The sequence below is a fragment of the Dama dama genome, chromosome 33, assembly GCF_033118175.1.
Source record: "Dama dama isolate Ldn47 chromosome 33, ASM3311817v1, whole genome shotgun sequence".
Taxonomy (NCBI): Eukaryota; Metazoa; Chordata; class Mammalia; order Artiodactyla; family Cervidae; genus Dama; species Dama dama.
Window position 1 is genome coordinate 41,605,625 of NC_083713.1, and position 288,358 is coordinate 41,893,982.

The following is a 288,358-nucleotide window of genomic DNA, read 5'->3' on the forward strand; positions in this document are numbered from 1 at the left end:
TCCCATTTTAATTTCTAATACATTAATCTTTCCCTCCCAGATGCACAATGAATATTCCATAGACTCTTGTTTGTCAGAAGCTGTCTGGCTTTCATCTATTCAGGTGGTTTCATTGACTGTGAAAGCGTGCTTCAAAGGCCTGATCAGTCAATGACAACTGTCTCACAATAGCATTGAGTAATGCTTCCCTTTTTTTCCTTTCAGGCATCTGATGGACAACTTTGACACCTGATCTCTGGGGACCTCATGGAGTCATTCAGAGTTCTTAAGAGACTTCCCTTACTTTATCATTCCAGAAAGAATTGTCATAGGTGAATGTATCGCGCTTTCTCAGGAGCTGAACCTGACCCTTGAATCCATCTCATTTGCACTGCAGGTTTCACAATGAATTAAAATGGATTAAGTTGGCTTAATGCTGTTTTACAAGCAAGCAAAAAGCACTGTGCCATTCATTTTTAATTTTAATCCTTTGTCTTAGCCTGCTAATTACTATTGTTTTAAGTTCATTATCCTGGCTTGCACATTGTTACTAGTTGGATGCTAATGCTTGTAGCTGTGTCCTTACTTTTGCAGGTACTGACCCTTCAATTGTCAAATTAGTTCATGTCATTGCTGAACAGGCGACTCTGTAATCTACCATTCCCTCTTTAAAATTTTATTCTTCTCTTGTCTCTAATTAATTAAGCAATAACCCCATTGAAGCATCTTATGCACAGACTCAAGTTCAAAAGCATTAAAAGGAGAAGGAGAAACTGGAAATTGGGTGTGTGATTCCTCCAGTTTTTCTGACAAGCCTAGAAGAATTCTATTATACCACATATTTTGTCTGTAAAGCTTACAAAATATGACCATAAAAACAATCTGAGTTATATTTCCTATATCTCCCCACAACATTTTTTTCAAAATCTTCATTAAAAACAATAAAGATACTACAATGCTTCAGTTGAGAGCAAACCATAAGGAAGAAAAAAAAAACATCTCTGGGAAATGATCTGAAAAGATGAAACAGTTGTTGAATTCACAGAACTCACTTCAGGTACAGATTCAGTGTTGAATATAATTTCTCATTTCAATGTAAGCATTATCTCCACACTGTCCTCCTGGAGGTCAGCCAGCTCTTGGAACACTTTCAGTGAAAGCAAAGTCACAACTTCACAGTTGTGATATTCTGGTTATTACAAAGTTCATTTCTATTACAAATTGAAAGCTACCTCTAAATTCTATCCACTGGTCACAGTTCTATGTTCTGGAGCCACATACACACACACAAAAGACTACTCTCTTGGCCTCATGACTACACTGGGGTTCTCTGAAGCATATCTTCCCAAAGATTTTTCAAGAGGCTGAGTATACCCAGTTCCTGTACTCATTATTGTAGTACAAATTTGAGACCCTCTTCTAATCATAGTCACTCTCTTCTGAACATGTTTCTCTGTGTTCTTTTCCAACATGCAATTACTTATCAGAGATAAGAAATGTTTGGGAAGTAAATCTAATCCTCTGTGAAGACCAACAAATTCAATAAAAACACAAATTCTTGCCATCAACTGTATCAACCTACATGGAATTCAACTCACTTGCTTGGCTTTCCTTCCTAATCATAACAAAAGAAAGGTTCTGAATGCCATGCATTCCCACTTCTCTCCCCTCTCACCCATTCATTTACACTTGCAGTTATTCCTCCTCTCCCCAACATCACCAGTTCCTCCCTTTCTACCAGATCAGTTTAATAAGAAAACATCCATGTCATTTTCTATTTAAAAGTACCCCTCACCTGGGTCATGGTTCAGTGACTAAGACTGAGCTCCCAATGCAAGGGCCCTGGGTTCAATCCCTGGTCAGGGAACTAGATTCTACCTGCTGCAACTAGAAGTTTGCATGCCACAACTAAAGATCCCACACACCGCAACTAAGACCCAGTACAGCAAAATAAATTAAATAAATATTTTAAAATAAATACAAAAATGAATTCTACTGTAACTATTGCCTCATTTCCCCCCTCTCTTTCACAGAAAATTAGTATTGAGTTGTCAGCATTCAATGTCTCCACCTCTTCACACTGTTTTCTGAAAACGTTTTTGTCTGTGAGCTCCATATTGTCACAATTAATAGATTCTTCATTATTCTAATTTACTCAGTCTCTTTGGAACATTCAACATTTCCCTTCTTGAAATATTTTCTTCTCTTAAATGTAGATACACCATGATATCCTGGTTTAACCTCATGTTCCATTGTCTACTTCTTCCTAGTCTTTGCTAACCTTCTCTTTCTCATTTTGACCTCAGTATTACAGAGGCTTTGATTCTTGACCTTTGATTTCTCTATTTACATTCACATTTTAAATGATCTCATTTGATCCCATGATTTTAAATGACTTCCGTATGTCAATGTGTCCCTAAATGATATCTTCAATTCTGGACCCTTCTGAGAACTTCAGACTCATATATTCACATCCCCATTCAACATCTCCATTAGTTTTATAATAGGCACGTAATCCCTTACACGCTTAAAGTGAAACATTTCACTTTTTTTTTCCACATAATGATTGTTTAGATACTCAGACCAATCTTTTTCCCTTCCCTCACCCAGATAGCTAAAAGAAATAGAGAAGACATACTTCTGAGTCCTCTAAAAAGCAACAAAAATCTCAGAAGACAACCAGGAATTATCAAATCAAATGTAGAGATAAAATGGAAATCGGGAGAGGTAAATGAGCATGGCAGCTGTTGCAAGATGAGCAGAACAGTAATCAAAACTTAGAGCCCCCCCCCCCCCCCAAATTTGAGAATCTAACAGGAGAATTGTTTCTCAAAAATTGTTTGGGATCCCAAAGAACTTCACTTCTTGGAGAGAAGATAAAATAGGAAGGGAAAAGCTCTCACATGAAATTTCAGCATGATTTTGAGTTGACTGGATTATCTGGGGGAAACTTCTTGTCTTGAACTTAGTTTAAATTGATTGCGGATCACTGTTACCTCTGGAAAATTGGCAGAATGAATGACAAATTCCCTCTGGAGGTGGTTGCTGTCATCCTAAGTTTCTTAAAAGATTGAAGGCAAAAGGAGAATAGGCCAATAGAGGATGAGATGGTTAATCAGCATCACCGACTCAATGGACATGAATATGAGTAAACTCTGGGAGATTGTGAAGGACAAGGAAGCCTGGTGTGCTGCAGTACATAGGGTGGCAAAGAATTGGACCCAACTTAGCAACTGAACAACAAAAACAAGCCTCTTATAACTACCAATATATATTTTTCCATCCCATAATTTAAGATAGCTAGGAATACAGGAAATGAGTCACAATGAAAGAGAAACACTAAAAGAAAAATGAGGTAACAGAGTGAACTATAAATACTTTAGGTTGTGAACTTCTCAAAAAAAGATTATAATACAATTTTGCTTACAAATGAGAAGCTCGTTACCTATGGGTGAAATTTAAAAATTGACAAATCAGATTAAAGATAAGATACAAATTTACTAGACATGAAAGGAGGAAAAACTGGCTACAAAATTACAAAATTAACTTTAAATTATCCCCTTCTCTTTAAATCCTCCTCCTCACCCAATCTGCCCATCTTAGTGATTACTCTTTATTAAGTCACTCAGATGACATGTCCTTCCTCCTCAACATTCAGTACATCAACAATGCTGTCGATTACACTCCCAGAACTTGCAATATTCAGATATATTTCAGCAATTTTACTGTTATAATCCTGCCCACGCTGCTATAATCTATCACCTGAACTACTGCAATACCCTACTAAATGGTCTCCCTGATTTTTTATCATTGTCCTCTAATTTTTTCCAATGGCATTCAAAGAGATCTTTGAAAATTTTGTATCAGATCATATCAATTTTCTTTCTAAAACCTTTCAATGGCTTGTTGTTGTTTAGTCACTAAGTTGTGTCTGACTCTTTGCAACCCCTGGGACTGTAGCCTGCCAGGCTCCTCTGTCCGAGGGATTTCCCAGGCAAGAACACTGGAGTGGGTTGCCATTTCTTTCTCTACTTAATGGTTTCCTTTCCCTTAAAAAAGCTTATGAAGTCTTACATGATCTCCTGATATATTTTTCTTATACCATGCTCTCAGCTGCCTTTCTTGAACATATAAGCTTAACTTCACCCCATAATCCTCGTACATACTAATATCTCTTTCTGGAATGTACCTTCTTGTATACAGGATAGCTCAAGGGTCATCTCTACATTGACTCCCCTGATAATTCCATCTAACCCCCACCTCATCAATCATTCTATAGTATATCTTGTTCTTTTGCATTTACCATTGTCTTAAAATATATTATTTATTCATTAATTAACTTATAAGACCTTACCACTCTGGTTCACACTTCTATTTTCAGAGCTCAAAGTAGTGTCTGGCAAAGAGTAGGGGCACAAAAATATTTGCTGAATGATTAAGTACTTAGTTTACATCTTACATTAACATAATTGACAACTGTATTATAAACATAGTTTCTCTGAAAGTTTATCATTGGAAAGTCATTTGCAAAGATATTTCTCATTTTTCTCCACTGTTTACCATATGAGTGCATGTTAAGTGGCTTCAGTCCTGTCCAACTCTTTGCAACCCGGTGGACTGTAGCCTGCTAGGCTCCTTTGTCCATGGGGATTCTTCAGGCAAGAATACTGGAGTGAGTTGCCATTTCCTCTACCAGGAGATCTTACTGACCCAGAGATTGAACCCACATCTCTTATGTCTCCTGCATTGGCAGGCATGCTCTTTACTACTAGGGCCACAAATTATGAAATTGTGAGAAAGAAAATGTAGTTTAGACTACTTGTGATGTCCAATAAACTACAAGCTTCACTAAAGTGCCAGTGAATGAGGGGAAGCATTTGTAGCATATCTAAGAGGCCTTCAGTTTTTGTCCTAAAAAAGTTAGTTATGGAGAGGTCTAAATCTTGAGTACTAAAAATACAAATCATGGAAGGTATAAATTTAAAAATAAAAATTGGTTTATTGACCAATAATGTATCTTCTGATGAATTTCTTAAATGTTATAGAAATCCTAAGAGTGCTAAATAAGTGACCAATAGAGGAGTTCAGTGAAAGAAAGTACTTGGAATTTAGTTAAGGATGAAATTGGCCAAAAAGTGAACACAGAGAAAGGGAGATGGCTTTTAGAAGAAGAAAGAAATAAAATTTAAGGGGGAAAAGACAGTAAACTTTTCTTATTTGGGAACAGAGGTATCTAAATTATATGGAGGCTTGCATTGCCAGGAAGGAGAAACTAGAGCAGTGTTTGAAAAGCAGGGCAAGACAAATGAAAGTGTCATTATGTTAAAGAACAAGGGGGACAAGATTGGAAATGGACATAATGAAAGCTACAGAAGGCATCATGTTAATGGGCATTTGCCAGAATGTGAGAAGTGTTTCCTACATTCCTGTGTTCATTCTCCACAACAACTGGGATATAAGGAGGGACTGGTTTTGATTCCTGTTTTAAAATTGAGGAAGTAGACATTTTAAAAGGTTTAAAGTACTTGTGCAAGGCAAGTACTTTTAATGAGGAACTCAGCATTTTCACCCTAATCTTTCTGAGTCTTAAATCCATTCTTACTGAACATTCTTTACAAAGCTTTCTCTTCAACTTAAATCTAGGGTGTGCAAGTTCTGCAGCAAAACCCTGAAGGTTTTCACAGGTCCCTGTTTAAACTTTGCTGCTGCTTTCCGATGAGAAAGTGAGAATGTGTGTGTGTGTGCATGCAAGCGTGCCTGAGCCACGGCCTCTATTTGTAATAACACGTCAGATTTCCAAGGCCTGAGGTTTCCTTGGCAGGCAGCCATCTATTCCCACCTTCTCAAGCTTGTGGTTACAACAGTTGGCATTCCATTTTCCTGCCTGCTCTTTTTAGACATTTCTTCCATCTGATTAGTTATTTAAAATCTTCCTGCAGTGTTTGTTGATCTTCACCTGTTTGTTGCTTTTCCTGTGTTTAGAGGTTAAAATGTTATGTTGGTGCCAGCTTAATAAAGCCTAACAAGAGGTGAATTCACACAACCATTTGAACTAAGCAGATGGCAAGGTATGGTCTGAAAGTTGAATAGCTTATTGTTGTGCCTGCCTTAATATAAGAGGAAAAAATTTCAGTGGATTTCATCTATAGAATAAGGGGCTCAACATAAAATTAAGCCCAATTATACTAATTGGCTAACAATGATTTAAAAAAGTATTCCTTTTAATTTGCTAACTGCAATACCCTTGTTTAATTGAATTATATCAAGTCTCAGAATAAATTTGGTTATTACTGCTAGCAATAACATTTTTTAAATAATGGATCTCAAAGCCTTAGGAAGGCAGCCTGCTTAATGAACTAGGCCACCTGGACCCTCCAGCTCTGAGAGTCAAAAATCTGAGTCAGGAACATCAGGGACTAACTTTTAGGCTATTTGATTTAACTAATAATCACTCAAGAGTGATTAGTAAGTGTTCAGTACATACTAGCAAAATGAGAGAGATGCTAGCCTCCTTGAAGTGAGAGTAAGCAACAATGACCAAAAGAAGTATATTAGACAGAGACAGACTTACTTTAGGAAGCATGACCATTTGCTCCGTTGGCTTTTTTTGACATGAATTTGTGTACTCTTAGATCATAGGACTTTCTCTGCTGTTTAGTCACTAAGTTGTGTCCAACTCTTTGCGACCCCATGGACTGTTGCCCCCACAAGCTCCCCTGTCCATGTAATTTTCCAGCCAAGAATACTGGAGTGGGTTGCCATTTCCTTTCCCAAGGGATCTTCCCAACCTGGGGATCGAACCTAAGTCTTCTGCATTGCAGGCAGACTCTACCATCTGAGCCACCAGGAAAGCCCTAGCCCTTACCAAATTTGGCTCTAACACTAAATTCTGGTCCCAATTTCAGCTTTTTTTTTTTTTTTTTTTTTTTTTTAAGGAGAAACTGCTCTTTATCCACCCATGCATATACTTGGTCAGGGAAATACGGCCAACTATTTTCTAGATCCCACTTTTCAATATCATCTTTGCTTTTAGATGAGACCCCCTTCTTATTAATGTCATTTATTTACTCTGGGAGTTGGTGATGGACAGGGAAGCCTGGCGTGCAGCAGTCCAAGGGGTCACAAAGAGTCCAAAATGACTGAGCTACTGAACTGAACTGATTTACTTTACTGTTGGTGTCCTACAACTTTGATGATTTTGGTATCAGAATCCAGGTTTCCTTACTTAGAGCTTTCCCCATCATTTTGGGAAACTCCAAAAATATTAGTGAGGCTACCACTTTTGTGTCACAGTTCTATACCTTTTCAACTCAAATATCATTTTTTTTCCTGGTCCATTTTGACATATTCTTTCCTGGTGACTCAGCAACACAAAATCTGCCTTCAATGCAGAAGACCAGGGTTTGATTCCTGGGTCAGGAAGATCCTCTGGAGGATGGCATGGCAATCCACTCCAGTATTTTTGCCTGGAGAATCCCATAGACAGAGGAACCTGGTGGGCTACAGTCCATGGGGATTCAGAGTCGGACATGACTGAAGCGACTTAGCATGCAGGCACTCATGCACCCATAGCCACATCTTACACCTTTACAAAGAGAGAGCACATTTGCTTCTAAAATCTTAAATTCAGCTGTTTTAGTTTCATCTCTCTCACTACATCCCATTTTTATCTAACTTCCTCCTTTCCTTGCCAAGTCACTTCACTTTTCATTTTTATTTGAATTAATATAAATTGTCCTTCTTATTTTTAAATATATATTTCAATGGATTGAACAAAATAATATCTCTCTTCCTAGGAATTTCTACAGAATGTCTTATATCTTCTCACATTTTCAGAAAGTGTAGGAAAATTCTGTGATTATATTTTATTGTCCACCGTTATCACCATAGTCTCTCCTTTTTTCTTCTTACGTATTTTCACTGTATCTCTGCTGCCATTGGTTACCTCATGTTCCCTTTATTTATTTTTACCTAAATTATTGCAGTGGCTGCCTCTAAATGCTCATTCCAGTGGACCTACCTCTCTATTGCTGTCATCTAATTTTGTTACTCCTCTGCTTAAAATCCTCTGGTGCTTTTCTGTTGGGTGAATAAAGACCAGGCATACAAAGATGATATGTAAAGTCTTAAATTATCTGCAACTTCCATCTAACTTCCCTTCACATTAATCTACCACATTGGTATTCAAGGCATATCAGCTACAACTCTTTCCTAGTTTGTAAAATAACATGTACTCTCACCACCTTCAAGTTTCTTCCATCTTCCCTCCTGTCTCCACCAGGATAATTTTTACTATTCTTACAAAAGTCCTTCGAAGTCATGTCTTTTGAATAACCTGTTATTTGCTGCTATAACTTTGTGTATCTGTCTCTACTGTAATTTGTATAAATGTACCTGTCTCCTTTGTTCATGGACTGTGAGTTTCTTGATGCTATGAATTACAATCTTCATGTCACCCATAGGAACTTTAAATAATATGTGCTCAATTAATATTTATTGAATATAGAGGTAGATAAAATTATAAAAATCAGATCAACACTGTATGTGCCATTTATTCTTTTAAATGTCAGTTTTAGAATTATGTAATTCCTGAGGGAATTCTGTGCCTATTACTGAGGAACTTAGTTGCTTTGCTTTGCACATTCCAGTATCTTCATTTTCTATGTTCTCCCTACATTCAGATACAATATTATTTCATTAATTTTACTGGAAAAAATGTATATTGAGAAACAGACAAATTTTCTGTAAGGAGTAAATAAGATGACTCTGTTTAGAAATTAACATAAAATGAATTGAAAATCTGGTAGAGGAAAAAATTAGGCCATTCAAACTTGGAAAAGAGACAATTTACCTAAATGCATCAATGACAAGGTCATTATACTTGTTTCTTTATCAAAAATATAATCAAGGTCAAGAAAGACTACCTTTTAATTAGTACAGTTGCTACTCATTTTCTGAAGAGTGTTCTGATATACCTTGGTTTGGTGCTTCCTTCCTTCATAAGAGTCAGCAGGGCCTGTTTATGAATTATTTCACCAAGCACATTTAAATTTTGATCTTCCATATTATAGTCTTCAATTGTGATTTTTTAGGAGAATTCTAATGGAATTATAGAATCCTAGTGGCTTTTACTTTGGGATGTTGTGCCAATGCAGGGTACAGACAACCTTTTTTCTGCAGGGTGATGTTGACACACATCTGCTCCGATACATTAACGTTTTCATCCCAACTGACTCAGTTGGCAGGAACAGGCTCACTCCTCTTTGTGAATACAGAAGTAGGGAGGGAGCACTGAAAGGGAGAGAGGCATTTTACAATTTGTCAAGATATGTATTCCAACACTTACTTCAAAAATAAGTACTGAGTCCAACTTGAGCTAATAAGCTAATGACTGCTTATCCTTTACCATTAAGCTTCAAAGCAGCTCTTAACTAAATGAGCCAATTATTATATCACTATGTATTTTTTCATTCCTTCCTGTTAAATCATGCACTGGGTGTTATATAGAAGTTTTATGCTTATTAAAAAATAACCAGTATGTATGAGCTTATGAAAGGAAACCTCACTCAGATTTTTAAAAAGCAAATGAAAACCTTCAGATCTAACTGGTGCCATATGGTATACTCAGAAACACTTGTAAAAGGAAAGTTAAACCTTGAATATATTAATGATTTTCTGCTAAAAGAAAAAAAAAAGCCTCTTTTCCATCCTCGCATCTGAAAAGACTTCTGAGTAGGGCATTATGGAACACTTTTCTACACAAAGAAGTGAATTCAGTAACATAAACCTTGTATTGATTTTTATTATGCTTATAAATAGTGAATGATTTGGAGCAAGACAAAACATTAACATTATGCCTTGATATTGCTCTTAATATATTAAAGACTTGAAGATATTCATAGCTTTCCACTTATTTTTTTCTCCATTCCATTTCTCAAAAAAAAAAACAAAAACAAAAAAAAACCCTCTTTAATCTGACCTTGATGTAAAGATACAAGCACAACCAATCAGTTGTGAGATACACGAATAGCCTCAAGAGGAGGGAGTCACATTCCCCTGCCTTTCATTTTTTTTTTTTTTTTTCTTCTATGCGGTCTCTTACTTTTAATTTATACTAATATGTAAAGCATCTACTGAAGAGGCTGATTTGTTATTTTTTCTTCTTTCTAAATGCAAATGTGAAAGACCCAGAAAGCAATGGAAAATAAAGAAGTGTTAGGTTAAGGAGAACACCTGTACCTCTATACTCTTTTCTCCCTATCAGATTGTCAACATTAAGCTTGCCCATTGTTTGAAAAACACAGGAGTACTTTAATTTCAACCATTTTGAAGAGTGAACTTTCCAAATATCTTGCATGAATGCTATATACATAAATATGCATATCTTTTTATTCTTTCATGTACCATGACACACATCTCATTTGTTGAGGTAGAATAATATTTTCCTAGCATAGAGCTAAGAAAATGTATGGGATTGAATTTTTCTTTTCTGGCTTACTTGAAGCTATAAGAATTTGTTTGGGGATGGAATATAGGTTTCCCAATGGACAGAATGAAGCACTCTGACAAAGGGTCTCAGCATAAATAGTAGCTCCCCATTTCAACTTACATGTAGAGTGTTTTCCCAAACTACACAATTATTTGTCCAGGTCTTTGAGGTATGGGCTTCTCTGGTGGTTCAGATGGTGAAGAATCTGCCCATGATACGGGATACTTGGGTTCAATCCCGGGGTTGGGAAGATCTCCTGGAGAAGGGAATGGTAACCCACTCTAGTGTTGTTGCCTGGAGAATTCCATGGACAGAGGAGCCTGGTGGCTCACAGTCCATGGGGTTGCAAAGAGTCAGACATGACTGAACAACTAACACTTTGACTTTCACACTTGAAGTAATGACTATTTTCTGACCTGATGGAGAAGCATCAATACCTCGACACACCCAAAGCAACTCTGACCATCTCAGTGAGTTTCGACTGTTTCCTAAACTGGGAGTTAAATCTCTTTTTTCTCCATATTTTTTTAGTTAGCAATATGAGTCTCCTGCATTGCAAGCGGATTCTTGACAGCTGAGCCACTGGGAACTTAATACTATGAATGGGTAAATTGGAAAACTTAGACTTTTTTCAGAGCAAGAATGATGCAAGAAAGCCCTTGAAGATAAAAGTCTTGCTCGAATTTTCAAGAAAATTGCTAATGTCTAAAAGGCACATCATTTTCACTGCTGTGCTAGAAAAATAGTAAAAGTAGTAGAAAGAAGAAAACTTTTAATAAAAGCACATTTAAACAAATGAACGAGGAAAAAAAGGAAGGCAAAGAGCACCAATCAGAGGCTAAATTCAGTAAGATAAAAGTCACTTAGCAGGAGTTTGCTAGTGAATATATTTGTGATGATGGAGAAAGTATATTTCACTTGTACCATCTAGAATTTCTAGAATGAGATGAGTCCATATTCTTTGAGAACATGGGAAACTTTACTCCTTCTTTATAAGGAAATTTACATTGAAATATGTACATGAAAATGGCATGAGTGCTCGATATTATTCCACTTGTTTCTAATATTCACTTGTTTCTAGTTTCCACTTGTTTCTAATGTTCAACTTACATTTTAAGTTTCAGTACCTTTAAAAGTTTTCATAAGTATATTCAGAGGTAAATTTGAAATTGGTTCCAACTGATAACATATTAACTTCCTAGATATTAAAAAAACTGTTTGGTATACTTTGGCTCCATGATATTTTATGCCCTTCATATTATACCCTGCAGAGTGGACCCAATGACTGTGAAGCTATAAAAACCTTTCATTTTCAAATAATGCTTTGTGTGACACAATAACAGTAATATTTGATATATCTTCTCCTAGCATTTTTTCAAATTGTTTTATTTTATTACCAGGTTGAATATTTTTTAATCCTCCCTTTTTTTCACTTGTTATTATATCACAAATGTTTCCATGAAACTACATACTCTAGGTAATAATGATTTTTAATGACTAAACAACATTGAATTTGTGATTTGTCATAATTAACATGTGTCTTATAATTGACTATCTAAATTATTTTTAATATTTCAAAAGCAAAATATTTTCCAAAGGTACCTTGTATGCATATTTTACTATATTTATTATAGTCTCACAAATGGAATTATTGGTCAAGGTTATTTTTTATTAATTTTTAAAATTATAGAAGTAACATGAATGTCAGAAACAATAAAGCAATAGAAAGGTACTTAAAGTACACATGATGGTCTCCTTTTGATTTTTTCCTGTTTTCCCCTGTTGGTAGCTCATTCTCAATACTTTTACATGTGCATATGTCCATATGGAGATAAAGGTCTTAGTTATATAAATAAAAATGTTTCATATGTATTATAACACTATTTATTTCATAATATGTCTTATAGTTCCTTATTAGCATGATTCTTTTTAATTTTTTTAAAAATGTAAAGTATTCAAAATCTCATCACCCAGATATCTCTGTATTGGGACACTTAATTTGTAAACAAAATATACAGTTATATAAGAAGATAAAAAGCAAAAATTCTAGAAAGTTAAAAACTGTAAGTAGTCCCTTCCAGTCATCATTTCTCCCCCATCCCTCTATCCAAAGGTAAGTGCTCTTAAAATGTTTCTGTGATTCTTTCCAATTAAAAAAACATCAGTGTCATCTTAACTTGTTTTAAATAACAAATTCTCAACAATGCATTGGGTAATTTTTATTCCAAGTGTCAGTATTTTTCATACAAAGAAATAAATTGTAAGTCAGATGAAGATGCTATTTTCTGAGGTGTTTATTAGGTTGTGAAGATGAGATTTTCTCCCAATTGTGATAGACTGGGCTAGAATTCTAATTATTAATAAGGTCTATTTATTGTGCAGAGAGGCAAGGTAACATGGCTCCTAGGAAAATGAGCTGAAGAGAACCCATGAGAGAAAGTTGCCTCTTTGTGGAAGGGTTATTCATGCTGAGAACTGCTTGAGAAATTAAACCCAGGCAGGATGCCCCTAGTTCTGCCTTCAATTAGATTAGAGGCCATAAAACAGTTTAAAAGTGTGGTTTTCAGCAGAGTGGATGTAAAGGACAAAGGGCAAAGGGTAATTAGCTTCTGACCTGGAAGAGCTCATAAGAGAAGAAAATTCCAGTAAAACGGCTTTACTGTGACCATTTCAATAGTATGTATGAGTGTGAAGCAGTATGTGTTCATCAGTAATAGAAGTCTATTTTTATTAGGATGCTACATGGCAGGTCACAAACTCAAATGGCCACACAGGCAGGCGGCCACACGAATGAGTGAAGCTGGTCGGAACTGGTGGGTGTAAGAGATCGTGCACCACTCAAAGGCATAACTGACTCCTGTCATTTGGTGAAGGCCAAGATGGGGGCTGAGGTTGCTGTATCACAAAATATTTTAAGAGATCCAGATATGAGGACATTCATGTGCAATCTGCTATGGTATAAGTATTGGTAATTATTTTCATTTTAAGATAACATATGGACCAATCGACATGTGTGACAAAACAAGTCCAAGGAGCTCCAGGTTGGGGCTTCTGACTACGCTACATACAATGTCCAGTCTTCTAAGCCAAGGTAGGATAGAGGGGGTCAATTTCAATGACAGTACTTCTTACTTAACCTTTCATTCAAAGGTAAAATACTTTCTGCTGCCATGGTTGTTCAATGTCTAAGTTGTGTCCAACTCTTTGTAACTCCATGGACTGTAGCACGCCAGGCTCTTCTGTCCTCCAGTGTCCCCCAGAGTTTGCTCACATTCATGTCTATTGAGTTGGTGATACTATCTAACCAAGTCAACCTCTGCTGCCCTCTTCTCCTTTTGCCTTTAATCTTTCTCAGCATTGGTATTTTTCTAATGAGTCAGCTCTTCACATCAGGTGGCCAAAATATGAGAGCTTCAGCTTCAGTAACAGTCCTTCAATGAATATTTAAGGCTGATTCTCTTTAGGATTGACTGGTTTGATCTCCTTGCAGTCCAAGGGGCTCTCAAGATTCTTCTCCAGCATCACAGTTCAAAAGCAACAATTCTTCAGTGCTCAGCTTTCTTTATGATCCAACTCTCACATCTAGTACATGACTACCGGAAAAACCATAGTTTTGACTATATGGACCTTTGTTGGCAAAGTGACCTTTTTGTGTCCTTTAACATTTCAAGCATAAGCAGTCCCAGAGATTATCACACTAAGTGAAGTAAATCAGACAAAGACAAATATAGGATATCACTCATAAGTGGAATCTAATTTTAAAATGACACAAATAAACTTATTTACAAAACAGAAACAGATTTACATATTTTAAAAACAAATTTATGGTTTCCAAAGGGGAAACTTGAGAGTAAGGGATAAATTAGAAGGTTGGGATTAACATACACACACTACTATAAATAAACAGCTAACCAACAAGGACCTCTGCATAACACAGAGAACTCTGCTCAATATTCTGTAATAACCTATATGGAAAAAGAACATGAAAAAAATGAATACATATATATGTATAATTGAATCACTTTGCTGTACACCTGGAATTAACACAAAATTGTAAATCAGCTATATTTCAATAAACTTGAAAAAGTTTAAAAAAAATAAAGTTTTGGAACAAAGTTTTTTAAAAAATCATAAGCAGTCCAGGATGGATATGGTGGTTCTGCCTCCCTGCACACACAGCTTCCAATTTACGACCAAGATCCTGCTTCAGCTACTGCCATTAAATTATCTTATGGGCATTTCAGGCAATGGGAAATTAAAAAAAGAAAGAAAGAAAGAAAAGGATGACATGTTCATTCCCTTTGAGAACACCACCCAGAAGTTTTACATGCTATTTTCTCTTATACCCAATTGGCCAAAACTGAGTTGCATGGTCATATCTAGCAGTCAGAGAAGCTAGAAAATGTAATATTTGTGCTTGGCAGCCATGTGTTCATCTTAAGTTTGATGGATATATTTGTAAAAGAAGAGGAAACACCAGTATTCTCTACCACTACAACCCTAGTGTACTAGACTCTGCTATGTTAGGAAGATTCCAAAAAAATATACTTCTGTGTAACTGTAACTTTTATGTTCATGGTGACAAATAGTTCAAACTCCAGGAAGGCTTTATATTCTAGAGGAGGAACATTATCCAAGGAAAGGGAATAGTGTGATCAAAGGAATCAATGGTCTGAGAAATATGGTGCTTTAAATGATATTGAAGGTTTAGCTCAAAACTTATCAGGTTTCTCAACACAATGACACTCTAGGGAAGAAAACTCTATGGAGAAAATATAGCCATGGAAGCTGGTCTCTGATCCTAGAACCTTTCTAATTCCACATTATACTGCTAGCCTGAGAAATTCTGCCTTTCTTCTGTCAGAGCCAACCACTTCATGAGTAGGGAACCAGTCACTCTTTGTCAGCCTACAAAGCTTTGCTGGCCTACAAAAATACTGCCTACTCCTCTCCTGAATCACCCAACTGAATCACCCATCATTAGGAAATAAAGTGCCTTAAAAAAAAAAAGAAGACTAGATCATCATAGCACCAAAACTAACCTCAATATTTGATGCTTTAAAAAAGGCATATAGAACAGACATGGGAACCAATCTCCCATCTCAATAAAGTCTCAGAACATCCAAGATGTACTGCTCTGGCTAACTCAAGAAAGAGGAAGTTTCCAGCAGATGGACGCAGCCTATTTAACTCAGGAATACCCTACTATAAAAAACTGAGGGAATTCCTTGGTGAGGATTCCCTCAGTGGTGATGAGGGTGCCTGCCAATGTGGGAAACACGAGTTTGATCCTTGGTCTGGGAAGTTTCCACATGCCAAGGAGCAACTAAGCCTGTGTGCACAGCTATTGAACCTGTGTTTCAGAGCCCAGGAGCTGCAACTACTCAGTCTACATGCCAGAACTACTGAAGCCCCAGCACCCTAGAGCCCTGTGCAACAAGAGAAGCCACCACGATGAGAAGCCTGCTCACAGAAACTCCAGAGTAGACCCCACTCTCCACAACCAGAGAAAAAGCCTGAGCAGCCCCAAAGACCCAGCACAGTCAAAAATAAATAAATAAATAATTTTTAAAAGAATTGAAATTGTTTATTTGCATGTAATGAGTGGTTTCCCTACACACAGCGGCAGAGGGAATGATGGATCATTAACAAAGATAGGAATATAGAAAGGTAATTGGTTGCGAAGCTGAGGTGCTTGCTACGTATTATGAGGCATTGTTTGGTACTTAAAGTGCATCAAATATGTCTTTCTATTAATAACTTTATACTGTTAGCATCTCTAAAAACTTGCTATTGAATTTCTATTAAGACAAAAGGAGAAAACAAGGGTTATGAGATTTTTCTGTCTGCAAATGATTCCTGATAAATATTCTAAGTTGGTTAAAGTAACTATAGGGTCAAATAAAATACTCTGGATGTAGGTATTATTATGAAAGAAATTATTCAAAAGAACCATCACAATGGGGTCTTCCCAGGTGGCACAGTGGTAAGGAATCTGTCTGTCAATGCAGGAGATGCAGGTTTGATCCCTGAGTAGGGAAGTTCACTTGGAAGAGGAAATGTCAACCCACTGCACTATTTTTGCCTGGAGAATCCCATGGACAGAGAAGCCTGGCAGACTACAATTCAGGGGGTTGCAAAGAGTTGGACATGACTAAGTACCTACACACCACAACATACATTGCAACAGGGGAAAGGGATGATTGTGAAAAGGGAAGAGGGACTGATTTAGCATAGATGCAACTCACAGTCGCTTGAAGCAGGTTGAGGTGGGGTCAAGGCAGCAAGAGCACCAAATTCTAGATTAGACAAGGCCCTGGCTCTTTGGCTTTGCAGAAAAGAATTTCCACAAAAACAGAAAGTAATGAAACAAGTAAAGTGTTTATCAGGAGGAAAAAGGAGTACAGCACATGTGGATACACGCATGAGTGGACGCAGAGAGACACAACCTGTGGCAGTTTAAATCACTTATATGGGGCATTTCTTCTGGATTTCCTTTGGCCAATCATTTTGATTTGTCTGGTTCAGAGTCTATATTTGGTATCTCTCAGGATTCTCCTACGTGTGTATATGCATTTCTTAGGCAAGATGGATTTAACTAAAGAGGCCTGAGAATAGCTAGCATCATTTAGCATCACTTCCCTTCTGACCTCTAAAGAGTTTTTCTGTACATGTGTAGTCAGGGAAATCTCCTGACTTTGACAATGAGAAATGTATGGTCTCTTATTGCCTATCTGGGCAGGGCTCAGCCTCCTCCCTTGACTGTTCCACTGTTTTCCTCTTGAAGTATCAGTTCAGTTCAGTTGCTCGGTCTTGTCTGACTCTTTGCGACCCCCATGAATCACAGCATGCCAGGCCTCCCTGTCATCACCAACTCCCAGAGTCTACCCAAACCCACGTCCATTGAGTCGGTGATGCCATCCAGCCATCTCATCCTCTGTCATCCCCTTCTCCTCCTGCCCCCAATCCTTCCCAGCATTAGGGTCTTTTCCAATGAGTCAGGTTTTCTCATCAGGTGGCCGAAGTATTGTAGTTTCAACTTCAGCATCAGTCATTCCAATGAACACCCAGGACTGATCTCCTTTAGGATGAACTGGTTGGATCTCCTTGCTGTCCAAGGGACTCTCAAGAGTCTTCTCCAACACCACAGTTCAAAAGCATCAATTCTTCGGCGCTCAGCTTTCTTCACCATCCAACTCTCACATCCATACATGACCACTGAAAAAACCATAGCCTTGACTAGACGGACCTTTGTTGATAAAGTAATGTCTCTGCTTTTTAATATGCTGTCTAGGTTGGTCATAACTTTCCTTCCAAGGAGTAAGCGTCTTTTAATTTCATGGCTGCAATCACCATCTGCAGTGATTTTGGAGCCCAAAAAAATAAAGTCAGCCACTGTTTCCACTGTTTCCCCATCTATTTCCCATGAAGTGATGGGACCTGATGCCATGATCTTAGTTTTCTGAATGTTGAGCTTTAAGCCAGCTTTTTCACTCTCCTCCTTCACTTTCATCAAGTGGCTTTTTAGTTCCTCTTCACTTTCTGCCATAAGGGTGGTGTTGTCTGCACATCTGAGGTTATCGATATTTCTCCCGGCAGTTTTTATTCCAGCTTGTGCTTCTTCCAGCCCATGATATATTCTGCATATAAGTTAAATAAGCAGGGTGACAATATACAGCCTTGATGTACTCCTTTTCCGATTTGGAACCAGTCTGTTGTTCCATGTCCAGTTTTAACTGTTGCTTCCCGACCTGCATACAGGTTTCTCAAGAGACAGGTCAGATGGTCTGGTATTCCCATCTCTTTCAGAATTTTCCACAGTTTATTGTGATCCACACAGTCAAAGGCTTTGGCATAGTCAGTAAAGCAGAAATATATGTTTTTCTGGAAACCTCTTGCTTTTTCTATGATCCAGCATATGTTGGCAATTTGATCTCTGGTTCATCTGCCTTTTCTAAAACCATCTTGAACATCTGGAAGTTCACGGTTCACATATTGCTAAAGCCTGGCTTGTAGAATTTTGAGCAGTACTTTACTAGCGTGTGAGATGAGTGTAATCGTGTGGTAGTTTGAGCATTCTTTGGCATTGCCTTTCTTAGGGATTGGAATGAAAACTGACCTTTTCCAGTCCTGTGGCCACTGCTGAGTTTTCCAAATTTGCTGGCATATTGAGTGCAGCACTTTCACAGCATCATCTTTCAGGATTTGAAATAGCTCAACTGGAATTCCATCACCTCCACTAGCTTTGTTCCTAGTGATGCTTTCTAAGGCCCACTTGACTTCACATTCCAGGATGTCTGGCTCTAGGTGAGTGATCACACCATCTGACCACACCGTCTGAGTCGTGAAGATCTTTTTTGTACAGTTCTTCTGTGTATTCTTGCCACCTCGTCTTAATATCTTCTGATTCTGTTAGGTCCATACCATTTCCGCTTCTGCGGCAGTCCATCGCAGCCGCTGCGCTTCTGCCTCTTGAAGTATAGGTCCATGAGCAAGGAACTCCTACTGTTTGCCCTAGGGGCCCATCTATCTTCTGCCCCAGGACCATGAATTGCAATACAGAAAATGCTCCCATCACTAACTCTGTGAGAGTCTCAAAGGTCAGGCAGTAGATAACTTTGCTTTTGTAAGAGGTAAACAAGGCCAGGAAGGGCCAGGAAGGACTACACCTGGTATTAGGGTGTGGGACCAGCCTAAATAGCTGATTGGCTCATGGCGCTGATGGTGGTGGTTTAGCCGCTACTTCGTATCCGACTCTTGCGACCCCATAGACTGCAGCCTGCCAGGCTCCTCTGTCCATGGGATTCTCCAGGCAAGAATACTGGAGTGGTTTGCCATTTCTTTCTTCAGGGGATCTTCCTGACCCAGGAATCGAACCAAGGTCTCCTGCATTGCAGGCAGATTCTTTACCGACTGACCTAGGAGGGAAACTCAATAAACAGACATAAGAGATGTGGTTTTGATCCCTGGGTTGGGAAGATCCCCTGGAGTAGGAAACAGCAACCCACTCCAGTATTGTTGCCTGGAGAATCCCATGGACAGAGGAGCCTGGTGAACTACACAGTCCATGGGGTCACAAAGACTCAGACACGACTGAGTGAGCACAGGGAAAGCCTTTCCTGGAAATCAGCTGATTCTCTGGAGGGGCCATTAAGGAGGGAGCTTTCCAATGTTCCTGTGCTCAAGTGTGGGGCAAAGTTCAGGGTCCTCTGGAAAAAGAAAACCTGACTAAAATTTGGTCAAGTTAGTGAGCATTTTGTCCAAACTGGTCAGTACGTCAAGGCTGTATATTGTCACCCTGCTTATTTAACTTATATGCAGACTACATCATGAGAAACGCTGGGCTGGAAGAAACACAAGCTGGAATCAAGATTGCTGGGAGAAATATCAATAACCTCAGATATGCAGACAACACCACCCTTATGGCAGAAAGTGAAGAGGAACTAAAAAGCCTCTTGATGAAAGTGAAGGAGGAGAGTGAAAAAGCTGGCTTAAAGCTCAACATTCAGAAAACTAAGATCATGGCATCAGGTCCCATCACTTCATGGGAAATAGATGGGGAAACAGTGGAAACAGTGGCTGACTTTATTTTTTTGGGCTCCAAAATCACTGCAGATGGTGATTGCAGCCATGTAATTAAAAGACGCTTACTCCTTGGAAGGAAAGTTATGACCAACCTAGACAGCATATTAAAAAGCAGAGACATTACTTTATCAACAAAGGTCCGTCTAGTCAAGGCTATGGTTTTTCCATTGGTCATGTATGGATGTGAGAGTTGGATGGTGAAGAAAGCTGAGCGCCGAAGAATTGATACTTTTGAACTGTGGTGTTGGAAAAGACTCTTGAGAGTCCCTTGGACAGCAAGGAGATCCAGCCAGTCCATCCTAAAGGAGATCAGTCCTGGGTGTTCATTGGAATGACTGATGCTGAAGTTGAAACTACAATACTTCGGCCACCTGATGAGAAAAGCTGACTCATTTGAAAAAACCCTGAGGCTGGGAAGGATTGAGCGTAGGAGGAGAAGGATTGAATGAGATGGTTGGATGAGATGGCTGGATGGCATCACCGACTCAATGGACATGGGTTTGGGTGGACTCTGGGAGTTGGTGATGGACAGGGAGTCCTGGTGTGCTGCAGTAACTTAGTTGCATTTCAGTCTGACCATTCTTTTCAAGAAGGAGTAGTTAAATCTGAAGTTTCAAAAATATATTTCAAAAATCAATAATTAATTCTGAAAATCAATATCCCTGTTGAGAAACTAGAAAATGTTAATTTATTCCATTTAAGTAACAGAAAGGCTGAAACACAAAGACTATATAATGTTGCTGTGATCATAAAAGAAAATTTGACCCTTACATGTTTTCTTCATAAATTTATATTGACCTTCAGTTTATTAGATGTTGGCTTTCCTCCTCTCCAGCCTTCTCTTTTGTTGAACCTGCTTGGAGAGCACTCTCACTCTCCACTCCTCAGGTATTTGCATGTTCTATTGTGGTCCCAAGTAAGCCAAGAAGACCATTTTCAACAGAACGTTAATTGTGATTTACCAGGTCTATGAACATATTTTCTAGGTGGGGGAAGGGGAGTTTCTCTTGTACATCATTCTGAAGTTGGCCCATGCACTCAATAAAAGCTCATTATAGAAAGATTATAATGTATAATAATACATTTTAAGTGGGATGCAATGATCCATAAAATTGGTGTGGCTAATTAGCAGATCAAATCTCTGTAAGAACTGGATGTCTTTAATACCCTGCAATTGCTTAATTCTATAGGTATTTTACTATCCACAAATGTTTAGTAAAATTAAATAATAGTATAAATGTTCAGTGGGATTAAAGCAACTGTAAAATAAAACCAAACAAAATGAGTTTATTTTGTTAATAGAATAAAGAGGATCTCAGTGTTAATATAACACTACACAAAATCTAGAGCAAACATCCTCGGAATCCCAGCCTCATTTCACATGTAATTAACCTTTCTCAATCAAGCTAAGCATCGCTCACACCTCCTTCTCCGCTGCTGTGCATCCACCTCTTTTCTTTCGTGAGAATAAAAGGCAAGCATCAATACTAACAATACTAGACTAGTAATACCACCTCACACTATGCTTCCAGAGCAACATCATCCCAAGAATATTTTCAATACTGATCATTCCTCCCAGGCCAAAAGTACATTTTGCAAATCTTATTTCCTCTTGCAGGAGTAGGAGACATTTGATGCTAACAGATGATATGTTTCAATAGTAAAATCTTCTCAACTAATAATTACAGTTGAGGTGGACATGCAAATATTGTGTTCCTCTAACAACCACCTCCTGATTTCTGGTAGATGCTGATGATTTGGGAGCAGTAATGTTATCCCCTATCTAATGCTATCACACACAATTCACTTTGTGTGGGGTTTCATTTCTTATCTACAGATATGGAACAAACATTTTACCTAGGTTTAGTCCAATCAACCCAGTCAATTCCCCTGGCCTCAGTGATTTGTAAACAGGTGGGCTCAGGATCCAACTTGCTACCATCAGGGTAATTTTTAAGGAAAAGTTGAGAGCTCTTGGGAAGTAAATATCTATTTCTTAGGTCCTGAACCTGAGAGGATGTGAAGCTTTGGCTGTTGTAGCCATTCTGCTACTATACAGATCCAGAGAACAAGGCTAACCTGTGGAGCAGAGGCCTCTCAGGAGCAGGGAGAAACCATATCTTAATGATGTTGTCTGAACCTATATACAGCGGTTCTGAAACCACTTTGGGGCTTCCCTGGTGACTCAGCAGTAAAGAATCTGCCTGCCAATGCAGGAGATGTGAGTTTGATTTTTGGGTGGGGAAGATCCCCTGGAGAAGGAAATGGCAACCCACTCTAGTATTCTTCCCTGGGAAATCCCAAGGTCAGAGGAGACTGACAGGCTACAGTCTGTGGGGTTGCAAAGAGTCAGACGTGATTTAGCAATTAAACAAAGCCAGTTTTACCCCAAGACTTCCCAATTACACGAATCAGTATTTTTAAAGTTTCAATAATGTTTTCTGTCAAGATTAAAAGGGTTCAAAATGACATGTAGGACCAATGTAGTCATAGTAATATAGTTAAGATCATGGACTAAGGAATCGTACAAACTTGGGTTCTAACTCCAGCAGAGTCACTAACTTCCTGAATTTCCTCTGGCAAAGAGAACTAAGGACATATTTCCTTCTATCACTTAAAAGGGTCTATAAAAACTACTTGTAAGCACTGAATAAATTATATATAAAAGACATATTAATACTCAAAAAAAGCTAGTTGCTTTTTTAATAACACTGGTTTTACAGAGATTTTACAAAAGACTAAAACCTATGCAAGTGGTCTTACTATAGCCATACTGAATCTTATTGATATTGATTAAGACAGTCTATATCCTGAAGTTTTTCTAGTTCTAGACATGTGTTTAGCTCTGTCACTTGAGAGACTTGTGTTCAGTAGAGGAAACAAATTCTCTTCTGAAAATAAAGTCATGAGTTTAAAACTGGCATCTGTTTGTACCAATATTTTCCAGTGTTTAGAGATGAAGTGAAGTGAAGTGAGGGAAGTGAGGTGACTCACCGCTGAGATCCATGGGATTCAGAGAAAGTTTGCACTAAAAGGTAGATAGGAATGTTTCTTCACAAGGTTCAGTGAGATCATATTTTAAGGTACATTTCTACTCTTTTCATCATATTAAACAATAAACTAAAGAATTAGATTATAAATAGTAGCCCTAGGGTACACAATTTTAAAGAAGAAAAATGAAAAAATACATAAAGTTGTAGCACTTTTGGTCTTCAGACATAAAAGTAAGCAAAACCAATCAGAATTGGGCACTTTGGGTTCAAAGGAAACTAGAAGTGTTCCTCACATGATGAAGAAGAGTCAGACTTGATTGTTGAAATCAGTGAAAGTGAAAGTGAAGTCGCTCAGTCGTGTCCGACTCTTTGCGACCCCCTGGACTGTAGCCCGCCAGGCTCCTCCGTCCATGGGATTCTCCAGGCAAGAATACTGGAGTGGGTTGCCTAGAGAGTGATGGGAGAACAAAGAGAATCCTTTGACCAGAAATGGAACAAAGTAGTTGACCAGACTGATGTTACATACTATCTCCCACTTCACAATAGAACAGGAGCCTTATGTGTTGGTTCTGTATTAGGGGCATGGAGGCCAGATGAAAAAAGTTTCAAAAACCACAAATAAGAGAAATGTGAAGGGAGAGAGAACGGGAAAAGATAGACCCCAAATATGTCCTTTAAAATAGCCTACTATCATAATTTGACTCCAGGTGAATATAACTTTAATAGTCTGAAAACTAATCTGAAATAAATAAGCTGTGTGTTCTCACTGATATAAGTTATAACTTTCATCTTAATAAATCAAAAACTATAAAATAAAAACAGGTGCACATGAATCAAAACCAGGTGAACATGAAAAAGAATAGGTTAAAGAACTTGGAATTAATATAGATGTTATTAAATTTTAACTTATCACAATAAACATTATTACGAGCATTGAAACATTATACTTAGAAATTTATCTGGGTCATAGCACAGAAAGATAAGGAGATAAAAATATGAGAAAGCAATTTTAAAAGCACACCAGAAGTTCCAATATAAGCCTAATATTAATTCTAGAATAAAATGCTGTAAATTTTAAGAAAGAAATATTTGAAGAAATAACAGATAAAAGCTTTCCAGGATAAAGAAACTGATCTTAAATTTAATAAGTCCTAAAGGATGAATATATATATATATATATATATATATATACACACACACACACATATATATATATATATACACACACACACACACACACCTAGTAACATTTGGGCGATGCTGCATTATCAAAGATCAAGGAAAGAAATCTTTAAAACATTAGAAAATGTGTATTATTTACAATGAATAAAAATGGAAATCTCAGTAGCAAAAACACCAGTAGATAATACAGTAATATCTTTAAAGAGTTAAGAAAAATTGTCAACCTGAAATTCAATATAAAACTGAACCATTATTAAAATAAAGAAGGAATAAAACATGATTATATTCATTCAGATAATTATTGAAAGAACTGTTGCAATTACTGACTTAGGAAAAAGCAAAGTGATCTCAAAGGGACAGGGTGGGAAAAATAAGAAAATAAGCACACAATTTGATTAAAGTTATGAGTAAATTTGACAAATATTTAGGATGTTGTGTCAAAATAAAATCAAAAAGTCTAAATACTGACAAGACTGAATGAAGATGTCCAGGGAAGCCTATCAGGGGATTTCAAAGCTTCTAATCAGCTATTTTTCCCAGGTGGTACTAACACTACAGGACCCACCCAACCAATGTGGGAGACATGAGATGCGGGTTTGATCCCTAGGTCAGGAAGATCCCTGGAGGAGGGCACAGGCAACCCACTCCAGTATTCTTGCCTGGAGAATCCAATGGACAGAGGACATGGTGGGCTACAGTCCATAGAGTCGCAGAGTCCAACACTACTGAAGCAACTTAGCAGCAGCAATCAGCTATTACGTGCTTTGTTTTTAAATAGTAGCTAATCTCCAAAGGTTCCCAGACACTTAATGACAACTTTTAAAACAAACAAAAACAAAAAAAGAAACCACACCAAAAAGACACAAAAGCAACTAATAGGAAGCAAGAAACTGAAAAGATATATAGATATGTAGATAGAGAAATTTTAAATATGAAAATGCATAAGATTATGAGCTACAGATCAAATTGCCAACATCTGTTAGATCATAGAGAAAGCAAGAGAGTTCCAGAAAAACATCTACTTTTGCTTTATTGACTGCACCAAAGTCTTTGACTGTGTGGATCACAACAAACTATGGGAAATTCTTCAAGAGATGGGAATACTAGACCACCTTACCTTGCTCCTGAGGAATCTTTATGCAGGTCAAGAGCAACAGTTAGAACCAGACATGGAACAACAGACTGATTTCAAATTGGGAAAGGATTACGTCAAGGCTGTATATTGTCACCCTGCTTATTCAACTACTATGCAGAATACATCATGCTAAATGCAGGGCTGGATGAAGCACAAGCTGGAATAAAGATTGCTGGGAGAAATATCAATAACCTCAGATATGCAGATGATACCACCCTTATGGCAGAAAGCGAAGAACTAAAGAGCCTCTTAATGAAAGTGAAAGGGGAGAGTAAAAAAGCTGCCTAAAACTCAACATTCAGAAAACTAAGATCATGGCAACTGATACCATCACTTCATGGCAAATAGATGCAGAAAAAATGAAACCAGTGACAGACTTTTGGGGCTCCAAAATCACTGCACATGGTGACTGTAGCCATGAAATTAAAAGACACTTGCTCCTTGGAAGAAAAGCTATGACAAACCTAGCCAGCATATTAAAAAGCAGAGACATTACTTTGCTGACAAACATCCATCTAGTCTAAGCTGTGGTTTTTCCAGTAGTCATGTGTGGATGTGAAAGTTGGACCAAAAAGAAGGCTGAGCACTGAAGAATTGATGCTTTTGAACTGTGGTGTTGGAGAAGACTCTTGAGAGTCCCTTAGACTGCAAGATCTAAACAGTCCATCCTAAAGGAAATCAGTCGTGAATATTCATTGTAAGGACTGATACTGAAGCGGAAGTTCCAGTACTTTGGCCACCTGATGTGAAGAACTGACTCATTTGAAAAGACCCTGATGCTGGGAAAGATTGAAGGCAGGAGGAAAAGGGGACAACAGAGGATGAGACAGTTGGATGACATCACCAACTTGATGGACATGAGTTTGAGCAAGCTCCAGGGGTTGGTGATGGTCAGGGACAGCCTGGCATGCTGCAGTCCATGGGGTTGCCAAGAGTTGGACACAACTGAATGACTGAACTGAACTGACTGATGAGCTATAGAAACATTTTAAGAATCCATGAAAGATGTTACATAGACATAAAAGTAACATTCATAAAAGGATACCAAAAAACCCTTGAAAATTAAAAATAACAATAAAATGTTTGAAAAGAAATAGAAAATTGAAAGATTAAGTGGTACATACCTCCCAATAGCAAGACTAAAATGACAGATTTAAAAAATAGGAGAAAATTACATAATTGTTTTAGGAGGTTTGATAATGTGAACAGTGGGAGTTCCAGGAGGTAGGGACAAATAAAACAGAGAACTATAGTTACCAGAGAAATAATATAATAAAAATATTCAGGACTAAAAGCCGTTAATTTCCATATTGAAAGGTCCACTGAAGACTTAGCAAGAGGGAGTGGGAAGAAAACCACCTCAGTTCATATCATCATGGAATTTCAGAATGTAGTCCAGACCAAAATGCCAGAAGCCCTCAGAGGAGATAAACAGATCACATGCAAAAATCAAGAATCTAAATAGTACCATTCAATAGGCTTACTGCAAATTTGAAGATTATGAGAAATACTTTCAAAATTCAAAGAGAAAATGATCTGTTAAATTCTAAACCTAGCCAAGCTGAAAATTAATTTCAGGGATTAATTAAATACATTTTTCAGATATTTATGTTCTCAAAAATTTTACTTCCATGTTCCTTTTCTAAGGACATATTGAGAATGTGGTCCATTAGAAATAAGGAAATCATCCAACCAAAAGGAATTAAAAACCACATAAAAAGGGGTAGTCTAGTGACTCAGATGATAAAGAATCCACCTGCAATTTGGGAGACCTGGGTTCGATCCCTGGGTTGGGAAATTTCCCTGGAGAAGGGAAGGGCTATCCACTCCAGTATTCTGGCCTGGAGAATTCCATGGACTGTATAGTCCAATGGGTTGCCAAGAGTTAGACACAACTGAGCAACTTTCACACTTTCCACATACAAAATCAGAATCACACTGAGAGGTGACAGTGCTGATAAAAGGGACTAGGAGGACAGTGGTGCTGCAGATGAGGGAACAACCAGATCAGATGGAATGGGGGGATGCATGGCGGTACACTGAAGGAAAATTTGTATTGCCTCACGAGCTTGGCTACTGCGAGAGCATTAGCGAGCAGTGCTCTGAAAAGCAAATAAACAGACAAAACACCAAGAAATTATTAACTCCAAGGAATATACGTAATTCATAGTCCATTATGCAACTCAGTTGTGAATATATTTACATAGATCGAGTAATGTAAACACTAAAATTCTGGATTAAACCAAGATAATGATACAACTATACTGTGTATGTGCTACATACAGGGAGAAGGGAGTTGAAAGGAGTGTCAGAAAGTAGGCAAAAGGATGGAGAGGTAGAGAATGAAAGAGAACTACATCTTCCTCTTACATAGCAGGAAGACAATAAATAATAATATTCTTCACCTTAGCAACAGCATATCACCCAGTTGAATCCAGTTTGTTGTTTTAGCCTCACTTACAAAACCAGTCATATTCCAAGGCCCACCAGTCAGCTGGCATCTCTTCCTTTAAGATCATAGTCCTAGCCCTTTGAGGTCTCTCTTCCAAACTTCTAGCAATTCCAGCCCCTCTCTTTGTTCCCATAGACATAGGGTTTGTAGCTGCTTTTTTTTAGTCACGACCTCTTTGATAACTTAATTTTCCTTTTTGCTTTTGCAGCTATCTAGCTAAAAATTCTTTATGCCTGACTAACATGACTTAGAGACTAAATGACAACAAAAAATAATTGTTTAATTTTTTCTGCTGAAGCAGTTTGTATAATTTCTGTCTCCATACTGGACCCTGACTGGTAAGATGTTTAAAAGTGAAAAATTTTAAATAGCACTACCCATTTATTGAATAGGAATACAGAAATAAATACCAGTCGAAACTACTAAAAAAGATCTAGGTGATTGCTTCTGGAGCGTTTTGTTTGTTTTGTTCTGAGCAGAAGACTCATTAAAAAAAAAAAAAGAATCACATAAAACCTATGTTTAAGTGATAAAAAAGGAATTTCTCTGGTGGAAAGGTTGAATTTGGCTGTTAACCAGAGTCATCCAACATATGACTCTCCTTGAAAACCTATGGAGAGAAGCTAGAAAACATTTGTAATATAGGTCATGAAATAAGATACATCAGTCTTAAAGTTTCATTGTTATACTAAATGATTCAGAATCCTAGGCATGTGATTTACTAAACATTCATTTGTCTTTTGTCTGGTGATAACATAATCTATTGGTGTCTCCAAATAATTATGACAATATTAAAGGAGAATGAAGTATCTGATTCCTATTTAAATGCTATAAAAAATGAGAATTCAGAGAAGGCAATCATTGAGAAAAGAGGTAACTCTTAAGGTGGACTTTGAACAAAAGAGGGATGAGAAAGCAATTAGAGCACAGTTACTCAGAAATAGAATTATAAGGCAGGAATCTTAAGCAACCAAATATTCAGGTCGTAAGTCCACCATTTTACACTTGAAACTTGTGAGAAAAATTGTTTGCAAGGTTCATTCAAACATCAGTATCTGCTGCCCAAGGTTAGTTTAGACATTAGTTTAGACAGTAATTGCATCTTGTTTCTCAGTGTTTGTCTTAGCTTTCTGGTGTCCCACTGATCCATTGATTCATCCCCACAGGCTACTGACTTCAGTTTTCAGTGAAGAGCATGCTGGGAGAAGGGCTTTGTTTCCACCACTCCTGCAATAGACTGATGTTGTCCTGGAAAGTCAGATTTCTAGGTTCTTCAAGTTTCCTGTGGCACTGGTTAATTATCCAAAGGGAACTTTTATATTTCTAGGAGAATTACCTCCAAGTCTTGGAGTCCCTGCAATGCTCTTGTGAATCAGACTTGAAAACAGGCTTTGTCAAACAGCAGGGTTTGTGTGAATGTAGGTCAAAAATGGAAAATCTTTCAAAAGATTAGCAGCAACTAGTGAAAGATAAGACAGTATCAAAATTATTCACAATCCTTTTCCTTCCCCTTAAAATTCATTAAGAATATCACTGTTGATGAAATCTACTAGATTTTGACAGTGTGGCTGAGAAAATAACTGTTTCATTCTAGTCTTCCAATCACCACAGAAAAGAATTATATGTCCTATATTCCCTAACTTTTTAGAGACAAAAAGAATTTGAACTGGAATACAGAAACCTGTTTTATTTTTTACTGACTTCAGTTTTCAGTCAAGAGCATGCTGGAAGTTTGCTCCCATGGAGTTTTTTTTTTTTTTTTTTTTTAACATTAGAAGCAATTTAATAAGTACAGGCTTCTTTTTAAATAAAGTCAGTTCCAATGAAGGTCTGGTATATCACTTAACATAAAATCAGGCCATCCCCTTTACAAGAATACCATATATGATTCAGCAACAATTTCTAGCTTGTTAAAATGTCTTAATTTTTGTTGTTCTCCTAGAGAGATTCCTTTAAGAGACATAGGGAAGGAATTTTGAATTGCAAGAATCCATTGCTGTTTTCACCTTTGAAGTACAACACACTTTAATTTTTCAGCTTACCTAAGGTAAGCTCCCACCTGTTTCATTGCATTATTTATTCATAAGAAGTTTCCAGATGTTTCCAGGAATATGTAAGTTTAGCAGTTCTTCCTATGAGCTCAGGAAAAAAGTCATGTCACATTACTTTGTCCTGGCCTCTCCTTCATGTCCTACTGCAACTCTTATCTTAAAAAGTTGAATTCACAGCAACAGCTAGCAGAATGGTGGTTACTAGGGGCTGGAGGGAGTGGGGTGTGGGTAGATGTTGGTCAAAGGGTACAAACTTCTTGTTAGAAGAGGGATGAGTTCTGGGGATTGATGTACCGCACTCTGATTAACTGCACTGTACTGTGTATTTGAAAATCACTGAGAGAAAATCTTAAATATTCTGACCACCAAAAAGAAATGGTAATTATGTGGTGAGATGGAGGTGTTAGCTAATGCTACAGTGGTAACCATGTTGCAAGATAAGTGCATCAAATCAACATATTACACAGCTTAAATTTACAGCATTATATGTTAATTATACATCAATAGCGCTGCAGAAAAAGAAGAAATACTGGAGAGGCACTTTGAAGTATGTTGAAAAGAGCTTTAAAATGAGCTGGAAAAAGGCAAAACAGATAAATTACTTTTTCATTACTCTCATTTCAAAACCAATATTATTTTTAAAGTTATAAGATTAAAAAGATCTTGGTAAATGGTATCAGAAACTATAAAAAAGAAGATAGAGCATGTCCATTATCCTCATCCAACTTACTTTCTTCTCAGACATTTAAAAAATGTATATGCTGATTTAATATTTCAAAAAAGGAATCGCATTGGAATATACTTGTTTTGGGTACCTAGCAGTAAAAAATAGACATACCTTCCATTCAAAAGCAATAGATTTATATCATTATTTCAGTGACCATAGAATAGCCCATAGATAGATTCCCATAATTTATTTCACAAATTCCTTATTATTTTCATTTTTATCATTACTAATAAGATTGATGTAATCGTTCCTGTAAATACATTTTGACATATTTGTCAGATTTCTTTTCACATCTAGCAGAGCAAGTCCTCCATCATTACTTTTCTTGCTTATACTTTTTCTGGCAATTTTCAAAGTGCGTTTTAGTAGATCTATTTTAAAATGATTTTGTTGTTACCCGCTACCACCCACCCATCAGCACCATAAGAGTATTTTGATTGATAACATATTTTTAATGCATTTTTTTACTGCAAAGGATTGATTTTGCTTAATATAATTTGCCATCTTAATTAATGGTTTTTCTGTAGAGACCATCATATCAATCAAAAATCATAATATAAAAATCATATTTTTACTGTTTATCTCTCTAATATTTTGGTCTTGACTGACTGCATCAGATAATAGTTCTAGGATGATAGTAAATAATAGTGATGCTAATCATGTATGTTTTCTTCCCAATTTTTTTTTTTTTTTAAAGCATGATGCTGGCTTTTAGGTTGAGATAGACTGAGATTTTCTTCATTCTTCTACTCTTGGTTTAGAGATTTTTTAAAAAATCAATAATGATTGTATTTTCATCCACTATATTTGTGGTATATGGGTAGTTAACAAAAGTATTTTTCCTATTGATCCCTTAATATAATGAAGTATTGATTTTTAACATTGATATAGCCTATTATCCTGAGAACAAATTTTACATATTCAATGGATATTATACTGATACATTTATCTTGTAAATATTGAGATTTTTTTCTAATATTTATAAGTAAGAAGAGTCCACATTTGACATTTTTGCATGTTAAATTTCCTGAATTAAGTTCAGAATTATAGAATACCTTGGGAAATCTTTCTTTTTTAGTATATATGCAGGAAACTATTCAAAAGATTAGTAACTAACCTATTCTTGATTGTGTGATGAATGTTTCTAAGCTTTTCCAGTCAAATTCCTTGCTTGGGAGTAGTTTTTTTTGACAGTTTGTTTAAACTCATTTTAAGTTATAATATATTTGGTTAAAGTTCTGTCAGTTGTACTAATACATATATTCTCAGAAAATTCTTTTCTTTGAGATTTCCAAATTTATTATTATGAAATTCTATTTAATGTTCATCCACAGATATTAAATCTTCTGAACATTGATACTTATATCATTTTTCTAATCTGTAAGATTATAAATTTGAAGTTTTTTATAATTTTGCTAAGGATTCTTACAAGCAATTTATCATTTTTTAAAAAAATCACTTCAAAACTTCACTCTCAAATTTATAAATTAGGGTTTTTTCTAATATTAACTTTAAATTTATCTATATTCATTTTTTCTACTATTGTGTCTAGGCTGATTACAGTCTTCATATGGCCTTTACACTGAACACTAAATATAAATATGTATGTGTGTGCTTGCTAAGTCACTCAGTCATATCCAACTCTTTGTGAACCCATGTATTGTAGCCCACCAAGCTCCTCTGTCCATGGAATTTTCCAGGCAAGAATATTGGAGTGGGTAGCCATTTCCTACTCTAAGGGATCTTCCTGACATGGGGATGGAACCCATGTCTCTTGCCTTTCCTGCATTGGCAGGCAGATTCTTTACCACTGTGCCACTTGGGAAGCCCCTTATCAATATGTATAATATTATACAACCTGGCATATATTGCTATTTGTTATGTAATAATATAATGTGTTATGATATGTATGTTATATAATAATATGTATTGTTTGGATATGCTTATATGACAATAATTGCTTATAATAATTTATTTGTAGCTGTATTATTTTTGATGTTATGCATTTTCCTGTAACTTGGGATCTGAATACTTTCTATGAATTATGAATAGTTCTTTTATTGTCCTCAGTTTCTAAATGATCTGTTATGATGGCTTTGATAGTCTTTGAATCTTTTTATTCAAACATGATTTTAACAGTATTTTTTTATTCCCAAGAGGTCATGTTACCTTTTTTTTGGCTTATTATTAAGCTTTAATTTTACTTCATAGATTTAATGGAAATTGGTGTGTCATACTTGTGATTATTTTTTAATATAATTATATTTCTTTTTAAGATCTATTAAGAAGTGACTTGGCAGCAGCAGCAGCAGCAAGTAGTCAATTTAAAAAACTGACTTCCATAGGTGTTTGAAAAGAATGTATATGCTTTATTTTTCAGACATAATAGTTTGGTATAGCAAATCAATAAATCATATTATTATATTATTCAAATGATTTGTATATGTTTGATATGTCAAGAATCTAGTATATCTAAAATTTCTACCACCACTAAATTTCTATAGTTTTTCTATGGGTGTATCTATTTTCCCCTTTATATGTGTTAATGGATGTTTAATCAACTTAATCAAATTGAGTAAGGAACATTTCAAAATGTCAAAATAGTCAAAATCTATTTAACTCAGAATTCTTTATAAGTCATCCTATGGTCCAGTGACTAATCTAAGAGGTTAAATTTCTTTATTCTGCAAGTAACTTCATTCATAGTGGGCTTTTTCTTAGTGTTTAATATAAAAATGTCTTTAATATTTAATAATTTTATCAAGATTTGGCTAACTGTTGCTATTAATATGTTTTGCTGTGTGGTGTGCATTTTAAGTTCAAGGAAAAATTTTTTTCCAAACTTTAAACTTTTTATTTTGTGTTGGGATACAATATTGTGGGAGTTTCAGGTGAACAGTGAAAGGACTCAGCCATACATATACATATATACATGTATCCATTCTTCTCCAAACTCCCCTCTCATCCAGGCTGGCACATAACTTTGAGCAGAATTTCACATGGTATGTAATAGGTCCTTGTTGGTTAGCCATTTTAAATATAGCAGTGTGTCCATGACCTTCCCAAAGTCCCTAACTATCCCTTCCCCTTGGCAACTGTAAGTTCATTTTCTAAGTCTGTGAGTCTCATTCTGTTTTGTAAGTAAGTTCATTTGCATCATGTCTTTTTAGATTCCACATAGAAAGGATGCCATATGATATTTCTCCTTCACTGTCTGACTTTTTTCACTCAGTATGAATGACACTCTTCAGGTTCATCCATGTTGCTGCAAATTGCATTATTTCATTCTTTTTAATGGCTGAGCCCACCAATGCATTGTATATGGATGGACATTTAGGTTGCTTCCATGTCTTGGCTATTGTAAGCAGTGTTGCAATGAACACTGGAGTGCATGTATCCTTTCAGATCATGTTTTTCTCCAAATATATGCCCCAGAGTGAGATTGCAGGGTCATACGGTAGCTCTATTTTTAGTTGTTTTTTTTTAATAACCTCCATACTGTGCTCCTAAGTTGACAGTACCAATTTACATTCTCACCAACAGTGTAGGAGGGTTCCCTTCTCGCCAGACCCTCTCCAGCATTGGTTATTTGTGGATTTTCTAATGATAGCTATTCTGACCGGTGTGAGGTGATATCTAACTGTATTTTTGGTTTGCATTTCTCTAAGAGCTAGAGATGTTGAACATATTCTCATGTGCCTGTTGGCCATGTGTATGTCCTTTTTGGAGAAATATCTATTCAGGTCTTTCCCCACTTCTTCAGTGGGTTGTTTGTTTTGATGCTGTTAAGTGCCATAAGCTGTTTGTAAATTTTGGAGACTAATCCCTTATCAGTCACATCATTTGCAAACATTTTCTCCCAATCTGTGTGTTGTCTTTTCATTTTGTTTATTGTTTCCTTTGCTGTACAAAAGCTTTTGCGTTTAAGCAGCTCCCATTTGTTTATTTTTGTTTTTATTTCCATTATTCTGGGAGATGGATCAAAAAAGATGTTGCTATGATTTATGCCAGAGAGTGTTCTGCCTATGTTTTCCTCTAGAAGTTTTATAGTGTCTGGCCTCATATTTAGGTTTTTAATATATTTTGAGCTTATTTTTGTGTATGTAGTTAAGAATGATCTAATTTCATTTTTCACATGTGGCTGTCCAGTTTTCCCAACACCACTTGTTGAAGAGACTGTCTTTCCAGCATTGTGTAGTCTTGTCTCCTTTGTCATAGATTAATTGACCATAGATGCATGGGCTTATTTCTGAGTTTTTTACCCTGTTCCATTGACCCATATTTCTATTTTTGTGCCAGTACCATATTGTTTTGATGACTGTAGCTTTGCAGTATAGTCTGAATCAGGGAAAATTTTTTCTTTTTTTTTGCATTGATCTATGCCAAAAACAAACAAAAAAACTATGTGTTATTCCTCACTGATGCGCTTCCAAAATCTTCAATTCATGTCTTTTACTGATGCTGCTCATTACTGATTGTATTTTCAAAATATATGGCTACCTGTTTTGTTTTATGATATTCCTTACTCACCTTATTAATTCTATATTTCTGTTTGACATTTCTCATCTAGTTTCCCCTTCATTTACATTGTTATCTCACTATGCATTTCTTGTTAAAAGAAATTAATTTCTATTGTCTTTATGGAGATTTAAAAGTAATCATGGTATGAACCTTACTATTTCCTGAGGAAATAATTTTTAAATGTTTTGGTTTTCTAATTTATGGATTCAATGGATATTTTTTATTATGTAAAGAGCCAGTTTAAGTACCCTATTTCATTGTTTGCTTGTTTTTTGTTTGTTGTTGTTGTTGTTATTTATCCATACTTATTTATCCACAAATAGTAAAATTTTTACCCAGAAGCAGAGAGAATGGCTTTCTCCTGGATCTCTCCCCTTGTTCCTTAAATATTGCTGGAAACATTTCACTGCTCACATTTAAATGCTTGTTGCTAGCTCAATGTTGCAGCTAAGTGTGGAAACACAACAATGGAAGTAGGGTCAAAGGCTGGAGAATTTTGTCTTTTTGGCATCTTTGTGCACACATGTGCATGTAAGTGTGCGGACACCGTGACAGGTTCCTGACTGACTCCACCATCTATTTGAGACATGAAAGCTGGCCTTGCTTCCTTGAACTAGATCTCCATATCTACTCAACAGAACCTCTTATGTATCTTCTCTTTTCTGACCAGAATCTTGAGATTCACTGTCACTATGGATCTGATGTAATATTTTGTTTGATTGCTTTGGTTTTTGGTTTGTTTTAAGTATGAGAAAACTACTCGTGACTATAGAAAGGTAAACCATTGAATACGTTTTAATGATTTAGATTTTGAGATCAGTTAAAAACAGATGAAGAAAAGATAGGGTACCAATATACTGAATTTTTCCAAACCCAGGGATCAGTGGTATCTTTGATAAGATAGGAGACTATAAAGAGAATTATATGTGAAAATGCTTCAGTTTTAAATGCATTCAAGTGTAAGAATATCCCATTAGAGATTTCTAGAGTGATCTGCAAATGCTTGAATCTGTAAATATGAGATAGGCCTCTAAAATCTATTTTTAAAAGCTTTCATAGATTCTGATGTGTAGCTATGTTTGTAAACTCCTGCTCAGGTCACCTGGAAATGTACATGGGAGAGAAAGCAAGAAATTTGACCATATATATGGAAGTCCTTTAAATAAAATAGATGTGGTTATGAAATAATCTTGCATTAAAATGTAAAAACGTAAGCAGTCAAATGAGTATTATCATTTCTGTTGTTTCACTGCTTTCAAGTCTGTAATTTATTATTTAGATTTCCTCAAGGATTGAAATTTTTCATTTGAGAATGAATTTGATATTCTTTGAAACAGACAAGTCTTACAGAATTATTTTTTAGCAGCATGACTGAGTAGGTCTTTGAGAATCTTTTTACAGGTCTTGGACAATTGAAGAATGAAAGTGAAAACTTACTCTTCCTGAAGTTCTTAGGACTGAAGTTCAAATACCAACGTGAAGCTAATTACCCTTAAGTTGATCAAGATGCTTATGATCAGAAGCACATTTCAAAAGAAAAGAGTCTCTTTTTCTTGACACTTATGTCCACAGTCCTGACACAAACAAGAGATAGGTCTTTTTAGTACATGCAAAAAGCCCAAGTATTAAGTCAAATTGTATGTAATAAGTGAGATTGGTATTTAACTACATGACAACTCTAGGTGAATAAAAAAGAACAGGCCAAAAGACTACTCTTCCAATAATGGACTTCAGATAATTCAGTTCCATCCCAGCATTGTTCACATGTTTCAGTAGCTTGTATATTAAATTCAAAGATATGTAACATTAAAGCTGGACTAATTTCAAACATAATAGGCATCAAAAGAAATGTAAGTTCTGTGTTTATTTTGATTATGTGAACAGAGGGAAATTCTTAAGTAATATAAAGTCATAAAATATATCTTTTTATACCATTTCATTTTAAAAAATCTTAATTTTCAGGTTTCTTTCCCCATCACATAGTTGAATTAATTTTGCTCAAAGACTGGACAGATAACAGGACAATATGCTCTCAGGAAGAGTTTCTTTCTTAATTAAGCAATACCAGTAGTTCTTATTAACATTTTAGAGATGGGGAATTTATCCAACAGGCTCTGAAGACTACTTTGCTCTAGCTGAGGAATATAAGTTGATTTATTTCTTCAAACTTTAAGTCTTGAAAATAATTTTTAAATAATTTATTCTTTACTACATCTATGGTGGAAAATTGAGTGTCATGAATAACACAGATGGACAAAAATAGAATAAAACAAAGTTAACAAAGATTCATTGAGAACCTCAGAGCAAAGTTGTTTTCTGTGCCCCTAATCTTGGTCAGATCTAATGATAAAGTACAAAACATGTTATTGCTCTGACACATCTTGCCTCATTATCCAATAAGTTTATTCTAACAAAGAGAAGCAAGGTTTAATTTCCTTGTTGTGAAATCCCATGAGAATATGTAGGTGGATCTACTTTAGGAAAATCTACACCTTAACTCTGTGTTTTTTCTCCCATAACATTGAAATTACCTGTGGAATTCAGTCCCAATTTTGGGGGGATAGCTGCTGGTATCTCCTAGTGAAGCTCTATGACTATAGAAGTACAAGCGATATATACTCATCATATTTAAGAAATCATAGGCTAGCTTAGCTCTCTTATTTGGGGACCATAGCGTTTGTGTACTCTGCAACATTATCCATTGGTTTAATAACAGGTTGGGCTCTGAGGCCAGGTTCCTTGGTAAATACTTTCTCTCACACTATGCTTCCTCACTGGGCTCAGTTTTGCCTAAGTTGCCTCAAAACTAAATTTCATAACTCACCATATCAATAAAAATATCAGTAGTTTATTTCATTTTACAGAGAAAGAACAGGGTTGAGAAAAAGGAGATATTGATAGATAGAACAGTAACTTTAAAATGGGTGGTGCAAGTACAAATGTGGGGATTAGCTGGGATCTCAAGCCAATCATCAAGGAGTCAGTGGCCACATGTAAGCAGGAATGGAAAAGGAAGCTGGTTTTAGGATCTGAGAGACCAGCCTTGACCAGTGGGCTGAAAAAGGGTTTAGGATGGAGCATGGCTCATGAACAAAAGATTATCTGTGAGGAAACCAGATCTTTTTTAATTTCTATTTTATATTGGAATATAGCTGATTAATAACATTGTGTTAGTGTCAAGTACACAGCCAAATGATTCAGTTATACATATATATGTATCTATATATTCTTTTTTCAAAATCTTTTCCCATTTAGGTTATTAGAGAATATTGCGCAGAGTTCCATGTGCTATACAGCACGTCCTTGTTGGCTGTCTATTTTATATATAGCAGTGTGTATATGTCAGTCCCAAACTCCCAGTCTATCTTTCTTCCATTCCCTTCCCCTCAGGTAACCCGAAATCAGTTTTGAAGAGTCAGTTGTACCTACATTTTCCACTTACCCAGCATTATCCCATATTTATTTTATTCCTGGTCATAAATTAGAGGGTCTTCCTACCCCACCAGCCCAGTCTCCACATATGTATGGACAAAGAGGGAGAAAGAGAGAAATGCACACACATGTACAAATTTGCTTCCTATTCCTCTTCTAAATACTCACTGGACACGTACTATAGAATCAAACTATTCAATCAATGCAGAGCTTACAAGACTCAAATTAAATATAGCCTCTAATCTTAAATAAGGCTTCCCAGGTGGCACTAGTGGTAAAGAACCCATTTGCCAACGCAGGAAACATAAGAAACATGGGTTCAATCCGTGGGATTGAACATCCCCTGAAGAAGGAAATGGCAACCCACTCCAGTATTCTTGCCTGGAGAATCCCATGGACAGAGGAGCCTGGCAGGCTACAGTCCATAAGGTCACAAAGAGTTGGACATGACTGAAATGACTTAGCATACACACACATGGACACTGACTCAGCAAAGACTGAGTCTTTTTCTTGATTCAACCCTGCTGTTCTTCTGGCCTTGAGCCTCACCTGCTATGGAATTTCAGCACTGATGCTTATTTATCAGATTATTAGCTTCTTGGCATATTGTTAGGATTGCTTAAAATACAGGCATTTCTATATAAATGGAAATGCCTTAACACTTTATCCATTTTAATGATCAAACTAAAGAAACTGCAGCCATCAAACTCTGGTGCAATCTCTTTTATTGAATGTGATAACATTACTGGGTAGCACACAGTGTTCTTATGGGGATTAATGCATGAAAATGCCATTTTGCATAACAATAATGTCAAAAGCATAACTCTGAAAAGGTCCATCTTAGTTATAAAACTCAAGCGGAGGATTGATACATTATCTTTAGAGAATTCCTAAATGCTTTGTGATTCTGCATTGTAGAATATCTCTGACAAGATATAAGAAGAAAATATTCCATTTAAGTACACAGGTGCAGGTCTGATCCCGGAGCTCCGTTTCTGAAGTTGTGTTTGTTTTAGGTAAAGGTCACTAAAAAAAATTGCTCCTTTTGAAACTTCAGATATTAGAAGAAAATATGGCAATATTGGGGTGAATGACCTTTGTGTTGATCACCCTGTCAAGAATCCATAAGTATTGGCAGAGAAGAGTCTGCCTATTTTTAAAGATTTTTTAGAACACAATTCAGTATTTGGCATTATTGTCAACTGCATTTTGTTTGACAAATGCAGGCTCTGTGACATCAATATTTAAAATCCTTAATATAACACTCTCTAGTTCATGAGGAAGTATACTATCTTCTCTTTCCAATATTGAGAAAAGTGAAGGGTTCCACATCTTATGTGTTTTTTTCCTGACTTTCTTATTCCTCATGGTCCTTTATTTTGTGCTGCTGTTTATTAAGAAATACCATGTGAAAGTTAATAATAACATAATTTAGAGCAATAATTACATTTTTATTCAATAGCTGTGGGAAAACACTGGATTGAATAATGAGATAAAAATGAGTGTCTCAGGCCTAACAGGACATTAATCAACATATTAACTGTGTGGGCAAACTGATTTGAGACTGTTATGGCTTAATTTGTCTCAAAATCATTATTTTTAATGTATTGCATAATGTACTTTAAAATATGTGTTCAACTGATCATAAAGAAGCATTAGATTTCAACAGAAGAGATGCTACTCCTTATCATGTCGTGAGTTATCATCTTTTTATAGTACCCAGTATAAAATCGATATTCCTAAAACTCTGACATTTCACAGCCATGTTCAGATAAGGCTAAATTAGTTTTGCAACCTCTCCACCTAAATTCAGTTATAATATCAGAGTCTGTATATTTTCCTAATCCTAATTGCCAAAATATATGTATTATTCACTGTTGTTTTCAAGGGCTTTCACCAAAACTGTTTAAATGTCATTGTCGTTTCAGTAAATAGCAATCTTCCAAACCCAGGAAATTTTGACCAGTTTGAAGTGACAAGAATTCAGTGCTTAGCCCTAGATTTTCATTTAACACAAATTTGATCCTTCAGAGACTTCAACCACACCTAAGGATCCAGTCATCACTGACAAAGTCTTCTTCATCCTTCAGGAGAAAGAAATGACAACCCACTCCAGTATTCTTGCCTAGAAAATGCCATGGACAGAGTAGCTTTGCAGGCTACAGTCCAAAGGGTTGCAAAGAGTCAGATATGACTGAGCATGCACACGCGTGCGCGCGCACACACACACACACACACACACACACACACACACGTGTATTTATATAATTGAATCATTGCAGCACAGCAGAAATTAACACACTATTGTAAATGAAATATACTGCATTAAAATAAAAAGGCAAATGAGAGTGTGATTAACTGTGTTCAATGCTGCTGATAGATAAAGATGAGGATAGAGAATTAACCATTAATAATAATTGGAGGTGTAAACCAGACATGATTAGAGTGGGTTTAAGCAAAAATAGGAAGAGAAGAATCAGAGACAGTGAGTGTCCACAGTGATTTGAGAAGTTTATTAAGGGAAGCAAAGAAATGGGATAATAGATGACATAATTGGGGTCAGAAAAATTGTTTTTAAAATGGAGATAAAATCATATTTCTAATAGATACTATCCAGAAGGGGGTAGAAAATAAATGAAAACATGTATTCCCAATCCCAGTGCACCAGGCCGGAGCACTTGTCTCGTGCATCCCACCTGGGCTGGTGATCTGTTTCACCATAGATAGTATACATGCTGTTCTTTTGAAATATCCCACCCTCACATTCTCCCACAAAGTTCAAAAGTCTGTTCTGTGTTTCTGTGTCTCTTTTTCTGTTCTGCATATAGGGTTATCGTTATCACCTTTCTAAATTCCATATACATGTGTCAGTATGCTGTAATGTTCTTTATCTTTCTGGCTTACTTCACTCTGTATAATGGGCTCCAGCTTCATCCATCTCATTAGGACTGGTTCAAATGAATTCTTTTTCATGGCTGAGTAATATTCCATGGTGTATATGTACCACAGCTTCCTTATCCATTCATCTGCTGATGGGCATCTAGGTTGCTTCCATGTCCTGGCTATTATAAACAGTGCTGCGATGAACATTGGGGTACACGTGTCTCTTTCAGATCTGGTTTCCTCAGTGTGTATGCCCAGAAGTGGGATTTCTGGGTCATATGGCAGTTCTATTTCCAGTTTTTTAAGAAATCTCCACACTGTTCTCCATAGCGGCTGTACTAGTTTGCATTCCCACCAACAGTGTAAGAGGGTTCCCTTTTCTCCACACCCTCTCCAGCATTTATTGCTTGTAGACTTCTGGATAGCAGCCATCCTGACTGGCGTGTAATGGTACCTCATTGTGGTTTTGATTTGCATTTCTCTAATAATGAGTGATGTTGAGCATCTTTTCATGTGTTTGTTAGCCATCTGTATGTCTTCTTTGGAGAAATGTCTGTTTAGTTCTTTGGCCCATTTTTTGATTGGGTCATTTATTTTTCTGGAATTGAGCTGCAGGAGTTGCTTGTATATTTTTGAGATTAATCCTTTGTCTGTTTCTTCATTTGCTATTATTTTCTCCCAATCTGAGGGCTGTCTTTTCACCTTATTTATAGTTTCCTTTGTAGTGCAAAAGCTTTTAAGTTCCATTAGGTCCCATTTGTTTAGTTTTGCTTTTATTTCCAATATTCTGGGAGGTGGGTCATAGAGGATCTTGCTTTGATTTATGTCGGAGAGTGTTTTGCCTATGTTCTCCTCTAGGAGATTTATAGTTTCTGGTCTTACATTTAGATCTTTAATCCATTTTGAGTTTATTTTTGTGTATGGTGTTAGAAAGTGTTCTAGTTTCATTCTTTTACAAGTGGTTGACCAGTTTTCCCAGCACCACTTGTTAAAGAGGTTGTCTTTTTTCCATTGTATATCCTTGCCTCCTTTGTCAAAGATAAGGTGTCCATAGGTTCGTGGATTTATCTCTGGGCTTTCTATTCTGTTCCATTGATCTCTATTTCTGTCTTTGTGCCAGTACCATACTGTCTTGATGACTGTGGCTTTGTAGTAGAGTCTGAAGTCAGGCAGGTTGATTCCTCCAGTTCCATTCTTCTTTCTCAAGATTACTTTGGCTATTCGAGGTTTTTTGTATTTCCATACAAATTGTGAAATTCTTTGGTGTAGTTCTGTGAAAAATACCGTTGGTAGCTTGATAGGGATTGCATTGAATCTATAGACTGCTTTGGGTAGAATAGCCATTTTGACAATATTAATTCTTCCAATCCATGAGCATGGTATGTTTCTCCATCTGTTTGTGTCCTCTTTGATTTCTTTCATCAGTGTTTTATAGTTTTCTATGTATAGGTCCTTTGTTTCTTTAGGTAGATATACTCCTAAGTATTTTATTCTTTTTGTTGCAATGGTGAATGGTATTGTTTCCTTAATTTCTCTTTCTGTTTTTTCATTGTTAGTATATAGGAATGCAAGGGATTTCTGTGTGTTAATTTTATATCCTGCAACTTTACTATATTCATTGATTAGCTCTAGTAATTTTCTGGTAGAGTCTTTAGGGTTTTCTACGTAGAGGATCATGTCATCTGCGAACAGTGAGAGTTTTACTTCTTCTTTTCCTATCTGGATTCCTTTTACTTCTTTTTCTGCTCTGATTGCTGTGGCCAGAACTTCCAACACTATGTTGAATAGTAGTGGTGAGAGTGGGCACCCTTGTCTTGTTCCTGATTTCAGGGGAAATGCCTTCAATTTTTCACCATTGAGGGTGATGCTTGCTGTGGGTTTGTCATATATAGCTTTTATTATGTTGAGGTATGTTCCTTCTATTCCTGCTTTTTGGAGAGTTTTAATCATAAATGAGCGTTGAATTTTGTCAAAGGCTTTCTCTGCATCTATTGAGATAATCATATGGTTTTTATCTTTCAATTTGTTAATGTGGTGTATTACATTGATTGATTTGCGGATATTAAAGAATCCTTGCATTCCTGGGATAAAGCCCACTTGGTCATGGTGTATGATTTTTTTAATATGTTGTTGGATTCTGTTTGCTAGAATTTTGTTAAGGATTTTTGCATCTATGTTCATCAGTGATATTGGCCTGTAGTTTTCTTTTTTTGTGGCATCTTTGTCTGGTTTTGGAATTAGGGTGATGGTGGCCTCATAGAATGAGTTTGGAAGCTTACCTTCTTCTGCAATTTTCTGGAAGAGTTTGAGTAAGATAGGTGTTAGCTCTTCTCTAAATTTTTGGTAGAATTCAGCTGTGAAGCCATCTGGTCCTGGGCTTTTGTTTTCTGGAAGATTTTTGCTTACAGTTTCGATTTCCTTGCTTGTGATGGGTCTGTTAAGATCTTCTATTTCTTCCTGGTTCAGTTTTGGAAAGTTATACTTTTCTAAATCCATGGCTGATTCATATCAATGTATGACAAAACCCACTGGAAAAAAAATAATAATAATAAAAATTAAAAAAAAAAAAAATAAATGAAAACAAAGTGAAAGGGAAGAATCCTTAGGGCGGTATCTTTACATAGTAGAGAAGATACAGTGCAGAATTGAGGAACTGGATTTAGGTAGGAGCATGGACAGTTCATCCACAGTAAGGATAGAGGGTAGTCTATAAGGGTACAGATGCCATGGATGGGTAATTGTGGTGATGAGTGTTGGCAGAAATTGTCTTAAATTTCCTTGGTCAAATAAAAGCTGGGTCATCAGCTGAGGATGAGGACAGGTAAAAAGGTAGTATGTCCAGATTTGAGGAGAGAAAAGAAGGTTTGAAATAATCATCTGGGAAAGGCACCAGATCTGTATGAGTTCATGGCAATACTAAGGGGCACAGAATGAATTTAATGAGAGAATTTTTCCAAGTGACTATGCTTGAGTGAGACCTGATGCAGTGTTTGGCAGGGAGGGATAGGGGAGAGGATCTTTGTTCTAGCTACTAATGTCAAATAAGCTAATATACACTTGTTAAAATCTTGCCCCATTTCTTTGTACAAATTAAGCAATGATGTAAAAAATACAGTCCATAAGTCCATATAACAAAAGGATTTGTGGTTCCCTTTGCTTTCCATATTGCCCTGTGTGTTATATCTTAACCTATATTCTAAATTTCTGAGTCTTAAATTTTTTCATAGTTTCATAGAAACTAGCATAGATTTTTATTTCTCTATAAATAATTTCTGAATAATGAATGTGTAAGATTCATTTCGTTCAAGATTTACAATTACACTATTTTATTCTATTAGCTAATTTTTTTCTTACCCAGAAGGAAGTGGTGGCAGAAAGGCATAAGACTTTGGATTCATAGTGAAATATATGCATGCACTGAAAGGCTTCTAACAAACATGTTTCATACACTATGAAATAAAACAATCCTCACTCAGACTTGGATGCTGAATATTTTCTTGGCAGTCCATGGTGCCATATTTCTTCAATGGCAGTGTCTCTAAGCAGGGCATACTTTTGTTGCAGACCTTTGGGTTATGACATTTGCCTTTGCCCAAATATGCCTCTGAGAACACAGGGCAATGTTTTCAAAAGAAATCCTATTTTCCCATCTGCAGAAAACACACACATTCACTGGGAAATATACTGACAAAGAAGTTGCAATTGACTAGTTCAATAAGCCACTTGAGTTATTTGTGTAAGCAAGTAGCTATTTCAGAAGGTGATTAAAATATCATTCTACTTATTGGGGTGTTCCTATGTAACTAAAAATGGGAAAGTCAAGATCTCAAAATATGTATTTATTAGAATGTCTACACCCTCCTTCTGCCAGCCATGAGTTTCCTGAAGAATAGCATAAATAGAATCAATCATAAGCTATCACAGGGATGGAAAGGATATTGAAAGAGTATTTAGTTCATCCTTTTACTTCTAATTAAACCTAAAATTTATATGGTTCCAAGAGTGCTCCAAGGTTGAGGAAAATTACACCAGGTAGTCTACATCCAAGTAGACCAAAAAATTGATCATTTTTACTAATTCCTTTTTTCCCTTTCTTCCTTCCCTTTCTCCCTTCCTCTTTCTTGCTTTCTTTTTCATTTCATGTTTTTAGATCTCATGTTTTGTCTTTATAATTCAAAAAAGAAAGCTAGTTTCAAAGCCTTTATCCCAATCTTCAAACTGAACGGCTCCTTACCAGACTGTCCTCATCTTTCAGAAACACCCACTCATGTGTGATCCGATTGAGAGACGGCCTGCACATTCACACTCACTCTACGCAGACTCATCTCTTCCATTGAACTATGCTGTATCACTGCTTGTCAATCATGTTCCACCAGTCTCTCCACAGAACCTGTTCAGCAAGCTCTACTGTACGTGCTTTTATCCTGAAATGTACAGCTTGAGAGTTATTTAAGTGTACACACAGGTTCGTGTACGTGGAAGAGGGTTAGACAAACCAGTCTCACTGGGTGTGCTATCTTTTTTTAAATCTTTCCCTTTTAATTTGTATTCTGTAATGTGAGTCTGTAGTCTTCCCTTTCCTCTGTTTGTTCCTGGATCTCCTGCATTGCAGGCAGATTCTTTACCAGCTAGGTTACCAGGTAAGCCCGAATCAAGCCTAAGTATCAAAAATTAAATATATAACATCTAAAAATGATTCAAATATCTTATTAAGCTATTTCAATGTTTGGTGATTTAGTCACTACGTCGTGTCCAACTCTTGTGACCCCGTGGACTGTAGCCCACCAGGCTCCTCTGTTCATGTGATTTCCTAGGTACGGATGCTGGAGTGAGTTGCTGTTTCCTTCTCCAGGGGATCTTCCTGACCGAGGGATGGAACCAGGGTCTCTTGCATTGCAGGCAGTCTCCTGTATTATAGGCAGATTCTTCACAAATGGAGCCACCAGAGAACCCCAAAGTATCTTTATTAAACTATTTCAATATTTAACAACTTTTATTTCCCATCATGTATTTGCTAACACATACACATACACACATATATATTTATATGTACATATGTATATTCATGTATGTATATCTGAAATCAGTTCATTTATACAGCGAAATGCATGTTTAATTATACCTGATATTCTCTAAAATACTTCTTGCTTTCCATTAAAAATAAAACAGTTGCCAGAGTCCATGAATGATGTACAATATCTGAATTGGTAGTACTTAGCAATTAGGTAGTTAGCAATGCTAATGTCAGATACTAGACAAACTGGAAGTCAAACAAAAGCTGGCTTGACATCCCATTCGGTGTACCCTGCAAAGCTGGCTATGGTTAGACATTTCAGAAGACAAAAGGAAAGAAATGTTCAGAAACTGGCAAAGCAACGTTGAGTATGATACACAGGAAAGAGCAGTTTAAATATGTAGCATTTGAATCAAAAGTTTGGAAGAGGGAACACTTCTTAGAAAGCAAATAACCTTGTAAAATTTCTCTCTAGTTGAAATATGCAAGGGGTATATTGAAGTTCCAGTATAATTAAATGTTCACTGTATTTGTTTTGATTTTCATCAGTTTAGATGTTTGTGAATCACATTTAACAATTTACTGTCTACTCTGACCAAGACTCTGACTCTGGTAATGTACTTTTTATTTCTGGCATTTAACTTGCCTTTTATTTATAGTTTCTATCTAACCCAATATTCCTTGTCTTTTCATGCACATGTCCATCATTTATACTAAGTTCTTTAACATATTAACACAGTTGGAGAGTTCCCAATCCTGGGATGCAATTACTAGTGTTAGTTACATTATATAGATGAGGAAATGGAAGCACGGACGTTAAACAACTTTATCCATGATGCAATAGCTAAAAAGCATTTGAATATAATCAGTCTAATTATAAGGTCCTAAGTTTACCATCATATCGAAATGTTTTTATTTATATACATCTAATTCATATCCTGTCACATAATTGGCCTCTCTATTAGTTCTAACAGAATTTTAGACATTGTTTTAGTTTCTCTCATATCTCACAGTATGAGATGTGAGGGTTATATCTCATACCATAGAATTAACTTTTCATTTGTTCCTGTCATCCTTTCTCCATTGAACAAAGAAAGGATTCTTTGTTCATTCTACACCATTGGGTGTCTTTCTCTCTGAAGAAGGAGAGAAATATATATCCTCAGTTTTAATCCAGCTATGAAGTTCTTGGGTCACTTATTGGAGAGACATAAATCAATCTATATTTCAGACTAGTAAATGTATACGGTTCAGTGTTATGCCATTGTATTTCCTTATAAAATATTTTAATCTGAAAAATACAGGCAATATACTGTTTTAAATAAAAATTAATTTGTTCATATATATGTATTCACCAAAAGGATTTCATTTTACATAGTTTCAATAAAGTAAACACTTACTCAACCTTAACTCACATAACCGCAGGTGTTAATTGATATATATTTAGTAATCAAAAGCAAGAAAAATATCTATACACAAACATGTATTCATGAGGACCTAATTATTATAAAGTTTTACTAATGAATTTATTAAAACCTCTTTTTATAAAAATTTAAACATCAAGTTACAACAAATAGTTCTGCATAGCAATTAGAAGTATTATATTTGCAGCATACTCTAAACAGATCAAGTGGTAACAGGGGCGAGATTCAGCTTATGTGATTTTGATGTGTGACAAATCTAAGAATTGACAGAACCATGTAAATCATGTGCATTATCATGCCTCATCTGAATGTCTCTACAACATATACAAGTTGAAGGATTAAGTGTGAGAAGAGCTTTCAGAGCTTAGTCAGTGCTGGGGGCTGTCTTGACACTGATTAAGACCCTGACAGAGTGCACAAAAAACCCATTTGTTGGCATGACATGTCAGATGGATGAAGAATCAGTCTTTGTCTATTGAGTTCAGTTTTCTTTCAAACTGACTTCCAGATCAGCTACAGTATTTTCAGAGGCAAATAGTACATTGATTTTTAATACAGGCATTATGCAAAATATGTAGTAATGAAAACTTTTTAAAGAGGCTTTTCTATATAGCATTAGTAAGCACAATGAACAATTGTGCATTAATATGAGCAGGGTTTCGTTCCATCTTCTACTTCTGAGAGCCCCTTTTTAAAACAGCAGTTCCCGTTAAAAGGCTAATTCTCTTTCTATCCATGACTAAACTGTGTAGTGAGGTTTATTTTGTTTGGCACTGAAAAATAAATGATGGAAAATTGGAGCTAACAATATGTTCTGATTATTCCAGTGGTATACAATATTCTCTGAATGTGACAAACCATGTTTATCCCACTAGGGAGAGCGAGTGAGGGAGAGAGAGATTCCCTGTGATTTATTGGCATGCATTGTATTGTTAAATAGCCATTTTCTTATTCTACCTTGACATTGACATATTTTATTTCACTTCTAAGCATTAAGATTTTCATATGCAAAATCTTACTTAAATGTTGTATTGACTACAAGAAATAACTGTTATTTGGGACAGTAGATAAGACCATTGGGTCCATGAAGTATTATGTTTCCTTTTTTACTATTCCATATCATATGTGTTTTTTATTGTTTCTAAGCTGTTTAGTCTACTTCTCATATTTCTATATTTAAAAAAAATAGTAGCACAAAGTAGAACATCACTCTAGAACACCAAATATTCAGTTAAGAAAGGATAAAAGATGATCACCATACATACTCTTGCTCTCACTATATTTCTAACTTAAGACCTCTGTTCATACACAGTGTGTGAGCTCAGCTATGTCTGACTCTTTGCAATCCCATGGAATGTAGCCTACTAGGTTCCTCTGTCCATGGAATTTTCCAGGCAAGAATACTGGAGTGGGTTGCCATTTCCTACTCCAGGAGATCTTCCTGACTCAAGGATCAAACCTGTGTCTCTTGCATCTCCTGCATTGGCAGGTGAATTCTTTACCACTCTGCCACCTGGGAAGCCTCTCCTACACGGCAGCACTATTGAATAAGACTGGCTATTCCAGTATAAAAAAATACAAATTTCAAGGAATCATTGAATTGATATCTGCTCACTGGTGAATTGCTTATGCCCTGAAAGACGTTTCTTCTGAAAAGGGAAAGGGGAATCTAAGGACCATGAACACTCTTTCCTAGTCTTCCTTGAAGTGAAAAATAAAAATCTTAAGATGACTGTCCAGAGTTATGAGTAAAACTTGTGATCAGAGAAGACAGTGAAGATAATGACTCAACATATGAAACTTGACTCTGTAGTTGAGTTTGTGATGACATACAGAACAGAAATACTCCAAATAATTTTAAAATGTGTAATATTTAATTGTAGGTAGATAGATAGATAGGTAGATAGTGTGTAATTATGTTGGTGTCATTAAGAACCAGGGAGGTATGGCAAGGAAGAAACAGGATACAGACATAAGACAAAAGAGATTAAGTAAAAATTCTATAGTCTTACTAAATTACAAGTAATTGTGATGCATTAAAAAAAAAAAAAAAAGATTGCCTAGCTAACACTATTATTGGCCAAAGACAACCCGAAAACTAATCTTATTACCATGAAACCTAGGACAGGGCAGAGCAGTTCTCCTGAGTTCGCTTACCCTACTGCTCTCCACCTGGGCACTCCTTCCCAATAAAATCTCTTGCTTTGTCGGCAATAAAAAAGAAAAAAAAAATCTTAGAAACAATGCAGACTTCTCTGGTAGCTCAGCTGGTAAGAATCCACCTGCAATGCAGGAGACGCCAGTTCGATTCCTGGGTCAGGAAGATCCACTGGAGAAGGGATAGGCTACCCACTCCAGTTTTCTTGGGCTTCCCTCCATGGCTCAGCTGGTAAAGAATATGCCTGCAATGTGGGAAACCTGGGTTCAATCCCTGGGTTGGGAAGATCCCCTGGAGAAGGAAACAGTTACCCACTCAAGTATTCTGGCCTGGAGAATTCCATGGACTGTATAGTCCATGGGGTCACAAAGAGTCGACTGTATGGTCCATGGGGTCGCAAAGACATGACTGAGCATACAGAAACGATATAAACAAAATCCCTAGATCCTCATAGAGGTCTCTAATGTCACTTTTCTCTAAAAGAACATAAGAATCCTTGGGGGAAATGGCAGATTCCACACCTTAGGTATGATATATAATTATTATCTTGAAACAATTTGTCACACCAAAGAAAGAAACAGACAACTAGAGTAATAATAAAGTCAGTTGGAAGCCTACTTAACATTTTTAATAGTTCAAACTGGACAATTTAGTTTCAATCAGTAAACATGCACCATGCAAGGAACTGAAATACATCTAAAACATTTAAATCAATGAGATGATACTAATATTAATTTAAAAAAAAAACCCACAACTCATTATTGGCCTCTGGAAGATGCCAAGAAACCAACTTTTTTTTTTTCATTTATTTTTATTAGTTGGAGGCTAATTACTTTACAATATTGTAGTGGGTTTTGTCATACATTGACATGAATCAGCCATGGATTTACATGTATTCCCCATCCCGATCCTCCCTCCCACCTCCCTCTCTACCCAATCCAATCCAACTTTTAAAGTTAGCAGATTTTCCAGTTATTCTTTTTCTGCTTCTTTTATGCAATTTACAGTTCAGGGTGCCAAAATAGTTAATAAGAACAAATTTTCTCTTTATTGAAACAGTCCAGCTAATAATTGAAGAAGAAAAGACATAGCTAAAAGGGCCATTTTCATAAACGAATGGACTTAGGCCAGAGATTAGTAAACTTTTTCTGTAAAGGGGCAGGCAGTACTTAAGACTTTGAGACTCATGTGGCTCTGCTGCAACTCTATTTACAGCATGAAAGATACCATCTGAACACATTCTCAGTAGTGTCCCATTCTCTGTGACCATATGGACTGTAGCCCGCCAGGCTCTCCGTCCTTAGGATTTCCCAGGCAAGAATACTGGAGTAGGTTGCCATTTCCTCCTCCAGGGATCAAACCCATGTCTCTTGTGTCTCCTGCATTAGCAGGTGAATTCTCTACGAGTGCACCACCTGGAAGCCTTCATGAAAGATACTATAGAAAGTACTTAAATAAATGTGTCTTTGTTTCAATAAAACTTTGTTTACATAAATAAGCTGCATAATATTTTGGCCCAGGGGCCATAGTTTGTTGATGTAAGCAATGAACACTGAGGACTGCTAACGTTATAGTCATTATGTAGCTTTACTTTACAGTGTATATACTAGAATACCATTGTATATTATTAGAAATGAATCAGTTCAGTTCAGTTCAGTCGCTCAGTCGTGTCCGACTCTTTGCGACCCCATTAATTGCAGCACGCCAGGCCTCTCTGTCCACCGCCAACTCCTGGAGTTTACTCAAACTCATGTCCATCGAGTTGGTGATGCCATCCAGCCATCTCATCTTCTGTCGTCCCCTTCTCCTCTTGCCCCCAATCCCTCCCAGCATCACTGTCTTTTCCAATGAGTCAACTCTTCGCATGAGTGGCCAAAGTACTGGGGTTTCAGCTTCAGCATCAGTCCTTCCAATGAACACCCAGGACTGATCTCCTTCAGGATGGACTGGTTGGATCTCCTTGCAGTCCAAGGGACTCTCAAGAGTCTTCTCCAACACCACAGTTCAAAAGCATCAATTTTTTGGCACTCAGCTTTCTTCACAGTCCAACTCTCACATCCATACATGACCACTGGAAAAACCATAGCCTTGACCAGATGGACCTTTGTTGGCAAAGTAATGTCTCTGCTTTTAAATATGCTATCTAGGTTGGTCATAACTTTACTTCACTAAAATCCTTCAAATTATATACCCAGCAACTACTTATATATAATAAGCATTTGAATTTTTATTTTATGATATGTAATGTTTGACTTGATGACTTCATTTATTCAAAAGAAAGCATCACATTATCTCTTTAAAAGATATTTCTTTAAGTTATCTAATTTCTTCCTCAGTCTCCATAAATGCTTACTATTGGTTTATGTTAATACTATGATCACTATCATTATAGTCACAAATATCATTTATTAAGCCTCAACCATATTGTAGGCACTCTGTATATATTTATTACATTTTCGATATTTAAAACAACCTTAGAACAATGGCCTTACTCCCACTGCATATTAGAAAACAGATTCAGAGTGGGCAATTAATATTCCTCAGTTTTTAGTTTTAAATGAAGAGCTAAGTTTCAGGCTTAGATCTGGGTCTTGAGATCTCACATTTTTCCCCAGCTCACAACACTATATAAAATAACTAAAGCCATGTATCAGAAACTTTGGTATTATGGAGACACCACCCCTCCAGCCTAATGTCAAATGCAGCCTTCTTTATTCCAAGTGACTATCATATATTTACAAATTACTGGCAAGCTAGGGGCACTGAATAGAGAAATAGAAATGATACTAACTGTCTGGAATGTGCATTCCACTGAAAATGTTAAGATGATATTCTCAGTAAAAAAAAAAAAAAAATCCGTATGAGGTGACCTGGTATATGATTTCAAAATACTTCAAAATATATGAAGGTTAAATTAATCTGATTCCAGAAAATGTAACATATGAGAAAAATAAAGTAAAGAAAAATAATATATCATCTAATAATGTATTACAAATGGATGTTGTTACTATAAAGTTAAGAACTTTTTATTTTAAATAATGTGTATCTGAAGACTTTTCTTAAATCATCATATTTTTAATATTTTGGTATGTAGATCTCACATAAGGTGTCTTTGAAATACATTTGGAAGGTTATAATGTCAGATTTATCTTTTTTATTTATAGTGATATTCCAGGAAAGTCAAGTCCTGGGAACTTTAGGTTCTGTTCAAAAATTAAAGTTTGGATCTCATTCTCTTCTCCAAGAAAATGGTTGTTTTGAGTTCTGCCAGTTCTTTTGAAAATCACAATTTTTGCATAATCACAACTGAAGTAAGTTGCAACTCTCCAGGACAAGCCTACATATTTATCAGTCATTGATTCTACAGTCATGCAGCCCGTCTCGGTGCGTTTGTACATATTGTACTCTCATACTCTTCACTCAACACATACTGAAAATGAACCTCTTCATTTCTTTATAGATTTCATCTTCTCTGGCTTCAGATAACAAAGGCCGTTGTCTGCCTAAAATTCACTCCCAACAATACTCCCCGTGTTAACTCCTCCCATAATTCAGGGCTCAGATGTCACTTTCTGCTGGAAGCTTTCACAGACCTTTTACGTTTGTTTGTAGCAAGTAGAGGGATTTCTATTCAAATAGACCTATTCCAACTCCTTTCAGCATGGCAAAGATTGGGTCTTCATCCTGATATTTGATTCATTCTCCCTCCTCCAGGTGATGAGAGTTAATGTTTCTAATTTATTAGTTTGCTGAAACAAAATCCAAACTCCTACTCAACAAAACACAAGAGAAAACTGTTGGGTTTTGATGAGGAAAAAGTGATTGTTAAAACAGGATCACTCATTGGAAAGCATAAGAGTACAGCTGCAGATTAAGTACACAGCAAAAAATCACCACGAATGCTCTTACATCATACAGTGGGACTGACATCTAATTTCTAAAATGCATGCAAGGAAGGGGAAACAGAGGCTTGTCCTCTGCTGTTGGTGTGACATCTGTATTGACAATCCCAATCCCAGTTTGTTCAATGGGTTTATTTGAAGCATTTGATTTTTTTTTCTGTGAAACTCTAAGGCTTCCATTCAAACAGGCTTTGGCTGTTATTGGGTATCTGTATTTGAACAGCAATACAATTGCTGTACAAATTGCTTGTATCCAAGATGGTGAAGTCAGTTCTTTGCTTGACTTCAAGCTAGATGTTCAAGCTGGTTTTAGAAAAGGTAGAGGAACCAGAGATCAAATTGCCAACATCTGATGGATCATCAAAAAAGCAAGAGAGTTCCAGAAAAACATCTATTTCTGCTTTATTGACTATGCCAAAGCCTTTGACTGTGGATCACAACAGACTGTGGAAAATTCTTAAAGAGATGGGAATACCAGACCACCTGACCTGCCTCTTGAGAAATCCGTATGCAGGTCAGGAAGCAACAGTTAGAACTGGATATGGAACAACAGACTGGTTCCAAATAGGAAAAGGAGTACGTCAAGGCTGTATATTGTCACCCTGCTTATTTAACTTAAATGCAGAGTAAATCATGAGAAACACTGGGCTGGAAGAAGCACAAGTTGGAATCAAGATTGCCGGGAGAAATATCAATAACCTCAGATGTGCGGATGACACCACCCTTATGGCAGAAAGTGAAGAAGATCTAAACAGCCTCTTGATGAAAGTGAAAGAGGAGAATGAAAAAGTTGGCTTAAAGCTCAATATTCAGAAAACTAAGATCATGGCATCCAGTCCCATCACTTCAGGGCATCCAGTCCCATCACTTCATGGGAAATAGATGGGGAAACAGTGGAAACAGTGGCTGACTTTATTTTTTTGGGCTCCAAAATCACTGCAGATGGTGACTGCAGCAATGAAATTAAAAGACCCTTACTCCTTGAAAGGTAAGTTATGATCAACCTAAACAGCATATTAAAAAGCAGAGACATTACTTTGCCAAAAAAGGTCCATCTAGTCAAGGCTATGGTTTTTTCAGTGGTCATGTATGGATGTAAGAGTTGGACTATAAAGAAAGCTGAGCACAGAAGAATTGATACTTTTCAACTGTGGTGTTGGAGAAGACTCTTGAGAGTCCCTTGGACTGCAAGGAGATCCAACTAGTCCATCCTAAAGGAGATCAGTCCTGGGTGTTCATTGGAAGGACTGATGCTGAAGCTGAAACTCCAATACTTTGGCCACCTGATGTGAAAAGCTGACTCATTGGAAAAGACACTGATGCTGGGAAAGATTGAGGGCAGGGGGAGAAGGGGATGACAGAGGATGAGATGGTTGGATGGCATCACTGACTCAACGGACATTGGTTTGGCTGGACTCCAGGAGTTGGTGATGGACAGAGAGGCCTGGCGTGCTGCGGTTCACAGGGTTGCAGAGTCGGACACGACTAAGGGACTGAACTGAACTGAACTGAAGGTGGTGAAGTCATTATTTTGCTTGACTTCAAGCTAGCTAAAAACCTGGTAATATCTACTACAATTATATCCAGGTAGAACTCTACTAGGAGTAGAAAGCTCCTAATAAAGTGAAAAAATAGATCATCTGAAAGTTCCAAGTGTGTGGAAATAATAAATGTCTGTTCACTTCTTTTTTATTTTTTGAATCAAGGACATCCCCTGCTTATCTCTTTAGAATGAGGAGTAGACTCATTTCTAGTTACAAAGACCTGCTTACTAAGAAGTAGTCCCATGGATATTTCATTTTAGGTGTTTAAAAAGACAAATGCCAAGCTTGTATTTTTATGTGCTTGTATTTTATTTTTTTCTTTTTTTTTTTTTTTATTAGTTGGAGGCTAATTACTTCACAACATTTCAGTGGGTTTTGTCATACATTGATATGAATCAGCCATAGATTTACACGTATTCCCCATCCCGATCCCCCCTCCCACCTCCCTCTCCACCCGATTCCTCTGGGTCTTCCCAGTGCACTAGGCCCGAGCACTTGTCTCATGTATCCCACCTGGGCTGGTGATCTGTTTCACCATAGATAGTATACATGCTGTTCTTTTGAGACATCCCACCCTCACCTTCTCCCACAGAGTTCAAAAGTCTGTTCTGTATTTCTGTGTCTCTTTTTCTGTTTTGCATATAGGGTTATTGTTACCATCTTTCTAGATTCCATATATATGTATTAGTATGCTGTAATGTTCTTTATCTTTCTGGCTTACTTCACTCTATAATGGGCTCCAGTTTCATCCATCTCATTAGAATTGATTCAAATGAATTCTTTTTAATGGCTGAGTAATATTCCATGGTGTATATGTACCACGGCTTCCTTATCCATTCATCTGCTGATGGGCATCTAGGTTGCTTCCATGTCCTGGCTATTATAAATATTGCTGCAATGAACAGTGGGGTGCACGTGTCTCTTTCAGATCTGGTTTCCTCAGTGTGTATGCCCAGAAGTGGGATTGCTGGGTCATATGGCAGTTCTATTTCCAGTTTTTTAAGAAATCTCCACACTGTTCTCCATAGTTGCTGTACTAGTTTGCATTCCCACCAACAGTGTAAGAGGGTTCCCTTTTCTCCACACCCTCTCCAGCATTTATTGCTTGTAGACTTTTGGATAGCAGCCATCCTGACTGGCGTGTAATGGTACCTCATTGTGGTTTTGATTTGCATTTCTCTGATAATGAGTGATGTTGAGCATCTTTTCATGTGTTTGTTAGCCATCTGTATGTCTTCTTTGGAGAAATGTCTGTTTAGTTCTTTGGCCCATTTTTTGATTGGGTCATTTATTTTTCTGGAATTGAGCTGCAGGAGTTGCTTGTATATTTTTGAGATTAATCCTTTGTCCATTTCTTCATTTGCTATTATTTTCTCCCAATCTGAGGGTTGTCTTTTCACCTTATTTATAGTTTCCTTTGTTGTGCAAAAGCTTTTAAGTTTCATTCGGTCCCATTTGTTTAGTTTTGCTTTTATTTCCAATATTCTGGGAGGTGGGTCATAGAGGATCTTGCTGTGGTTTATGTCGGAGAGTGTTTTGCCTATGTTCTCCTCTAGGAGTTTTATAGTTTCTGGTCTTACATTTAGATCTTTAATCCATTTTGAGTTTATTTTTGTGTATGGTGTTAGAAAGTGTTCTAGGTTCATTCTTTTACAAGTGGTTGACCAGCTTTCCCAGCACCACTTGTTAAAGAGGTTGTCTTTTTTCCATTGTATATCCTTGCCTCCTTTGTCAAAGATAAGGTGTCCATAAGTTCGTGGATTTATCTCTGGGCTTTCTATTCTGTTCCATTGATCTATATTTCTGTCTTTGTGCCAGTACCATACTGTTTTGATGACTGTGGCTTTGTAGTAGAGTCTGAAGTCAGGCAGGTTGATTCCTCCAGTTCCATTCTTCTTTCTCAAGATTACTTTGGCTATTCGAGGTTTTTTGTATTTCCATACAAATTGTGAAATTCTTTGGTGTAGTTCTGTGAAAAATACCGTTGGTAGCTTGATAGGGATTGCATTGAATCTATAGATTGCTTTGGGTAGAATAGACATTTTGACAATATTAATTCTTCCAATCCATGAGCATGGTATGTTTCTCCATCTGTTTGTGTCCTCTTTGATTTCTTTCATCAGTATTTTATAGTTTTCGATGTATAGGTCTTTTGTTTCTTTAGGTAGATATACTCCTAAGTATTTTATTCTTTTTGTTGCAATGGTGAATGGTATTGTTTCCTTAATTTCTCTTTCTGTTTTTTCATTGTTAGTATATAGGAATGCAAGGGATTTTTGTGTGTTAATTTTATATCCTGCAACTTTACTATATTCGTTGATTAGCTCTAGTAATTTTCTGGAAGAGTCTTTAGGGTTTTCTACGTAGAGGATCATGTCATCTGCAAACAGCGAGAGTTTCACTTCTTCTTTTCCTGTCTGGATTCCTTTTACTTCTTTTTCTGCTCTGATTGCTGTGGCCAAAACTTCCAACACTATGTTGAATAGTAGTGGTGAGAGTGGGCATCCTTGTCTTGTTCCTGATTTCAGGGGAAATGCTTTCAATTTTTCACCATTGAGGGTGATACTTGCTGTGGGTTTGTCATATATAGCTTTTATTTTGTTGAGGTATGTTCCTTCTATTCCTGCTTTCTGGAGAGTTTTAATCATGAATGGGTGTTGGATTTTGTCAAAGGCTTTCTCTGCATCTATTGAGATAATCATATGGTTTTTATCTTTCAATTTGTTAATGTGGTGTATTACATTGATTGATTTGTGGATATTAAAGAATCCTTGCATTCCTGGGATAAAGCCTACTTGGTTGTGGTGTATGATTTTTTTAATATGTTGTTGGATTCTGTTTGCTAGAATTTTGTTAAGGATTTTTGCATCTATGTTCATCAGTGATATTGGCCTGTAGTTTTCTTTTTTTGTGGCATCTTTGTCTGGTTTTGGAATTAGGGTGATGGTGGCCTCATAGAATGAGTTTGGAAGTTTACCTTCCTCTGAAATTTTCTGGAAGAGTTTGAGTAAGATAGGTGTTAGCTCTTCTCTAAATTTTTGGTAGAATTCAGCTGTGAAGCCATCTGGTCCTGGGCTTTTGTTTTCTGGAAGATTTTTGCTTACAGTTTCGATTTCCTTGCTTGTGATGGGTCTGTTAGGATCTTCTATTTCTTCCTGGTTCAGTTTTGGAAGGTTATACTTTTCTAAGAATTTGTCCATTTCATCCAAGTTGTCCATTTTATTGGCATAGAGCTGCTGGTAGTAGTCTCTTATGATCCTTTGTATTTCACTGTTGTCTGTTGTGATCTCTCCATTTTCATTTCTAATTTTGTTAATTTGGTCCTTCTCTCTTTGCTTCTTAATGAGTCTTGCTAATGGTTTGTCAATTTTGTTTATTTTTTCAAAAAACCAGCTTTTAGCTTTGTTGATTTTTGCTATGGTCTCTTTAGTTTCTTTTGCATTTATTTCTGCCCTGATTTTTAAGATTTCTTTCCTTCTGCTAACCCTGGGGTTCTTCATTTCTTCCTTCTCTAATTGCTTTAGGTGTAGAGTTAGGTTATTTATTTGGCTTTTTTCTTGTTTCTTGATGTAAGCCTGTAATGCTATGAACCTTCTCCTTAGCACTGCTTTTACAGTATCCCATAGGTTTTGGGTTGTTGTGTTTTCATTTTCATTCATTTCTATGCATATTTTGATTTCTTTTTTGATTTCTTCTGTGATTTGTTGGTTATTCAGAAGCGTGTTATTTAGCCTCCATATGTTTGAATTTTTAACAATTTTTTTCCTGTAATTGAGATCTAATCTTACTGCACTGTGGTCAGAAAAGATGACTGGAATGATTTCAATTTTTTTGAATTTTCTAAGACCAGATTTATGGCCCAGGATGTGATCTACTCTGGAGAAGGTTCCGTGTGCACTTGAGAAAAAGGTGAAGTTGATTGTTTTGGGGTGAAATGTCCTATAGATATCAATTAGGTCTAGCTTGTCCATTGTGTCATTCAAGGTTTGTGTTTCCTTGTTAATTTTCTGTTTAGTTGATCTATCCATAGTTGTGAGTGGGGTATTAAAGTCTCCCACTATTATTGTGTTACTATTAATTTCCTCTTTCATACTCGTTAGCATTTGCCATACATATTGCGGTGCTCCTATGTTGGGTGCATATATTTTTATAATTGTTATATCTTCTTCTTACATTAATCCTTTGATCATTATGTAGTGTCCTTCTTTGTCTCTTTTCACATCCTTTATTTGAAAGTCTATTTTATCTGATATGAGTATTGCGACTCCTGCTTTCTTTTGGTCTCCGTTTGTGTGAAATATTTTTTTCCAGCCCTTCACTTTTAGTCTGTATGTGTCTCTTGCTTTGAGGTGGGTCTCTTGTAGACAGCATATATAGGGGTCTCGTTTTTGTATCCATTCAGCCAATCTTTGTCTTTTGGTTGGGGCATTCAACCCATTTACATTTAAGGTAATTATTGATAGGTGTGGTCCCGTTGCCATTTACTTTGTTGTTTTGGGTTCACGTTTATACAACCTTTCTGCATTTCTTATCTAGAGAAGATCCTTTAGCATTTGTTGAAGAGCTGGTTTGGTGGTGCTGAATTCTCTCAGCTTTTGCTTGTCAGTAAAGCTTTTGAATTCTCCTTCATATCTGAATGAGATCCTTGCTGGGTACAGTAATCTAGGTTGTAGGTTATTCTCTTTCATTACTTTCAGTACGTCCTGCCATTCCCTTCTGGCCTGGAGGGTTTCTATTGATAGATCAGCTGTTATCCTTATGGGAATCTCTTTGTGTGTTATTTGTTGTTTCTCCCTTGCTGCTTTTAATATTTGTTCTTTGTGTTTGATCTTTGTTAATTTGATTAATATGTGTCTTGGGGTGTTTCGCCTTGGGTTTATCCTGTTTGGGACTCTCTGGGTTTCTTGGACTTGGGTGGCTATTTCCTTCCCCATTTTAGGGAAGTTTTCAGCTATTATCTCCTCGAGTATTTTCTCATGGCCTTTCTTTTTGTCTTCTTCTTCTGGGATTTTTAAGCATATGTGCTTTAAGTAGTTGAAACATGCCCCAAATAACACTGCACATTGATCTTGGATGAGATGCTCCCTCTATATGCTCCTATAGCATGTTTTACTTCTACCATCATAGCATTTAACACACTGCATGACTTTCTAATTTAAACTCAATGAAGGCTGGAACTATACTGCTTTTCATTTTTGTGTCTATAGTATGTAAATAGCTCCAGACACAGAATAAACATTCAATAAATATTAAGGGAGTGACTATCACATCAGTGATAAAAAATAAAATGGATTATGGGTATCCTTTTTAGTACTCTTAACACAATACTTTGGCTACCTGATTGGAAGAGCCAACCCATTGGAAAATACCCTGATCCTGGGAAAGATTGAGGACAGGAGGAGAAGGGGGTGGCAAAGGATGAGACGGTTGGATGGCATCATTGAATCAATGGACATAAGTTTGAGCAAACTTTGGGAGATAGCGAAGGACACGGAAGCCCAGCATGCTGCAATACATGGGGTCACCAAGAGTCAGACAAGATTTAGCAACTGAACAACAACAATATATTCATGTAGATTTTTGCATGTATTTATTTATCCCAAATAACATTCATACAGTCAAAAGCATAGCAAAGTAAGAGTCATATGACTACCCTCTTTAATGATAAAACCACAACCCAGCTGATCTTACTGCTCTGTTCTCCCATCAACAAAATACACAGGATGATAAGAGAAGTCCAAAAACACTATGAAGGCTACTCAACCTTTATGCATTTTCAGGTGGTTGAAAACAGCAGCAGATAGATACTTTTTCAATTAATTTTAAATGAAAAGACAACCTGAGCAGAGAATTCCATAGCAGAGACCATAGTCAGAATGCCCTGGCACCAAGTGTCTCAAGATTAAACCAAGGGCAGATTAAATATCCTTCTGTGTCATAACTCAGTGACAAGCCCATCATATTACATTTTTCTCCCAAAAGCATTTTTGAATAGAATATTGCTATACAAAGTCCAATTTTAGAAGCAAAAGATTGAAAGGTCATTTAGTCCTTCCTGAAATGACCTGAAAACTTCCTCTTTACAATGTAGCATATAGTTTTTTTTCTCCAGTTAGGTCTTTATATATTAAATTGATTGCTCAGATTTCCACAGAAACTAATTTCCGTGTGTTTGGCTCCCTATTTCTCTTAGAATAAGAGTCAAAGAACTTAATGCTTTGAATCTTATGTGACCTGCCCTCTCCTACCAATTGCACTAAGCTCTTCTACTCCCCTACACCTTGACCACCCCTTCTAGCTTCCTTGTCCTTCATTGTACGAATCAGGCATTCTCCCACCTCAAGGCCTTTACATTGGCTGCTCACCCTGCCTGGACATCCTTCTTTCAGAAATTAACATAGATTATCACTCTTGCCAATTTCACATCTTTGTTTAAATGTCATCTCTCAGTAACGCCCTGCTTCCCTTCCTGCATCAGAACCTTGCTCCATCACCTGTCATCTCTCTTATTCAGATACACATCTCCCATAGTACATACCATGTTCTAATATACTTTATAAATTACTACTTACTATCTTCCATGTGAATTTCTCCCCATTAGAGTGTAAACTCCAAGAAGGAAAATATTTTTCTTTCTCTCTAGCCCTCTTGAAAGTCCCTTGGACTGCGAGGAGATCCAATCAGTTTATCCTAAAGGAAATCAGTCCTGAATATTCATTGGAAGGACTGGTGCTGAAGCTGAAGGTCCAATACTTTGGTCACCTGATGTGAAGAGCTGACTCATTGGAAAAGACCCTGGTGCTGGAAAAGACTGAAGGCAGGAGAAGAAGGGGACGACAGAGGATGAGATGATTGGATGTCATCACTGACTCAAAGGACATGAATTTGAGCAAGGTCAGGGTGACAGTGACGGACAGGGAAGCCTGGCATGCTGCAGTCCATGGGGTCAAAAAGAGTCAAACACGACTGAGTGACTGAGCAGCAATAAAAACTCTAGCACTTAAAATAATCAGTGACTGGCATATGACTGGAAATATGCCTGAACAAATAAACATAATGGTTATATATCAAAAATGTTTAGTTCTCTAAAGGGCTTAAAGAGAATCAACCACCTTTTGAAATATTAATTTAAAAGAACAGAATTTTATATGCAGCTTGTTTGTTGTTATCGTTGTTTATCACTAAGTCGTGTTGACTTTTTTGTGACCCTGTGGACTAAGCCTGCCAGATTCCTCTGTCCATGGGATTTCCCAGGCAAGAATACTAGAGTGGATTGCCCTTTGATTACAACTATGTAAAAAGAGGAGTGAAAAATTTGGCTTAAAGCTCAACATTCAGAAAACTAAGATCATGGCATCTAGTCCCATCACCTCATGGGAAATAGATGCGGAGAAAGTGGAAACAGTGTCAGACTTTATTTTGGGGGGCTCCAAAATCACTGCAGATGGTGATGCAGCCATGAAATTGAAAGACGCTTATTCCTTGGAAGGAAAGTTATGAGCAACCTAGATAGCATATTAAAAAGCAGAGACATTACTTTGCCAACAAAGGTCCGTCTGGTCAAGGCTATGGTTTTTTCAGTGGTCATGTATGGATGTGAGAGTTGGACTGTGAAGAAAGCTGAGCGCTGAAAAATTGATGCTTTTAAACTGTGGTGTTGGAGAAGACTCTTGAGAGTCCGTTGGACTGCAAGGAGATCCAACCAGTCCATCCTGAAGGAGATCAGTCCTGGGTGTTCATTGGAAGGACTGATGCTGAAGCTGAAACTCCAATACTTTGGCCACCTCGCGTGAAGAATTGACTCATTGGAAAAGACCCTGATGCTTGGAGGGATTGGGGGCTGGAGGAGAAGGGGATGACAGAGGATGAGATGGCTGGATGGCATCACCGACTCGATGGGCATGAGTTTGAGTAAACTCCGGGAGTTTGTGATGGACAGGGAGGCCTGGTGTGCTGCGATTTATGGGGTCACAAAGAGTCAGCCACGACTGAGCGACTAAATTGAACTGAACTGACTGATGTAAAAAGAAATAAAAAGCAACCAAGCAAAATCCCATGCACGATCATTAAGAAGAACAGAAGATTATACACACAGCAATAAAACTCATAGAAACTGAAATCCTATGTTGAACACACGGGTAATTTTTTCCCTTCCTTTAAACTTTCTGTGACATATAAATGTTTAAAGAAACATTACGTTAGCATTTAAAATAAACATGAGAAAAAGAAATCCGTAAAATGGCTTTAAAGTTTTTCTGTGAAAAATGCAGAAATTTGCAAATAGCTTCTCTGGTCGATCCTAAAAGAGAATCTACATTTAGGAAAATTTCTTTTTATTTTCTTGAGACTTTTCTTTACAGTTAAGTGGCATTGAGTCTTTTCAGTTCAGAGTTCTTTGTCTGAAAACCTCGTTAAAGAACACTGTCATCTTCAAGCACATATCTTAGTCCAAAATCTGGGTGGTTTTATTTTGTCTTCCACTTTCTTCTGTAAAACTTAATAGGAAAACTTACTTAGACAGGAAAGGTTATTTTAACCACATTTAGTTGTAGAAAAACCCAGCTGTTTTCAGGATAAGAAGCTTTTTAGAATAAATAGAAACAATTCTGCTACTCATAATATCAAACTATATCTCATGAAAGGAAGTACTACCCAATTTAATAGCAGAATAATTTTATAATAAACAAATGCCTTTGACATCAGTGACAGTTAAGTGGTGCTGGATTTTAGCAAATGGAGCACTTTTTATCACAAGCACTTTACTTGTGCTCTAAGTTATCCAAAATAACTTGGTTTCTTTTAAAATGTTTATCCAAAACAGTATAACAAAATAGTAGGGAAGAGTTTATACAAAAACCCCCTTTCATCCCACATTCTACAAACTGCAATCCCACATTCCATAGTGGGACCCCTTTGAATCTAGTGAATTTGTATCTGTTTGGATTATCTACTCAACTGGCATACACTATCTCTCTTTCAATATGTGGTACTCAAATTTGTTTGACTCTTACTTTGGTTAAATACCTAAGTTTAATTAAAATGTTTTAACCCATATTTCTTGTTCCATACACTTGCAGAATGACCTATTTGGTCTTATAAAAATGCCAAGATATTCCTTAGTTTTACTTTTTGATAAAAAAAAAATAAGCTTATTTGTACCTCCACCCCTTCTTCCCATTAAATTCTTACATTTTCACTGCGTTTTCCATTTTAAGAATATAACTATTTTAAACATAATTAGTTAAGATTACAGATAAAATTTTCCTATTTCTGTAGTGACCATTCACTTTGAAATCACTCCTTGCCTGTCATTATATCCTTCTTGTAAAACACAGCCCAGAGTAATTCTTTCTGGGAGGGTGTATGAGCTATTATTTTTTGCGTATCTAAAAATGCACTTATTTTGTCCCCACTCTTGAATAATAATGTGGCTCATAATGATTTCTAGGAATAATTGATTTCTAGGAATAATAGCATTTTGAAAATAGTATTACTTTGTTTTCCAGTAACAATTTTTGCTAGTGAGGAGGCTACTTTTGTTTCACTCTTTTATAGGTAATTTGTCACCTTTCTGGTAGATAATAAAATTTTCTTTTTATAGCAAATGTTCTGCAGTTTTATTATAATACATCTAGATATTACGTCTAGATGTATATACTTCTAGATATAATACGTCTAGATAGATATTTATCTCTGTCTTGTTCAGGACACATATACATCATCTTTTCACAATTCTTGAAAGGACTTACCACATTATAATATCAGTATTTCTTCCTAGTTATTAATATGTGCTCTATTCTCTTCTTCTCACTTTATTGTTGAATGAACCTTGGAACTTCTCACTCCGTTCCTTTGTTTGTTAGTTTTTAAAATTGCTCTTTAATATTTTTAAAAATTTAGTTACTGAGTTGTTGTGTTGGCAATCTAGATGAAATTCTTAGTGCAGTCTCCTGATGAATAATTCTCTCTTCGTATCTATGTAATCCATCTACTATTAATTCCTTCCTTTGACATTTTTAACCCCAATTTTGTATTAATTTCCTGCATTTCTAATTGGTTCTTTCTTATCTGTCCAATATTGTTCTTTTAACTTTTTAAGAATTATTTTAATTAATTGATTGGCTTTGTTTCAAAATTTCTTAGTTTTTATTTAGTAGATATAATTTAATCTTTTATCTCTTTGAGATTCTAAATATGCTTGTAAAGTCTTTTTCAAATTAGCTTATTATTTTTATTAACAATATTTGAAAAAGTACACATGAATACAGTCTAATAGACAGAGAAGCCAGCAAACTATTGTTCATTCTTCAATACAAGGAGTAAAGAGAGATAAGATCTCAGCATTAATCAAATTGAGATAAGATTTTAGAACTGTCCATTCAGCATTCCTGGACATCTGGACAAAATGATTTCAAATTTTTGTAATTATATTATAGGGAAGGAATTACATGACAATAGGGTATATAGCAGTTATAGGCAGAAAAACCTATCACCTAGAGGTGAACAAAAAAAGAATGTGAGTTATTACCAAGGTCTTATACAGGTCCTGTAAGTTTTAGATGTTTTGTGTATAGCACCACCTCTTGTGTCTCTCAATGACTTTCTGGAACCAATGTAGACCACTGATTTTCAACTCTTAACTTCACAATAAAATCATCTAGCTCTTTTACAAAATATTAATGCCTAAGGCTTCCAGAGATTCTTATTTAATTGTTCTACTGTATAGCCTGGCATTTAATATTTTTAGAGCACCTCAGATGTTTCTAAAACATGGCTAGGATTGAAACACTACTCAGAAATATTGAGCAGATAAACTTAGTATAGTTGCCTATTCATATCGACTGGACTCTACTATATTTTGACCACAATACCTGAAAGTAACTGTACAGAGAAATGCAAGAAAGCCATTTTCTTGAGGAAAGTGAAAGTAAAAGCCACTCAGTCATGTCTGACTCTTTGCTACCCCACAGACTGTACAGTCCATGGAATTCTCCAGCCAGAATACTGGAGTGGGTAGACTTTCCCTTCTCAAGGGGATCTTCCCAACCCAGGGATCAAACCCAGATCTCCCACATTGCAGGAGGATTCTTTACCAGCTGAGCCGCAAGGGAAGACAAAGAGTATTGGAGTGGGTAGCCTATCCCTTCTCCAGGGGATCTTCCTGACCCAGGAATGGAACCAGAGTCTCCTGCATTGCAGGCAGATTCTTTACCAATTGAGCTATCAGGGAAGCTCCGTTTTCTTAAGGAGCTGTGTAATTTGGCTGATGTATTAGTTTCCTATTGATGATGTAGCAAATTCCACAAACTAAGTGCCATAACACAACCCAAATTTATTATGCTGTAGTTCTGGAGATCAAAAATCCAAAATGAGTTTCACTGGGATAAAAATGAAGTGTCAGGATGTCTGTGTTCTTTTGGAGACTCTAATGGAGAATTTTGTTCTGTAATTCTCCCAGTTTCTAAGAGCCACCTGAATTCTTTGGCCCTTCCATCCTTTTTCAAAGGCCAGCAATGAAGCATCTTTAAATCTCTCCCTCTGACTCTAACCTTCCTGCTTCCCTCTTAAAGGGAATCTCTTTTGTGATTACATTGGGACCATGGGATAATCCTGGATAATCTTCTTATCTGAATATTCTTAACTTAATCACATTTGCAAATTACATTTTGTCATGTAAGGTAACATATTCATAGATTCTGGGGATTAGAACATTGGCACCTTTGGGGGAGCACATTATCCTGCCTATCACAGTTCAGGATAGGAACAACTATAGCAACTTGATGATTAGATCACACCCACCCTCCCCTGAAGTCCAAGGAGACTAGACTTTTTCAGGGAGGTTTCTGGGAGCAGATCATGTAATCATATTGTCAAGAATCACTGTGTGATTTGAATAGAAGGGGATATTTCAAACATGAGCTTATACTGCTGTGGCCTGAAGTCTGTACATCACTTTAAACAACATCACTTTGCTCTCTATTTTGTCATATAAAGACATTATCTCCTCATAGTCCACCTCTTCTCCTACTTTCCCTAGCCTTCCTTTTGTCTATTACTGTTGCATTTTACCTTGTTAACATTTAAATTCTGTTCTACATGCAAAAGCTGTCTTCCAAACTCTGGCCATGGATTGATTCTACAAACTGGAAAACCCTCTTAAGCATTAAATTATTAAGATTTGGTACACATTTTTCACTGCTGTGCCAATTAATATGCTAGAAATATGATTTTATCTCTTCTTCAAATCTTATGACCTCTGGAAGACTTGATGAAAAATGTTCCTAATGTCAACAATAAAAATAACAACAAAAATGGATTCTATTTTCTTAGGATATAATTATGGATTTAAATAATCATATTTTCAGTTGTTTGATATTTTGATCATGATGTTTTTGAAGATAGTTTCTTCTGGAATTTATTTTCTTCTTCAAAAAGAAACTATTTTTATTTTTTTTTTTCTAGCCACAATTTTCTCAGATTCTTTAAAAGAAAAAGTCTAATTTACTGAGTCTGCCCTTTCCATGAAAACTCTTCTGAGTCTTCTGTCCTCTGGCTCCAACTGTAATTGATTGTTAGTGGGATTGAGTACAATTAATATTCTCAAACCTCCCTTTTTTGCCTGATTGAGCTAAACTACATACTGGAGAATTGATTCTCATGTCTTCCTCTCTATTAGAGGTCACATTTTGCTGCAGCTTATCTTTTAAGTAGCATCATTTGGAAGGGATGTAGGTGAAGTAAACTTCCTGGATTCTTGCATATGTGTGTCTTTATACTGTCCTTACGTAATGAAAAGTCTAATTGGTTATAGAGCTGTATCTTGAGTACATTTATGTATATGTCTATGTGCATATATACTTAATCAGTATAGTCAGAACACTGAGAACATTACAGTATTTGATAATTCATTTGGATATTCCTTGTTCCTTCTGTTTTTCCCTCTGGAAGATTTTAAGATTTTCTATTTATTCACTAAAATTTCAAAGTTTTGTGTTCACATGTGGATTGGATTTTAAAAATTTATCCCATTGAATAATTAAGTACACTTTTAATCAGAAAATTTATTCTTTATTACCTTTGGAAAATTCTCCTTTTTCTTATCTTCAATAATTTCCCTTTGTCATCTTTCACTACTTTATTTTTTGGAACACTTATTAGTGAAATGTTGAACCTCCTGGGATGTTGGCTTCTTTTTTATTTATTTTTCTATAATTTTTGTCTCTTTACCTTTTTATTTCTCTCTGGGAATGTCTTTATCTTCAAATATTTCAATTTTTAATGATCACTAATTCATACATTCTTGTCTTATTCTCTAATTATCTTTTATAATATCTTGGGTTTTAAACTTGTTTCATGGATACTATATTTTCTCAAAAGTCTTTGGGAAAGTTATATGTACTATTCAAGAATACCAGTCTGTGAGTTAAAGATTTTGCATTACAAATTAAACAAGTGCTCTTCTTTTTTCACTGAGAAGGTCTTGTTATGAAAATTAATGTAAAAAAAAGAAAGCTGAAAACAAGCATACCTCGAGTATGATGCTTAACACCATAGCTGGCTTAGATTCTGGCACAGACTTCTTACCTTGCTAGGACCAGTAACAAATATTTGGGTACCAATAGTCGGGCTGTGGACCACTCTTTGAGTAGTGCCACATCTCCTTGCTCTTGCCTGGATAACCTCCTGCCTCCTGTACACATTTTCCTATTTGTTTACTTCCCTCTCTCTCAATGTTACCAAAAGAATGATGATTTACATTAAAGAGCAAAGAAATTGGTAGCTAGTGTAGATTACCTGTGTTATAAGTTCCATGGTGGGTTTTTTTTTTTTTTTTTTCCCCATCAGTCTCACCTCTGGGTGAGAATTCCAATCAGAAGCTCCATGTGGAGTGGGCTGGACAGGTTATCTCAGGTAGGAACCTGAATCTTTTTGAAATATCTTGAGTTCAGGAAAGGGAAGAGCATCACTGCTCCAAAGACTTAGTTTTCTGCAGGTATTTTAAGCCATATCTTCAGAGAAGATCTATCAATTTTCTACTTGGAGATAAATATTGGCTACCTAATAGAGCCATTGCTGCGTTTGGCCTTTATAGAGGCTTTAATCTCTCCTTCTGTTTTCATCCCTGAATCTCAGGCCGGTCCTCTCCATTAGGTACTAACTCTTCATTCAGGTTTTTCCATTAACTCTGTTGAGAGGAAACTGGCCTCCAGCTTCTATGTAGCTCTGCTGCAGAGTGTCCTGGGCTTCAGTGTTCCTATTTGTGTCTTTCAAAAGTTTGTTGAAATCTCCTGTTTATGTCTGACTCATGCCTCAAAATCTCTTCTCCATTAGAAGATTATGTCTTTCTCTACTTTTATGCATTTATTCAGATGGGAGGAGGGTCCTGTGAAAGACCAGGGAGAACATACATGTTTAGCAGGTCATGGTAAACTGGAAGTTTATCAATATGTCATAGCGTCCTACCCAGAATGAAAGAAACCAAACATTAAAAACAGGCTTGGGAAAAAAGAAAAAGCTTGGTGACTATTTAATACTATGGAACTCTATTGCTCAACAAAATCTCTAATCTCACAAAAATGCAGTTTTTTTCTCTATGGAAAGGTGAAACTGGCCATCATAAGAATAATTTGATGTTTTTTCAGTTGTGGTAATGATTGTGTAAAGCTCTCCTTGAGCTTGTGGTCCTTCTGACCAGAGGCGCTGCTTTTCTGAGTTAGCTGGAGGACATCTCATAACAAAAGGAGCAAAATGACTCATCAATCCATGGGGGATGGGGCCATTTGATTTGCAGTCACTGCCCTCAGAGTTCACTATTGAAGTTGTTGTTTAGTTGTTGAGTCGTGTCTGACCCTATTGTAAACTCATGGACTGTAGCCCACCAGGGTCCTGTGTCCATGGATTTCCCAGGCAAGAGTACTGGAATGGGTTGCCATTTCCTTCTCCAGTGGTCTTCCCAATTTAGGGATTGAACCCAATTCTCCTGTGTTGGCAGGCAGATTCTTTATCGTTGAGCAACCTGGGAAGCCCCTATTACTGAAGCAGGCAGTGTCAAACTAAGCATACCTCGATTAAGTAAGAACATTTGGCTTTTTTTACATGCTAACAATTCTCTACATTAGAGTCTATTTTTAAGCACATTTGACATAATTGTAAGGAGCAGTGGATTTTGAATAAAGCAGATTTGTGTTTAAATTCCCTCACCAGTTACTGGTAGGTGTGATCTTGGAAAGATTATGTAACACCTTGTGTCTCTGTTTTCTCATCTGAAACATGGGATTTATTAAAAGCCCATTTCACAGGATTCTTGGGAAAAGTTGTTATTCACATAGTACATTTTACACAGCAAGCCATCAAGAATGTTCAAAATTTTTAGTAGGAAATTAATTCCAGTATTTCAAAAGTGATCAATGAATGAAACAATAAAATGGGACTATTGCTTTTGTCTATCTACAGCTAAGAATTGTGTTCAAATGCATATATCATTCCAAGGATCAGTTTTATTTTTATATACCTCCACATACACACAGCCAGTCAATCCTAAAGGAAATCAACACTGAATATTCATTGGAAGGACTGATGCTGAAGCTGAAGCTCAAATCCTTTGGTCACCTAATGCGAAGAGCTGGCTCACTGGAAAAGATCTTGATGCTGGGAAAGACTGAGGGCAGGAGAAGGCTATAGAGGATGAGGTGGTTGGATGGCATCATCAACTCAATGGAAATGAGTTTGAGCAAACTCAGGGAGATAGTGAAGGACAGTGAAGCCTGACATGCTGCAGTCCATGGGGTCACACAGAGTTAGACATGACTGAGAGGCTGAACAACAACAAAAATGCACACAACACACAGAGCTTATAAACTGCTTATAGAATAATTTGACTTTCAACATTTTAAAAATTTATGAAAAACACATTTTAAAGGAATGTTCAACTAAAACCCTTTTTAAAAATCCGTGGAAACAAATTCTTTGATTTACACAGAGTAGTTAGGATGGAAAAAAAGGACAAATTTTCTTATTTGAGCTCAGAAGGAAGTGACAACAAAGTAAATAATTATATATATGTATATATATATACATATATATATATGCATTTTCAGATAATTTGTGAGCTCATACATACCTATGTAACTGATCTCATAAATTTTTAAAACAGGCCATATCAAATATAAGGAGCTTATTCCATTCATTCTAACTCCCTAAAAACAATAGGCTAGAAGTGTGTGTGTGCTCAGTCATGTCCAACTCTTTGTGACCCCATAAACTGTAGCCCACCAGGCTCCTCTGTCCATGGAAGTTCCCAGGCAAGAATACTGGAGTGGGTTGCCATGCCTTCTGCCAGGGAATCATCCCTACCCAGGGATCGAGCCCACATCCCTTGTGTCTTCTGCACTGCAGGTGAATTCTTTTACCTGCTGAGCCATCAGGGAAGGCCCAAACTTGCAGGCACAAAGAAAGAATCCGTCACTCATTCTATACACAGCCAGCTACCTTAACTTTCTCCTTCCCTAGATCTGCTAGAGAAAGTCCTTGTTCAGGGTGGGAATGTGTCTTAACTACACACCCCTTCCTTTCAGGTGACAGCAGCCGGCTCATCTTTCCTTCTCAGTGGCCATTTATAACCCGTTAATTTCACCTTAGGAGACCTTGGGTGGTGGTTGTGGTCTGTTGTTGGTGTGGCTTTTCCCTCCCAAACACAATACTCCCTTTCTCCTTCTTCCATATCCTGTATGGTCCCCTCAGAATCATCCTTTGTGCTCTGAGCAATTTCTTCCATTTGTGACTACAGAGAGAAACGATGGACTCAGTTATGGCTCATAAGCATCCATGATACACTTGTAATAAAGAGGGAGTGGACAACTCCAGTTGTGAAGTGAAACGAGACACCATTACCAGCCAACACCGGCACCACTAGAGCCCTGGAGAGGGCCCAGGAGTCTCCTTCAGAATTTCCACCCCAGTCTCCACCTACATCCTCTTCTAATTAAACCTGTTTCCTCAAGCACCAGTATTTCCAAAATACTCATTTTCAATTTCCTTATTTCCCTGTGTTGTTTGGTTGCTAGTATGAAAATACCCATAATTTTTGTAGGTTTTCTTTGAAAACGTAAAACAATGTTTCAACAACAGTGTGTACTGGGGAGGGAGGAGGGAGTTGGGCCTGAGCTCCTCTCACCATTATGATATTGTTGCACAAAAATGCATTCTGAGTTCCACACAAGTGACTTACAAATAAACTCTCAGAATATAACCCATGCCAGTGAGGGGACTATCTATGTAAATTGTTTGAAAACCATTGCAGCTCCATTCCATCAAGGATCAAAAAATCTGCAACTTCACAAGTAAATAAGTCATTCTCTAGCCTCAACAATTTTGCAGCGAGTATCTGCTTACTTTAGGAAGTTCAATCATGTTCCTTCACCTGGCTTAAATTGTTATTCAAACTGGTCCCTTAAACCAGAGGATCAAATTAATATTAATAAAAATAGTGAGAAGCCATACAGAGTATGTGAAAACAGCTAACTTTAGGAAGGACTCTGACAAAAAATAACAGATATACAAAACATTTGAATACTTATGAAATATTTGAAGACATTTTAAAAATCAGGAAATGAAAGCATGTTAAGGAATACGAAAAAAAAAAATTAGAGTATTAGTAAGATATTTTTGTCATTATTAAAGATTTCTTGAAAGAAACCTGAGACAGTAACCACTAATGACATATTAATATCTCTTGTTTTTCCAGCCAGGATCCAGATGTACCAGGAAATTTTTTGAAAAGGTGAAAATACGTTTTTCAGATTTTTGCCACTAGTATAAGCATTCCTTTTTTGACCAACTGATTACATCACGGTAGCAATACCTACTTGAATCATTTTGGGCTCATTCTGATACAAGAAAAAAAAAAGCTAGGAACCATTATTATTTATAACTTGAGCATCATGTTGGAAAATGTCATTTGAATCTTGTTTGAATTCTACTTCTATGTAAAATGAAACGGCCACACAAGTTACTGTAAATCTATGGTGTGTGTCTGTGTCAGCATCCAGAGACAGGAAAAATGTGTTTCTTTCTCTTTCCATATGTAAAAAGCAGCAACCTTACTGATTTTTTTCTTGTTTTATCCTGGAAGAAATGACATCCTTTCCCCCAACCCCCACACACACATAAAATTATGTTGCTGGCCTCAAAGGTCAATGAACACATTCATGCAGAAAGACATGAATGGCTGTTGGGAACGGGCTCTCTCTTACCATAATAAGGACTTGCACATTTTGGCCAAGAAAAATTTGCACAAGGACATATTCTTCTACAGGTAGTAGTAAGCAAATTCCTTAAGTTCAAAGGGGGATTCAGTGAAAATGTAATCTAACAGAAAGAGACTGACTAGCCAGGCTTACCTGGTAAGGCTGTTTGTGTTTGGTGGCAGACCTATACAATTTCTTTTGCCATCTATGAGCTCCTCGGATACTGCTGCTGGAACATTAGTTAGCTTCAGTATGAATCCTGATAAATACAATGGTAAGGTGTCACTGGATGTAGGAGAGATAAATGTCAGTTTGATTGTGACAGAAGGAGGACATTAATGGAAAGTTTTTCTTGTCACTTTGAAGTATACTGATGCAGGAGGGGTTGAGAAAGTTCAAAACTGTGGTTTTGCCTCATGAAACGGGGTTTCTTATGAAATGTACTTCCACTAAGATAACGGTGCAAGTTTAAATCTGTCTTCATATGAATGAACAGGAAGGCCCGAGTTTCATTTCATTTTTAAAACTGTTTTTCTATACAGTTGCAAGTTCCACATGCTATTTGAAGGTTTTGAAGGTCCTAGCTTTCCACCCCTTTTGCTTTTAAGCAAGGTAGGGAAATAGGTTATATGACTTCACACATGAGCAAAAGTAAAAGAACACAAAAATTAAGAATTAGAACCCTGGGATTGCATACCTTTAAAGCCACATTAACTTTCTGATATCCCAAGTAAAAAGTAATAAGAGAACTTTCTGATATCCCAAGTAAAAAGTAATAAGAGATACTTACTTACCCACCTCACTGAGTTTTCACAAAGATAAAATAAGATGATTTCTATGAAAGCAATTTGTAAACTTTTAGCACTAACAGAATTAAGTTACTTGAGATTTTTCAAACAGATTGCAAAAAAAAAAGCTCAAAATAGTTTCTCAGAATTTTTACGTAGAGCAACATTGAGTGAGTCAAACATGTTTCCGCAAATGAATCTTACAAAGAAAATGTGATCTAAACATTAAACTCTAATTCCCTTCACATCTGTCTTTGAGAGTAAAGATAACATGTACATAACAAGGTATTCCAGATCACAAAATTGAAAGAGGAAGAAAAATCAGTTTACCAGCGTAGATGTGAACTACCTCTCCAACTTCAGGTCTGTATTTATTTCACAATTAGATTTTCTCTTGAAGAAACTCATTGTTCCTTATCAATATTTTATTTAGTGAGAATGAGTTAAATGAAAGGAACGAAACATGATGCTCACATTCCTTTCACGACGTAAATTTTATCTCAAACTTGAAAAAAAGGTGAAGAACTTGCTCTTTCCTCATTTCCAAACGACTGTGACCATTCACAGCACAGGTGCCTTTCTTTAAACATATTTAGCCTGGAAGCTAACAAAGGTGATAGACATAGGACTAGCAGGAATAGTCATTACTTTCACTGGCAGGGAGAGAAAACATTCATAATAAACTTCTAAATCAGCCCAACACACCTGCATTTGTACTGGACATTCCGAATTCCAGAGGTATCCCATTTAAAAAAAAAAAAATCCAGCAAAAAGGATCCAGCAAGACAAGCACTCTTACTTCAAAATCAGAGAGGAAATTAGAGATAAAGGACAAGCCTGAAATTGATCTTATTTAAAGAGTGGCACTGGCACCCACAATATGAATACAGGTAATTAGCTTAACATTTTGTCTCCTGACAGTTCTTGTTTCCTTTTTTTAATGTAATCAAGCCCATTTCCTTCACTGTCCTGACCGTCGCAGGCTTCAATAGAACTGCAAGGCACAAACTGCTGGATTGGGGCTGTCTTTTCCGCTGGCTGTGGCTCTCTATTCAGTGATGTCAATCCTCCTGCAGACTCCCCGCATATTTAAGCACTGGTGGCTCAAAAAGAGCGAGCTCCCGTTCTATTTTTTCACATTCTGAGTCCTACATGATTATGATGGCACTGCAGATGGCTTGAAGCTGTCAGGGATAAACACAAGAGTTAAACAGACCATTTGTCGCTGAGACTGGACAGCAGAATGGCCGTCTAAAGGCTTCTTTGTTAGTCCAAGCGACTTCACCGTCTTGACTCTGTACTTGAATTGTGTGTAGCTTACAGTTACATAGATGAGCTCTTTCCTTCTCTGTTTGGATTTTTTTTTTAACTTTCTGTCATTTTTCTTGCTATGGAAAATGTCTGTGTCCTGAAGAAAGGCTTTCACCTGCCAGTGAGGTAAACACACTGTGCGCTGTTTTGCCAAAAGGGGGCAATGTTGCCGTTCAGAATCTCCTTGTCCTGCTCCCTGGGACCTGGTCTCTGGAACAGTAAATAATCGCCGCTGTCTCTTCCCTTTCAGCACAGACAAGTTTCCACATGTCTCTGCGCTCTGTAGTTAATCAGGACTTTGTAACTATCTGTCCTACCTATTAACTGCATCCACTCCCAAATTGTTTAAAGGTTAACACATTTCACTCCATGCATGACTGGCACACACAAGCAAAGTGCTGTCTCTGAAATTCTAAATTCTTCCTTTCCACTTGCTGGTGATCGGCAAGAAGAGAAACAACCTGCTTTGGGAAATACTGAAAAGGCATTTTTTTTACTTTGTCCTTATTGTCAAATAGTCCATCAGTGTATGATCTAATCACATTCCTCATAGGTGGCTAAACTGAACAGAAACAGGAGAAAAAAAAATACTGGTTCATTTCCAATGAAACTCCTTTAAAATTATCCATCATCTTATTAGTTAAAACATGACTCAAAATTAACATCAGGATGTTGACAATAATCTTGAGAACCGGCATTCAATTTCTTTTGTGGGGAGTATTTTGCCTACTAAGATTTTAAATTACTTAACCTACTGTGAATTCAGGCCTTTATGTAAGAATTGTTTTCTTTTAAGAAACTCTAGATTAATGATCTTCCTTTTTTTAAGATCTTGCATTTCCCCCCTTATTATTTCCACCTATTTTTCATCCCTTTAAAAATCATAATTTTGTTGCTCTCTGCAAGCACAATTTAGATTTTCAATGGAAGGTTTGTTTGAGTAGCAAAATTCTTGAAATTTTTTATCAAAGAAACACTCAGTATATCAACAAGCTTGTTTGTGCTTTTGCTCTCTGAAGCAACTGGCAATGTGGCCGGACCACAGTAGAGTGTGTTACTAGAACAAACTGTGCTCGCATCTTAATAAATCCTCTTTTTTTTCTTACAAAGATGCGTGTGTGTGCATATACTGCGTGTGTCTGTACACATACACACTTCTGTTTTTGTCTTTGGTTTTTTAGTCCAGAATCATATTTAAAGTTCATTAGAGGGAAATAATTATAGACATTTTTCTTGAGCATTAAACATTACTAACATTACTTCCTAGAAACTGCAAGTAGGTGTTTTATCAGAACCAATCATCTGAAAATACGAAAATTGCAGTCACTAAAATTAAAAATACATTAAAAGAAAGAAGAATTGGGCTTGGAGTGGCAGATTCTTGGAGCAAAAGATGGTCTTAGATGGGCCTCTTGGTTTTTTTCAGTCTCCAAAGTGCCCCATGTTCCCATATTTAACTGGGCTTGAAAGATTTAGGTAGAATCTCCTATCTCAGGGACATCAATAAAGCCCATAGAAAGCGGTATCTGCTGTAGGTGGTTCTAGGAAATCCTTATTTAACATTGACTTAGTTTACTGTGGCTCGGCTTTTTCATTTCTTCTGAGGTAAAGCCCTGCCATCTCATTTCTGCTTCCTTCTCTACATCTGTCAGTATATGTACATGAGAAAGTCGACGTTATTAAAAGAATAATAACCATATTGCAGGTTTCTGAACCCAAGATTGTATTTTCTTTCTCAAATATTCATTAAAAAATATAGATTGCATTTTATTGAAAGTGCTCTTTAATGAATGGTATTCCTGTTTGCGTACAAGAAGGAGCTTCCGGCGCAATCCCCTGACAGTAATTGTGGTCTGAATTGAGAACCTACAGTAACGGAGTGCAGTTAATGGCCACCCTGCGGATTGAGTGCTCCACTTTTGTCATCTCCGGCTACTTTTTAAAATGCAGAAATTAGTTAGGCCAGTAAAGAGTTAATTATGTTCTAGTGTCAGGAAACCCTCAATGAGCAGTCAGAGTGAGGAATTCTTTGTCTTCAATGCAAAACAGATATTTGAAAGACCCTAGCAGATGATAATATATAAATAGTAACTGAGCATCATGTGTGTGTGTGTGTGTGTGTGTGTGTGTGTGCCATGTGTAATGTGAGAACAAGGGAAAACCCTTCCATAAGTCAGCCCAAACATTAAGGAGCACTAAATGAGTCAGTGGCACCTTTTCATTTCCTTACAGCTAAAATAAATAAACAGGACAAAACACCTTTTCAGCCAAACTTCATCTTTCTACTTCTCTACTTTGATTTCATTTCCTATCACCTGATATTTATTAGCACGCAAAAAAGCACTTCCAACTTAAAAAGTGAGTCCTTTGAGAGAATATGGTCCTCTTCATCAAGTCCAGTCAAAACAGACCTGTTCATAAATGGGTTAAGATGTGAGAGATGAGGTTTCCAAAGATCAAGTAGACACTGGTATTTTATAAGATTTGGGGAAATAGGAAGATATATAATTAAACAATTAAATCTTCTGGTTAGTCAAAACTTGAGGGAAAAAAAATTTAAAGTGTGAGTATACACAAACACACAGTCATAGTAATCTGGATAATATTTTTGCCATAGGGAATCTGCTTTGAAAAGCAAAAAGATAACATTAGCAAGAACAGATATTTCCTAAACCTATCCAGGCTTTTGTGAAAAGGAAGATAATATGTCCTTCACAAAAGTCTTCTTGGAAAGGGGAAAAATCCTTTAAAGGTGGAGCATCTGATAAAATTTCTCAGCTAATATTTGAGGTTCCACACTCTGTGTGAGCAGTGCATTAGCAACCTGCATTGCCCCATCGCCACTCGTAGAAACACACTGCTCTAGATAGCTCTGCTTCATGAGATTGTCCACAATCTGTCTGGTGACCAAGGATTTACATCTCCTATAAGATGCTGGATTTTACAAAATCATGGTGCTTGGCAGCATGTTTTACAAAACCAGAAACTGAGGTTGTATCAGTAACTGTCATTATAACCATGGAAAAACTCATTCATTCAAAAAAAAAATCCCACAATTCTTTTTTAATACTTGTCCCAATAATTGATTAATTTTTGCTCTCAATTGATTTTGTTTTCCTTTCATAGTTGATTACTATGGTAGGAAAGTCAGAATCTGAGTTTTCATGTTCAGTTCAGGAGCTGATTTCAGCAGTAGCGTAACTTTCCTCTATGTGCAGGACAGATAGCCCTCATATTCGTGTTTGAACTGATAAGTTAGAGGAACATGAATAATTTTTGTTGTGATTAAAAGCTTTCTGTTTAATATTTCAAGTCCATCATATGCATGATAGCCAGCTAAATTCTGATTCTCTGTCCACATGGTTGAGACAGAAGCAGAAAGATTATCACACTATTGTGTCGATGGCAGTATGCTGACAAACCAAAAATCTTATTTGGGTCTTTCACTGAATCAAATGCGACACCTATTTGCTATACTGGAAATGAAAAGGCATGTGAGGTGGCTGACCTTACACATTGGTCATTTGATAGTCAAACTAGGGTTTCCCAAATTCAGAGCAATGAATGGCCCCAAAGTCGATTTTACAACTTTATTTTTTAGAGAATAATGATGGTAATGCAAGTGTTAAATGAGATGTGAGCACTTGAAAAATGTAATTGTGATAAGTTTCATATACTTTGATGTCAGGCCTGTCAACTTCAACATTTGCAACTTTGACCCATGGCATAGATGTTTACATATTTCAGAGTTCATTCAACGCAATAGTATTTTTAGGATTGAGACAAGCATTTATACTTTTGTATATTAGCTACTTGAGGTGAAGTAATTATGAAGAAAAGGAAATATCTCATTTTAAAAACAAATTTAACTTGTGACTTTCCAGAGTTAAGAAAAAGTCACAACCTGAAGGTATACTATTCTTCAGCATGATCTAGAAGGTAAATTATCAAAAATACGATGCAATACAAAGAAGAAAATATATACTGTATATAAATGAATACATATACAATTTTGTTTTCAATTTAGTTTCATAGTATCATCAGGATTTATGTTTGAAGTTATTTTAAAGTTACATATGGTTAATAATAATTACCTCTTCCTCAATGACATGGAGAAGGAAATGGCAACCCACTCCGGTATTTCTTGCCTGGAAAAGCCCCATGATTGGAGAAGGCTGGTGGGCAATAGTAGACAGGGTTGCAAGGAGCTGGACACGAACTGAACAACGAACTTAACAACTGAACAATAACAGACCTCAATGACAAACATAATGCAGAGCGCTTAAAGTAATATAGCATAGAGATTATTGTTTGTAGAAACCAGAGAGTAGTTTTTTTTTGTTTTGTTTTGTTTGTTTTGTAGTGTTTACATAACTGTCCCCAAAACTCTTCTCTTACTATTTTAAAATAACAATCTAACATTGTCCTCATTCAACTGGGTAAGTCCTTACCCTTCTTATTCCTGTCAAATAGCTGTCTATTGTTTGTTGCTGGTGCTATTGCTATTTTATTTTATTGTTTTAGCCATTTCATTATTTTAATTCTTAAATGTATAATGAGATATAAAAGCAAAAAACGGCCATGTTAATTCTGAATGTTGTCATTTTTTATACTCATTTATGAAGGTAGAGCAAACACTGACCATCACCAGATGATATCAGTGCAGAGTAATAAAATATACCAGCTGTCCACTAATTAAATAAATAACCATAAATAGAATTTGTTGGCAAGTTCTAAGTCAGTACTCCTGTTAGTCTCTGGAGTTGATGTATTCTGTTGCTGATGTGACCTGAGAGTTGTTCTGTCCAAAACACTTCCATCACAAGCAATAATACATGTCAGCAGCCAGAGCCGAAGATGTCATTTTCCTAAAGATACCTTCCTCAGACATCAACTCCCAGTGTTGTCTTAATTCCATGTTCATACGTACCCGGAAATTTACCCTTCGGGATTCTGAACACATATCCCAAAGAAATATCTGGGCAGTTGGACATTAAAATATCTTTGCTAAAACCCAGAATAACATTTTGTCATATGTGTTCCCAGAATATGAGTACACTAATATCTGGCATTACAGAAATAAGTGAGGAAATGATAACTAAAAGTGTGCAAACTTGTATTTTTATTACCAGCCATATACGAATGTGCACAGTAGCATGGGTTCCCATTTGTAAAATCTATTAGCTTGTATGATAGTTTCCTGGCTCAACTTGAAGTTATGCTGAAGAATCTATAAACTGAAATCTGAGCCCTGGGTCCCTTCATTAGGTCATTATGTAAGTATAAATACAAAGTTTTAAAAATTTTAGTAGGAGGGAGAATGTTCAAGAGATCTGAGTACATATTTGAGGGTCAGGGCTGCTGTGTTCTAAGTTTTTCTTGCTTCTACCTTGCACTGTGATTTCAGATGGCTCCATCAACTTTTCTGGGCTTTTACATCTACATCTATAAACAAAGCTTAATGCTTGGGTATAAAACATTGTGACATCTCTGGATAAAAGGTGCATGAAACACTATGTATATCTTCCTCAGCTCAGAGAGGCACTTCCAATTATATAAAAATAATATAAACTAGAGGACTACTCTAGTTGGAATAGAAATCAATTCCTAAAATGCCATCTTGGATAATATTTAACCTGAAATACAAGCCTTATATAAATTAATTGAATTCTCAAGACAGTGTGCTGAATAACACAGCGATTATTAACTATCCTGAATAGGAATATATTTATGTAGTGCTTTATACTTTCCAAAACCTCTCCATTTACATCATCTCCACTCTATCACATACCTCAGCATCACATAAATTATCCCTTCAAATATATCCATCTTGGCAGCCTAAATCAGTTCCCTTGTTTCCTCAGCTTTTGAAACTGATTCCACAAGCCACAGGGAAAATCCATCTCACAACTTTACGGGCTCACCTTGTATATACATTTATGGTGGGGATTGATTTCCGAGGCAATGTTTCCCTAGCAGTTAGGCAGGCAGGAAATCCAGTCCTCCGGCAGCCACCCGCAGGGAGTAGGCGCTATCTGAGTCTGCCCTAGGTCACCCCAGGAAGGGAGGCAGGGGAAAGCTCTGTCCTGGTCTGGCTGGACCTGACTGTCCTGCAGGATAATTGGTCACATTTATAAGGCTGACAACCTTTGTATGGAATCAAACATTTCCATCTGCATTTCATCTGAATGCGTCAGCTGCCCCTTGCCTTTCTTGCCATAAAGACAGATCAAAAGTTCCACCCCAAAATATATTATGTGACACGTGGTGGGGGGGATCCCTCTTTTCATCCCATGTTAATCTATCATCAGCACGTGGTAGGAAAGTCAGAGGTTCCCCCGGAAACAAATGCTTACATGACACAATGGGTGGGTTTAGCTATTACTCACTGCTGGGTCGCTTGTTTCTTTGTTTGATTTTTCCATTAAGTGAAACCTGCTCACCTCTTACCTTCTGGAGCAGCCCCTGGGAAATGCTTAGGCGTCTCAAAAGGAGAGACTATCCAAGAGACACAAATCATCCCAATTTCTTGCCTCCCCCTCGCCCCCGCCATAATTTCCTTCTTTGACTCCATCTGTCTTGCTTCCTTTTTTAATAATAGTACATACCTACCTCATAAAGTTGCAATGGGGATTGAGTTAATGAATATAAACCAATTAGAACACACAGTAAATGCTCAAAAATATTAGGTAGTTTGGTGACTCAGTGGTAAAGAACCCGCCTGCCAATCCGGGAGGCGTGGGTTTGATCCCTGTGTCAGGAAGATCCCCTAGAGAAGGAAATGGCAACCCACTCCAGTATTCTTGCCTGGGAAATCCTATGGATAGAGGAGCCTGGTAGGCTACAGTCCATGGGGTCGCAAAAGTCGGGCATGACTTAGCGACTAAACAACGCTATTATAAAATTTGTATTAGTTTCGGATATCTGCCATAACAAAGTGCAACAAACTAGCCAGTTTAAACTAGCAAAAATGCCTTATCTCTTATTCTGTAGACTGTAAGTGTGAAATCGAGGTGTTGGTAGAGCCATGTTCCCTTGGAAGTCTCTAGGGGAGAATTCTTCCTTGCCTCTTCCGGCTTCTCGTGGTCTAGATAGACCACGGATTGAGATCAATCCTTGGTGTTCCTTGCCTGGTAGATGCATCACTCTAATCCTGTCTCACAGGGTGTTCCCATTTCCCTCACAAGGTGCTTTCCCCCCCTTGTCTCTGTCTTCACAGGTCAGTCTTCTTTAAGGATACCAGTCATATTGGTTTAGTGGCCCACCCTACCCTACCCCAGTGTGACTTCAACTTAAACTTCAATTACATTTACAGTGACTTTATTTCCCCCATAAAGTCACATTCTGAGGTTCTAGGGGCTAGGTCTTCAACAAGTCTTTTGTGTGGGGTACAATTCAACCTATATCAATGTCCCATGTGCAAACTGACATTCATACTCACAAATGGCTTAAAGTTGAACTTGCCTGCTCCCTATAGACAGTCTGATCCTCCTCAGTTCAGTTCAGTTCAGTCACTCAGTCATGTCTGACTCTTTGAGACCCCATGAACTGTAGCACGCCAGGCCTCCCTGTCCATCACCAACTCCCAGAGTTTATTCAAACTCATGTCCATTGAGTCGGTGATGCCATCCAGCCATCTCATCCTCTGTCTTCCCCTTCTCCCCTCGTCTTCAATCTTTCCCAGCATGAGGGTCTTTTCAAATGAGTCAGCTCTTCACATCAGGTGGCCAAAGTATTGGAATTTCAGCTTCAGCATCAGTCTTTCCAATGAATATTCAGGACTGATTTCCTTTAGGATGGACTGGTTAGATCTCATTGCAGTCCAAGGGACTCTCAAGAGTCTTCTCCAATACCACACTTCAAAAGCATCAATTCTTCGGTGCTCAGCCTTCTTTGTAGTCCAACTCTCACAGCCATACCTGACGACTGGAAAAACCATTGCCTTGATTAGATGGACCTTTGTTGACAAAGTCATGTCTCTGCTTTTTAATATGCTGTCTAGGTTGGTCATAACTTACCTTTCAAGGAGTAAGGGTCTTTTAACTTCATTGCTGCAGTCACCATCTGTGACTTTGGAGCCCAGAAAAATAAAGTCAGCCACTGTTTCCCCCTCTATTAGCCATGAAATGATGGGACCCGATGCCGTGATCTTAGTTTTCTGACTGTAATCCTCCTCAGCTGCTCCCATCTCAGAAGGTAGCACTTCCTTCTATTTCCCTATCCGTAGAAACCGAAGTTACATTCCTTTAATACCTCCTTTTTTTTTTTTTGACCTTTTATTGCTATCAATCAGATCCTGTTGGAGCTTCCTCATTTATTTCTCTTCATTATTTCTTATCTTTTTGTGACTGAGACCATTTTTCTCCTGAACTACCCGAACTTCCTAACTGATCATTTAGCTGTTTCAAGCTAGAACAGCTGTTCTTTCTCAAACCATCTCCAGGATGCTGTAAATGATCACTCTAAAGATGAAACCAGATCAGGTCAAGACCTGCTTACAGTACTTACTGAATTTTAACTGCTTTCAAGATCAAGTCCAAATGCATATCCATATCATTTCTGAAAACTCTATTCATTCCAGCTCTCTCTCTTCCCCACTCTTCTTCTCCAAATTCCAGCCACGCTTTGCTACTTGGAGCTCCTACCTCTACCATGAACTGCTTCTCTTTCTTCCTGGCCTTTATGTCTTTATGTCCCACAATTTTTGCTCCCTGCCTCCTGTTTGTTTGTTTTTTTTTTTTAAACCTATCTCTTACTCCTTCAGACATGAGCTTAAGCATCAAATTCTTGCCCAAATCTTTCATAACGAATCTCTCTTGCACCCTATGGAAGCTGAATTGGATGCTATTCCTATGGAATCCACAGCACCCCCTAGCTTTTACCCAAATTTGTACACTCCACTTTGTGTTTTTCCATATACTTGTCTGCTTTCCACACTAGACTGCAAATTTCTGAAGGATAGGGCCTGAGGATTATGCATCATTGTATCGTTGCACCCCCAAGGTCAGCACATCTATTCTTTAATTTATAAATACTTGCTCAACCCCTGCTCTGTGCCATTAACTATTTACACTTCAGGAATATGAACAAAGAACAAGACAGATGTCCTTGTTCTACAAAACTTAATGTTCTATGAGTAAAATCCTATAACTTGGATGCAAGTTACTACCTGGCATCCAAGTTATAGGATGCAAGGAAACAGTAGCATGCCCTAGGGCAGTGACAGGGTGACAGGAGAGAAGTTGGGCAGCCTAGATGAATAATTAGAAGTAGGAAAAAGAGAACTGGGTGATGGCAGTAGGAAGGATTCAAGAACAAGTGAGAGGTTTCTGACCTGGATGCATTTTGATGAATTCATTGAAATAAAGATTATATAAAGTTTAGATTTGGAATATGTGGAGAGATTATGATGCAATTCTGAATGTGAGGTTGATACCCACATAATGTCCTAGAGGATGTTTGCAGGAGACAGCTGTATATGGACCTATTGCTTAAGGAAAAAATATGGACTCAAGATATTGATGTGTCCTCTTATTTATACTTCTGTACAGGTTCTCATCACTGACTGTATATTAAAACTGCCAAGGGATCATTTTTAAAAAGCCCAAAAGCTATGCCTGGTCCTTATTGCCATGAATTCTTCTTTAATTGGTACCAGGTATGAGTATTTCTTTAAAGTTTCCCAAAGAATTCTGAAATGGAGCCTCAGCTTTAAACTACTGCTCTATTATATATAATTTTTTTTTAAATTTCCAATATCCATATCATGACAATAAAAGAGACCCTGAACAATTTGACTCAAGCCTTTCACTCTCTTCTCTTGACACTTCACACATCATTTACACTGGTCTCCTTCTGCCCCAGATAAGTCAAGGAGTGCCACACCTCCTTGCTTTACTTCTGTTCCTTCCTCTGTTCAAATCCCCTTCCTGGCCACTTCTGCCGAATTCCTATTAACTCTTCAAGGTCCAGTTGATATGTCACCTCCTCTCTGAAGCCTTACCAACCCCCTTCTAGATACCGAATTAATCTCCCACACTTATCACATCATATCATAATTACTTGATTGCATTTTAGCTGGATCATTAGAAAGACAGTATTGTGCATTCATGGAAATGTCAATGAAAGAAGGAAAAATGAAGAGCATAATTAGAAGGTTGTTTCCTTCATGTTAAAAAAAAAAAGGCAACTTACATTTGCATAGTATTTTCATAGACATTTTATTTAATCCCACAGCACCTTGTGGATTAGTCAGGGAGAGCATTATTTCTCCCATCAATATTAGTGATTCTCCACTCTACTTTTCTAAGATAACATTTTTTAAAAAGACCTCCTCAAGTGAGTTTGCTGCATGTATTTTCCCACTTATTTTACTATGCTACAAATTATATTTTGAAACAAACTGATGGAGGACTTTTTAATTTGAACCAAATTTGTTCATATCCTATGCTGACTCTTCTCCTTGTGAATACTAGTCTACTCTCAGTCCCCCTGTTTTCTGAAAGGAGAGAAGGTTGACAATATCAAGGAGCACTCTTATCCTTTGGCTTGGGCATATAGGAGCACAGGGGGTACTATCAAAGGAATGCAAGATGATGGAGTAGTGCAGGGTTGCCAAGGATGATGCATCCCTCAGCTAAAGGCCATTGGTCCCCTCCAAGGCAGCCCTCACCCCCAACCCTCCTGTAACTTTCCTTTTTCCATTTACCCCTCAGGCCTTGGTTGGTATTTAAAGCACTATTACTAGTTACAAGTTATTACTTGTAGTTACAAGTTATTACTAGGCTAAGAAGTTACTAGTTAGTAACTTGTAAAGTATACAAGTTACTGTACTGAGGCGCTGTATTATCCCTTGCGCCTCTTCCCCTAGGTCCTAGACACACTTTGATAAATAGTTCCTTTATTAATCTTTTAAAATTATTTTGAATGTGTCATTTGCGTTAGAATGTTGACTGATGTTATTCCAAATTTATACTGGTTTGAATCAATGGTTTTTCAGATAGAAGACATGATTTTATGTTTCAGAAGAATGTGTGGTTTTAATCTGGCATCTGCTAATGTTTAATACCCTAAATTATGATGGCTCTTTGTAAAAAATGCCATCAAACAGTTACTGGATAGTTTGATGAGATACATTTTAGGTGATTAATAAAACATCATCATAATCTGACACAATCATTCAGTTTGTGCTTTTTAAACACTAGATAAACCTTAAGATGTATTATCTTCCATTATAACATAGTTTTCCACCTGCAATGCAGGAGACCCCGGTTCAATTCCTGGGTTGAGAACAGCCCTGAAGAAGGGATAGGCTACCCACTCCAGTATTCTTGAGCTTCCCTGGTGGCTTGGGTGGTAAAGAATCTGCCTGCAATGTGGGAGACCTTGGTTCAGTTCCTGGGTTGGGAAGATCCCCTGGAGAAGGGCATGGAAACCCACTCTAGTATTCTTGCCTGGAGAATCCCCATGGACAGAGGAACCTGGCAGGCTACAGTCCATGGGCTTGCAAAGAGTCAGACATGACTAAGCACATCATCTGATACTAAAAACATATAATTGCTGTTTCACAACACTTTTCTCTTTCCATTCTCATTCCCAGGAAATATTTATTTCATACTGGAAAAAATCCATTTATTCTTTCACTGATTCACTTACTCTTCCATCAATTTTTTTGAGTCAATGCTGTGCTAAGCACAAGAATGTAGAGCTGCCAGCTAAAATCAGCAGTCCTTAATCTCCTAGATCATACGGTATAGTATAAAGGTTATGCAATGTGCTGAAATTTTAAGGGTTATCAGAACAATTTTTGACATACAAAAGTCATATATATTTATATGTTGTAAATGAGGGCTTATCAAAGGGAAAATGAAAGCCTATCAAAGGTAAGTAATTGAACTGACCAGGTGATTTCTTCAATCTATAGAGCCTCCTATTATATTTAGACAGTTTAAATGTATTTAGAGAATTTAATCAATTCAAGAGTAGTCAGAGCGAAATTAACACAACTAAAATGTTTATCTGAGCTGTTAAGAGCACTGGCTTTGGAATCAGAAGCATCTCATCTTGCCTCTAGCTCTGTGACCATAACCAGATAGCGAACATTCCAAACGTATTTTCTTCTCTATAAAATAGGGATACTAATATACCTTTCTCAAGGATTTTTGAGGTACTGTAAGAATTCTTGCATATACAATTCTTAGCCTAGAGATTAAGGGCAAAATAAAAATAATAGTCAACTCACCTTATTAACCATTGCTCTCCATTCCTTCTGTGAGAACCAGTGACTTTTGCCCACAACATGGTGAATGCTTATGCTAATAGGCTACCAGCTGGGATGCACACAACAGTTGAGCGAATGTCCACTAAGAATGTTATATTTATCTTCAAATCCATTAATTTTCAGTGTATGGTGTTATTGTGCCTGCATGTGCAGTCACTGAGTTGTGTCCAACTCTTTTGCGACCCCATGGACTGTAGCCATGGTTTGCCCTTTCCTCCTCCAGGTGATCTTTCCAAGCCAGGGATGGAACCTGGGTCTCCTGCATCTCTGGCATTAGCAGGCAGATTCTTTACCACCACATCACCTGAGAAACCCATATAGTGTTATTATAAAGATATAATTTCATATGGTAAACTAGGGAAATATGAGCACAGAAAGAGAGCTAGTTCTATTAAAACATTCTGCAGATATTGGAAAGAATCATTCAGTTGTTTACAAAAATACTATGTGAATGTGAATGAAAAAAACAGCTCGAAAAGAATTTTGGATGCAGTCTGACTTATAAGTTTTCACTTCAATTAAAAAAAAAAAAACCTAAAAATTATTTGCCTTATGGGTGTGATTTTTTTAAAGAAGACAATGCAGATCCAATCAAAGATTTATACTAAAAGTCTAAACAGTGCATTGAAGATAAGGCAAACAAACTTACATTTACATTTTAAGTTAAAATAAGTATTTAATATTTTTGTGTTTTCTTTTTAAAATTTTTTCTCTTTAACTCATTTTTTTCAACTAACCTCTCAGATACCACTCCCAGTTTCACTGGAGCAGAAAATGTCCACTACACTATGTATTTGATCCCTGTTGTGTATTAATATCAATACTGGGCTTCCCAGGTGGTTCAGTGGTAAAGAATCCACCCACCAATGCAGGAGACATGGGTTTGACCCCTGGATCGAGAAGATCCCCTGGAGAAGGAAATGGTAACACACTCTAGTATCTTGCCTGGAAAATTCCACGGACAGAGGAGTCAGGCAGGCTAAAGTACATGGGCTCGCAAGGAGTCAGACACGACAGCATGCACACATGATGATGTATCAATACTACTTTATAGAACCATGCCATTTTCCACCACATCCAGTCCCTTCTTTTTCTGGACACACAACTATACCATACACATTCTCCAGGCTCCCTTACTCTTTGATGTAGCCACAAGACTAGACCCTGCCTCCTTCCTTACCACTAGCCAGATACAGATGACGAGGCTCCAGGGAACGACGGAGTCGCAGGATGGAAAGAGCCTGAATCACGACATGGAGGAAAGCCACCTGTTAACCAGAAGTACATGTATTTGTTCTATTCATTTATCAAGCAAATATTTCTTGAGAATCCACCACATGTCAGACACTTTTCAAGGTGTTAGGCATATATTAGTAACCAAAATAGATAGTCTTTATACTCATGGAGCCAACTGTACAGGTCTCTATAGGCCTGATAGCCGTAAACTCCATTCCCCTCAAAGTGTCCCTGAGCTATTTTTAAGAGTTCCCAGAATACTGCTTTTTCAACATCTATGGCCATAATTACCAGTCACAAATACATAGTTTAACATGACCCAGTAAACCTAAGCGAAAGTTTACAAAAACCATACTTATGTTTAATACACACTGGGTATTCTGATATTTTCTATTCTAATCTAGTCTAGTCCATTTTAATCTAGTCTATTCTATTTCATTTTTTGAATGGTAGTGTCACCTAAGAAGCTGATTTTACTCCTCAAGAATACACAGCAGGCTATAGTTTGAAAAGTATTGTCCAAGAAGCCTGTCTCTCATGGGCCCAGGTTCTAGCTTTCCCCTCATGACTTCACACTGCTTACTTTTCTGACATTGCCCTTCCCTACTGATATTCTCTCTATAGTATGCACAGATTTCTCTTTCACATAATTGTATTAAAAACCCCACCTTAAAAAGATACATCATCCCTTAGCTACCTTTCTGAACACAGACAGCTGTTTCATAATCTTTCCTAACACTACTGCCACAGGAATTACTATTTGACAAGATTTAACTAAAGGATTACTTTTGACAAGATTCCACTAAAGGCTTGAGGAAAAGGAAAGCAAAAGTACTAGAAATGGCAATTCTAGTGAACTACTGAGGATGCAATAACATTATGTCTGGGATTTCTCCTGTTTTGGAGTAGAGGGCTTGGCTAGCATAGAGATGAAACAAGAGTGGCGGTGAGGAAAATGGTAAACCTGAATGACAGGTGCAGTGGAACGACATTATGTTATGCTTCTGTTTGTGTATATGAAATGGTCCTGATAAATGGTTAAAAAAAGACAGGTAGAAAATGAAAAGAAAAGAGGGATGGAGGGAAAGAGGAAAAGATAAATAGGAAGAATGGTAGAAAGAGAAGGAGGGAAAGAAAGAGGAGTTAGGGGAGGAAGGAAGAAAGGAAGGGAGAGAGGAAGGGAAATGACTACTCATAACCGACACCCCACATTTTATCTCAGAGTGCTTAACAGAGCCAGCTCCCTATATAGCTTCCACATGGCAGGATCTAAGATTCTTAGCTCTGAGAATATACACTTGTCCCACATCTGCCTATTTAAAGGGATTATCAACTTTACCAGATAAAGGGAATTCTTGTTCCAAGATGGAGACTGCTGATAACTTTCTGGATGGATGATTTTTTTCAGCTTTGAAATCTCCAAGGTCCGTTTTCCATAGACTTACATTCACACAGCTGTATGCAACAGCTGTTCGTTGTGTACACAAGTTCTCTTTAAATCGTCTCTGAAAGAAGTTATTATTTCCTGTCCCCCTCGTTAGGAGATCATAGGGAGGAGTGTCACGTGTTTCGCCACCTACCCACTGCCATTTTCAGACCATTGTCCAAGCAATACTTCCTAAAAACCTCTCCTCTATTTATACACTCTCTATATCCTCAGTACTATCTGTTTTGACTTATGGGACATTTCCTCCTTCAGGAAGACTGTAAATCTGATTAATTACTATGGTGCTAGCTAAGTCGCTTCAATTGTGTCCCACTCTTCGAGACCCTATGAACTGTAGCCTACCTAGTTCCTCTACTCATGGGATCCTTCAGGTATGAATACTGGAGTGGGCTGTCATGCCCTCCTCCAGGGGATCTTCCCAACCCAGGGATTGAACCCCAGTCTTTTATGTCTCCTGCATTTTCTGGTGAGTTCTTTACCACTAGCGCCACCTGCGAAGCCCCTATTACTATGGTAGATTATATTATATTCAACAAGGTTGGTATCTGGGCTTCAGTTCTGAGGTCTAGGAAATGCTAACTAGGATCTATATATAACTGTTCCCAAATCTGTTCCAATGATCAAAGTACTTTTGTATTTCCGAAGCAAGTAGGAAATACACCACTGGGCTTGTTCAACTTTGCTGCTACTGCTAAGTCACTTCAGTCGTGTCCGACTCTGTGCGACCCCATCCCTGGGACTCTCCAGGCAAGAACACTGGAGTGGGTTGCCATTTGTCCTCCAATGCATAAAAGTGAAAAGTGAAAGTGAAGTCGCTCAGTCAAGTCCGACTCTTCGCGACCCCATGGACTGCAGCCTACCAGGCTCCTCCGTCCATGGGATTTTTCCAGGCAAAAGTACTAGAGTGGGGTGTTCAACCTTAGGTGCTATGATATCTTTTTGACAGTCTCCAATTGAGAGCTCACTCTAGCATGACCCTCAGAACTCTAGTCCTGAGAATAGCCTGACTGACAGGATCAGTCACAGACCTGGGCAGCTGTGTCACTTCTGTCAATCACCAAGCAGTGATACTTGCTCTCATCTCCCGCCTTACATGGGATAATCCCTATTAGATCACAAGAGCTGGATTTGTAGAGACTCCTGTCTATAAGCCACGTCCTCACTTACTGATTACATTTCTGTTTCTGATCACAGAGATGTTCATCTTGCCATGCATGTGACTATTTCTTTTTTGAAATATTTGATCCATCATTATTTGATGTTTAGAAAGGTGTGTGTTGGAGAGCATGCTGGTTTACATATTTTTTGTGTATGAACTCACAAGCCACCTGCACTGAAATCTTATATTCATTTTTATAGTCAAGCCAAACCATGGCCCCTTTATTTCCCACGTGTTGTCCTTAATTTCCTGCCTCACTGTCTTGCTATTCTCTTTTCCAAATGGTCCTTCCCTGTGTTACTCTGTTCAAATCCTATTAACTTTTTCCTACTCAACTCTCAAGTCAGTTCTTTCAGAAAGCATTCCTAGTTCTTATCATCCAGAAGTCCTGATCCTAGCCCTAATTGCAAATAACACATCATCTCTCTGTCTCTTTAAGAATGTTTTCAATATTCTTTCAATAAATTTTTAGGAGCCCATATTGTGTTGATATCTGTACTTGACTCTGCACCTAGTAGAGGTATAACTCATCATTTGATGTCTTGTACATTGTACCCATTCAGGCACACGACTTATTTCTCCTATTGAAATATAAGCTCCTTGAAGCCAAAAGGTCTATTTCAGTCATCCTTTTCTCTCCAGTGGCCTTTAGTGCCAAATTAATGTTCATTGAACTGATATAAATTCAATAAAGGAATAAATTCATGAATGAATCAAATGACATATTCTGGGTCCCAACAGACTGAACTAACTTAAAGTGCCTGACCATACTTTATCTTCTTTCATTATCAGAATCTAGAAAAATGGTCTATTATATAGTTATATTCAATAAATAATTGTGAAGGATGATAATGGTGATATTTTGAATCTTATTTTAGTCAACTAATAAAGCTGTGCAGATAACATTGCAATGTAAATATACACTTGGAAATCATCTTATTAGAATATTTCATATTCAAAATTATTAAGTAAAAAATACTTTTTCATCTGGTTCTCACATTACTATACTAGAACAGCTTTTCTCCTTTCCTTCTTTTTTATAAAATAAATTTTATTTTGTAAGAACCCCTTCAGGATTTTAATCAACCTTTCTTTCCCTCATTGTGTTAAATTATTTCTTATTTCATCTTTGCCTCTATGTAAAGGACTTCAGAAAATTATTTTAAGATTATGTCACTGTTTTTCACCTAATCAGATTTCAGCACTTATGATGAAGCAAATTCAAGTATCTTTCTTCTAAATTCTCATGTTGTTTACTTTAATATTTTCCATGTAGTCCTCCTCTCATTGCTCTAGCTATGGGATTAAATGGAAAGGTGATTGTTGGTTTTAAACAACACCTGTTTAAACCCCAGATAAAAAAGGGTTTTCAGTTAGAATCACATTCTTTTTAAGATATCTAAGTATACTTTATTTCTATTGCTAGTAATACTTAGAAAAACTCATTTATATTTTGGTGTTCTTGATTTCTTCACACTATATGCAGATCTCAAAAGTTGCACACGACATGAAGAATTCCCAGAAATTCTCAGATTCAAGACTACTGATTAAATACTTTTCAGAGAATGGGGATTTTATAGGGTGAGAGGACTATGTGGGTGAGATAATTGATATAGTTATCTTAATCTTTACAACACACTGCTTCCAACCTCATTGCCTTTCATTCTTGCAGCTTCCCTGACACCAAAGCACTTACCATTTGTTCAGTCAAAATTTAATAAAGGGAGAAAACTGCTATGTTATTTTCCCAAATGTTTACTGTGTGCATTTCTCATTTGCCAATGTTTTGATTGGCAGTTTTATATAACCCTGGATTTTAATTTTATATGAAATTTTATGGGAAGTATATTTTAGAAGTCATAATCAAAAATGACTACAGCTCCCCTCTCTGTGTTTTTCTAAGGAAGCTTTGTCTCCCCAAGTTGAATTTCATAGTACGGAGACCCATTGAGAAGATATGCATTTACAGGTGCAATCTCTTTTGCTACTTGTGGAAATAAATAAATAACTACAAACCCTTTTAAACTTTACTTTGGTGAAAATAATTAGGTACGGCCTGTTACATTTTTATAAGTTTCCTAAAATCTCCTGAGTGACCTTTCTATTTTGGTGTTTTTTTTTTTTTTTTTTTTCTTTGTTTTCTTTTAGGGTCTATTGAACAACTTGTGACTAAAGCGTTTTGAGCCATGGAGTCAATGGTCATAAAATAAATGAACTATTTTTATTATTGACCTTTAATTATTATCCTCAAGACTTTTTGTCTTATGTTCTTCAGGCCCTAGCTACTTCAAGCATGGTCCATGGACTGCAGCGTTCCCATCACTTGGCAACTTGTAACAAAAGCCGAATCTCAGGCTCCAAAACAGACCTTCTGAATGAGAATCTGCATTTTCAATCAAAACTACAATAAGGCACTACCTCACTAATCAAATGGCCATCATTAAAAAGTTTACAAATAGTATATGCTGAAAAGAGTGTGAAGAAAAAGAAATCCTCCTATACTGTTGGCAGAAATGTAAATGGGTACAGCTACTATGGAAACAGTATGGAGGTTCCTTAAAAAACAAAAAATAGAGTTATCATATGATCCAGCAATCCCACTCCTGGGCATATAATATGGAGAAAGCTATAATTTGAAAAGACACATGTACCTTAATGTTCACTATAGAACTATTTACAACAGCCAGGATATGTAAGCAACATAAATGTCCATTGACAGAGGAATAGATAAAGAAGATTTGGTACATACGGAATATTGCTCAGCCATGAAAAAGGAAGGAAACAATGCCATCCGCAGCAACAGGGATGGACCTAGATATTAACACACTAAGTGAAGTAAGTCAAAAAGGCAAAAACATATACCATATGAAATCACTTATATGTGGTTTCCACAGTGGCTCAGTGGTAAAAATAAAACCCACCTACCAAAGCAGGAGATGCAGGTTTGATCCTTGAATTGGGAAGATCCCCTAGAGAAGGAAATGGCATCCCACTCCAGTATTCTTACAGTCCATGGGGTCACAAAGAGTCTGACACAACTTAGTGGCAAAACAGCAACAACACGTACATGTAAAATATGACACACATGAACTATCTACAAAACAGCAGAGACTCACAGACACACAGGACAGATGAGATTGCCAAGAGGTGAGGGAGGTGGGAAGGAACTGGGAGTTTGGGATTAACAGTACAAACTATTATCTATGTATATACCTGAATCACTTTTCTGTACACCAAAAACTAACACAACATTGTAAAGCAACTATACTTTTCAACAAAATGAATTTTTCAAAAAAGAATCAGCATTTCAACAAAAAGATCAGGTAATTAATACATCTTTCAAATTTTGAGAAACACTAATCTAGATACATTTGTTATATATATTAAGATATTTAATACATTCTTTTATCAACTGATGTTTAAATGCTTTTTATGCTCCCAACTTAGTTTCCCATGTCATCAAGTTCATGCTCTATTCTCCAAAGCCAGAGAAGGGAGTTAGTATTAGAGTAGTGAGGAAGAGTGTCCTGAATTTCCAGCTAATGTAAAGGCATCACTTTTTGCAACATGCTTCTTTAATTATTTGGATGGGAAATTTTCCAAAATGCATCACACATTTCTTAATCTCTGAAAATAGGGTACACTGAACATAATTCAGTTCAGTTCATTTCAGTCTCTCAGTCATGTCTGACTCTTAGTGACCCCATGAACCACAGCATGCCAGGCCTTGCTGTCCATCACCAACTCCCAGAGTTCACCCAAACTCATGTCCTTTGAGTCGGTAATGCCATCCAACCATCTCATCCTCTGTCGTCCCCTTCTCCTGCCTTCAATCTTTCCCAGCATCAGGGTCTTTTCAAATGAGACAGCTCTTTGCATCAGGTGGCCAAAGTATTGGAGTTTCAGCTTCAACATCAGTCCTTCCAATAAAAACCCAGGACTGATCTCCTTTAGGATGGACTGGTTGGATCTCCTTTCAGTCAAAGGGACTCTCAAGAGTCTTCTCCAACACCACAGTTCAAAAGCATCAATTCTTTGGTGCTCAGCTTTCTTTATAGACCAACTCTCACATCCATAAATGACCACTGGAAAAACCACAGCTGTGACTAGACGGACCTTTGTTGACAAAGTTATGTCTCTGCTTTTTAATATGTTGTCTAGGTTGGTCATAACTTTCCTTCCAAGGAGTAAGCATCTTTTAATTTCATGGCTGCAATCACCATCTGCAATTATTTTGGAGCCCCCCTAAAATAAAGTCAGCCACTGTTTCCACTGTTTCCCTATCTATTTGTCATGAAGTGATGGGACTGGATGCCATGATCTTAGTTTTCTGAATGTTGAGCTTTAAGCCAACTTTTTCACTCTCCTCTTTCACTTTCATCAAGAGGCTCTTTTGTTCTTCACATTCTGCCATAAGGGTGGTGTCATCTGCATATCTGAGGTTATGCTGGTTATTATTATGAACGTCAATAATAACACTGATGGAAACAAAAATGAGCTTAAAAGCTAGTCAGTTATTCAGGCATTAATAAATCTTTGTGGGCTTTCCATAGACTATAATGTTGCTTTAATTCATTTCTTTCTTCATATAATTAATTTTTTCTCCTTCTCTCATTGCACTGTTGCTTTCTCCCTAAGTTTCACCACTCCGAGTGAGTCTTTCTTCTCACTCCTTTTACTACTTATGCAATTATATAATTCTGCTACTCACAGCTCTCTGCCTTGCTGAAGCACATTCTTCTTTCTTGTTTTCTATTTTTGCTTTTGTTTAGCATTTTCCCAACCTTGTTTCTGCTTTTTTTTCCTGCTACATTTTATCCCATCTCACAATTGCAGTCTTTTATATTGTTTTATTTAGTCCATTTAGATTTACAGTACATAATGATACATCTAGTTTTATATTTACTATCTATCTATTTGCTTTCTAATGAATATGTTTTATCCTGCTATTTGTTACTCTTTTGGTAGTAATAAAATTGCTTATTATTATATTTCCACTTGGAACTTCAGATTTTTAATAATGTTTTAGTGGTTAGCTGAGATTGTAACATGTATTTTAGATTTATTGAAGTCTTATACAAATTAATAATAACAAATTTTTAGTTTTAATCTTACAAAATGATTTTATCACTTTCATGGTAATGCTAAAATTTTAGAACACTTTAACTCCATTTAATTTTCTCAATTTTATGTTGTTATTGTCTTGCATTTAACTCTGCATATAGTTAAAATTCTCAGACACACTATTATTTTTTTCACACATTATTATGTCCATACATTGTTTTTAAATTGTTATTTTTAGTCAATATCTATTTATATTTACTGACATATTTACCTTTTTGGTTGGTCTCCATTTCTTGGTGCAATTTTAATATTTTTGCTAGATATACACTTCTAGGTTGACAGTTATTTTTGCTCAGCATTTTGTGATGTCATTCCATTGCCTTTTGTTTTCATCATTTCTGTTGATAAGTCAGCTGTCCATTTTATTTCCATTCTGTTGCAGGTAATATATGTTTTTTCTTCTCTGGCTGTTCTTAATATTCTCTTTTTCTGTTTCATTTTAAATGATCTTACTCTACGTTTCTAGGTGAGTTTTTGCTTGTAGTCTTCATGCCTTAGGCTTACGGAATTTTTTGAATCTGTAGATGGATATGTTTTGTCAGTTTGGGAAAATTCTTAGCATTATTTCTCCAAATATTGCTTCTGCCTCTCCTTTCTTTTCATTATATATGGGACTCCAATAATACACAAGGAAAATATTTTAATTTTTTCACATAAGTCAAAAAATTGCAGAGGGAACATTTGCTCCTAGATAGGTTTAAATCTGCAACAGAAATGTGCAGCTACAAAGGATGATTAGGAAAACTTGATACAATTCAGAAATCATTGGTTTAAGAGTACTGATGAACTACTGAAGTAATGAAAATGAGAAACTAATATGAAAAACTAGAACCTTAGAAAAATGAGCGGACATCTGCTACTATCTTTACTCAGTATTTTCAGATTCTTGATGTGGGCAAATGGCTGAGAATACAGAGTTAAAAGTTTCCACTTTTCACACATCTTACAGGTTGCTAAAGAGAAAGTTAATTTTTTAGGAGCACGGTCAGATTTAAAGTCTTTTATTTCTTATCTCTTTTTATACATACATGCATGGCAAGTCACTTCAGTCATGTCCAACTCTTCAACACTATGAACTGTAGCTTGCCAGACTCCTCTGTCCATGGGGATTCTCCAGGCAAGAATACTGGAGTGGGTTGCCATGCCCTCCTCCAGGGGATCTTTCTGACCTAGAAACTGAACCCACATTTCTGATATCTCCTGTATTGGAAGGCAGATTCTTTACTACTAGTGCCATATGTTTGTATATAATGTTGCACAAATAAATTTGACTTTAAATTTCAATAAATCTGCTTTTAAATCCTAGGCTCATTATTAAGTGTTTGACCTAGAGCACATTAAATATTTTATCTGAAAATGTTTCTACATATTTAAAAGAGGAATAATAACAGTACTAAACATTTTGGATTGTGATGAATAGCAATAATTGAAATAAGGTGTTTAGTACAAAATAGGCATTTGAAATGGCAAGCATTCTTAGAAAATGACTAAATTACCCTTTACATAATTGATGAAAAGGTGCTAGGTGCTTTAAAAATAATACAGTTCATTGTGCTGAAACATAAACCTCTGACTGAAATTCTGTAGTAATGACTTAAGTGTGAACTGAAAGGTGGGAATATTATAATCTGTTCTCTGCATAACCAAACTTGTCATCTCTCTGAGCTCTCATCCTAAGATGCGAGTGTGATTCTATAAGAAGGCAAGTGCTCAGACGCATCTTTGTTCTCATCTCACCTTTCCAGCTCTTTTGTGTCTCTTATAAACTCATGGTGACTCTAAGATAAATAACTGTATTGGAGAGATGGAACAGTTGTTTCTGTAGGCCTGTGTACTACACATTAGGTATAACATGTAATGTTTGGGATGTGTATGTGCATTGCTATTTGTTAAACATTTACTATGTGCCATCAGTTCAGTTCAGTTCAGTCACTCAGTCGGGTCTGACTCTTTGCAACCCCATAAATCACAGCACACCAGGCCTCCCTGTCCATCACCAACTCCTGGAGTCCACCCAAACCCATGTCCATCGAGTTGGTGATGCCATCCAGCCATCTCATCCTTTGTCATCCCCTTCTCCTCCTGCCCCCAATCCCTCCCAGCATCAGGGTCTTTTCCAATGAGTCAACTCTTTGCATGAGGTGGCCAAAGTATGGGAGTTTCAGCTTCAACATCTGTCCTTCCAATGAACACCCAGGACTGATCTCCTTTAGGATGGACTGGTTGGATCTTCTTGCAGTCCAAGGGACTCTCAAGAGTCTTCTCCAAAAACAGTTCAAAAGCATCATTTCTTCGGTGCTCAGCTTTCAACTCTCACATCCATGCATGACTACTGGAAAAACCATAGCCTTCATACACCAGTGCAATTATTTTACATGTATTAGTACTTTTAATTCTCGTAATAGTTCTCTGGGATGGGTACTATTGTTATCCTTATTGTGTAAATGAGAAAACAAAGGTAGATATTTTAAATAATTTTTGCAATATTTCACAGCTGTGTAGTGGTAGAACCAGCATAACAACACTGACTTTCTGGTTTTTAATTTTGACATAATAATGCCTCTCACAATTATTACTATATTCACTATAAACATTGCCTTAGAGTTTGGAATCCTGGCTGGTTAAAATCAGTAGTCATTATGGGCAGAAAAAGGAATGTGTGTAGTTTTTGTTATAACTAAACTTTGGAAATTAATTGTCTTATAAATTTTACTGAATTTAAATAAAATTCATTGGGGAAACCAATGCTATTCTTTAAAAACTATATCGCAACTAATCTCAACATCAGTAAAGTACATCTATCCCCCAAATGTACACAAAAATATCCACTGGATAATTCTCATCATAATTTGATATTTTCAAGTGCTTATAGTCAGCTCCACATTTGCTGGTCTTCTAGTTCTATTATAAAATGTTTGCCTGGATCTATTCCTTCAATAGTAAATACAGAAAATGGATTATTATTATGAGAACAGCTCCTTGAAATTATGCAGTTATAATTCACTCTCTTATTCGTACTAAATAATAATATTGGTAGGGAATGTTCTTGCATATCTGCTACATTCATCATTTACTTAATCAAAAAATCTCACAGATACACTGCAGAAAGTTTTAACAGGGTACGTACACTTTTAAAAACTACGTCATAATAAAAATTTTTTGAAATAAGACATCAGCCATATAAAATAACAAATCTAAAATTGTCAGCAAGTATTCTAAATTTGTGAGTAGGATAGAAAGTCTATTTATTCATTATGCATTTCCAACCTCATTATTTTCACCTTAATCTCTAATGGGAGAGCCATCAGAGCACAGGTAAAACTAACTTGAAATCAAGACTAACTCATAGTTTGGAACATTTCTTGGAATATAAAGATTCAGAATACAGATGTCACTTACTTGATGGCCTTTCCAAAGCTGAGCTATTCAATGTATTACACACGAACAAACAGGTCTTTTGAGAATAAGTGTACAGATGGAATCCATGGACCATATTTCTGTATTTCTGCATTATATTTGTAGCATTCTAAGACCACCTTACCTGCCTCCTGAGAAATCTGTATGCAGGTCAAGAAGCAACAGTTAGAACCGGACACGAGACAACAGACTGGTTCCAAATTGAGAAAGGAGTATGTCAAGGCTGTATACTGTCACCCTGCTTACTTAACTTATATTCAGAGTACATTATGTGAAATGCCAGACTGGATGAAGCACAAGCTGGAATCAAGATTGCCATGAGAAATATCAATAACCTCAGATATGCAGATGACATCATCCTTATGGCAGAAAGTATAGAAGAACTAAAGAGCCTCTTGATGAAAGTGAAAGAGGAGAGTGAAAGAACTGGCTTAAAACTCAACATCCAAAAAAACAGGATCATGGCATCCAGTACCATCACTGCATGGCAAATAGATGGGGAAACAATGGAAACAGTGACAGAGTTTATTTTCTTTGGCTCCAAAATCACTGCAGATAGTGACTGAAGCCATGAAAATAAAAGATGCTTCCTCCTGGGAAGAAAAGCTATGACCAAACTAGACAACATATTAAAAAGCAGAGACATTACTTTGCTGACAAAGGTCCATTTAATCAAAGCTATGGTTTTTCCAGCAGTCATGTATGGATGTGAGAGTTGGACCATAATGAAAGCTGAGTGCCAAAGAATTGATGCTTTTGAACCGTGGGATTGGAGAAGACTCTTGAGAGTCCCTTGGAGAGCAAGGAGATCAAACCCAGTCAATCCTCCAGGAAATAAGACCTGAATGCTCATTGGAAGGACTGATGCTAAAGCTGAAGCTCAAATACTCTGGCCACCTGATGTGAAGTGACTGATTGGAAAAGACCCTAATGCAGGGAAATATGAAAGGCAAGAGGAGAAGGGAGATGACAGAGGATGAGACAGTTGGATGGCATCACCAACTCAATGGACACGAGTTTGAGTAAGCTCTGGGAGTTGGTGATGGACAGGGAATCCTGGCGTGCTGCAGTCCACGGAGTCCCAAAGAATCGAACATGACTAAGTGACTGAACTGAACTGAACTGAAGTTAACCAAATGTGTTCATTTCATAACCTCTCCCTTTTGTCACTTGCACATTTGGGCAATAGCCATTACCATAAGCTGGCTTTAGGAAACTTGAATATGTGAAATGTAAAGAATAAGAAATCTGGCCACTTTTTCCGGACAGGTTTTAAGCGAATGAACTTAATCCTGGTCCTCTCTAGGTTCTCCTCCTTCTGCCAGTCACAATTTCTAATTAGCTTTCCCAATGCAGGAAGAAGATGGATTATATTTTAATATCTAGAGACTAAAATTAGTTTATATTTTAGCAAGTTAGCACTTCTTAGCAGTTGATTTACTCTTGAAGCTGCAAAATCTGTGAGCTTGCAATTAATCATACGTTGGTCATTTTCTTTCAAAAATGTTCAGTTTGGCTGTCTGTATCATAATAGGGGAAAACATGTAATTTATGCAGTTTAGAAATTATAGCCCTGTGTTTAACTATGTCATAATATATTTTCTCACCCGCTCATTGTTCTTAACACTATAAAAGAATGTCATTTCACTGGGATTTATTTAAGCAAAACCTTTAAAGTGAGATCCATAGCAAAACAGTAACCTCTTGGAGTTATGCTTTATTTTTCATTAGATGGGTGCTTTTAGGATTTGTTTTGACCACTCTTGATTTTGAGGCAACTTTTAAAAATAAATTTTTAAACAGAGGAGCTCATTCTTGGCTCTCTTCTTGTAATAAGAATGCTTTATCTTCTTAAAATTGTCTTTAATATTCTTATGTGCATAACGCATGTAAAAGTATTCTGTTAATATGCACAGAATACACAAAACAACTCCCCAGTGGCAATGTGATAAAGACACTATAAACTCAAAGCAATAGATATCTTTTAATTCATTGAATTTTTTTAAAAAAATAGGCCTTTATTTGAAAATCAAAAATAGTACATATTTTAAGCAGTTTCCCCAACTAACCTTTGCCAGAAAATTAACCCCAAAACTGTTTGACATCCCTGAAGAGTGCATCACAATGCTGCTAGCATACTGATCACTCACTGTGCTCTGAAACAAATCAATTAGCCTGCCAATTGTGTTCATTAGAATTCATTCATATCTCTATAAAAAGTTAATTAAAAATAAGAGTGAGGAGGAAATAATGTCTAACATTCTTATTAAATCCAAATCACCAAAGTAATTTCAAATCTAAATCAACAATCATTACTAAAACCCTCCCTCCAAAAGGTACAGTCTGACTGAAAATCAGATAAAACAGATGTGATCATAACTCTTTGATAAAGATTTCCAAGTAAATGTATTTGTTCCATTATTGTCATTATTATTACATTTTCTTGCTGATATCCCTTGACGCTGATCAATGTGTCTCTTTTTGGGTAAATCTTTGAATTTTATTAGCATTGGTGAATACTGAAACTAGCCCTGTACCTCGTTTTTCAAGAAACTCAGCTTAACAGAGCATTTAAAAATGAATGACAGCAGAGAATAACTGATGGAACGTGGAATTCTAAGCCAAATGAATTTATCTTGATATAAGGACCAAAGCATGTAGAACTCAGCTGCCAAAACAGGAACAATTCCACAAACAGTAGCTTTCTGGTCCTTAAAAGAAACTGCTCTTAACATACTATCTAAATGCCCTTGGTAGAGCTGTTGGAAGCAAAAAGAGTTTGAATGTGGAATGTTCTGATTATAACAAGAAGCTCTCTCCCAGCCTCTCTATTTCTTCCATATTGGGTAATGCAGCAGTTCCTTTTGTTTCCAGAGGCCCAAAACGAGAGCCTATGTGAGGGAGGAAGAATCTTCCTGACAAGCCACAGAAAGCTTGAGACTAATTTCATATTCAGTTCTTGGCACTGAGGTCTGGGTGGAGGTGGGCAGGTCCACCCTGCCTTTCAGTCTCATTAATCATTTGGCTTTCCCTGGCTGCTCGCAGCATCTTCTGGAGGAACCCTTCTCTTTATTCATTCAGACAACCCTTTGGATTAAACAGAGCCAGCTAAATGTCAAAGCAAATCTGAGTCTTGATGCAGATAATCATTTCAATAATATTTCTCCATTTGTGCCCAAACACCAGGGGAATAAAGCTTTTCTGCTGTCAGGTACTGTAAGACGGCAGTTGGTGTAAATGCTTGACACTGAGCCAGATGGCTTAGCCGTGCCTCAAACATATGTTCAACAAGCAGGCTTGCACACATTGGAATTTTATTATTTTGAACTGGTGAGGCTTGCATATTTATTTACTTGACCCCCTTCAGGGTCACTCTGGTATTAAAACAATCAGTTATAAAGCTTCTCCAAGCAATAGGGTAGGGCTAGTTTATAAACTACTTGTCAGTTTCATATCATCACCTGCAGTGAAGTATTCCTCATCTGTGGCCTCCTCTTGATAATTTAAAGAAAAAAGGTGGCAAGGTGCATGTGGGTGAGGGAGGAAGGAAATGAGAATTGAAAGAGAGAATGCTGGCTAACCTAAAAGATAAAGATGAATGTGCTCTTTTCTAACCAACTCTTTATATGACCTGGGGACAAGTAATTTTCTCATGTATTACCATGTATATTCCACTCAGAAAAATCTTGTCTGGGCTTTAAGAAAATCAACCATTAAAACACACAGCTCCACATACCCTTCTAAAGATCAGAGGTAAATCTATATATGTGTATACACATACCTTTGTACCCATCATATACGTGTGTCACTGTGTGTTTATATGCGTAATAAAAAGGAAAACCCATGCTATTGGTTGTGCCAAGAAAGAATTTGCAATGATTATAAATGTTTATTATGTTGCTAATATATTCCTCAAAATAAAATATAAAATATATTTATGGAAAAGTTAATCTCATGTTATTTAATAGGTTCAAATTTAACTGTAAAAAAGACCAAAGAAGAGGTATAAAATACTAGGACTATTGCAAATGAAACATTCGTGTTTCTGTGTGTAGATTCTACATCATGAAACTATTTTTACCAACAATAATATTATGTCTTAGGCATTTTAGAGTTTATGAATTCCAGCACTTTAATAGAAAAAATCAGGCCCAGAGAAATGTATTGACTCATCCCAAATCACACAGCAAGTAAGGATGCATTAGAACAAAAAGCTCAGGTTTCACACAAACTACCCCACCCGCTTTCTGTGTCTCTAACGTCATTTGTCCTTCTACTAAAGTGAACTTTTGCTGAACAACTGGCCATAATACAAGTGTCCTGCTGGGAGACGCAAATCAACCTGAGATAACATGTTCATAGGACAATGGTCCTTATTACTATCAGACCCAGTATATCCTTTTTTTTTTTTAAATAACAAATACATTGTAATGCTCTCATTATTCTTCTGAATGAAAATTCATAGATAAACTTACCTATAAATAACTTTTAAATATAAGCTTGATGCCTTAATTATAATGTAAAGAATAAGTGAATGGAAAGTAGAAATTGATGGAATAAGTATGTATGTGTGTATGCCTGTGTATGTCTGTTTCATTATGTTAAACACTTGAAAACAACTGTACTAGCTAATATAATGAAGTAATTAGATGTTTGCTCCTTTAAGAACTGTTAGAAACACACAGCTACAAAATATAGATTATTTCATCAGTGACTTAACAAAGATCATTGTTGACAATTGATCAGATTTTCCAAGATAGTGAGCTAAATCTTGGTAAAATTCCAAACTAAATTACAACCACTGAAAGTTTATTATTTTGATTACTCTTATCTATGTGTTTTTGTATGCTTAAAAAAGGTTACACAAATTAAACTATGCAGATGGACTTTGCTTTAATATATAAATTATGACTCATCATCATATATAAAATGACACTCAAATCAGCAAGATTTTCAGCTTCTTTTTTTTTTCCATTTCCAGGGGATCTTTTATTTATTTATTTATTTTTTCAAGATTTTCAGCTTCTTAAATGGATATCAGGACGGGCATTTAAAGATCATGCAGTATTCGGGACAGTTCTTCATTGTAGGGACTGTCCTGTGAAGTACAAAGTGTCTAATGTTCCATCTCCTGTCCAGTAAATGACATTAGTTCTCCTCAAAAACTGCAACAACAAACAATGTCCCCTCAGCTCTCAGAAGGTCTCAGAGTAGAACTATCATCATAGGATATTGTAGGTGAGATAATTTCAGCCCAGGAATCAAGGTAACTGATATCAAAACCTTGAAAAAAGTTAGTCACATATGAAGACTACATCATTTTAAATAAATTCTTAATTTTAAACATTATACATGCCTGAATTTACATTCTTTATACATCTGCAGAAAGTAATTTCATTTTAAAGTGATAAGCTTTAAATTGCGTCTTTGCAAACAGGTAACAGAACATAATTTCAAGATCAAATATCCTAAACTAACATTAATATAAGGTATAGTTTAATTTAAAATGTAATTCATGGTAAATTTAATCTTGGTTTAATTATATTTTATAATAACCCAATACTTAAAAACAACATCAAATTTTTTTGCAACAGCAACACTTTTTTACAAAGATCTTGGTATTGAGTAAATGCTATTTACTCATAATATAGAATTTACAAGAGATTTTTATGTCAGCCTAGGGAAACAGTACAACTACCTTTGGAAATAAACGAAAACACATCACTGAGTACAACCTGTGCTGGTTATCCTTCACATTTACATCTTTATATTGGCCTATGATCACTGCAATCAGACTCAGTAATTATGTACTTTCTGAATCCTTACTTGACCAGGATGTTCAGAATTCCTCTTGTATATAACCAGTTTCTCTTAGAGACTTTTAACTCTCTCAACCCACCTGTATGTCAGCAACACATTGCATGATTCTTTAAGAGTATCTCATTATATACGTTATTCTCATTCTTCCTGAACTGTAGCATGTATTATTTATTTTCTTTTCTGAATTATTTTAACTTTCACTTGCAGCATCCCTCCACAAAAGAATATAAAGACAGTACCTGCCTCTTAATTTTCTTCTTGGCTGTACTTCTATGGTGTGTAAAAGATCTCCACCAAGTTCAAGAGAGAAAGGAACACTGAAACAGGAGCCCACTCCATGCTGTAATGAGTGTCTACTGAAATGTACAGTCTATCTTTCTCTTTTTAAAAATCACTCCATGTTACTTGGCCATTCCAAGGACTCCAAAACACAATGGAAAACTACAAAATATACAAGCATTCAGTACAGATTACACTAAAGCTTCAGCAAGCCACTTTCCAACCAAATCAACAATAAAAATTATTGTGACCTGGACTAGGAACAATGTTGTGGGATACCTTTCATAATCTATAGCAGTACAGAATAGATTACTCTTTTTCAGAGGTTCTTCTACAATAATGTGCCCAATCCTACCAATGGGGGCTTGTTTCTCTCAATCAAAATAGGTAACAACACAAAAATAACCAACTTGTGGTGGGAGAAGTAGAGTTAAATTTAGTAAGCCCTGTTGCTGGGAGAACAGTAGTTAAATAAGAGCGGCATTATTAAGCAGATATAATTTGTTCTTCACCTCACAGGTGGGTAGTAGATGATGAATTTGAAAGGTAAAAATGGAAAATGACAGAGATAAGCACCTAGTTTGCTGTGTCCTAACCACAATCCTCTCCTTCACATTCACAACCAAGTTGGCAGGATGAATACTCAAATCCAAAGAGCTGAGAGGACAGACCAGAAAGATCACTGAATCTGAGCATCCATGTAGACACAAACAGCTGTTAGCAAGTGGGTGCGGTCTTGGCTTTGATGTTAGAGCAATCAGTGGGGATATTATTTCATGCAACTAAACAGCCAGAGAGAACACAGAGATGAGATCTCAGAGGGCATGAAGCCGGGAAAGGTCCTTTAGGGCAGTGATTTCTTATTTATGTATGTGCTATTGTTTTAGAGACCTGATTAAAATACAGATTCTAGTTCAGCAAGTCTGGGGCACAGCTTAAATTTTGCTGTTCTCGAAAGCTCCCAGGTGATGCCCATGCTGTTGATCTGTGGACTACACTATGTGTAATGATGCTTCAGAGAGCCTTAGAAACAAGATTTTTATATAGAATTTGGAAGCTGATGGGAAAACATAACATGGCAAAGTACATGCAAAGACAAATTCTAGAAGGGAATGCTGATAAAGACAAAGAAAAAGAAACCTAGTAAGGTTAACATCACACATCAGGAACAAAGTGCAACAGGTAAGAGAAAAGACATCCTCCTCCTACTGAGAAAAATAAAATCCACCCAGCAGATTGATGCAGTGCACAAATGTGCAAATGCAGCAACACAGAGCAAGATGGGAGACGGGACCTCTGTCTTGTGCCTTATAAGCCTGACCTACAAATATTCAGAGGACAATAGATGATACTACGAAAAAGTACCATGTGGGTAAACTGTAGCAAATGCGTCACCCACTATTTTACTGCAACTGCTTCTGATATTACCAAAGATTTAGGTTCTAAGATGTTGACTCAAAACACATTTTAATCATCACCAGGGGTTAACAGTGCAGGAGAATGGGGAGCAACGAATGTGGAGTTCAGGGTAGAAACCTAAGGAAAGAGATGATGCTATCCATCAGATATGCTGTCATTTGATTCTGATGCTCCTTCGGAGGTATTTGTATTTTTCAGTAAATGTAATTTTCTCACTGTTTCATAAAGAAAACATGATTTGCAGATAAAATAAGAAGTAATTTATAAGGTAATTCATTGTTCTCATAAACTTGATAAGTAGAAGTGTTAGTTGCTCAGTAGTGTCAGACTCTTTGCAACCCATGTACTGTAGCCCACCAGGCTCCTCTGTCCATGGGATTTCCCAGGGAAGAAACTTGATAAAACTAAGCTACTATTTTATTATCTAACTTTTGCAGTGGTACATAATACATAATTTTCAAAAATAATTAGGCTCCGGTTTACCTAAAATGATAATAGTAATAAGAGATCTTTCCTCAAGATAACTTCAAAACTTTGATTCCATCAACAAATAACTGGCATGTAAAATTCCACATTAATGGTAAACCTCATAATTGAAATATAAACTTTAATATGTTTGTGCATTTTTAAATCCATGTAAATGAAAGAAATAATTTAGAGTATTTCTCTCAAGAGAAAGCCAGCTGCTAAATAGGATTAGAAATCAATATGTTCTGCTATCACAACATCTCCCAGACTCTCTTTGCATATTCTTTGATTTCTCCTCCTCCCTGTTCCCTTGATGAACCTGTTCACCTGATTGTATTGGTGCTTCTATCTCAGTGTATCTGGAATCCACCCACTTTCCTTCACAATCACTCCACATCCTGTTTGGGGTTCTTCTGACCTCCTCAGTCTACACCATTGCAATAATCTCCTAACAAGTTTCCAATGGTTCACCCCCTTCTAAAGTTCTATAGAGTTAATTTCATCTTATCATTTCCTTTCAACAGTCCTATCCTTAGGATAAAGTTGATTTCTCTTATCCTGGCACTGAAGATCTGACAGAGTCAAGATCCAAAACATCCTTCCAATTTTTGTTGCTTGTTGTTTAGTCACTGTCATATTTGACTCTTTTGTGACTCCACGGACTGTGGCCCACCAGGCTTTTCTGTCCATGGGATTCCTCAGGCAAGAATACTGGAGTGGGTGGCCATTTTCTTTTCCAGGGGATCTTCCTGACTCAGGGATCAAACACAGGTCTCCTGCATTGGCAGGTGGATTCTTTACCACTGAGCCGTGTGGGAAGTCCCCTCCTTCCAATTTAATGCTAGTATTTGTTCTTTTTGTTTATGCCATATTCTTTATCCCCACAATCCCCACAAAGGGTGTTCAAACCTTTGTCATTTTGTTCATGATGTGTGCATGCTTGCGTGTGTTCAGAAATATGTTCTCCACCCCTAACCCTTGAAAATCATGAAAGATGAACTTATTTTCCAGTTATTCCATAGAATCTTACTCCTCTCTATCTACTGAGCTCTCTGAATTATAAAGTCCTACTAAATTTACTTTGGAAAGGATATTTTTAAATTATTTATTGTCTGGAATCATAATTCACTGTTTCCCATTAAAAGTTTTTCTCTAGCTAACAGAAGTAAAAGCTTAAAGACAAGGGTGGTGTATCTTATTTACATGCATAGTACCTGGCCATATAATGCATATAATGTTACTCAATAACTATATATTTTAATATATTGTTGCTTGCAACAACAAAGCAAAAGATTTGATGCAACTATATGAAGTTATCAAAAGATATTTCCCTTAAAACTGACTATACTGAGCATATATTTTCATATCAAATTATATTTTTAAATGTGCTATGAAACATGTGCTAAAGTGAATGTCACTTTGGTAATATGCATAAGTGTCTACTAAATTTTATGTTCTTAAAATTCAGATACTCATATATTATAATTTTAATATATCTATAATTTAATTGTAGATAAATTAGTTGGGAGAAGTTTTCTATAAGTCAAATTAAATTATATATCAAATTTACAGCATAAATATTCTAAATATCAAACTGAAACAGAAGTCAAAAAGGATATTTAAACTAGAATGTATAGTAGAAACTAATTAATATTGATAATAGTGTTGGTGAATTTAGCATACTGTTTCATTTCCAGTATTTCTCACAAATATTTCAAGATAAGAGTTCTGTATTTCAAGAGGGATTTTTAAATTCTTTTGTTGGAAGGAATTTTCATAGTCTTCACAGAAAATAACTATTAACAAATATATCATGGCTCATGAAAATATCACATCATTCAGTATGATTTACCTTATATTTATTATTTTATGCAGGGGTTTTCATAGCTCATTTAAAAGAGTTCATTATATTAACTTAGTTATTGATTAACTCCATTAACTAATTAGTGTAGAAGGATTGTCAATCCAAGTGGTAAAGAATTTTGTCTGTGTTCTTTTATTCCTGGCCTCTTATTTCTGAAAGGTATATATGTCACATCTAAAGATCAAGTCATAGTTTATGTCTGGAGGGAAGTTACTCAAACAGTAACAACAGGAGTTCAGGATGATTTTAACAAAAGCTTACTTTTTTTAGCTTAACTTTAACTTGAATATAAGTGTAAATACAGAAATGCCAACTGTTTCTGATCCTTGCTCTGACGTGCAAGATATAAGAAATTAAATTCATCTAACAATAGCCAACGATGATTTAAAGAAAGAAGTGGCAGCATGAAGCAGTGCAGACACCCGACTGGGCATAAAAGGACCCACATGATGTCTTTCCTAATATTCTAGATGAACTTGGGCTACCTCTGAGATAGGACTTTATGTCTGAAATTGCACCTGAGGTGCCAGGACATGGTAAGTATGAAATTTTAGAGGAACATCCTGACCCTATGAAAAATTACCAAAACTATTTCAGGTCTCTTAAAATTATTCACTCATTTTGAAAATATGAAAGTGCTGACAGTGGATTTCCAGATGGTATTTCTTGGTGAGAGCTGCTGCCAATCTATCAATTCCATTCCATATGGACTGGAATTTTTGCCTCTCACTTTTTAATCTACAAAAAAAGGTCTTCAACAGGACCGTTCATAGACCTTAATGGAAACTCATACAATTTACCATTCAGTAGACTGGTGTCTGACACATTGTGAGGAACCTCAAGGCAAGCAGCTGTGCTAAGGATCTGAGGTGGCAGGTGAGAGAGAAAATAGAGGCTGTTGGGGGTATAAATGCTACCCTACTCATGGCAAGCACAAAATGTGTAAGGGTTTCTCATTCCTTGGGGTTTCCCATTCCTTGGGCCAAAACAGAGTGAGAACTGACCAGGAGCACTTCAGCTTCTGCCCAGGAGTGCTATTTGGAACTCAGTATGGATAAGTTCATGGGAAGATGAGGTACTAGAGAAAAGGCTGCTGTTTGGAAGGCCTAGCAAAGGCAGCCTCTGAGGAATCAACAGGAATTCCCAGACAAGAAAGTCATCTTTAGAGAGTTCCAAGAATCAGAGAATGTGCAGCAATCTTACATAAGACTAGCATACTTTATGTGCCTTCTCTCATCGTCTTCCTCTCTGCATACTGTCTTTGGAAGACCCAGAACCACTCTGCAAGCTGAAGGAGAAGCAGAAAACGAGAGAAAATACTGGCTGTACCCACTTACCAGGTGTCATTGCCTACTTGAAATCCTCCCCAACTGAGAGAATAGGAAAGATTTAATTCTCAATCAAGTTTGGAACTGGGTGTTCTTACATCAAACTGAGATTGTTTTGTGAGTTAGAGGAAGTATGGATCTTATTATTATCTAAAAATGACTACAAAGTCATGGCATCTCCAGAATTTTCATGCAGCCGCAGGAGAAAATTTGCCCTATAGTTCATATTTAGAAGGGATACGGGGAAAGAAAAATAAAGAGAATTTGATTATATTCACCCAGTTGTGCCAGTTCAATATACAAACCATGCCATTTGATTTGTCTATCTCTTGGTTTCCTCAAGTGTAAGGCTAGTGTGGAGAAGGTGTTTTTAGAATTAAATATTTTATATCACTGAAATCTGTATTTTCTGAGAGATAGGAAGGGGAGAAGAGAAGCAAAATCATATTTTATGAAACTAGCTCAATCCTAAGAGCAAAGCCTGATCAAGATAGCTTGTATCCACCCACAAACACAACTAAACACTACAAATCAAAGTCTTATAATGATATAGAAGTAAACATTCTAAGCAAAATAATAGTAAATTGAATCCAGAAGTGTATTAAGAAATAATAAGCCATGACAAAGTAAATTTTCATTCTATAAATGCAAAGATAGATCAATAAAAATAGATCTGCTAATATAATTTATTATATTATCATCTTAGATGCTTTGAAAAAGCATTTTATAAAAGTCAACAAAGACATCTGATTTGATTTTAAAACAAGTAAATAGTCTGAAGTGAAAGGAATTCTCTTTATAATAATAATGACTATCTAATACTGCAAAGAATATAATGCCTGTTGTTAAGACTCAAAGAACTACTATGTGTCAGAAGAGATAAGATTTTGTTATCAATTCAATATTCTACATTGCTCTGGAGTTTTAGATAATGCAATAAGAAAATAAATATAATTAAATATAAGCAGAAAAGTATTATTTTAAGCTATTCTGTTTTTCTTTGATATAATAATTAAAATGGTCTCCCTGTCCCAGTATTATTAAAAGTCATTTATATAGCTCCTAATATGTTAATGTGCTTGAAATTTAAAGGTAGACAGTCATCTAAATTTTCTCCAAATATCCAAATAATTAGAGCAAAGATATGCATTCAGCAATCATTTCCCCCCTCACTATATCCAAATACCACCCCATCATTTATAAAATTCTGCATACACATTCTTGAATCAGTTTGGGGGGTTTGTATTCTCTTCTAGACAACCAATGTATTTTTGAACCAATATCACTCTGTTAGGTTACTGCAGCTTTGTAATGTATTTTGAAATTTGATTGGAAAATCTGCCCACTGCTATGGGTACTCTGTAATTGACCCAAGAACTAGTTTGAAGTTATGCACTTTATAATCGTCGTGAAGGGTTATTTATTCTGTTTGTTATTAAATATTGCTCAGATAATGCAAACAATCCTATTTATGTTTGGAGATTTATTGAAGATATGTGTTTCATGAACACTTTCATTTGATTTTTAATGTGTCTGCTTTATATGTGTAGTGATTTTTTTTCACATCTACAGCTCAGGAATATAAGAAATGTAACTTTATTCTTCCCTCACTGAAATTCATTACTCTCTCAAGTCCCCTGATGCTTAAAACTTGCCAATTTAGGGGAACATATGCTGCTATAGGTCAGACTTAGGGCCTCTGGAATACGTATTCAGGAAAATTATTTTTCTCTCCACTACCCATATTTTTCTTCTCGTTTCTTTCCTGGAAGATCTGAGCTCCCAGGGATTCACATATTCCAGTTTCAGGGCCAGGGCAAATGGGTTTTCCCACGCTCTCTTTGCAACCTCCACCTCTGTCGGGCTTGTTCCTCCTGCCAACATAGGCTCTTCTGTGAATTACCATCTCTGACTCAATAGATACTTGTCTCTTGATATGTAACTTGCAAAACCTTTTCAAGCCTATCGATCTAAACAATTTCTCTCAAACTTTTGGGGAAACAAGAAAATTTCAAAGATTCTGTGAATTGACATGACCTAACATTTTACATAATCAAACTTCAAACGTGATTTAAACTTCTGTGATTAAAAGCAAAACAAAATCTACCATTCTACTTACTTACTCTCCATGTTTTAATTCTCTCTTGAGAAGCTTCCTCCAATGCATAACTCTTCTCCAACTTTACTTAGACCTTTTGTTTCTTCTATCTTGATATCTTTTTCTAATATAATTTGCTCTACATGATACCTTCACTTCTAATACAATTTTCCCTTAGACATACTATGCAATCAACAGCCAAAGGAAGGTAATGCATTTTACAAAGCACATAAAGAAAAAATCATGGGTTTACTAACTCTCAATTTAATAAATAAATATGAAGTTCTTGAATTAGAGTTTTAATTAAAAAATAAAAACGTGGTCATTATAGACCTATTACTACGGCCATTTATGAAAATATATCATGTTCTTTTGTCCATTTCCCACAGATTTCTTTCCATCTACCTATGTTACTGGAACTGAAGCCCTGCTTTGAGGACGATAACCCAATCCAATGTCAGGAGAGTTTTCCTTCGAAAAGACCTGTCACTTTGTGTCAATTGTAGGAATTTGTGTCAATTTCCAAAGTCATTTCATATTTGCTTTGCATTACATCATTTTGCCCATGTCTCAAGTAACTGAAGATGTACCTGAGAATTTATTAGACAAGACAGTTGTCTTCCTAAGTGCAGATAAGCCTGAAAGGCAAAGGTGAAAAACAGTGTTTTAGGAGCAACTAAAATATCTAACCAAAATGGCACAAAACTTGAATGTTTGCATTCAATCTGGTGTTGTTACCACTGACTTTAAAAATAATAAATTGAGCTTAAATTAACTTACATTTGATTTTCTATCTTCCTAGATTTTTGTGAATGTTTGGTCTAAACTTTATGTATTTTTTAAATACCTAGCTTTTAAATAGTTGGAATTTTCTATTTCATAATAAAATTGCTGTCTTACACACAATGGAATATGAATTGAGTTACTTTTTCTAACAATAGGGAAATTTGCATCCCATCACCAGCACTCACCACTTTTTCTCTGAGAAAAATGTGGTTGGGAAGTAGAATTGGTCAATGGAAAATGTAGTCTCATTATCTGAAGAGACATTATACTCAGCATCATAATTTAACCAGCTCAAATGATATTTGGCTTATTTCCTCAGGTTGGTTCTTTTTGAAAATAAATAAGAACAAAAATTGGGGAATGCCAAAGCACCTATCAGTCTTGAAGTTCTTCTGTCCCCAAAATGTGAACATTTTTTGGCATCTACGTTTGTTTAGCTCTAAAGTGGGACCACTGAAAATTTAACATACCATACTGAGCTAGGAATATAAGGATTAATATTCAATATATAGATAATATATTAAAAAATAGGTCTTTTATGACATTTCTTTTCATGAGTGAAAAGGGATCTAATAAATTACTTTATTAAATCTCCTCTCACAAGTGAAGATAAATGTCATCAAGGGCTTAAGCTCTCATGTATTACATACAACGTGAAGTTCTTCTGTCTATCTTCTTACATTTCTATATTTTGTCAAAATCTTCCAATGAGCTTTACTTCATCATCAAATCTTTTTCTCTTTAAGATAAAATTTAAATAACATACAAAGAAGAAAATGTCTGATTTCATTTAGGTTGTTGCTCTACTTGGTGTATATGCTCTTAGATTACTCTGCTGTTATACTTTTGCAATTTTTTTGTTATTTCTCATCTCCAAGGGCAGAACAGATGAGAGTAGGTATAGCAATGACTTTTTATGTTGAATAAGATTTAGACAAGTTTTATATTCTTTTCTAAGCATCCTTTGTGTCCCTCTGGTTTTTCTTTGTCTCAGGTGATGTTGCTTCTTCCAAAACTTTTACTTCCCCTTAGATAAAAATTATCATCAAACAACCATTTATGTAAGTTAAACACAAAAGATGTCACCCTGTACTCTTTGTTACCCTCAGGGCACACATCTTCCTAAACTCTAAATTCTGTTGGTTCTACATTTTCATTGTTATTCCTATCTCTTTCCATTTGTTAATGCCTTGGCTAAGTGTTCACAGTCTTTTACCTAGACAAGTTTTAGAGTCTTCTAAAGCACTGGGTTTTCAAACTTTCTTTCTTATCACCATGAAGAAACATATTTACATCATGACTCATTATACACATACTTAATTAAAATTAAATATATAGGTGAAATAAAAGTTTCTAAAAAATCACTCCTCTTAATATTCAATGCATATTAATATTTTCTATTCGATTTACAGAGGCAAAATTGATTTTACAACCTCACTGATGGGTTGCTATCTGCAATTAGAGAAAAACTGCAAAAGAACTGCTCTGACTCCTGCCAATACTCTAATGGCTCTCTGACACTGCCAACAGAAAGTTCTGTATCCTGCCTTGGTAAATACATCATCTCTCCCCTTAAAGCCCTCCTTCCAACTTCTGGATAAAGTCTAAACATATCATTATATCATGAAATTAAGTTTCTCCTTGCTTACACCTACATAATATTACTCTTCATACTCAGGCACAAGCCATTCCATTTTATATCTGTATGTCTTTCCACACAGTTCTTCTGCCCCTATAACCACCTCATTTAACTCTTCTTTTTTTTATTCTTCAACACTCTGCTCAAATATCTTTCTCTTCCTCTATAAATCTCTCTCTAATCCCTCCTCAAATAGAAATTGTTGCTCTTCCTTGGCACCACCACTGTACAGATAAATACTCCTTTAAAAATAATTAATGGGTGCCTTTAAAAACAATTAATTGGCAATACTCACAAAAATCATACCCTAGAGTTGCCTTCACTTGACCACATAGTTACTAAACCTAGATTTATCATAATGGAATGATTTTCTGATGACTCAATTTCTTTGATTTTTTTTTTATTTCTCACTGAGTCTCCTTTGAATTTTTGCACTTCTGTTCATGAAACAGAAGTTGCTATATAAGTAAGATTCTTCATTATTCAGGGAAAGCAGTTACACTTCCACCCATCAAAGAATAAATGGTATGGGCTTGCTTTCCACTAAAAACAGCCAGATAATTAGAAAACTAGACTGACTAAATGAAACAACTGTTTTCAACCACTGAATGACAGGGAGGACTGGAATGTAGTCTCTGATAGAGAGACAAATGGGATGAAGCCTATGATCAACTTAGCTTTCAGGGTAGAAGAGAACCCAGGCTCACAGAATCAAAGGGTCAAACTTTAGAGTCCAAGGAGAACAAGGAAGCTAGAATTTGCAGGACAAGTACTAGAGAAGAGGGACTAAAGACTTCTGGAATTTACCCAAGGACTCCCAAGATTCTTGGGCTGAATCTTAGATTAATACTAACCTGTATATACTCCAGATAAAATTCTGTGAGGCTTGACAAAGATAAACTATCTGAGAGCTGTAAGCCAAACAATTCCCAAAGCTCATAAGGGGCTGGCATACATACAAGTTTTCACTGGCTGTGGTAGAGAGATCTTGTTGAATACCTAAGGTATTCAACCAAGATTTCATGAGGACCACAAGTTAGAAAAAAGGTTAAACAAACCCTAGTTCAGTTCAGTTCAGTCACTCAGTTGTGTCCAACTCTTTGTGACCACATGGAGTGTAGCATGCCAGGCTTCCCTGTCCATCACCAACCCCTGGAGCCTACTGAAACTCATGACAATTGAGTTGGTGATGCCATCTAACCATCTCATCCTCTGTTATCCCCTTCTCCTACTGCCGTCAATCTTTTCCAGTATCAGGGTCTTTTCTAATGAGTCAGTTTTTCTAATTAGGCGGCCAAAGTATTGGAGTCTCAGCATCATTCCTTCCAAAGAATATTCAGGATTGATTTCCTTTAGGGTTGACTGGTTTGATCCTATTGCAGTCCAAGGGACTCTCAAGAGTCTTCTCCAACACCACAGTTCAAAAGCATCAATTCTTTGGTGCTCAACTTTTCACATCCATACAAGACTAGTGGAAAAACCATAGCTTTGAATTAGATGGACTTTTGTAGGAAAGGGCTTCCCTTGTGGCTCAGCTGGTAAAGAATCCGCCTGCAATGCAGGAGACCTGGGTTCGATCCCTGGGTTGGGAAGATCCTCTGAAGAAGGGAAAGACTACCCAGGCCAGTATTCTGGCCTGGAGAATTCCATGGACCGTACTGTCCATAGGGTCACAAAAAGTCAGACACAACAGAGTGAGTGACTTTTACTTGAGAAACTTTCACTTTGTCGGCAAAGTAATGGTTCTGCTTTTTAATATGCTGTCTAGGTTTGTCATAGTTTTTCTTCCAAGGAGCAAGCATCTTTTAATTTCATGGCTGCAGTCACCATCTGCGGTGATTTTGGAGCCCAAGAAAATAGTCTATAACTGTATCCATTGTTTACCCATCTATTTGCCAAATAGAGTTAGGCTATTTTGCTGCTGCTGCTGCTAAGTCGCTTCAGTCGTGTCCGACTCTTTGTGACCCCATAGATGGAAGCCCACCAGGCTCCCCCATCCCTGGGATTCTCCAGGCAAGAACACTGGAGTGGGTTGCCATGTCCTTCTCCAATGCATGAAAGTGAAAAGTGACAGTGAAGTCACTCAGTAGCGTCCGACTCTTCGCGACCCCATGGACTGCAGCCTACCAGGCTCCTTCATCCATGGGATTTTCCAGGCAAGAGTACCAGAGTAAGGTGCCATTGCCTTCTCTGAAGACTATTTTAAATCTGTCCTAATAAAGCCTAAAACAAACAAACAAAAAGGTTTTGAAAGAATCATGATAATTCCTTGGATGCATGATTCCTGCATGATGACTACTTGCAAGTAACTTGATGCCATGTCCAAAAACTTTAAAGCACTTTAAATAAAAATAAAATCCAAAATAGTCAGCAATGTATGATTCATAATATCTAGCATCCAATGAAATATAACTATGTTGCTGTATATAGTACAAATATCACTACCTGAAAAGTAACAAAATTTGAAGCATAACCAAGGGAAAAATCAATTAATAAAAGGGAGCCAGAAATAATAGAGAGACAAAACTTTAAATCAGTTTTCATAAATATGTTCAGTGATTTAAAGGAATGCATAAAATTCATGACTAAAGAAATATATTTTAAATAATGAAACTTCTGAAGCTTAAAAATACAATATTTGACATGAAAAAAATCACTATATCGGCTTAACAACATAGTAAGCCCATCAGAAAAAAAAAATCAATGAATTTGACATAACATAATATATTTAAACTGAAACATACAGATTAAAAAAAAGACTGAAGAAATATTTTGGATCCCATGTCACCTGTGAGACAACAATAAATGATCCAATGTATGTACTACTTGAGGTCAAAGACTGGGAGAAGAATTTTATAAGGACAGAAAAAAAAAAAAAAAAACCACCACAGGAAGAAATAAAAACCAAAATATTTCAGACTTGATAAATAAGTAGCACAAAGAAAACCACACCAGGAACCACTATAATTAAATTGTTTAAAATCAACAATTAAAAAAAAATTAAGGCAAGACGAGAGAAAAATAACATTTTATATATGCTGAAAAATAAACATAAAAATGACTACAGATTTCTCATCATGAAAAATACAGGACAAAGTCAATATACTGACACATTTAAAGCAGTAAAAGAAAGAAAAGTCAACAAATAATTCTATATTAAGTGAATATTTGTTTCAAAATTGAAGGTTAAATAAACACTTTTTCAGACAAGCAAAGCCTGGAGAATTCATACCCAGCAGAGTAACACAAGAAGAAATGTTAAAAATATTAAATGTCAAATGTTAAAAAAAAAATAAATTCTTCAAGCTGAAGGTATACCTGATGTATACTTGGATAAAATACCTGAAATAATAGATAAATATAAAAGATGTTTTTTTTTGCTTTTAAATTTTCTTTCAAAGACAGTTGACTATTTAAATTTATAACAACAAAGAGTAGGGCTTAAATGCATGAGGATAAATATGACAAAAATAGCACCAAGGATGAAAGGCAAATAGCACTCTACTGCTGTTAAGTTCCTTACATTTTGTGTGATGTGGTAAAAAGAGCAAAGCTAAAGCAAACTATGATCCATAGGCCAAATCCAGTCTGTGTCCTGGTTTTGTGAGGCCCACAAGCTAAAAATTTCTTATTTGCATTTTGAAAGGGTAACAAACAGAATATACAACAGAGATCTTATGTGGCCCATGAAGCTAAAATATTGCTACTTGGCCCTTTATTGAAAAATATCTGTCAACTACTGAGCTAGATTGTGATAGGTTAAAACATATATACTGAAAACTCTAGAAAATCTAATAAAAATATGAAGCACAGAGATACAGCGAATAAGTCAAAATAATAAAAATAAAATGAAACACTAAAAAATACTAAAAAAAAAAAAAGTAGTTTTAAAAAAAGAAGGAAAAAACATATACAGCCATCTCTTCTGACCTTAGAAGTTAAACAGGGCCAGGCTTCATTAGTACTTGGATGGGAGAAGGAAAAAAGGTCAAAAGCAACAAGAAAACGACAAAAGATAAATAGTAAAAGGATAGATTTCAACTCAAGAGCACCATAACTGCATTAAATATGAGTAATTATATTACTCCAATTAAAAGGCATAGATTGTCCTTTTGGATAATATAGCAAGACTGGATTATATTCCGTCTATTAAAATGCTACTTGAAATACAGAGATATACATATGTTAAAAGCATTTTTTTGAAAAGCAAAGAAAAAGATATACTACCCAAACAGAAGAAAACTGGAATGTTTATACTAACATCTGTGAATAATATTTTTAAAATCTCTGGAAAATTCTGAAAGACATGCGAATACCAGACCACCTGATCTGCCTCTTGAGACACCTGTATGCAGGTCAGGAAGCAACAGTTAGAATTGGACATGGAACAGACTGGTTCCAAATAGGGAAAGGAGTACATCAAGGCTGTATATTGTCACCCTGCTTATTTAACTTATATGCAGAGTACATCATGAGAAACGCTGGGCTGGAAGAAGCACAAGCTGGAAGCAAGATTGCCTGGAGAAATATCAATAACCTCAGATATGCAGATGACACCACCCTTATGGCAGAAAGTGAAGAAGAAGTAAAGAGCCTCTTGATGAAAGTGAAAGAAGAGAGTGAAAAAGTTGGCTTAAAGCTCAACATTCAGGAAACTAAGATCATGGCATCTGGTCCCATTGCTTCAGGGCAAATAGATGGAGAAACAGTGGCAGACTTTATTTTGGGGGGCTCCAAATGGGGGCAGATGGTGATTGCAGCCATGAAATAAAAGGACGCTTACTCCTTGGAAGAAAAGTTATGACCAGCCTAGACAAAAAGCAAAGACATTACTTTGCCAACAAAGGTCCATCTAGTCAAGGCTATGGTTTTTCCAGTGGTCATGTATGGATGTGAGAGTTGGACTATAAAGAAAGCTGAGCACTGAAGAATTGATGCTTTTGTGGTGTTGGAGAAGACTCTTGAAAGTCCCTTGGACTGCAAGGAGATCCAACCAGTCCATCCTAAAGGAGATCAGTCCTGGGTGTTCATTGGAAGGACTGATGCTGATGCTGAAACTCCAATACTTTGCCCACTTGATGCGAAGAATTGACTTATTTGAAAAGACCCTGAAGTTGGGACAGATTGGAGGCAGGAGGAGAAGGGGATGACAGAGGATGAGATGGTTGGAGGGCGTCACTGACTCAATGGACATGAGTTTGGGTAAACTCCAGGAGTTGGTGATGGACAGGGAGGCCTGGCATGCTGCGGTTCATGGGGTTGCAAGGAGTCAGACATGACTGAGCGATTGAACTGACTGATACTGACTGAAATTTAGATTTCTTTTCATGAAGTCTATAAAATAAACTTGAAAGAGACTATTCGCAGTGGGAAAAAAAAAAACAGATTTCAGAATGATGAAAGAGTCCACATAAAGAATTTGGGATTTAATATTGCAAATCCACATCCATTTAATAAGAGAATTTCAAAAAACATAAAGAAAAGCTTAAAAAAAAAGGATAAACTGCAAGAAGAAATAAACAAAGCCCAATTATTGTTAGTGATTTCAATACTCCACTCTCAGTGATTCATAGAATTAGCAGACAGAAAATTGATAGATACATAAAAGATCTGAACTACAATATCAGTTTGACCTAAATGACATTTATATAATGCTCCACCTAACTATTAAAGAATACACATTACTTTCAAGTGTTCATTGAACTTTAACTATAAAAAACATGTTGGGCTACAAATCAAGTTTCAGTAAATTTGTAACTACGGAAATTATGCAGAGTATATTCCTGACCAAAACTGAACTAAACCAGAAAGGAATACAACAGGATACTGGAAAATTCTTGAATATTTGAAAATTAAACAATACGGTTTTAAACAATCCATTTGTCAAATATCAAGAGATATTAGATAATACTTTGAACTGAATAATAATGAAAAGACAACAACATTTATATCTAGGATAGTGCTTAAGGCAATGTCTATAGTTTCACATATTTTGTTAAAAGTTTTAAAAATAATTATCTAAGCTTCTTTCTTAAGCTAGAAAAAGAAAAATAAATTAAAACAAACCAAGTAGAGGGAAGATGTTGGAAAATGACTATGACTATTTTCAAATATATGTACACTCAGGACTTTCTGAGCAAAGAGAGCTAACACCAGGTTTAAAAGATGACTGAAGAGCAACTCCAAGAGAAAGAATTCCTAAAAGGTTTTTTTTTTTTTTAATTTTAATTGGAGGCTAATTACAATATTGTGGTGGTTTTTGCCATACATTCACATGAATCAGCCATGGGTGTACATGTGTTCCCCATCCTGACCCTCCATCCTACCTCCTTCGCCATCCCATCCCTCAGGGTCATTCCAGGGCACCAGCCCTGAGCACCCTGTCTTATGCATTGAACTTGGACTGGTGATCTGTTTCACATATGATGATATACATGTTTCAATTCTCTTCTCTCAAATCATCCCACCCTTGCCTTCTCCCACAGAGTCCAAGTCTGTTCTTTACATTTGTGTCTCTTTTGCTGTCTCGCATATAAGGTCATCATTACCATCTTTCTAAATTTCATATATATGCATTAATATACTGTATTGGAGTTTTTCTTTCTGACTTACTTTGCTCTGTATAATAGGCTCCACCTTATTAGAACTGATTCAAATGCATTCTTTTTAATAGGTGAGTAATATTCCATTGTGTATATGTACCACAGCTTTCTTATCCATTTGTCTGCTGATGGACATCTAGGTTGTTTCCATGTCCTGGCTATTATAAACAGTGCTGTGATGAACATTGGGGTACACATGTCTCTTTCAACTCTGGTTTCCTCATACACAGTGGCTGTATTAGTTTGCATTCCCACCAACAGTGTAAGAGGCTTCCTTTGTCTCCGCACCCTCCCCAGCATTTATTGTTTGTAGACTTTTTGATAGCAGCCATTCTGACCGGCGTGAGATGGTACCTCATTGTGGTTTCAATTTGCATTTTTCTGATAATGAGTGATGTTGAGCATCTTTTCATGTCTTTGTTAGCCATTTGTATGTCTTCTCTGGAGAAATGTCTGCTTAGTTCTTTGGCCCACTTTTTGATTGGGTTGCTTATTTTTCTGGAATTAAGCTGCAGTAATTCCTTGTATATTTTTGAGATTAATCCTTTGTCAGTTGCTTCAATTGCTATTATTTTCTCCCATTATGAAGACTGTCTTTTCACCTTGCTTATAGTTTCCTTTGTAGTGCAAAAGCTTTTAAGTTTCATTAGGTCCCATTTGTTTATTTTTGCTTTTATTTCCAATATTCTGGGAGGTGGGTCATAGAGAATCCTGCTATGATTTATGTCAGAGAGTATTTTGCTGATGTTTTCCTCTAGGAGTTTTATAGTTTCTGGTCTTACATTTAGATCTTTAATCCATTTTGAGTTTATTTTTGTGTATGGTGTTAGAAAGTGTTCTAGTTTCATTCTTTTACAAGTGGTTGACCAGTTTTCCCAGCACCACTTGTTAAAGAGGTTGTCTTTTTTCCATTGTATACCTTTGCCTCCTTTGTCAAAGATAAGATGTCCATAGGTACATGGATTTATCTCTGGGCTTTCTATTTTGTTCCTTTGATCTATGTTTCTGTTTTTGTACTAGTACCATACTGTCTTGATGACTGTTGCTTTGTAGTATAGCCTGAAGTCAGGCAGGTTGATTCCTCCAGTTCCATTCTTCTTTCTCAAGATTGCTTTGGCTATTTTAGGTTTTTTGTATTTCCATACAAATTGTGAAATCATTTGTTCTAATTCTCTGAAAAATACCGTTGGTAGCTTGATATGTATTGCATTGAACCTATAGATTGCTTTGAGTAGTATACTCATTTTCACAATATTGATTCTGTCAATCCATGAACACAGTATATTTCTCCATCTATTTGTGTCATCTTTGATTTCTTTCATCAGTGTTTTATAGTTTTCTATATATAGGTCTTTTGTTTCTTTAGGTAGATATATTCTTAAGTATTTTATTCTTTTCATTGCAGTGGTGAATGGAATTGTTTCCTTAATTTCTCTTTCTGTTTTCTCATTGTTAGTGTATAGGAATACAAGGGATTTCTGTGTGTTAATTTTATATCCTGAAACTTTACTGTATTCATTGATTAGCTCTAGTAATTTTCTGGTGGAGCCTTTAGGGTTTTCTATGTAGAAGATCATGTCATCTGCAGTCAGTGAGAGTTTTACTTCTTTTTCCAATCTGGATTCCTTTTATTTCTTTTTCTGAGATATCTCCCCTACAGACATTTGTTTACATTCCAAAGAACAATAAAATCCTAGAGCCTTTCCCCCTACACTCAGAGAAAATTTCTTTGCTTTACAGAGTTAAGTCTCTCTCTCTCTCTCTGTCCCTCTTTCATTCCCTGGCTCTCCCTCTCTCCTTCCCTCCCTCATTTTCTCATTCTCTCTTCTGGGAAGGAGGAGGAACAGATATGTCATCTGCCTTATATAACCTCCCAAAGCCAAAATTTCAGAGTTCCTCTCTTGTGCTCTTATACAAAGCAACATCTGCCTTCATTGTTTTGCTCCACAGAAAAGGATATGGAGGATCAGTACAAGATGTTTTGTCAATAATTAAAAGTCTAGCTTCAGATTCTGACCCAGAGCTAAACTAAACTAAAAGCTGGCCTTTTAAAAGGTCAATAAAATTGATAATCCACTATATAAACTGATCAAGAATAGAGAGAACACAAAATATATCAGGAATGAAAGAGATGCATTATTACAGATACAGAGTGATAAATTGAAGTACATACATAAAATTACTGAGAAAAAATTAAAGAGGATCTAAATAAATGAAGAAATATATAATATTTGTAAATTGGATATGTCAATTATTAAAGTAAAAATTATCCTCCAGATTATTGTAAAGATTAATGGAATTCAAATCAAATTCCCAGAAGTTGAATTTCTAGGAACTACCAACCTTCTTCTAATAATTATATGGACAGGTAAAAATTTACACTAGTCAAAATATTTAGGAAAAGAAAAGCAAAATTAGAAGTTACACTACTAAACTTTATGACAATATAAAACTATAGTAATAAGACAATGTGATATGTATGGTGATATGTATGCTGTGCTAAGTCACTTTAGTCAGCTCCAACTCTTTTGCAACACTATGGACTGTAGCCCACTAGGCTCCTTAGTCCATGAGATTTTTCAGGTAAGGATACTGGAGTGGGTTGCCATGCCCTCCTCCAGGGGATTTTCCCAACCCAGGGATTGAACCCATGTCTTCTGTGATTCCTGTACTGCAGGCAGATTTTTGACACTGAGCCACCAGGGAAGCCCAATGGTGGTATGGAGATAGTCAGTGATGCTATCTAACCATCTCATCCTCTGTCACTTCCTTCTCCCCTTGCCCTCAATCTTTCCCAGTGTCAGGGTCTTTTCCAATTAGCCAGCTCTTCTCATCAGGTGGCCAAAGTATTGGGAGGTTCAGCTTCAGCATCAATCCTTCCAATGCACATTCAGGGTTGATTTCCTTTAGGGTTGACTGGTTTGATCTTCTTGCAGTCCAAGGGACTCTCAGGAGTCTTCTCCAGCACCACAGCACAAAAGCATCAATTCTTCAGCACTCAGCCTCCTTTATGGTCCAACTCTCACATCCGTATATGACTTGTCTAAGTTTTTACAGCTTTCCTTCCAAGGAGCAAGTGTCTTTTAATTTCACAGCTGCAGTCACCATTCGCAGTGATTTAGGAGCCCGAGAAAATAAAATCTGTCACTGTTTCCACTTTTCCCCATCTATTTGCCATGAAGTGATGCCATGAAGGGAGCAGATGCCATGATTTTAGTTTTTTGAATGTTGAGTTTAAGCAAGCTTTTTCACTCTCCTCTTTCACCCTCATCAAGTGGCTCTTTAGTTCCTGTTCTGTTTCTGCCATTAGAATGGTGTCATCTGCATATCTGAGGTTGTTGATATTTCTCTTTGCAATCTCAAGTCCAGCTTTTGATTCATTCAGCTTGGCATTTTGCATGATGCACTCTGCATGGATGTTAGTTCACAATTATCAGGTGGCTCAGTGGTAAAGAATCCACTTGCCAAGCAAGAGACACAGGTTTAATCCCTGGGTCGGGAAGGTCCCCTGGAGGAGGAAATTGCAATCCATTTCACTACTCTTGCCTGGAGAATCCCATTGACAGAGGAGCCTGGCAGGCTATAGCCCATGGGGCCGCAAAACTGTTGGATATGACTTAGCCACTAAACATACACACATGCATAATACATTAATTTGGCAATTCCTTGTGGCCCAGTCTCTCCCTAAAGTCCCAGAGGCATCCAAGTTTTTAATTCTTGTATTTGTTCATCCCAACCCCCTCATTTCTATGTTCTTTTTCTTTTAAATAGAAATACCTTATCATTTCAGACTTTGAGTTTCCAAAGAAGGATTTGGTACTTTAAATACTTGATTTGGAGATGTTTCTTATATTAATTGAAACGAAGATGTCAGTAGAAGTTTAGTTAATTCTTTGAATTGCTTTTTACTGTGTTGCTTAGTAAAATGTTAAAATGTATATCTATGCAAAATCTAGTGTCCCCAGGAAAGACTAAATGTTCCACAGCAATGGAGAAAATATGAGAATGTCTCTAAACCTACAATTGTAAAAGGAATCCTGCCTAATTCTAGAGTCCAGAACATCTCAGGTACTATGTGAAAACTTCAAGAAGGCATTTGACTCAGCATCAGTATCTGGATTCTCTTCTGTGTAGCATGAAACACTTACACCTCTTATGGGTGTAGTAGAAGAGCATAAATAAGCACCCATCTCTTCTATGAATCTCTAGGAGTCTGTAACACTGGAGAAACCCACATCTACATTTACTTTGTAAGGCTAGAATTCCCCTTACAGTTTTATTCTGGAAATAAACTTTCTACATCCATTCCTTGGAAAGTGGGTCATGAAGGAAAAAGCATTGGCCTGGTTTCAGACTGACTGAGATTTAAATCCTGGTCCCCCCATTTACTGGGGCTTCCCTGGTGGCTCAGTGGTAAAGAACCTGCCTGCAATGCAGGAGACCCATGTTCAATCCCTGGCTTGGGAAGATCCCGTGGAGGAGGGCATAACAACCCACTCCAGTATTCTAGCCTAGAGAATTCCATGGACAGAGGAGCCTGTTGGGCTTCAGTCCATAGGGTTGCACAGAGTTGGACATGACTGAAGCAACTAGGCAGCAGCAGCAGCCCCCACTTCCAGTCAAATGACTTGAACAAAGGATTTAATCTTTCTGAGCCATGATTTTTTTCCCACCTGTATACGTAATAACTCCAATCTTAAATGTTAAGATTAAATTAAATAACACACACAAAGAGGCTGGCACAAGGTAAATGTTCATTAAATAACGGTTATGGTTTCATCAGGGCTCCCCAGGTGGCACTAGTGGCAAAGAACCCACGTGCCAATGCAGGAGATGCGGGTTTTCTCCCTGGGTCGGGAAGATCCCCTGGAGAAGGAAATGGCAACCCACTCTGGTATTCTTGCCTGGGAAACCCAATAGAAAAGAGGAGTTTGAAAAGCATGGTCCATAGGGTTGCAAAGAGTTGGACACAACAAAAGTGACTTAGCACACATGCACATGGTTTTACCCACAGTTCCTTATAGACCCTGGGATAGTCTAGCATCTTCTTGGAATCTATATGAGGTGAAGATTATATAAGCAGTAAGCCTTTGAATTGTAATATGTTACTTAAAGCAAGATCACATGGCAAGGTATAAATATTTTATAAGAATTTCCCATTTTCAGTTCATTTCAGTCTCTCAGTCATGTCTGAATATTTGTGACCCCATAGACTGCAGCACGCCAGGCCTCCCTGTCCATGACCAACTCCTGGAGTTTACCCAAACTCATGTTCATTGAGTCAGTGATGCCCTCCAACCATCTCATCCTCTGTCGTCCCCTTCTTCTCCTGTCTTCCATCTTTCCCAGCATCAGGGTTGTTTCAAATGGGTCAGCTCTTCACATCAGATGCCCAAAGTATTAGAGTTTCAGCTTCAGCATCAGTCCTTCCAATGAATATTCAGGACTGATTTCCTTTAGGATCTTCTTGCAGTCCAAGGGACTCTCAAGAGTCTTCTCCAACACTACAGTTCAAAAGCATCAATTCTTCAGTGCTCAGCTTTCTTCATTGTCCAACTCTCACATCCATACATGACTACTGTAAAAATCATAGTCTTGGATAGACAGACTTTGTTGGCAAAGTAATGTCTCTGCTTTTTAATATGCTGTCTAGGTTGGTCATAACTTTCCTTCCAAGGGGTAAGTGTCTTTTAATTTCATGGCTGCAATCACCATCTGCGGTGATTTTGGAGCCCCAAAAAATAAAGTCTGACACTGTTCCCACTGCTTCCCCATCTATTTCCCATGAAGTGAGGGGACCAGATGCCATGATCTTAGTTTTCTGAATGTTGAGCTTTAAGCCAACTTTTTCCCTCTCCTCTTTCACTTTCATCAAGAGGCTCTTTAGTTCTTCTTCACTTCTGCCATGAGGTTGGTGTCATCTGCATATCTGAGGTTATTGATATTTCTCCCAGCAATCTTGATTCCAGCTTGTGCTTCTTCCAGCCCAGCGTTTCTCATGATGTACTCTGCATATAAGTTAAATAAGCAGGGTGACAATATACAGCCTTGATGTACTCCTTTCCCTATTTGGAACCAGTCTGTTATTCCATGTCCAGTTCTAACTGTTGCTTCCTGACCTGCATACAGGTTTCCCAAGAGAAAGGTCAGGTGGTCTGGTATTCCCATCTCTTTCAGAATTTTCCACACTTTATTGTGATCCACACAGTCAAAGGCTTTGGCATAGTCAATAAAGCAGATGTTTTTCTGGAACTCTCTTGCTTTTTCGATGATCTAACAGCTGTTGGCAATTTGATCTCTGGTTCCTCTGCCTTTTCTAAAACCAGCTTGAACATCTGGAAGTTCACGGTTCATGTATTGCTGAAGCCTGGCTTGGAGAACTTTGAGTATTACTTTATTAGTGTGTGAGACGAGTGCAATTGTGCAGTAGTTGGAGCATTCTTTGGCACTGTCTTTCTTTGGGATTGAAATGAAAGCTGAGCTTTTCCAGTCCTGTGACCATTGCTGAGTTTTCCAAATTTGCTGGCATACTGAGTGTAGCACTTTCACAGTATCATCTTTTATGATTAGAAATAGGTCTACTGGATTCCATCACCTCCACTAGTTTTGTTTGTAGTGATGCTTCCTAAGGCCAACTTGACTTCACATTCAAGGATGTCTGGCTCTAGGTGAGTGTGAGTGATCACACCATCATGATTATCTGAGTCGTGAAGATCTTTTTTGTACAGTTCTGTGTATTCTTGCCACCTCTTCTTAACATCTTCTGCTTCTGTTAGGTCCCTACCATTTCTGTCCTTTATTGAGCCCATCTTTGCATGAAATGTTCCCTTGGTATCTCTAATATTCTTGAAGAGATCTCTAGTCTTTCCCATTCTATTGTTTTCCTCTATTTCTTTGCACTGATCACTTAGGAAGGCTTTCTTATCTCTCCTTGCTATTCTTTGGAACTCTGCATTCAGATGGGTATATCTTTCCTTTTCTCCTTTGCTTTTCACTTCCCTTCTTTTCACAGCTATTTTTAAGGCCTCCTCAGACAGCCATTTTGCTTTTTTGCATTTATTTTTCTTGGGGTTATTATCAACAGTTTCCCTCTATTTTTAATCTGGTTTTAACTTGGGATTTTATGGCTAAGTAAGTACCTGCTTAGTCTCTGCAGTTAGCCTGAGTCACTATTTAGATTCTAAACTCTAATAGAGTTTACTGGGAGAATATATTATTCTTCTCCCCTTCAGTTTAATAAGCGTTACTTTCTCAAAAGTGTTGAGTAGATCATGGGGATTCGAGCCCTATATCCACTGAGTTGACTCATGCTGAGGAGAGAAAGGTGGAATTTTCCAACAAGCATGATCTCCTAGCCAAATGCCTTAGCTATTCTATCTAGGGCTGTTCCTGCCACTGCCAAATTTACTAGAATAATTATTTCCTGTTCTTAGGCACTGGCTCCTTCTAACAGAGCAATGGAGATCAAAGGCCAGTCCTGCAAAGACGTTAAGAATATCAGTATCTCCTTGACTGTAGTGGTCTCTCAGGTTCCCTAAGAGATTTCCTGTAAGCAGTCTCTCAACTCAAGTATGTAAGGGTTTTGCAACACCTCCAAGTTCTTATATGGGACACAGGAAGCATACATCAAGATGAAACAATCCACAGTTTCACACTAGTGTCCAAGATGGATAGAGAAACTGCTTTTAATAATATTCCAGAAATACTCTTCATGTAAGGCTGTGATTAAGATTTGTCTCTCTAACCCACAGAGAACAATAAATGCTGTGCTTCTGACATGGAGAATGCTAAAATGCCAGATACTTTCTGCTTAAAGTAAGATATTTCCATGTAGGATTTTTCTTACATACCTCAAATTAGGAAATGGGAATGCTTTTACAAGATTTTTACATTGTGTCTTATCAAGGAAATTCTATGGTGGTTCCAAACAAAAACAGCATTTTATCATTTCCTCTTCAATATTATATAAACCATTTTCTATTAAAGTCAAAGCTGCCTTTAATTTCAGGTACCATTTAAAATCTCAAGAATACAAATATTTGTTTGGATATTGAGAAAAGAATTGTGTAACATTCAAACCTTTCTTTCAGTTGTGCTAAATATGTGCTAAGAATGTGACATAATTTCCAATTATTACATGAAACTAGTAGGAATTAGTAGCAAGCAAAATTTTGTTAAAGCCTGGAAATTTGAATATAAACAGAATAATGGTAGAGGTACGTACAGAGCTCATCAGATCCCTAAACTAAACCATCCTGTTCAAAAAGCATTACAGAGCAGGCAGTTTTAAGTTATTTTAATAACTGGATATAGAATTTAACTTTCTGACATGCTGTGAAGTTCTTCCCTCTGATTAGCATAAATCCTCCCTTACTGCAGTTTTAGCTCACCTTCTGCACTTTGATCCTTTGTGATCAGGAAGTACAGCTGGTCTCCATCATCCTTACAATAACCATTCATATTCTCAAAGTTATATCACCCTTGGGTTTCCTCTTCTCCAGGCTAAAAAGCCCAGTTCCTTTAACCTTTCCTCAGAGGTCCTATTTTTCAGCCGTTTCATCATTTTTGTTGATTGCCTCTGGACTCTCTCCAATCTCTGTATCTCCTGTCAGTTGTGCTTTTCTCAGACTAGGGCAGAAGTTGATGATATAAGGTAAGACCTTATCACTGCCAAATATACAGAAAGGATTACTTCCTGTTCTTACAGCTCAGCTTCCACTAACAGAACAATAGGGATCAAAAGTCAGACCCTCATAAAACCCAAGCTACCTTTCCATTCCTATTGCTATCCTGACCCTCTGCCCTCACACGATGTCAACAAAGATGAAATGCATTTTTGTGATAGTGAAATTATGAAAAGGGGCAAGTGAAGCTTCAAAGACATAACCCCCTTAAATTCAGCATCTTTCCTCTCTCATGCCTCCCACTCCTATCTCTGAGCTTGTCAGGACATCTCTCTTGCCAGCCTCTGAACATTTACAAATTTATGTGAACAACTTTTGGAGCTTTTCCCCACCGTGTGGTCCCCTGTCCAAGATTCTGAGAACTTGAAAGACATCTCTCTTTATCTCCCTCTCTTTCTCCAAACTCCCAACACACTAGAGTGCCTTTCAGTACAAATAAAAGAAATCCAGCTCAAGTCATTGATAATAATAGAGAGATGCCTATATTTTTCAGTTTTGCATATTTGTAAAGTTTATATAAAGGTTATCATTATATATATTTTTATTTTTCTGTAACTTGCTATCTCCAATCATATTATGCTCATGTGTGTTATCTATGTAAACGCCTATAGCTGAGATTTTTTTCACTTTTGTTTAGTGTTACAATATAGGTTATTGCTGCTGTTGGATTAAATTGTCAATGAACAATTAGATTATTTCCAGATTTTTTTCTGTTATTTTAAGCAAAGTTGTTATGAAATTTTTAAACATATTTCCATATACATTTGTGCAAGGTTTTTCCTAGGGTATGTCCCTGGGAATGGAACTGCTGAGTCATTAAGTATGTATACATTCAACTTTAATAGATATTCAATAATTTTTCAAAATGGTAGTAATAATTATAATTTACATTTCCACCAGCAGTGTGTAAGACTGCCTATTGCTTTACTTCAACATTTGTTATCTGATTTTTAAATTTTGCACATCTAGTATGTACTAAATGATATTCCCCTGTGGTTTTAATTTCCCTGGTGTGTAAGACTGAGAGTCTTTAATATATTTATTAGAAAATGTGTTTTCTGTATTTCTTGTTCACCTGTTTATCAAGTTGTTTATCTCTTGTCTTGATTTATATAGGTTTTATGTGTGTGTGTGTGTCTGGGTATATTCTAGATATTTATCTTTTATCTGATATATATGTTGCAAAATATCAAAGTAGCTTACCTTTTTATTTTATCTGTTTTCTTTAGTTAACAGAGTTCTTAATGGAGCAGTTTTTTCTTCATTATGCTTTTAGAATCTTTAAGAAATCTTTCCCTAACTCAATATTGCAAAGATATGCAGTTACATTTTCTTTTTAAGTCTTAAAGTTTTAGTTTCATATTTAAATTGCTAATTTATCTGGTATTAATTTGAATATGATATGAGTTAGAAATCCAGTTTAAATTTTTATACACAGATATTTAATGTTCACAATACCACTTATCCGTGTGTGCTAAGTTGCTTCAATTGTGGGCAACTCTTTGCGATCATATGGACTGTAGCTCTCTCGGCTCCTCTGTTCATGGGGATTCTCCAGGCAAGAATACTGGAATGGGTTGTCATGGCCTCCTCCAGGGGATCTTCCCTACTCAGGGGCGGAACCATCTCTTAAGTCTCTTGCATTGTCAGGCAGGTTCTTTACCACTAGCGCCATCTGGGAAGCTCCAACAGTACCACTTATTAATCCATTTCTCTTCAGTGCCAGTTCTGACATATATATGTGGACTTTATTTTAGATCTCTATTTTCTTCTTTTGATATTCTGTCTATTCAAATATCAATGCCACACTGTCTCAGTTTCTTTGGCAAGTTTTTTCACACTGTCTTCTTTGAAAATGCCTGGGCTTTTCTTGGCCCTTTTTGCTCATCCACATAAACTTTAAATCCCACTTGTCAAACTACATACCTGATACACACACACATATAGCCCCGTTGCTATTTTCATTGGAAATGCATGCATTTAGAGATAAATTTATAGACAACTGATACATCTTTAAGCTGGTGAATCATTCAATCCATGAACTCAGTACTACAGATCTTTCCATTCACTGGAAAGACCTTTATGCTCTTTCTGCTTTCACGTCTTTCACTAAATTCTTATAATGGCCTTCATAATGGTTTGAATATCTTCTTTTATGTTGTTCCTAGACATTTTACTATTTTGTGAACATAATAAATATTTTTAAATTATGTTACCTTTATTAATGGTTTGTTGCTGGTATATAAAATACAATTGAGTCTTCAGCTTTTATTCATCAATTTTGCTAAACTCTTAATAATTTTAATTAATTACTCTACATTCTTTGTTTACTTTGTTTCAACAACTGTACCATTTACACATAACAGTTTTTATTTAAAAGTCCTTTAAATTTAATTTCACATTATTCCATTACTATACTGCTTAAGAACTCCAGGAAAATACTGAAAAAAAAAAAGTCAATAGGATGCATTCTTTTCCTCCTACTGATATTAAAGTTTTAATATCAATTATATTGGTTGTAAGAATTTCTGTAAGTACTATAATATTTCCATATATTCTTAGTGTTTCAAGAAAATTCAGTAGATTTGGAAAAACTCTGAATTTTATTAAATACTGTTCCTGCATCTGAGATAATAATTTTTCTCTTTTATTTATTTATATAATCTGGTTAATTACATTTATAGTTTTTCTAACAGTAAACACCCTTATGGCAGAAAGTGAAGAGGAACTAAAAAGCCTCTTGATGAAAGTGAAAGAGGAGAGTGAAAAAGTTGGTTAAAGCTCAACATTCAGAAAACTAAGATCATGGCATCTGGTCCGATCACTTCATGGGCAATAGACAGGGAAGCAGTGGAAATAGTGTCAGACTTTATTTTTTGGGGCTCCAAAATCACTGCAGATGGTGATTGCAGCCATGAAATTAAAAGACGCTTACTCCTTGGAAGGAAAGTTATGACCAACCTAGATAGCATATTAAAAAGCAGAGATATTACTTTGCCAACAAACGTCTGTCTAGTCAAGGCTATGGTTTTTCCAGTGGTCATGTATGGATGTGAGAGTTGGACTGTGTAGAAAGCTGAGCGCCGAAAAATTGATGCTTTTGAACTGTGGTGTTGGAGAAGACTCTTGAGAGTCCCTTGGACTGCAAGGAGACCCAACCAGTCCATCCTAAAGGAAATCAGTCCTGAATATTCATTGGAAGGACTGATGATGAAGCTGAAACTCCAATACTTTGGTACCTCATGCGAAGAGTTGACTCATTGGAAAAGACCCTGATGCTGGGAGGGATTGGGGGCAGGAGGAGAAGGGGACGACAGAAGACGAGATGGTTGGATGGCATCACCGACTTAATGGACATGTGTTTGAGTAAACTCCAGGAGTTGGTGATGGACAGGGAGACCTGGCGGGCTGCTGACATGGGGTCACAAAGAGTCGGACACGACTGAGCGACTGAACTGAACTGAACTGAACTGAACTGATATAACTAGAAACAGTGGTAAAGATTCATACCTTTTCATATGGTTATTGGCTATTTATAAATCTTCTTTGGATAAATGTTTATTCAAGTCCTTTGCCTATTTTGAATTGGGTTGTTTGTTTTAACACTGTTGTTGAGTGATAGGAGCTCCTTATATATTCTCGACATTAATCCCTTATCATATATATGATTGGAAAATATTTAATCCCATTATATGGGTTGTTTTTTACTTAGTTTGTAGTGTTCTTTGATAAAGAAAAGTTTTTAATTTTGACAAAATCCAAGTTATCTATTTTTTTTCCCATTCCTTGTGCTTTTGGTGTCATATCTAAGAAATCATGGCCAAATATAACATCATAAAGATTTTTCCCTAGTTTTCTTCTAAGTAATTTAGTTTTAGCTCTTACATTTAGGTTGACCCATTTTTAGTGTATGGTGTAAATTAGAGTCCAAGTTCATTCTTTTCATGTAAATATCCAGTTTACATAGCACTATTTTTGGAAGACTACCTTTTAGCATTGTGCCCATCTTTTTTTTTTCCCTTCCTCATGGTCATGAAGACTTTCTTCCATGTTTTCTACCAGAAGTGGTATATTTTACATTTTATATTTAGGTCTATGATTTCTTTTGAATTAATTTTTCTATAAACTATGAGATTGTGAGTGCTGGTTCATTTTATTCCACATAGATGGCCATTTGTTTCCAGCACTATTTGTTGGAAAGGTTTACTTTTATCCATTGAATTGTTCAGATTCCTTGGTCAAAATTAATTGACCAAAGAAAAGTAGAGTACTTTTTTGGACCCTCTATCGTTATGATTTTCTTTCATTCTTTATCTTGATTACTATAGCTTGATTACAGTAAGTCTTAAAATGAGGCATTTTAAGTACTCCAACTTAGTTCTTTTCCAGCATTGTTTGGCTATTCCAGGTTCTTTGAAAGTCTATGTAGATTTTAAAATCAGCATGTCAGTTTCTACCAAAAATCTTCTTAATTTTGTTTGGGATTGCACTGAATTTAGAGATCAATTCTAAAAAATATTTCTAATATTACCACAATCCTTAATCATAATATATCTGTATTTACTTAAAATTTAATTTTTTAGCAGTGTTTTGTTATCTTCAATGCACAAGTCTTACACATATTTGTTAAATGTATCCCTGAGTATGTCATGCATTTTTTGATGCTAATGTAAATAGTATTTTTTAAATATTTTTCAATTGCAATTATATGAAAATACAGCTAAGTTTTGGTCATCGAGCTTTACAAAGAGCAGGTATTGGACATAAAGTAGTTATTCATAGAAACAGTTCCAAATATTCTTCAGAGTTCTGTTGCTCTAGTGCTAAACACTAAGTTGTTCATGTCTCAGGTAAAACTCTACCAGGCAAGTCAGTAATCTAGCAAATCATGGTGAGTTAAATTAACTTAAAAATGTCTAGTTTTTATTTTGCTTTCTGAAAGTAACTTAACTGCCTGAAAAAAAAAAGTTCAAGATAATTTAAAGAGAAACAACAAAATCCAGACACTCAACATTTTAACACTGACAACCAAAATTTTCTAAAAGGAGGAAGAAGCAGAAAAACATAATCTATAAAGAGGAAGAAAAAAAATCAGAAAATAGAATAAGACAAAAATTAGAAATCTAATAGAATTAGCATATAAAAACTTTGAAAAATGTAAAAATATTTAAAGCAAAAGATAAGATAAGTCAGGATAGAAAAGCCAGATATTTAAAAGCAAATGAAAATTCTAGAATAAAGACAGGGTCAACTTGAATATATAGCAATAGTATTTTTATGTTTAACTTTGCATTATTCATTTCTTGAATTTCCAGTTGTTTTGTTTCAATAGTTTCCATTTGTCTGTTGAGATTCCCCATTTATATCCTCATTATATTTATGCTTTCTTTGAAACCTTGACTACATTAAGACTTCCCCGGTAGCTCAGACGGTAAAAAGTATCTGACTGCAATGCAGGAGACCTAGGTTCGATCCCTAGGTTTTGAAGATCCCCTGGAGAAGGAAATGGCAACCCACTCCTGTATTCTTGCCTGGAGAATCCCAATGGACAGAGAAGCCTGGTGGACTTCAGTCCATGAGTCGCAAAAAGTAGGACACAACTGAGCAACTAAGCACATCTGATTGCTATTTTCATCATCTCTGTCTTTCTAGTGTATTTTTATGGGTTGTGGGCCACAGCTTCCTAATTCTTCCTTCCCATGTCTAGTATTATTTTATTGAGTGATGGAAATTATGATTATTATACTGTTAGGTAGCTAATTTATTTCTAGATCAGCTTAATTCTTTCAATGCATCTTTGCAAGATGTCTTAGGGTAGGTCTGGATCTGGCATAGCCCTGGAACTAAGGATTAGCCCTTCTGGGGTTTCTGTTGAATACCTCAGGTATGTAATAATGTCTGTGCTCTCTGACTATGAAACTTAAACATTGCTCAGCTCAGTTTTGTTTTAAAGTTTATTTAAAAATATCAGCTAAGATGTTTTGTTAGCAATTGTTCTTTGCCTGGTAGTTCTTTGATTGATCTCATGGAGTCTTGCCCTGTGTATGATCATCATGGTATTATGCCAAAGACTCAATAAAGGGCTGTATGAGTATTTTGGGATTCCTTTCCTGTTTAGCTACTTCAAATCCTAAAAGATGATGCTGTGAAAGTGCTGTACTCAATATGCCAGCAAATTTGGAAAACTCAGCAGTAGCCACAGGACTGGAAAAGGTCAGTTTTCATTCCAATCCCAAAGAAAGGTTATGCCAAAGAATGCTCCAACTACCACACAACTGCACTCATGTCACACACTAGCAAAGTAACGCCCAAAATTCTCCAAGCCAGGCTTCAACAGCACATGAATCGTGAACTTTCAGATCTGTATGCAGGTCAAGAAGCAACAGTTAGAACTGGATATGAAACAACAGACTGGCTCCAAATCAGGAAAGGAATACAAGAAGGCTGAATATTGTCACCCTGATTATTTAACTTATATGCAGAGTACAACATGAGAAATGCTGGGCTGGAGGAAGCACAAACTGGAATCAAGAGTGCCAGGAGAAATAACAATAACCTCAGATATGCAGATGACACCAACCTCATGGCAGAAGTGAAGAACTAAAGAGCCTCTTGATGAAAGTGAAAGAGGAGAGTAAAAAAATTGACTTAAAACTCAACATTCTGAAAACTAAGATCATGGCATCTTCTCCCATCACTTCATGGCATATAGATGGGGAAACAGTGGAAACAGTGACCCACTCTATTTTGGGGGGCTCCAAAATCACTGCAGGTGGTGACTGCAGCCATGAAATTAAAAGATGCTTGCTCCTTGAAATAAAAGTTATGACCAACCTAGACAGCATATTAAAAAGCAGAGATATTACTTTGCCAACAAAGGTCTGTCTAGTCAAGGCTATAGTTTTTCCAGTAGTCATGTATGGATGTGAGAGTTGGACTATAAAGGAAGCTGAGTGCTAAAGAATTGATGCTTTTGAACTGTGGTGTTGGAGAAGACTCTCGAGAGTCCCTTGGACTGCAAGGAGATCCAACCAGTCCATCCTAAAGGAGATCAGTCCTGAATATTCATTGGAAGGACTGATGCTGAAGCTGAAATTCCAATACTTTGGCCACCTGATGTGAAGAACTGACTCATTTGAAAAGACCCTGATGCTGGGAAAAATTGGAAGCAGGAGGAGAAGGGGATGACAGAGGATTGAGATGGTTGGATGGCATCACCAACTCAATGGACATGAGTTTGAGTAAACTCTAGGAGTTGGTGATGGACAGGGAAGCCTGGCGTGCTGCAGTCCATGAGGTCACAAAGAGTCAGACACGACTGAGCAAATGAACTGAACTTCCTGTATAGCGTTTTTTTCTCTCTGGTATTCTGCCTTACAGTTCTAACTGCTTCAGGAGCCCTGAACAATGATCTCTTTCCACTCAATTTGGTGAAACTGCTGTGCTTTAGTTGAATTCTTCTTCCCTGCACTGCAAGCTAGAAAATGCTCTCCAGACAGAAAATATGAGCAATCCTGGTATTCATCTTGCTTATTTCCCTTTCCTCATGAATAGCAGTCTTGCACCTTGTTTCAAAAATCTAAAAATGATTATAGGATATATATTTGCCAAGTTTTACAGTTTTTTACACTGGGACGGCTAGCCTGTTACTAGCTACATGTCTATATCTAATTCTTAGGTTGATCTGACTTCCATTCTGTACCTGAGCTGCTTTTTATTTACTATTTGCCAAATTTGAAAAGTATTTTTCTCTGAATAGGTGGTTTTCCCTCCAGTTCTGGATATAATTCCTGACTTTGGGATAAGCCATGTTGTTAAGAAAACAGATAGATTACAGAAAACCTAAAATGTTTTTCTATTTCTCAAAGTGCAATTATTTACCTCTGTGTAACTTTATTTGCTACTATCAGTCCACAGTTGTAAAAATGGGGCCAAGTAGAAGAGCGACCATCTATCCATGGTTCTCACTTACCACTCCAAATTAGGGGAATTTTCCTTACTTTGGGGGAAAAAAAAAAAAAACTGCAATGCAATTGAGAAGTCAGAAAATGAATCGGAGAGAGATAAGCCCTACATACTTTCTCTTTTAGTCCTGCCTGTATATTCTTAGATTGGAATTTATTTGCCAGCTAAATTCATTCAGTCTCTATCTTTTCCATGACATTCCCACAACTCCAGCTCTAGTCCCTTGAAATTAAGGAAAACTGGTTGGTTCCTGTAAGAATTCTCCATCTTGTTCTGAAGAAAAGCTTTGTGTCATGCAAGTCTCCTTCATTTTAAATGATGTCTGTTAGAAAAGTTTTTGAAGATTGTTAGAGCCTTCCTCTATTTCAAAACTGACTTCTATACTGTAGTAGTCAAAGCAACTATTCAGTAAGTATTTCCTGTCTCCTTCCTTCCAGTATCATAATGCTACTGCATTTTTTAAAAACCTGCTTCTTTGCAATTTAGGCTTATCTGTTACTTGCTTTCTTATCCATGTTACAAATCAATTGAACAAGGAAGTGATGGGTATCAATCTCAGGCAGAGGTTTTAAGACCAGTGCACCACTCAATATGCCTTTTTCCTTTATATGGTCTGTGCCGAAGCTTATACTAAGATGAAGAGTGTATCTGTCTCAGACATTGAGCAGAACTGCAACCCCCACCACTGTCCCCCATACACTATGTTATATACACAAAGCTCTGTTAGACATATGGCATGATTGAGAAATAAACCATCATTTTGTTAAACCACTAAAATATGAGGTTGTTTTCTACAGAAGCATAACCTAACCTTTCTTGGCTCAAACACTAATCCTCATTTCTTCTCCTCAGTGATTATGCTGATTCTTATAAGTGGCAGATTTTGAAAGTTTATTCTTATATATATAGTCAAAAGATAATCCCAACTACAAATCTGAAGAGAGGAGAAAAGTAGCACTTCACTTTTTTATATTAAAAAAAGGGGGTGAATCATTAATTATGAGAAGGGATGATTATCCATTTGGACAACCCAGATGACTACATTTATATCCCAAAGGTTAATCATCAGAAGACCATATTCAGAGGGCCTGATGGCAGTCCATGGGGTTGCAAATAGCTGGACAGGACTCAGAGACTGAGTCTATGTAGTTCAAACTAAATGTTGTTTGGGGTCAACTGTAGCTGTTGTTCAAGGGTCAACTGTAGTTCATAAAGTACTTTTTGAACCAGCAATATGCATGTAGTGAAGAGTTCAGAAATTCTTTTCTAAAGTACAAGACAATGAAAAGACACTACAGAGCCCATATACTTTCAAATGGAAGGCTAAAGACAGAGCTGAACTCATATTCAGCTGTACCTCTGTACAGGCAGACACTGTACAGCTGTACCCGTACCTCTGTACAGGCAGACACTGTACCTCTCCCAAGGCTAGATTTTGATGAATTGAAAATTAAAAAAGAAGAAAATCAGCTAATAATCATCTATTGTGCATCTATTAGTGGAAAAGCCAACTCCTTCCTCTAACTTTAACCATGCAAATTCTCTTGTGCCTATTTATCATTTTTAGCACCTCCAAATATTAGATACAATATTCAGATTCCAAATAAGGTAGTAATATTGAAATAACAGATTAACTCAACAAATATTTGTAAAGTCTGTTCCATGCCATGCACTTCACACTGAGTGCTGGGAAGACAAAGTTGATCAGTATGTGTTGCTGCCTTTGAGGAATTTATTATCCAAGGTTTGGAGTTGGACAGCTGTATTATAAAATATAATTTGATGTAAAGATGTGATAAATGCCAAGAGCTTTGGGACATCAAGACAAATGCATGGCTCAGTCTGAGCTTCAATGATGCCTTCTAGAGAAGATGAGGCCCAAACTCTAGCCTGAGGACTGTTGCAAGCAACTGAGGTGCAGAAGGAGGAAGAACATGCCAGACCAACTCCCATCTGTGTGAACCACCTTACTGCCTGGAAGTGGAGGAGTGCAAAAGAGCATGATGCAAAGAACTGTGGATAATGAATTACCTCCTATAGATAATGGGAGGTACTATTAGCAGGCTAAAAATATACTATTTTAGAAGGTTTAGACATGTTTAGAAGGTTGGATAGATATGTTCACCTGCCCTTTGGGGCACATGTGAATCTGTAGTTCTCAGGTCCCATGCTATCAGGTGGTACATGTGATTAGTTCTGGTCAATAGGCTGCAGACAGGAAAGACATCACTTCTGGGTCAAAAAGTGGAAGAACCTTTGTGTGACAAGCCACTGTTTAGTCCTCTGCCATGGTGTTTGTTTTGAACTGTGGTGTTGGAGAAGACTCCTGAGAGTCCCTTGGACTGCAAGGAGATCCAACCAGTCCATCCTAAAGGAGATCAGTCCTGGGTGTTCATTGGAAGGACTGATGTTGAAACTGAAACTCCAATACTTTGGCCACCTGATGTGAAGAGCTGACTCATTAGAAAAGACACTGGTGCTGGGAAAGATTGAGGGCAGGAGGAGAAGGGGACGACAGAGGATGAGATGGCTGGATGGCATCACTGACTCAATGGACATGAGTTTGGGTAAACCCTGGGAGTGATGGACAGGGAGGCCTGGTGTGCTGCAGTTCATGGGGTCATAAAGAGTCAGACACGACTAAGCAACTGAACTGAACTGAACTGATGGTGTTTGTGGAAATACAAATATGCATGGAGCTCTCAAAAAAGCAAAAATGGGCAGAAGGCTGAATTTTCATAAGAAGAGATTACACAGATTTTTGGAGAATGAGAAATAAATTTTCATAGTGTGAAGCCACTGAGGTTTTGAGGTCATTCATTACTACAGGATAATCCATTTTATGGTGAATAAAAGTACTGGAAAGGGTTTATTATTATTTGTGTATGAAGGGTTCCATGGTGGCTCAGACAGTAAAGAATTTGCCTGCAATGAGGGAGACCCAGGTTTGATCCCTGGGTCTGGAAGATCCCCTGGAAAAGGTAATGGGTACCCACTCCAGTATTCTTCCTTGGAAAATTCCATGGACAGAGGACCCTGGTGGACCATAGTCCATGGGGTTGCAAAGAATTGGACATGACTGAGTGACTATCATATGAGGAGTAGAGAAGGGAAAGGTGATGAATATGGCTTGCATGTTTCCAGTTCCTTGATCAGTTGGATGATTTACAGAATGAGAGTGGGTAAAAATTTTGGAAGCGGTATCCTTTTTACAGATTACTATCAAGAAAGTAAACCTAAAGATTAATCTTTATTGTAGACGTATCCATTAGGCATGGCAATATTGCCAGTTATTTCAAAAGTAATACTACAATCTTCTATATTTTTAAACTTTTTGTTATCCTCTCCTCACCTTCCACTAAAATATGAGCTTGCTTGTCTAACTCAGGGTTATATCCCCCACACTGTACCTGGTACATGGTAGCGGTTCATTCAGTATCTGTCAAGCCTGTTGAATGAATGAATGTGTACACTTTGAAGGACAATGTACCATAACAAAATAATTATTTTGTCTCCCATATTATACGAGAACCTGATCACTGTTTGTCATAAAATAGACAATTTTTTTTCATTTATTTTTATTAGTTGGGGGCTAATTACTTCACAACATTGCAGTGGGTTTTTTCATACATTGACATGAATCAGCCATGGAGTTACATGTATTCCCCATCCCGATCCCCCCTTCCACCTCCCTCTCCACCCGATTCCTCTGGGTCTTCCCAGTGCACCAGGCTCGAGCACTTGTCTCATGCATCCCACCTGGGCTGGTGATCTGTTTCACTATAGATAATATACATGCTGTTCTTTTGAAACATCCCACCCTCGCTTTCTCCCACAGAGTCTAACAGTCTGTTCTGTACATCTGTGACTCTTTTTCTGTTTTGCATATAGGGTTATCATTACCATCTTTCTAAATTCCATATATATGTGTTAGTATGCTGTAATGTTCTTTATCTTTCTGGCTTACTTCACTCTGTATAATGGGCTCCAGTTTCATCCATCTCATTAGAACTGATTCAAATGAATTCTTTTTAATGGCTGAGTAATATTCCATGGTGTATATGTACCACAGCTTCCTTATCCATTCATCTGCTGATGGGCATTGAGATTGCTTCCATGTCCTGGCTATTATAAACAGTGCTGCGATGAACACTGGGGTGCACGTGTCTCTTTCAGATCTGGTTTCCTCAGTGTGTATGCCCAGAAGTGGTATTGCTGGGTCATATGGCAGTTCTATTTCCAGTTTTTTAAGAACTCTACCAAAAATTTAGAGAAGAGCTAACACTTATCTTACTCAAACTCTTCCAGAAAAATTGCAGAAGAAGGTAAACTTCCAAACTCATTCTATGAGGCCACCATCACCCTAATTCCAAAACCAGACAAAGATGCCACAAAAAAAAGAAAACTACAGGCCAATATCACTGATGAACATAGATGCAAAAATCCTTAACAAAATTCTAGCAAATAGAATCCAACAACATATTAAAAAAATCATACACCACGACCAAGTGGGCTTTATCCCAGGAATGCAAGGATTCTTTAATATCTGCAAATCAATCAATGTAATACACCACATTAACAAATTGAAAGATAAAAAACATATGATTATCTCAATAGATGCAGAGAAAGCCTTTGACAAAAATTCAACACTCATTTATGATTAAAACTCTCCAGAAAGCAGGAACAGAAGGAACATACCTCAACATAATAAAAGCTATATATGACAAACCCACAGCAAGCATTACCCTCAATGGTGAAAAATTGAAAGCATTTCCCCTGAAATCAGGAACAAGACAAGGGTGCCCACTCTCACCACTACTATTCAACATAGTGTTGGAAGTGCTGGCCACAGCAATCAGAGCAGAAAAAGAAGTAAAAGGAATCCAGATAGGAAAAGAAGAAGTGAAACTCTCGCTGTTTGCAGATGACATGATCCTCTACATAGAAAACCCTAAAGACTCTACCAGAAAATTACTAGAGCTAATCAACGAATATAGTAAAGTTGCAGGATATAAAATTAACACACAGAAATCCCTTGCATTCCTATACACTAACAATGAGAAAACAGAAAGAGAAATTAAGGAAACAATACCATTCACCATTGCAACAAAAAGAATAAAATACTTAGGAGTATATCTACCTAAAGAAACAAAAGATCTATACATATAAAACACTGATGAAAGAAATCAAAGAGGACACAAACAGATGGAGAAACATACTGTGTTCATGGATTGGAAGAATCAATATTGTCAAAATGGCTATTCTACCCAAAGCAATCTATAGATTCAATGCAATCCCTATCAAGCTACCAACGGTATTTTTCACAGAACTAGAACAAATAATTTCACAATTTGTATGGAAATACAAAACACCTCAAATAGCCAAAGTAATCTTGAGAAAGAAGAATGGAACTGGAGGAATCAACCTGCCTGACTTCAGGCTATACTACAAAGCAACAGTCATCAAGACAGTATGGTACTGGCACAAAGACAGAAATATAGATCAATGGAACAGAATAGAAAGCCCAGAGATAAATCCACAAACCCATGGACACCTTATCTTCGACAAAGGAGGCAAGGATATACAATGGAAAAAAGACAACCTCTTTAACAAGTGGTGCTGGGAAAACTGGTCAACCACTTGTAAAAGAGTGAAACTAGAACACTTTCTAACACCATACACAAAAATAAACTCAAAATGGATTAAAGATCTAAATGTAAGACCAGAAACTATAAAACTCCTAGAAGAGAACATAGGCAAAACACTCTCCTACATAAATCACAGCAAAATAGACATTTTAAAGGGTAGTTAATCCTTCCTTTTCTCATTCTTGCCTTTCACTCACATGCACATCCAATCCTTTACCTAAGTCTATACATTGTGCCTTCTAAATATATCCCAAATCTGACCAGTTCCTTAAGCTGTACCAGGCTGGTCTCAGCCCCTACCCCTCCCCCCTGGATTACTGCAGTAGCTTCCTTACAGGTCTGCCTGCTTCTACCCTGCCTAGACACCTCCCCTTCCCCTCCACCCCAGGTGAATTTTGATATAAAGTCCAGAGTGATAGTCTAAAAACGTAAATCACATCTTGTAACTCTTCTTCTCAGAGGCTTCCCATCTCACTCAAAATAAAAGTTAGCATCTCACAAGGGCTCACCAGGTCTTACACCAGCTGGCCAGTTGCCACCTTTTTGACGTTATCTCCCACCGCTGTTCTCGTTGTTCCCTTCTCTCCAGCCATACTGACCTTCTGGGTTTTCATTAAAGACACTAGGCCCGACCCCACTTCCAGACATTTGCACTTGCTGCTTCCTTTTTTTGGAATGTTCTGCTTCTAGGTATACCAGACTGGCTTCCTCATCTTTTCAGGTCTTTGTTCCAATGTCATGTTTTCAGTGAGGCACTGCTCAATTGTCCCATGTAATAGATACATCAATCAGTGGCCTTTTCTGGAGCCCCGACTTCCTATCCCTCTAACACTGTTCATCTGTATTCTTAGCATTTATCACCATGCAACATATTATGAATTTACCTGTATATTTATTGTCTGTCTCCTTGCAATAGAACATGAGTTCCATGAAGGCAGGCTTTTTTTCCTGTTTTGTACAATGCTGTATCACCAAAAAGAAATAGTGTTTGATACAGAATAGATATAAAATAAATATTTACTTAGTGAGAAAGTTGTTATTCTCAACAGCTAAACCTTAGGATAAATTCCAATTCCATGAGAACTCAGCTGATCACCCCCTGAAGACAAGCGTGTTGGGAGGATGGGAGTCAATTTTAATTCAAAAGTCTGCACTATAATAGGACATCTCAGTTCACAAAGACCTTCAGCCTCCCTTTTCCTCGACAAATCTCATTTTGAAATAGAACATTTCTGACCTCACAGCTGGCCTTGAACCCTAACAGCTTAACTGGGGTCCAGGAAAAATACCTGAAGTTTGAAAATTATCACTGTTACACAGCATTGTCTCTTCCTACATAAACTAGACTGTAGTGGTATAACAAATTCACCAATGTGATTAGCTTTTTTGTTAACTTTTTTTAGTGTTATCTTCAGCATAGAAATCAGTGTACAGACTGCTTTTATCAAAATTATTTTAGTATCTTTGAGGTGAGAAGAAACAAAAAGAGGAATGTTTAAAATTATGATAAATAGTTTTATTCAGAAAGTTATTGTGAGACTGCAATAAAACCTATTTTTTAAGTATTTTTAATTGAATGTATACTGTCAACTTCATAATTATTTTCATTCTATTGATATCCTTATAATGTTTACAAGTGATTATACTTTCTATAGAACATTTTCAGGACACCCTCACAGTTGTCAATATTAGGTGATATTAACTACATCTTGGTAGCCAAGACCAACAAATAAAATGAATTCAGCAAAGTTTACATGAGTCCAATTAGCAATAACAAATGATGAAAACAATAAAATACAAACTTGACCCCACTGGACAGTAACAATACAAAGCAGATGTTAATACGTAAATTTAAAATAAATGTACATGCACAGCTGCTACTTATTTTCTAAGATACTATCAGTTTAATCTTAAACTCAGACTAGAAGCATTTGCAGCTAAAACCATTCACCAAATGGCTCTCAGATAGTGTGTGATCTATTGCACAGAGAATTATCAAGAACAGGAATGTATATATTCCATTGTGGCTAAATCAATTAGGCAATTAGGTGATATAGCCAATTTTACATCACATGATAGAGATTTTTATGTTATTCACTTACACACAGAGAGAAGTGATGCTGGTTATTGTTGCCACTCTAGATTAGAAAATCTTTGATGTCAGGTACAGTCCCAAATCTCGGCTGCTCAGAAGTGCTAACAGAACCCTGTAAGGGCCAGTTGGCGCAGTGGTTAAAAATCTGCCTGCCAATGCAGGAGTGGCAGGAGACGTGGTTTGATTCCTGGTCCAGGGAGACGCCCTGGAGGAAGAAATGGCAACCCAAGCTGTATTCTTGCCTGGGAAATCCTATGGACAGATGAGCCTAGTGGGCTACAGTCCATAGGGTCGCAAAGAGTTGGACACAGCTGAGCGACTGAGCGCAAGGACCCCCTTGCTGAGTGACAGCTCAGCAGAGGCGCCTCTGCTCTTCATTCATCACTCAGGAATCAAAAATACTTTAACAAATAAAAAATGTCAGATACTAGCAAGTATAAACTAGGAGGAAAACTACGTCTTTGGTAGAGGACTTACATTTCATAAGAGTATATGACAACTCACCCCCAGCATCACTGTGCTTTTTCTCTTGCATAAAGGAAAGATTGAGAAAAAGGAATACTGGGTTACACATTCCCTTTTCATGGTATTTTCCTGATTTTATTCCTTTGAAATGAAATAATACATTTTATAAGTAATAATATTCACAGTTATTTTAAAATTATCCACTCGTATATTTCAGCGCTTACAAAATCCCTATGTGATTAGTTATTGTTTTTCCTGTTTTATGGAGAAGGAAATGGCAACCCACTTAAATATTCTTGCCTGAAAAATTCCATGACACAAGCAGCCTGGTGGGTCATAGTCCATGGGGTCGCAAAGAGTTGTACGTGACTGAGCACCCGCATACATTCCTGTTTTAACTGAGGGTTTTGCTTCTCAGAAAAGATAACTTATCATACCTTTGGTAGGTGACAAAAGAGAAGGTCCATCTGACACTACCACCCTGGTTTCTCTCCACCATCTTTCCACTCCACTGTGCTTAGCGATCTCATTCCAAAGCTCTGCCAGCACAAAGCTGACCTCCCACTCCAACAACCCACCTTGCCTTTTCCAAGAACCTGTGGCATCCTGGCTTATCAGAAAAATAGATTCTCTTCTCTTAACTGAAAGGGCCTATTTGAAGAAATCTGCTCCACTTCTCATTGGTAGAGCTTCTGGAAAGCCTTGACCTTTAGGAAAATCCCAACCTTCAAGCCAAAAGGCCCAGAAACAGAAGTCAACTTGCCAAATGCACCCTCCTGACACTCTCCTGACCCACAGCCATCAGTTTAACAAGCAGTCCCCTCTCTTTTAATAGCCTCCCTGGGCATCACCTGACTCTCCCGCTTCTGGTGCAGAGAGACCAGGAAGGCCCAGGGCATAGAAGAGTGTGCAGAGGGATTAAAAAGTACCCTGCTCATGTCTTGAAAGTTTGTAAAGAAAGTACTGAACACAGACTTCCCATAGTATCAAAAGGAAAATTTATGCATCGCCTTTGAGTTCAACTTCTCCATTAAAGCTTTTTCCCTATAATCTAGGGAGTTCTTATCCTGGTGACTTATGATGTTATGGAGGGGCTCATGCATGGAAAATGTCAATAGAAATAGTAACTCTGGAAGGGAAGGGCCTCCTAATTAGTCCCCATTTAGATTTTATGATGGCTTTGAGATCTGCTCATCCTGACAGTGCGCACTGTGGTTACATATTGTTCTAGCCTGAGGGAACCATAGGAAAATCCAGATTTATTGTACCTATCATACCAGCATATTTCATTTGCCATTATGAGCAGCCATCTCGCAATGATGCAGGAGTATTTATTACAGATTAAATTGTAGGACCTGGATGGTTTAGTGAGGTTCTTGAGGTATCATTTATGTCATTAACTGGCTCATTATCAGATCTGCAAATCTCCATTCTTTTTTGAGCCTTCTGTTTGAGCACGGAGGCTTCCGGGCTCGGGTAGCTTCCGGAGCCGTATTTTGTGGTGTCGTGGACACGAAGTTTAAATACAGACAAAGCAAATCAAGAAAAATCGCTTGCATCACCCTCCGTGTGGTCGTTTTATCCGATTTCCTGGAAGGTGGTGGCAGATGCCTCTTTAGTGCACTTTGCTGGGGGTCAAGGTGGAAGGTTATTATCCACCAGGCTGTTCAGTGCTGCCCAGGTGCTGGTGTGTTTGGAGGAGTGTGGGGGTGGGGGAAGTGACTTCTGAGCCGCAGGACTCAGGGGATTTATTTTCAGAGGTGGCTAACGCTAATTAGGTTAGGAGTGCCTGGCTGCCTTCAAAAGATGCAGCGTCCAATTTTTCTTCTCTGATAAATAACCCTATGTTTGAAAACCAGGAAAGAAGAGAGTGTGTGAAATTTAATTGTGGTTATTTAGTAAGTTTGCTGCTTTTCCATGCTGATTTTCTGCGGCTAGAGTGTTCAGTTTTCTTGTCTTGGTGCCTCTGGGACTGCGTTTTAATTCTACCTGGGATGCTGAGCGAAGAGGATTCACTGATGGTCGATTATGATTTTTTTTTTTTGATAGAAATATTCTTGCCTAAAACAGAATTTTCAGAAAGGCATACTCAGACCACAGTGTTCGCTTCCTACCTCTCTTCCCAGGTTTAGTTCTTCTATTTGCATTTATTGCAAATAGAGTAGGGGTTCTTTGACTCAGAGTAGGGGTTCTTTGTTGTTGATATTTGCCCTATTTACTCTCCTATATTGCTTTTTCATAAAACCCAAGGAGTGGCATTTAAGTTGCTGTGTTTTTGGTATTAAAATACTCTCCCATACAGAGGTACAAAAGTACCTATAGAAACACTGAACCCAAATTCATAGATTATCTGGGAAAGAAATGCCTTGTGATTTAATTTTTGCATATAACTAGTTCACTGCAAAGACAACAGTTGCTGGTAAATGTGCATTTTCACAAAGGAAAATGACAGGTGGAAGTCATTATGTATTTTTTAAAAAGGATTTGATATTATATTATAATACTGGAGTTGCGACAACAGAATTGGTGGACCATTAATATTTGCACAGGTTAATCTCTATAAAATATTGCTTCCTTTTTTAAATGTATTGAACCACATAAAATAATTTTCACTATTGACTAATAATTCAGAAGAAGCTCTACAAACTGTTTTATATCTGTAGTGGTCTCTGTAGATAGAAGAAGAAACAAATTTGAAATGCCCTGGTTGTATGGAAATAAATATTAGTGAATATATAGCAAGCATTTCTGGCCACACACTAAATTTACCCTCATTTAGCACATAAGCAGTACCCAGTGTCTCCTGAACAGATGCGGAACTGCTACTTCTTTTAATCAGTATATCAGAAGGGGCTGCAGAAAGCTCCTTATTTTTACTTGTTGCTTGTGAGTTAGAGTTAATGAAGCAGTGTAGAAAGGTCAGAAGGAATCACTTTTACTTTTTGCCACGAAGCAGGATAATTTAGAGGCTTGATAACGATGCCATTGCCTCGGTATTGTTGTAGCAGGAAAGAACTGCCCGGCTCCGAACAGAGCCTGTCGCTTTTACTAAGCACAATTTGATAACAAGGGTTATATAACTTTTAATTCACCTTTCTTCATATTCAATCTCTCTCACACGTATTGTACTGAGACACAAAGAAATTTTATGCCAAATAATGTGCCGTAATTATGTGCCACCTATCTACAACGTGCAATGCAAAATTAGTTTGATTCCAGAAGTTTGGGGGTTTTTGTTTGTTTAAATAATTTTTAGTTATTTTGAATTTGTCTGTCATAGACATTGTAAAAATTATATAACTTTTGTAAAGAAGTATATTTAGGCCTCAATTCCTTATTCCTACCTCCACAACCTAGATCTTTAAGAACTGTCACTTTTCAGCAGAATTTAGAGGAATCTGTAAAATTTCTAACCGTTTATTTTTAATGTGGTACCCTTAGCACAGCTAAGGGTATTATTTTCAAGTCAACCCTTTCATAAGAGTTGAATATTGCAACTAGACTAGAGAGCAGATCACAGAATTACCTTTAAAATAACATAAACACAGATTTAAGAATCACTTTCCACTAAACGTTTAATGACAACATCTTATTTTAAAGATTCCATATTTTTAAACAAGTGCACTATTTAAGGGAAACATCCCTAAGCACAACTGCTTATAATATTGTTTATATAGTCCATTGATAACTATGTTAAGCAGATTATAATTATATACATGTATGTGTGTGTGTGTATATATATATATATATATATGTGTAACACCATACCTGAGTCTATAGCCAATTAAGCAGAACTTAGCACTAAATGAGTCATCTCTTGTACTCGCTCTGTACTATAGGCAATCTTGAATAAATAAATCTATGCTGTTATAAATAGGCTCCTTGAAATAAGAGATTCTGATTTGAAGCTTCTTTGCAATGCTTCTCTCACCAATCTTATTGCTTGGTCTTTTGCATTATAGTCTTAATATTGAGCTTGCTCATTAATCTCCATCCTTTTTTAAGTTGGTCTAGGCTGTTCTTGTAGCTGTAATACTCACTGGGTTGCCGTAGGAACAAGAGATCCGAGTAAATATGCTTATGGAGAAGAAATGACTACTAATTAAATGTGAATAGCATTTATAAATTGCCTAGTTCTCACAAAATGCAGAACATAATATGCTTTGATGTACTTCATTAGTAAAAGGCACCTATATTTTTAAAATACATACTAGTAGCGAAAACCAAATTTTAATGCAAAAATGATCTTTATGTGGTTTCGTTTTTTCTGCCGACTATAAATCCTGTAATTTAATGCAGATATCCTTTTACTGCATTTACATGGCAGAGGAAGACATTTGGTTGGCCTGTGAAAGTGCTGGAAACCTTTACTATTCCCTCACCCAAGTGTAATTCCTTTTTTATTGTTGGAAGTATAGCTTTCCTATTATATTTTAGACAAAAAGAAACTGGCTTATAACATCCACTCCGAATCAAGGTAGGTAATATTTTTCACATCACATGGTCTTTCCTGCATAGTGCCTAGGAAATTGGGACTTTAGCATGAAGGTAACAAAGCAAGCTTGCAGTCATGCTTAGCTTTAGTTTTGCTTTGTTTAATGCTGAAAAACACCTCTCATCCTTTCCAAGATGTGAAGTCCCCAACTTAATTATCATTCTGTGTGTCACAGCACATGACCTAATCATGTTTCCCTTTATGATTCTGCAATTCATGAGTACAGTCCTTCAACATATTGTCTTTTCATTTGGGGAGCAAAGAGTTTGGGGTCGACTTATTTCCAAACAATTGATAACAACTGGTCCACACACTCTGGCATAAGATGATGACAGCAAGCTCTATCTAGGATTCCAGGACAGACGAGCCATCAAGTTAAATGGGCCATGGGCATAGTTATGTTAACTTCTAGGTTAACTGAGGGAAGTACAGCAGTTTGATTATTGTTTTCTGAAGATCTCTCTTCTCAGAGAGACTAACAAAATCACTGACTGGCCAAATTAAAAAAAAAAAAAAAAATTTGAGAGTATTTTGAAAAAATGTCTTGAGTGACCTACTTTATATTTCCTTTTGACTTAGTAATACATATGCATACATATGTATGTGTGTGTATACACATATATGAATTTTAAAAAAGAAAATGCCCAGGCCCACCTACTCTCTTTAAGCTGAGCAAGAGCTGCTATGTCACAATGACAAGCCTGGGGGACAGTTAGTTTTCTTTTCATTTGACTGCAGGAAATCAATCCTGTGGCTAGCGTTATGTGAGTTTGAGCAGCTGACTCAAGGAAAAGCAGTTGTCTGGCCGCTTGCTATGTGGGTGCAATTAGGAACACTTTCTTTTTACTGATTTTCAGCAAAGCATTTGTTACCAAGCTATGCGCCAGGCCGAAGATAGTAACAGACATGTGCTGTTTATTTTCTGGACTGGTCTTATTTTTTGAGGTAGCTAAACTCTTAACTTTTCATATCCACAAGAGTGAGTAAGATAATGCTTACCATTTAATAGACACTATATCTATGCTATTACCAGTGAATACTATTTCTGCATAATTTTGAATGGCTTTAATTTAAAACATCATGAATTTAATAATGTCTATTAATAAATTATAGGCATTTTGTAGATCTTCAATTAATAAATGTTGAATTTAATTAAATGATGCATTTTAAAATTAACCATCTTCGAGTAAAATTTGAATCTCCACTTTGTAAGTCAAATTTTCCCTTGCAAGTGCTATAGGAAAAGCTCTTTGAAATCAAAATTACATTATTTGGTTTTAATGAATTGTCAGGATTATCTAAAAGGTGATTCTGTGCACTCAGTAAACTATAGTTCTGTTGTTGCAAGTTTGGGGTTGGTTTGTCTTTTAACTTAAAAAGAAGGGCATTGCATAAGTATACCAGTTGGGTTCTCAGTATTAATTGTAAACCGTCTTAATTTTGGAAATATCATTCTGTTCTGGATTTGATGTTCAAAATCGTTGCAATTCCATGTGATTGTGTTTAAATGATAATAGATAATTTTCACTGAGCATTTGCTATCTACCATGAACCATGCAAAACACTTTACATGCATTTTCCTTTATGAGGATTCATCATAAACCCCATAAGAGAGTACAATTACTGCCTCAATTTTAGATGAAGAAAATGAAGGTCAGATTTGCTCAAGATAGAACAGGTAGCACCAGGATTCAAACCTTAGGCAGCCAAATTCCAGAAGCTCAATGCTTAACCCTTTTATCACACTTCTCATTTTCATCTTATTTTTCTTTCGTAATGTTTTACTGCAGTAACCCATTCTGTGCAATATCATATATGTTTTATGTCCATATCATACTTTTATCTTTAGCTATTAGCTGTATATACCATGCATAGTTCTCTTTTTAACTGCCATGAGTATAGGCCTTGGAAAAATTTGGCACCCTTGCAAACCCTTACAAGGTATTATGTGATTATGTAGTCCAGTTCTACTTTATAACTAATTTTCCATTTGCATGTCTTGAGCATCCTGGATGCTGTTTGTTTTTAGTGTCAGCTTGCCATTCCGCTAAAATTCATATCCTTTAAAGATTATAAAGATATATTCTTGACACTATTTCAGGAGATAAAAATATTCATGTGAAGGTTGTGGTTGTCCCCAAGGATTGATTTTTATATTAAAAATAAAATAAAACATTGATTCTTAAACCTATATGAGGATTAAATTATTGATTTGGATTAAGAACAAACACCAACACTTCCATAATTTTATTGCATCTCAGGTTCCATTTCTCACTAAGAAAACCAAGTTAATCTCTTAGAAATGCCTTATGCAGGGTCCCTTCGCATTTACAGAAGTCAAAGCCTATGATACTTCAGGACTTGTAGTGACTCTTATCTCTAAGCACCACAAAGTACCCTAAGTAGATTGTGCTGTTGCTCACCTTCATTGCCTGATTATCCCAGCCTCTCTTCAGAAGAATAACATTTCAAGATTGGATTGTAGCCAACTCAACTGTAACCAACTCAAGACACTAACTTGGGGAATTACTTTCAGGGAATGTTTATGTTCCAAAATAGTTTAGAGATTTTTTTTTCTGAGTTTGATAACCTGTAAATTTTAAATTTTCTTGAAAAATAAAATATTTGAGTTTCTTTTCTCAGTAAAAGAAATGCTTGTGGAAAGAGAACCCACTGAAGGGACAAGACTAGGTCATCATTCCAGCTTCATCTCATCCTATCTGTGTGACATTAGGTAAGTCACGCCCTCTCCGAGTGTCAATTTCCTCATGTTCACAGGTAGATTTTAAACCTATTCTGATTACTATACAATGTTCTTATGAGGATCATGTGAAATAATATGTGAAAGTTTTTAGAAACTTGTGAAACAATATATTATTAAATATATTATCTTATTGGCTAAGTTTTTATCTTTCTCACACAGCATGTTCCTTTTAATGCAGGATAAACTTTATCAGATTGCAATGTGATAACTTTACAGGACTCGACCATATCTTTGAGCTTTGCACAGCTTCAATTTTTCACCCTTTCAGTCTGTGTGGGTTTTAAAAAACACATCAATATTTAAAAACACATTAATAAATTATAATCTAAAACAAACTATAGAAAACTAGCATTATATTGTCTGTTTATGTGATAATTACAAGGTAATAATAATTAATAAGAAACATTTATTGAATGTGGACTGTATTCTAGGCATCATGTTACATAATGAAGATACTGTTTAATCCTCACAACAACCCTATGACTATTATTATTTCCTTTTTGTAGAGATCTCAGATTTGAACTCAAATCTGACTGCAAAGTCTTTGTTTTTAATTATAATTCATCTTGCTTAAATCTCAGAGAATGACTTTTATTTTTTACAAAATCAGAAATAATACATGCATTTCTTGCTCCAGCAGTAAAAAAATTTTGGAGGCTATTCTGCTTGCCTAAATTATACTAAAATTCTTGAAATTCTATATTGGTTGTGCCCTTTGAGGCATTTTCCAAAATATATCATTTTTTAAAATACACTACAGTCTCATGTTTTATCTCCAAATTATAGTAATCACTTTATTAAATTTGAATAAGAATGGTAAGAGTAATTTTTCACTGGTTCTCAAAACCAAAAATATATGAAAAAATATTACTTTTAAGTATATTCAAATTTTATGCTCTAATCTCTAAAAAATTACAGAAACATTCTGAAATACATTGACTGCTGTCAGCATCATTAAAATATACCTTTAGTCATGCAAGATGACAATTTTAGAGAGAAAAAAAATCACCCACAATTTTAAGTTTTACTGAATTGGTTCAAACAAAATTTATTGGCTTTTATTTCAATTTTTCATTTCATAAATTGGGACAGTGAGGCCCAGAAGACAGACAGAATATTCACATTATTGCCCAAATCCTATCTGGTGTGTGACCTCATTATGCCTCTTGCTACTTGTATCTTGTATTACTTACAAAGACCACAGATAGACAATTGATGATTCAAAAATCAGATTATGTTACACTCAATCTAAATCCTTAGTATTTCCCAAAATATCTGGAAACTGCTTACTAAAATGGTGCTTATATTATTTAATATTTTTGCCTGACTAATAAGTAGCTAGATGTTCAATAAATTCAATAATGCACTAATCATAGAAATAATTTCTCCTAGAACATTTATCTCAACAAAAGAGCTTTCCAATATATGAGGCTTTTGAAAAAACATTTACTGTAACAGTGAAATATGAAAACAATAACATTTCCTCCTAAAAATCTAATCAAATGTATGTGTGTCTACACTGATTTGTGCCAAACAAGTAATTTGAATGTATAATCCTCGATGTTTAAACAATCTTTTCTTTAAAGTAGTGTTTCCAGTTATATTTGAGTACCCTGAAATTCAATTCATTGTACATATTTATGTCTTAAGTTCTTACTACACAAAGCTAAATAAAGCATTTTCACAATCTTCAGTGAGCTCACAGTAAAATAAGATGCAACCAGTGATAATACAGTGGATGTGATAAGTAATGCTGTGAATGGTGGCAGAGAAGCAGAAAAGAGGCTCTAGCCTGACAGGATGAGACACATGAGTGTTTCAGCATGAGTGAAAGGGAGAGACAGATGGTCCAGGTGAAAAACCTACGCAAATTAAGAGAGGGACTTATGAAAGTGCATGGGAGGTATGGGAAGAAGAAACGTGCAGGGTTCACAAAGGCAAGAACATGAGGTGGAAGGGAGAGTGAAAGAAGTTGAAGCTTGAGATATTTGTTGTTGCTGCTGCTGCTGTTGTTACTGGGTCTCTAAATTGTGTTTGACTCTTTGCGACTCCATGGACTGTAGTCTGCCAGGTTCCTCTGTCCATGCAATTTCCCAGGCAAGAATACTGGAGTGGGTTGCCATTTCCTTCATGGAAGAGTTGGCAGAACTCCTTTACTAAAGAGTTTAGATTAACCTATAAGCAATGAGTCATCACAAAATATTCTAATCAGAGAAATATCTGACTGCATTTCTGTTCCAGAAAGATAGTAGTACTTACAATATAGAGAATGGACTAAAACAATCGATTAAAATATAAGTAAAGAGTAGTTATATCATCAAACTTATTTTTAAAATCCCAAATCTTTTCCAAATTTTGATTTTAAGAACATGGATAGATATGTAGAAAGAGTCAGACACGACTTGGCAACTAAACAACAGACGTGTACAATTATGTTTTTTAAATTTCTTTTACAAGTTTTTAGTCTAAGCCAAGGTATGGTTATTTGATTTTTAGGTAATTGGTTTTTAATGATCTTTAAACAACTGTGTAGATTTCTGATAACTTCAGTAAATCTTTTTCAAAATGACTCTTCAAGAGACTTGAAGCAGGCAAGCAAATATGGCAGACTCAGAGTCTCACAATTGAGGGAACCAAGGATATGTAACAAAATGACATTATGTTTAAATAAAATTCTAAATAAAAAATGCCGAGAAGGCATTTTTCCTTGTTTTTTTTTTTTTAAACCAAATAGGAAATAACAATCCTAGGTTTCATTAGACAGAGTTTTAATTAACTAGTTACATCATAGTTATCTGTAGTAAAAAGAATCCTCAACAGTTGTCAAGAACTGCTGCCCATTTATCACTGCCTTAGGTAGGTGTAACCCATTATTGTTGAAATTCAAGGCATCTTACATTTTTTTTTTGAAAGTAGAGAGTTATTTTATTTAGTGGGAATGTTTAGGACTCCGAGCTGGGGAGACAGCATCTCAGTAGCTCTGAGAAACTGCTCCAAGGGGCAGGGGAAAAGTCAGGCTGTATATAAGTTTGCAACAAAGGAAGCAGGCAGTCTGAACATTAAAGATCAGGTATCAAGTTAAGGAATTCAGCATTCTATGTATGGGAAGACGCAAGCCTCTGGGCTCACTGAATTCATTCCTGTCACAGGCACTTCAGCTCTCTGGGGCCAATCAGGCTTCATTGTTCACCTTGCTTCTCGCATACCGCCAGCTCCTCTCTGGTCACTGTCGGGGGTGGCAGCATCCACTGGATGGGAACCCTTATTTACATCAGAAATTACTGATGGCTGCGATGTTTCTTGTTGATTAATATGGCAGGAGATATTTTCATTTCACAGTCCCTCCCAATGGTAATAAATTCGACCATATTTGGGAGACAGTTCATGACCTTTTTTTTTTTTTTGTCCCACAGTGCTGGGAGGCTCATCCCATATCTGGTGAAGGTCTTTATTGATAAATCTCTCCAGGCGTTAATTTCCAGTTTACTCCCATTGATATATAATAAAAGACTCACTGGATCCTCTATCTTCTAACCTAATTATAAATTCCTAACTCCTAAATATTCAGGAAATATTTCCCTTGTTGCCTCTTTCCATACCTAGAACCATACTATTATAATTATTCTACATTATAAATGTGATCTATTTCTTTAAAATGTTTAGTTATCATTAATATGGCTGGAGGCCTGGTTATACATCATGTAATACAAAAGACAACAATCTTATAAACAGATTACAAGTAATACAACTAATAACGTGATTAAAATTACAAATAGGGATTTAAGCCATGAGCTTTCAAAACCAAACCATCTTCCTAAAACATAACCCATTAGAGGATTCATCTGGTATATAAACACAATATTCAGTTTGAATTATTGCACAGGTGCCTTCTTGAGATGCTCTAAGGATATCAAGGGCCATACAATTTTGCAAGACAGCTTTTCTCATCATAGAGATCTCAGAATTTAGTAGACTAATAGCCTGTTTGCTATCATTTAATGCCTTTTGAGTGAATTTCGTTAAGGCTTCAATGTGAGAAATAATATTTTCCAATACTAATGAAGGTACAAAAATAGATATTAAGTGATCATACCAGTGAAAAACAAATCTTTTGGTCCATCAGGTTCATATTTATGGTAAATTTGCTGGAGACACATCTAAGTTTGTACATAAGTAGTCTTGAGCCCAAGGGAATCCTAAAGTGCACCTTCCTAGCCAGCCTAGTGGAAGCCAGGGTCATAGATTGGACACACAAAGCCATTGAGTCCCATTAGGTGCCAACCAGTATACTTCTGGACATATGCTTCAATCTTTTCCATAGCAATCACTATCTTTAAGAGAAATGGTACATTGGCAGTTTTCATAAGACATCCAGTCTAATTTTCCAGTATTATTAGGTTGATTATCTTTGGTATGATTTAATTGTTTCCAGCATGGGGAGGTGGGGAGGGGAGGGTGGTTTAGACTTAGATTACCATAGCCTGGTGTTAGCCAGATAAATCCATCCCATAGCTGAGGAAGCATCCCTTCTAATAGTCTTAGAGTTTATGTTTTTGACTGGAATTTAGCCTGTTGTTCTGACTGAGCTAGACCTAACCTTAAGGGAAAATTCATATTTATGACCAGGATCAGAGTAAGTATGTTTGATTGGCCAACTGGATTCCATCTAGTGATATCAGTAGTAGCCCATACAGAATTATAATTCCTTTCTTTCAAAATAAACTTTTTAAGAGCCATCCAATCAGAGCCTTGGAGGGGAGAAACCCATCAAGGTAAACCAGAAGTACTGAATATAGGTAATTGACCACAAATCCAACACTTCAGCTGATTTCTAAAATTTGCATAAGATCATGCCCATGATAGAAAAAAAATTTGATTCATGTGTAAGAGTCCAAGAAACTAAGAAGAAAACTTATGAACAATCATACAGGTCAGGTTCAGCATCTTGGGACAGCTGTCTACTTCCGATGTTATCTTCTTCTCATTCTGGCACTGGTGTTTCCTTATTATGAGAGCATCACTCTAAGATGAGTTTGAGGTCAGCAGTTCTCTCTATAGACCATTCTGGTGCAGGAGCTCAAATCCATCCTGAATTCCCAAGGAAGCGGATGGGTACAAGGGGCCTCTGCTGGTATCATGCATGGATCCAGTTTCTCATAGAGTTTAGGCAGAGGAGAGAAATTGTTGCAATGAAAAGGAAAAAAGAGGAATGAGTTTTTTTCTTTCCCTCTCCTGAGAACTAAGAATATAAAGAGAACAGTGAGCAGGCCTGAACAATCCGAGTTTTTTTTACTTTAACTGCTCCTAACTCATAATGTCTGTAAGTCTGCTTTTCTTCAGGAGCTATAGCTCACATCTATTTTCCTTTGACCCTATGCTAAATACATCCCCTGTCTGGTGTTTACCCTTACAGCACCCTTCCCCTTGGAGTTACATATCAGAAAGAAGGCCACAGAATCACAAAACTGCCAGATTCAATTACTGACTTATTGACGCCAGTTTATGACTATCTTTGAAACAAAGAAAAAGGAAGAAATCAAGATCCTATCACCTTTGTCCCTCATCTCTGATTCCTGACTGTGAGCCCTTGCCTTATATAAGCTACTAAACTCCTCATGGTCCATCTTACATTTTTTAGATGGATGCTTGCTACTCTAGAAGCTTGCTACTAAAGACTGGTCTCTATGTGGCCTTTAATATACATATGACATGTGCATACATGCGTGTGCTAAGTTGCTTCAGTTGTGTCCGACTCTTTTGTGACCCATAGACTGTAGCCCACCAGGGTCCTCTGTCCATGAGATTCTCCAGGCGAGAATACTGGAGTGGGTTGCCATGCCCTCCTCCAGGGAATCTTTCTGACCCAGGGATTGAACCCAAGTCTCCTGCATCTCCTGCATTGGCAGGCAGGTTCTTTACCATTAGCACCACCTGGGAAGCCCCATATGACATATGAATCTTACTAAACTGCAGATTCTGATTCATCTTGGGTTAAGGTCTGCAGATTCTGTATTTCTAACAAGTTCCCACACGATGCTGATCCTACTGACCCCACCAACAACATTTTAAGCAAACATATGCCAATCCTTACAAAATTCAGGAAAATTTAAGTTTTATATTATTTTCAAAATCCTATCTTTATTAACACAGCCATGGAATCATGGAATTTTAGGCTGAGAAGTATCTGAAATATTCACAGTAACTGTTTCATTTTATATGTGTGAGAAAATTAAGGTCTTTGCCGGGGCGGGGGAGAGGGGGGGTCCAACCAGTTTCCATATCCCTTTACTAGCATGCTCTTCACGGAGGAAGAATTATTAATCTGATTGTTCAGACCTCAGGATGGTAACTGGGCCACTCGTTCCTTGTGCGCTAATGTGCTTTAAAGGCCAGCATCCTTATAGCACCCTTGTTCTTCTTCCTGCCACTAATGCTCACTCTCCCACTTCCTCCATTTGTGTAGTCAAGTGGGTAAGTTAGCCGAGTCTGTTCCTTGGACCCGCACGCTCTCTCCCTCTGCTATCAGGGCAGTCCTCTGCTTTGCATGTGGTACAGAAGAGAAGTGAAAACCCTCTTGCATCTTCAGGCTCTAGGAATCAGCCCTGTATTCCAATTTGTCTCAGGAACAGCAGAGCATTGTGAATGTCGTGCTGCAGTCTGGTTTAGACAGATAATGTTCCTTGATTTATGAGACTAAATTTAATAAAAGCTCTGATTATAAATCCTCTGAGAGCATATATTCTCTGTGCCAACAAAGTGCCTGGAACATTGTAGATCCCCATAAAAATATTTACCAAGTGAGTAATTTCATGAAATTTGTGTTGTGTTACATGGAATGCACTTGATACAAAAAACCCACTAATTTTGTACTGTTGGTCAAAACTGTTGATCAGTGTTTCAGACTACCCTGAAAAATAATACTGCTTTCTCTGATGAAGAATCTCAAATTCTTACCAATTATTTTTGCTTTCAGTCACTATCCTCTGCTTCTGTTCATCATATAAACTATTTTGTGTGTAAGTGTAAAGCAATAATGAGGGCTTCCTAGGTGGTGCCAGTAGTAAACAAACCCGCCTACCAAGCAGGAGACATAAGAGACTTGGGTTCAGTCCCTGGGTAGGGAAGATCCTCTGGAGGAGAGCATGGCAACCCACTCCAGTATTCTTGCCTGGACAGAGGAGCCTGGCAGGTTATGGTCCATAGGGTCACAAAGAGTCGGACACAACTGAAGCGATTTAGCATATATGTAAAGCAGTATAAAAATAGAATATAAGGCTTCACAAACATGACTATCCAGCCCCTGAATTTGTTTTCCAATGGAAATACACTTGAGATCTCCAGAGAATCCTGAATTTGTTTCTCACAAACGTACCTCCCCTAAAGCATAAATGAAAAGGTGGTTCAGAAGGTACAGCTCATTCTTTTGATTGGAATACTCCAAACCACAGTGTGCATCTATGGTACCTCCCACATATGTGACAATTCCTCTTTGGGTCTTTTCATTCCCTCAGATGGTAACATCTCAGATTGCTTATAATAACTGTGAACTTTCAGATTGTCTTTATATCATGGCCCTGTGTGGAAGGCTCATTTTGTGAAAAGAGAGCCTTTCCCCTCTCTGTGCAGGTGAAAACTTTCCCCGGGTTCATAGCAGCCAGTCATCCTGATCCTTATGTCTTGGGTGAAAAAGAAAATCTGCTGCGCATGCTTGAAATAGCCTTTGTCTTAAATGACATCAGATAAAACAGATCCTTCTGTTATAGTCCATAATTCCAAGAGCATTCGTAAGTGCTCAGACCAATGGTTAATTTTCATTCCTCACTTGATGTATCTGAAGTATTTGACATGCTCCTTTACTCCTTAATCCTGAAAACACATGATTTGCTTAACTCCCACAACACCCCATTCTCCTGGTTTTATTCTCATCTCTCTAGTCATTACTTCTCAATTTCTCCTGCTTATTTTTGCTCATCTCCCATCCACCTTCTGTACACTGGAAGCCCCTAGAACTCAATTCTTGGACCTACCTGGTTTTGATCTATTCTCACTTCAACAGCAAAACTCATCCACTCTCTTGGTTTTAACTGCAGTTTGGGGCTTCCCTGGTGACTCAAATGGTAAAGAATCTGCCTTCAATTCAGGAGACCCAGATTCACTCCCTGGGTTGTGAAAATCCCCTGGAGAAAGGAATGGCAACCACTCCAGTATTCTTGCCTGGAGAATTCAACGGACAGAGGAGCCTGACGGGCAACAGTCCATGGGGTCGCAAAGAGTCAGACACAACTGAGTGACTTTCACTTTGAGCTCACTACTTCCAAGTATGTCTCCAGCCCACACTTCTCTTTCCTGAATTCCAAGTTCATACTTCTAACCAGCTACTTAACATCTCTAAAACATCTTAAATATGTTCAAATCGTTTTGACCTTCTCCAATTTAGCTTCTCTTGCAATCCTTCCCCATGTAGGCAGATAGGGACTCCATTCTTTCAGTTACTCAAGGTCCAAACCTTAAAGTCAGCTTTGACTCCTTTCTTTCTTTTATACCCCACATTCTATTAGTTGGTACATGCTGCCATCTCTACCTCTGAAGTAGATCAACATCCAAACACTTTTTACTCCTTTCACCACTACCATCAAGCCACCATCACCTCCAGCTTGGATTCTGTAAACAGCCTTCTAAATAGCAACAACCCTGCTTTTGTTCTTGTCTCCTGTCACTTCTCTGCTCACAACCGCCAATGGCATTTCTGTGTAAAGTCAAAAATCCTACCTCTGAAAAATACAACCAAACAAAACAACCCAAAAATGTACCTTACAATGGTCTACAAGGCTTTATATACAATCTCCTCTGACTGCTCAAACCACATTTCTGTTTTACAGTAAGTCCCCTGCATACGAACCTTCAAGTTACAAAGTTTCAAAGATGCCAACGTGCATTCCATCAATGTCTGGCATGAGTGAAATTGCATCTTGCCCTCTGTCTCTTGTTGCTGATGATCCGTCAGTTCTACCATCTCCCGTCTCCTCTCCCTCTTCCAGTCAGTAATTCTTCTTGCCTGTTCATTCAATGCCAGCCCCGTATGCCATCTGTGGTACTTACACTACTGTAGTTTTCAAGGTGCGTGCTAAGTCACTTCAGTCATGTCCGACTCTGTGCAACCCTATGGACTGTAGCCTGCCAGGTTCCTCTGTCCGTGGGATTCTCCAGGCAAGGATACTAGAGTGGATAGCCATTCCCTTCTCCAGGGACTCTTCCCGACCCAGGGATCGAACCCAGGTCTCCTGCATTGGCAGGCAGATTCTTTACCACTGCGCCACCTAGGAAGCATGCCAGTTCTGGATAGGAACCTAAATTTTATTAACTACCAGGAATACTAAGGGATAGATATATGTTGCCTCTGACCTGGCAGTTTTGAAAAGGATTGTGTCTACCTTACTAGAAGACATTATGGATCACTCTGAAATAGACAAGGGCTGACTTGACCTTCCGTTAGATATTCATACCCAAATTTATGCAAAAAAATGGTTATGGGCCTACCCCACTCTGCATTACTTAAGCATACAATTAATAGGCATGTACAATTAAAAGAATGAAAACAAAATGAAACAAAAAAGAGAATGCAAATAGTGATAATGAGCTAAGTGAAACCTTTGATACTAACTTCTTTTTGGGGCACAGATCTAATATTTACATTTCCATTATTTACTTAAGGGTTTACGTAATTCACTGGTTAATAACCGAGAAACATGTCTTCAAAATTGTTCTGAGAGTAGACCATGAAAGGAAAAAATAGCATTTGTTGGAAAAATTGATAGGTCAAATTAAAATATTTATTAAAGTTATGTAATGTAAATTCCATAAGAAATAACTATAATAAGAAATTGTTTCCTTGTGGTGAAGGAAAAACTTACTTTTCTAACTCTCTTCTAAGGTCATTACTGAAACAGGGGATCTGTATGTTTAATTACAATATCATGAATACTTAAATTTGTCTCATACTGAGAAAGTCATATGATTACAGCTAGCACACTGATTTTTGCTACATGACCTTTCAATTGGAAAACTCAAACCATCTTGCCTTAGAATGTTCTGTTAACTTTCCACTCTACCTGACAAAAAGAAAAATCAGAGAAATGTCTGATATCCAAGCAGTTTGCACAAGAACTGGCACAAGGATATTGAAATCCATAGGTAATACATTCATGATCCAGTAGTCAAAGCCATGGCTCTTGGTATGGAAGCAATTTACTCTCCATGTTTTACATTTTTCTAGATTATGATTCTTTAAGTTTTTTAAAAAATGGTTCAATCTATAAGGAGAAAATGTAGACAAACGTGCGTGTGTGCGTGCTAAGTCGCTTCAGTCATGTCCAACCCTTTGTCACCTTATGGGCTGTAGTCCACCAAGCTCCTCTGTCCAAGGGATTCTCCAGGCTAGAATACTGGAGTGGGTTGCCATGCCCCTCTTCAGGGAATCTTCCCAACCCAGGGATTGAGCCTGTGTCTCCTATGCCTCCTGCATTGCAGGCAGATTCTTTACTGCTGAGCCACTGGAGAAGCCCATAGTAACAGCTAAAGCAAGTTCAGTGAAATTCAATTTCCTTCAGTTTGGAAGGTTGCACAAACTCAGTTCTGCAGGATAATGTAGAGCAAAACTTTATATGTTTGTGAATAATACTGCTTCATTCTAATTCACAACTCCTTTTCCCAACATAAATGCATATTGCCAAATTATGTGCCCTTTAAATATGAGAAAATGGAACTAAAAGTTTATATTGAGCATCTTTCTATATGCCATCTTATTATTTAGTATAATATTCAAACCTTTCTCAAGTGTTTACTATGTGCCAGATTTTGTTCTTGGTGCTGAGGTCAAAACTTACTAGCAAATACAGTTACTGACCATAGGGACTTTACCATATCTCTAATCACTTTCAAATTTTATTTCATAAAAAAATTAACAAGTATGCATTTGCTGCAGTATGTGATATAGTAAAAATAAGTCACAGAGGGCCACCTCTAAATGCAAGATTCAACCTTAGAGTCTAATAGAGACCCATCTGTGCCCAGTGTATAAGTTATATGATGTTTCCTGTTCAAAAAAGCAAGAATCCAAAATTCTATGTATTTTATAATAAGGTAAGTTTATGCAATGCCATCTCCCATCTAATTTATTTAATATAAGTAAAGCTTTCACCTGAGTACCCTAAATTATTTTTACTATCAATAATGCAATATTGACCGTAAATTTTCCCACTATATATATATTTTAAAAAAAAATTTTGGCCACTGTTATCACAGTTATTGAAAATAACAAACTGTCATAAAACATACATCATTACCACATTTGGCTTATTTAAGGAACAGTAGCCTTTGGTTAACAATTTCCTTCAGAATTTCCAATCCAGATGACTCATGCATATTTGAAGCAAATATTTCACTACAAAATAAAGAATTATATCAAATTACATTTAAGTTTCTTCTATGTTTTATTCAGATGTGTACACAGTGTCATTTGTATAGAATGCTAAGTAAAAAGTAACAGTTAATTTGGGGGGCTATTGCTATAAAAATATGTTATCTTTTATATATATATATATATCACAGCATTACTTATTATTAGCTTCACACATAGCACTTTGTCTTTGATTTACGCAAACAACTGTAAATGTTTTATATATTTGTGAGGAAGTGAATGATATTAGACCATCAATCCACGGGGACTGCAAATCAGGGGGAAAAAAAAAGGGCTATTACATTTCAGAAGCTGTTAAATCAGTTGTGCCCCCTGGCTGATTTTGTCAGCTATATTTGCTGTGGGTAAAACCGTCGATGCCTGGAATACTGGCGCAGCCCTGAGAGTGTTGGAGAGTAAATAGCAGCGAAGTTGTAAACTACAGCACACATCTCACACTTACCGCATAAGCCCAGCTTACACTTTCCTCTGAATAAATCCAGTAGCTTTAAAAAGAGCAAGAGAGAGAAATAAAGAAAAGTTGGGAGCAGGGGGAGGGGAAACTGGGCCAGGCCTTCTGTCACTGCCTCCAGCTTTAGCCCCTCAGCAGCCTGCCAACAGGACACTGTTCCTGCCAGTTGTAAATTTTAATTGGCCATCTGGGGAAAGCACAAACCACTGACTAGAGATTAATCAGCAAATTAACCCAGGCATAATACACATTTCCCAATGGGCCTGAAGCAGCTCTAGGCTGGGCCAGAGCAGCCTGGGATGCAGGAGAACTTGTGTAGAATGCTGTTATTGCTTCCTGCCATGCAGGAGAACATTATCTCAGAGTCCTGAAATTCCCTTCTGTGTGACCTTGTTAGTGCCCCTGATTTGTATGGCGGTCGCAAAGAGCTTTTTTTTTTTTTTTTTTTTTTTTGGTAAAGTGCTAAACACAGATGGCATAGGTACTGTGATTGCTGGGAAAAGTGTTGATGAATTAGTGAAAGTGACAACTTTTCTCTGGTGGGCTATTCACTTGGTTTGCTAAAGTACCTACAGGAAGAAACAATAGTGTACCTGGATTTTAACCAGCTCCATGAATCACCAGAGAATCACATTTATTTAGCCAGTTTCTTATGTGAGACGAAGTGCCTTTTCACAGCCTCTAGCTTGTAAAAGCAAATTTGTAAATAATAAAAACTTCATAAAGCCTCGGTTACCAAAATTAAATCAAATGTGTGCTAATATAGAAGGATGTGGCCTCAACGTTTTCACCAAAAGTCTTCTAGTTAGCTCATAGCCATGCCTTGAGCCAAGATAGGCAAAGAGGATAACCATTAAAGTGAGGGGCTGGTGAGAAACTGGGAGTGGTTTTGACAGACAGTGGATGAAATGACTTTTCATGGAAGAAGTAGTCTTTACACAGCTTCTGAAATAATGGAAAAGGAAGAGCTCTGTGTATTTTAAACAACGATCATTAAGATACAGAATATCAAGAAGATTCAAGAGGTAATACTATAAAGCCCAAATAAAAGACACATTGAATAAACTTGCTTTAAGGGGCCTAAGGAAAGTTAAAAGGTGATATGACCATTGAATATCAGGGAAAATAGAAAATTTTCATCTTCTTGACAGATGTATGTCCAGAATTTAGCATAGTACTTAGTATCATGGCATATGGTAGGCACGCAACATTTTTTATGAAAGAAGACATATCCAGCTTTAATAAAATCAGACACCAGTGTGGTATCAGACACACCTCCTGCTGCCTTTTCTTTCCAGTCTAGATGAAATGAGCAGTAGACTACATTACAAGGGTCCCTACTCAAACCACTCTTGAGGCACCAATTCATAGGCTGAAAAGAGACCTATGTTATCACCTAGTGCAAAGACCTTGAACTTTACTCAATTAGTTAGCAATGGACTTGCAGTATTAAGGCTGTTATACAGTTATGGAGAAAGTGGAAGATGCAGTGGTCTGAGGTTACAAGCAAGCAGAGGAAGCCAATGCCATGAACAAAAATGGAGCCAACTTGCTGGGAGGAACAGCAAAGAACAAGCAGGCAACCCCGAGACCCAGGAAGCAGCCTCTCTGTCTCAGTTCCATCCTACTGGAAGGCAACCTCTACATTTTTTTCCTGGCCTCTGATTTTATATGGCTTCAATGAGTTTACATGGCATTCTGATCATTTCAACCAAAGAAGCTTGACCAGAACAACCATAAATGGCAACAGTACCATCATAAGCCAAAAGCCTAAGACGACTAATAAAACTAGTAACCATTCCCACGCCCCTTCCAACAGTGCAAGCGTTTAGGAACTCCAAAGCATGCTGGTCATTTTCAGAAATACAAGTCATGGATTATTTTATGTGACTCTGCCCTGACCCATCACTAAATCACACAGACCCATTTCACCTGCCTCTGGCAAAGCAGATAGATTCTTTTCCTTCACAACCAGGTATAGATTTCTTTCTCTTTTATTACATTATTGCAAGCAACACTGTCTGCCAAACCACATGCCCTTAAACTGAAATGGCTTCTGGCCGAGCACTGGGTTATCCATGACAGTAAATCAGTCAATATGCACGGCCTAGAGACCACAGCCATTAAATAGATGTCTTTGGCTTTAGGTGGGGAACCCTCAAATACCCAACTCAGTCCCTAATAAGACCTTCTAAAAAGCTTTTATTTCAAATAGTATTTTAAATCACATAGCAGTTTATCATGAGACTTTTTTTTATTGTGAGGTTTTATATGGAATATAAAGGCATGAAAAGAGAATAGGTGACAGGTCTGCAATAATTCAATAACTGGTAAAAAGAAAATATTAGTCTTTCAGAATCTGTAATATTCCAAAAAAACTTTAAGAGTTGAAATGTCTGGCCTCTGCTTACCCTGTCTGACTTGCTCTGGCTGTGTATTCTGCATACTGGAAATAATTCCTAACACAACAGTTACTGGAGATTTAGTCAGTATTTACAGTGTGTACTGGTAAATGGATTTCTTTATCTCCTATGGGAAACTTATGATCCAAAGGTTAGAGCGTGATCAAATAAACCCTGGAGAGTTGGTGTGGTTTCTTCTGAATTATCCCAAAGCTTTCCTGTCTAACTTCATCTCTGTTGCCCCTACCTTACATCATCTCAATTACATATATAAAAAGCTAGAGGAAATGGTGTTTACTTGTTTGTAAAGCAGAGACATTACTTTGCCAACAAAGGTCTGTCTAGTCAAGGCCATGGTTTTTCCAGTAGTCATGTATGGGTGTGAGAGTTGGACTATAAAGAAAGCTGAGCACTGAAGAACTAATGATTTTGAACTCCTGAGAGTCCTTGAACTCTTTTGAACTCTTGAGAGTCCCTTGGACTGCAAGGAGATCCAACCAGTCCAGCCTAAAGGAAATCAGTCCAGGGTATTCATTGGGAAGGACTGATGCTGAAGCTGAAACTCCAATACTTTGGCTACCTGATACGAAGAGCTGACCCATTTGAAAAGACCCTGATGCTGGGAAAGATTGAGGGCAGGCAGAGAAGGGGATGACAGAGGATGAGATGGTTGGATGGCATCATTGACTCAATGGACATGAGTTTGGGTAGACTCCGGGAGTTGGTGATGGACAGGGAGGCCTAGTGTGCTGCGGTCCATGGGGTCGCAAAGAGCTGGACACGACTGAGCGACCAAACTGAACTGAACTGAAAGGCATTAGAGATACTTCATAAGAAGATACCTGGCATACTAAGGTACAGAGTAGTAAAAAGATGATAATTATAATGTAGATCATGTATTATTCTGCTTTGATATAATTTTCCATACATTTTAGTGAAATAAGAAATAGACACGTGGTAATATTTTGAGTTTATGTATTTCTTTTTTCTAAACATCTTAAAGTAAATCACAATCTTATATTGTTTTATCTTTATACCTAGAAATGCAACAGTTTACCATAGGTTGTTTCACACAATGTGGCTACGGTGTAGAAATGGAGTCAAGGAAGCTGAGATACATAATAATCAGGTAAATAACAAGATTAATTCACAAGAGTTTCTGTTGCACAGGAAAAGTGTGAAGTATATTTATGTGTTTGATTTGCTTAAAACAGCAGTCTCCATGGTCCTTTGAAGCGGGTTTCACCTTTCTTCTTCCCCTTTTCCTACCTACTCAATGGCCATGAATTTTCACAAACTCTGGGAGATAGTGAAGGACAGGGAAGCCTGGTGTGCTGCAGGCGATGTGGTTGCAGAGTTGAACACAACTTAGAGACTTAACAACAACAAACCTATATATCCAATGCCCCACCAACCTGGAAATTTTCTGTTTCTGTAAACATCCTGACTTCCTGTGGCTTGCACACACTCTACTTCTTAACAGGTTCCAACTTCTTTCATTCATTTTTTATCTAGAGAATTTCCACTCATCTTCAAGATCTCAGCTTTGAGCAGCTTTTTATGTCTTCCCCACGTGGACAGAGTTGCTTTGGTCTTGCAGTTTCCACCAGAACTTTGGCCATACCATTTCTTTAACTCTTATCTTGGTTAATATTGAAAATTATCAGTTTACCTATGTCTTCCCAATTAGGACCTGAATTATTTGAGGACTAAACCCAACACCCAGCATAATATTCCATATAAGGTAGATAATCTGTAAAATATTTGGTGCATGAGAATACTAGTAAATTATTTGCTGCAAAAGTAGTAGATTAAGGATATAGGCAAAGAGCCTCTATTCTCTGAATGCATTTCAGAACTAGTTTTGTTTTCCTTTGGCTTCCCATGTGATGTTAATGGTAAAGAACCGGCCTGCCAATGCAGGAGACATAAGAGATGTGGGTTTGATCCCTGGGTCAGGAAGATTCCCTGGAGGAGGGCATGGCAACCCACTCCAGTATCCTTGCATGGAGAATCTCATAAACAGAGGAGCCTGGCGGACAACAGTCCATGGGGTCACAAAGAGTTGGACACGACTGAATCAACTTAGTGCACACACGCACTTGTTTACCTCGATGAGAGAGACTCAGGTATTTCAGGTATATAATTGAAGATGGCCTTGAATTTCAAAGCTTCTATGACTTTACAAACTTGTTTGTGAAATAATATTCATACAATTAAATGCATTTGGATGACCATGATTTCCATAGCTTCAATTTTTTTTAACAACTTGAAAATAATGTATGTGTAACTAAATACACTGAATTTAAGTGTACAAGTCATTGAGTTTTGCCAAATGTATATACCTTACAACCTGTGTAACTCATAACCCTATCACAATATAGAACATCTGAACCACCCAGAAAGTTTCCTCCAACCCCTTTGCACTCAATCCATTTCGTGCCACTCACCCAGGCAACCACTACTCTTATATTTATCAATATAGATTAGTTTTGAATTTTCGAGGACTTGATATAAACAAACTCTTAAATACACACATTGCTGCATCTGGCTTTTTTTTGCTATGGTAGTGATGTGTATCAGAGTATTGCTCATCTTTATTATTAAATACTATTTCATTATATGAACGTACAACATTTTGTGTATCTACTCACCAGTCCATGGGTATTTGGGTTTTTAATAGGTTTTAGCTATGGGGCTTCCCTGGTGGTTCAGTTGGTAAAGAATCCACCTGAAATGCAGGAGACCTGGGTTCAGGCCCTGAGTTGACAAGATCCCCTGGAGGAGGGCATGGCAACCCACTTCAGATTTCTTGCCTGGAAACCCCATGGGCAGAGGAGCCTGGTGGGCGATAGTCCACGGCGTCACAAAGAGTGGACGCATTGTATGACTAAACACAGCACAGCACAGCCTTATGAAGAAAGCTGCTATCAATATTTGTGTATATCTTTCTGTTATTTTTTAACTTCTTCTGGCTAAATACCTAATGTCATGTGATAAACATGTATTTAAGTTCATAAGAAATTGCTAAAATATTTTCTTAAGTTTTTGTACCATTTAATATTCCCACAGCAATGTTTGAGAGTTCTAGTTGCTCTTTACATTGGGCCAGTTTTGTGAAAAACACCATTGGTATTTTGAAGGAACTGGACTCAATCTGTAGAGATTGCTTTGGGTAGTATGGACATTTTAACAATATTGATTCTTCCCATCTATGAGTACTGTATATATTTTCATTTACTTATGCTGTCTTTAATTTCTTTCCTCAGTGTTTCATAGTTTTCAAAGCACAGATCTTTCACCTCTTTGGTTAAATTTATTCCTAGGTATTTTGCTCTTTGTGAGGCAAGTGTCATGCAGTTGTTTCCTTCATTTCTCTGATAGTTTGTTATTGGTGTGTAGAAATGTCACTGCTTTCTGTAGAATGATTTTGTATTCTATAACTGCATTCAATTCATGTTTTAGTTATAACAGTTTCCTGGTGGAGTCTTCAGGGTTTTCTATATATAGTATCATGTCATTTGCAAACAGTTAGACTTTTACTTCTTTTTTAATTTGAATTACTTTTATTTCTTTTTCTTGCCTAATTGTTGTGGCTAGGACTTGAATCGCTGTTGCTGTGTTCAGTTGCTAAGTCATGTCTGACTTGTTGCAACCCCATGGACTGCAACATGCCCGGCTCCTCTGTCCTCCACTATCTCCTTGAGTTTGCTCAAATTCATGTCCTTTGAGTCAATGATGCCGTCCAACCATCTCACCCTCTGTCGCCCCCTTCAATCTTTCCTAGCATCAGGGTCTTTTCCAATGAGTCAGCTCTTCGCATCAGGCAGCCAAAGGATTGGAGCTTCAGCGTCAGCATCAGTCTTTCTAATGAATATTCAGAATTGATTTCCTTTGGGATTGACTGGTTTGATCTTGCAGTCCAAGCGACTCTCAAGAGTCTTCTCTAGGACTGCAATTCAAAAGCATCAATTCTATTTGAATAAAAGTGATAAAGGTGAGCAACCCTTTCTTGTTCCTGATCTTAGAGAAAAAGTTTTTATATTTTCTCATCCTTGTTAGCTGTGCATTTATCATACATAACCTATACTATATTGAGATATGGTTCTTCTATACCCACTTCATTGAGCATTTTTATCATAAACAGATGTTGAATTTTGTTAAATGCTTTTTCTGCATCTATTGAGATGATCATATGATTTTTATTTTGTTAATGCTGTGTACCATATTGATTGATTTTCAAATGTTAAACCATCCTTGCAATACTGGAATGAATTCTACTTGATTGTCTTGCATGATCTTTTTAATGTATTATTGAATTTGGTTTGCTAATATTGAAGGTTTTTGCATCTATGTCATATATTACTTAGGTTATTGGCCTATAATTTTATTTTTCTGTGAATGTGTGTAGGTTATATGCATATATGATACCAATTTATATAAGAAACTTAAGCATCTTTCAAGCATCCTCCAGTCTTCCATGGAGGTCCTGAAACTAATTTCCCACCTTCAGTGTAATAGGCTCATCAAGGATATAGACTTCCAGAAAATAATTTTATTCTTATCTAGTTGGATATTCTGCCACATGGTACCACCGATGACTCCTTGGACCTCTTTCAACTGTTACTATACTAGTTCACTTTTTATCTCTCTGATTATCCTCACAGACAAGCTGTCCTCTGTCCTCTACATTTGTCTCTTAGCCTCATCTCTTCTTTAACTCAGGTAGCTTGAGTTACACCATACATTTTATTATCTTCAATTACCACTGCATAGGTCAGAGTTTTTTGAGGATACAAAAACTACATCAATTATTTTAACAGAAAAAAATGAAACAACTGTTACCTAGCTTATAGAAAATTAAAAAGGCAAAAGGGAAACACTTTCTGTGATTAAATCTAGGCTTGTGGACCAAATGGAATCTTTAAAGCTCAGGTGCTAGAAGGCAGCCTGTGGAGCTAAAAGTTAGATCTTTGAGGACCAAGTACTTCTCAGCTAGTACTGGCATTTAAGAGCTTGAAGGAGGAGTCCCACTGGGCTGGGACTCAGTCTTCAGAAGATGAAGCATATTCTGGCTGATGCTGAATTTTCTGAGAGGAATATAATGAGGCTGATTTTAATAGCACAGAAAAATTGCAAACTGCAATCAACTGCTACTTGTAGACCCAACTGTCACTAGCAGGGTGATTCTATCACATGACTGGAATCAGAAGCAAACAGAAAAGAGTAAGTATTTTTTACCTGTCCAGATTTCCAGATTTTCTCCAGTGCCTGTTTTTGGCAAAGCATAATGGGGACCAACTAGCAAAACAGTTCAACTTCAGTACAAAAAAGCAGAGTATTAAAGTATGAGTTTGACACTAAAAGACAATAGTATAATAATCACAATGGTTCAGATATTTGGTTACCCAATATCCATACACACTTTTTTAACATCAACTTGACTTCAATATAATGATAGAAACTACTTTACACTTTGACTCAACAAAGTTCTTTGTATGTTCAAGGACGCTCCCAATTCGTTTCAAAACAAGTAGATGTCACATTTTAAAAATCGCATCCCCATTAGTTGAGTAGGAGCTAGGTGCCATCTACAGCATACTTCCCATGGTACAACAATCATCATGTGATCACAAAAATTTCTGAAGATTCTTAACCCAGAATAGTCTCTGTTACCGACACCCCAGGATCACAAAGTGCATACCTACTGAAAAGAAGCTGGTACCTAGAATAAGGTATACTGATTACTTGACAAACTATTATGCAAAATTTTAAAAATACACAGAAAGCAACCTACACATGTAAACAAGACCTGGGGAAACTGTTCAGAAAGTTAATCAAAAAGAAGAAAACATTATATGTAGGGAGGTGAAGGGAGAGGAAAACAGAGAGAAAGGAAAGGGGGAAAAAGATGGAAGAATAAAGAGGAATGAAAAAGAACAAAAGAAGGGGAAAAAAGCATCTCCTAAAATGATAATCATAGTTACCTCCAAGAGGGATTATTATGAGTAAAATTTTACAATTTTTCATAAAGGGCATATACTATTTTTACAGTCAGGAGAAACTACATATAAGAAAAAAAATTAAAGGTGCTCCACTGGGTCAGGTGATTTCTTTTAGACAGGGAGACTCTCTAAGCTCTTGGGAAACAATCTGTTCCCCTAAAACGGGAGCAAGTCCTACGCTTTTAGTCGAACTATTATAAAGCCTTTAGAATAGCACCATGCTCAGATAAACACTCAACAAATGAACTGGACTTATTAGTCATTCTTTATAAAATTCTAATGACAAGAATTTTGAAAGATTGATAAGTATTTGTTAGAATCAGCAGCAGAGATTATTAGATTTTCCCTAAACTTAGATAACAAAAAAGTATTATTATTATTTTGCAAAAAATGTTTCAGTAATCACATTTAAATTTTTTTTATTTTTTTAAATATGAAAGTATAATAACACATTTATAGGAGACTTGAAAATACAGAACAAAGTTACATATAGTTCCACTATATATATTGTTGCTGTTCATTGTTCAGTGACTCTTTGCGACCCCATGGACTGCAGCACACCAGGCTTCTCTGTCCTTCACCAACTCCTGGAGTTTGTTCAAACCATGTCCATTGAGTCAGTGATGCCATCCAACCATCTCATCTTCTCTCGTCCCCTTCTCCTCCTGTCTTCAATCTTCCCCACCATCAGGGTCTTTTCTAAGGAGTTGGCTCTTCAGATCAGTTGCCAAAGTATTGGAGCTTCAGCTTCAGTATCATTCCTTAAAAGTTTTAGTTGGAGTTTCTATATCAAGCTCTCAAAAATTAATAGAATGAATAGACAGAAAAGTAGAAGTGTATTATAGACCTGAAAAGCACTATGAACCAATTCAACGTAATTAAGATTTATACAATTTTCACACAACAGCAGGATACAATTTCTATTCAAGTTCCTGTAACTATAAACCAGGAGATGCCAGAACACATCCAGTGCTATAAAACAAGGTGCAAAAACTTCATCGTCTAAAGGTACCGAAATCATACAGAGTCTGTTCTCTTATCACTGTAGAATTATGTTAGAAATCAATATCAAAAGATACTTTAAAATAACCCACATATTTTCAAGTACAAAGTGACATTTACTAAGAGAGATCTTTGACTTAGCCATTGAAAGCCTCACTAAAGTTAAAAGACTAAAAAACACAGAGGGTGATTGCAGAGAAGAAAGCATTTAAATGAGAAATTAATATAAAAATGATAAATTAATATCAAAGACACTTTTAAAACCCCATGTATTTAGAAATTAAATGTCCACTTTCAAATGATGGGTGTATCTAGGAAGCCATGAAAAGGAAAATTAGAAAATATTTGTAACAGAATAAAGATGATAAGAGAATTTTTCAGAATTTGTTGTATGCAGCTGAAGTTGCTCAATGCAGCTAGAGTGTGGAATCTCGAATAAGGTATGAAAACAAATAATGGAGACTAGCATAAAATTTAGTGAAATTTGAACAAAATTTGTACTTTAGTTAATAATAGTTTATTACTTGTTAATTTCTTGCTTTTTTTTAACAGCATAGTATTTCCTTATACTCTCAGAATTGAAATAATCACATTTATTTACTGAAATTTTAAGCTGAATTATTATTGAATGAATCATTATAGCAAAGACATTATAGCATGTCTTAGACCACCTGTGATTTTGAATTTTTTCTACCTGTATCTCCTGTGAAAATAAAGAAACTTTAGAGTCACTACAAGAAGTGGTGTAGGTAGATATAAATTCTTATTTGTACTTAAGTGGAGGATACTTTGTTAGTTTTGGCATAGCTAATAGTAGTATATTGGCTGGCTTAAGCTATCATTCTGGTGGTCACTTTATTTGAAATAAAATAACTTATAAGAGGAAAAAGCAAGCTCTCCTTGAATTTCCCTTAAAGTCTGGAAGATAAAATTGTCATAGGCTTTTCCTCATTACATAAAGAAAGGGAAGGTATCCTGATAGCCCCAAATATTCAAATCAGCTCCATTACCTGTAAAGAATCATCTGCCAATGCAGGAGCCTCAGGAGACTTGGGTTCAACCCCTGGGTCAGGAAGATCACCTGCAGAAGGGCATGGCAACCCACTCCAGTATTCTTGCCTGGAGAATCCCATGGACAGAGGAGCCTGGTAGCCTACAGCCCATAAGGTAGCAAAGAGTCAGACGTGACTGAAGTGACTTAGCACCCACACATGCATTTCCAACACTAATCTTTTACCACACAAATTAATTTCAATATCTAAAGAGAAGCATAATAAGAATGTTATCTTGAACTCAAGCTTGTTGACCTCTGTGAATCATTTCTACTGAATATTACTGTATTCTTCCATGGCCTTAGGTGATTTGATAGTAATGGGAAGAGTCTGAATGAATGTACAGGTTTATATGATGTTTAAATTAAATGAGAGTATTTTAAGCCAGTATGTTTTGCTACTTGGATGGAGTAAGGATGTAAATTCTACAATTTTGTCATTGTGACGACTCATGAATATGCCATTGTGATAATGTACCATCCTGTTGTTGAAGAAAGCTAGAATTAACACGCACCTTTAAATGTATTTACATGTGAATATACATATACATACATATTTTATAAAATAAAAATGAATATATATATATTTTTTCCTTCTGGTTATTTTATTTTTAAACAACTTAGCAAATAATTTAGTCAAGGTTATTGCCTAATTTGAAAAGAACTTTGAATTTTTGGCACCAAAAAAAAAATGCTTAAGAATTGGACATTTTGTTTGTTTTATGTTGTCTTTTATTTACTTTTATTAAGTAACTATAAACCAAAATAAACCACAAAGTGTTTGTGCACTTAAATACCTTCAGTGAATTTAAAGACTTACAGAATTAATGGTTTAGGCAGGCTTTCTTTGAGCAACAGAAACAAAGAGAAAGCAATATGTCTATCTGTCAGAATTAAGCAGTTTTATATTCTGACCCACTAAACCTATCCTCAGTTAAATAAGAAGGAAGAAGTATCTAAAGCAATTAATCTGGATATGTAAATTTTCATAAAGAGATTCTATAGTCAAAAAATGTTAGAAAGGTTTAAATATCTTATTCCTTTTTGTATTTAATTTTTTAAAATCTTTTAAATGAGAATTGCTTTTTTAAAAAAATCACTGACACCAAACATCTGCTTCTTCAGCTCATCTGCAACTGAGTAAAATAGAAAGAGGGGGGACAAAAAAAACCTTAATATCACTCTTAAAACTCTGCATGTATATACTGAAAGTTAAGCAAATGAAAATATCCCAAACTGTAAGAAGTGAATAAAAAGAGAAATTAAGAAAAAGAAATACTAACAAGTATAGTCTGGTCAATTCCAACCAACAGGTAGAAAATAAAAAACTAAAGCACATTGCAAAAATTGCTGCACCAACTAAACAAAATGAACCCAACTATTCTTTCTTGTGCACATTAAACCAAAGAAATGACTGAGAGAACTTATTCAAATTATAATGGTATGTATGCGCCTAATCAACATACTGTCAACCCAAAGTTGACTGAGCTAACACTTCTTTCTATTTATACTTTCACTTAATCTCAGGCAGAAAGTAATTAATCAATCAATATAACCAGTTATTTTGAATAAACTAAATAAAACAGTAGAGAGTAGGGATATTTCCACTTTTCAACAAGTTATTTTGTCATCTAAGAGAAGCTGTGTTAAATGGAGCCATTTCTAGGGGAAGTTCTACTGATTTAACCCATTTTAGCCTTTATTAAGAATAAATGCAGTAGAAATCAGGAAAGGGATCTGGAAAACAGTGCACTAGTAAAGATGACATTTAATTCTGTACTGATACAAAGTTATCTTTAAAAAGCTTCTATCAACAAGCATCATTATCCCTGAAGAAATTGAGGATGTTAGTCAAAATGCTTATGTCACCAAAAGAGAAATGGATGGACTCTTGAAGTTATGGTAGTCATGTTGGTTTTGTTCACATGACCTTTACCTTAAGCCTCTCCATTCTTTTGCCCAAAGACAGTTACATTTTACAATATATATTTTACACTATTCTTCATGTAACTTTCTAAAATATTAATCACTACTTCCTAGTCCTGATAATGATATATTTTCTAATTGCATCATAACAAAGTGAGTAGTTTAAGAATAACTAACTATAAGAAAGGGACTTTTACTTTCTTTGCTTCATTATCTCTATTTTGCAGAAGCCAAAGTGAATACTGCTAGTCATACCGAACAGGGATATATTAAGGATCAATGGCATGGGTTACAGAGCTCTCAAAGAATGCTGCTATGGACATATTACATCTTATTGCTGTATTTTAAGCAAATGGGATCTCAGGCCCTTCAGAGAGATGGATAATCCCTTCAAATCCTTAAAGATTTGAATAATAGCTATAAGTAAGACTGATGTTTAGTAAATATAATTTGATAAATGTATAAAGATATAATCCCATCTGACTAGGCTTTCAAGAAGAAGAGTGAAGAAAACAAAAAGCTATAATAGTTAGATTTCATCAAATCATGTGAAAAAGTGAAAAAGCAGCTTGCATGCTAAAGAGACTTTGGGGAAATGTTGAAGATGGCATGCATGCATGCTAAGTTGCTTCTGGCATGTCCAACTTTTTGCAACCCTATGGACCATAGCCCACCAGTTTCCTCTGTCCATGGGATTCTCCAGGCAAGAATACTGGAGTGGATTGCCATGCCCTCCTCCAGGGGGATCTTCCCAATCCAGGGATTGAATCCACATCCCTTACATCTTCTGCATTGGCAGAAGGATAAAAAAACAGTACAGTGGAGGGGGTCAAACAGACATGCAGACTATGTCAAAACGAAGCAAAGAGGGGACTTCCCTAGTGGTCCAGGGGCTAAGCCTCTGTGCTCCCAATGCAGAGGAACCATGTTTATCCTTGGTCAGGGAACTAGATCCCAAATGCCATAACTAAGAATTCAAGTTCACATGCTGAAATGAAGATCTAAGATCTTGCATGCCACAACTAAGACCTGGCACAGCCAAATAACAATACATTTTTTTAAAAATTTTAAGTAAAGAATTAAATCATCATCAACAGTGATCCATACACATGATAGCAGGCATTAGCAATGTTAACAGATACTTAGGAGACAAATTGGTCAAGATGGATATCAATCTTGAAGTCTGGCCATGAAAACATGTGTATCTGGGCTATTCTGCCATCATGATATAGTGGTTAGAAATGTGGCCTCTGGTGCCAGACTCTCCAGATTCAAACACCAACCTATATCACACATATTGGCTGTGTGACATAGACATGATACCCACTTTCCCTCTGCCTTCATATCTTCATCTGTAAAATGGAAACAGTATTACTGTCTACTTCTGAAGGTTTTCATGTGGATTGAGTGAGTCATTATATGCTAATGTATGTTGAGTGCTTAAAGCAGTTGCAGGTGTGTGGGTTATTAGACATTTTGAACTGAGACGCTAATATTTATGAACCATGTTATATCATTAATCAGTGAGGCAATCAAGTATTTACAGATCACCCTCAGTGGGTTCAAGGTCTACAGAGATTTTCAAGACAGACAAAGAATCTGAAGTTTGTTTTTTTTTTTGCTAGCTAGTGGGGGCTTCCCAGGTGGCTCAGTGGTAAAGAATCCATGGGCCAATGCAAGAGGCATTGGAGACGGGGGTTCAATTTCTTGGTTGGGAAGAATGCTTGGAGAAGAAAATGGCAACCCGCTCCAGTGTTCTTGCCTGGAGAATCCCATGGACAGAGGAACCTGGTGGGCTACAGTCTATGAGGTCGCAAAGAGTTGGACACGACTTGGAGACAGCAAACATGCACAACTAGCTAGTATAGCAAATATAAACTAAAAGAAAATGGTAGTATTGAAGTAATACAGCAGTTAAAGAGGCTCTACCAGAGAAAAACACACTCTGGTCATTTAAGGATCATGCTTTATAATGGTAAACTAGTTCCCACTGACTCTAATATAATAAATGTTAAGCTATAATCATGCCATTCAGACTGCACAGACCTTCGCTGGCCTCCTGGGTAGCCCTATAACCACTTTTTGTCCTCTAAAAAAATCAGTTTTGAGTTCATAATGCCCTATTTAAGGTTCAGTTGCTGTTTCCATTTTAAATTTTGCTATTCCAGATTATAAATTGTCACTTTTAATTGGCATTAAGGTAAATTTTTAGAGTATATTTGTCAGCTTTAATGTAAACTATTATTTTAGGGGAAAAAATGTCAGCAATGAGTAAAAGGAGTCTGTTTCCCTGGATATCCTTTGAAGAATTAACAAGTAATAATTACTCTTCTTTCCGACCTTCAGTTTAATGATGTAGTAAATGCATTCAAAGGTTTGCAAATCTTTAATATGAGCAGAAGCCATTTTAATATGGATTCTCAAATATCTAAATTTGAAGCACTGTAAGAGCCTTGAGAATGGGAAACTTCATTTTCTTTGGAAATTTATATATTTATATTTAAATAACTATTACAATAATTTACAAAGCTTTAAGTCTGGGACTGAACTAAGAATAGTTATTTATATTCTTACTTAACCCTTACCTGTGAGGCAACTGCTTTTTTCTTTTCCCCATTGGTGTATAGTTGCGTTATAATGCTGTGATATTTCCTATTGTACAGCAGAGTGAATCAGCCATATGTATACATTATACATATATCTCCTCTTTTTTTGGATTTCCTTACCATTTCAGTCACCACAGAGCACTGAGTAGGGTTCCCTGGGCTCTGCAGTGGGCTCTCATATCTATTTTATACATAGTAGTGTATATATGTCAACCTCAATCTCCCAGTTCATCTTATCCTTCCTTCCCCCTTGGTGTCCATATGTTTGTTCTCTACATCTGTGACTCTATTTCTGCTTGGCAAAAAGGTTCATAGAAGCAACTTAAATGTCCATTGACAGAGGAATAGATAAAGAAGATGTGGCCCATATATATGAATACAGTGGAATATTACTCAGCCATAAAAACAAACAAAAATGTGCCATTTGCAGAGATGTCGATAGACCTAGACATTGTCATACAGAATGAAATAAGTCAGAAAGAGAAAAACAAATAACATATATTAATGCATATATGTGGAATCTAGAAAAACGGTACAGATGGGAGGGAACTGTTATTATTCCCATTCCTTAGATAAGGTAATTGAAGTACAGGGAAGCTAATTTACTAACATCACACTGCTAAGATGAGGAGGAACCAGGATATGAACCTAGTCTTACTTACCTCCTAAAGCCTGTTTTAGTTACTAGAAAACACTGACTGCTTAGACATAGACCATCCCTGTAGACACATAACCAGGTGGCAATATGGTGTTAAAATTCAGTGTCCAAGCTCTGGTTTCACTCTGGCTGAGATAAAATCTTACCTCCAACACTTGTTATCTGTATGATATTGAGAAAGTATCTGGAATGTCTCCAGCCCATCAGTACAGTTCAGTTCAGTTCAGTCGTTCAGTCGTGTCCGACTCTTTGCGACCCCATGTCAACAGCATGCCAGGCCTCCCTGTCCATCACAAACTCCCGGAGTTTATTCAAACTCATGCCCATCGAGTCGGTGATGTCATCCAGCCATCTCATCCTCTGTCGTCCCCTTCTCCTCCAGCCCCCAATCCCTCCAAGCATCAGGGTCTTTTCCAATGAGTCAACTTTTCTCATGAGGTGGCCAGAGTATTGGAGTTTCAGCTTCAGCATCAGTCCTTCCAACGAACACCCAGGACTGATTTCCTTCAGGATGGACTGGTTGGACCTTCTTGCAGTCCAAGGGACTCTCAAGAGTCTTCTCCAACACCACAGTTCAAAAGCATCAATTTTTCAGCGCTCAGCTTTCTTCACAGTCCAACTCTCATATCCATACATGACCACTGGAAAAACCATAGCCTTGACTAGATGGACCTTTGTCGGCAAAGTAATGTCTCTGCTTTTAAATATGCTATCTAGGTTGGTCATAACTTTCCTTACAAGGAGTAAGCGTCTTTTAATTTCATGGCTGCAGTCACCATCTGTAGTGATTTTGGAGCCCCAAAAAATAAAGTCTGACACTGTTTCCACTGTCTCCCCATCTATTTCCCATGGGGTGATGGGACCAGATGCCATGATCTTAGTTTTCTGAATGTTGAGCTTTAAGCCAACGTTTTCACTCTCCTTGTTCACTTTCATCAAGAGGAGTTCTTCTTCACTTTCTGCCATAAGGGTGGTGTCATCTGCATATCTGAGGTTATTGATATTTCTCCCAGCAATCTTAATTCCAGTTTGTGCTTCTTCCAGCCCAGCATTTCTCACGATGTACTCTGCATATAAGTTAAATAAGCAGGGTGACAATATACAGCCTTGATGTACTCCTTTTCCTATTTGGAACCAGTCTGTTGTTCCATGTCCAGTTCTAACTGTTGCTTCCTGACCTGCATACAGGTTTCTCAAGAGGCAGGTCAGGTGGTTTGGTATGCCCATCTCTTTCAGAATTTTCCACAGTTTATTGTGATCCACACAGTCGAAGGTTTTGGCATAGTCAATAAAGCAGAAATAGATGTTTTTCTGGAACTCTCTTGCTTTTTTGATGATCCAGCAGATGTTGGCAATTTGATCTCTGGTTTCTCTGCCTTTCCTAAAACCAGCTTGAACATCTGGAAGTTCTCGGTTCATGTATTGCTGAAGCCTGGCTTGGAGAACTTTGAGCATTACTTTACTAGCCTGTGAGATGAGTACAATTGTGTGGCAGTTTGAGCATTCTTTGGGATTGCCTTTCTTAGGGATTGGAATGAAAACTGACCTTTTCCAGTCCTGTGGCCACTGCTGAGTTTTCCAAATTTGCTGGCATATTGAGTACAGCACTTTCACAGCATCATCTTTCAGGATTTGAAATAGCTCAACTGGAATTCCATCACCTCCACTAGCTTTGTTCGTAGTGATGCTTTCTAAGGCCCACTTGACTTCACATTCCAGGATTTCTGGCTCTAGGTGAGGGATCACACCATTGTGATTATCTGGGTCGTGAAGATCTTTTTTATACAGTTCTGTGTATTCTTGGCACCTCTTCTTATTATCTTCTGCTTCTGTTAGGTCCATACCATTTCTGTCCTTTATCGAACCCATCTTTGCATGAAATGTTCCCTTGGTATCTTTAATTTTCTTGACAAGATCTCTAGTCTTTCCCATTCTATTGTTTTCCTCTATTTCTTTGCACTGATCGCTGAGGAAGGCGTTCTTATCTCTCCTTGCTATTCTTTGGAACTCTGCATTCAAATGGGAATATCTTTCCTTTTCTCCTTTGCTTTTCACTTCTCTTCTTTTCACAGGTGTTTGTAAGGCCTCCTCAGACAACCATTATGCCTTTTTGCATTTCTTTTCCATGGAGATGGTCTTGATCCCTGTCTCTTGTACAATGCCACGAACCTCCGTCCATAGTTCATCAGGCTCTCTGTCTATCAGATCTAGTCCCCTAAATCTATTTCTCACTTCCACTGTATATCCATAAGGGATTTGATTTAGGTCATACCTGAATGGTCTAGTGGTTATCCCTACTGTCTTCAGTTTAAGTCTGAATTTGGCAATAAGGAGTTCATGATCTGAGCCACAGTCAGCTCCAGGTCTTGTTTTTGCTGACTGTATAGAGCTTCTCCATCTTTGACTGCAAATAATATAATCATTCTGATTTCAGTGTTGGCCATCTGGTGATGTCCATGTGTAGAGTCTTCTCTTATGTTGTTGGAAGAGGGTGTTTGCTATGACCAGTGCGTTCTCTTGGCAGAACTCTATTAGCCTTTGCCCTGCTTCATTCTGTACTCCAAGGCCAAATTTGCCTGTTACTCCAGGTGTTTCTTGGCTTCCTAGTTTTGCATTCCAGTCCCCTATAATGAAAAGGACATCTTTTTGGGGTGTTAGTTCTAAAAGGTCTTGTAGGTCTTCATAGAACCGTTCAACCTCAGCTTCTTGAGAGTTACTGGTTAGGGCATAGGCTTGGATTACCGTGATATTCAATGGTTTGCCTTGGAAACGAACAGAGATCATTCTGTCATTTTTGAGATTGCATCCAAGTACTGCATTTCAGACTCTTTTGTTCACTATGATGGCTACTCCATTTCTTCTAAGGGATTCCTGCCCACAGTAGTAGATATAATCGTCAACTGAGTTAAATTCACCCATTCCAGTCCATTTTAGTTCCCTGATTCCTAGAATGTCAACATTCACTCTTGGCATCTTCTGTTTGACCACGTCCAATCTGCCTTGATTCATGGAACTAACATTCCAGGTTCCTATGCAATATTGTTCTTTACAGCCTCGGACCTTGCTTCTATCGCCAGTCCCATCCACAACTGGGTATTGTTTTTGCTTTGGTTCCATCCCTTCATTCTTTCTGGAGTTATTTCTAGACTGATCTCCAGTAGCATATTGGGCACATACTTACCCGGGGAGTTTCTCTTTCAGTATCCTATCATTTTGCCTTCTTATGCTATTCATGGGGTTCTCAAGGCAAGAATACTGAAGTGGTTTGCCATTCCCTTCTCCGGTGGACCACATTCTGTCAGACCTCTCCACCATGACCCGACCGTCTTGGGTGGCCCACACGGCATGGCTTAGTTTCATTGAGTTAGACAAGACTAACTGTGGTCCTGTGATCAAGGTGGCTAGTTTTCTGTGATTATGGTTTTAGTGTGTCTGCCCTCTAATGCCCTCTCGCAACACCTACTGTCTTACTTGGGCAGGCCCATAGTAGGAGCTAAATAAATAATAGCTGTTATTGCTTTAAATGGAGAAAGAAATGACAACCCACTCTAGTATTCTTGCCTTGAGAATTCCATGGGTAGAAGAGCCTGGCGGGCTATGGTCCATGGGGTCGTGGGGCATTGGGCATGACTGAGCAACTGAACATACATACATGTTTTAAGAATAGACAGAATTTGAGTAGGAGGTCAAGTCACCACAAGGAGGGAAAGTGATAGAAATCATATCAGAGAAATGAAGAGATGAGTACAAAAATCTTGTAGGACGTTGAAGGCCACTGTAAAGACTTTGGTCTTCTACCATAAGTGTGATGTAAAGACAGTGGAGAGTTCTAACATGAAAAGTATCATGATTCACTTAAGTTTTCATGATCACAATGACTGCTGGATAGAAATAAACTGAAGGAAGGAAAAAGTAAAGCAGGGAAACCAGTTAAATGTCTCTTGCAGCAATCCAAAGGAGAAACACCAATGCTTTACACCATGATAAGAGTGGATGGGCTTCCCAGGTGGCACAAGTGGTAAAGAACCTGCCTGCCAATGCAGGAGACAGACTTGGGTTCAATCCTGGATCAGGAAGTTCCCCTGGAGGAGGGCATAACAACCCACTCCAGTATTCTTGCTTGGAGAATCCCATGGACAGAGGAGCCTGGCAGGCTACAGTCCATGGGGTCAAAAAGAGTTAGACATGCCTGAAGTGACTTAGCACCTACACACTATAACAGTGGAGAGACTTAAGAAAAACATGTGGTTGGATTATAATATAAAAGGATATACTGATATATTGAACATGAAGAATGATAAAAGGATAATATTTTTTTAAATGACTCTAATATTTTAGCCTGAGCAACTTGAAGAGCAAGATAAATGACTAATAATTAATAATATTAATTGATAATTACTTTAGTAATTTCATTTGTTATAGCTAAAATTAATTATACATCTTTGATCTTCTGGATACTTGTGAGTGTACTAAGGATTTAATAAATATCACCTACTGAATCTTCTAAACAAAGGATATTAGACAAATCTTTTAACAAACTGATGTTCTGATTTCACAAGCTAACTACATATTCTATTAATATAAGAACTTATGACTTTATGAGTTACAGAGTGATGGGAATCCAGGACACAGAGAGGTTATCAGGCAGCATGCTGGGATCTATTACATGAGCAACCAATCTATTGCACTATGACAAAAGTATAAGCAAGAAATAATGGCAAATTTCTCTTGCACACTAGTTAAGTATTCCGGAAAGATCCAGCTAATTTCTTGCCTTTCAATGTATTCCACGTCCAGTCTAGATCACTCTTAAATTCTCATCTCATATCTAAGTCAAAGTTGGCTCAGCTTTGACTGCTGGCTCCAGGCAAGTGTGTGGATATGTATGCCACCAATAAGCAGCAGATCACCTCACAATCATAAGAAAACTTCCTTATGGCTGGACACTACCCAGTCAGCTCAGCCTATCTCCTTCATGGCATCCCTGAAGTTTCCCTTAAAGAAAAACTCCTATGTTCGTCCCACACCTCACTCACTCCCCTCTCTGCATTGCCAGGACTTCTCTCCAGTCCTCTCTTTTGCTCAGGTCAGCTGAGGGTAGATTGACCAAGCCGATGACTACTAGGGAATCAGATGCCAGCCTTGCAAGGACCTTCACTCCTAGTGTGATGAATCTCCTGACTCTTTCCCTGGCTTAGTGTTGTGAGGATCACAGCCCTCCTGATGACCCAGACCACTCCCCGCCTTTTCCTCTACCTTGTCTTTTAGGTATTCTTTAATACTTTTAATAGCCTGGTGGGTGTGGAGCTGAGGTACTGAGTGTTGAACAGAGATAGCAAAATTAGCCAGTAGACCTCTTTAGTAATAAACTCTGAAGGAGTGGGCTGGCCCCTAATTTGTCAGCTCTCTTTGGAGCAGCAGATACCTAATATCTCTATTTCCTCAGTTTTAGGCTCAAGTTGGCAATTTAAGACAACTACACATGATTAAAACTCTGAAACCTTCCCACATGGTGTTATTGAAACACAGATATTCCAAAAGTGAGTGGGCAACTAACTGAATCAGAGCCCCTACAGAAGATGACTTGTTGAGAGCAATGCTGAAAGGCACTGTCAATATTCCTTCTTCTATCATATGCTCACATACACACACATACACATACCACCTCCATCACCACCCTGAGACAAATAGTGTTCAAGGATATGGGAGAATGAATATGGCAATTTCTTGAAAAATGACTGTACTCTGGTCCTGAGAAAAGACTTAGAAATGGAAGATATGAAAAGTCTGCAAACTGCTCAGCTCTTAACACTGTTTGTTGGGTAACATGTGATCATCAATGATCAGAATTTAGGAGGGGACCCTTTGGTTGGCAGGTAGCCAGTCAGAGCTACAGGGAACACAATCAGATGTGTATTTAAGATCTGTTGCTAGTGAAATTTTTTCCCATTTCTACACTGGGAAGCATATTTGCTTTTAAAAAAAAAATGATTCTTTCGAATTGTTTTGGCTACTCTCACTATTTAATCATTCTCCACCTGTCCTCACTTTCCTGGTATCATCAGATTCTTATGCAAATGAAGCATCCTTATAAGCTGATTTGAGACCTTGTTTAGGAAATAGGATTCCAAAATGCCGAGACAGAAGTTGCTGGTCGTTTTCCCTATTTCACATAGCCTAACTGTATGCTCATCCTGAATAAGAAAGGTGTCCTTCCTTCCATTCTGTTTACTTTGAATAAGTAATTTCTAATACCTGTGCTTCCCAGCAGTGATAGACCCTCCCAAAATAACCATGGGTTAACAAAACACATTTGAACTGACAATAACACATGTCAAATACTTCTTTCCTACAATACTGCATCTCCAGAAAAGTCTGATCATGTATCTAAAATAATTAGATTTTGTTCAGTAATCAAACTCAATCAAATGAATTCTGTGCGAACTACTTTTATTCCCACGATGAGAAATGTGTGTCATATCCTCTGTTAATTTGCATATTTTTCCATAAACCTAAAACCAATCAATTTTGAAGAGTTATGATAATATAAAGAATCTGAGGCAATTACATGTCTTTTAAACAGGGATTCTAAATGCATTTCACTGCTGGTATTCACGTAGTAAAGTAGTCAAAACTTCTTTAACCCTTTTCATGACATCTCAATTAAGCTGTAATGATTGAGGCTCAGGACATTTCTTAGGATTAATGACTGGCTGGGAAAGTGAATGGCTTGAGGTGAAGCCAAGGGCCATTAATTCCCTCTGGTCATTAGTCCCCCAGGAAATGCCTTAGGCCTGGTTTGATATTAGCATTGCCATCTGCAAATATACTGTTGGATTTCTTGATTGGTTTGAAAATAATTTATTAAGACATCATATTTTAATTTCTGCCCTGTGTACCCAACACTTTCAAATTTCCATTCCTGGTTCTCCATCCCTCAATGTTGACTGCAGCAACATAGCTGAAATGGTTTCTTTGGTCATACTGCACATTTTCTTTGAAACAGTCAAAATAAATTAAAGTTATTTTCAAATTTGAAGTACCAAAGGGCCATTTGTCCTTATAATGTTATTTGCTAGTGAAAATCTTGGCATGACAGTGACTGGCATTTCAGGTATGTGTGTAGTATTAATATGTTCTAGCTGATATCACCTACCTTCAGAAAAGGTGTTGAACACATTTCTAAATTTTGTCTGTTATCTAACGCATATAAATCTGCTCAGAAAGAATACTTATACTTTAGACTTTTTGTTAGAAAATAATCAAAACTTAGTCATAGAAATTCTATTTATGAGAGTTGTCTAAAACTTGCATGTTCATTCATTCCTCTAGACATTCCACTTTATCTTTCAATAAAGGATCACTAAAGTTTGGAATAGAATTGTTTTTGCTGAATAGTACCTTGAAGCTATTTCTGTATTCAGTTCAGTTCAGTTCAGTCGCTCAGTTGTGTCCGACTCTTTGCAACCCCATGAATCGCAGCACGCCAGGCCTCCCTGTCCATCACCAACTCCCGGAGTTTACTCAAACTCATGCCCATCGAGTCGGTGATGCCATCCAGCCATCTTATCCTCTGTCGTCCCCTTCTCCTCCTGCCCCCAATCCCTCCCAGCATCAGGGTCTTTTCCAATGAGTCAACTCTTCCCATGAGGTGGCCAAAGTATTGGAGTTTCAGCTTCAACATCAGTCCTTCCAATGAACACCCAGGACTGTTCTCCTTTAGGATGGACTGGTTGGATCTCCTAGCAGTCCAAGGGACTCTCAAGTGTCTTCTCCACTACCACAGTTCAAAAGCATCAATTTTTTGACACTCAGCTTTCTTCACAGTCCAACTCTCACATCCATACATGACCACTGGAAAAACCATAGCCTTGACTAGACAGACCTTTATATTAAGTTAGAGAACTTTATTTTTTAGAAAATTTTAACAGAAATTTTTTTACTACAAGTATGTCACTACTGCTGCTGCTGCTGCTAAGTCACTTCAGTCGTGTCCGACTGTGTGCGACCCCATAGACAGCAGCCCACCAGGCTCCTCTGTCCCTAGGATTCTCCAGGCCAGAATACTGGAGTGGGTAGCCTTTCCCTTCTCCAGGGGATCTTCCCAAACCCAGGAATCGAACCCAGGTCTCTGCATTGCAGGTGGATTCTTTACCAGCTGAGCCACAAGGGAAGTCCAAGAATACTGGCGTGGGTAACCTAGCCTGTCTCCAGGGAATCTTCCTGACCCAGAAGTCGAACTAGGGTCTCCGGCATTGCAGGTGATTTTTTACCAACTGAACTATCAGGGAAGCCCATTCCATGCTGTTAGGGAAATTAAAATGGAGGTAGACTTCTTCAGACTTCAGACTCTGACCAACTTCTGACATTACCTGGACTCTGTCTGCACTACCTGCTTGCCTACTATCATACCAGTTGTTACCAGCAACTCAAGCAGGAACTTTAGATAAGAAAGGGAGTGTGTCTTGGAGTGGGCCTGGCCAGCCCCTCGGGATCTAAGTCTTATGACTCACAAAGTGAAACAAACAGCATTGTAATAGTTAAAGGAAAACCAGAGCTTCATTTTTGCTCACAAACTGATGATGATTATCAGTTTGCAGCCTGGGATTAATAAACAGGAGCTCCCCAAACTGCAATTTGAAGTCTCACCCATGGTATGGAACACTTTCCCACTAGGACTCCAGATTGCTGTTAACATAGGACTTCCCAGAGCTGTTCAAGTCTAAATGTAGTTGTTGGCTCAATTTGGAGATGTATATGCTGTTACTTCTATTGTTTCTGTCTTTTTTCCCCTAATGACTATATACTGAAATTAAGTTAAATAATCTATTGAAAATTGAAGTTATTTATTTGTGTGTAACAAGTGGGTTCTTTTGTTAACAAATCCTTTGAACTGAAAATGAAAGTAAAACTTTCAGCAAAACACAAGCCAGTATTCTTTTTATGAGGGCCAAGAGAAAAATTTCTCTGAGACTTCGTATCAGAAATAGCTGGAATTAACCTAAGAAACTAGTTTTTTTTTTTTTTTTTACCTGTTGGACACTATGGAATTTGAAACTGGCCTTATTTCTTTTGTTTGACTGCTAGAAAGCATAAAGTCAAATTTTCAAGCCAGCTTTGGCAAAATTCTTAGAGCAGATATTTTGAGTACAATTTCACCTCTGACTATCCTCTTCCTATCCTCATTTATATTCCCTCTTTATTCACCACCAAGTTCAGAATACGTAGCTTTGTCAGCTCCTGCTAATTCTGTTTAGATGTAATTAACTAGTTAATTAATTACTAGATGCATTAAGCAAAATGCTTTTTTCCCCTCCTCAGTCCAATGCTCACTTCCATTCACTCCTCACATTTAGTCACATCTTCTTGTAATGTGTCTGCAGCTTGCCCACCTCTGAAACACTTCTGTCAGGACAAATGTGACTAGAATCACCAGTCACACAGTATCTGGAACGAGAAGTCCCAGGGCTCTTTCCCAACATGTTTACCAACTCAGCTATAAAGTATTTCTTATTCCCTACCTGAAACTGCTGTTAACTTCTGAAAGATAGTTTTTGTAACAAATTGCTGCTTCTTATTTCTCAAATAAATCTCTGTTAACTAACTAGTTTTCTACCTTGGAATATCTATTTTAGATTGTAAATTTCTAAGAATGATAACCTACCTGAAAGCACACAGAATATCAAGTATAAATGGTTGCTTAGTAAGTTTTATTAAAATGTCAGTAGAAAGTGACTCTTAATGGAAAAAAGGAATGAAGTAAAATAAATTAGGTAAAAGACTACTAGACCCCTTCCCAAACACAATGACGACCCCTCCTCTTGAGAGGCAATATGTAGAACCAGGCTTGGCAAAGGGACATTACCATGCAAGAGACTACCAGCCCATCTATGAACCTGTCTATCTACTTATGTTTATCTATAATTTTGATGACTGACATGAAATTCTTGAGTCAACTGAAGGTCAATGCACGAAATACTACTAGGCTTATTGATCTGAGCTGTAAAATAACAACACAAGGTCTGTATTCTGTCCTCAGATCAATGCCACATGTGTGTGTGTTCCTGAAGCACATGGTATATGCTGTGTCTGTCTGGCAGAAACATTTGTGCTTAAAATACAGCCTGACAGTTCCTTGCCATCTTGCAAAACAGTGTGGCTTATTTAGAACAAATCTGTTATGACTGACCACAGAAAGTTGCATGTGTGTTTCTGAGCCTCTCCCTATGAATAGGCAAAAGGACCATCTGGGCACGTGGCATTTACACATCTTTGAGCAAAGTTAGCATTCTGCCTCCCAGTAAAATCCATCTCTCAGGGACTCTGTGGGTTTGTAATGCTTCCTGTAGAATAGAGGAGGAAAACAAATGCACTTCAGTAAAACAGAAGTATCTTTTTTTTTCATCTGTCATAGCCACAGTTTGATAGTATCTGTATTTCATTTTCACTTCGGAATATCACAAGAGAGAGAAATGGCAGGAAGCAAGTTGCTTCCACATGGTTGTGAAAGGGAGTTGTTATATTTGGTTGCTCTCTGTGGCACATCTCTGTGAAATTAAAAAAAAAAAACTCATCTACCATCCTTGTGGTGGGGGAAAAAAAGGAATGTCCTTATCTTTTTCAAAGAAAAATTACTGTTAAAATAATACAGTGATCATATTGACATTCCCTCTTTGTCTATCTTTATTAAAAATCAATTTGACATAATTCAGGCAAATATTTATACATATATACTTATCTTAAAACATGTATTCTATTGGGCAATGTAGAACACTCAGAAAAAACATGAATTAAGACAGACTTATTTTGTCATTGAAAATGACTAAACTCCAAAAGCTTTCTAATATTAAGGAAATCAAGGCATTTTGGTTAACCATAGAGTAAGATGACTTTTTTTTAAAAGAAAATTCATCATAATTTAAATAGCCAAGCAAATTACTGACCATTGCTAAAAATGATCATCTTTTTACTCAGAACATTTTTTTATCTTTTTTTAAAGTGACTTTCAAAACATATGGTTTATTCTTTTCACTATCCTTGACAAAAAAAAAAAAAGAAAAAAACATGTCTCTCATCCTGGAATAATGAATTAATTTAGAAAAGAGTAAAACTGAGGCAAGTATTGCTAATGAGAAGGGTGGTCAGTTGGGAACTAACCTTTTCTGTTGAAGGACATATGTCACTATAAGACAATGAGGCTGATCTCAAATGACCTTTCAACTCTAAAATTCTACATGACATTCCCTGAAATTATCTTCTGCAACTTATAAATTCAGAGAGCTTCCAAAGGAAGAGTGCCAAAATGTTTTACAGCAATGGCAACATTGTTAAATTTCATGAAGAGCATCCGGAGGGCGCCATTTTGAAAGACAATCACATTTTGTCACACATGATTGTCGGAAAAAATTGTCAGTCCCATTGCTTTCTAGTTACATATTTTACTTAAGCTTCAGTTGTTTTCCTCCCATCTAGTGAAATATTAAATGAGCTAAATTGTTGCCAAATCTTGTCTTTTAATTTAAGCAATTTTCCTGTACTTTCACTCTTTCTCTTTGTTTCTGTAGTCCCTGTCATGATCTAGATCAAAGGTCAGCAATTTGGAGGTTGGGGGGTCAGATATTAAATACATTAGGCTTTGTAGGCCAAGAGGCAAAATCAAAAGTATAATGCAGGTATTTTATACAACAAGAGAGAAAACCCCTGTTCCATTTGCCTGGGGTGGGTATTTCAGGTAATGTGGACACTTGGTGACCAGATGCAGTCTAAAGAAGACTTTCATAGGTTGATGATGGACTAAACTAAGGGGGGAAGGACATAGCAGGCAGTGGGGCTGGTGGCTGCCATGGTCACCATCACCATCAGTCTAGTGAAATCCAGATCCTGTGCACCACCTCAACTTGGACAGATGCTCAGAGGTGAAGTCATTCACCAGACAGATTTGACCACTTGGTGCACACCAGTTGCCAAAGCAGAGTCCGCAAAGTGTAGGTGGCAATGCGCACAGACCCTGGGCAGTGAGAAGGTGTGACTGTAGCTGCTGGGTGTGAAACAAGCATGGGGAAGGATCCTCCATGCTTCCTAACTGGCCCTGGGTCTTCACAGCTCTTAGCGCTAGTTTGCTGGGGTAATGCCCACAATCAGTACAAAAACAGGCAAGCAGGCCAGTTTGAGCTCAGCCATGGTTTGTCAACTTGTGTTTAAGATTATCATTAGTCTGCAATCCTTGTTTTATTAAATCCCAAGAAAGGGCCATCTCTTTGAGAAATAATCTTTCCTGAGGAAAATAGTAATAGGCATAAAAAGATGCTACACTCATCCTCAGGAACTATTTCTTCCAATAAATTATTTTTAGGTCTATCCCAAATTTATCACTTAGCAGTTTCTCCTGTTCTTCCTCACTTTAGCAGAAAAATTTAATGTCCCAATTCCCTTCATGAATAATGGAACTTAGGTATTAATAAATTCTTAAGTGGGTCTGCATTCTTTTCCTAGAGGCTAATCTGCACTATGGTTTAGAACAGGGGTCAGGAAACTATAGCCTGTGGGACAAAACCAGTCACCCCTCTCCCCATTTTTGTATGGCCCACAGCTAAGAAAGATTTTTACATTTTTAAATGGTTGGAAAAAAATCAAAAGAAAAATACTATTTTGTGACACATAAAAATTTATGAAATTCAAATTTTAGTGTCCATAAATAAAGTTTTATTGGAACACAGCCATGCTTATTCATTTACATATTATCTATGACTGCTTTGCACTAAACGGCAGAGTTGAGTAGTTGCGACAGAGACCATATGGCCTGCAAAGCCTAAAATATTTACTATCTGGCCCTTTACAGAAAAAAAGAATGCCAACTGCTGGTTTAGAGTACAACTCTAAAATCAGACTGTCTATGTTCAAATCCCTCCTCACCATTTTTAGTACTGTGTTCTCTTGGACAATTTACTTAACCTCTTTTTATACCAGTTCCTTCATTATGACACAGGGATATGGTAGCACCTACTTCATATATTGGCATGAACAATAAATGTATTGATTTGGCACATAGTAAGCATTCAATAAATGTTAGTTATTTTTATTGTGTCTTTCTGAAATTGGATTTACTTGTAGAAATATGCATAATAATGAAACAAATATGATCTTTCCATCTATAAAAAGCAACCAGATGGCAAAAGTATTTGAATTTTTGCATGGAGTGTGTTGGTATTATAAACATTAATAAGAAACATTTAGCTGGAACTATAGATTCTGTACAAGGATGTGGAAGACACCATGACTTCTTCCAGAAGCTATTAGTCCACTGAGAGAACAAAGTTCAAACACATGAGACAGAAGTACCTTAAAAAGATTACTTTCTCTACCAAAAGATTTTAAAAACATACATTTTTTTCTACTGCTGTAACAGCAACAGAATATTTAATTATTTTGACTATACTGGATATATTATTGAGAGTAAAAATAAAATCAACAGACAGAAATCAGTTCCATTTCTATACACTAACATTAAACTATCTGAAGAAGAAATTAATAAAGCAATCTCATTTACAATTGCATCAGAACAATAAAATGGAAATAAATTTAACCAAGGAGGTATGAGACAGGTACAGTGAAAATTATAAGACACTAATGAAAGAGATTGAAAAAGATACAAATAAATGGAAAGATACACTGTGTTCTTAAATTGGAAGAAATAATTATGAAATGTTCATACTACCCAAAGCAATCTACAGATTCATTGCAATCGCTATCAAACTTCCAGTGTTATTTTTTACAGAAATAGAAGAAACTATCCTAAAATTTGTATGGAACCACAAAATATCCTGACTACCCAAAGAAGTCCTGAGAAAGAACAAAACTGGAGGTGTCACACTTTCTGATTTCAAAGTATATTACAAGGCTGCAGTAACCAAAACAATACAGTACTGGTATAAAAACAGGCACATAGGTCATGTATGGATGTGAGAGCTGGACTGTGAAGAAAGCTGAGCGCCGAAGAATTGATGCTTTTGAGCTGTGGTGTTGGAGAAGACTCTTGAGAGTCCCTTGGACTGCATGGAGATCCAACCAGTCCATCCTAAAGGAAATCAGTCCTGGGTGTTCATTGGAACAACTGATGCTGAAGCTGGAACTCCAATACTTTGGCCACCTCATGCGAAGAGTTGACTCATTGGAAAAGACCCTGATGCTGGGAAGGATTGGGGGGCAGGAGGAGAAGGGGACAACAGAGGATGAGATGATGGCATCACCGACTCGATGGACATGGGTTTGGGTGGACTCCGGAAGTTGGTGACGGACAGGGAGGCCAGGCGTGCTGCGGTTCATGGGGTCGCAAAGAGTCGGACACGACTGAGCAACTGAAATGAACTGAACTGAACTGAGGCCAGTGGAACAGACTACAAAGCCCAAACTTAAACCCACTCATAAGCAGTCAACTGATTTTTGACAAAGGAGCCAAGAGCACACAGTGGAGAAAAGACAGTCTCTTTAATAAATTCTGTTGGGAAAACTGGATAGTCACATGCAAAAAAATGAAACTGGATCCCTATCTTACACTTCTCACAAAAATTAACTCAAGATCAGTTAAAGACTTACATGTAAGACCTAAAATTATAAGACTCCTGGAAGAAAACATAATAAAAAATATTTTTAACCCTGATCTTGGTGATAATTTCTTCAAGGAACAATTAAGAAATTATTAATAAGACAAAAACAGAGGAACAAAACCTGAAATAAACAAATAGGATTATATCAAACTAAAGGGCCTCAGCACAGCTAAGGAACAACAGAAACTGAAAAGGCAAACTACAGAATGGGATAAAATATTGGTAAACTATACATATGAAAAGGAGTTGATATCCAAAATATATAAGAACTCATGCAACTCAATAACAAAAGAGTAAATAAACCAGTTTAAAAATGGGCAAAGGATTTGAATAGACATTTTTCCAAAGAAAACATACAAATGACCAATAGGTATATGAAAAGTTGCTCAATATCACTAATCATCAAGGAAACACAAAACAAAACCACTCTATCACCTCACACCTATCAAAATGACTGTCAAAAAGACAAGAGATAACAAGTGTTGGTGAGAATGTGGAGAAAAAAGAATCCTCATAAACTGTTGGTGGGAATGTACACTGGTGGAGCCACTATTGAAAACAGTGTGTATACTAATGCATATATGTGGAATTTAGAAAGATGGTAATGATAACCCTATATGCAAAACAGAAAAAGAGACACAGAGGTACAGAACAGACTTTTGGACTCTGTGGGAGAAGGTGAGGGTGGGATGTTTCGAGAGAACAGCATCAAAACACGTATATTATCAAGGGTGAAACAGATCACCAGCCCAGGTTGGATGCATGAGACAAGTGCTCGGGGCTGGTGCACTGGGAAGACCCAGAGGGATCAGGTGGAGAGGGAGGTGGGAGGGGGGATGGGGATGGGGAATACATGTAAATCCATGGCTGATTCATGTCAATGTATGGCAAAAACCACTACAATATTGTAAAGTAATTAGCCTCCAACTAATAAAAATAAATGGAAAAAAAAAAAAAGAAGAAGAAAACAGTGTGGTGGTTCCTCAAAAAATTAAAAATTTAACTATCACATGATCCAGCAATCTTACTCCTGGGTATATATCCAAAGAAACTGAAAGCAGTAATATATTGAAGAGATATCTGCACACCCATGTTTATTGCAGCATTACTCACAGTAGCCAAGATATGGAAACAACCTAAATGTCCCTTAACAGATGAACAGATAAGTAAAAAAGTCTGTATATCACAAGAGAACATTATTCAGCTATATAAAAGAAGGAAATCCTACCATTTACAACAATATGGAAGAACCTAAAGAGTATTAAGCTAAAGTGAAATAAGTCAGACAAGGACACAGTATATGGTATCATTTATATGTGGAATCTTAAAAAAAAAAAAAAGCTATGTTAATAGAAACAGAGAAAGAAAGGTGGATTCTAGGGACTCGGAAGTAAGGAAATGAGGTTGATGTAAGTCAAAGGATACAAATTTTCTGTTATAGGAATAGTAAGTTCTGGGGATCTAATATACAGTGTGGTGATTATAGTTAATGATATGGTATTGCATACTTAAAAGTTACTGAGAGTAGATCTTAAGCATTCTCACCACACACAAACAGAAAAGAGTTGATTATGTGAGGTGATGTATATATTAATTATCTTAATTCTGGTAATCATTCCACAATGTATGTGTATATCAAATCATCACAGTATACACTTTAAATACTTATATATTTGTCAATTATTCCTTAATGAAGTTAGAAAAAATTACTTTTTCTACCAAAAAATGAAAAATTTTTATTTTTTCCTGGTATTTTATAGCAACTCAGAATTCTGAATTATTTCAAGATTATTTATTGAGACTAATAACAGTGCTGAGCCACAGATCATCTACTTTTCTTTCCCTTATCAACACGTTTGTCACTTATAACCTAATGTTTATTAGTCCCACCTTTGAGGTAGAATAATGGCTGAATGATGAATTGTAAATTAGCTTTTTCTTCTTCCCACTATCAGGGATCATAAATAGACTTGAAGTTTCCCAAAGCATTCTAAATGGACAATACTGTTAGCACATAAATTACAGCTCTTAATCAAAAAGCTCTATTTTGAATTTAAAATTGATAATAAGAGACTTTCAATAAGGGAAACATGACCACTCATTAATTCAACAACTATTTATTGCATACCACAGAGTATCCAGAAAGTGAGTTAGTCGTGTCTAGCTCTTTGTGACCCCATGGACCATAGCCCACCAGGCTCCTCTGTGCATGGAACTCTCAAGGCAAGAATACTGGAGGGGGTAGCGATTCCCTTCTCCAGGGATCTTCCCAACCCAGAGTTGTGAACAAATCAGATAGCCAGTACTCCATGGAAGCTGGCATTCTTGTGATTCAGGAAAGGTATGAAATGATCCTGACTTACTACTCTCAAAGTTCCTTCCAGTTTATCCTGTCAAGAATTGCACACTAATATTCCCTGAACCCTATTTTTGTCAGTACATTTTCTTGTTCAAAAAGCTAAGGAAAAATAAAAACTGAAAAGGTGACCTAAATAATAGGATAAAATGTTTGTAAACTACATCTGATCAGATCCAGTGCAAACTCCTTAGCATGGCATTTAGGGCTTTTTGTGATCTAATCCAAGACTATCTGTTCTGAATTTTCTCTTATTACTGCACTTGCACCCTTTCACTCTTAACTCTGTTTCAGACAAATTTATCTACTTTGCTTCCTATGATTATATCTTTTGCTCCTCCATCTCTAAATCCCAACAAAAGACTACCTTAATCGGAAATGAAAACTGGCTAGTGTTGATGGAAAACTTTTAAATGTAAAAATATGAACAAAGCACAAATGAGGTTTTATTCTTTCTCTTAGATATCTTTTTGTCTTCTCTCTAGCATAACAAGACTGAATCTTAATCAATGCCTCCTGGAACTGTTTCTGCCACATATAAACTGTCTTTTATTTTTTAAACATTTTTTTTCTCTCTTTGCTCAATTTAATACTCAAGGTTGTGGTGGATCATTCAACATTAAATTTCAAACTTTCATTGTACAGCAGTGACTAAAATTGTATTTAAAGCCTTCAATATTTAAATTTTGCCAGACTAGAAGGAATATGAAGACAAGGGCTCTGACTATATGATCTTGTCAAGTGCTGTTATCTCTAGCAGAAAAGAATTCATAAATATTTTTATTAAATCAATGGATCCTATTTTCTCTCTAAAAACACTCCTCCCTCAATTTTTATTTAATGAAATATTATTTAATATCTAATTTGAATCAGGCAGGTACTATATTAATCTATAATAATGCAAAGATAAAAAACAAATATTGAAAAAGTTAACAGTATATTTTAATAGGGTGAATAGAATATAAACATTTCTTTTCCCATATTTCAATAAAAGTTTATTTGACGCTTCATAATAATTCTAAGCACAGCCTTCTGTGCTATGTCCAGTTTCAAAAAATATTTGCATTTTTCCACCCACAACACTCTAAGTACTCAATGATCAGGACCAGTCTCTTCTCTTTGAATTTCTTTAGAATTTTTTAGGCAGTACTTTACATGTGCTAAGTCGCTAAGACACTAAGACTGTCCGACTCTGCAATGCTATGGACTGTAGCCTGCCAGGCTTCTCTGTCCATTATATTCTCTAGGCAAGAATACTGGAGTGGGCTGCCATGCCCTACTTCAGAAGATCCTCCCAACCCAAGGATCGAACCCGCTTCTCCTGCGGCTCCTGAATGGCAGGTGGATTCTTTACTGCTGAGCCACTGAGGAAGCATATATGCAGCTGATGATAAAAAAAAGCCATTTTGTTGAACTGAACAATTTTGGCAATAAAAATGACTAACATATGCAAAGCCCTACATCATAAGTATATAATGCCACATAGCAAACTTCAGAGTTAATAGTCACATATACAACTTCAGCTTATATTTGTTATTTGTTTTCCATTTTCTGCTGTTTTACTTACAGAGTAAGAACTTTGCCTTAGAAACCTAGGATCCTACATCCAGATCATTCTTTTCAGTAGATGTGCCAACTGCCCACAGCCCACAACATGTATTCTGCATGACTGCATCCTCAAGCTGAACTTTATTGGAAACTAATCCCAGAGAGGAGTGTTCTTGTCTCACTCTTCACCATTTTCGTTATAGCTTATCTTTTTCCTAATTCACTCACTAGGTAATGATTTATAGAACAGACCTTAACTCAGTCATATTGATCTGCCTCTTGTGGTTATTATGATGGAGTCAAATTTTACTGCATTTTCAAGATTAAGATTCTATGTAGCCCTATCAAGTTTCCAAGTAATACTTTCAATGGCTTTTGATTCAATGTAAGTAATTTCCTTTTTATACAGCAGTGGTCTTACATGTTTGAAAGAGAAACAGAATACCTAGGGAGTGACATTTTAAGTAAATGAAGGCCCTTATTAGAAATAAAAACAATTGTGTCAGTCCAAGTTGATACATGGGTTGTACTTCTGGATGGGATTATAATTCATTTTTTAAAAAGAATGATTTTATATTAGCATGTCCTGGCATTTACAAGGAGGTGAGGTGGTAGTTATGCATTTGCATATAAACAAAAAATTAACACAAAGCTAAGCTTATTTCACTGTTACTTTATTTAATGTACTACATTAAACTTTTAATATGGGGAAAAAATATCTCTGCAAATCATCAGTCTCTGAATCAGGTCCCCAAGCTACTAGCCATCTCAACAAAGGCTCTTATACATCAGTAGTGTGGTGGGCGTTATTAAAGGGAATCTTCCTCATTTTTCAACAGCTTCACTTTAAAATGTATTTATATGCCTACTCTTTAGTCTCAAAGCCTTGTCTCTCCTCCTTTCAAAGGTCATCCCCTCCACTTGTTCTCTTAATCGTTTTCTCTTTTGTTCAATCTCTCCTCTGTCAATTTCCTCATCTCTACCTTGTCTTCAAGCTCTCCCTGTCCAAAGGATATCCCATATTTTTGCTTATTAATTTATGTATACATCGAATTATCCAACAAATTCACTTTGATCCTGTATTGTTTCTTAAGGACAAGCCAATGCTTCTGAACTTCTTTTCATTGCTAGATCAAACTGCCCTTGTTTTAAAATTACCCTTTTATTCCTATGAATAATCTCCTAGCTTCTATTACACACCTAAAATTGCATTCTTGAAGATTTCAGAGTCTTGGTGCTCTCCTTCTGATCAAATTCAAGTAAGCTTTCAGGTTTTGTAACCCTCCGTCATTCTGAAATTTCTGGGAGATTTGATTATAACCAATGCCTTCTGCTTCTGTAATATTACCCCACCTCTCTGACTATAATTTTCTATCTTCTCATTGGCATCTCTTTCTATTAAAACATTCACTAGAAATAAAGTATCTTCAACTTTTTGCTGTGTACTGTCTTATTTTTCTTGCACATGGCTTTCCACTGTCCTCCCATATCTTTTGTTATTAGGTGAATCCTGTTAATGTAAAAAGCAAGTTATTAAGAAAGAAACTGATAATTGTGATTCTCATTTATTTTTTTACTTCTAATCCTTTAAGTAAGTGCCTTGTTGTGTTTCTAAATATCTTTTTTGACCTCGCGAGAAACGGGGAATAGTAGCTTTGGTATTTCCTGCTCACAAAGAGATTTTTTGAGAGAAAAGGAGATGGAACAGGACTGACTAGAAGGAAGCTAAAGCACCTCAAACCAAGCCTTGTAGGTGGCTAGACTCAGTCCCTGGGTGCAGACGGCACCCCTCATAGGCTCACGATGAGCAGACAGGATGAAGGCTGAGAGGGCATCTCTGAGTGCATTTGTGTTGTGGGTGTCAGGGCTCAAGAACAGCATCATATAATGTGTGCTTGTGAGCACGCTAGGTCACTTTGGTCGTCTCCAACTCTTGTGATCCTATGGACTTGTAGCCCACCAGGCTACCCTGTCCATGGGGTTCTCCAGTAAGAATACTGGAGTGGATTGTCATGCCCTCCTCCAGGGAGGGGGTCATCCCAACCCAGGGATTGACCCTGCATCTCTCACATCTCCTGCATTGTCAGGCAGTTCTTTACCACTAGTGCCCACCTGTGAAGCCTGCATCACATAGCAGAAAAAGTAAAAGAAGCAGTACTGACCCTCTCAAATTAAGAGCCTAGTTTCTCCCCAGTTTTTCAGGGGAAATATGCTCACGATTCTTTTACAATGACATTAAAGGGGGGCTTGGGAAGCCTCAATAATAACTGAGGTTGAGTTTTCTGCCCACAAGACAGATAAGAAATCAGAGAGGACTAAATTTCATTTAGAGATATAGTTATGTTGACTCTTAGGGCAACATTAATTCTCCAAATTTATATTACCTGCTTTGACCTCTCTCCTGAATTTCAGTTCTGATTGCAGAATCTACATTTTCTCTCGCATGCTACATTATGACCTCTAAATCAATTTATCTTACAGTCAGGTTAGATTTTAGGTTATAAATAACACTGCAAAGAACATGCCTAGGACCATGTCTTTCTTCTAGATTATTTCCATAAGATAAATTCCCAGAAGTGGGCTCACTAGGTCAGGGTCAGAGTCAGATGGAACGCAAGAGTTCAATAAGAGACTTGCTGAGGTAAGACGAATTGTTTATTGTACGTGGAAAACTAAAATGAATAAAAAAGCCTTGGGGAGAGAAATCTGTGTTGCTCTCTTTTCTGTTTTTACACTTGTACGCTCTCATAAGCCAGTGTCTTAGTTCTCTCACTCTATCACTCTACCTCATTGTTTCCTCACCTATTGACATTCTTTTGTGGTGAGGGGCAAGGGAGGGATCTTTCCTGTGCCTGGGAGGATATTTAACAACATCCCCAGACTCTACCTATCAGATACCAGTAGCAAACTCCTTCCAAGCCGTAACAATCTAAGATGTTTCCAGGTAGAGTCAAATGTCCCCTAGGGGTGAACCACTATACTACATTTCTTTAAGACCACCATTTTAACACGAAAGATACTTTGGCACAGCTATTTTATTTAGCTTTTTTTTTCCTTTGATGTATGGAACTTAAATGCATCCTGAAAAACACAGTTATAAAGCTTGTTTTTAAAAACTGAAAAAAACTGAAGTGCTGTTGATATCAGATCACTATATCTTGAAAACTTATTAGAATCCTTGTTGTTGTTGTTTAGTAGCTAAGTCAATTCCAACTCTTTGTGACCCCATGGACTGTGTTGCCTGCCAGGCTCCTCTGTCCATGGGATTTCTCAGGCAAGAATACTGGAGTGGGTTGCCATTTCCTTCTCCAAATGCGTACTTTGAAGGACTTGAAATGTTCCTTTAACATGATAGTTCACAAGAGTGACCCATGGAGTAGTGTGAGAAAAGGCATAGTCAAGAATCTCTTAGGTGACGATAGATAGATGCTAGAAAATTTCTCCACCACTCTGGGAAGTTGATATATTAGGAAGCGGTATATTAACTTTAGGGCTTCTCTGATGGCTCAGACAGTAAAGAATCCACCTGCAATGTGGGAGACCTGGGTTCGATCCCTGGGTCGGGAAGATCCCCTGGAGAAGGGCATGGCAACCCACTCCAGTATTCTTGCCTGGAGAATCCAATGGACAGAGCAGCCTGGCAGGCTATATAGTCCATGGCATTGCAAAGAGTCAGACACGACCGAGTACTATTGACTTTACAGATTCAAGTGTTAGTCACTCAGTCATGCCTGACTCTTTGCAACCCCACGGACTGCAGCCTACAGGGTTTGTCTGCCCATGGGATTTTCCAGGCAAGGATACTGGAGTGGGTTGTCATTTCCTTCTTAGGGGATCTTCCCGACCCAGGGATTGAAGCTGGGTCTCCTGCACTGTCAGCAGATTCTTGACTGACTGAGCTACAAGGAAAGCACTACAGATTCAAATACCACACAAACTTAAAGAGTTCAGAGTATTAAGATTTTCTAAACCTGGAATAAAATCTAGAATAGGAATTATGTGTAACCACATATGTAAATTCTGAGTCCATGATGACCAGTTTCTCTGTTTCATTTTCGCTAAGAATAAAACTCTTAAGTTATCTGGGTAAAATGGAAAAAAAGCTCCAATAGATTGGGCATGAGGGATCCAGGACTCTCTTCAGGTACTGACAGATTTTTCTCAACACCACAATGCTTGAGCACTGGTTTCACTACCTCTGCTTTCTCCCTCCAATGGGCTGAGCGAAAAATCACCATCATTATCACTAAAGGAAGGCAAGCACTGAGAAAGAAGCCAACCCACGAATATAACAGCCTAAATGCTAACCAGCTTTGTGGTTGTTTGTGATGAATAACTATTTTCAGATTGCATTTCAGCCATTTATATTAAAACGCTATATCAGTGCAAAATAACAGAGTTGCTGTAGGCTGCCACCCAGCTGCTCATTTCCCTGTCAGAAGCTGTTTCTTTTCAGATATAATCTGGTAAGAGGCAACTTGCCACCTTATACTAGAAGATGTCAAAAGGAAAGACACTTCACACATACATATATGCAAATGCATTATTGCTGGAAAAAACAGTTCAAGTTGATAAAAAGGCAGGTGTAAAGTTATTGAATTAAGCTTCAGAAGATTAAAAATTTTAAAGGTTTTTAAAATTAATTTTAAAGTTTTGAAAATGAATTTTATTGAATTTTAGCAACAAAATTAATTTAATTCCAAGGAAGTGTAATACTATCAATAAACTTTGAATAAGAGGTTCTCTTGTACAAGGATCTGATTTGGCTCATTTTTTAATCTCTAATATCTATAATACAATCATGAATAGGAGAGATGTTTAATGTATTAGGTCAAATGCCACCTAGTCATTCTCAAACAGATGATTGACAAGATTTTTTTTCATTCTTTTAGCTCTCTCTACCTGCTGGGCAGTTTGGTTACCCCTTTCCCCTCTTAGCTTCCCAGGTGGCACAGTGGTAAAGAATCTACCTGCCAATGCAGGAAACTTGGGTTCAATCCCTGGACCAGAAATATCCCTTGGAGGAGGAAACGGCAACCAACTCCAGTATTCTTGCCTGGAAAATTCCATGGACAGAGAGGGGCCTGGCGGGCTACAGTCCATGGGATACCAAAGAGTGGGACATGACTGAGCATACACACACACATGCACATACACACTCCCCTCTTAACCTCAATGTGAACTCATAACTTTATCCCAAGATAATTCCTTCTTCAGATACCTATATTTAATGGAAAATTAGTTTACCCAATTAACCAAGAATAAAACTGCAGTTGAATTTGATTTTTCCCAATCACTTTGTCTTATTTCTCCTCTAAAATCACTCTCAGGTCTAACCTCCATGGTTCCATCCTAATTGTACTGTGTACAATGGATGTTCATGGACCTGAACCCTAGTTATGAGTAGTGGGACTCTGAGCAAGTCTCTTGGTTTCTATAGTTAGTTTCTTTTCCAGAATGTAAAGGGGTTACACCTGATCCATGTTTTACAAACAGCAAGTCACAATTTACTAGAAAATCTTAAATACAATATGTTTCCATCAGCCTCTCTAAAATTTAAAAAGAGCAGAGCAAAAAAATGTCAAATGTCATCATAAATACTAAGGATAAACACTGTTCTGTTAAACATTTTTGTTTGTTTTGTAATATGTGTGTATGTAAAACATTTCCTCTCTATGGCTCACAGTTAAAAAAAAAAAAACTTGAAAGCCACTGTGCTAGATGATTTGAAGGTCTTTTCATTGATAAATTATAAGATTTTATTCTGGGCCTTTATCATTTCATGCCAACAAAGTTCCATCTAGTCAAAGCTATGGTTTTTCCAGTAGTCACGTATGGATGTGAGAGTTGGATTACAAAGAAAGCTGAACGCCAAAGAATTGACACTTTTGAACTGTGGTGTTGGAGAAGACTCTTGAGAGTCCCTTGGACTGCAAAGAGATCCAACCAGTCCATCCTAAAGGAGATCAGTCCTGGGTGTTCATTGGAAGGACTGATGTTGAAGCTGAAATTCCAATACTTTGGCCACCTCATGTGAAGAGCTGACTCATTGGAAAAGACCCTGATGCTGGGAGGGATTGGGGGCAGGAGGAGAAGGGGATGACAGAGGATGAAATGGTTGGATGGCATCACCGACTTGATGGACATGAATCTGAGCAAGCTCCAGGAGTTGGTGATGGACAGGGAAGCCCGACATGTTGCAGTCCATGGGATTGCAAAGAGTTGGACATGACTGAGCGACTTAACTGAACTGAACCACTTCATGCACAGATTATTTCAATAGCCTTTTAACTATTTTGCCTTGCCTAGAGACTCTTCCCCTTCCAATCCATTATGTACACTACTGCTAGACTGCTCCTATATAGCTCTTTCCAAATATAATTCCTTGGATCAGAATCCTTAGATCATTTCCTTTTGGAAGAAATTTCCATACTTAGGATCAAAAGTTCTTCCCCATCCACATCCTCCCTATCCTTATAATCTAATCCTACCCTGTCCTATATGATCTCTGGGTTTCATCAAATCTATCTACTTATCATCTCCTGAATATCCTTTCCAAATTGCCACCCATAAGACAGGCCCCACCCGTCTTCCCAGCTAGGAATACTTTTCCCCCTTACAGGTATCCTAAGCTTATTTTTCCAGATAAACTCATTTTGCAAGTTGAAGAAAAGGCCTGGTAACATTTTGATCAGGATTATTTTGATGAGGACAAAATTAATTCAGAACAGAAAGCTGTGCCATATTGAATCTTTTTACCTACAAACAATACATGTCTCTCCAGGTTTTCAAGCTTTCTTTTATATCTTCTTAGTAGTTTTTTAAATTTTTCTTCAGATATTTTCCAGGAAATCACATTGCATCTGGTAAGCACTTAATAAATATTTGTTAAGGACAATTTTATTAACTTTAAATGATGAATTCATATCTATTTTGGTTGATATGCTGTTCATTTTAATTCATTCAACCTAATACTAAGATATAAAGTTTAAAAAAAAACTTTAAAATGGAAATGATTGGTTAAAACCATTGATAAATATATTTAGAAAAGGAAAGTGCCTTGGATGTAAATTCTGAGAACCGGGATTCACCTTTACTACTCCCAGCTAGTGCTTAAAAAAACAGAAAAATTTGGTAAAAACAAGCAGTAAATCCACAAAAACCTAGACTTTCCTGGTATTACCACTGACTTGCTCTTCCTCAGAAGGTTGATTATTTGTCATTCTGATTTCCTTTTCTTTCTATACATTTTAGATAGTCATAACATCGGTCTCCTCTTCAATGCCCCTGAGTACTCACTGTTAAACTGAAACTAATAAATGTCTTTGATATTAGGAGTAGGTTTTATACTCTTAGAGACAGATTAGATGACTATGGGGAAGACCACAATGATGAAGATTTGCAGAGAAGATCTTAGAATGGATTTCCAATAAGTAGCATAACTCTTCCCCACCTGAGTCAGGAGAAGTTTGAAAATGAAGTAAAGAGTAAATATGGGAGCCAAGATATCACACTTGTTATGGATAGAGGTTAGCTGAATGACTTTTTTGGAGTCATGATAAATTTGAATGAGACTAAGAGCATTTTTGTTTCTCCAGCTTTCCCTAGAACTATGATTCACCTTCTTTTACTTTTACAAAAAAGTAGAAGAAGAAAAGACTATGGCATTATCACAGGGGTTCCCATACAAGCAAGATCATCTCAGAGGACTTTTCAACTTTTGAATCTTGTGGTTGTAAAATCCATTATCATCCGATTGCATAAAAATAACACATAAATGTTATAGACCATAAAGCTTGAAGTGTGGTTGTAAATTATATAAGCATATCTGTACTATACATATTCATGTTGGGATGCATTCAAATGATGAAAAATATTCTTTGCTCCATTGCTGCACTGAGTTTCTTTTCTAATATATGTTCTGGAGTCATCGGCAGTGTCTCCTCTTTTTCAAATGACTAATGTGAGAAGGTAACTTTGGAAATTGCATTGCGATGTAATCATCCATATTGTGTACTGTAGATAAAATTGATTAGAATAATATTGAAAATCCCCCAAGGGACTCTACAATTATAAGTCAAGTCCCAACTGGAAAAGGTTTTTTGAAAAGTTGGCAGATGTCTTAATGAAAATGAAGCATTGCAGTAATATATTAGGGCAATTTGTTCATTATTGACAAGCAAATCACTAAACTATATAAATTACTGGATTAGACAGGCAGAATTACTTTTCTTTCAGCGAATGGTTAATCAAATATTACTTTTAAATGCTCATTTGTTTAAGTTTTTGATATGCATATTCGTAGGCAAATGATTGCCCTTTACTTAGAGCTCCAAGTTGGCTTTAGATGCTGAAAATCCAAATATTTGAATTTACATCTATTAGGAACCAAGTGCAATCACAAGATTGAAGTCTACCTTTCATAATCCACAGTAAAATACATAAAAACATCCAAATTTTGTATTTCTTCTTAACAAATCCATTTACTTGGCATTTCTGTTTCCTTTTTTTCACCCTGTTTTTAAGCAGATTTTCTTGAAAGAACAACACTGAAATAAATCCTTGAGGAACAGATAGAGTCGGTTAACAAGTGAAGTAATTATATATCATTATTCCACATGCTGGGGGGTTGTAAATGATTTAAAAGTTTGTTTGTTTTCACATTTGTTTCCAAGGACTTGACCAAGCACAGAAGCTCTATATATTTATATCAGCAACTAGGATGAATTTATTCTAATAGATATTTATTCTAAGAAAAGAGATCTTTCTGTTTCATACTGCACATGAATATTAAATAAACTACCTGCTGGCAACTACACAATATTTTAGTCTCTAATTTTAAAAGTACACTGTATTTTAATACCTCTTTTTAAACAGATATCAATTTTTATGGAGCTGTACATGAGTTGTTGATGGATAAATCACCCAAGCATGGTTAAAGACAGCCTAATCTCCAGCTGGTACCAGATCCATTTAATTGTATCATCTGACCTCACCTCACCTGAGCTGCATTAAACTCATAATACAGTTCAAGTGTAAAAATGATATACTGTTTGTTCGCCCTGTTTATAGAGGGGCAAACATACAGTTAAATTCATATGTTTAAAATTAGTGTAGTCATTTGAAAAGGTTGAGTTAGATCAAACTGCCTCTCAGCGTTTTCTCTGTCTTTTTTTTTATTTAAATGACTAGGCCTCCATCACCAGATGTGAGTGGCTGTTAAGAAAGTTGTAGCAGCTTTTCATGGACACCCAGAAGATTGCTCTCCTCAATCAAACACAGAGAGCTTTCAAGCATCATTTAATAATGGAACAGTGCATTTTTTTTTAATGTGTTAGCAAGCAATAGGACAGAAACTTTGGGGCGTTCTAAATCCTTCACAAATGTAATATTTTGAAATGGTCTAAACAGAAGCTCTTGAGTTTATCTCTATTTTCATTATGGTGAAATGTTGTCTTTTGAGTCTATGGTAACTTTATTTTCGTAAATTACAGTCCCCAGGTTTTTTCTGTTTAAAGTGTCAAGATGTTTTCTGTGATGGTGGTGGTTGTTTTTATTTCTCCTTCACCAGCCTGACCTACGGGCTTCGCTGGTGGCTCAGTCCATAAAGAGTCAGCCTGCAATGCAGAAGACGTGGCTTCAATCCCTGGGTCGGGAAGATCCCCTGGAGAAGGAAATGGCAACCCACTCCAGTACTCGCCTGAAAAAATCCCATGGACAGACAAGCCTGGTGGGCTACAATCCATGGCGTTGCAATAGTTGGACACAACTTAGAGACTAAACCACAACGCAATTAGCCAGACCTATATTGATCTCAGGACTTTCCTGGTGGCTCAGACAGTAAAGAATCTGCCTGCAATGTAGGAGACCAGGGTTTGATGCCTGGGTTGGGAAGATCTCCTGCAGAAGGGAATGGCAACCGACTCCAGTATTCTTGTCTGAAGAATTCCACGGACAGAGAAGCCTGGCAAGTTATGGTCCATGGAGTCACAGACTGGGACATGACTGAATTTCATTTTCACATTGATCTTAACAGTGTTTGGAAAAGGTAAATTGAAAATGGTATGGCTTTTGAATTCCCATTCAAAGGAACAATTAGCTAATACTCATCACAAATAATATTCATTGAGAGATTTCAGTGCATGAGATAGATATGATGTTGAGTCCCCGCAACACGTAACCCACTGGAATGTGTCTCTCCCTCTCTCTCAAGTAAAGTTCTCATCGTTTTTACTCAGCATTGAATCTCCCGTACCTGAGAGAGTACCTGGGAGGAGGTAGATGCTCAGTGAGTAAGTACAGAATCAATGAATGAATGAGTTAATGAATGCATTATCTCATTGAATTTGTACAACTAGCCTACGCAGTAGGAAATATATTTATTCCCATTTTACAAATAAGCAAACTAAAGTTTAGAGAAATTGAGTAAATTGCCCGAGATCACATCTATTTAGTGGCAGAGCCAGAATTTGAAGACCTGTCTGATTCTGGAGTCCATGCTTGCAACCATGATGACAATAGCTCAATCATAGTGATTTTCAAACTTTGCTGCAATTCAGAACCTCCTTCAAGCTTGTTTAAACCCAGATTATTAACTCTCCTGCCCCACAGAGCTTCTGTTTCAGTAAATTTGAAATGGAAGTTCAGAATCTGCTTTCCTAACAGGTTCCCAGGTGACTCTGAAACTGCTGATCCTGGCACCGCAATTTGAGAAACACAGATCCTGTGATTCACCTGAGTATTTCAAGTAAAATAAATATAAGTATGTTCAGATCTACTTTTGTATGTGATAGCCATAATCCTTTACTTTTAACAAAATGAGCTCTTTCTCTATGATTTATGACACTGGTCCTTTCCCACATCCATGTGTACTCCCCCTAGTTCACGGCAGCATGTGCAGCTGGTTCTAAATATATTGAACATTTTGATTCATCTGATGGATTTGAGTCTCTTCCCTGAACTAATTTTTATCCTTTTCCAGGGAGTTTTTGCAAAACTTAACTTAGATAGTATCAAATTGACTCCAGTATGATAAAAAAACATATCCAACATCTAGAGCAAGGTCAAAGCATCACAATTACTCTATTACTCTGCCCAAGAAACAAAGAAACAAACCAAACACAATACTATATTTAACTCTCCTAGGAAACATTTGCTGAATTTAATGTCATGGAAATATCTGGGAGATTATTTGTTAGATGTAGAAATGTTGAATTAGGATTTTGACCTTTACCATCTAGTGTAGCCAAGTCCCTGGAGGACTTATTTAGGAGGACCTAAATAATCTATTTTTTATCATGCATTTTGCTTAAATCCTTCAGGTAAAGTCAGATTTTAAAATCATAAAATCTATGATTAGTCATAGATTTATTCCCTGGTGTCAATTCTGCCTAGCACACCATATAGCCCTCATCTCTTTTTCCTGAATTACTGGAAGCATATCCTTAATGGTTCAGCCACCTCAGGACTGGCCAGTCTCTCCACACAGTCCTGCCAGTTATTTTGTAGGATACAGGCCTAATGATGCATCCCCATGACCAACAGCTATATGTTGCATCATAACATTTTTCAAGTCAAATTTATACTTATAAACTTTCTCTAAAAGATCCTTTAGGATGTTTCTTTCTACAGCTCTCAACTCCCAACACTCCTTTCTGAAACGTATCTCTCCAACCAGCCTTACTGAAATTTTTGCAGATCCTCCAATGCATCATCTGTTTGGACATCCATCTCTTTTCTTCTACTTGAAAACTCCCTCCACAGCTCACATACCCACACACATACAGGCCCATACACACCTTTTGTCTACTCAATTTCTACTCATTCTTGAAAACACATAATCTAACTGCCACTTCTTCTGTGACCATCACTAATTGCTTCTCCAATTTAAAAGTCTTGGCATTTGCTTCAACAACACCCTTGAATACATCTTCCATAGGACCTAACACTCCACACTCATAAAGCAATTTACTCTATTTCCTCTTCCAGGTTATACATTTTAATGAGATAAGCACCAGATCTTATATAACTGCAGATTTCTAGTGCTGGTAGAGAGTGCTGGGCTCCTTGTAGAGTTTCAAAAAATTGTTTAGTGAATGAATAAATAAAAGATAAGAAGGAAAGAAAGAAAGAAGGAAAGAAGGAGAAAGAGAAGCAAGAAGGATGGAGAAAGAAAGAAAGAGAGAGAGACAGATTCTGAGAGAAAGAAACAAAAATTGTGATTAAAAATCTCGTTAGTTGCTTCAGTTAGCTTGAATATTTACTCTTTGGCCAAACCATATGTCACCGAAGAAAATGCCCTGGACATGGAATACCTCCTCAAGCAATTCTGAATAACCCTCTGGTCACTCATCTGTAAAATGACAGGTTTCTTAAGGTACTTTCCAGTATAAATTTCTGCTATTATTAACTAGCTCAGATGGAAAAAGGGAATGAAATGAATGATTCCCTTAAAATTATAGGAGTTAATATTTTCCCTTTGCTAACCTGAAAATTTAAAGTATTGAAAAAGATCTCAATCTGACTGAATAGTCACCTCCTATTCTTTGTATTTCATCAGAGTTTTATATAGTAATCTATGCTCTAAACAATTATGAGTTTAAGTAATTGAAATAGTAGGAGCTAATTTTGAAGATTAAAAGAAATATCATATCTGAAACTAGTGACTGGAAAGGTGTTGAGTCTTCCATCTTTAAGGCTGAATTAGTCTAATGGTTTTCAACTTTTAACCAATGACCCATTTTTTTTTTTAAATGCAGGGCTTCCCTGGTGGCTTAGTGGTAAAGAATCCACCTGCTAATGCAAGAGACATGAGTTCCATCCCTGGTCCAGGAAGATTACACATGCTATGGAGCAGCTAAGGCTGTGTGCCACAGCCTGTGCTCTAGAGCCCGGAAACCACAACTAATCAGCGCTCATGCCACAATACCAAAGCCCTTGGGCCACAGAGTCCATGCTCTGCAACAAAAGCCACTGCAAACGAGAAGCCCCAGCACTGCAGCTAGAGAGTAGCCCCTGCTTGCCACAACTAGAGAAAAGCCTGAGCGCAAGAATGAAGACACAGTGTCAACAAAAATAAGTAAATAAAATTATTTATAAAAATGCATGTAGCCAACATGGAAACTTGTAAATATTTCATCTGTGAGAGCTACTGCAGTGGTAATGTGTTAACTGGTTGAAGTGGTGGTCAGGGAAGGGTAGCCTGGATTCCTGAGTGCAGATATTGCCACCCTCTCAATGCCATCTCTAGGACAGACACAGGTGCTCTGCTTTTCACACCAGTGTCTGTACCATGGCATCCATGCATATTCCTAGGGCTAATCTGGGTTTAGCGCAACAGTGCAGGAGTTTTTAAAACCACAGAAAAGAACTCTGCTCGCTTATTCTTCTTCCCATCCTCTAACCAAGCATCACTCCATGAAAGAGTGAACAGCCTGACACTTGGCACTTGGCACTTTACAGAAGTGATTTATGGTTCGTGGGTCTTATGGATTTTGTCCCTCTGCAGCAGGTTTTCATTTTCAAGAAGTTGTATAAGTGATTAACTAATCATCATAAATGCCTGCATTATATCTCAGAAATGATTCCAGGTCCTGTCATGTCTGTGGCCATGAGCAAGGCCTTACCATGGGATTCTTGGAAGACCAGAAGTAGGCCTGTAAGTGAAGTAAGCATATCTGTGTTCAAAGGTTGCTTTTTCTCTGTTGCTTTTGAACAAAGAGTTCATAGGAACTGACAGGTGGTGAATAATTCCATGGCCAATAAGAGGAAGGAAAGTATTTATATCTTTTCAAAAACCTTTTTAAATTTTATCTTTCTTTAGAACAACATCTTATGAGGCCAGCTTCACAGTATTTTCAGATCTGTGACTTTCCCTTATCATGGATTTGTTGTTGTTGCTTAGTCACTAAATCATGTCTGACTCTTTTGCAACCCCATGGACTGTAGCCCACAAGGCTCCTCTGTCCATGGAATTTTCCAGACAAGAATACTGGAGTGTGTTGCCATTTTCTTCTCCAGGAGATCTTCCAGACTCAGGGATACATCCCGTGTGTCCTGGGTTGGCAGGTGTTCTGTGTTCTTTACCACAGAATCACCTGGGAAGCCCCACCATTGATTAGGTAAATCTAACAACAATATAAGAGAAATAATATCTACTGTAAAGAGAAATCATATCTACTCTATGTGTTCATAATATCAGAAAATGATGAAGATAGTACCACAAATATTCAGGGTTAATTGTGGAGAAACTGGGTGAATGCCCAAGATTCTATGGATAACCTTCATATGTCAAGCTTAAGAGTCAGCAGTGATTTCTGGGAGTTCTTAAAAGTGTTTGGAAAGACAATTGACCACATCTAGCCCATTTTATGGAAACTGCCAGTCCTTGTGAATATGTTGTAATAAAGACAAGAGACAGCATCTAAGTATGCATGATATGGGGCTTCCCCAATGGCTCACTGGGTAAACAATCTGCCTGCCATGCAAAAGATGCAGGAGACTCAGGTTCGATCCCTTGATCAGGAAGATCCCCTAGAGGAGGAAAGGGTAACCCACTCCAGTATTCTTGTATGGAAAATCCCATGGACAGAGGAGCCTGGTGGACTATAGTCTACAAGGCTGCAAAGAGTCAGACATGACAGCATAAGCACAATGCATGATATGGCATGCCCTGAATGCTTTCACATCTTTAATGAATTTAATTTTAAAAAAAAAACCCTATGAGTTAAGTACTATTACTAATCAAATTTTAGGAATGAGGAATTTGAATCACTGTGAGTATATGTTACTTTCTCAGTATTGCAGAGTAATAAAGTATAAACCAAGACACTAAGAGGCCTATGCCAACCTTCTGTAATGCTATGTTACTCTGTCTGTTTCTGTTGCTGACACTGAATAGGAATCTCCATGGAAGGATAACAGGATGATAAACTCTGAGAAACTTCATACACCAAAATAACACCACTTTTGTCAGAGTGACCCATAGACCTTACATGACAGTAATTGTGGGGCCCTAATTATTCGGCAATCCATGGACCAAACCATTGAAATGTACTTTTAGAGCAGTCTTTCTAGTCTTCCCTTCCTCCTTTGAACTTTTTTGCTGATTTAGTCCTGGGATATAGTGACTGATGACTTGTCTTATCCTTCCTGGTATAATTTCTAAGAAGGTAGGGATAGTATCTTACTATGGCTCTCATCTCTGCTTTATCTGGACCATACCTTTCTAATATTAGAGGAAAAAAACTATCCTGTCTCATTATCCTCCACTAAATTTTCTAGTAGGATTAAGGTGTCAACTACAAATTGGCACTTGCCAAGAGCATTTGCCGGAGACTAAACAACAACATCAAGGGCATTTGCCATCTGCCTCTGCAGAAATAGAACTCTGTGTTGCTGCAGCTGACGACCTTCAACACCCTCTCAGGGTAATTTGGGTGGAGAGTGAGGCACTCTGTGCTCCAGGGAAACTGGTGGAGCTGGTCTTTAGACAGTTAGCTACTTTCAGGAACTGATTTCATGATCCCAATCACTGCAACTGTTCATATCTAGAAAAGCACTAAATCTTTTCATGGTGACATCAGCTCCTCATGGTTAGCAGAAACCCTTTTGTAGAATAAGTGCTTGATTGCATTGAACTCCCCCTTCACCAAAATATTATATATTGACCTTCCCCCACTACCCCTTATGAGCAGTCTCTCAGACTTATCTGAGCTGCTGTCTCCCAGGTCGCAGTCCTCATTTTGCCCTACATACAGCTTAACTCACAACTCCATGTTGTGCACCTTTTTTTAGTCAACAAAGGAATACTTCTTTCCCTGGGCTGGTAAATGTTTAACCACCTGCTCTTTGGAGGAATTTTTTAAAAAATCTTGCTTGGTAGCATCTGTCAATTCCCGTGGTATAAATACTATTCCCATCACCAAATTCAAGTGACTAACCAACATGATGTCACCGGATACAGTGTTGAAAGAGATGCTAACAATGGGTTTTCCACCAGCTGTCAACCAATACAAAGACTCTAGAACATCACTGCGTTAGCTATTCAATGAAATGTAAGTCCCACTGAAGTGAGTAGAGAAAAGATAAACAAGGAAAAATATGAGTAAATACTGACTTTGGGGTTTCTACTTAACATCCTCTAGTCCCATGAAACTTCACAAGTAGCTTGGCTAGCTATTTCTTCTGTCGCCCTTTCAAAACATCTGTGATGACAGATCAAAGTGTTAATCTCCCTCTATGTTCACTTGACCAGTTTCACTAGCCAACTGTAAACTTTCTGAGGGCAGAGATTATCTTATTGCTATTTTATCCCCTGACTCTGCCCTAAAGAAAATACCAAAAAAAAAAGTTGAATGAAAGAATAAATACTTGAAAAATCTTGTTCCAGCCCAAGAGATTTTATCTATTTCTTTATTAGCAACTAGAGGTCATGAGTATACACCTGGATTTTGGCCTTAATGCAGAATTTGCCTGCTCTGTTGATTTATGGTTAATCCATAGCATTACCCTTTAACATAGTTATTTGTAGTTGGCGGTATGTTCTGCAGACTTGTGAATAAGAAGCAATTAATTTTCCATACTTAACACTAATGAAATTTCATTTGAAATGAAAAGCAACTACAGAATTAGCATTTGCATCTACTTAGCAGGTTGTCTTCATTATATAACAAACAGAAACAAAGTATTTGAAGTCCATCTTGGGCAAAGTCTTGAAAAAGGAGTATAAAGAGCTAGATAAAGACTGACAGGCAGTTAGGCAAATACAAAAAGAAGACTAACTCAAATTATTATAAATGTATTTACAGAGCTAGATTATCAGTTTATTGCAGATATACTGAATAATAGGAAAAACTGAATAATTTATCCAGCAATTCTCATATAAACAATAAGAAGACAAGAAGAAAGAGGTTATAGAGGAGGATGTATATAGGCCATGAATAAGTGAATTAGGCAGCAGAGATGGTGAAAGTTTTAGTAGGCTTGGACTAGGGTTTTTTAAAAAAAAGAAAAAAATACTCAGTTTCTGTAAAGTCTTAAAATATCCGCCAGTGGAGAAGAGTAGGGGAGAATGGCCTAGAATGGGATAGCTTTTCCTCATCTTTTTACAGCTAGTCATTTTTTTCAGAGACTAAAGGCAAGTCTTTGTCATACCACTGTTTACTGAAAAGAATGAAAAATGAGAAGGTGGTAATAGGGAAGAAGAAAAGGAGAGAAAGAAACAGTACAAGCAAGACAAATAAACATGTGCTTGAGGAAGATTGTTCAAAACCTAAACTTTGAGGTAATTTATACATTTAGTGAAAAAAAACAATTCCTCGTGTTCATTTTTTTAAAAATAATTAACCCATTTCCTCCTTAACATGTATAATTAGATAAATGCCATTATTATTGTTTTATATAATATATATTTATTTTATTTTTTATTTTATATAATATATGGGCTTCCCTGATGGCTCAGTGGTAAGGAATCCACCTGCCAATGCAGTAGATGTTTGTTCATTCCATGGGTCAGGAAGATCCCCTGGAGGAGGAAACGGCAACCCACTCCAGTATTCTTGCCTGGGAAATCCCATGGACGGAGGAGCCTGGCGGGCTACAGTCCATGGGGTTGCAAAAGAGCTGAACATGACTTAGTGACTAAGCAACAGTAAACAGCAACATAATATATATTTCCATAAAATATTATTTTAAAAAATATATTGACTTTTAACTACAGATTTTAAAAACCCAACATACTATCACCATTTTCTCAATGAACAACCTTGATGCTGGCTAAGCAGACTTGGTTTCTACAGGAGAGTCAGGCAGAAATGCTGGTAAATAAATGTTTGCTTTTTACTGAAAACTAATATAGGATGGAGCCTCTGATGTAACTACAAACAGATTTTAGAACTTTAGAAAAAGATGATTTCTGTACCTAGGAATATTTTGGACAAGAAAGGATTTTTTGAAAATGAAATCATCAGCTTCAGTGCAATGTTCTCTAATAGTTCCTTTTAAGAGAGAGGAGGTGGCAGTGTCCAATGACAAACACTGAGATGCAGTGAGCACTCCTGAAATCAAACTCAGGAGAAAATATGCATTTTCTTCTTGTATTAGTATGGCTGTGTTTGTGGCGCTGTGTACCTCTGTGTATCTTGATAATTATATCATCTGTGCTATTCGATAAATGCAGAGAAATGGATGGTGCTTATGCATGTCTTTAATTTTAGCATTTATTTCTGGACAATATTGGCTCTGCTAGTGAGATTTCCTGGATATTGTATCTTTCTGTCTTACTGAGTTTTCCAGATACTAATATTTGTGTTTCTGAGCACCAAATCATTTTTCTTTAAGAATTTTAGAGTTTTCTAAAATCTTTAAAAAAACCCTGCCTTCTTGAACAGAATAGATATATTAACAGTTTCATCTTTCCATGATTCTCTCAATAAGCATCACCAATAATGCTTACTGTTTGATTCTGTCACAGAAAGATGTCCTCAAGTCTCACTATACACTAAAGAGCCCCAATATACCATGTGTTTTGAGTTGTTTACTGATAATTTTGTTGTTCATCATTAAGGCTGCCAAGTAGTAATACTCCCTCCATCATTGTTCTCTTTTGCTAAAACCTGAAATCAAACCATCATATTTATCAAAATAGTGTGCATAAAAAATGGCAAAGTAGAAAGTTTTTAGTTCACAAATTCTGATAACATATCTTTGCACCCAGATATGGACTCACTTTTAGTTTCTTGGTTACCAAAGGGGTGAGGAGGGGCAAGATAGATGAAGAGGATTAAGAGGTACAAACTACTAGGTATAAAATAAGCTGCAATGATATAATGTATACAGCAGAAGGAATATAGCCAATATTTTATAAAAACTTTATGTGGAGTATAACCTATAAAAATATTCAATCACTACACCTGAATCTAGCATAATATTATAAGTAAAGTAAGTAATAAACATAGAATCAACAAGGTATTTAGAATACCTACATTTGAAAAAATGAGGTGTTTGATATAGTAGGAAACTATGAGACTCATAACAATATAAAATAAAAATAAAGTTCTAAATGAAAATCTGAGTCAAAGACATAAGGTTGTTCACAGTTCACTGGCTTTGTTTTTGGTCTTTTTTGGTCAACTGACATGATGAGGACTGGTGGAAGCATCTTAGAGACTATGCTTTTTGTCTCTCTGTCTCTCTCTCATGCATACAACCATACATACCATCCACCCACCCACATCTCTTGCGTAGAGGGTAAGGAAGAATGTTCTTTCTCTGTTTGTTTGGTTTTTTTAATAGTAATTTTTCCTGATGGTCTGCCCAGATTCCTTCTACATGTCAGGCCACATGTACAATATGAAGCAATAGAGATAAAATCATGACAGATGTTCTGAATAAACTGAAGCTGCTGACCCTTTTACCACTTTCTCCTCCAGCTAGAGTTCCATGACAGAGAAGGATGAAAATTCACTAAGCAGAAAATCTCATTTAGGCCATGGAAATTTGAATGCAATTATAAATTTTTGCTTCATTTCTTTGGTTGAAATCCAACTTATATCAGAAATATCAGTGCAAATTTATTTAAAATAGACTATCTCTTTTTCATTTTTATTTATTTTTCCCCAACCAGAGATCGAACTGTCACTCCCTGAAATGGAAGCACAGTATCTTAACCACTGAACTACCAGGGAAGTCCCTCCACCCTTTTTCACAGCGAAAGGGGGAACTACTCATAATAATGAAGAGTCCTGGACAGAGGGTGCGTGATCACCCTACTCAAGTAACCCATGATACTGAGTCAAGGCACAGACCCTCACTGACCACTTTGAAGATGTGCTTAGTAAGACTATCTAAAACATCAGAGTTTTTCAATATTGCGTGGCAGCAATATTGGAGAAAATTCAAAATTGAAAATGTGGTATTTTGTTTGACCATGTATCATTACTGGGTACATTTTTTTTTTTAATTATTATTTTTATTTTTTTTTTCCAGTGGGTTTTGTCATACATTGATATGAATCAGCCATGGATTTACATGTATTCCCAATCCCGATCCCCCCTCCCACCTACCTCTCCACCCGATTACATTTTAAAAATTCTATTTATTTACCTTGAATGTATGTTATCCTATCTGATAGGATTATTTTAAAAATTAGCATTTTAATAATAAGAAAGCAGGCTATTTTAATACATTCCCAAAGATATGGTCCTCAAAAAGAAATTTCTTCCCTAATGGTGACTATATATTCAATACTGAGATGCATTCTTTTGTTCTTTGTGCCTCTAACTTCCATCTCAGGGCAGCATTAAAGTTTGTGAATCAAATGACTATTTGACATGTCAAGTGAATCAAGTGAATCAAATGACTACTGGATATATACCACATCTTCTTTATCCACTCATGTGTCACAATGGAATACTTACTACTCAGCCATTAAAAGGAACATACTTGGGTCATTTGTAGAGACATGGATGGACTGTCATACAGAGTGAAGAACGTCAGAAAAACAAACATCGTATGTTAACGCATATAGATTCCTGGGTTGGGAAGACCCCCTGGAGGAGGGCATGACGACCCACTCCAGTACTGTTGCCTGGAGAAGCCCATGGACACAGGAGCCTGCCGGGCTATACTCCAGAGGGTCTCACAGTCAGTCTGACATGACTGAAGCAACCTAGCATGCTTACATGTGAAATCTAGAAAAATGATACAGATGACCTTTTTTCAGGGTAGGAGTGAGATGCAGATATAGAGAACAGATGTGTGGACATGGGGGCAGGGGGAAGGGGTGGTGGGATGAACTGGGAGATTGGTATTGACATGTATACACTACTATGTGTAAAATAGATAGCTAGCAAGAAGCTGCTGTATAACAGAGGGAGCTCAGCTCTGTGGTTTGCGGTGATCTAGAAGGGAGGGGTGAGGAGGAGGGAGGGTGGGGAGGGGAGGGAGGTAGGAGTTTCAGGAGTGGTGGGATGTGTGTATACATATAGCTGGTTCACTTCGTTGCATAGCAGAAACTAACACTGTAAAGCAACTATATCCCAATATTTTGGAAAAAAGTTACTATTAGATAAATACTCTTGACTAATAAACAGGCCTCAAGACTAGAGTAAGGAGTCCTTTTCAGAAATTAGAGAGATATTAAGTTGCTCCTAAAAATGTATTGCTATGTTGGGTGCAGGCTTCTTAATACATGATTGACACTGATTCTCAGTCTAGAGGAGGATTCTCCAGTCCAGCTGGAATTCTGTAGGGAAGAGAGCGGTCACTGACTGCAGATGTCCACTCCAGATGTGAGATGGAGAAGCTGCTGTGAGCTCATGTGCCAGGTGTTTACTGCTTTTGGTCTGTTCAAGTCCAAATACAACAATCTGGCATTCAAGGACCTCTCTGGAAACTTTTGTTTTCAAGCATTATGTTCCAAAAAACCACCCATCACGAAATTTCCACTCTAGCCAAGCACGTACATTCACAGTCCCCTAAAATATTATTTTATTCCTCACTTTTCTTAGATGGGTTTCCTACAAAAGTGATGGTGACACAGAGCTTTACTTACAGGATTTTTAATGGAAGTGATCTGTGGAACACCTGTAAGAAAGTGATGGGAGAAGGACTTGGCAAAGGCAGAATGTGAACTGTGACACTGTTCCAACAGAGCCCACCATCAAATCCATGAGGAACTTCAGAGCTGGCTGACCTGGAGAGGTGTCACACTGACTGGTCTTTGTACCTTCACATTAACCAGGCATTGGGTGGGTGGGGCTGCCCTTGAAAGGGGCCATAACCTTGGCTGATACAGGTCCCTTGGGCTGAGGGCTACTTCTGGACCAGGACTCAGCCGTGAGTTTCAGCAGCCAATCACTCCTAGTGGGGAGGACATGAGTGCCTGGGTCTGAAGCAGGGAGATGCACGGCACAGTAGCACTCCCCACCCCACTCTTCTCCTTGGAAATCCACCTCCCATAGGACTCTTAACTATTCTCACAGCAGAGATCAAGTGCACCTGTTATTCCTTTCCTCTTCTGACTACCCTGGCCAGAGAAAAGTTTCCACACCCCTGAATTCCTTGCTAGTATCACGACCACTCAGGAAACAGCTGATCCCAAGCACAGCAGAGGGAGGGTAGATGTTGAGACACAATTCTATCCAACTTAGTCAATATTTTTTTTTTTTGCATGATGCACAGGGGTTTCATCTTGCATCAAAAAAGAAGAGAGGATACACAGTATCTAGCACATAGAAATATATGAAAAACAAGGAGCCAGAAAGACAGTGACACTGATTCTGTTCTCGAGTGGTACCAGAAACCCCCTAAACCTTTACAGCAGTTAGAACAAAAATTTGAAAGCAACATTTTCAAGAATGGTTTTATGATACTTACGATTCAAGTTGCACTGCTTCTGGGGCTAATGCAACGCCAATGACACAAATAATGGAATGTGTCTTCTTCCCAACTGTTTTACAAAACACTGTGCGGCCTGTGCCCTCTAACAAGGAGGGATGGTGGTATCCAAAGTTCGAGTAATCTCAGAGGACACTGGCAGCCACTGAAGAGGTGAGTATTTTTCAAGAGTCTCATAGGCATCACTGAGGAAGCTGGAGAGAAAACATGAATGAACAACTTGTGAGCACAGAGTAACTCTCTACGGACATTCATGTATGGAAGAGATGACTGATTTTATGCCCTGAGTCATGAGGCAGAGGTAGGAAGGAGTAAAACTGCTGAATTAATGAAATTTATCATGGATTTTAGTATGAGCTAATTTGAAAAACTCAGTTTCCCCTAGAAGTTATCACATAATGCCTTTAACTATTTGTGTGTGTATCTCTTCTAACTAGACTATAAAATCCTTGCAGGACCATGTCTTTCCTTCACAAATATTTGATGATTAACTCATAGATTGATGGCTAAAGTTCTTCTAGGGTACTAAAAGATGCTATTTATTATTTATTCCATCTCATGGACTGGGCTTAATAAGCAAATAATCATAATTATAAAGGAGTGCTTTCTCAATAGTCAGCACTCAGTGATAATGTCTTTTCTATCAGCTTTTTTTCTTTTATTAATATTAGAGTCCCTATATCCTTATCTGTCTTCTTCCAAATGTCTCATATTCCTATTTTCACTTCTTCCCATCATGGGAGATTCCTTCATGATGGCGCTGTCCACTCCCCCACCAAGACTTACATGACATTTAAGATCACGGAGTTCTCAGATGCTGGTGACATTAACCCAATATAAAGGTGTTTAATAGATCTGAGAGCTTCCCTGGTGGCTCAGATAGTAAAGAACCCACCTGCAATGCAGGAGACCTGGGTTCAATCCCTGAGAATAGGGAATGGCAACCCACTCCAATATTCTTGCCTGGGAAATCCCATGGATAGAAGAGACTGTCAGGCCCCAATCCATAATGTCACAAACAGCTGGACACTGAGAGACTAACATACACAACAGACCTGAGCTACAGATAAGAAAGTGAGTTAAACAGAGACCCTCACCTAGACTACTTTTTAATCTTCTTTCCTTATGCTCTTAGATTTCTATTCTTTCTCCCACGTTTTGGCAATAAAACTGAATACTAATAAAGCACTAGTTGGTACATTTCTAAATATTTTCAAACGCTGAGAATGAAGGTCAGGTAAACCAATTAGTCTGAGAGGATTTTATGGATTACTCATAGGATGGTAGGTTAGTTGGTTATTTCACAGTATTTTCTTGTTCTCTTTCCCAAACATAGAAAATTCTCACTCTACAAAGTCTGCTCAATGCTAAACTTCAAAAATGACCTCCAACATACATACTTTGTTCAAGATGTGGGAATCACTTCCTGAATTTTAACTGGGCCAAAGAGACATATGTGTATGCATATCCATGATAATCTCATAAATACATAATATGTTACATATACAAGTGTTTCATACTTTTTTATAATGAAAATATGTAGACAACACAGAAACTAAGACAAGTACAAACATAAATATGAGAGGATTCTAAATCATATCTGTGGAGAAAGAAATGCTTGGGACTTTTAGGGGTCAATACTTTGCTTGATAACAAGGCCCTCTACACAGGGAAGGTTTCCTTTATACTTAAAGGAGGGTTTTGATTGAATGAGCCAGATTTTTGTACCACCTTTTTCATGTTTTATGAAGGCAGAGTCTTAGAAACACAAAAGAGCAAGAAATCTCCTTTTTCAAATGAGTAGTGTTTTCTTACATAAGCTCTAACTGCCTCCTGAATGGCCAAGTGATAGTGAGCAGTATAAAAGCATCTCAGAAGAAATATCCTATTTCCTGATACCCAGAAAGCATCTTGATAGTTGATTATCCTCTAACTGAACTCCTTATTTGACCCAAGTCTTATTCTGCAAGCTTTTGTTCATGCATTTCCTTCCTATTCGTGTTTACAAAAATTGCAAAGGTCAAAGTGCAAGTGGTAATTGCTTTTGGCACTTTAGAAAATGGTCTTCTTTCCGTACTTATCATTTTCTCTAAAGCTGTCTTCTGCTGGGTCTTTATCAATTGTGCTTCACACTGTAGATCAACACATTTGGAGCCCCTCTGCCTGCTACATCCCTTTCTTATATTAGGAAGTTTAAAACTCACTGAAGTAGCCTAGTGCAAATACACTAATATTTTCTATGCTAGATTTCTGTGAGAAAGCAGTGAGTAGAAAATTTACTTTTCTGCAGTTTGGTGCAGTCATAAAATAGTTGAGATTCGAAGATGAGTTTATATAACAGAGATGAGACACTTAAGAGAAAACTTAAAAGGAGAAAAAAACTTTAATACTCTTTTTGTTTTCTATTTAAGATCACTATGAAGTAATAAGAAAGATAATATAAGTGGTCCATCTTTTCAAAGCATATGCATCATTCTAATTGCCATCCTGTTAATCCTTCCATGTGCTAGAACTACCACCTGGTTTCTTCCTTCATTGTTTCCTAAGGACTTATTTCCCTACCTGCCTTTGTTATGAATCCAGAGCTTGTATTGGATCTATCCCTGCTCACCTTTATTTCTTCGGTGATTTAGTTGAGCTCTTCCTTACTATCACCACACTTACTTTATAGAAAACCAAGAGAGAGATTTTCTGACTTAATACCAGTTAGACTTATCTCCTCATGTCGATCTGTCAAGTCATCATTACTTTGAGCCTTTATCTATAGGCACAAAGAGGATTTTTATTATTAGATTCAGGCTCTTTCTCCATTTTCCTCTCCACATTCACTGTTAGAGTAAATAACAGTGCTTAATGTAAGACAAGCAGGTACTCTTATAGTGAAGCTTTATTCCAAGAGCATCAAATTCTATAGTAAAAATGTCATACTTTACAAAACTGATCCAGGCTTTTAAGATTAACGGAGAGGAAAGAGATTCTGAAGGTATTCACAATTTACCAATCTTTGGGTAAAAAAAAAAAAATGTTTTTCAATTTGGATTCATTAATTTGCCAAAAGTGACCCATGTTTCCAAGTAGCAATAGGAAGAAATATAGTAATATTTTCACTCATAAAGCCCTTTCATCCCAAAATCATAAATATGCTGCAATCATTAATTAATTAAGTATTCCAGCCTTACCACTGAAGTAGGTGAGTTTCCTGTCTCCAACTGAGGCCAGTGCTCAGAGAAAGGCAGAATCTTCCCTAATGCAGCTAATTAGGCAGTGCTACACCACTAGGGAAAATTTTTGATCCCAGCTGGAGATCAACTTGTGCCCTGAAGAAATGAGACTTGATAGCCCTTCAAGTTTTCATCCTAACCTCTGTCCCTGCTGTTGATCTTCTTAATCATATCAATATCTAGTTCTTTTTGGCCTATTACAGAGCTGTTGGTCCACAGGGCATCCAGGGTCTTAAAGAAATCACAGACAAAACGTACACTATATTAAAACAAACAAACAAACAGATCCTTCTCTTCTACAGTTCAGCATTTAACTTCTGTCTGTGGGAAGGTCACACATTGAATGGGTTTGTGATCACCTCTCAGAGGCAGGATGGACTCATATGCTCACAATCTGGTTCAGATGTCGAGACTGATGATATACACAAGAGAATATACGAAGGTTTATTCATCACAATGAATATCCCCGGGAAGAGCAGGGCTGGCTCCCAAGCTGGTCCAAAAACGACTTAAGAGAACAGGGAAAGGTGTCTGCCGTGCGAGTTCATTAAAGGTGGCTAAGGAGGAAGACTGAGGCGAGGGTCCCACAGGCACTGATGGGGGCTGGCACGGTTTGAACGTCCTCCACACCACAGTCAAAGAAGTGAGGGCATTCTTAAGGCAGACGGAAAGATGTAGAGGTGAGGCAGGAAAGTTGTCAGCACTCAAACACCAAAACTTCCTCACTCTTAAAAAGTAAAAAAAATCAGTCACTCTTTATTACTCAGCACTGCATAAAATTCCCAGATCGCACAAAGATGTTGTATGCATATTACTCTATAAAAGAATTACATGTTAAGGGAGCACTTGGGGAGATATAATAGAAATAAATAATTCAATGTCCTTAAGATTTTTGACTGAGATGTTATAAGCACAGTCAGTAACAGTTGCTAGGGTCTGTGGTACCAGGAAATAAAAGGCACCTCTTCTGATAAATAGTCATGAAACACGGTCAGGCTCCTCTGTGGATTCCTTGTATTCCTGGCCTTCATATTTGGCCCTAATTCTAAGAATATCTTCACTATTTAAAATATCATGGTGTTACTCTTTCTGACCATTTAACAATAGTGAAAGCGGTAGCAACAAAAGGACTTAACACAGGGTCACAAAGATCATATGACTTCTGATTTAGCATTAATTCACCAAAGCAGAATGTCCCTTCCCATTATCTGTCATAATCTCAAGAATCATAAATGTATGGTATTCCTTTCCCATCAAGCTTTCTAAAAACCATGTTGTGTGGTCTTAATGTTGTTGTACAATTTAATCTAAATTAAAAAGGGGTAAAAAGAGTTTAGCCATGTCATCTTAAAAGATTAAAGCTATATAAAGGAAAATTTTGAAGTCATTGTTTGAATTAACAAAATGTTCCCAACAAACATTCCATGAACAAAACAAATTTCTCAATATTCTAAGTATCTTGTTTTTCCTCATGTCGTAACAGGAGCTCTGATATTGTTTTTTGGTTCAAGTTAGACAATATTACATAGCAGGGAACATTTCTCTCCAGGCTTATACATCCATTCTTGGTACCCTGTTCTGGTTCACCCATGGCTGCAAATCAAGACTTCCTACTGTTTCAGGGCCTGTGTTTCTCCTCTCTCCTCATGTATCACAAACTGCTCTCAAGAAATGATCTGATAGCTGCTAAATGTAAAACTTCCTTTTATCACTATGGAAGTAAGGTGATTTGATTTCTTCTTTTATTCATTCAACAAAAATATATTGAGCGATGTGATATTTGGGCTTGGGCAAAGCAAGACAGACCTAGTCTTCTGCTCTCATGGAGTACAACTTAGGATATGGGGCAAGCATTCATCCTTCACGTAAGGTAGACAGAATTTTTGTGATCTCCCAAATGTCTTAAACCAGGACATGGAAGGGGCAATATGCAAATATATGCCTCTGTTATTCTAAATCCCATACCCTTCATTATGAGGTAGCAAGGAGATGTTTCTAAGCTTAAATGCATTCAATTCATAGAGGAGCTATTAATTTTACAAATGGAATTGAATATTGGACAGCAGACCTTACCTAAATCAAAACCATTACATACTACATAGTCTGTCCCTCTTCAGTACTTTTAGAAGGCTTGGGGTTATTAATTTATTTTTCTGAATGTTTATGTAACCTTTTACTATATTCCTTTAGGCTGTAAAAAAACAGCCTCAGTAGAGGTTTGTCCGTTGCTAAAGGCAAGGAACACAGGAGTTGGCTTCAGGCACAGTTGTAAAATAAATATGGTATTTTTTTTTCCCAAGAAGAAAAATAGCCATGAGAAAGCCAGTTTCCTAAATAGGATGTGTTGGGAATTTTTTTTCCACTCATGATTGAGTGTGGAAACAAACTAGGACTATTGTTTTAGACATCTTAACTTAAAAAAAAAAAAAAAAGCCTGAAATATATTATAGAGGAACATGGAAGCAAACAGATCTCACATAAACTCCTAGGAGCCAACACAGAATTCATTTCAAGGCTGACCATCTTAGTATGTATGTTTAATTACTCAGTTACTGATATGCAAAATACCTTGTCACCAATACAGTTGTTGGTTTATCTGGCATATGCTATATAACACCATGGAAGAACAAGCCACTTGACTTTGTGTCTGGAAATGTTAAAAAAGAAGTATACTCCATAATGTTTATTCTGCATCGCAGCATCTTTGCAAAAAGGATCAGCTCAGAATGAACTTGCATTTTCTTTCTTTGTGTTGTCAAGGAAATGGCCCAATGTTAGATCAGTTTTTGTCCCTGTTAAACTAACTCCAGAATGAGGTTTTTAAAAGTGGATGCCTACACAAGTATATTTTCATTTGTTACACTCTGCTAAAAAGGCATTGGCATAGTGTGTTTTGACTTTTTAAAATGTTCTCAGGATTTGAAAGGCTGGTCATTGTTGTTATGTTTTACTTAAACTCTCAACAACCTGTCAGAAAGGGGTGAAACAGTCAAGATATAAAATATACAAAACATTTCAAAGTAGAGTGAAACACACTTAAGCTGTTTTTTAATCATCTATATTGTGCCTTTAAATCTTGATACCTCATTTTGGGGGGAAAAGAATCTAAACGGAACAGAAAATGACAACATAAGATTACTTCCATAAAAATAAAAATTACTGGAAAGAGGAAACTGATGTTTGAGGCTAAAACCTACTGTCCTATTTAGAAGCTAAGATGTATCTCTTTCCAAGAAACAGTTTACCCAGAGCCTACCTTCTCCTTTATAGTCTTAGGGTATTTTCTACCACTCAAATACCAAAGAAATCTATTCATTTTAAAGTAAAAAGAAATAAAAACCATTTTCCCAAATAGATGGTAGTCTACAGTAGATATCGCACTTTTATTTACTAATGTATAACAAAGTGTGAGTGGAGACAATTTTTAAATTCCACCAACTATTAACTTTCTGATTTTTACTTTAAAGAGGTGACTGTGTTTTCAAAAGACTCATGTTTTCCTATGAATAACAATTAAGACTCACTTCCTCTGTAGTTAAATATCAGCTGTCTAATTCAATGTCTTTCAGTAGGAAGGTTTAGCCTCCGTATCTTTTCTACTCATTCAGCATTTATAAGAAAAATATTCCTTTTTCATACATGCTTGAAGGAATGAAGCCAAAAGCTTAAATTGTTAATATTGACCAAAAATGTACACAGCCGCAGCATATGCCCCTTGCCATTCACAAAACATATGCTAATTGGAAGTAAATATCATCCATCCATGACTAGACTTGCAAACTCAGAACTGCTTTACAAATAACAAGGAGTGCCTTCTTTCCTTATCAAACAGCAGAGAGAAGGAAAGTCACCCCTGACTCTGAATGCATTGATTGATACCCTATTATTTATGTGATTATACAATGAGACAAAATATAGGTAAGAAATGAAGAAAGAATCTTAGATAAAATTTCTCAATGAATTTCATGTGCAAAAAGAAAAAAACATGTATTTAAATAGCAAAACTCACATTTATCCATTTTAATTAGTTATTGATTCCCAAGGGTACTGAGTTGGTTTGTCAAATAAAAATGATGTTTCTGAACACTCTGAATTTTTTTTTTTTTTAACTGAGGTGAAGGATGAAGAAGATTGAAGATATCAAATAACCAAAAACAAACAAACAAAAAAACTGTTCTGAGTTCCTGGTATCTTAGTCTCATATACATAGCTGGACAACTTCGAACCAGGTTGAATGCCACTGTGTCTATATTGAAGAATTAGATGACTTTTGGGTCTAATGGTACTTTCTCCTTCCGTGATGCTTTCCTCACATCTGGTCGCCAAAGAGTCGTTCCGTCACCCTGTAGCCTGCTAATGAGATCCCCCATTTAATTAATACCATAAGAATTTTAATTCTGACTGAATCAATTTAACGTGATGTGATTTTGTCAGCTCTATTCCCCAAGTAAAAAGTGAGCCTGATGCTTATTACATACATCATTTCACGGGCCCTGCATTCCCTGCTGACTTAAACAAATTCTAATTAAGACTAATTAAAGCATCATTTATGAAAGCGCTTGTGATAGCTATGCAAACATTCTGGGTGGGTATGCTTTGCATAATAATTATCCTAGTTAATATTAAGACTAGGTCCTTGGCAATTAGGTCTTTGAAACAGAGAGTTATTCTGAATTTAGCCCTTTTCAGTGTAAGCAATTAATAAAAAAAAAAAGTGCTAAATTTATGTAGTGGCTTCATTAACAAAATAAATTTAGAAGTAGTAGTACTGTTTGCATTTTTAAAACTAAGCATAATTCTTAATCCAGGTGACAGTTATTAAAATAAAAGAATGCAATTCCTAGATCTGGTAAGTTTATTATAGCCATCTAAGAAAAAACTTAATTTTATAAATTTCAGTCAGTTTTATTTTTAAATAAACTTGACTAGTCTAAACCATATTACTTAAATATTACTTAAATTATATAGATGTCCTCTAAGGAACATAGACACCTGAAACAGTATTTTATTTTAAAAATCAGTTTTTTAAAAGGCATTTTAAAAATCTAATACAGACTCAATGTGTTATACAAGCAAATTAAATTCTTCAATTTTATAAAGACTTGATAGACTTAGTATGCAAATTTTTTTAAAAATGCTTCCTTATCCCTGTTGAGTTTTGTGAAATTAAAAATTCTTACTGCATTCATAGCTTGCTTTTCTTTATTTTTAAAATCCCAATTATTTTGTCAATATTCATTGTGCTGCAAAATTGAAATGTATTAAAATACTGTAGGAACTGCTAGACTTTCAAACTCCTATATACACTATTTCTAGGACTAAATGGCAGGGTCAAGTGAAGTTGGAGGTTTGAAGAGGCAAATGGGTAGAAAGAAAGAAAATATGACTCCTTTATTAAACAGGTAAAGGAGACTGATAATATATGTTACCAATAGAAGACTTAAAAGCTTCTTTCTCTTTCATCTTTACAAATACAGTGAATGCAAAATTCAGGGCAGGAAACTCAGAGGTAGGCAACTACTAAAAAGGCTTAGTGCATTTAAAATATAGTCGACTGGCTTTTATCCAGTTGTACAGAAAAACAGAGAAGTTTTGTACAAAGTCCTATCTTTGAATACTGATGGGTTGACAATCACCGAAACTGAGAAAGAAATTCTGTATCTTACTATGTAGGGAAATTGAGAATCTCTCTAAATTTCTATCAAATACACAGTTATAAATTTTAAAAGCCTCTATTAAACTCCCATGAGAGCAATATGGTGCCATAAAGAGCAACAAATAACAGACTGAACTGTCTCTAATGATTCTGTGAGACAAACCTGAGAGTATAAAGTGACATGCATAAATCTACAAAGCTCAATCACATTCTACACAAAACTGCCTTACAAAATGTAACCCACCCTACAATTCCAAGAGCAGTACTGAAACTTCAAGCAGGCTACATCCAGGCAGTGAAAGATACAGCTATTCTACCTTTATCAGTTAGCTGGATGTAACAGAGTAGGTGGACTCATTAAAATGGCAAATGACACAGAGCGAGAGGTGTATCATTTTAACACCAGTGAGCAAGTATCCAAAATGGTGTCTAACAGAATTAAAGCTTACTGGAAATACTTCTAATAGCCAAAACTAGTGGGAAAAAAAAATTACAAGACTGAAACATTAAAAAAGATTTAAGGAGTTTTAATAAAAGTTTGATCATGATCCATCTGGTTAGCAGATTTTCTTAAAACTCCTAAATTCAGCATGACCTTGTGTCTATCTATTTATATATACACATGCTATATAGATAGACCTTTATTGTATGAGAATCATGAAGCAATCCTTCCTTCAAATAAAAGTATAGTCGGTGTAGCCAGAGAGAGATGGGGAAATGACTAGTGATGAAGGGTTAAATGATGAGATTCAATTTCACAGAGAATTATCAAGTGTCTTCTTAAGGCCAGTCTATTGAGAATGACTAAAGGGACAGATAATCATAGCTTCCCATTTTAGTAATTTTGTATTTGTTATTCAGAGGTCTCTGAGACTCAGACAAATAATTAAATGACAAATCACAGAGGTTCCTTCTGGAAACAAGGGCAGAATGTTCAGAATCTGCAAGTGTGGTGAGAAAATTATGTCATGGATATAGGCAAATGGATTATGGGATTGGCACAGAGTCTAAAAGTGTGGGTTGGAAGGATGGGGACAGTTCTTGCCTGAGGTGATCAATAGATAAGAATGTAGGAAAGGAGCAGTGGTACGACTTTGTAAGCATCCTCACACAGAAGGTGGACCAGCTGAGCTCTACAAACACTTTGAAGGGGAAAAAATAATCACTAGCAGAGATTTGAGCTTCCCTGGTGGCTCAGATGGTAAAGAACTGTCTGCAATGTAGGAGACCTCGGTTGATCCCTGGGTCAGGAAGATCCCCTGGAGATTTAGGTGAGAAAATAAAATAGACCAGAAAAGAACCATAGAAGTCATTTGCTTACCATCTAGAAGGTAAACTGTAAGGTAGCGTGGCTAATGCGTGACTTCCCTATTAGCAAGAAGCCCTATAAAATAGGCAACTGTTGTAGCATCGTACCAGCCAGTGAAGGTCAAGTTTCCTTAACTTTACCATTATTTCCTTTCTTCTTTTATTTATTTATTTGTTGGCCTCTCTTTTTTGTTCCTTCTTTAATACAAGTGAATGGCCTAACTGTGGGAGCTGGTCTATATTGAAGTAGGTAACCAAAGATGTATCATCCAGAGCAGTGGTTTTCAAATTGGGCATACGGCAGAATCCCCTGAAAAGCTAATTAAAACACAGGTTGCTGGGCCCACATCCAGTATTTCTGATTCACTGAACAGACCCACTACTAAGCAGGTGGAGGCTGAGAACGTGCCTTTTCAACAGATTCTCAGATACTGTTGAAGCGACTCATTCTGGATCACATTTTGAGAACCATTGCTCTGCCCAAAGTCCAAAAGTACACAGTCTGCAAATGGAAACCACAAATGAAATCACTGGTTTGAACAACTGCAATCTTCACATAAACTATTATGAATATTCAACCAGTAGACATCTAGATGGCTATACCATTTTTTCCAGATGGTGGTTGTTTCAACTGTTCTATGTCCAGGCCAAATTAAATGTTTTAAACATGACCTGAACACTGTCCATGAAATGTCTTACATTTCAAATTCTATACCAAGATTATTCTTGCTGAGGAAAAAACTCTAAAAATTTTAGGCTTAATCTAAATATTTCACTTTACAGTTGAGGCACTGGACCCCTTAAGAGATAGAGGAAGTGGCAACCCTGTATTAGTTGTAGGCAACCCAACATCACCCAGTTCACACTAGGTAGGAATAGAAAGTACATATCCCCATACCAATATCACATTGTTGAACCAATCTACTATACAAAGGAGGAAACTAAAGCTCAAAGAGGTTAAATATCTTGCCTGAGACCACACAACACTAAGTCAAGATTAAGTTTTCCTAAAAGGGAGCAAAGGTTTTTCCACTGTCATCTCACTGTCTCTGTACTTAACCACTGAAGATAATTATTTAAAACTGACCATCAAGTTAATTTTTTTTTTAGAGTGGGAATTTCATCTTTCTCAATGTTCTGACTTTTCTCAGTAAGTACCTACAGGAAGGTAAGTCCTTTGTTTTATCTGGTTTGAAATGCTCATTTTGGACAAACTACTATGTCCAAATGTGATTGTTGTCAAGTTGTGAGGACTATTGAGAAATTAAAAGTAGACCAGCTAGTGGGCAGTGGATGCTTTAGTTTTAGTCCCCTATAAACCAGAGGTATACCAGTAGTCCTCTCAAGAAGGAGAAATAGCCAGCTTGTATCTGAGAGCACTGTGTTCCATAAATGCCTCCAAGAAACTGTGAGTGACAAGAGATTGGGGAGAGAATTTCCGTTTGTTTTCTTTTTCAAACACACAAGGTTTGTATGGATTTCATTTGATCAAGTGAAAAGCCTATAAAGAGAAAGAGGTGGAATGAGGTTTCAAGATCTATATTCTCCAAGGACTAATAACTGGCAGTGGCAACCGGGGCTGAAGTGGAAGTGAGCAAGTTGGGCAGGGATTTAACTCACACCCCGAAGGGAAGGTTTGTATATGGGTTGTTTGTTCAAATAACAGTTTAGCCTTGGAGTTTAATACAAGGTATTCAAGTAAAATAAAAAGTAAACCCCACTCAGCGAGGCAGCAAGCTCAAGGAGGAACCTGGCTTTACGACAGACACACATGAAAAGCTGGTGAGAGGAAATAAGCGTGCACTGCAATCTTCCTCTCCTAACAAAGAGGACAACAATGGAATTTGCAGAAGTCAGTCCTAATGCTTGTGAACCTTTTTTTGCTTTCAGCTACCTCTTTGATTATTGCGTCTTTCATCAGAGGAGGCACAGAGGCCAAAGAAGGGAAAGAGTAATGCACCCCAATTCACTACTTGTTAACAATGGAGTTTAAAAAAAAAAAGGAGGGAGGCAGAGGTGGGGAAGGAGGAAGGACTTAGCAAATGAGGTTTGGGGGATTATCTGTGGATTTCATTTAAACATTCTCTATCTCACCCCCAATATAATGGAAAAAGTAAAAGTTGGGCTTTATTCACCTATATGAATATGTGAAATTCAGTCTCTACTTGCCACTTACATCTCTATGAAGGGCATATAAACAGTGCAGATGGAAATGATATTGTTTAATTAGTGAATGTTCAACAGGGTGAACCAAAAATCAAAATATAAATATGCATTGTATAAACAGAGAAATTTAGAAAGCCATGTTAATTGTATCTAGTTAATTTTTAACAGCTTCTTGGTATATTAGCTTTCTAGGTTGTACTCTATTCCTTTCCATATTACTCTATTGACAGGCAGCTGGTGCAGTAATAAAACTGCTATTCCCAGATCTGCCAAGGGCTCAGAGAGAGATGAGTACAAGACAGATATCTACCCACTCACCATTTAACGTGTACCATTTCCTACTGAACATGCAGATGGCATGGCGGTCCCAGATTTCATTTGAGTTAATCTAATCCCTCCACTGCTCCCACTAGAAAGGAGGGCATTAGCAGCCATATGTCAACCAGATTTGTCAGATTATTCATTACAATTAATTGCTGTTCTCACTTAAGGCCTTTAAGGCTGTGAATTGCTCTGAATTCTATTGCAAACACAAAATTATGAGTAAAAGACTTTAGCCCTGTCATTCAAATTTCACGCTGACCTTTATCAGCTTTTGGCTTTTCCATGGGTGCTGGGCTGAAAGCTTTCTAATTGGTGTTCCATTTCTTCCTCACTACAGGTAAGCTGTCGGCCTAGGCAATAAGTATGACCAGAAAGACAAGAGGAAAAACTCTTAGGTCCCAGCAGACAGTATTTAACTGCCAACTAATAATACATTAGGAGGGTAATGAAACGAGCTAGATGTCATAATGACCCAGTATACTAATTAAGTCTCTAAATACTGCAGGTTTTTAAGACATTTTCTGTCTTAGAAAAGCTTATTTTTGGAACCCAATTTCTTTTTACATTGTTTCATTATTCAAACTCTTTTGTAAGTTATTATGGATGATCATTAGAAATTAACCAAATTAATACCCACACCTTCACATGAAGGTGAAGTCAGACTCCAACAAGCTGGACTCTGTTGATGTTGTTATTTTACTGTATCCTCGGACCAAGGAAAATTTGAGACTTTTCAGCCCCTACAAAAGTTATTGAATTTATTTTATTTACTGCTACTGTATACCATAATTCAAAGTTAAAAGCACTGTTCTGTACTCCTTCCTTTGATTTTCAAGGTGCTATTGAATCTGTTTGGTGACAAACGTGTCCTCAACCAAAGTGATGGTGAGACAGAATCAGTACTGTTTGATTAGATGATCATCAGAGGAACCTTGATTGCCAAGAAGTGTCTGTCATTGAGATTATTAAGCCACAGTGGGGCTGCCTTGATTAACACTTTGTTTGCAACTTCAGACCAGTGATTTTGGCAGATGTTTCACAAATCTTGACATGAAGCTTTTATTAAGGATCTTCTAAGCAGGAGAAGTTGACAGTTGAAACTTCTGCTCTGATTTCCTTGTTTGCATTTGAAGTCTTTGTTTGTAGAATAACTTAACGTAACATCTTAGGTGGGGATGAAGTGGAAGGGAGGAAATTAATGGTGATATTTTTTTTCCCCTGATAGTTACAGAGGTTACTACTAGGAGCCAAAAGCTATTCTTACCACTCAAGTGCTAGGACAATCATGTAATAATATATGAGCATGAGGTTTGGCAATCTTCTGTAAAACAAGAATACTAACCTTATGCTTCCTTAAAGCAATGCTTTTTTTTAAATAAAATAACAAAGAACAATTATAGTACTTAAATCGGATCTGCAATTCAGTACACTGCTTATTCTTCCTTTTACTGAACATGGAGATTTTCAAATGGTAATGTAGGTCAAACAAAAAAGGCCAAGGATATAGTTATTGGCCTATAAAAGCATAATTAATACATTTTCCCTTTAAATGAGAAAAAAAAGAGTAATCTCTTTCAGGGAGGCTTTTCTTCTGATTAAATACGATCTTTGCTCAATATTTTAAAACCCTGAACATGATTCAAAAGAGTTTACAGAAGATGACTATATGTCATGGATAGATTTCTCCTCTTAATTTAAAAATTAAAGACACTATATAAAAAACAAAACATTTAATTTATGTAAATATATGTAAGGTTACATCTTTTGTTAATATAGATGAAAGAAAAATACGTCCATTTTTGCAAATTAATACTTGCCCATCTTTCAAATGATTAATTTCTCTGTTGGAGCACAAATAGTTTTATCTTTATTTTTTTAATTTATTTATTTTAATTGGAGGATAATTACTTTACAATATTGTGATGGCCTCTGCCATAAATCAACATGTAGCTTTGAAACATATACATTACCATATGTAAAATAGCTAGACCTATTTTTTTCATATGTCCTGGCACCTTTTTTGTCCAACAAATAGGATTTTCTCATTGAACTAAGCTGAGAGATGATGTGACTGGCTGAACAAGCTTTGCTATCAGATGGTTACTAGATCAAGAAAAAGTTAGGCTCTGTATTGAAGCAAAAGAAGGACAACCACTAGATGAAAAAGGAAACAATAATGATGCAATGGATACAAGAGGAGATGCTCTACATTTCCAGCAACCTCAAGCAGCAGAAATTGATTGCTGAGAGAAGTCTGAAACAGTGACCCCAGATTTATTATATACAGGTAATATTTCAACCTTGACCCCTGCTAGTAATAATCAAAACCAAATGATCTGATGGTCAGTCATATTGCCCCACTGAACCTTACTTGCTCCATCCATGTAAGTGAGACAGTTGGAATAAATCATTTCTTTTATTTCCTAAATTTGGTACTAAAAGTTGTGAAACACTGAGGAAAATAAAAACAAGTATAAAGTTCATCCAGAAGCAAAAACATCTGTATATCAATTTGACAAGTTGTATTGGTCTCTTTTCACGTCATCCATGAGAATTAGCTGGAGGTGAAATGAAAACAATAATGAAATCACAAGTGATTTTCTAAAATGTCTAAACCCACTGCTTTCTCTCTGTGAGGGCAGTCCAAGCTAGGCTACAGTTGTTTAAAGTTTTTTGTTATGTTTTGTTTTGTTTGATTTTGTCTCTCTTGTCAGTGGTACAAACAACATCTGTCACTTTTGATTTTATGTTCTGTGATGAGAAAAACTATATAAGTCCGGTTCTTAGTTACATATTCCTAGAACTCAGTGTAGTATCTAGTGCTTAATGGATATATAATAAATATTTGTTGAATGAGTAAAATAAATGAATCACAATGACAAACAAAAATATCTTTTTCTTCCCCCTAATCTGGTAAAAATATGGTGTCAAGTGTCCAATATCTTATTGGAATAGTTTGCATTATAATGTCCAATATTGGGAAATTATAATGTCCAATATCTTATTGGAATAGTTTGAAATAGATTTATCTTGATTTCCATTGATTTTCTTTATCTTGGTTTATTTCTGTTTACTTAAATATATCTGAGTTTGAAGATAATTTGGGAAATTGAAAAAATCCATTCAACCAGGGCTGAGTTTCTTAAAAATTTACCAATTACATTTTTGCTAACTAAAAATAAAGATGTTCTAATATTTGAATAGTTGTATGACTTCAAATACATAATAGCACATATGTAACACATAATAGGTTGTTATTCAGTCGCTCAGTTGGGTATTTGAATAGTTGCATGACTTCAAATGCATAATAGCATATACCTAACACATAATGCATGTCAAATATGGCAGAATTTGTAAGTGCTAAAAAAAAAAAGTCACCTGCATAGGTAAGTTTTTGTTTCAAATATATGCAAATATTTGGTTTTATTCTTGATTAAATTTTATAAGACATTAACTTAAACTTCCCAAAACCGAAGTCCATCTCATTTAAAGTCACTTCAGTTGAAAAATGTCCCAGTTAGTGTATTAATAGATAAGTTAACCTGTCACAATGAAGAGTTTTTTCCTTCCTTAAAATAGCACAAAACCAAAATGCAAACTCCTTGCTGATGAAACATTAAATAGCTCCCACCAGCAGTAGAAATCAGCAATATTAAGGGCCAGATTACAATATTCAACTATAGGTAACATTTTTCCTCTAGCACATTGGTTGTTAAAAGCAGAAATGAAGCAATCTAGTTTTAAACTACTTTAAAACTTTAAATGTACGAAGTCTCAGTTCTTATTCAAGTTATTATATAATCATTATGCATTTCTACTTTAAAAATAGGCCAAACATGTATAAAAATGAAAGAAAGTCTTTGTTCAAATAAATATGAAAATGTTCCGTTCTCTGTCAGAAGACTTTGTTTATATTTTGGCTCTTCTCTGTGCCACTTTGACTCTATAAAAACTCTAAACTGATCCATTGATCTATATTTCTGTCTTTGTGCCAGTACCATACTGTCTTGATGACTGTGGCTTTGTAGTAGAGTCTGAAGTCAGGCAGGTTGATTCCTCCAGTTCCATTCTTCTTTCTCAAGATTACTTTGGCTACTCGAGGTTTTTTGTATTTCCATACAAATTGTGAAATTCTTTGGTCTAGTTCTGTGAAAAATATCGTTGGTAGCTTGATAGGGATTGCATTGAATCTATAGACAGCTTTGGGTAGACTAGCCATTTTGACAATATTGATTCTTCCAATCCATGAACACGGTATGTTTCTCCATCTGTTTGTGTCCTCTTTGATTTCTTTCATCAGTGTTTTATAGTTTTCTATGTATAGATCTTTTGTTTCTTTAGGTAGATATACTCCTAAGTATTTTATTCTTTTTGTTGCAATGGTGAATGGTATTGTTTCCTTAATTTCTCTTTCTGTTTTTTCATTGTTAGTATATAGGAATGCAAGGGATTTCTGTGTGTTAATTTTATATCCTGCAACTTTACTATATTCATTGATTAGCTCTAGTAATTTTCTGGTAGAGTCTTTAGGGTTTTCTATGTAGAGGATCATGTCATCTGCAGTCAGTGAGAGTTTTACTTCTTTTTCCAATCTGGATTCCTTTTACTTCTTTTTCTGCTCTGATTGCTGTGGCCAAAACTTCCAAAACTATGTTGAATAGTAGTGGTGAGAGTGGGCATCCTTGTCTTGTTCCTGATTTCAGGGGAAATGCTTTCAATTTTTCACCATTGAGGGTGATGCTTGCTGTGGGTTTGTCATATATAGCTTTTATTATGTTGAGGTATGTTCCTTCTATTCCTGCTTTTTGGACTGTTGGTGGGAATGCAAACTAGTACAGCCGCTATGGAAAACAGTGTGGAGATTTCTTACAAAACTGGAAATAGAACTGCCATATGACCCAGCAATCCCACTTCTGGGCATACACACTGAGGAAACCAGATCTGAAAGAGACACGTGCACCCCAATGTTCATCGCAGCACTGTTTATAATAGCCAGGACATGGAAGCAACCTAGATGCCCATCAGCAGATGAATGGATAAGGAAGCTGTGGTACATATACACCATGGAATATTACTCAGCCATGAAAAAGAATTCATTTGAACCAGTCCTAATGAGATGGATGAAGCTGGAGCCCATTATACAGAGTGAAGTAAGCCAGAAAGATAAAGAACATTACAGCATACTAACACATATATATGGAATTTAGAAAGATGGTAACGATAACCCTATATGCAAAACAGAAAAAGAGACACAGAAATACAGAACAGACTTTTGAACTCTGTGGGAGAAGGCGAGGGTGGGATGTTTCGAGAGGAATCGGGTGGAGAGGGAGGTGGGAGCGGGGATTGGGATGGGGAAGACGTGTAAATCCATGGCTGAGTCATATCAATGTATGACAAAACCCACTGAAATGTTGTGAAGTAATTAGCCTCCAACTAATAAAAAAAATTAAAAAAAAAAAAACTCTAAACTGAGAAAGTTATGGAAAAAAGCCTTAGCATAATGTAATGACCAAAACATTTCTATCAGAAAGAAAAGTAAGGAACATGGCAGGGCAGATCTTTGTAGGCAACTTAGATTTTTTAAAGGGTAGTTATTCTCACTTACTGATAAAAGGGTGAACACCCCATATTCTCTTTCTGGGTCTGACTGAACCAGTCTATTTAATCAACATCCAATGCACACATAACTGTACAGTTTTTGTAGTTTTTTTCAGATTAAGCTATAGTCTAAGTATTACTGGGGATAACCTGATGTATGATTTCTAACATAAAAAAATAAAATATTAGTACAGAAAACAGATTTGATACCAATTAAGAGTTCTAGCAGAAAGCTGTAAATGCTAACTTGCGGACTTTTAAAGATTAAAGGATTATTAAATATCATATCATTAAAGAATGTCTTTGGCTAAAAAACAATGTTTCAGATAGACACAAAAGTAATCAAAGCCGACTAAAAATTAGAATTCTATTATGCTGCTTTCACATACCAACATGCAGGGAAAAACACTGGAAATATATATATATCAAATGTTAACAGTGTTTTCTTTAATAAGATTTTGGTCTTAACAACTGTTCATCTATATTTGCTAGAAACACTGCATGGAATATATTCTCTTAAGTGAGGGAAAATGTTAAGGGAAACAGTAAATTCAAAAGATGGACAGAAAATCTGGTAGTTGAAGAAAAAAGCATGAAGAAGTATGATTTAATCTGAACTTCGATGAACAAGGGAAAGTTTTTCTGGGAGCAGGGAACAGCGTAAATGGCACATAGGTGGAAAGCAACAGCAGAGTTCATGCTGCTGGCGTATGGACTGGTTCAGGGTTAAGTGTGAGATTAGACTGCAAAAAGTTGGTTTGGATTTAGGTTATGGGTAGTCTTCAAAGCCATGCTAGGACTCTACTTTGACTGGAGTGACAGAGGGGCAGGGGCAGACAATACTGACAGCCCGCGAGAAAGGGACTCACATGAGTATAGAAATTTGGAGGGGATCTCCTTCTGGCAGCTTATGATGCTAACTGAAAGCAGGGAAATGTCTCAGAAAGTTTTCGCAAAGTTCCCTTGAGAGGTTCTAAAAAGAGTTAGGTTAGGCAGCAAGAGATTTGAAGGCTTTTCAGAGCTAAAATTACAAGGAATTGCTACTGACTGGCTCTGAAGACATGTGGTGAGATGGGCTCTAGGAAGACTACCAGGGTTTAACAGCTCGCTGTGCAGAAGAGGCGTCAACTGTCAGAGCCTGACGTCAGCCCACTAGTTAAAACCTCATATTATGGCTCTGACTTGAGAATGTGAAAGAACCGAGTTTGCTATGCATATATGCAGGGCAGAAAATATAAAGCTAAGGACAAAATTCTGGAGGATTTCTTATTTCAGGGGCAAGAGGTGAAAGACAAGCCCATGAGGAAGCAGAGGAAAAAGTTCAAATACAACCAAGATGTTTCCTTTCACAGGAGACAAGAAGAGGAGAATATTTCAAATGGGAAATAAAGGGCAGCACAGTCAAGATGCTCCTGGGGACAAGGAAAGAATGCAGAGGGTTTTAGCTTCACTCCTGCCTCTCTGGCCCACTCCCAGCCTTTGAAGCTGTAACACTTGTCCCCAAAATATCCCCTATACAAATGAATGTGTGACAGGAGAGAAAGAATAAAACAACAAAAACCTGCCCTGAGATTTACTTAGCTGAGAAACAGTGCATCTTAAACCTAGAAGGACTTCAAGGTCAGTTATGCAAACTTTCATTTCATATACAAAAAAAAAATGTAAGGCTGCCCCCAGACTATATGACTTGCTCAGGGCCCCAAAATCTCAGTCCCCCAGAACATACCTTAGTGCTTGTCTAGTCCACATCTCCACTGATACCAATCTTAGCTAGTTTCCTCTAAGAGGGTTAGAACCATGGAAAACACCACTGAATTTATGAGGTAGAATTCTGAGTCATTCTCTTTTAAGCATTTTTTCTTAAAGCCTTCTTTTCCTTGAAGTAGGCTTATCTTTAGTAAAGACTTCCTCCTTCTCCATCATCATTAGTATCCAGGTTTTATTTTTATTTGTTTTGCTTGTTTTACAGTTCACAGGTAAAAATGGATATTGGAAATGATATTTTTCTTTAAAAGAAAAGCTAAATAGATAAGAAAGAATATCAGGAAGGAAAAAATGGGGCAGTGGGTGAGTACACATCAAAAACATCTGACACAGAACTAGCTGAACTATGAGAAATGAAACATGAAGGAAGACAGCAGAAAAGAGTATCCTTAAGTGTTGGATCATCAAAAAAAGCAAGAGAGTTCCAGAAAAACATCTATTTCTGCTTTATTGACTATGCCAAAGCCTTTGACTGTGTGGATCACAATAAACTGTGGAAAATTCTGAAAGAGATGGGCATACCACACCACCTGACCTGCCTCTTGAGAAACCTATATGCAGGTCAGGAAGCAACAATTAGAACTGGACATGGAACAACAGACTGGTTCCAAACAGGAAAAGGAGTACGTCAAGGCTATATATTGTCACCCTGCTTGTTTATCTTATATGCAGAGTACATCATGAGAAACGCTAGGCTGGAAGATGCACAAGCTGGAATCAAGATTGCTGGGAGAAATATCAATAACCTCAGATATGCAGATGATACCACCCTTATGGCAGAAAGTGAAGAGGAACTAAAAAGCCTCTTGATGAAAGTGAAAGAGGAGAGTGAAAAAGTTGGCTTAAAGCTCAACATTCAGAAAACTAAGATCATGGCATCTGGTCCCATCACCCCATGGGAAATAGATGGGGAGACAGTGGAAACAGTGTCAGACTTTATTTTGGGGGGCTCCAAAATCACTGCAGATGATGACTGCAGCCATGAAATTAAAAGACGCTTACTTCTTGGAAGGAAAGTTATGACCAACCTAGATAGCATATTTAAAAGCAGAGACATTACTTTGCCGACAAAGGTCCATCTAGTCAAGGCTATGGTTTTTCCAGTGGTCAGGTACGGATGTGAGAGTTGGACTGTGAAGAAAGTCGAGTGCCGAAAAATTGATGCTTTTGAACTGTGGTGTTGGAGAAGACTCTTGAGAGTCCGTTGGACTGCAAGGAGATCCAACCAGTCCATCCTAAAGGAGATCAGTCCTGGGTTTTCATTGGAAGGACTGATGCTGAAGCTGAAACTCTAATACTTTGGCCACCTCATGGGAAGAGTTGACTCACTGGAAAAGACCCTGATGCTGGGAAAGATTGATGGTGTGAGGAGAAGGGGAGGGCAGAGGATGAGATGGCTGGATGGCATCACCGACTGGATGGACATGAGTCTGAATAAACTCTGGGAGTTTGTGATGGACAGGGAGGCCTGGTGTGCTGCGATTAATGGGGTCGCAAAGAGTCGAACACGACTGAGCGACTGAACTGAACTGAACTGAAGGGCTCTCTATTTTCTCCTGTTTCATGAAGGAAAAGATACAAGATGCTGGTTGAGAAGATCACAGGGTCACAGTGTCCCCAGCAGTCAGCAGGGAGGGCCCTGTACGCAGGACCGTGGAAATGATATCCAGAGAAAAGGGTTGGATGGAAGTTGGAAGCGGTCTCCATGTGAGTTGGAGGGAAAAAAAAAAAAAAAAAAAATAGCATGCAAACAGTCACTTTTATACAACTGACAAGGGTGTAATTAATTTCGAGAGCAGCTGTTTTGAGGAAACTGGGGTGATATGGGGCTTCCCAGGTGGTGCTAGTGGTAAAGAGTCTGCCTGCCCAGTGCAGGAGACACAAGAGACAATCCATGGGTCGAGAAGATCCCCTGGAGAAGGAAATGGCAACCCTCTCCAGTATTCTTGCCCGGAGAATCCCATGGACAGAGGAGCAGAGGAACCCTATACAGTCCATAGGGTCGCAAAGAGTCAGACAAGACTGAGGCAACTTAGCACGCAAGGTGATATTATCTGTTACGGACCGAGGGTTTGTGTTCCAACAAAATGTGTCTGTTAAAGCTCTAACCATTGTTGTGGCTGTATCTGGAGACGGGAGCTTCCAGGAAGTAATATGTTTAAAGTGCTCATAAGAATGAGGCCCCCGGCCAGACCTGACTGCCTTCGGCAACACGTGCCAATTCACCAGGGTGCACTCCATCTCAGACCACACTGCCCGCACCACACTGGCGCCTTCACCCATGCCCCTGCTCGTCATGTCAGTACCCTCGACATCAGCAGGTCGGCCTTGCAAGATCACACGTACCCACCCGCCCCGGCCTAGTCACAGGCACGGGAACACCCCTTCCTGGGCAGTTCGCCATCCAACCACCCCCACTAGGGCGCATCCACCAGCTCCTACCAGTTCTCCAGGATGGGCCACGCATCCCGCCGTCCTGCACCAACGCAACGCCTCCACCGACTCTGCTGCTCAACCTCAGCCTCTCGAACCACAGTGACGTGATGGAAGCCAGGCCGACTACAGCTCCGGCAGCCCCCACACCTACAGTGCGCAAGCGCGCCTTGCGCCGCCTGCTTTAGTGTAGCGGCCTTTCTGAGGCTGCGCATGCGCCCACCCCCGCCCCGTCCTCCTCGCTCAGGCGGTGCAGCTGGACTTCGCCCCGTAAGCACCTCCTTTCCTGTCCAGCTTTTTGCTCTGGGAAAACCCGCGTGGGCTCGCGGCCCCTAGCCTGTGAGGAGAGTATCCCTGTGAACCACGATGCTGGATCTCGATCCCGTCTAGGACCTCCAGCTGCCTGAGCTTCTGAGGTCTCTGCAGTTTGCAATTGCTCTTGGTCCAGCTCAGATTTTTTTTAACCTGATGCAACTTGAGGGTGTCCGCTTCACCACCACGTGGACACATTCTGAGGCAAACCGGAAGACTGACAGAGGGAAACTGTGCTTCTGATTTAGCAATGATGTGAAGGAAAGAAAAAAAAGAAAGAAAGAAAGGGGTCATGACCTTATAGGATTAGTGTGTTTGTAAGACAGGCCAAAGAGCTTGCTCTCTTTTCTTGCAGACACAAAGAGGTCAGGTGAGCACAGTAAGAAGGCAATCACCTGCAACCCAAGAGGGGAGCTCTTACCAGACAGCTAGTCAACCCTACCAACACCTTGATCTTGGACTTCCTGTCTTGAAAACCATGAGAAAATAAACATACTGTTTAGACCAGTTAGTCTGTAGTATTTCGTTATGGCTGCCCTAGGTGACTAATACAGTTCCTTCTCTGTAAAGTGAGACAATAGAAGTACCTATCTCATTGGCTAATGTGAGGATGAATTGAAATATATGTGTAAAGTGCTTGTACATAACTAAGTAGTCATAAATATTAATTAAAAATAATAAAGGAATAAGTTTTTTTTCACCTACCATGATTATGAGTAAAATAATTGTGATGTCACTTTTAGCATTCCTGGGTTATGTCACATTTGGAAAACAAAAGTCTGAATTTATAAATTAATTTCTAGTAATATTATAGAAGGCTCAGAAGTTGAAAGCTCCAAAGAGACTGAATTTGAATATCTTCATCATATCATAGTATCACAGAGTGAATAGCTTTTATTCTTGCTTTTGTTGTTGTTCAGTTGCTAAGTCATGTCCAACTCTTTGTGACCCCACAGACTGCAGCATGCCAGCCTTGCCTGTCCTTCAGTATCTCCCGGAGTTTGCTCAGACTCATATCCATTGAGTTGGTGATGCTATCCAACCATCTCACCCTCTGTTGCCCCCTTCTCCTCCTGCCCTCAATCTTTCCTAGCATCAGGGTCTTTCCCAATGAGTAGACTCTTTGCCTCAGGTGGCCAAAGTATTGAAGCGTCAGCATTAATTCTTCCAATGAATATTCAGGGTTGACTTCCTTTAGGATGGACTGATCTGATCTCCTTGCAGTCCAAGGGACTCTCAAGAGTCTTCTCCAGCACCACAATTTGACGGCATCACAATTCTGACTCTTACTTCAGTGAATTCTAACAGTCTCAGACCTTGAGACAGTCCTTATGATATCATCATACCACAATGAAGCCCTTAAGTCTACCTTAGTATTTGCTGTAGTTCAGGCATTTCTCTACCTCTTTTATGTAGTTATTTGATAAATAGCTATGCCTATGACTTGTGGTCATTTAAAAATATATTTCACCTTTAGTCAATTTCCTTTTGTAATCTTCAGATTAAAAAACAAATTGAATCTGCTTGTTTTTGCACAGCACTGTCCTGTCTTCCTTGAGTTGCCAAAAATCATGTGCATGTTAAAAAGCACGGACTCACTTTAATGTTCTTTCTTCCCACATGTCTTAGTCAGAAGAGGCTTTATTATAAGGCTAATGAAGACTCAGCACCCTTCAGTTACAAGGCCCCTTCCAAGGATCTGAAAGAAGCTCTGGGAATTCTATATTCATAATTCTGAATTACATCACTTAAGGAGGGCTTCCAATTGTATACAGTCCCTGAAACCAGGATCAAATCTTGCTGTTGCTATATCTTCCGAACTTTAAAAAATCTTTAATATTTAAAGTAACATGCAAAATTTAAAAGCAATTCCAGTTTATAAGAAATCAAGCTATGGAGAGTAGTCTGTAGCAAAATAATTCTGTATATAGCTCTCAGCCTCCAAATCAAACCAAAGCAGGTATTTCTGTGCATATTGATAGATCCCAACTATATTTTAGCACCAGAAGTATTTTATCAAATGCAGTTTTATTTAGTGGAACTTCTCTAGCCTAAGATAGTCAAGAAGAGCCTGCTCACTTACCACCCCTTCAACCCAAGCACTGAAGCACTGCTAGAGAACAAGATGGATTCTCTTTCCATAGCAGTTTGAAAATCACTAATCTAGATGGGAATACACAGTGGAAATATGATTGGGGACACAGAATGGATGGTCCGTGTGAATTTTTTTTTTTTTTTTTTTTTGCAGTGTGTAAGTGCATTATTGTAGAAAAAGCTATCAAGTAAGACTGTAAGATATTCACCAATCCCCACAGGACAAACAACCATCTCTTTCATGGGTGAGATACATTTATTTCTAGAGTCATGGGAGCATTGTGCAAGGTGAATTTTCAAGGCTGTTTCTTTTCAGTTGATTCTCAGGTGTCTTAGGATAATACAGGAATAATTTCTTTCAGAGATGTTTATATTCTAAATGGTCAAAGATTAATGTTGATGACTACAAGGTATAGGAAATACATAGAAGCATAGTTCATGTTTTAGCAGGTGAATTCTTCCCCCCACGCCATGGGACTCTAAAAACCTGTGTCTTTTAAAAGGCCTTGAATCCAAATTCAAAACACTCAAGAAAATACCCTTCATGCCCTTCATATCACTGAGACTTTCTTCTAATTACATTTTAAATTTCACTCCCTTTACAAATATTTCATGATGCAAATGAGATTTCAAAGGTATCTTCTTGGTTCTCGCTCTGCTAAACATCCAATGAACTTGATTTTCTTTAGGAAACATTACATTAGTCACATTGCTCTCCTTTTAATGTCACAATGCTCTCCTTTTAAACCATCAATTCTTTAATCATCTCATTTGTACCTTGTTTAATTCTTCTGGTAGTCTTAACCTTCAATCATTCCTCCATTCATTCAGCAAAAATTTATTGTGTCTATCCGCCAGATTCTGAATGAGAAACTAGGAGTACAAAGAGAAATAGAATTAGAACTTGTCCTCAAAAGAACTGGGTTCTGGTGGTCAATGATCATGCTGGTTGATTCATCTCTGGAATCTTCTTATGTAGCTAGGTATTTAATAAATGTATTCTGTTGCCTTGGAGTAATCATCTAAGCAAGATGCATAAACATTGCATTTGGTGGAAATTTCATATTTCCATGAATGCTCAGAAATAGGTTCTATATTTCATTTTCTAATCATTTGCTTCTTTTATATGTGGTTGTTAATCTAATATCTAGGATAAGTTATTTCATTCATACGGATTAAGTTGCTACCAGTACTAGATATGTTTCTAATCATGAGCTTACTTAGAAATTACACATACTTATTCAATACTCTATAAATTCCTAACTGGAGAACCAAAATCCTATACAGTAATTCTCCTACATACAAACCATCAAGTTGCAAACTCTCAAAGATACAAACGTGTGTTCCGTCAGCATTAGGCCTAAGTGAAATTGCAGCTTGCCCTCCATCTCCTATTCCTGACGGTCCTTTAACTCTATTGTTTCCCGTGTCATCTGTCTCCAGGCAAGAGTCAATAACTCTTCTTGCCTGTTCACTTGATGTCAGCCCCTATATTCCAGCTGTTGTACTGTACTACTGTACTTTTCAAGGCACTGTACTGCAAGATTTAAAATGCTTTCTTTATTTGTTGTGTTTGTTTTTTATGTGTTTGTGTGAAAAGCATTATAAACCTATTACAATACAGTTCTCTACAGCTGATTGTGTTAGTTGGGTACCTAGACTAACTTTCTTGGGTTTAGAAACAAATTGGACTTACAAATGTGCTCTAAGAATAGAACTCATTCGTATGTAGGGGACTTACTGTAGTTACACAGGAAATGCTGATTGTACTATCACTTAGTATTTATAACATTAGCCAAGAATTAGTAAAATGCCTTCTAAGCAAGAATTAGGAACAATGTATTTGGGGGATCCTGCTTGAATTATTGTGAATTAATTCAGTGTTGGGGCCCCAGATCTTGAGCATCTCATTGATTTCCTTTCTTCCCCACTAATATTTGCATCACTGATTACACCTCCAAAGGGGATTCCTTCTGGTAATTGAGCCTCTCATCTATTAACACCTCATACTTTCTTTTATTTAAAGCATTCTTGAGTTTAAAAATGTTTTTAGCCAACCAAGCCTAGGGGTTATCTCCTACTAGCTTCTTCACTAGCCTAGAAGGGAAGGAAACAGTAGAAGAGCCTTATTCATCTGTTTTGAAAACACTTGGTCTGGAGAGAAAACCCACTTTCTATTTATTTGACTTGATGGCCCCCACTTTTACTCTTATCTGCCTACACTCCATATACTTTCTGATGTACCTGAGTGTAGCCTGTCGTGGTTACCAGTGACTGATATTATTAAATATACAAAATCATTTTACCAGATGATAAAAGAAGCTACAGTGTCTAAAAATTTCATATATCTAACGTGTTGTATAAACAGCCTAAATCCCCATACATTTTATAACTTCAGCAGTCTAAAGGTTAAAGCCTGTCAGTTGAATTTCATGAATTCCAGGAAGAAATGGGGAAGTAGCACCAACTCTTCATTGTATACCAGTGATCAAACATCTCCTCATTACACTTCAATATTGTTGCCTTTAAAGGTCACCATTGCTGAACATAATCACACAAAATCAAAACTGCAAACTTTATATATCATGGAGGTAGTAAATAGCTTGGAGGTTTATTTTCTGGTGCCTGAACAACATTCTGAACCCATTTATAAATTCTTGGGAACTGTGGCGGGAACCAAACATATTTGCAATGCTTGACAATAGCTCCAATTAGATCAATTTCATATAAAAATATTTTTTCAGTCATTTCAGGTGAAAAACACAACTCCTATTCATTAAGTAGAAAACATCTTTTTAATTGGTCTGTCTAACCTCCCCTCCCCTTGTCTTCTTGTGAAAACAAATTTGATAATTATTTATAAAGCACCTTCAGGATGGAATGTATAAAAGTTGAACTCAAAGGGAAGTCATGAAGTTCATTTAGTAAAGTCCTGGTATGCCCAATAAGTCACAAATGTGCTTTAGTTTTTCTGTGCATTGATTTTGCTGTATGTTATTTAGGCAGTCTGCCACCTTGTAAGATCTACAGCCTAGCTTTATCCAAGCCACCATTGGCTGTTGCCTGAATTACTATAACAGCCTAACTGCTTCCACTCTTAACTCCCCTGCTTTCCTTCTCTGTTCTAGAGTCAGCATTATCTTTTGAACAAATAACTTCATATCTAAAGGAAAGGAACCCTTCAGTGGCTTCTGATTACATGTTAAATAAAATTCAAATTTCTTACCACGGCCTACAAAGCCCTGAATAAACTGGCCCCTGCTTATCATTCTGATCTCAACTCCCACCATTGTTTTCCTTACTCAACTCTAGCAACACAACTCATTTATTGAACATGCCAAGTAATTTGTGCCTAGAGATCTACACTTTTATTATTCACTGTGCAGGTAAGCATCCTGTCCCCAAATTTTGACATGGCCATTTCTTTTTTTCTTTCCCTTCTGTCTCCTCTAGAATACTCTCAGGGATTCTGTTTCTACCCATCCAAACTGTTTACTTTTCCCTCCTGAAGACTCTTTCCCCACCTCTTCATTGTTTCTTTCATGGAATTTACAATCTGAATTTATAATCTGTCTTATTCGGATATTTTGTTTGCTGGTTCTTTCTGTCCCTGCCTTCACTAGTAAACAAATTGTGCTTAGTCTGTCTTATTCAGTGGCATGCAGTAGAAACTCAATAATAATATATATAAGTATGATAAAGTTCTGGAATATTTCTCTTGTTAAAAATGTCTTTATGCCATTAAAGCAAGTTTGCAGACAGACTTAATTCAGAAAAAGATAACATAACAGTTTGACATGTATAGATGCAATGAGTATAAAGTGCACTTTTATATGTTGCACTATTTTACATATTCATTTATAATTTTTACTATTGTAGCATGGTAAATTCGATGTGATATTTTTTAGAAAGCATGATTTTTACCATGTTATAATGAAAAATGATTTTTAATTAGATTCCTAATACAGTTTTTACTTTAAAAAGATGATAAAGTGTTTCTCTTCCAGTATGCAGCAACTACCAGGGAGTATTTTTTTAAAATGTCTTCCCCATATTTAAATCAAACCATTCAGCACTGTAGGAGCAGGAGGCCAATCGGTGATAAAATAATGTCCTTTGTTCTGATTTCTTGCCTTCATGGTAAAGAACTTAAGATGGTTAGTTGCTTGTTTTCATATTAGGCCATTAAGTTGCCCGCTAAGAATTCAGAAAAGAACAATTCAAAAAGGAAATTAAGAAATCCCATTTTCTATAGCATCAAAAATGTTAAAATACTTGGGAATACACTTAACCAAGGAGGTGAAAGACTTGTACACTGAAAACTACAATTTTGCTGAAAGAAATAGAAGACAAAAATAAATGGGAAGAAATGTTGTGCTTATGGATTAAGAGTTACCATTGTTAAAATATACATGTTGCCCAAAGTGATCTACAGATTCAGTGCAATCCCTATCAAAATCATAATGAAATTTTTTGTAAAAAATATGAAAAATAAAACACCTCTAAAATCCACTAGGAACCCTCAGGGACCTTGAATAGCCAAACAATCTTGAAAAAGATTGTTGAAAAGTTAGAAGCCTCATATGTACTGATTTCAAACCATACTACAAGGCAACAGTAATCAGGTGGTGTGGTATTGGCATAAAAAAGGTATATAGACCAATGGAACAGAATAGATAATAAACCCTTGTATATGTGGCGAAATGATTTTTGACAAGGATGCCAAAACTTAGGGAAAGGACAATCTTTTCAACAGATATCAAAATCAACAAATGCTATTGCCAGAACTGGGTATCCATAAATAAAAGAAGGAATGTGGACCCTTATCTTATATTAAAAAAATTAACTCACAACGAATCAAAGATATAAATGTGAGACATAAAACTATAAAACTTTTGAAGAAAACAGAGGAGAAAAGCTTCAAGACATTGGATTTGGCAATGATTTCTTGGATATGACACCAAAGTTTCAGGCAATAAAAGCAAAAATAGAGACTACATCAAACTTAAAACTTCTGCACAACAAAGGAAACAATCAACAGAGTAAAAAGACAAAGTTTGGAATGAGAGAAAATATTTGCTCATCATCAGGAAGTTAATATCTAACATCAATAAGATACGTCAATAACAACAAAACCTTATTGAAAAATGGACAAAGAATTGAATAGATGTTTAATGGCAACCCACTCCAGTACTCTTGCCTAGAAGATTCCATGGATGGAAGAGTCTGGTGGGCTACAATCCATGGGGTCGCAAAGAGTCGGACATGACTGAGCAACTCCACTTTCTTTTTCTTTTCTCCGGAAAAGATATACAAATAATCAACAAGCATATGAAAACATGCTCAACAAAGGTAATCATAAGAGAAATGCAAATCAAAACCACAATAAGATATCATTTCACACCCACTAGGATTGTTGCTGTTCAGTCACCCAGTCATGTCTGCTCTTTGCAACCCCACGGACTGCAGCACTCCAGGCTTCCCTGTCCTTCACCACCTCCCAGAGTTTGCTCAAACTCGTGTCCATTGAGTCAGTGAGGCCACCCAACCATCTTGTCCTCTGTCGTCCCCCTCTCCTCTTGCCTTCAATCTTTCCCAGCATCAGGGTCTTTTCTAATGATTGGCTCTTCACATCAGGTGGCCAAAGTGTCGGAGCTTCAGCTTCAGCACCAGTCCTTTCAATGAATTCAAGGATTGATTTCCTTTAGGATTGACAGGTTTTATCTCCTTGCTGTCCAAGGGACTCTCAAGAGTCTTCTCCAACACCGCAGTTCAAAAGCATCAATTCTTTGGTGCTCAGCCTTCTTTATGGTCCAATCTCACATGGCCACTGTCAAAAGAGCAGAAAATAACAAGTGTTGGTAAGTTTGTGAAGAAATTGGAATATTTGTTCACGGTTGGTGGGAATGTAAAATGGTGCATTTATTATGGAAAATAGCATGGCAGTTCTTCAAAAAATTAAAAATGGAATTACTATATAATCTTGCCATTCCACTTCTAGGTATTTCCAAAAAGATTCAAAGTAGAATCTTGAAAAGATATTTATACACCCATGTTCATCACATTATTGACAATAGCCAAGAAGTGTAAGCAACTCAAATATCCATCAACAGATGAATGGATAAAGAAAATGTATTACATACAAAGGAATATTAGGAAGTCTTAAAAAAAGAAACCCAATTACATGCTGCAGTATGAATGAACCTCAAGAGCATTAACGCCAAATAAGATAAGCCAGTAACAAAAGGACAAATAGGGTATGATTCCACTCATACGAACTATCTAAGGTAGTCAAAATCTTAGAAACAGAAAATAGAAAGTTGATTGCCAGGGTCTAGGAGGAGTTAGCATTTAATGGGTATAGAGTTTCAATTTTGCAAATGAAAACATTCTAGAGATCTGTTGCACAACAGTGTGGATATACTAAACACTACTGACCTGTATACCTAGAAATGGTTAAGATGATAAATATAATCTGTTTTTTACCACAATAGGAAAAGAATTCAGCGTAAAGCTTTCTAGTATTATTTCCTGCAGCTAACAGAAATAAGCTTACTTCATGAAGTACTTGTGCATGTGTGCATGCTAAGTTGCTTCAGTCATTTCTGACTCTTTGCGACCCTGTGGACTGTAGCCCACCAGGCTTCTCTGTCCATGGGATTCTCCAGGCAAGAATACTTGAGTGGGTTGCCATACCCTTCTACAGGGGATCTTCCCGACACAGGGATCGAACCTGTGTCTCTTTCGTCAACTGCATTGGCGGGTGGGGTCTTTACCTCTAGTGCCACCTGGGAAGCCCCATGAAGTGGTTACTTCTGTTTAATTTTCTGCACTCTGCTTGTTTATAAAAAGTTAGATAAAATCAGAAACTGAGAGCCACTAAAAAGAACTTTTGTCAAGGCAGTCTATCAGATAAAAATTACAAGGACGCAAAGATGGGGAAAAGAAGATGAAATTGATTCCCACATTAAAATGCTACTTCCCACAGCTATCTCTGCTGGTTTAATCAGAATACTTAAAGTATGTGTTGCAACATGTGAACACTTAATATCAATGACAGAAATAAGGGTGACTCTCTAGAGATTTTATGAAAAAAACCCATGAACTGAATTATTCTAATATTTCTTTACATTTTATATTTCACATAACATGCTTTAATTTTACTTGTTTGTGATTAATTCCCAAATATGTTCACAAAGACTTCAGAAAAGTTTTATTGTGGGAAATCAACTAATAAATTTCTGTCAACATATACAAAACAATTGTCTACTCTTTTGATTGTAAGATTAAATTTAATTTCCATTTAAGGGAAATCTAAAAAACTGTTTTTCTGAGTACAGCCTGGTTTTTTCACATTTCTTAGAAAATACATGTTGTTTTTGTTGTTGTTGTTAAAATCTTTACTGGCTGTTGATCCACACCTGGATGTGCCATACTCCATCCCAAAGAACTTCGTTTCCCTTGATTTTTCCATCATCTCTTAGCCTCACATTGCCAACAGTGATTCACATCCAAACTTCCTGTGAGACAGGGACTCCCTGTGAGCAGTGGGACTGGCACATTTCTCAGTCTTTGGTATCAGGCATGGCATCCAGGACATGTGCCATTTGCTGCTTCTTAAGCAGGGCTCTCAATGCAGAGATGAAAGAGAATTACGTATAGAGACAGATGATTGGTTTCTTATAACTTTTGACTTCATGCGCTGATTCTGTTCATCCTAATGACTTAATGCTGAACCATTACAGTTCCCACTGCTGCTGAACATTATTTCATGGAGTTATGTAGTTTTATGTTTCTTCTCTTATTTATGTTTGTTTGGGGAATTTGTGAAATGCTTTTTGATCTGCAATAAGATGAGGGTTTTTTATACTGCAAAATAATGGGACTACATGCTGCATGAACTACCTTATCCTTTGTTCATTTTGCCCATTTTATTATACCCATTGGTAGCCAATAAATATGTCAACATGCTCTCATGTGAAACCTGTCAGAACTATGAAGCATGACTCCCCATCATTGGATAGAAGTCTGAAAACAAATTTATCCCTGAAAAGAAATGAATGATAGGTTAAAGTATTTAAATCAGCCAGGAAATGGTAGCAACAATTTTCTTAAATGGCCGTATTTAAACAAAGAACACTTTCTTTTTCTACTTGGAAATTACCAAGAAGTCTCAGTCTGAAAAGAAATCTGATAAGTAAGTGCTACTAGCAGGAAAGTAAATTGGCTGCTACCATCATCTTCCAGAGTTTAAAGTCCTATTACCTCAATTTTATCATCTCTTTAAATCACTAAAAAACAGTCACAAGCTGCACCATTCAATACAGTAGCCACTAGCTACATATTTAAATTTAATTTTAAATTAAAGTTTAATTAAAATTACACTAGCCACATTTCAAGGGCTCAATAACCACATGTGACTGGTCGCTACCATATTGAACAGTGTAGATAGAAAATATTTCCTTCATCACAGAAAGCTCAATTGGATAGCACTCTCTAAAGCATCATGTATACACATTTGCCATCATTTTTAGCTTTGGAAAATGTGCTCCACAGTCAAATTGTTAAATGCCACTTGTCTCAACCTGCACCTGTCGAATTTTACAAAGAATTTTAAGAAATCTCTAATTTGAGGTAAATAAGTAGTGAGTGGCTGCCTTGTGAAACATAAGAACCACTTTCACAGTTTAAGGATTCCCAAATATCCTTTAGAAAAGATCTAATAATCCCTTTTAGACAATTGTTAGATACTCTTGTCTTTGTTTTTCTGAATTTCAATGAATTTAGGGAGTAGGCAGTATTGTATTCTTATTAAATATTCAAAGGACCTTAAACATTACAAAAATCTTTAGTAGTAAGGAAATGAAACATCATGTTCCATTCAATTAGTACCATATCTTAATTATTTAATGTAAGATCCCTTTCTCAATCTGAAAAGCACCTCTTAAACAATAATTGATCCTATTTATTAAATGCAGAAGCCCTTTCTTTCATCAAAGGAGTAAGTGGATCTTTATCAGTCCAAAATGAAATGTTGGGGGTAGGGGATTGGTGACTGGAAAGGGGATTATTTTAATTCAGGGACAATGGAAGAATAAGAAAGAGAATAAGATTTTCTGATCATAGAATAAAGCTACTTGTACATCACTCAAAGGGAGCCATTTCTCTCAAGTCATAGCCATAGCTGTGGTTCCCAACACACTGCTACGCCTCCTTCCACTCTAAGGCTTACACAGCCACACACTTATAAACTGTAGGTCATGGGATTATTAACTCCCAGTCTCAGTGCACCCAGATATTTAAGTGCAAATAGTTACGTTTTAGGTGGGCTCTAAAATTCTATGTGATTCAGCAGTCAAGAATCCACCTGCCAATGCACGAGACCCAGGTTCAACCCCTGGATCAGGAAAATCCCCTGGAGAAGGAAATGGCAACCCACTCCAGTATTCTTGCCTGGGAAATCCCATGGTCAGAGGGACCTGGCAGGCTACAGTCCTGAGGTTATAAAGAGTCGGACACAACTTAGCAACTCAACAACAACAACAGCTATGAATGAATGGCTTATCTACTTCAAAAAGCATGAGTCACATCAAAGATTATAGAGGAAGGCCCCAGGACCACATTGCAGGTAGGACAGTTCACACCCTCTAGCTCTTATCTTTAGAATATACCCAACAGTGGCCCATAAGTGGAAACTTATATTTAAAGAATCTAACTTTAAAGATGAGGCAATTTTGATTTTGACTTGGATAGTTTGCTAATTTTTTTTCAGACATTTGTGTATTTTGCTATTGCTTAGCAGTTTAATTTCTCATTAAGGACTATGAAGTGTGGTGGAGTCACATGCATTTGGATCAAAACCTTAATCCCTGTCACTTAATGGCTTGATGATCTTGGGTAAATATCTCCACCATTTTGAAATTCAGCTTTTCCTTCTGGAAAAGGTCAGCTCTTTGACCTCAAATGAGGTTCATAAGAGGTCAACGAAATTGCATATGCTGAAAATGCAATCTGTACAATTTACACAAAGACAAGTTAATTTTTTTAGTTATTTGCTCAGTACTTCAAAATGGTAGATAATATTCTTCCTCTTTCTTTCAAGCACTACTGTTTTTAATCACTCATCACCATGTATTCAGTGCTTGCTAAGTTATTTACATATATTAAGTTTATTTATTATACATATTTTTAGATGAGGAAACTGAGGCAGAGTAAGACTCAGTAATATGCCTGCACAGAATTAACCCAAAACAAAGTTTCATATGTTGAAACTCAGAATGTGAACCCAACTTTCTAGTTCCGAAGCCACAGTTTATGCAACTTCATAATAGATGGAAATATAGTATTTAGTTTAGCCAATATGTAATAAAAGTCTCAGGAAAGTGTTCACTTGTCTTCAATAAGGTAGAAAGTATGTTGACAACTTTCTCTTCCGGTGAGTCAACAGGAGCTTCACTAGAGAGTGAAGGCAGTGAGTATGTCTTATTCATACCTATTTTTTCACCAGTTAGCACATTGTCTTTTGGGCCACTGCAGTTGGCTCTCACTAAACGTCTCTGTTGTTTAGTTTCTAAGTCATGCCTGACTCTTTACAACCCTATGTATTGTAGCCCACTAGGCTCCTCCATCTGTGGGATTTTCCAGGCAAGAATACTGGAGTGGATTGCCACCCCTGGATCTTCCCTACCCAAGGATCGAACCCACATATCCTACACTGCCAGGCAGATTCTTTACCACTGAGCCACAGGAAAGCCTTAAATGTCTCTGAATATTTTGCATCATTCTGCTGTGAAGATGACTGAAACACAAGGATATGTGTAGAGTCTTATTCCAAAATTTGGAATTTTCTCTGAGGATTGTTTAAAAAATTAAATGTTAAATAATGAAGAATATATATGTATACATATATACACATACATAAAAGCACACATGCACACACATATATATTTCCATCATATGGTCATGCATTTTAATTCTTTAACAAGTATGGTGAGAAACAGAATAATTTTCATTTCAGTTAAGAGTATACTAATATAAATTTTTTTTGAAGTTTCAATTTCTGATTTGTTTCAATATCAGCAGTTTCCTTTAAAAAAAAAAAAAAAACTTCCTAAAGAAGTATTGGGTTGGTAGTAAATCCACAACAAAATTAAAATCTGACCAGTACCTACCAAAATTTTCACTCTGCAACAGGAAGACTCAAAGGAGATGAAACATTCAAGTTTAATAAGATTATCACCATTCTCTCTCTTTTTTTGTATGTATATCTAAATCTGTGCCCCCCGGCCTTTCTTCACTAAGCAGAAGATTGTAATTATTGCTAAAGTCTCAGGTTTTTGCTTCTCTGCACAAAAATGAAATCAGTAGTGTGTAGCTGAATGCATTCCAGATAGCAATAGCATATCATTAGCATATCAGTGACAGCAACAAAAAATACATGACAACAAAACATTGCATACAAATGAAGATGTGTAAGAGTTTTCTACAAAAGAGAAACTGTTTCCTTTGGAATGAGTCTTTACATTATAGTATGCAGATCCAAAGCTTTGAAAACCTGAAAATTCTAGGAAAGAAAATAGGAAACTCTGAGAAATCCAGATACCACCCCACTAAGTCTCTGCTTTTTCTAAAGCATATCCTAATCTCCCAGTGCTCCAAAATTCATTATCTATCTGCTCACAGTTAACACTTGTTAAAGCATCTAACAAGGAACCCCCAGTGAAACCTGCAGAATTTGTTTTATAAGCAAACTATTAAGATTTTTTTCTATTTTCACATTAAGATTCAAGAAAATTATTTTAACCTGATGTGGTAAGATAAGTGAAGTGAAGTTGCTCAGTCATGTGTGACTCTTTGCAACCCCACAGACTGTAGCCTACCAGGCACCTCAGTCCATGGAATTTTCCAGGCAAGAGTACTGGAGTGTGGTAAGATAGGTTAATACTAAAAGTAAAGGAAACATATATAAACAAATATAATAATATTAAATATATAAAATAAAGGCATTTGTATATAATTATACATAAATACATATGTATATTTCTCATTCCCTAATAGACAAAAGATAAAAATGTTCTTTGTCAACAGGGATTTGTCTTCTACTTGGTGATTGACTTAACAATAATCTTTCCATCTTCTGGTGCCTCTTCTAGAGTCTTATCACTGGCTACATCCAGTAGGCAAAAGGCCAAACAACCTGGAGGAGCCCTCAGGGGAGATTTTATGGGCCTTACTTGGAGATACCATTCACATTCTATGGGTTAGATGAAAATCAAAGGCCCACATGTAATTGCAAGCCAGGCTGGGAAATGTACTAGATGTGTATCCAGGAAGAAGAGGAAACAGATTTTGGTGAAGAGCTAGCAATATCTACCATATCAGAATTCTCTAAATCCTGTCTGGCATAAATTATCACAGTTCTCTTCCAGCCTTTTCTCCAGCATAGCAAGTTACACTTTTCTCAGTGGAAGACACGTGATGGAAAAATTAAATGTGACTCATGCAATTCACTACTCCTGTAGAACCATTGCAAGTCATTCTGCCCTTCTGTGGTTTGATCTCCACACAACCTTCTCTCTAAAAGAATTTTAAGTACTACATTTTCAGTGACTTTAAAATCTCCCTTTATACAGGATTTATTTCAGAAATAACATCAGAGAAGAAATTGGAATCTGTTTTTGAAAAATACAAGACTCATCTGTCTGTATTTCTGACAAATAAACAAGGACTGAGGAAACATTGGTCAAGCATATGAAAGCCATAAAACAAAAAGCCTTTTCTCCAAATGACATACACTGTTCATGACAAACCTTTAACCTGAAACTAAATACATCTTTAAAAATTAGCAGTGTTTTCTAGGTGTGAGCATGACCCATTTTAATCAGCACACAGAAGAAATTTTATGAAGTCAGAATGCTTTTGTGCTAGTACATTCCTCTTTAGTTAATTAGACTTTATTTCTGAACCTATGACGCATGCTCTAAAAATTCTAAACTATTCACAAAATATCTTTGAAGAACAGATTGAGGTTTCATTATTTATAACTCAGTCAAGATACCAAACTGGGTAGATTGTAAACCTGCTGATACAGTAGCTTTTCTTCATCACTCTTTGAATTGTTGCTACTCAAGTTTCTAATTTATGTGCAAATTGAATTTGCCTAATGCATATAGTAAACTCTTTTTCTATTTTTTAAGCAGTTTCCTATACAGTGGGGTTTAAAGCACTCTTTCTGCATCTTATAAAAAGATAATGTAGTGAAGAGTTTATTTTCTTTGTTTTTCATGATGCTTTCCATACAGTCCACCCAGAGACTAGAGTGATTTTCTTTCATGAGCTGAATATTCATCTGAAACCAAAGTCTCCTATGCCCTGATCAGATTTAATTCAACTGAGAAACAAATGCAGAACTGGTTTTGTGGCATTTGTTGAGAGCACAGATACCAAGGCATCAGGATTCTGTTTTCAATGTTGTTCCCAATCTTCTCAGACAGATGATTTGCTGTTGCTTCCATTTACATTGTTTAAAAGGAATACATAATCCCCTCAGTGTGGGAGTCACTGAGGTTAATCAACTGAAGGTTAATTTTATTGAACCTTCACTCTATTATGCACTATCTGAAAAACTAGGAATCAAGGACAAAATTTTTACTCTTCTAGGGAAATGAACAGTTTAGCAAATAAGATGGGCAAGTTGATATATCACTCGTATTTATGCCAATGGTTATCAACCTCTCAGTGTTCTAAGAATAATTTCAAATAGTAGAGTCATTGATGGAATATTTGAAAAGATTAAAAGACTCAAAATATATCAAAAATAAATTTCAAAGTGCCATTGCTACTGAATGACAATTTTGTAGGACTCTAGGCAGGCTTCCCCAGTGGCTCAGTGGTAAAGAATCCAACTGCAATGCAGAAGGCACATGAGACTCGGGTTGGATCCCTGGATGGGGGAGATTTTTATTTTTCTTTAAAGAGAGATATGTTTATTCCATGATCAGTACAGACCAAATGCATATTCATCATATGAAAGTCAAACCAATGACTCCAGAGCTTGGCCAACACTGAGGTGCCAGCATCATGGTGTACAGTGGGTTTTCATGGCACCTGTAACCTCATCAAGGGCTCCAATTACAAAAGTAAAAAAAAAAAAAACGTTAGGGAAGGGGCAGCTGGTTGGTTGGGCCAAGCGCCAGCCAGGGAGTCGGTGCCTCAGTCTGTGGCCTATGGCCCTTGTGCCCGCCTCATCCCATGGCCCTTCCTTTTCTGGCTAAAAAAATAAAAAAAACTCAAAACAGATTTTACCTTGAAAATAAAAAGAAGAAACCAATGAATGTAGTGAGGAAACAAGGATAAGAAAACGCAGTTTTCCAGTTTTATAATTAAAAATAGTAAAGTTTGAAACAGTAAAATACAGTTTTTTTGTGTGTGTTTTGTTTTTTGTGGGTGGGTTTTGTTTTTGTTTTGTTTTTGTTTTGAGCTCTTTTTACACCAGCTTGGTGGAGTCACCAACAAACTTCAAACAAAGATATGCCAGCTATGTTTCACGACACAGTACAGCCACAGTCACACACTACCCGCTGCCCAGTGGCAGCTGCCGCTCAATGAGGAGATGATCACACCATTTCAGAGACAAGCAGTACCATTGTGTCTGGAGGAGAAGAAAGAATTAAAAGTAAGATCCAACAACAACAAACCCAGAAACACAGGTGGGAAGGAACTGGTTGGTGGCCTTACTCGCCAGGCGAGACCAGCCCACACACGTGTGACAGTCACTTCGCTCCAGATTGCCATGAACACAAACACACCTCCACAGCACTATTCCCTTTTGCACAAGCGAACACTTACAGAGAGTGGCTCTCGATTAAAGGCTTGTGGGGGGAGGGGAAGGGAGGAGCGGGGTCTATTCAAGGCTAAGTCAGTGCCACCAAGGCGGTGGGCCAGCGCCCTTGGCACTTCCAGCTCTTGCAGGCCTGCCCTGGTCTCCTGGGTGTGGGCAGCGGCAGCTGGGGTGTGGAGAAGGGCTCTCGGCGGGCAGGACGTCACGAACGTCGCGCTCTTGCGGACAGGAAACCAGTCACGGTGGCAGCAGCAACGACGTCCTGGGCATACTGCGTAGACATTTGGCCAAGAGAAGGGCCTCTGCTCCACACCCGGGGACTCGGGGCTTGGGTCTAGCCGGCACTCGCTCATGGCGAGGCATGCCCCGTGGGAGGTAACAGGACGTCCGGCTGGCTACAAGGCAGCCAGGCTCTGCCATCCTCAGCGGCCTATCCGGCCCGCCCCAGGCAGAGCACGCAGGAGAGCCAGGCCTGGAGATACCCCTTCGCCGCCGCTACTGCCTCCACGGCTACCCCTAACACTACGGAGAGTCAACGTTTTGCCAGGAAATCAAAGTCAGAGGTCACCCGGGTGCTCCCATGAAAGACTTTCTTCAAATATTGACAACAGATCACTCTGGAAATTCGCGTCAGTGGTAGATGCCGTCGCTCTCTGCTCCTGCTTCCGGGCCCACTCTCTCTGCTGGTCCAGCATGGACTGGGGCTGGCGGCTCCGGGCCCGGCGCGGGGCGGCGGCGGCGGCTCCGGCAGCTGCCTGTTCGCCAGGACCAGCAGGAACGGCCGCTGCTTCTCTTCCTGGCGGCTCGCCGGGCCTGCTCCGGCGCATCGCCGTCCTCCGGGCTCCTCATGCGCTCCCGCCGCAGCCGCTCCTTCTCCTCCTCCTCCTCCGCGTGCTCAGCCTGCGCCTCAGGGCCTTCTCGCGCTCCTCCTCCGGGGCCGCCCGGCGGAACTGCTCGAAGCTGTCACTCGAGGACTTGCCTGCGGAGGACGGGGTGGTGGGATGCTTCTGCACCCGGCTAGCCCAGGAGCCCATGTTCTTGATTTTTAGGTCCTTTTGGGGTGCAACTGGCGTCTTTGGCTCCTGTTTCTGTTTGTCCTTGTCTGGGGCTCCCGGTGGGGGTGCTTTCTGCTCAGGGGGCCGAATGACACATCCACAGGCTTCATCTCAGGCCGCTGGGGCAAGTGGACGGGGGCCTTGATGCTCTCTGGGGAGGAGGGCATGGCAACCCACTCCAGTATTCTTGCCTAGAGAGGAGCCTGGCAGGCTACGGCCCGTAGCGTCACGAAGAGTTGGACTCGACTAAAGCGACTTAGCACTCACCCACGCAGGACTCTCGGCATTATTTGATTCTCTATTTGCTTGGTAACTATAGCATTCTGTTGCTGTTTAAATAGACTGCCCTGACCATATTCTCTTACATATTCACAAGAAAAAGTTAGCATACGTTCCAGTAAACATGGAAGTCTTTTTGTGGGACTGAGCCACCTACCTACCAAAATAGTGTGCCCTGAATGGTGATGACCACGATAAATACAATTTCATTATGTTTGGATCATTATAAATATGGGGATTTTTTTTTTTACCACTGCCTAAACTACTCTAACTAATACAACAATATAACCCCTAACCCCTACAATTTGTCACTTTATTAATCCTTGCTCCACCAAGCAAGCAAGCAAGCAATCACTAAGGGGTCAGAAGAAAGAGGCTAAAGAATATTTACAAAATAGTTTCTTCTCTACCTGACCCTTAAGAGCCTTTTTCATAGAAACATCCACATACTTCTTCTTCACACTTAAGTAGAAATAACGTCCTCATCTACAGTCTTATTCATTTGAAGTCCCTGACACCCTAGACAAAAAGTTAGCCACTGTCTGTTCACTCATCCATATAATCCATACCCTTTATCCATGTATTTTCCAAAAAAGAAAAGGAAAAGAACTTGCCTGAAGTCTAGACCTGAGAGACTTTCCCTGCCCCATTTCCCTTCTAGGCAATCCTGTGTGGGACTGTAATGCTACCATAGTCCACTCTGGACAGTACCATCCTTAAACTGGGCTGTCTTTTTCTTTTTCAGTAAACTTTTTGAGGGCTTAGGATCTATTTGAGGGAGAGGTCGCAGTGCAGCCTGAGTATGTGCAATGCATCTGAGGGATCTATTCTCTCAATTTACTTGTGCTTTGGGGTCTTTCTTCAGGTGCTGAAACAGAGCCATGGCCCAGGAGTAACAGCCCCCATAAAGACAGTTTTATTAAACTGGACCTGAACCATTATCCAAAGGAAGGTATTTACCTTTCCTTGAATAAACATTCCCAAATAAGATTTTTATTTAACTACTCACAGTTCTTCTGAGTTCATCTCCATCAACCTATTTACTAAATGCCTTATTCTCTGCAAAATATATTTTATGATATTATTTTGACTAATCATTTAGCAAAATGGCTAGTAAAAGAAGTGAAGTAGTGGCCATATATTAATAGATTTCACTGCATATAACCTAAGGGCTTCCCAGGTGGTACTAGTGGTAAAGAACCCCCGCCTACCAATGCAGGAGGCATAAGAGATGTGGGTTTGATCTGAGTTGGGAAGATTCCCTGGAGGAGGGCATGCCAGCTTACTAAAGTATTCTAGCCTGGAGAATTCCATGGACAGAGTAGCCTGTGGGCTTCAGTCCATAGGGTCTCAAAGAATTAGACACGACTGAATTGACTTAGCATGCACATATAACATATACTTCATTGTCCAGAGAAGCTAGCTTTATAAAATGTTACCCCTAGGACAGCCAAATGGGGGTAACATTTTCTGAAGTTGGGTATTTATTCTACATAGAGTTTTCAGATAAAAAATAGGACATGCAGTTAAATATGAATATCAGATGACAAATTTTTAGTATAAGTATACACCAAATTTTACATGGGACATGCTTATGTTAAGAAGAACTCTTTGTTTATGTGAAATTCAAATTTAACTGGGCATCCTATACTTTTAATTGCTAAATCTGGCAACTCTATTTCCATAAGATGTGCTGCATATTTTGTGCCATCAACAAATAGATGAGGCCATTTCTCACATTACCAGAGTACATGAGCCCAATAACCAAAGGGTAGAGGTAGGAGTAGCACTGATTACACCAAATAGTACACTAGAAAACAGTTGGTTTTCCATCTTTAAGCTTTGTTGGTGCTAATTTAGAAGTCGAAGTTACTAAGAAAGGAGTGTTTCCACCGGAATGCATGATAATGGTTATATTGAACTGAAAGCTGACAGTCCCCATGCCAAGAACAGGGCTGCTATATTTCCTGGTGTTTGAGTTATATATTACCGTGTAATAAGTCACCCCCAAATCAGTGACTTGAAGAAACAATAACATCCCATTTGCTCATAAGTTTTCAACTGGTCAAGCTCAGTGGAGGCATTTTATCTCTGTTCCACTCAGAGATGTTCCAAGTCTGGGGGTGGGGAGGGATTGTGTGGAATCAACTGAAAGCTCAGTCATTCATATGTCTGGTGGTTGATGCTGGCTGTAGCCTGGTACCTCAGCTGGGTCTGAAATCAGAATATCTCGATGTAGCCTTTCATATTTTTTTCTTCACTTTCTCACAGCATGATGGCAAGATTTCAACAGGTCAGATACCCGAAGAGAGAACATCAGGTGAAAACTTTATTGCCTTTTCTAACCTTGCTTTTTTCTTTTCAAACCATCACTTTGCCAAGAAAGGTCCATATAGTCAACACTATCATTTTTCCAGTAGTCATATACAGATATGAGAGTTGGGCCATAAAGAAGACTGAGAAGCAAAGAACTGATGCTTTCGAATTGTGGTGCTGGGGAAGATTCTTGAGAGTCCTTTGGACAGCAAAGAGATCAAACCAGTCATTCCTGAAGGAAATCAACCCTGAATATTCATTGGAAGGACTGATGCTGAAGCTGAAGCTCCCATACTGTGGCCATCTGATGTGAAGAGCCGACTCATTGGAAAAGACCCTGATGCTGGGAAAGACTGAAGGCAGGAGAAGGGGATGACAGAGAATGAGACGGTTGGATGGCATCACCGACTCGATGGACATGAGTTTGGGTGAACTCCAGGAGTTGGTGATAGACAGAGAGACCTGGCATGCTGCGGTTCATGGGGTCGCAAAGAGTCGGACATGACTGAGTGACTGAACTGAACTGAACTGAATTATGTTTAGTGTACCCTATTTTCAGAGACTAAGAAATGTGTGACGCATTTTGGAAAACTTCCCATCCAAATAAAGAAGCATGTTGCAAAAAGTGATGCCTTTACGTTAGCTGGAAATGCAGGACACACACACGCACATACACACTCCCCTCTTAACCTCAGTGCGAACTCATAACTTTATCCCAAGATAATTCCTTCTTCAGATACCTATATTTAATGGAAAATTAGTTTACCCAATTAACCAAGAATAAAACTGCAGTTGAATTTGATTTTTCCCAATCACTTTGTCTTATTTCTCCTCTAAAATCACTCTCAGGTCTAACTACCATGGTTCCATCCTAATTGTAGTGTGTACAATGGATGTTCATGGACCTGGACCCTAGTTATGAGTAGTGGGACTCTGAGCAAGTCTCTTGGTTTCTATAGTTAGTTTCTTTTCCAGAATGTAAAGGGGTTACACCTGATCCATGTTTTACAAACAGCAAGTCACAACTTACTGGAAAATCTTAAAATAAATATAATATGTTTCCATCAACCTCTCTAAATTTTAAAGAGAGCAAAGCAAAAAAATGTCAAATGTCATCATAAATACTAAGGATAAACATTGTTCTGTTAAACATTTTTGTTTTGTAATTATGTGTGTATGTAAAACATTTCTTGTCTATGGCTCACAGTTTAAAAAAAACTTGAAAACCACTGCACTAGATGATTTGAAGATCCTTCCATTGATAAATTATAAGGTTTTATTCTGGGCCTTTACCATTTCATGCCGACAAAGGTCCATCTAGTCAAAGCTATGGTTTTTCCAGTAGTTATATTTGGATGTGGGAGCTGGACTACAAAGAAAGCTGAACGCCAAAGAATTGACGCTTTTGAACTGTGGTGTTGGAGAAGACTCCTGAGAGTCCCTTGGACTGCAAGGAGATCCAACCAGTCCATCCTAAAGGAAATCAGTCCTGAATATTCATTGGAAGGACTGATGCTGAAGCTGAAACCCCAATACTTTGGCCACCTGATACAAAGAGCTGACTCACTGGAAAAGACCCTGATGCTGGGAAAGATTGAAGGCAGGAGGAGAAGGGGACAACAGAGGATGAGAGGGTTATATGGCATCACCAACTTGATGAACATGAATTTGAGCAAGGTCCAGGAGATGGTGAAGGACAGGGAAGCCTAGCATGCTGCAGTTCACGGGGTTGCAAAGAGTTGGACATGAGTTAGCAACTGAACAACAGCAACCTTGCTTTGGAAAATATAAGTTCATTTCTACCACATCCTATTTGTTAAATTTAGGTCACTCAGGTGGCCCAAGTTCAAGAGAAGAATTAATTTAATTCCATTTAATGAGAAGACTCTTAAAGAACTGGAGAGCATTTTTCTTTTTTTATCATTGCAGCTTGTGGTATCTTAGTCCCCCAACCGGTGATGGAACCCCCTGCATTTAATGTGAGGAGTCTTAACCACTGGACCACCAGGGATGTCCCAAGGGCATTTTTAAAGTATCAGTCTATCCTCTTTCCATAAATTATTTACATTCCTGCTGCATGCACAAGTGCTTCCCTGGTGACTCAGATGGTAAAGAATCTGCCTGCAATGCAGGAGACCTGGGTTTGATCCCTGGGTCCGGAAGATCCCCTTGAGAAGGGGATGACAATCCACTCCAGTATTCTTGCCTGGAGAATTCCATGGGCAGAAGTACCTGGCAAGCTACGGTCCATGGGGTCACAAAGAGTCAGACACAACTGAGCGACTGACCCACACACACATGCTAAATACATCCATCCTTTCTCAGTATTCTCCCAAATTTTCATCTATTATGACATAAAGTTTCCGATCTTAGGTCTAGAACTTCATCATCTAACCAGATACTGATACAGATAAGGCTTCATGCTTGTGATTCAAATATAGCTCCTTCAAAACAGTTCTTGATATGAAGACTTGTATACTAGAAACAAGTTATCTGCCGTTCACACATCCAATGTACAATGGCTGGACGTGGATAAGATAGCTTCCATAAACCTTCCTGTTCAAAAATGAGGGAAATTAGAGATACTCAAGAGTTTCTAGCCCACAGTAATTCTGGAATGCAGCCAGGCACAAATTCCCATAATTTTGGTTAGAGCTCTGTTCTGATGACTGGAAATGATTCTCCACGGCTTTGACTCTGCCCTCTGAACTCTCAGTCCACTCTCTGAGTCATTGTTTATTTTCCATAAGAAATTGCCAGTGTTTGTAGCTAAGTAGATTCTCTGGCCTTTTCCTGTCATTCAGGGATCAAAAACTTCTTTTAATTTTGTACTGTCTCAGTTCAAGTTGGTCATGTTTCTACCAAAACCATTCCTTAAACTCTTTGTGACATTGACTTCATTCCATTAGTAAAAGTCATACTTTTAAATCTCTTGAAGATGAATCTTTCTTTAAATTGAGGTTGCTTTAAGACTCTATGAGATAACACCTTTAAGATTCTTAGAAGTTCTATTTAATATTGGAAAAAAAATCTGTGAGATATACCTGTAATATTATTAGAGGAACTTTTGTTTAAGGTGCCAAATTAAATCTTTTTCAGTTTAAATCAAAGGTTTTAAGCTCATGGCCTAGCCTTAATCTTTAGGCTGTATTCCTGACAGGAACCTGGATTTCATATCTACCCAGAAGTTATTTTTTAAGTTTAGCATTGTTTGCCATCTGGAAAGACTGGCGATAAAGAACAGTTTGTTTTTGATTTTCAAATGAAGCAAATTTTGGCTCCTTAACATTTCTTTTTTCAGCTTATCTCTCCTTCTTCCAGCATTTTACTATAGGCAGCTAGAAGAAGCCAGGAGATACCCTAAATACTGTTCCTAAAATTATCCTTAGTTAGGTCAGCCATTTCATTGAGTATATTTTCTATTTTCCATATTACTGCAGGTGACAGTATTGTTAAACTTTCCACCATCACAGAGCAAAAGCCTCCTTTTTTGCCAGCTTGCAATAATGTTTTCCTCACTTTCTGTTAAGCCTTCACCAATGGCCCATTCCTGGGCCATCAGTTTCTGCTAACAGTCTCTTCAAGTTTCTTAAGCTTTCACTAACATTGCCCTCCTGATCCTTCTAGAACCCACTCATAATCCAGTTCCAATGCCACTGCCACATATTTTTAATTTGTATTATGGCAGCAGCCTACTTTCAAGTACCAAAATGTGTCCTCTAAATGTGCCCTTTGATACTGAGAAAAAAACCGTCCCAAAATGTAGTACTATAAAGATACCATTTATTTTGCTCACAAATCTGAAATGTGAGCAGGGTTTAGCTGGAGGTCTCTCTCTGCTCTACTCACCTTCAGCTAGTATGGCTCAAAGACCGAGAGCTGACGTTCAGGTGGAAGCCTCATCACCTTTCATGGTCTATGTGTCATTTGTGCAACATTCTATTCATGAGAGTGGGTCACTAAAGCCAGCCCATTAGATAGAATTAGACTCTACCATTCAGAGGAAGAATTTGCAGACATTTAGAAACCACCACCGATGGGAAGATTGATTTTGATTTTCAAGGGGAAATTCAGCAGCTGCTACATAGTGGAGCAGAAAGGAATATATCATGAACCTAGGGGTGGAATAACTGTACGGCATGAGGAGAACTCAGACACTGTTCTTAGGTGTATAAATCAGAACATTTGTTCTGGAAAGATCTCGTTGTTTAGAATTTGTGCATATTATTCAGCAGAGCAGCTACACTCACTGAAGACATCTAGGAGAAACTAACACATACACAAAATGAGACACCCCCAACACAACAGAGTTGGTAATATTATTCCCTAATGCCTAGTGGCTCAGATGGTAAAGAATCTGCCTGCAATGGAGGAGATCCAGGTTCAATCCCTTGGTCAGGAAGATCATCCGGAGAAGGGAATGGTAACCCACTCCAGTATTCTTGCCTGGAGAATTCCATGGACAGAGGAGCCTGGTGGGCTACCATCCATGGGGTCACAAAGAATCAGACATGGCTGAGCAACTAACACTTTCATTTTTATACTTTTCAAACTATACAAGTAATTTAATAAAAAATTGATAATGAAATACATACAATGAAATAGTATGTAGTATTTAACACAAATAACCTTGAGCTATACACATCAGTGAGCCTCCCAGGTGACTTAATGGTAAAGAATCTGCTTGCCAATGCAGGAGACAGATTTGATCCCTGGATTGGGAAGATCCCCTGGAGAAGGAACTGACAACCCACTCCAGTATTCTTGCCTGGAAAATCCCATGAAAAGAAGAACTGGCAGGCTACAGTCCATGAGGTAGCAAAAGAGTCAGACATGACTTAGCGACTAAACAACAATATGCATCAGTCGAAATAAATCTCCAGAACAGTCCTGAATGAAAAAAGCAGAATTATATACAGACAGTGATGTTTGAAAGCTTGCAAACTCTTTATTTGGAATATATACATATATAATAATAGAATAGAAATATGAATATAGAAATGGTAAATATCAAATTTAGTGAAAATGATTATCTCTGGGAAGAAAGAAAGAAAAAAGGATTGGAGAAACAAGGAACTTTGCTATATTTGTAATGTTTTACTTTCTTAAAAATAATTTTGAAGTCAATATTAGGAAAACGTCCAAGAGTTTATTTAAGATTGGGTGGAGGGTATGTGACTGCTCTCTTTATTGTCATGTCTTCTGTAATCTGAAGTACTTTAATTAATAAAACAACATATATATAATAAACAAGCTCCATAGTGTTTATCTTGAAGATGAGAAAGAGAAACTGAGTGGAAAAGAATTACCTCCATCATAATGCAAGGAGTTCAGTGGGCTCAGCTCAAGAGACAGTGATTAGACTTACGTTGTCATGAACACAGAGCAAAGAGAATGACGTCTAAAATTAGCAGCAGCGACAGGGTCAGAAGTCCTTACCCCCTAACTATTCCCAGCTAGGAAAGCTGTCCCAAATCACCACTTGTGATGGTCTGATGGGAATGGGAGTTGTCCCCTCTATCAGGACTTGCCTTGTTTTCAGAAAACACTATCAGCTGAGCTGTCATTTTTAACAAAGCCCAAAAGGAGAGTGAAAGCTTTGTTTCTCTCTTTGCCCACCCCTCAAACGTTGTTTGACGAACCTATTCAGTTTTAAATAAACCATTACGTTGCACAGCTGCACTGTGCTGATATGAAAGTGAGTTGATCGCGCTGTCTGTAATTATGGGGGGGGAGTGTGGAGGTTGTGTGATGTGAAAAGTTTATAAGCATACAGATTAACTGCAAAACCAAATAAAAAAGTACTTAGCAGAGATGAGGAGGTAGAGATTGTGGATCTTTCTGGTATTTAAGGCTGGGTTTGGCTTTTCTCCAAAGAGGTAACCCATTCATGTCTAAAGGTAAAGAAAAAATGAAAGAGAATACAGCTAAATATAAGAATTTTAAAACATTTTTTAGGCCTTTCTTTCCTTATTTCAGTAGTTGGAGACCAAATTGAATCAAAAAATAAGGGTAACAAAAAATGAGTAGCAATAGCAGATTTTCGAATTGACCAACATGGCGATCACGTAGGAAGGCCCCCTGGAAATGATGAGAATCTGAAAACTGAGCTTGAGACTTAGACCTGACATAAATTACCATTTCTGTGAAGTTGAGGCATCATATAATGAGAGTCTGGGGCTAGATCAATGTTTCTCATATGTATTCCTGAGGCCATCTATGTCAGAATCAAGTAGAGGTCCCCAGGACAAATGTAGATTCCTAGAACACACCACAGATCTGCATGATTAGCATGCACTGGCCAGGCTAATAAGATACATTTTAACAACTTCATGAGTTTGTGTATACCATTTGAGATCCAGTACTGAGTATAGCAGTTTTTTTTTTTTTAAAGCATGTCCAACACCTTTCATTTTTATTTTTTTTAATTTTAGTATAGTTGATTTACAATGCTATGTTAATTTAGGCATATAGCACAGTGATTCAGTTTATACACATATATATATATATTCAGTTAGTGTTAGTTGCTCAGTCGTGTCCAACTCTTTACAACCCTATGGACTGTAGCCCGCCAGGCTCCTCTGTCCATGGAATTTTCCAGGCAAGAATACTGGAGTGGGATGCCATTCCCTTATCCAGGGGATCTTCTCAACACAGGGATCCAACCTGGGTCTCCTGCATTGCAGGCAGATTCTTCACTGTCTGAGTCACCAGGGAAGACCTAATATATATATATTAGATTCTTTTCCCTTGTAAGTTATTACAAAATGTTGAGTATAGCAGTCCATCTGAAACTATCACAACATTGTTAATCAGCTACACTTTAATATAAAATAAAAAGTTAAAAAAAACATATTTCATATAGTTCCTCGTGCTTTACAGTAGGTCCTCATTGGTTTTCTACTTTATATGTAATAGTGTGCATACCAGATTTTAAATACTACCTCCAAATCTTTGATGATTGAACAAGATTCCATTTGACCTTGTCCAGATTGTATGACATTTTCTGCATCCTGTAAGAAAATTAATCTGTTTTCTTAAGGTTTTGGTGTAGTTTTCCAAAATGCAAGGTATAATCTGCCCTTTGAATAAAAGTGTTCCTAATAAAAAAGACAGCTCTCTCTAGAAATTTCTGTTGATGACACTGATGAAGAAATAGAATAGATAGTTCTTACATTCGGAAGCATTATCATTTAATTCCATATAGTGAATCAGAATAGGATATTTAGAAACGTTATTTAGAAAGGGAAGGTAAGAGTTTTCATAGGAAATACCAGGATTAGCTTCCTTAGTTTACTGCTTTCTGCACTCATCTGCAATATTTCAATGTTGATTCTAGTTCAGTGTCTTTAAATTTGCTTTCTACTCTTTTTCTTTCATCAAATATTTGCTACGTCTTCTAAATGCCAGGAGTTTTGTTTCATGCATGGGATACTAAGATTGAAAAAGACACTTTCCTCAAAGAACTCACATGTATTGGGGTAAAGAAGCAATATACACTACCATATTATTGTTGTTGTTTAGTCAGTAAGTCATGTCTGACCCTTTTGCGAACCCATGGACTGTAGCCATCCAGGCTCCTCTGTCCATGGGATTTCCCAGGCAAGAATACTGGAGTGGGTTGCCATTGCCTTCTCCAGGGGATCTTCTCAACCCAGGGATTGAACCCATGTCTCCTACACTGGCAGGCAGATTCTTTACCAATGAGCCAACAGCGAAGGCCCAACCATATTATTAGGGTGGTATTTATATGAATAAAATTATTTAACACCATAGAAAAGGAAGCAACTTGCTCTCATTCAGAGAAGTCAAGGTCAATTTTACCAAAGAGGTGATACTAGATCTGGATCTTAGAGACTGTTACGCTAGAGAAGGAAGATGGGCAAAAAACGTTAGAATTAATGTGAGTAAGAAGGGAAGCCTAAGCAAAGGCATAAAAATTTTAAATGATTCCATCTGTTTAAGAAATGATATTTTATTCTTGGTTTAGGGGAGAAAGATAGTATATAAGTTTGCAAAATAAATTTAGGATCAAGTTGGGAAGGTCTTGAATGCCGTGCTAAAACTTACAATAATTTTTAATTCAGTGCGAAGGCTTGCTATGATCTATGCTTTAAAAATGTTCTCCAAAAAAAAAAAATAAAATATAAAATAAAAATGTTCTCCAGAACAAATATGAAAAGTAGAGAATAATCAGTAGCAAATAAGCCAGTTAGGAGACTGGCACAGTACAGGTCTAGAGGAGCCCCTGAGTTATTAAAGAAGCAAAAGCAATGAAAAGAAAGGACTAGATTGGAGAATTATTTCAGGAGCAAAACTTAGCAGATTAGATATGTGGAAAGAAAAGGCCTAGATGAAATGTCAGAGATGTTTCTGTGGTTTCTAGATTTTGGTGACTGAGAAGATGGAGAAACAATTAATAAAGATAGATGAATCGAGAAATAGGAGTAGCATGGCAGGATGAGCTTGATTTTTGGCATTTTTGAATTACTTGGGATTTGGAGCTCATGAAAATGTGGGCCTGGCTGGGCATGGCGAATTGGAAGACATCAGCATAAAGTTCATGGCTGAAATCACTGGAGCGCATAGGCTGCCAAGGGAGGAAGTGAGAATGACAGTATAAAAGAGTTAAGGTTGGAAATCAGAGTACAGCTGGGACTCTTCTGGTGGTCCAGTGGCTAAGACTCTGAGCTCCCAGTGCAGGGGGCCTGGGTTTGATCCCTGTTCACAGGACTAGATCCAGAATGCCACAACTAACATACCTTGTATGCTGTAACTGAGACCGGTATAGCCAAATAAATAAATAAATACAAGAAAGAAATAAAGAAACTGGAGTACCTCTCCTTTTAATTCCTGTGCATACTGGCAGACATCACAGTAAATCACCTGTAACAGAATGAGATGGGCTTCCTTAGCGGCTAAGACAGTAAAGAATCCGCCAGCAATGCGGGAGACCTGGGTTCAACCCCTGGGTCAGGAAGATCCCCTGGAGAAGGGAATGCCAACCCCCCTCCAGTATTCTTGCCTGGAGAATTCCATCTACAGAGAAGCTTGGTGGGCTACTGTACATGGTGTCGCAGAGCCGGACACTACTGAGTGACTAACACTAACACTAGATAGAATGTGGCAGCGAACGTGAGCATCTAGTTAAAGTGAGGAAGAAAGTTATAAAAAAGTTAAAGAAAGGCACAGAACTGCTAAATTGGCCATGCTTAAAGTAGCAATTGACTATAACATTTCTTTCTTCAGGTAGGACCACACCAGATATATAGCATGTTCATAAGAGAGGTTTTATAATAATTATGTTAAATGTATTTAATGAAGGGCATCAATATTATTAGATTAAAAGAAAGAGAAGCTGGTGACAGCTTGTTTGTATTGAATGCAAAAATAGGTATGCCATTACTTTATGTGGACCACTAATTAAGTCTTCTATAAATTTTCTACAACTTGTTAAGAATTATTTGTGAGAAATTGAAAGGAAAAATTATATGAAGAGGGAAATACCCAGAAATAAAAGGAAGGGAACGTGTTATGTTTTAATTTTCTCTCAAAGTCTTTCTTAGCTTATGATTTTATTGCTAAAATTGATAGAGTGAGGAGAAGAGAATGAATTTAATTCATAATAATAGACACTTTCCCATTAGATAAAGAATTTAGCAATTTAGAGAATGAGAATCTGGCTCATTATTTTAATTAATTCAGTAGGATTTTAACAAATTTTTATTGAGTGCTTACCATATGCTAGATACTATTCTAGGTGCTGGGATACACCAGTGAACAAGATAGATGAAAATTTCTGCCTTTGTAAAGTTTATCAAATAAATGGTTGTTGTTGTTCAGTCGCTAGGTCATGTCTGACTCTTGGCAACCCCATGGACTTCAGCCCACCAGGCTCCTCTATCATGGGATTTCCCAGCCAAGAATACTGGAGTGGGTTGCCATTCCCTCCTCCAGGGGATCGTCTGCAACCAGGGATCGATCTTACATCTCCAATGTCCCCTACATTGGCAAGTGGGTTCTTCACCACTGTGTCACCAGGGAAGTCCTGTCAAATAAATAACTAACAATTAATCACTGGTAATTAGAGTAAAGGGGACTGAGGGGGAAGGGATAGGATGTATGTGGGGACAGCAGTGGTTGAAATTGCAAGAAGAATGATCAGGAGAAACATCATGGAGAAGGTAATATTTGAGGCAAAACCATGGAGAAATTGGGGGGAGGATGGTTCCAGGCAGAAGTCATAGCAGATTCAAAGACAAGAGTAGGCAGATGCTTGCTATGTTGGGAGAACAGACAGGAGTCCTGAGAACCTGAACTGGAGAATCCCCAGAGGCGAGGCAGAGGTGACAGGCAGTCTTGGCCATTCTGAGAACTTTACCTTTTTTTCTGAGTGAGATGCCAAAGGAGGTTTTCAAGCAGGGTTGGAAGAATTCTACAGTCTTATGTAACTGTGGAATTAGGTTTGGGCGGCTTTCTTACAGTAAATGAATTTCTCATTTTTGTATGTACTTATTGTGTTAGCTGTGGCTTCTCTGGTGGCTCAGACCGTAAAGAATCCGGCTGCTATGTGGAAGACCTTGGTTCGATCCCTGGGTTGGGAAGATCCCATGGAGGAGGGCATGGCAACCCACTCCAGTATTCTTGCCTGGAGAATCCCCATGGTCAGAGGAGCCTGGCGGGCTACAGTCCATGGGGTCACAAAGAGTCTGACACAACTGAGTCACTTTATGATGATGATGATGATGATGATGATGATGATGATGATGATGAAAGGATTTAGGAGATGGTATTCAGGCTGTTATCAGCTGACTTTAAAATAAGGAGATTACCTAGGATTATCTGAGTAGGTCCAATGTAACAATGTGAGCTCTTAAAAGCAGAGGGAAAAGACAGGTGAGTTAAGCAGAGGGTGAGATAAGAGACCTTGGACTTGGGGTATTTCCTCTTCACCACTCGCCTCTCCAGCACCAGGCAGCCACCACTCGCCACTCCAGCACCGCGCAGTCCCCACATCCAAGGTCAGGAGCAGTGGCTGCACTTCGCAGGACCAGCTGTGTGGAGATACCCCACGTCCAAGGTCAGAGAAACACCAATAAGATGGTAGGCACTGGAGTGACTGTGAGGAGATATCCCACATCCAAGGGCAAAGGAGAAGCCCCAGCAAGACAGTAGGAGGGGAAAATCCACATTTAGAATCAAACCCCATTCCCGCCAGTGGCATTCAGAGGACTCAAACAAACTTTGTGCACACCAGGACCCAGGGACCCCACGGAGACTGAGCGAGAACTGTATTTGAGCATCTCCAGTGGAGGTACCGGTCGGCAGTAGTCTGCCGGGGACAGGGGCTTTGGGTGTGGGTATGGTGTAAGTCCTCTTGAAGGAGGTTGCCATTAACCCCACAATAGAGCTTTCAGAACTTACATGGGACTGGGAAATAGACTCTTGGAGGGCAGAACAGAACCTTGTGCACCAGGACCCAGGAGAAAGGAAGAGTGACCCCACAGGAGACTGTCCCGGACTTGCCTGTGGGTGTCCAGGAGACTCCAGTGGAGGTGTGGGTAGGTGGTGGCCTGCTGCAGGGCTGGGGGCACGGACTGTAGCAGTACATCCATGGGATTTTTTGAGGGAGGTCGCTATTGTCTTCATTACCTCCACCATAGTTTGGCCCCAGGTAAATAGCAGGGAGGGAACACAGCGCCACCCATCAACAGAAAATTGGATTAAAGATTTACTGAGCATGGCCCCGCCCATCAGAACAAACCCAGTTTCCCCCTCAGTCAGTCTATCACATCAGGAAGTTTTCATAAGCCTCTTATCCTTCTCCATCAGAGGGCAGACAGACTGAAAACCACAATCACAGAAAACTAACCAATATAATCACATGGACCACAGCCTTGTCTAACTCAATGACACTATGAGCCATGCTGTGTTGGGCCACCCAAGACAGACGGATCATGGTGGAGAATTCTGACAAAATGTGGTCCACTGGAGAAGGGAATGGCAAACCACTTCAGTATTCCTGCCTTGAGAACCCCAGAACAGTATGAAAAGGCAAAAAGATAGGACCCTGAAAGGTGAACTCCCCAGGCCGGTAGGTGCCAAATATTGCTACTGGAGATCAGTGGACAAATAACTCCAGAAAGAATGAAGAGATGGAGCCAAAGCAAGAACAACACCCAATTGTGGATGTGACTGGTGGTGGAAGGAAGGTCTGATGCTGTAAAGAGCAATATTGTATAGGAACCTAGAATGTTAGGTCCATGAATCAAGGCAAATTGAAGTGATCAGCAGGAGATGGCAAGAGTGAACACTGACATTTTAGGAATCAGTTCAGTTCAATTAACTTCAGTTCAGTGGCTCAGTCGTATCCAACTCTTTGCAACCCCATGAATCGCAGCATGCCAGGCCTCCCTGTCCATCACCAACTCCCGGAGTCCACCCAAACTCATGTCCATCCAGTCAGTGATGCTATCCAACCATCTCATCTTCTGTCATCCCTTCTCCTCCTGCCCTCAATCTTTCCCAGCATCAGGGTCTTTTCAAATGAATCCTTGACTAGACGGACCTTTGTTAGCAAAGTAATGTCTCTGCTTTTTAATTTGCTGTCTAGGTTGGTCATAACTTTCCTTCCAAGGAGTAAGCATTTTTTAATTTCATTGCTGTAATCATTATCTGCAGTGATTTTGGAGCCCAGAAAAATAAAGTCAGCCACTGTTTCCACTGTTTCCCCATCTATTTGCCATGAAGTGATGGGACTTGATGCCATGATCTTAGTTTTCTGAATGTTGAGCTTTAAGCCAACGTTTTCACTCTCCTCTTTCACTTTCATCAAGAGGCTCTTTAGTTCTTCTTCACTTTCTGCCATAAGGGCGGTGCCATCTGCATATCTGAGGTTATTGATATTTCTCCCAGCAATCTTGATTCCAGTTTGTGCTTCCTCCAGCCCAGCATTTCTCATGATGTACTCTGCATATAAGTTAAATAAGCAGGGTGACAATATACAGCCTTGATGTACTCCTTTCCCGCTTTGGAACCAGTCTGTTGTTCCATGTCCAGTTCTAACTGTTGCTTCCTGACCTGCATACAGGTTTCTCAAGAGGCAGATCAAGTGGTCTGGTATGCCCATCTCTTTCAGAATTTTCTACAGTTTATTGTGATCCACACAGTCAAAGGCTTTGGCATAGTCAATAAAGCAGAAGTAGATGTTTTTCTGGAACTCTCTTGCTTTTTCGATGATCTAGCAGATGTTGGCAATTTGATCTCGGGTTCCTCTGCCTTTTCTAAAACCAGCTTGATTTTTGAATCAGTGAACTAAAATGAACTGGAATGGGTGAATTTAACTCAGATGACCATTATGTCTAATATTGTGGGCAAGAACCCCTTAGAAGAAATGGAGTAGCCATCATAGTCAACAAAAGAGTCTAAAATGCAGTACCTGGATGCAGTCTCAAAAACGACAGAATGATCTCTGTTCACTTTCAAGGCAAACCTTTCAATATAATGGTAATCCAAGTCTATGCCCCAACCAGTAATGCTTAAGAAGCTGATGTTGAATGGTTCTATGAAGACCTACAAGACCTTCTAGAACTAACACCAAAAAAAGATGTCCTTTTCATTATAGGGGACTGGAATGCAAAAGTAGGAAGTCAAGAAATACCTGGAACAACAGGCATATTTGACCTTAGAGTACAGAATGAAGCAGGGCCAAGGCAAATATAGTTCTGCCAAGAGAATGCACTGGTCATAGCAAACATCCTCTTCCAACAACACAAGAAAAGACTACACATGGACATCACCAGATGGTCAACACTGAAATCATATTGATTATATTCTTTGCAGCCAAAGATGGAGAAACTCTATGCAGTCAGCAAAAACAAGATTGGGAACTGACTGTGGCTCAGATCATGAACTCCTTATTGCCAAATTCAGACTTAAATTGAAGAAAGTAGGGAAAACCACTAGACCCTTCAGGTATGACCTAAATCCCTTATGATTATACAGTAGAAGTGAGAAATAGATTTAAGGGACTAGATCTGATAGACAGAGTGCCTGATGAACTATGGATGGAGGTTTGTGACATTGTACAGGAGGCAGGGATCAAGACCACCCCCAAGAAAAAGAAATGAAAAAAAGCAAAATGGCTGTCTGAGGAGGCCTCATAAATAGCTGTGAAGAGAAGAGAAGTGAAAAGCAAAGGAGAAAAGGACAGATATACCCATTTGAATTCAGAGTTCCAAAGAATAGCAAGGAGAGATAAGAAAGCCTTCCTCATTGCAAAGAAACAGACGAAAACAATAGAATGGGAAAGACTAGAGATCTCTTCAAGAAAATTAGAGATACCAAGGGAACATTTTATGCAAAGATGGACTCAATAAAGGACAGAAATGATATGGACCTAACAGAGGCAGAAGACATTAAGAAGAGGTGGCAAGAATACACAGAACAATTGTACAAAAAAGATCTTCACAACCCAGATAATCATGATGGTGTGATCACTCACCTAGAGCCAGACATCCTGGAATGTGAAGTAAAGTGCACCTTAGGAAGCATCATGATGAACGAAGCTAGCGGAGGTGATGGAATTCCAGTTGAGCTATTTCTAATCATAAAAGATGATGCTGTGAAAGTGCTGCACTCAATATGCTAGAAAATTTGGAATACTCAACAATGGCCAGAGGACTGGAAAAGGTCAGTTTTTATTCCAGTCCCTAAGAAAGGCAATGCCAAAGAATGCTCAAACTACTGCACAATTGCACTCATCTCACACGCTAGTAAAGTAATGCTCATAATTCTCCAAGCCAGGCTTCAACAATACATGAACCATGAACTTCCAGAGCTGTTCAAGCTGGTTTTAGAAAAGGCAGAGGAACCCGAGATCAAATTGCCGACACCCGCTGGATCATCGAAAAAGCAAGAGAGTTCCAGAAAAACATCTACTTCTGCTTTATTGACTATGCCAAAGCCTTTGACTGTGTGGATCACAGTAAACTGCAGAAAATTCTGAAAGAGACGGGAATACCACCTGACCTGCCTCTTGAGAAATCTGTATGCAGGTCAGGAAGCAACAATTAGAACTGGACATGGAACTACAGACCAAAGCGGGACAGGAGTACATCAAGGCTGTATATTGTCACCCTGCTTATTTAACTTATATGCAGAGTACATCATGAGAAATGCTGGGCTGGAGGAAGCACAAACTGGAATCAAGATTGCTGGGAGAAATATCAATAACCTCAGATATGCAGATGGCACCGCCCTTACGGCAGGAAGTGAAGAAGAACTAAAGAGCCTCTTGATGAAAGTGAAAGAGGAGAGTGAAAACGTTGGCTTAAAGCTCAACATTCAGAAAACTAAGATCATGGCATCAAGTCCCATCACTTCATGGCAAATAGATGGAGAAACAGTGGAAACAATGGCAGACTTTATTTTGGCGGGCTCCAAAATCACTGCAGATGGTGACGGCAACCATGAAATAAAAAGACACTTACTCCTTGGGAAAAAAGTTATGACCAACCTAGACAGCATATTAAAAAGCAGAGACATTAGTTTGTCTACTAAGGTCTGTCTATTCAAAGCTATGGTTTTTCCAGTAGTCATGTATGGATGTGAGAGTTGGACTATAAAGAAAGCTGAGCACCGAAGAATTGATGCTTTTGAACTGTGGTGTTGGAGAAGACTCTTGAGAGTCCCTTGTACGGCAAGGTGATCCAACCAGTCCATCCTAAAGGAAATCAGTCCTGAATATTCATTGGAAGGACTGATGCTGAAACTGAAACTCCAATATTTGGCCACCTGATGTGAAGAGCTAACTCATTTGAAGAGACCCTGATGCTGGGAAAGATTGAGGGCAAGAGGAGAAGGGGACGACAGAAGATGAGATGGTTGGATGGCATCACCGACTTGATGGACGTGACTTTGAGTAAACTCCGGGAGTGGTGATGGACAGGGAGGCCTGGAGAGCTGCAGTCCATGGGGTCGCAAAGAGTCAGGCGTGAATGAGCGACTGAGCGAACCTCACTGAGATAAGAGAGATTCAAAGCAAGGACTCCACCTGCCACTGCTGACTTTGAAAATGAAAAGGGAGCTACAAAATAAGGAATGTTGACAAGATCTAAAAGCTGAGAGCAGTCCAAGGCCAACAGCCATTTAGGAAGCAGGTACCTTAGTTCTTGGTTCTTACCTGTCACCACACCAAACTGATGTCTGCCAACAAGCTGAATGAACTTGGAAGTGAGTTCTTTCTCAGAGTCTTTGGAAGGGGGTACAGGGAGCCCTGCGACTTTGATTGTAGCCTGTGAAACCTGGAAAAGAGAGCCAAGTGAATTTTGGTCTGTCCAGACTTCTGAACCAAAAAACGTGAAATAATAAATGGTTGTCATTTTAAGCTGCTCACTTTGTGGTGCTTTGTTACAACAACAACAGAAAACTAAAACATCTGTAAAGGATAAAGGATAAACCGTCTCAATATTCTATCAGTATAACATTTCATTAAGAACAAAGTCAGCACCTTGTTCATCTAAGGAAAATCTCTTTCCTCTTCTGTATGTGAACTTCCTGGTTCAGACATGACCCAGTATCAGAGGTGAATTAATGAACTGGAGAAGGATCATGTATTGCTTCAGTGGAAAAAGAAATCAATAAGCTCTGCTTTGGGAATCTTGGTTATTTTATCATTTTCTAAATAATCTCTGTTCTAGTCAGTTCAGAAAGCCTAGAATGCATTAAGGAAAGTTAAAACACATCGGGGACTGGGGACCAAATAAATAAATAAGGTATTCAGAGTATTCTTTTTTCATAGTCGTAGTAGTATATGTGTTCAGTCATGTATGACTATTTGCAACCCCATGGACTGTAGCCTGCCAGAGGTTCCTCGGTCCATGGAATTCTCCAGGCAAGAATACTAGAGTGGGTTGCCATTTTCTTCTCCAGGGGATCTTCCTGATCCAGGGATTAAACCCGCCTCTTTTATGTCTCCTATCTGGGCAGGAGGATTCTTTACCACTGATAGGTGTACATTGATAGTGAAAGTGAAAGTCACTCGGTTATGTTCAACTCTGTGATCCAATGGACAGTCCATGGAATTCTCCATGCCAGAATACTGGAATGGGTAGCCTTTCCCTTCTCCAGGGGCTCTTCCCAACCCAGGGACTGAACCCAGGTCTCCCACATTGTGGGTAGACTCTTTACCAGCTGAGCCACAAGAGAAGCCCAAGAATACTGGAGTGAGTAGCCTATCCCTTCTCCAGCGGATCTTTCCGAGTCAGGAATCAAACTAGGGTCTCCCGCATTGCAGGTAGATTCTTTACCATCTGAGCTACCAGGGAGGCCCAAACATTAAAAAGAAAATAATTTTCTTAATTAGTTATGATCAAGAAAGCAATGAAATAAAAAGATACCATAATTTCATATTACTGTAAGGAGTTTCAGAGATTTGCAGGGTTATAGGTATAGAGGACAGATTCTGTAGTTCCCACAAACTGTCCTAGGTTTGGTTGCCTGATTTGTTATTGTCAAATCTACCATAGAATAGAAGACAGACTTATTTCATGACCATCTTTTTTCTTACTTCCACATCAACATAAAAGACAAATGGCCACAGACTCTCAGCCTCCTGAAAGCATGAAATATCTTACAGCCCTTAAGTCTTGCATAAGTCACAATGCTTGCTCTTATCTGAACATCTTGAGCTTGGTGTTTCTCTGGCTAGATTTTTTTTCTGATGCACTGTGTGCATTTGAGTGAAGGCCAAGTCACTGAGGTCAAAACACATACTCTTGCATTTTCCTGTAAAACATTTCAGCCACTTTAAAGCCTGTCAAAAAATACAGTGAAATCTGCCCCCACAAGTTCTAGTCTTTAGTGAAGACGATGAAACACACTCAGAAATAAATAGCTTCATTCAAACTGGAGCTTAAAAACAGCAGATTGATCTATTGGTTTCAAACGGCTGACAGCGGAATCCTGTGGAGCTGGAAAGATGGTCTTATCTTATTTGAAAGTGGGCTTTTCAAACACAGCCGTCATTTGGAACACTTTTGAAAGCCCTTATCCCTGTGTATTTGACTCCATCCCTTTCTCTTCCCTTGCAAATTTTCCTGCAGAATTGATCAACTAAGAAAAAAGGAGGGAAAACTTTGAGAGATCTATGTGTGTACCTGCTCAGTCATGTCTGACTCTTTGGGACCCCATGGACTGTAACCTGCCATGCTCCTCTGTCCTTGGAATTTTCTAGGCAAGACTACTGCAGTATGTTGCCATTTTCTACTCCAGGAGATCTTCCCTACCCAGGGATCAAACACGTGTCTCCTGCATTGCAGGTAGATTCTTTACCACTGAGCCACCTGGGAAGCCCATTTATTCTGATTAAACTAAAAATATACACTTATCTCCTTCCTAGATTCCCCAAACCACCAAAGAGTATAGCATCATATTTTTTACAATAGATTCCTCTTTTGGATATCTTGAATTTTATTAGAACTGTTGAGAAGATTAAAAACCTATAATTGTCTTTTCTCACTTAAGGCAAGACATATTTTAGAAAGCAAATATCTTATTTTGCTACTCTAAAACTGCTTCAGTTGTCCATGTTTTCATTCACTCATTTTAAATAATTTTTAAGCTTCTACTGAATATCTACTATCATGTACCAGGTTCAGTACTTGGTACTGGGAATACATAGATCAATACAATGCAGCCCCCACCTACAAAACAGTTCATAATCTACTTACCCAACAAATTTCACACACACACACCCCCAATGCACACCCACCAACTAATGAATACCAACCAATGAATACTAATACCAGAAAGCTCTTTCTACAATTAAGATGATTTGAGTTCATCTCAGTTGGGGAATGAGAAATTTCTTAATAAATTATGACCTGACCCTTTCACCTACTCTCAAATGGATTTTTATCATCTATTATTTATCAATTGATCTTTGAAGCTGAACTAAATCAATATATTTTTGCTGTCTTATTGAAGGCAATTATATTTCTTAGAATTGAAATGTTCTAAGGGACTCTTCATTGTTATCCTTAAACAATATTAGTAAATATTACAAAAATCAGAGACCATTTCTATCAAATTGAAATAGATGCCAATAGAGACAATGGTGGGGGGCAAGCAGGAGAGAGTACTCCAGTATCCCATACAGTCCAAGAACCTGTAGGCGGAACATGTTCCATGGCTGTGCATAAAAAACAATACTAGTACCTTTTGTAAGTTATTCTAATGATCATCCAGAGAAACCATCTTTAAACACAATGACATTAAACATGAATTTACTACACATATATCTGAGAATCTGAGGCCTTTTCTTTTAAAATAGGCAATGTCCAATGAATGGATGAGTGAATGGAAATAGAAGCAGGAGAAAAATGAGAATCCCCTTCTCTGACAGTCTTGCCGCTGAAAGCAGAGGAAACTGAAGTATTAGACGCCCTCTGAGAATGAGATATCTTGTTGCAGAAAAGACACAAGGCAGCAACTTATATCATTGTAATCTCTATTTCAGAAAATCTTGAAGATCGTTAAAATGCTCCTTTTTCTTAGGACCAAGCTTTCATAAGTATGGTGGAATCTGCATAATTTACATATTTTACCTTGCCTTATATTTTCATAACCTAATAAAATTCTTTATTTCAATAAAATAGCAATGAGACAATACATGATTGTTAGGCTCAATATCAATTGTCCCTCATTAATATTGCAAAGAAGCGATTAGCATTTTGAGGCAAACGACGTGTACCTAGTTAGTGGGACATGACCTTGCTGTCACTAAATTATACCTATGATTAATGATCTTCTCAAGTTTAAAGTTTGAATCACAACAAATAAATTATAAGTGAAAATCAGGGGAGGGATAGAGAAATGTGGAAAAGATGAACTTTAAGACTTGAGTCATACTTGCCATTGTTCAACATTGAATTCAGCTCATAGTTCAATTGCCTTTGAGACTGATGCTCAAATTCCAAGGCAGTGGTTTTCAACACCAGACACATAAAAATCAGAGCTTTTTAAAAGTCCCAGTGTTTGGGTCCCACCTAAGACTAATTAAATACTCTGGAGGTGAAATCTGGCTACTATGAGGTTTTCAAAGAATAAATGCCATAATATCTGCATTTAAGAAATGAATTTGGATGTTAGGAAAAGAAAAATAATAGGAAACCAGGAGATCTATATTTAAGCATGTTATAATAAAAAGTTTTTGGTTTGGGTTTTTTGTATTACACTGATGGGATGAAAATTATGTTACTGTGACATACTAGTTAGTCCAGAGATAAAGAGAAACGTTTTTGGTGTTAGTGTCTAGGTATTTATCTCACCAGTGGAAGTATCACTTTATTCTGTGAAACATAGTTTTATTTCACTTTAATTAATCCAGCATAATCACAGCCAAATATGAGAAAGTAGAAATCTACAGTTAGAACTTCTTTAGAACTACTTGCACAAAGCTTTAACCTGTGGATGTGTGTAAATTCACACACATCTACTATAGTGTGACTCCCTTTTCAGTAAGTCTGATTTAGGGGCCATTCAGTTTCAGAACAACAGATTTGTTATGAGAAATGCTGAAAAGACTTAACTATTGTGGGCCAGCATTGTCTAGAATGAGATATTTCAGGAGGCATCAGAAATAAAACGTAAGATTACATTCAAAAGTTTACAAGCTCTAAACTTTGAAAAGAATATGGTATAGCCCCAAATGTAATTCGAAGTAAACACAACATAAAAGAAAGGGAGAGAGGGAGGGAGGACGGGAGGAAGGAAGAAGTGATAGAGAAGAAACCAAACAAAATTTGCTGCTCTTTTTCACTCTTAATCCTCCAACCCATTTCTTCTGTTTACTTGCCTTCCCCTCTTCCATTCATCCTGCCATCCCTTCTTTTGACATGTATTCCAAGCAACACCCCAAAGCTGGTGGATTGCCACCATACTTAGTAAAACAGTGTCACGGAGATGGCAAACTACATTCAGGAATAAGTAATTTCTAGTTTTAGTTCTGAGTAACCCTCCTAGACATTGCATAGGTCATCCAGTTTTGAAGTCCACCCCGTCCCCCTACTGCCTGCAACTCTGTTAATGTGCATGCTTAGTCGCTTCAGTTGTATCTGACTCTCTGCGACCCCATGGACCATGGCCTGACAGGCTCCTCTTCCATGGGATTCTCCAGGCAAGAATACTGGAGTGGGTTGCCATTCCCTTCTCCATCTGTTAAAGTAACTATTGATATACAGTTTTTGAACGTATTCACTTTATTATTTAAAGGAGTCATTTCACCTTGAGAATGCCACCTATTAAATTTAGTATGTTGGTCCTTTCAGTCTAGATGTTAGAAGATACTGTGTGATATGACTTTTTGTGAATCTGATCTTTTGCAAGATCTTTGTAGTGCTTATATTGAAGAGTTAATTTATTTTTCTTCTTTTCTCAGCTTATAAGCAGTTAATATGACCTTGAACTCCTTGTGAATGAATCACCAACTTTAGTTAAGCAATTTCAGATAGAGAGGAATCAGCACAGAGATTCACTCTTCCCTACATACAAACCACTTCCTTTTACCATGTACCTAGAAATAGCTAACAGTCACTAGAAAATAGAAAACT